Source organism: Ochlerotatus camptorhynchus, unplaced genomic scaffold (assembly GCF_037179485.1).
Source record: "Ochlerotatus camptorhynchus isolate MF236.1 unplaced genomic scaffold, CSIRO-AGI_Acam_v1.1 ptg000046l, whole genome shotgun sequence".
Lineage (NCBI taxonomy): Eukaryota > Metazoa > Arthropoda > Insecta > Diptera > Culicidae > Ochlerotatus > Ochlerotatus camptorhynchus.
Genome location: NW_027040537.1, coordinates 1,530,001 through 1,743,886, shown reverse-complemented (window position 1 = coordinate 1,743,886; position 213,886 = coordinate 1,530,001). Strand labels below are relative to the sequence as shown.

Sequence of the window (213,886 nt, the reverse complement as noted above, 5' to 3'; positions counted from 1 at the left end):
CTTTCTCCGACAGGTGTACGTTGAAACAAGTTTGTCTATATTGTCTACTCCACCTTTAGTCTTGTTGTAGTCCAATATTATTGTCGGCTTGTTTCTCTGTGTCACATCCGTTTCGTTTGTGTGATGCATTGTGGACAGTAAAATCACGTTTTTACCTTTCTTCGGAACGTAACTTACCAGCGTTAGTTGTCTATCAAAACAAAAAAGACTCGATTCTTTTTCCCTTTCTTTGACATTCAACATCTCTTGAGGAAGGTCAGGCTTGTTTTTGCGAATTGTCCCAAGGAGAGTTGTTTTCTGTTGCAATAACTGTTCAGCTAATGGAACAGAAGTGAAGAAGTTATCCATGGTAATATTGCGACCTAAGACGAACAAAGTTAAATAAAAAATAAAAAAAAACTGAATATTTTCTAGTTACCTTTTCTCAACCACGGATCCGGAAGACGTTGAACGAGATTTAGCGAATAATTTTGAGCTCGAGCCTCTTGTGGTTGTCGACCAACGTATATTTCTCCTTTCAATGGATAGCTATTTTTAGCGTCACAACACCAAAATATCTTAATGCCGTACTTAGCAGGCTTGGCAGGCATATATTGGCGAAGCGAACATCGACCTCTGGTGGGTACCAATTGTTCATCAATAGTGATGTTTTGTGATGGTTTATACATCGCTCTTAGATTTTCCTGGAACACATCCCATATTTTTCGCAAGGCAGCTAGTTTGTCTTCGGCTAGTCTGACTTTTCTTGTACGTAAATCATCAAACCTTAAGAACCGTAGCAATTGTTGGAATCGCATCAATGACATAGTTGCTCTGAATATAGTGCGATTATCATTTTTCCACAAATCTGGTAATTCTTCATCCCACGATTTACATGCTCCAGCATAAATTAGCTATCCAAAAAATGCATAAATTTCCTTAGAATTAGTATCTTTCCATTTTCTATAAGATCCACCAGGATTATTTTTGAAAAAACACGAGCTTTCCTGTTAGTTTCACAGGCGACGATTTTTACAATATTGTCATCAATGAACATTTTAAAGGCATCAATCGCATTCAACACATCTCTTCTTGCACTTACGGATAATCCCCGTTTCTCACGTGTTATCACATCAATCGGAGGTTGTGTTTTTGGAATGACACTCCACAAACGACCATTTTTTCCCACAAACATGTTACCTACATCCGGTTCCGTAACGTCTGCATCTTCTTCGTCATCGGAAGACATTTCCTCGTCATGGTCAATACTTTCTTCATCCGTTACATCAAAATCAGAGAAGTCACCATCAAAGTTATCATCGATTTCCGCGTCCATTATGCTAATTGAAATACAAATCAAATATCCTTCAATAATAATAAATAAAAGTATCACTTACTCAATCATCCAAGAGTATGGTAGAATCGAATGGTAATTGAGAATGAAAAACTCACTTATCATTAACTAACTTGTAGACCGCTTTTCGTTAGTATTGGTGTATAGTACCATATATGCACAAAACAGTTCACAACCACAGATTATGTACAGAAAAAAAAGCAAAAAGCAAAAAGCAAAAAAAAAACAAGCACGGGAACAGACCTATGAGCTTGCTTTCGTCTAACTATTTTTCGATATGCTTGAGATAAAGAGAAGCTTCAAAAACGTATTGCGCAGTTGAATCCCCCCGATAGCGCGGTGGTTGATGCCGTCCATCCACCGTACTTTCTCGGTTGTCTTCCAACGAATTGAGGTGATTTTTTGTCGGTGCCAAGTTTATGGTTGGCCCAAATCACATACAGAAAATCAGCTCAATTGGAAAGAGAACAGCCGGTAAATGGCGGTAGGAGCACGGCACCACGCACCGCACATAATGGTATTAGTTACATGTGGAAATGTTTAGTGGCGCTATAGACAACTATATTCTGTGACTTAACATCTACAATTTACAATGGAATGTTGTGTTGCGTCGACGTGACGTCGTCATTCGCTTGCTTAGACATATTTATAACATTTTTGCCTAACGCCAGAAAGCTGCCTTTTTTTCAGACCTTATCTAATTGAAATCTGAACAACTTTGCCTAAGACGGGAACCTTCTATCTAATCAAGATGTTTAGTCAGGGCAAACCATTCTAGATAGAGCTGGAATTAGGACCTAACAGCTTTTGTAAACAATGACTTCTCTCGACTATTTCAAGGAATTCAAGGGACGCCCACGCAAACCAACATAACCATCGGTTAGGGGAAGACTTTCCGTACCTGATGGTGATATTGATTTGCTTGGGCGAGCCTTGAGTTTCTAGAAATCATCGAGAGAAGTCATTGTTTACAAAAGCTGTTACGCCCTAATTCCAGCCCTATCTAGAATTCATAATTGATTTCACACTAGCGCTGCCTGGTGAGTGAAATATGAACTAAACTCTAGTCCTAAAGATAGGTCTAGTCCATCAGAACAACTTTTGCTAAGCCGGAAACCTTCTATCTAGTCCAAAAGTTAAGTTAAGGCAATCACTTCAAAATGAATGTCACTCTAGTGGTGCCTGGTGAGTGAATTCTGAACTAAACTCTTTCTTGCAGATAGGTCTTGTCCATCTGAACAACTTTGCTAAAGACGGGAACCATCCATATGAGCAGGATCTGTAGATAACGTTACATAATGTGTATTTACGATGGTGCAACTTGAGCATTTTCGTTTTAGTGCCATCTAGGGAGTGAATTCTGTCATACACTATCCATAGTTTTGAAGATCTTGTATTTTTGAACATCTTTACAGAAAGAAGCAACATCCTATTTGGTTGAGATCTTGTGATATAAACATCTCTAACATTAAAATATGCCACTTCATGGGAATATTTTTACAATGACCCCTCCCTATAGTAGATCCGTCCTTTAAAATGAATTTTGATAATTTAAACAGAAATTTCACTAAATTTACCTTACATAACATTTGAAATTTCGATAATCCGTTTAACCTTCGCTGAGATATGACAATTTGAATTTGGGGTCAAATTGACCCCAAGGTACAGACAACGTAAGTTTTTTTTGGCACAGACGAAGGGTTAAAAAGAGCCTTGCCAGGGGTTTCGACATTACTAGTTTTCTTGGGATGAAGTTTGAACGGAATAGTCAAAGAAATACCTAGAATCATTGCTCAATCGTTTTAACATGGCCGATTGTAAGGCAAGCTATGTACCGATGGAGTGTCGCCTTCGTTTGGAGAAAGGTATCGAAGAAAACTGTACCAGTAAATCATACAGAGAACTAATTGGCTGTCTCATGTATGTAACACTAACTTCTCGTCCGGATCTGTAAATGTAAATTACTACAGCCAGTTCCAATCCTGTCCAACAGACGTGCATTTGACACACTTAAAACGCATTTTGCGCTATATAAAGAGAATCCTCGAGCTAGGACTTCAATACGAGGGACGAAATGATACACATTTGGTAGCAGCCTTCTGTGATGCTGACTGGGCTAAACATTATCACTGACAGACGGTCAATTACATGATTTCTTTTCAAGGTATTTGATTGCACAGTGATTTGGACAACACGTAAACAACGGGCAGTATCTTTATCTTCCACCGAAGCCGAGTTGTGCGCTCTTTGCGAGGCAACCTGTGATGGAGTATGGTTGATGCGCTTACTCGTAGATATTGGCTACAAGATCGAAACGTCGATACCGTATCATGAAGACAATCAGTCTACAATAAGGATTATTCAAGAACCTCGTGATCGTAGCAAACACACCGGCATAAAGGATTCCTGCATAAGAGGTTTGGTTCAGCAAGGGAGCATTGCGCTGAAGTATATTCCAACGGAAAAGCAGGAAGCTGATATCCTAACTAAAGGTTTGGCAACTGGTAAATTCCAACGTCTTCGTGCTGCCATAGGATTGCGAGATGCCATACATTAAGGAGGGGTATTATGGAATAATTTATGTAATACCGGTTAACAGTGTATTATGCAGCTCTCCTTAATCCATCTCTTTTAATAACCTCTTTCGACAGCCAATTTCCTTTTACTACTCTGTATAAGATCTTCGAACAATAAAGACGCGTGTGTTATAACTAGCGAGTTATTTTGTCTTTATCCGAAACATCCGGTTGTCCCAATATTTCGATGGAAACATACAGTGAAATTAACGTTTAAATTTTGATTGCCGAAACTAGTCGAAGGGTGCCGAAGCCGAAGCATTTACTCTATGACAAATAGATGTAAGGCTGGAAATTGTTGGTCTATATTCGTATAATAACCATTTCCTTCCATTTGTTTTTCCTTGATTTGTCTTCGGTCGATCTTGTTTTCCGTGATGAGCACCAATGCTACCGACGCGCAGCTCCCACACCTATCCCTACGTATCGACCCATCAACTCATGAACCGGGGACTAACGGCTTTACTTCCCTTCGGAAGGAAGGCGTGATCAAAGATGTTATGCCTCAGAACATCCCGGCGGCGCCGACTGGGATTGAACCCAGGCCTGCTGGGGTGAGAGATAATCACGCTTACCACTACACTGCCGCTATATTTCCTTCCATTGTAAAACATAGTTTTTATCAGCTTGCTACATAATTCCAAAAGTGAAACTGAAGTTCTGCCCGACAATGTCTGTCGAACTGTGTCTCAGAGTCGGCGCCATCTAGACCGTAGCGTGCAATGGCGGTCCTTGACTCACCAACCAGATAGCGATTTGATTGAAAGAAATGGTCCTGAATCGGCGAAATTGGTGATTTACACTTCACCTTGATTCACTACTCGCACTTGGTATTATGTTAAAATGATACTCCACAGACGCTTCTAGTCTTCGCGTTCCTTAAGCATATCAGAACCGTTCAGGTCATCCCCCGTGACTCTGTGTCACCATTTTTCAGCAATCGCCCGTTAAGAATGGCCTTATCGTCTGCCCAGTGAATTTCACCGATGTTGTACGGATTTACTTGAATGCTCGTTCAAATTTTGTCTGTGATTAAATGATGCAAATTTAAAATATTATATTGAACCTTTGTAACAGAACGGTTACAGAAGAGTGTTCAGTAACACACACATTTCATAAACATGTTAACGTGATGTGAAAGGCAAAACATAATTGACATGAGGATGAACCTTCGAGTCATGAAGAGGAAATAAATTCCACAAAAATATATACCTAGCATATATATCAATCAGAAGATCAAAGAACGAACTTCAAAATCTTGAAAGCATAGCTACTGGACTTATATAAAAACAGTAGTGCATCGGACCGACAGCTATCCCACCATGACCAATCAATTCATCCTACATCATCTGCTTCTTTTATGTTCTGCCGTATGCCCACCTCGAAGACGACGACGACGATGCTACTGACTGCTACGCTTCATCTTCTAGCCGTCGTCGTCAAGAGTACCATTTACGCCCCGGCTCGTGTCTGATGATTGATTGATTTGTTTGCGATGAAATCGTAAATTGATTCATTTGATCGTAGGTACTGCTGACTCTCTCTTTGTTCCCAGTGCGGGAGTCTCGTCAGAAGTTGGTAGGCATCTAATAGCAGAAGCGTGAAAGTCGTGCTCCACGAACGGTGCAATGCGAATTGTAGTGTCTATTAACCTGCGATTTCGATTTCGACATGTTGCCCCCTGCGTTACTCTGTAGCACTATTTATTGCAGAAACTCTATAGGCCCCACACACACACACACACACAGAGATATATTGTGGGCAGTGATTTTCGTGTCTAATTTTACATCATGTAACCTGCAATTTTGGACGAAATTTAGGCCCGCAACCAAATCGCCCTGAATTTCGAGTTCCCGTAACCTAAAGAGCGTACCGCAATTTTCAGCCCATCATCACAAAAGTGATGCCACGTTTTGCCGAAATATGTGGTCAGGGGTCATCAATTTGGATGCGATGAAGTAAACATCGTTTTGTTGTGTTGCAACTAGGAGGTAGGTAGTTGGCAGCAACTTTCCGGGAAGTCACTCTCCCAAGGCTGCTCCACAACCAAGCACACCAAATCAGGAAGTTTTTTCGTTCGTTGTGCATGTATCTGCCAGCTGAGATGGTCGTGCAAAAACTACACTGATCTTACATAACTCGTTCATCTGCCAGACTGATGGGAAGCATCCCGTCCCGTCGACTGGTTCGCTGACCTATTTCGACTGATCGCTGAATACACCGGGGATCCACGGCATCCAGCTGGCCGATTCACGCCGATGGACGCTGGAGGAGACTGTTGAATGGAGCTGTCCATCAACCGGTGGCATGCGGTGGGACGAGCGCACAGAAATCCACGAAATCCGTGTAGCCATTGATCGATCTCTGCTAAAATGTTTGCAATTGCGCCTGCACTCAAAATAATCAGCACGTTGTAATTATGAGAAAATTTAAAAACACTGCCGACATGCTAATTCTAAGTGACTTTGTAGCAGGGATATGGACAACATACTTACATGAGTGCACTGTTGGATGGCTCATAGACAATAACTCGAATACATTTTTTGAGTGCATGACTCGTCTAAAATAATTAGAGTAAATGCACCAGAAGAGTGTACCAGAACCAGTGGGGGATCCTTCAGTCAGTGGTGCAATGTGATCCATCTTAGTCAGCATTTTTCAACTGTTGGGGAATTCCCCCCAAGGGGGGAATGCAACCATGCTAGCTTCATGTGGTGTTTAAATATGTGCTGATTTGCTAGCATTGTACTAACAAGTAGCCAGCATAATGTAAACAGGTCGTCAGCATCTACCAGCATGCGATTTAAGGAACAACTGAAATTCGTGCTAGTTGGTTGAGCTGACTGAGCTAGTGAACTAGCATAAGTGTAAACAGCCCATTAGTGAGTGAATTCAAGCTTTTTTTTTGGAAAGGGGAGATGGAACGGAAAAGGTTGAAAACCACTGATCTAAGTGATTGAAGGCAATGGAAAAAATGCCGAGGCAGCACCGAGGCAGGTTGAAACGTGACCCTAATTGATCTGTTTTTTCACTTTTCTTCGCTTTATTGGTCAGGGTTGTAGCAGCACTTTTTTACAACTTTCAGACTTTGTTCAACCATCATAAAACTGAATCAGTAACAAACACATGGCTACCGCTACAACCCTGGCAGCCGCAGGCTACTTCAACCGGCTATGCGCAATTTTTGGGCTTAGCTCGTGCTGCGTTTATTCGTTACTTTCTGTCATCAACCGTCATCATCAGATCATATCGATATGACTTTACCGCTCCCTGCACGCTGTTTCGAAAGGCAACGCATTTGAAAACTGAAACTTACCATACCAGAAAGGATCGAAATTCAGATGTCTAAAAGTGTCTGCTGCCATTACGTCGCCAATAGCAACAGAAGACGATCCATTATATCATTGTGGAGCAGAGTTCAGTTTCAGAGCACAACGGCGATCATTCGCATGCGAAAAATCCTCTGCCTCAGCCAAGCAGCATAGTACCTACGGCTAGTGAACGGATCATTACCGGCGATGAGTAAAAGAATTGTGCACGCTTGTAGCTTGTAGTGTACATTAATGTTAGGCTAGACTGGCTCATTGGGGAATTATTGTTCTGGGCCATCCCCCTGATTTGTGTCCTTAGGTGAGAAAACCCCCCTTTGAAAGTTTCAACTAACAGACGATTTTGGTTTACGTTTACGTACTACGTGCAAAAAGTTGTTTAATGAAAGTAATTTTTTAAATTTTCAAAACGATTTTGGTTGATGTAAGTTGTATTCAGCAGTTCCAGTTCACAGTTTTGCTCAAAATTTGGTAATTGTTTACTTAGTTTTTTTTAGTAATTTTGAGATGGAATTCATAAAAAGTCTAAATTGAAAAACAAAGTAGGCTGTGCCGGCGAACAGTCGTGTTCATTTTTGCTGTCAAGATTTTCCCTCGTGATTCCCCGTTCTGAAGTGCTTTTAATGAAGAACAATCCCCAGTTTAGTTTTCAAGAAGTGGATTTTGACCTGAAATGTTAGTTTCTGTGGAACGTTCCACTAGTGAACTGCAATCGAGCTGTACATTCCACGTACCATCCGGGTCGTTACGGAACCAACCGTTATGGATCAGGTAAAGGCGGGACTTTTCCGAGACCTCTTCCATTCCGACAATCTCATCTGTAGAAAATAAGACGTTGCGGACAATTTCGCCCTGAGAATCCATTTGGAAGCAGCCGACCAACGGAAACATGGATTCTATTCGGAGAGTGGCAGAAAAACCCAACAACTAGCAAGTCTTTCTCGTGTTCCACTCGTTCGATGGCGGTACCAGAAATTGAAAGCATTGGTTTGAAAAAAGTTTCCAGTTTATCAACGATTTTTCGGGATTTGAATTCCACGTGAAGTGGCATCCAGCATCAGTGCGCAAAACAGTTAGGTTCAATTAGTCATTCTCATGTGAATAGGAACTGCCATCTGCCTTATCATTACCTGCCTCGTGAGAGTCTTAATGATTGTTAAGTAAACGAGTCACTGGCAGCCGAGCACTCAGTCAGTAGCTCAGTCAGCACGTTTATTCTTCCGTGATGGTACCCATTCCTTGTTTGGAATGACTGAGCGTACCTTGTTTTTTTTTTGGAAAAATGCCTCAATTACATGTTGTGTGAGCGAAGGCAAGCGGTGTGAGTCACCTGTTCTTGAGTGACTGAATGTTTTTGTTGGTTCTTCTAAAGAGGTTTCGGATGGGTAATAACGAAATAAACTGTGTAGAACCGGAATTAGTTAGAACAATTGAAAAACGTAGTTATTTATTCCACACTCGACATTTCTTTTTCATGACATGTAACATGACAGTTAAGTGTCTGTATGTTGGTACCTGTTGGTACAGTAGAGCGTATAAAATACGGTCAAGGGATTGATACTCTAACACCCTCCCTCAATCTCTGGGACCTGCCAACCCAATACTGGTACTGTGTCGCCGGAAAGCCTGCTTCGAGAGGCCCTTTGTCATCAAATCTGCTGGCTGATCCTCCGACCGAAGATACTTTAAACAGATCCTGTTTTGCATCACCAAATCGCGTAGAAAATTATACTTCACATCAATGTGCTTGAGACGGCCATGGTCCTTGGAATCCTCCAAAACACGTATTGTCGACTGATTGTCCTCGTGAAAAACTACCGGTTTCTCCGACTCCAATCCCAGATCCTTCAGAACTTGAGTTAGCCATATTGCGTGACACGCCACATTGCACAAAGCCGTCAACTCCGCTTCTGTCGAGGACAATGCCACTGTTTGCTGCTTGCGCGTCATCCATCCCACAGTGCAACCGAAGATCTTGAATATGCCACCGCTTACAGATCGTCGATCAGCCGGATCGTTAGCCCAGTCTGCATCGCTGAACACTTCCAACAATGGTGCATCCTGATCCCTTCTGAACACTAAACTCCAGTCGAGCGTTCCCTTGATATACCGCAAGATCCTCTTCAAATGAGTCCAATGATCATCCGTGGGGCAGCTTTGATATTGACTGAAGAAGTTGACAGCTGCAGCTAAATCCGGTCTAGTCGTCAGGGAGGCGTATGTTAGGCATCCCACAAGCTCGCGATAAGGCTTCACAGTTCGTTTTTCTTCTTCACCCTTCGGCAACTTCAATCGCACTTCGATAGGAGTACTGACTGGTTTGCAATCCTCCATTCGGAATCTCTTCAACAGCTCTTCCAGGTACTGGCGTTGACTAAACTTTGTCACACCAGCCGTCATATCGCGTTCGATCTGTATTCCTAGAAAACAGCTGATCCTGCCCACATCTGTCATCTCGAATTCTCTGGAGAGACACTTCTTCACGGCTTCAACTGTCTTCAACGAGCTACTCGCAATCACCACGTCGTCGACGTACAGTACAAGAATCACCATCTCCTTACCGAACTTTCGTGTATATAAGCATTGATCACTATCACTTCGCTTGAAGCCCAAACGACCGGTTACAAAATTATGGAAACGGTTATTCCATGCTCGTGACGATTGCTTGAGTCCGTATATCGACTTCTCCAGACGGCAAACCAAATCTTTTCCTTCTTCAAACCCTTCTGGCTGTACCATGAAGATCTCTTCATTTAAAGTTCCGTTCAGGAACGGTTCGAGGTGTGGCACGGAGCCCCATCTTGTTGAAATTCAACATTTGGCTTCGGACCGTGTTGACTTTGTCGCCTTCTGGAATGAACACCGGGTCCATTTTTTTGCCATCGGAAGCCACCAAACACCATAACGCTAGCAGGATGCTTGGTCAGATACACGTTCTTGTGCTCGGTCGGTTCTGGAATTTGATACGGGATCGACATAAAACATGCTCTCGTCGGTGAATAGGATTACCGGATTTTTTCCCTTAAGGAAGTTCAAGATTTTCTTGCATCGTTCGACTTGTAGCTCCCGGATGCGGTTGATAATCATGTGACTTTTTTTTCCGTGCCCTCGACTTCGCCCCGCAATCTTCCTTTACGATCTTCCGTGCCGTAAAGTCACTGATCCCGTGTTCCTTTGCCATTTTCCTTATTAAACGCACTGGATTCACCCGAATCTTCCTTTTGATAGCAGCGATAACCCTCGGAACCCGAGCTGACCTCGGACGACCTGTGGCCACCTTCGCGGATAGTTATCCTTTATTTTCTCGGTCTAAAACCCTTTTGACGGTCCACCGGGACACTCCCACGGCGATTGAAATGTCTTTTTGCGACATTTGCGCGTGGGACAAATCACGAATACGCTGCCACTTCGTCATGGTGCAACCATAGAGGTAACTCTAAGACCACTGGGTCACGAAGAAAATCATTATTATTTTTGGCTCACTCAGTACCAGAACAACGGTCCCAAGCAGTCCCAAGCTATTTCACTCACCCCTGCATGTTCTGCATGAATCCACACACCCCTGATGTTATCTGTCAAACTTTCATAGCGAATCAAAACAAACATAGTGTAGTAATAGAATTTCAACTAGAATAGGGTACGTTAATCGTTTGCTTGGGACCAATAGGCTACTAAAGTGGTGAGCCAATTTAAAATCGTTAGTTTCGTATTGATTGTTGGTGCAACTGTCAAACTAAGTAAATCATTTTCTTTTATACACAGCCTACTACGGTATGAGCTATAGGTTACGTGCATGCAAAGAAAACCAAGGCATTGTATGCACAGGTGAAACGGGAACCTTATTTGTACGATGGTGCAAACATTATCACGCATACGGTACGTTCACAACGGATAAAACTCCCAGTTTATTCGCTTTTGGTTAACACTTCACGGACGGTCTAGAACCTGACGTCTCCCACTTCCTTACTGGTCTACTACTACCTTGTGCTAGTACTTTTATCGTCGCTGTCTTTGGGGCCCCTTCACCTGCCACTGCTTTTGCCGACGCTGTACTCCTGCTTCTCCTCGTTGGCCAGGGGTGGCCGTTTTCCTTGATTCCCTTTCGCATCGCTAGTGTTTCGGCTGCAGCTTTCAGTGGACCGTTTCACCTGTCCCGGGCGCACCTGTGGTGACGGACTCGAGGCTTCAACCGGTCCCGTGTAACAGTTTCGGGGAACAGATTAGAGATCGTCGATTCAGACCCACTACCGGCGTTTAGCGTGGTCGATTCTACGAACGATGAACGGTATTCAGTAAGGTTTACGGCGAAACCACGAGCTCCTGGATGTTCTCCACAAAGTGGTCCCAATTACGACCCCCTGTGGCCGACTGCATGGCTGCACACAGTGTCCTCTGGCGGTGAGTAGTGGCATTGTCCTACATTTTATAGGGAAGTGTATCCTACACGTGAAAACTAAACACGATTAATCTCACCAATCTTGGACGCAACACTTACACTTGTTACAACTTGATCCTCAAAAAAACCTTCGTCAAAATCTTATTCATTTTTCGTCAATGACAAAGATTCACCTGGATGCTTGTTCACTTTAACGGTTCCATGTAATTGTGCTGCTCAAGTCGTTTAATTTCGTTACAAATTTAGTTATTACTAAAATTTATACATGTTCGTCACTGACAATTGACTGTTAGCTCAAATGAGTGACCAAAACAGAATTTGCAATATCACCGTGTATTGTCGAGATTTTGCAGCACTGCATGGTAGACTTTATAAAGGGTGTATTCGATAAAAATGACACGGACATAAACAGTTATCCAGTATTTTACGAGCGCTTATGGCGCCACAATCTGGCTGAGTTTCTGGTAGGGAACATAAGATTTGAAGTTTGGCTTGTGTCGTTTGATGTGTAAACGTTCAAATTTGATCGTTTACACGTCAAACGACACAAGCCAAATAGTCTAAAATTTTGAAATCAACGACTATGCAAGGAAATTCTTTCGTCATTGTTGCTATTGAATCATGCGACCAATCCATTTTTTTTGCCAAATATTATGCAGTGGGTCAGAAATTAGGCTTCTAAAATTTCGGCTCATTTTGTAATAAACAATCTAATTTTACTCCAAACACGAACAGTATTTTCAATCACACGTTAAAGATTAATAATCCGTCAATAACAAGGAATGTAAAAAATATAAGTAAAAATTAGTAAAATGTAGATTTTCGCCCGTTGAAAATATAAACTTTTTCTTTTGTGCCAGTCTAATACCACAGTGCAGCATCTGCTGCGAACGGACACTTGGAACAGATGACCCAATGGGCTTCTATTAACTCTGCTCTCTGCGTAGGTACTGCTCCGTAGGCGCCTTGGGACCGATGCTGAAATATAGCAAAACCTAGCTGTCGATTTGCGGTGACGCTCCCTTTTCGTTTGGCGAGCGCCATTCATCAAGCATTACAAATGGTTCGAGGTCGCAGCGGAGCGAAATGCAATTGAAAAAAATGTCATCTAATTAATTTGATGAACTGCAACGAACTGGCTGCTGGATTTCTCAACAGAAAATGCGAGTGGCATAGTAAATGTATTGCTGCTGCGGTAGCTTCTGCAGTCAATGTGTAATAATGGTGTTCTGTAACACTGATGAATGTCATTAAGGGTTGCTCGCGGGGAGAAATGGTGGCCCTTGGTAGTTCAAGAGACTCAGAGAGAAGCATATCGAAATAGTAATAGTAAATGGAATAATGAGACGCTTGTCACCCGAATGGTTAGGCAAACATCAATTTAGCGATATGGCTTGTCGGGCACAGTCGATTGGAGTCATTAAGGCGTTTCTAATACGAAAATTTTCCTATGCCCATTTTTTAATCATTATGTTCAATAAAATTAAAAAAAAAACTGCCCCGTAAAGAACAGGCAGATGTGCCAAATTTAAGTTGAAATTATCAGTAACAAAAATAAGTATTACCATAGAGGTAACTCTAAGACTAGAAGGTCCCGAAATAACGTGCTCAACTTTTTGGCTCAGCTCTGGTACTATCTTCGGTCCCAAGCTAATCGATGCACCCCTCGAAACATAGGAAAATCCACTGACCCCTCATTTTATCTGTCAAACTTTCATAGTGAATCAAAACAAACATTGCGTAGTACTAGAATTTCTACTAGAATGGGATACGTTAATCGTTTGCTTGGGACCAATAGGCTAGTCAAGTAGTGAGCCAACTTATAATCGTTAGTTTCCACCGGTTGATTCAACTCTGCACATCCCAATATGTGTCGAGTACTTTATCTGTGCCGAAAGCTAGGTCAAGTATTGTGCTGAACGTGCCGAAGTGTTGCAAGCAAGCTATCAATCTCAGTAACCCATTAGTTTGGCAACCCTGCACTTATGACTTTTGAGATTGTATGTTTACATTTTCAAGTCAAGGACGGCAAAAAGTCGTGATAATATTAAACGAGCTGGTTGCCGGTCATTCGCTTCAAGGAAGTGGCATTCGAAGATTAGCCCCTCCGCGAGAAAGAGAAGAGTGACTGAAGGCAGAAGCTGTCCATCCAGGAGCAGACAGTTCTCTACCGTGCGTCATTCTGGCAAACGTTTGCCAAAACCAAGAACCCAACTGGCAAGTGGAACATGAATCTTGTCTGCAATGTCGTCATTCTACTCGGGAAATACTACAATTTGAAAAATAGGAAGGACTCGACATAAAATGCCCACCGGCGGTAGTAGTAGCAGCAATAGACATGCAGTAGCTTCCCAGTGTCAGCCGTCGTGGTAAGGTGCTAAATCCGTCTTACTCCCCCCTTTCATGGAGGGGGAAGGTCAAACTACTTCGTCCATGGTTTATCCAAATGTCGGTCCAGATTCTCGATATTGGTTGCAGTCGTTTGATGATTACCTCCTCCTTGTATCTGCCTGTTGTTCCATCATATTTTTTATCCTTGGTCATACCGAAATCGTATATTATACTCCCTGAAACTGCTGTCGGTTACGATTGCATTCATTAAAACTGCGATTCAGATTGGCTTTGTTAACTCCGGTTAATGTTGCTATTGCCATCGGTGATACGAACAGTTGCGGAAGACCGTAGAGAGACCTCCACACTCCACAGTCAATCGAATCCGAGTGCAGTCCATATAATGAACTGTTGAACCATCAATCGTACCGGGGTGTTATGCGGGAGAAACAGCTGCGATTGAAGATATATCTGAAGAATGGTAGGATCGTTCGGCACCGAGGTGTTGTTGACACCGCACATTATCGCTTCAATGCTCCTTTCCCATACAATTGACTCTCGGTCCGAATCCTATGGCCATCGAGTTAATACTTAATTCGAGTTAATTCTGGCCTATTCTGAAGGGCGTGGTGACTCTCACTAGTTCGTTTGGACTTCCTTGAATCTATGGACATCTCTCAAAAACCGTGTGGACTTTCTGTAGAGGTTCATCCCCCAGAAGGCATAAGGACAAAGAGAGTCTCGTCAGTTATACAATCTCTTATTATGATTGGGGACAATTTCACTGGAAAATGGCTCTACCAAAAAAATTCCTTTCCCCCTTACTTTGAAGTAAACGAAGAAGTAAACCTTAGCAACGATTGGCATAATGTCAACAAAAAACAGTGATGCCATTTTATATTCTATTTTGTGTCATACTTGTCATCGTGAGCCATGACTCGCCGATCTGTGTGCCACGATGTGTTTCGGCACAATGTGCAGAGTTGATTACCCCTTGAGAAATTATGAATAAGAATGATAGAATGCATCTTTTTCTTGAAGCGTAAATAGACTGTCTTGCCGTGTTATTTTTAGTTAGAGGAGCGGAGCGACCGGCAAGCGCTCGAAAGAACTTGCTAAAAGATTTAATGTTCCCTAAAAAAGATGAGAGGTTCACTAAAAAGTATGAAAAATGCCAATAAAAAATTGATATGTCACCCAATGTCAAATGTGGGTGATTCAGTTTCTATACTAGACTAGCGTAGAAGAGTTTAAAAAATAATGTTCAAATTTTGCTAGGAGTGTCTTCTGGAATTTATTTCAGTAATGCAATAATAAAGGGTGTATTCGATAAAAATGACACACACATAAACAACTGTAACTTTTTAACTGTTATACCAGAATAACTTGAAATTTCCAGTGAAGATAGTTTAATGCATAAAATACACATGAGAATTTATGAAAGTCTGCTATGAAATATTGTGCAGTTGATCAGCAATTACACTTAAAAGTTTCGGCCAATTTTGACATTAAAAATCTATACCCTTCAAAACAATTGAAAAATCCATATTTTTACAGTATTTTCTATCACACTTCAAAGATTCATAATCCGTTAAGAAACTGAACAAGGAATGGAAAAATAAGAAAACATTGCAAACTGTAGTTTTAAGCCACTGTTCAAAATTTTTAAGACAACATTTGGCTGATTAAAACCCCCACAGAAAAAAAAATTCTGAATTTTTCTGGTGTTGCTATTCAAGGAGTTCCAGATCAACTTCAACCTATCTCAATTCCCCGTATTTTTGCTGAAAAGTACCAACAAGTCAATTGCAATAGAAGATTTTTCACTGATGGATCACGCATTGATGGATCCACTGGCTTCGGCATCTTCAATGAATACTCAACCGCCTTTCGGAAACTTCACGAACCTTGTTCCGTTTATTTTGCTGAGCTAACAGCAATCAACTTCGCAGTGGGGATGATTTCCGACATGTCCATAGACCATAACTTTAACTTCTCGGATAGTCTATTCGGTCGATGAAACAAGGTAGGCACTCATCTTATTTCCTTTCAAAGGTAAGGGAGCAGATGAGTTTGCTGGTCGAAAGATCATATATGATTACCTTTGTATGGGTCCCCTCACATTGCTCAATCCCAGGCAATGAGAAGCCAGACTCTCTCGCAAAGGTGGGCGCACAACAAGGCGAGATTTATGATAGAAGAATTTCACATGATGAATTTTGCCCATTAGTACGACAGAGTTCTCCTTTAAGTTGGCAAAACGATTGGACAAGTAACTCTCTTGGGCGCTGGCTACATTCCATTATTCCAAATGTTTCTTCGAGAGCGTGGTTCAAAGGGTTGGACGTAAGTCGGGGATTCATTTGCGTGATGTCAAGACTTATGTTTAACCACTACTTGCTAGACGCACATCTCTACAGAATAAATCTCGTCGACAGCAAAATATGTAGGTGTAGAACCGGTTATGATGACATCGATCACGCAGTTTGGTGTTGCCCGGGTAATGACGCCTCCAGAGCACAACTGTTGGATACTCTTGGGGCCCGAGGTAGACAACTTTTTCGTGAAGTAAGAGATGTATTGGGAACCCGTGATCTTCCCTACATGCAGGCGATCTACGAGTTCCTTTGTTTGTCTGATGTTAGAGTTTGATGTGACCATCCCCTCCTTTCCAAACAATTTCCAGCCATTGTGTCCCAGTCTTATTATCCTTCTGTTACTGTGCTACTTGCCCCTGCCCAGCCAGGATTTGGTCAACCGTCCGAGAGTTCTGAAGGAGGCTTCATAAACCAGTTTCCTACCTAGCTCCTTCCAATCGAAATTGTTACCCATTAACCTCGAGTCCGCCACGAGTAATTGGTACTCAATACTAACCTAGAACTACTGCTTTTTTTTCCTTTATTAACGAGACTTTCAGCCTTAGGCTGGTTCATCTCTAAACCTCCAGAGGGGAGGCTCTCAAAAAAGGTAGGGATGGATGTTCCAGATGGGAACTCCTGAAATCATATTTTTACAGAGTATTTTTAAACAGAGTTTTTTGTTTTGTTCCTGTCTCGTTTCAGTTAAGGGGTTTCTGATTCCGGTTGGTCCGTTTACGTTGCGTTAGGTCTGGTGTAAAAAGGGTTTGTGTTCGTTCGGGTCGTGGTGATATTTTCGTTCCTTAGCTGTCCTTGTTCGTTACGGTTGGTCATGATAGGGATTTTAAGTGTTATATCTGGTTGAAGAGTCAGGCTTCACGTAAAAAGGTGAGTAGGGCCGCTATTCTTGTTGGCTCATTACCTAGAGCATCGCGGATATTCTCAGGAATGTCGTAGCATGTTCTAGCTCCTTCATACTTTGGACAATGACAAATGAAGTGTTCCACAGTTTGCGGCGTGAGGCATAGATCGCATATCCTTCTAAAAGGCCCATCTCCCTTGTAGTTGTGGGAGATGTTTGTATGGCCAGTTCGGAGACGGGATATCACGACCTGCTCTCGGTGCAGTGATGGATCGCCCCATCTAGTAATATTTTCTTTTAATTTTCTAATAGCTGGTGTTCTAGCTGCTATCCAGTCGCGGCTCCAGGAATCCTCGATAATTTTGGTTACCCATTTTTTTAGATCTGGTCCTGGTACCTCTCGCGTATATTTGGCCATGTGCCGACCAGAGGCTGCTAGATGGTCCGCCTCTACATTCCCCCGAACACCACAGTGAATGTTCCAAACGAATGTTGTGTTATTTGGTGCATGTTCCTGGATCGCCTGGATCCAGGGGTGTCTACTCGTTTCGGGCTCAAGGGCAGCAACCACGCTGGCGGAGTCGGTGAAGATGGCTATCGGTCGTTCATCGGAGGTGGTGGCAGCGATGAAAGCCGCGGCGGCTTCGGCGGAGAATATCGAACACTGGTCTAGCAGTCGATGACATTCGCTGAGATTGGGACCACAGATCCCGATCCCCACCTTCCCCTGAGCGACCGAGCCATCAGTGTATCTAATTGAGTATCCTTCGTATTTTCGTTTTTGAAGGTCTAGGACCGTTTGTGCCACTGCTAAAGGGTTGGAACCTGCTTTAAACTTATTTTTGATTGTAGGGTCGGTTCGAATTTTTGGCAGGCTCCAACCCCTGGCTCCACACCAGTGGATCCTGGACACCGGTGGGAGTACTTGGTTGGATGATTCTCTGAGGAGTTGGTTAGCCTCAACGAGGAGGAAACCTTCCTTCCTGCTACCGGACGTGATTTCACAGTGGCTGATGGCTCGATGGCAGATTGTTTTGGTTATGTACCTGTTGAAGGGGAGCACTCCGCTCTCGATACAGGTAGCTATTCCAGGAGTACCTGGGAGGAGGCCCGATGATAATCGTAAGGCTTGCTGGTAGACAGGTGCAAGTTTTTCCACCAGCAGAGGCATTGCGAGGTAGGTTGCTTCAATCCCGTATGTTAGGCGTGAGTTTATGATAGCTTTTGCAACGTTCAGACGAGTCTGCCGGTTGACATTTGGGTGGCGCCCAGCCAGAGTTTTCAGCAGGTTGATTAGCTGTTTACAACTGCTTTTAACCTCGTTGAAGTGCGGGCCGAATGTGACGGTCGAAGCAGACTCCGAGGATTCGAATGGTTTTATGGAATGGGACCGGTTTCCCGTTGATGAGAATCTTGGTGCTCAAGACCTTGTGATTGGTCGAGCATACGTGTGTATACCCGCTTTTGCTTGCGGAGAGCTGAAATCCAGCTGACGAAGCCCAGGTTGATACGTAGGCGGTGGCTTGTATAAGTTTTCTTCGTAATGCTCTGACTGTTGCTCGGACCACCATGAGAACCATATCATCAGCATATACAAATATAAGGACTCCTTTCGGCAACCGCGAGAAGACACCGTTCATCCTTATGAGAAATAGTGTAACCGCAATCACCGATCTCTGGGGTACCCCGGTTTCCTCGTTGAAGGTCTTGGAGAGGCAATTTCCAAGGGTAACTTGGAAGGTACGGTGTGACAGAAAGTTTTGTATAAATTTCAAAATATGGCCCTTAAGTCCCCATTTCTTGAGCTGTTCTAACACCCCCGGCATCCAAGCACGGTTGTATGCCTTAGATATATCCAGGGTGGCCAGTTCGACGTGGTGATTTTTAGCGAATGCATCCTGAAGTGCTTCACTTAGGGTCCCAAAGTAGGTGTTGGTCCCATGTCCCGGTCTGAAGGCATGTTTTCGGCGATCGAGTAACATTCCAGTTTCCAGAAAATCCATGAGCCTTCGGTTCACCATCCTCTCCATCAGTTTAGATGCGCAACAGGTCAGCGAGATTGGTCGAAATTTATCGACTCCGTGTCCTGAGGTGTTCGGTTTTGGGATCGGAATGGTGAGGCTGTGCCTCCATTTTTCCGGAAAAGAGTCCTGCAGCCATTCTTGATTGAGCAGTTCCAGGAATTTTACCTGCTCGGCCATGGGAAGGTTTCGAATAAGAGGGTATCCAACTTCGTCAGGTCCAGCGGACCCTCCTCTGGCCTTCAATAAGGCAAGAGAGAACTCGCGTATACTAAATGGCTGGTTGATTGCTGAGTCGTCTTCTTCTGGTATATGCATGTTAACAATTGAGTCAATGGACGGGTTGTTGATCTGGTGGAAATTCTCATCATAACCTTCAATTGATGATAGGGCGGCAAAGTGATTGCCTAATACGTCGACGATTTTATCTGGATCTCGTGTGGTTGTCCCTTCGTGTTCGATGATTATGCCCCGTTTATCGTGAAAACAAGCTACGGTTCGATACAATCGTCTGGGGGGCGGTGCGTAGCGTGTTCAGCGAATCATCTACTGTATCAATGTGGAACTTTCCAGCGACTATCGGTGTCGGAACGAGACGCATTTCTCCGCACTCATTCGCTTTGTCGTAACTGCCTAAGGTCGGGCCATCTTGCTAAGGATTGTCAATCCAAATTCTCGTGCCGAAATTGTAAGGGAAGGCATCACTCTATGGTCTGCTTTAAACGCGAAAGGGACGGTAACTCGAAAGCTTTGGATACTGCGAAGGACAGAAACTCGTCCGCTTCCAACGATTTCCAAGCGTCTTCGTCCTCCCAGGTGGCAGCTCAGATTTCAGTGTCTAATACAGCGCATAACATCGGATCACAAATACTATTAGCTACTGTGGTTCTGATCGTAGAGGATGATGATGGTAACCCCATACCAGCTCGCGCTCTCTTGGATTCGGGCTCAGAGAGTAACTTTATTACCGAACGATTAAGTCAGCGTTTAAAGGTGGATCGAAAACGAGTCGATGTATCAGTAACCGGCATCGGACAGACAACGACAAAGGTGAAACAGCGTATTCAGGTCACGATACGATCACGGGTCTCTGAATTTTCGCGGGTATTGGGTTTCCTCGTCCTTCCGAAAGTGACTGTAAACTTACCTACGACATCGATCCGAGCTGAAGGGTGGACGGTTCCACAAAACGTTCAGTTGGCAGATCCCTCGTTCTTTGTGTCCAAGGGTGTGGACATGGTTCTCGGCATAGAAGCCTTCTTCGATTTCTTCGTAACGGGACGAAGAATGACTCTCGGCGACGAGCTACCGGCATTGAACGAATCGGTATTCGGATGGGTGGTGAGCGGTGGGTTATCTACGTCCTGTCAGCCACTACATGTCAACTGCAACATTTCAACGTCTGAAGAGTTGGAGGCTCTCGTCGCACGGTTCTGGACTTCCGAAGAGATTGAAGCAGCACACAACTATTCCCAGGAAGAGGCTCGCTGCGAGGAGATCTACGTACAAACAGTCAAGCGTGCAACTGATGGGCGATATACTGTGTCTCTGCCAAAACGGGAAGGATCAGTCACACAGTTAGGCGAGTCAAGGGACATTGCCTTTCCTCTTTCCGCTGAGGGCATGAGAACTACTGCTGTTTAAAATGTAAATTCAAGCATTACTGATTTTTGGCTCCGCAAAGTGTCACGCACGACTGAGCCTAGTAAATAAACGAACTAGTAAAAAAAAAACATCCAAGCATGCAAACATTTATGCACGTAAATTTCCTTTTCACATAAATTAGAAGCATGCAAGGAATGTTGCAAGCAAAGGTGGACAGTTGTATACAATGTATGGAATATTGCATGACATGTCTCATAAATTTACAAGATCTTTAATGTAAACTTGTATGATATATGACGCTCCATTTATGTGCATCATAGCTGGGGGCAAGACAGCTGTACTCAGAGTAAATATATTTGCAGCGAGTAAATTTGAGTTACTCATATTTACTCAAAAAATGATCAAAGTAGTCTCGATTTTCTGATCAAAGAAAATATCGTCTGATAGCATATTTCGTTTGAAGCATCTATTCGGCCATTTGACAGATCGAATTGCTCGTTTAATAAATCGAATTGTGGACAAACGAAATGCTCCTGTGGTGGTTGCCTGCACGACGGTTTTACGGGACTTGCCGTTCGTGTGTGGCTTGGATGCCTTTCAGGCACCTTCCCTCGTTGGTGAGGATAGAAACGGCCTAGAACGATAGAGGAGTGACGGGAATGACCCGTTCTAAAAGAGGAATGCTTCTTTTCGGTTACCTGAGGTACAACCTGAGCTTTAAACTTCCTTCGTGGTCAATAGAATTGGTCCTTGACTGCTGATTGTAGTATATAATGTAGCTGCTGATTCTAGGCCAGATAAGGTCAACTCTGGCCCAGCTTCGTGAAGTTTGTTAAGGTTCAACAATGAAAATTGTATTCTTATTATTTTTGAAATATTCTTCGATCATCATCATTAGTATACACATACATTCACACATTATTAATACAAAAATTTAACACATGTATTTCATGATTTTAGAATGAAAACTTCCCGGCTAAAGCACATTCACTGTATTTACTTACTTGTGTTCTTCGAAGCATACAACTATTACACACAATAGAATACACGAAACTCAAAACAACTGCTTCTCAAAACTCTTAGTGAAGAATATTGAACACCAAGAAATCCACTTCAACTTTAGCGCTTTGCCAGCGCCCAGCAATCGTAAATGTATCATCGAAAAAGCGTTGCCAGATGTATTGCCTCTAGCAATGAATTAAAGTTTATTAAAACAAGCAATTGTGAAGTTTGACTCACTAACATGGATGAGTGGATGTATTTAAAGGTGAATAAATATCAGAAACTGAATAAATTAAGAGAAAACTACCATTTTAGGCATTTTAGCGGTCCAATTAAAAAATTTACAGAAGATTGAATTCAACTCTAACAGGAGAGATGGCAACAGTGCACGTAACCTCACAGTTCGAAAAGTATTGTAAATTTCTGTTCAATATGATGCACACAAATTGAGCGTCATATATCATATAAATTTACATTATATATCATGTAAAGTTCTAGCACAATTCATGCAATGTAGCAAATATTGTATACAAAAGCCCATCTTTGTAAACAACATTGTTTACAAGTTGCTCGGTTGTGTGAAATTAAATTTAAGTTTACGTGAATGAATGTTTACATCACAATTAAAATTCAGAATTTTTATCTGTGCTGACATTCGCTTTCCCTCTCAGGGGTGTAAACAGAATTTCAAACAGCAAGGTCTGACAATGTGAATTGTTTATCTACTACATCGTTAAGCACTAGGTAGTGTGATGTCACATTTTCTGTTGTATTGAAATATAATAAATGCAGGAAGAAAAGAGATTGTCCTCGCCCTACCAGTTGATTTTTATGAAACATGGGCAGTTTTGGCGTGGGGCACATAAATGGAGCGTCGCATATCATATAAGTTTAAATTATAAATCATATAAAGTTATGAGACATTTCATGCAATGTAGCAAATATTGTATACAAAAGCCCGTCTTTGTAAACAACATTGTTTACAAGTTGTCGGTTGCACTAAATGAAATACAAGTTTACGTGAATCAATGCTTACATCACAATTAAAATTCAGAATTTTTATCTGTGTACTTTTTAGCTGTGCAAGTCAAAGCTCGTATTTGACTCATTACATAATTTTTGCTTGAACTTCTCTGACAATTTAAAGATATTTGGTATAATAGTTAAAAAGTGACAGCTATTTATGTGTGTGCGATTTTTATCGCGTACACCCTTTAATACAAACAAAGCACAGAAGTACATTCAATTCATGAATTGAACATTACTGTTAGCCCACTCATGGTCATAGGTTCCATGAACTTCTTCTTTCGCTGCAGTCTGATCCCACTTTTGGTTAACTCTTTCAAAGCCATCAACGATTTTCAGATTTGAAGAACCGTTAAGCACTGCCATTTATAGAACTAATTATCCTCTCGCTTTGAAATTCCGAAAAATCATTCGCTGCAGCCGGGTAAAACCCCACTTCAACGCAACCGGTGCTGAAGGTGGCCAACAAATTGCAGTTTGATCAGCCATCGAGTTATCGAAACTGACATAAATCTCATCTTCACAATATTAACCCACTTACAGAAGGTCGTTCCATCACTTTCGGGTGTGCGGGTTAAGCAAAAATTGGTAATTCATTATTTATCAGCCGTTTGCCCATTTTCACCTTGAGCGAAAGGATTAGGTGAACGCACACGATCGCCACCCGGTGGGTGGTGTTGTGTAGGTTTGCACACATGTCATGTCACCGCCGCAACCACCGACTGATGATAGCACGAGGAAAAAAACGACAACAACCTCTTTCCGCCTTTGGAGTACGTTTTTAACATGTCTGCTGCTGAAGAAGGACTGTCCCAACGAAAAGCCTCCGAAGCAATAAACCTCTTCACTTATAGGCTCCGCGCTCACCGTTTTCGCGACTAGCGATAGTAAAAGTACCTACCAAATTAATTTTAAATTTGTTTATACCGTGATCCACGAGAGTGGGTGAGCAGCTGATGGGGTGGTGGGTGACGTTTTTGCTTCGAGTTTTTCGTGCCCGCTGTGTGCGACGCGTCGTGTTTGCTTTGCTCGCCTACTACTGATGTCGACGCGGCGCTCGGTGTGTCTGATCATGATCGCCGCCGCCGCCACCGCTTGCTATGCCGATGACGGTTGATGATGATTGTGATGCTCTTCTAGAGGTAACTCGATGGCTTCTAGTGTGCTGTGGACGGTGGCTTCTTCTTCCAAATGTTTGGGGTAGTAGCAGCATCAGCTGGAGGTGCCATGGTTGGTAGCCCCCGTGGTAGCAGTTGGTCAGGAGGAGTAGGAGGCGGTGGAAGAGCTGTGTGACGTTGTCCAGTGGTGGTGCTGTGCAGCGAGTACATTCACTGGTTCGCTACTCTCGCTGGCTGGGGATGAACCCCAAAACCGTACCCCAAAGCACCCATCGCCGCCGCCGCCGTCGTCGTCTTCGGCGACGTCGTCGACGACGAGTGATCATTTGAACGGTGTATAAATATCATTTGCAATCCAAAAATCAGCAACAGTCTTAATTGTGCATTGTTCCAATCAAGTGGCAGCAGTAGCAGTAGCAGCAACTTGAAGCATCCTAGCCTAGAACTTAGAACGGCAGTGTTGGACAGTTGTTCTTCTGGACTTAACCGATCGACCATGAAAGTGTTTGTAGTGTTAAGTGTCCTGTTGGTGGCCGCTTCGGCGCGTCCAGAACCACCAGCACCGGGCGGCTATCCGTCCTATTCGGCACCGTCGTTCAGCTCGGGTGGAGATATTGGACCGTATGCTTCCAGCAATCAAGGTGCGTTGAGGAGATGGCCAGGAAGGCAGTGTGTAGTGATGGAAAATAAGGACGATTTTGGGTTGTATAAGTGCATGGAGTGTGAACTGCCAGAAGGGGGTCGACCAGCTAGTTGTTGTGAAGAATATTAGCAGTTTTAAATGAATGTTAAACTTTTGGAGACCTACAACGTTTATCACAAGTGGCACCATCCGCATGACCGTGAGCACAAATCTTGTATCTGATCTCACAACATTTGGGATTTCAAGATAAGAGTTCTTCTCAGAAAACTTCCCTCGATTTGAAACAGTCAAAGTCTTAAATTTAAGGATTTTGCGTTTGTTTACTGCGATCATCGATCAAAAGTTTTGGTTTTTCACGAAAGTTGTAAAGCCGTTTGTCCTGGCCCATTTATTGAAGGGTTCGATATCTAGGGTCCAGAGGCCATTAGGCTGAATGGGTCATAAGGACATATTTTGTAAACTAAAAGATGGAACTTAGAGTAGTATTTGGAACAATGTTCAACACTCTGGACCTTCGAAAATGTTTCAAGATCTCTGTCTGAATTAATCCATGAAAAACCTTTCTTGAACTGGAAAAAAAAAAAATCAAAAATTCAAGATCTATAAAAAATATCAAAATCACACACATTAAAATTCAACATTCTCATTCTAAGGTAATCAAACTTTTTTCTAATTTAAATATTGCCAATTTGGAATCCAACAAAGTGAACCTGAGACAAATGTGAAGATCATAGGCGTAGAAAGTACTTTCTACGAATACCGGACAGCCTATTAATCCAGAAATTTCATTTTTAAATAGATAGAACATCTACTTGGAAACATAATAATGTTTGTTAGATGAACATGGATGACACTATAGGATCATCATAAAATTTATGTGGCATTTTGATCATATTTGGCCTTGATAATCCATTTTTAGGTGTCCAGATTTCGGTACATTTCCTCAAATTTGAAAAACGCAGATGTCATATGACGAAAAGTGAATAACTATGAACATTTCGGCCTAATGACCCATTCGGCCTAATGACTCATCACGGTGGGGATATATCTTCTTTTATGAAAATTCACTTTCAAAAACAGTAAGGAACTTACTCGAAATCTCCTACCAAGTACACTGCGGTAAATAGATGCACGATATTGATACGATCAGCTTTATGAAACTTGAAGCCAGTGTTGAAATAAGAAAACGTATGAAAACATTACGCTTTTAATCACCATGCTACTACGAGTATCGTTGGATTAATTCACTAGGTGTACGCTTTCTAATAATGAATATCATGGTTTGAATCCTTGCTGCTCTTTGCCAATGAGCATTTTTTTATGACTTACATACTTGAATTACCATTTGGATTACTATCAATTTGTTCGCTCAGCGTACGGATGAAATTTTCCATGGGAGGAACCCTAAATTACTGCTTAAATGAACTTCCTTTACCAATTCTCCGAGAAGTCTCATAAAACTCCACTTTTCATGGTAAATATCCCGAAATTCCTCGTGAAATGTATCCACAAAGTGCCTCGAAATACTTCCACAATCTTCTTGGTAATTTCCGAATTCTTTTCTATTGACTGTCCTCTTCATTCAAATCACCTCATACTCAATACTTCCGGAGATATACAGCTAAAAGTATTGGAATACTGCACCAGAATTCCCTCCAATCAGTCGTTTCCATTAATTTGACGTTCAATAATTCGGAAAATTTGCCAAACTGACATATATTGGACCTATTGAACCAAACCGTTCATATACGTACAGGCATTCAATCCAGCATGTCGAGAGTTGGATGTTATTCACAACTCCATTCGTTTACGAACGAAAGCTGACTGCTTGAAATGTCCTCAGAAGTAATTTCAGAGCTAACATTTCGAAGCGGCGTAATTATTTTTGTAAACAATGGTTTTAGCCAATTAAAAGCTCACCCCTCCAACTTAACAATGCTAGCTTGTGGAGTAAACATTCCTCTACCTTTGGTGTCATTAATTTTCATGTGTGAGCTTTTATTCGCGAGAAATCGACGGTAAAGCCATTGTTTACACAGAAATTACACCCCTTTGAAATATTGACACTGATTTGTTAACGTTAAACATATCCGTGACAGACAGTAGGTCTGTTCTCGAATATGCTTGTCTGATTTTGCTGAAGGTTGCTGCAGTTGTCTGTAAGTTGCTGTAAGAAAATAATATGGTACAGCAAGTAAGGGAACATGCTTTTGCTTTTTGCTGTACAGAACCTTACAGAAAAGCAAGTACGGGAACAGACCTAGTCTTTACCCGTTTACTTCGAAATGCGTCCTGCATCCTCACACTTATCAGTACTAGCAAGGGTCCAGAATAAGAGAGAAGCAAACTGGCTAATTTTAAACCAAACAATCTGTCAAAGCTAAACGGCCGATGAGATCGACACAAAATTGAGTGTTTTTTCACTCAAAATCGCAATAACGTAGGTTACTCATACACTGAGTACACATTTTTTCGACAATCTGCTCGAATATTAGGAAAATTGACGAAAATTTTGCTTAGTCTAGGGGTATACTAATAGACTGAGTGAAACCTCTTTCGATTTTCTATGTCTTTGAGTTACCTACATTTTTGCGAATTTCAGTGAACGAATTTCCATTTTGAGTTGGTTGAGGGGGCCCTCTCTTTTTATCGCACGGAAATGCTATTCAGTTGCAGTTCAAAAGGGAGTTAACTCAGTGGCTGAATAAGTTCCCTTTTGAAATCCAACAGAGTAAAATGTCTGTGAGAGAAAAAGAGAGAGCAATACAATTCTACTAGGCCACTGAGTAGAATTGAAGTAGTGAGCAGTGCTTTTCATCGGCAGTGTTGCTAGAAACCTCCTAGCAATAGGTTGCCAAGTTATTTTGTTTTCAATTCCCTTCTCGCTTATCCTAAACCTTCCCTAATCGATCCTATCATACCAAATCACCTTTGGATGGCCTTCTCCAAATATATCTCAATTCGAAAACCCCCTAACTTTCCCCCCACATTCACAGGCGGCGGCGGCGGCGGCGGTGGTGGAGGTTACAACTACCAACCGGCCACCCAGGTCGTCCAGAAGCACATCTACGTGCACGTGCCGCCACCGGAGAAGGAAGAACCGAGCTACCCCCGCGTAGTCCAGTCGGCCACCCCCCAGAAGCACTACAAGATCATCTTCATCAAGGCGCCAACCCCGCCGCAGCCGAAGGCCCCAATCATTCCGCCGCCACCACAGAACGAGGAAAAGACCCTGGTCTACGTCCTGCACAAGAAGCCCGAGGAACCGGAGGAGATCATCCTGCCAACGCCACCACCGACCAAGCCAAGCAAACCGGAGGTCTACTTCATCAAGTACAAGACCCAGAAGGAGAAGAAGCCCGAATACGGTCCACCAAAGCAGGAATACGGAGCCCCATCGGGCGGAGCCGGTGGCCCATACTAAGTGGCTCCCTCCCGGCAGAGGACCAGGACCCCGACCAGGACGACAACGGTACCGACGGATGCGGCTGCCCTCGACGGCGGATGCTGATATCGGTTCTAACGATACTGATGTTGTTACAACACTACAAAACATGCTGCTGAACAATTATTGGTGCGAATGTGCGAGCGAGAGAGCGAACTTAAATCCCATTTTTTTTGTTTCTAGCCCTTAAGATTATGATTAATCCAAACTGCGGACGTTTTGGTTTCAGCAAAACCGTTCCGCAGTTTAGCGCTTTTTACGTGTATATAGGACCCTAGTAATTCCTATGCAAACATCTGTTCTTAGCGAGCCATAGTCGAATCATCATTATTATGTTATTTATTACGTTATTGCAACAAAAAAGCATATCTAGTTGAAGTAAAAAAATCTAACGGTGACAAATTTAAGAAAAAAAAACCTCCGTGTTCTCTTTTAAAAAATCCGATTGAGCACATCCTTGAGCGAACCGTTCTTTCACTTCCACCATCCGCCATCATCCTAACGCATGCAATTACTCTAATGTGACGGTCAACCCCATCGCAGTAGCCTTCGGCAGCACTTGGTTTCTCTTTCTTTCGGCCATTCCAAGAACCGTACAATTTGGTCCAACAGTAATGGAGCTCCGAAGGATGATGCTCTAATTGTAATCTTGACCAAAACAGTAGTGTGAGACACCGTTCTAATTGCCCTAAATGGAAAATCTATTATAGCGTCCGTATGCAGCAGATCTGCCATTCTGGCTTATTATGATTGCCTTGTTCAAGTTTGGATGCGATTCGGCGAATAATTACCCACTTCGTACGGGTCGCACGGTCGTCCATTTTATCAATCGCAATGCCGCACACCGCGTGGTTTTCGGTGGTTTCGATTCAGGTTGGTTGGTTGGTTGGTTGATGAAATGATTGGATAATTCTGCTTCATTGATTGTTGCTCATTAATGCGCGGGCCGGTTTTCGTGTGTGTTTTTTTGGCCGGTCGCATTTCTGCAGATCACAATCACCAGGTGAAGGAGGAGGGTTGTGAATTTGTGTGATTGCCGAAGAATGCAGCGCGTGTTGCGGCAGCTCAGGTCAAAGTAAACTGGGTGAGAGCGCTCAATGGGTGGAAAATTTGGTTTGAATTGCCACGAAGTTGTCATAGTGACCTGCGAATAACGCGTGCGATGGTTGTTTGAAAAGTTGCAAATCGACTACCACTTTTCAGAGGTGTCATTAGCGATTTTTGGAAAAGTTTTAACCTTGGAAACGGTAACATTATCTTTCTTTTTATTTGCTGATTTGTCTGAGCTCTATTTGTTTACTGCATACATTATCAAAATCACGCGAATGGACGGCTTACCGAAACAAAATGTTTATTGCTTATATGATAAATTGGTACTTCTATTCTAAGCATTTTTTTCAACAATTTTTTTGATCATTCAAGTCAAGTCACAGAAAAATTCTCGATATGGTGAGTGATCTAGTTTTGGCACTAGTTAGTAAGCATATTTACTTCAACTAATCATGTTTGCATTACTTCATGCGTGAAGTTAACGGTTTACATAGTTGGAGATGCTTAACGTCAAATATCAGACTTAAAGTGGTAATTTTATACGATCGATGAGTAGATGAAAGTATAGAGTTGATAGTTCCGTTAGAGTGTGGCAGTGTGAAAATTGTATACAGAGAGTAGAAAGCGAGCAAAAGTCAATTTTGAGGAAAGCACGAATCGGGTTGATCATCTCCTTTGCCAAACTCCCCTGTTAGGGAGAGATGTTAAGGGGTATCTCCCCCCGCCACCACTGGTAAAAGAGATCAAATCGGCGATCATCTCTTTTGCCAGTGGTGGCGGGGGAGATACTCGTCACCTTCACTCCCAGGGGAGTTTGATAAAGGAGATGATCAACCCGATTCGTACCTTCCTTAAAATTGATCTTTGCTCGCTTTCTACTCTCTTATACAATTTACACACTGCCGTGCTCTAACGGAACTTTCAACTCTATACTTTTATCTCCCCATTAATCGTATAAAATGACCACTTTATGGGGAAGGGGGGGGGGGGTGTTGCAGTCGTCGTCAAAAAAGGCATTAGGTTCTACATCCTGCCTCACGCTATTATTGTGGAGGTCGAATCGCCAACTAGAAATGTCCGGTTCATCGCTGTTTACTGCCCTCGGCAGTGTGCCGCCAACAATGGATTAGCAAGCAAGTTCAAGAACAACCTGACCATCATCACTGGTACTAGTTCCCGATTCATCGTTGGGGGCGACCTGAATGCGCGCCTGAAGTTTAGCGGAACTACCGGCGGAACCGGAACGGATGTCTTATGTTCGACCACGCACAACATGGACTGAACACTGTGAAGTTTCCGGACGAACCAACTTTCAACTCCAACCACCAACCGGTGGTGGCTGAAGTCGGTGTCAACGTGGTTTCAGCTAGAAGCTGCATGCGGAAAGACTACCACCATGTCAACTGGGTGCAGTACGGGCGAAAGGGGGACAGAAACATCGAAGAAAATCCACCACTTGATACCATAGATGACATCGCTGAGGCATGTATCCGATAAATTCCTGTGAGGGATAAGTTTGTTACTATTGATTCCCACACCCAATTACTAATTCGGTTGAGAAATGTACGTAGATGCCAGTTTCAGAGGACTGGATATCTGGGCAAAAAACGATCTAAACAGACAGATTGCTTCCAGAATGGACTCACTCGGGAATGAAAGTTTCGGGCGAAAGTTGTCTAGAATCTGAACGACCACTCCAGACCATTCTGGAAGATAGCCAAGGTCTTGAAAACTCATCCCAAACCCGTTTCACCTCTCAGAGTCGAAAATGATAACGATTGGCTCTTAATCACCCCACAGGAGAAAACAAATGCGATCGGTATGTCGCTGCATCGCATTTGCTTGGCTTGAACATTCAAAGTCCGCTCGAGGATCAGGTTGTGCAATGCGTCCACAATTTAGTTGCCTACCCTTGTGTCGAACCACCGGAGGATATAATTACGGTTGAACAAATTTGCTCAGCACTGTAAAACACCAAGAATATAAAGGTTCCGAGTTTGACGGCATATTCAATTTAATCATAAAGAAAGTATACTCACTAGACTGATGCAAAATTTGAAAGTGTTCAAAAAGTCCCAATTTGGTTCCTGATTAGCCTTCCAAAATTTGAAGTCGTTTAGTAAGAAACTGACTTGGCACAAACTATTTGAAGTTTATATGGAAATTACTATGGGAAAACCAAATGTTGTATTCATATCTATCTGATAATTAATCCTATTACTCTGCTGTAAAAATTGATAGCTGTACTTGTTGTAAACTTTTACAGCTATAAGCTGTGGGCGGACAGAAGCGGACAGAGTTCTCACGGGGCGCAAGCGGGGACACACGTATTGGCTTCGGAAGGATCAAAAATAAATACGCACGGCACTTCACGGAAGAACAGACGAAACTTTACTATTGTTGTTGTTATGTACACATTAAACATTTAGTGTTGCCAGAAGGGCCGTCATGCACATATAAGTGCCATAAAAGTTTATGTATGGTGAGGGGTAACACAATGTAAATACCTTCACTCCTCCTCAATGGTTAGACCTCACCTTGATGTTCGGTTGCGTTAACCAAACCAAAATGTTCCGCAAACTGTCGATGCTTTACAAAACCTAACGGCTTCGTAAGGACATCTGCTGGCATCTGGTCCGTAGGGCAGTACTGTAGCACCACTTCACCTCTGTCGCACAGATCCTTGACAAAATGGTGCTTGGTTTCAATATGCTTTGATCGCTTGCTTGATCTCTCCGAACGTGCGAAACTCAAACAGCCTTGATTGTCTTCGTTGATCACTGTTGCTTTCACCTGTTTTTCACCAAAGTCTTCGAGTAGTCGCCTCAGCCACACAACTTCCTGACACGTTTCAGCCAGAGCGACATACTCAGCTTCCATCGTCGAAAGCGTCACACAAGACTGCCGACGACTCACCCAGTATACTGCTCCTCCTCCGTAGAACACAACGTATCCTGTAGTCGATTTCCTCGTACTTTTGTCTCCTGCCCAGTCCGAATCCGAAAATGCCACCAAATCTTCCGCCTTTTTGCCTCCAAGCTGCAGTTTCCAGTCCATCGTTCCTTTCAAATATCGTACCACGCGCTTCGCAGCGGTCCAATCAGCCTCCGTGGGAGCACTGAATTTCCGACCAAGAATCCCGACACTTGTCGCTATGTCCGGGCGTGCACACACCGAAACATATAGTAGTGCACCTACCACGCTTCTGTACTTCGTACCATCTTCGAATGGTTTGCTGTCAACCTCATCCTTCAGATAGCCCTGATCCATGGGTGTTCTTGCTGTCTTTGCTTCGCTAAGACTTGTCCTGGCAACCAGTTGTTCAATGTAGTTGGTCAAACTCACACTGAACACGCCATTCTCCCTTCGAACTTCCTGTCCAAGGAAATGTTTCACATCGCCGAGATTAACTATTTCGAAATGCTGACTCAGCTGCTTCTGAACACGAGTTATTTCATCCTCGCTTTCACATCCGATCAGAAAATCATCCACGTAAACGATAAGGTAGATTTTCTTATCGTTTCTGGTTGCCATGAACAGACACGGATCCGCGCAACTTGCTTGGAAACCCATTTGTGTCAGAACACCGGTTAGCTTCCGGTTCCAACATCGAGCTGACTGTTTCAGTCCGTATATGCTTCTACGAAGTCGGCAAACAATCTCCTCCTTTCCGTGAACCTCGTAGCCAGGTGGTTGACGCATATAGATTTCTTCTTCGATTTCTCCATAGAGATACGCGGTACGGACATCCAAGTGCTTCAACGCCATTCCTCTCTTTCCAGCCAGGGACAACAGGACTCTGAGTGTAGCATGTTTGGTCACAGGGGCGAACACTTCATCGTAATCAACGCCATAGCACTGAGTGAATCCCTGCGCGACGATCCTTGCTTTGTAGCGGACGACTTCATTTGATTCGTTCCGTTTCACTTTGAACACCCAACGACTGCCTACAACTTTCTTGCCCTTCGGAAGTGGCACCAACTCCCACGTCCCATTCTGCTTATGCGACTGGATTTCGCTATCCATCGCTTCCTTCCACGAACATCGATCCGGACTGGACACTGCTTGCTTGTACGTTGCTGGTTCCTGCACCTTCTGTGTCACAACACCTACCACATAATCCGACAAACGGCTCGGTAGCACGCCGCGGGTGCGACGACCTTGTCGATTTGCACTTTCTAATTCTTCCCTCACTTCATCTTCTTTTTCCTCATCTTCATCTGGATCGGGATCGTCCACATCAAAATAATCTTCACGCTCACTGTCTTCGCTCGCCGGTTCTTCATCCTCTTCGCCACTATCGGCAGTTCCTTCTTCCGCTGCCTGCTGCTTCGGGAGCACCTCAGGAAAAGGCCACTCGATCACACTGCTAGACAAATTTTCATTAGATGTCGCTTGCGAATCCATTCTATGTGACGATCCGTCGTCCATTTCTAAAAACTTGGCGTCACGGCTTATTGTGATCCTATCAGTCGAGGTATCAACAAAACGGTAACCCTTGTGAACGTCAGAGTACCCAATAAACCGCAGCTTCCTCGCTTTACTGTCAAATTTTCCCCGTTTGACATCGGGAATGTGGACATAAGCAGGACAACCATATACTTTCAAATGGCTAAGTATCGGTTGCCTCCCATACCACTTTTCATACGGAGTCTTGTCAACCGATCGTGACGGAAGTCGGTTCTGCAAATAAGTAGCCGATAGTACGGCCTCACCCCAGAACCGCTTATCCAAACCCGCATCAAGGAGCATTTCTTGTAGCGACCGGTTCTTCCGCTCAGCTACACCATTCTGCTGCGGTGTGTACGCTGTGGTGTACTGTGCCTTAATTCCCTCATGTGTGAAGAAATTATTTAACTCCTTGTTCGCATACTCGCCTCCACCGTCTGAGCGAATAATACGCGGCTTTCGGTTGAACAAATTTGTCACGTACCGAACATACTCCTTTACCTTCTCCGGAGCTTCCGACTTCTTCTCGAGCAATATCTTCTCCTACCAATAACACCAGGGTCCCTATGCCCGAAACGTCGGTGCCACTGATGCTGGTAATTAAGGTTGTGTGCCTTATCTTGAACTTTCTTCGACGACTCCGCCAACTTCAGTCTGTATAGGCAGCCAGACCGCTCACCAACGATCGAAACCGTACCTGCAGTGTCTTGGATTTTACACCCGTCCTCCATGAAAACGGCAGTAAAACCATTCGCAGTTAACTTGTCCACGGAGATTAGACCACTTGTCAACGACGGAACGTACAAAACGTCAACAAGTTTCACGTCAATCGCATTACCTTCTCCGTTAACACCAATCACTGTACCTTCACCGTATCCAGCGGTCTTCGCAACCTTACCGTCGGCCAGAAAAAACATTTGGACCGTTCTTCTTCGTGAGTGTCGAGAAAAAACTTTCGTCACAAGTCATGTGACAACTGGCTCCACTGTCAATAAACCACGACCTGCATGGATTACATCCGACCATAAAACACACACCACTTCTGTTATTCTTGGCTTGTTTCGCGTTTTGTTTCACTTCGGGCCTCTTCCGGTCTTCATCACCTTTCTTCTGATTCGTAAGCAATCGACAATCTCGTCGAAGGAGACCCGGCTCCGGTTTCGCGTTGGCAATAACATACCAGATCTCTTCCCGCATCAACATCATTTCCATGCGGAATTTCCAGCTTTGCCAGTTCTGGTTGTTGAGCTTGGCAAACATAAGTTTGCTCAAATCCGCCATCTTCACACAACACAAGAGGCACTCGCGACGCGTAAATAAAACGGACTATAGAATCACTTTTTCGCAATATTTTCACCTTCCGGCACTTGCTCTGGGCCCATAACCTGTGGGCGGACAGAAGCGGACAGAGTTCTCACGGGGCGCAAGCGGGGACACACGTATTGGCTTCGGAAGGATCAAAATCAACTGCTCAGCAGGCAACATTGGTGTTTCTGGCGCGTAGAATAGAGCTAAAACATCACGGCTACTATGTCAAACTGCAGAATACAGTGTTGCCCACAAAACAGTTGCTTGATCATGCCAAAATATTATCAATCTCTTAAACAATTCATAAATATTTAATTCGATGTTTGGCTGAAAAACAATATTCGGCTGTAGCTGAGAAAATTTTCCATAAGAATAGCTATAGAAATTTTTAACGGTGCAATATGGAAGAAGGATAGAAGACTACGAAGAAAAAGTTTGGTTTCCCAATAGACATTACCATATAAACTTCAAATGGTTTGTGCCCAGTCAGTTGCTTACCAAATCAGTTCAAACCTTGGGAGACTGATCTAGATCCGATTTGGAACCGCTTGAGCACTGTGGAGCAAAACTGTCAAATTTTGCATCAGTCTAATACTCACTTTTGACAGCTACCTTCAACAGATGCTTGGAGCTGCACTACTTTACAAACATCTGGAAGGTAGCAAAAATCATACCAATCCACAAGCCCCGTAAAGATTTAACATTGCCCTCAAGCTACAGACCAATCAGCCTCCTTTCAGCGCCAAGCAAATTGTTCGAGAAACTCATTCACAATCGTTAGCTTAAGTTTCTTCTACCGGAACAGTTCAGGAAGGGGCACTCCTTCAGCTAGTACGGGTGATGAACAACCTCCGAAATAACAAAGCTGTTTCCAAGTCCACAGCCATGGCATTGTTAGACGTTGGGAAAGCGTTTGACAATGTCTGGCACGATGGGTTTGTATACAAGCTTTGTAACTTCAACTTCCCACTACATCTGGTTAAAATCACCGGTAACTACCTCCAGCAAAGGTCATTTAAGGTATCGTTGAATGGTTGTCTTTCGAACACGTTTTCCATCCCAGCAGGTGTTCCGCAAGGAAGTCTGTTGGGCCCTTTGCTTTACAGGATCTACACTTCCGACATTCTCGGACATCGGAGACGGTTGCCTGCTTTTCCTGTTCACAGATGATACCGCAATAGCCGTCAAAGGAAGGATATATGCCTCGCGAAATAACGAACAAACTTCAACAATGCTTTAACGTCTTTACTGATTATTGCCAGCTCACAGAGATTTTTCAAAAATAAGAAGAAGACACAACCGCAGCTGTCATACATTCCAAACACTGACACAAAAGCATATTATTAAATGAATTGTAGACTCCGAACTTTTATAAAATTCAGATCTAGTCTAAAAAAATTCTTCTGAGACACGTTCTGGCACAGGTTGGGGCATATTTGACACTAATATGTAATCAAAATCATTAAATCTGATTCTTAAACCTCATTTTCTTTCATGTGAGGTTCTGCGGATATCTAATAACTCTGTTGGTCCCGAATATCAAGCATTTTATCATGAAATATATTTCGGAAGTTTGAGAGTAACAAATACCGTTTATTGCCCGTTTAAGGACCAAGTTAACTGTTTTCCGCTGACCCGCTAGATGGCTTGGTGGACGGCTTCGAACGTGTTGATTATAGCTGGATCGCTCAAGGATCGCTATAAAAACTTGCCTAATTTAACTAGATTGCAGGCTAGAATGCAGGATGAATATTCGGTATATTTTAGGCATGATAGGGTTGAACGGTGACTGAATTGTCAGCTCTAGAGAGGGTCTAGTATAAGAGAGGAGCGGACTGACTGGTTTTGATCCAAACTAACTGTTAAAGCCAGAGCCAATAGAGCAGCGCCTATCTTGATTGCATTGGAAGTGTTGCTAGAAACCACCCAGGCATAGGTTGCCAAGGCAGTTTGTTTTGAATCCGCTCCTCTCTTATACTAGACCCTCTCTAGTCAGCTCGATTATCGTTTGCATCCAAGGGGTATTCAACTCTGTACACCTCAATATGTACCGAGAACTTTATTTGTGCCGAAAGCTGAGGCAAGCGTTGGGCCGAGTGTGCCGAAGTGTGACAATCAAGCTGTCGATCTCAGTATCCCATAAGTTTGGCAGCCCTGCAGTTATGACTTTTGAGATTGTTTGTTTACATTGCCAAGCTGTTATGGATGGTTAAACGAGCTATATATGTGTATATTGCATAGTATATACGAGGGTAATCACTGTGCCTGTACTGTTTAAAAGTAAAACGTGGATCAAACAATACGAATGTGGGTTTTTCTTTGTAAAACATTCATTCCTCTTGCTTTGACGATGCCAAACGAGTGATAAGTGCGAGATGGTCCACCACTGCTGGAACTGTTAGCCAGTATACGCTGACCGTTGCCAACCAATCAGTTCAACTCCTTCACGAGAAGGAGAAAGGTGAGTGATGGCAGAAGCTGTCCATCCAGGACAAGAAATTTCTTTACCGTGTATACTGGTATACGTTCGCCGAAACCTGTACTTATGTCCCACCCGGCAAGTGGAAAATGTACCTCTACATTATCATCATGGTACTCGGACAATGCTACAAACTAGAAATCAAGAAGGATTCAACCTAAAATTCCCACTGGCGATAGTAGACCTTCAGTTGCTTCCTAGTGTTAGCCTTAACTTTTGGGTACTGAATTCATCTAAGTTTTCTAAACATGTTTTGGTGGGAGAGTCAATCGCCTGCGTCCATGGTTTTGAACTTTTGAACATCCTAATAAATAAACAGGAGACCCAGGAAATCACTTAGATTGTTCATTAACAAACACACAAATAAATAGTGCTGCTCTTCTTCCTTGTCATGGCTCTCAACTTTTTACTTTTAATCCGTTTATCCTCATCGTCCATCAAATAATTTCCAGCGGAATGCAAATGCTGGTTCAGGATCTAGATACCGGTTGCCAACGTTTGATTACTACCTTCTCTTTGTATTTGCTTGTTGTCCCTTCATAATTTGAAAGTTATGAAGGGACAACAAGCAAATACAAAGAGGAGGTAGTAATCAAACGTTGGCAACCGGTCCTTACTTGGTTTTGCCGGAATTGCATACTTATCCCCTGCTGTTGGTTCCGATCGCGTTTATAAATACCGCGATCCAGATTGGCTCCGTCGGGAGCTCCGTTCTCTCCGGTGTGGTTACCTTCACAATTCTGTTAGCAGAATTCTTCTTAATGTTGCTAATACAAGATCTACTGATGCCACCAGTCTCCACAGTCAATCGAATCTCCGAGATCGTTCAGTCCATATAATGGAGTGGTTCTGCGGGAGAAACTGCTGCGGTTACAGTTGCATCTGCAGAATGGCGGGATCGTTCAATACCGGGTTGTTGTAGACACCGTCCATCAATGCTGTAATTGGAACTGGATTCTGCAATTATCTTTGTTTATACAAATTGCTGTCAGTCCGTATCATATTGCAATCTGGGGTTAATACGCCTATTCTGAAGTAAACAAACGTTTACTACGTTAGCAACGCTTATCAAAATGTCAACTCAAAGCATAGATGCAATTTTATATTATATTCTATCTCATACTTACCATCGAGTGCCCTAACGTGCCGATCAGTGTGCTACGATGTATTTCGGCACAGTGTGTAGAGTTGATTGCCTCTTGACTGCATCATTTTGTACATAAAATATTTTAAATCTTTATTTCCTTCTATCTAAATGATGCATCGGAGATGTAACGCTACCAATCCGCACACAAACTTCATTTATCTTTGATTTTTAATCCGAACTTTCATTTGTTTTATTGATGCTTTTCGTGTTGTTATGAGGGCATAGCCTTCTGCGAATAGTTTTGGTCCAGTGCTTCAAAGTTTCATTGGCATTGGCTGTCAGTGACGATTGTCAATTTCGGATGTCAAATCTGATGTCAAATGTTAAATTTTCTCTGAATTGGCAATATGCAAACACCTGTAAAATTAAAATCAAAGCAATCATGTTCCTCCACAGGCAATCCCCCAAACTAAAAGTGGTTCCATCTTGTACTGTAATCATGGATGGCACAAGGGTTGAGTGGTCCGCCCAAATAACCTATCTTGGGATGTTGTTCGATGAAAAGTCTGTCTACAAACAAATCATAGCACCTGTGATCTTCTACGCAGCTCCGGTGTGAGAATCATGTGCACAGACTCATAGGAACAAACTCCAAGTCACTCAGAATAGAGTGCTGGGGATGGCCCTTGATCATCATCCCTTCGATACAAGAATTTCCGATCTCCACCTAGAGGCGAACGTTCCTAAATATGATTTTAAAATTTCTGACATGAAGACTAGATTTTAGCATTAGCATTAGCATTAGCATCGAACAAGTTGCACAATATCGTAGGTGGTACGAATTTGAAACTATTAAGAGCAAGACGGATATCTATTACTGGACAGATATTAAGTAGGAAATAATTACTGTCTCCCAGATAAAGACATATCCCCCTGCAACAGTTAAGGATTGTCCTGGCCACGTCCTTGCAACTGGTAGGGATAGGAAAGGTATGTTAGTCCAACATTTACTTAAGAGAAATGCAGAGAACTCTACGACCCCTCATAAATGTCTCGGGAATTTAGGAATTATGTTAGTAGGAAGGCAAGCCAGTGTCAGTGTTGCTGGCAAATGTAGATTTTTTTTAAATAAATGGTGGAATTGCTGTCCAAAGCGTCTGCTGTTTTGTTCACAAAATATTAAACTCAGCCGATTAACGCAACATCAATACACAAGACGAAGTTCAATCTATACCTGACATAATATGCCAGATGAACCTGAATAATGGGATATACCTACTCTCTCAGTGCCCATTAGACTGATGGAAAATCCAACATTTCCGCTCCACAGCGCTCAAACGGCCCCAAAGCCCCCCAAAACCCGAACCCATCTGGTAAGAAAATGACAGGGCACTAACCGTCCAAACCGTCCAAACCGTCTGTATGGAAATTACTATGGGAAAACCAAACATTCTGCTCATATCCATCCATCAATTTACCGTATTGCTCCGCTTCAAAAACGATAACTGAGCCTGAAGCAAACTCTCTCAGCCACAACTCTATGCAAGACCACTTTTCGATTGAATGTAAGCTATTAATGATCCAAGCAACTAACGTCCCATGATTATGCTCAATCAACTGTCCAGAAGGCAACACTGGTGTTTCAGGCGCGTAGAATAGAGCACAAAAATCATGGCTAATATGTCAAACTGCAGAACACAGTGTCGCCCACAAAACAGCAGCCCGATCATGCTACAAGACTATCAATCCCTTAAACAATCAACAACTATTTTAAACGAAATTTCTCTACAAGAACAGCCACATAACTTTTGAACAGTGCAACACGGAAAAGGCCAGAAGGCAACGAACAAGAAGTACGGATACCCCACAGCAACCCCCATTCAAATCTCCACCGGGCTGCACCAAGCCAGTCCCCCACCAAAGGAGTCCAAACCCCGGGAGGCCAATCAGGACCCGACCCGGGACCGTCCGAACACTGTGGAGCATAAATGTCAAACCAATCATACAGAAAGAGCTAGATAGTATTCTAGTACTGGCAACAATTTTTCCAACTCCTCTAATGATCTAGCGCATATACAAGGATAATTGGGAACATCCCAACAAACAATTTTAGCCGATTAAAAGCTGAATAAGCCATTTTTAAGCTGAAGAAGCAAGATTTTGGCTTAATATGCTCTTATTCAGCATTCAATGTTCGTTGGGATTAAGCTGACCGTCTCATTTAGTTTTAACATTCCGTCCAATTCATCCTCAACGGTCAAAAGAACTTCCTCCATAATCAAATCAAATATGTAGGAAGAGAGTGGACAACCCTGTTTCACTCTTCTAGACCTCATTTGAGACGTAGTTTTTTGCCCATTCCACAGCACCTGTTGCTCCTCTGCATTGATGCAATTAATCACTCTATTTGCAATTCCTTCGGAGGCACCTTTACTGACATAAAGACTAGATTTGTGCAGAAATTCCGCACATCAGAACATGCTTTAATAAGCAATTTGTTTATAGTAGGTTAGGTGCAGGGTTGCTTCCACTCATTTGCTATAAAAAAATGATTTTCTGAATTATGAAATCATAAGATGTTATAATGATATGCTGTACTTGTAAGTTACAAGAAAAGGTTTTAAAGTATGTGTTTCACTCATAAAACCTGACATCATCGATTTTATGATTCATGAGCGTTCACTCAGAGTGACTGCTCACGAATCGAAAAATCGCTAATAGTGACGCTCTGAAAGCAATATTGACAGGTTTTATGTGTCAAACACATGCTTTACAACCTCTTCTTGTAACAGACAAGTACTAATTATAATTATAACATCTAAACATTTCATAATTCCGAAACACTTTTTTTTATAGCAAGTGAGTGGACGTAAGGTAGAGAATGCTCTAAACAGGCATGATAGGACTAGGAGCTTAAATAATAATTATAATAAAAAAATCAAATTATCTAAAGATGAAATGGCATCTGTGTCACTTGAGAATTCAAATATGTAAACCACACAATTACAAGAAATAAACCTAATTTAAAATTCTAATGTCATCAAATGAGAACAATCCAGATGAAGAAGGGACTTCTGTTTTTTTTTTTTAAATGGGGTATCATCACCGCCGGGCACAAAGAGAGACCATGAGAAGGAGTTGCTAAACCATTTTTGCACATGCTCATATGTTGTGGTTATATTTTTTTTCAAAATGAAGCCTACCCAGGGGCCTCAACCTCAACAACAAAAACAAGCTAGTAGACAGGAATTTGACTTGGGCCCAAATTGAAGCAAAAGCAAGCAGCCGACCAGGAAGGAAGTCTTTCAGGTTGGCGCTTTGCATCGCTGAAGGTGCGCAGGATACATGAGTGAGTGTGAGTGCATAAAGAAAGAAGTAATCATTGAGATTTTTTATTTATCTTTCCTGTATTAACTTTAAATCGAAGCTCGATCAACAAAAACATGCATTATTTTCTTCATTGTAAAATTGTTCAAACACCCTTCGTTCAACCAATTGAAATCAGTTTGCTAAAAATATTTGATTGAAGGCCATAAAATCAAGCGAATAACTTTTATAGTAAGATATTCGATTATTTGCATTTCGTTCAAAAAAATATATTTAGCAAATGAAATTATGACAGTTAATTTGATTATTTAATGACGTCCATGTGTGCGTGTGCTTCGCGTACCTCACGTACCCTGCTGTTCCTTGTTCGGCAAAAACAAGATTTTTGTTTTATTTTCGTCAACAAAAACCAACAAAACTATAAAGTTGCTAAGGTTATCAATGGTACCCGCTGTTTCCCCCGGTTTTAAGTGCTTCTCTCCATTTTAATGGACAAGGTCTCCTCGCACGCAGGTATTAGGTAGGTACCTTGGTAGGTACGACTAATTTGGCCTGAAGCCGACTGGAGTGACTTAAAAAAAAAAATATCTCTGCCATCAACCCAAATAAGCGGTGGCTTCGACCATCTGCGTTATTGTTTTTTTTTCTCCTTCGGCGTCCCATCCATCGTTGCGTGAAGGAACCAATTTCAGGCGCAAATTTGTGGCCTCCTGCGGCCTTGGGGTCGGTGGAAATTGCAACCCCCGAGCGAATATCAGTCTGTCGCGAACCTGTCACTATCCAATAAAGCAATCATCAATTCTCTGATTTGACCTAAGCAGCCGCGTACAAGAAGAGGAGGAGGTCCTAAACAAGCGGTGAAAACAAACAACACGATGCGGCGATGTCTGCACACATGGCTACTTGATCTGACTGACGCGACGCAGCGCAGTAGCCAGTGAGCAGTAGGCTAAACATGCGCTCGCAGTATCAGAGCGGGCGTCGGGGTCAGGATCGGGGGTAGGTAATGAGATTATTGCGAAGCGCATAATCACCTCGCTAATGGATTTTTATTGCTGCAGGTTGAGAGTTAGGGGTGTTCATACCGGACCGGGTTACTCATATATGTCAGGTCTCGTTACAAAAGATCGAAGCGCGTGAGTGCGCTTGTTGATCGTTCAACAATCTCTTTTTCTTCTGCCGGGTTTTCCTGTCAACTAGGGGTTTCCCTACACGGCCAATGAGATCAACCCAAGTTTGAGTTAAGTTTACTCATAAATCGCAAAAAGTTTTTCCAGTATTTCCAAAATCCCGAATATGAGAAAAGTTAAGATTGGATTCCCCCACTTCTAGACTGAGTAAAATTTTCGTCCATTTTCCCCATGTTCTGGAAGCTTTTTGAGGTTTTCCACAGGAAAACAAGAGGCAAATATACTCATCGCTGAGTTCCTGCACTTTTTGCGATTTATGAGTAAACTAAACTCAAATTTGGGTTGACCTCATTGACCGTGTATCACTGATGCGACGACGGTGGCGGTTGCGGTGCTCATCTGCCGACCGTTTGGTCGTTGGGCAAGTATAGGCATTTCGGATTCTGTTTGTGCGAGTAATTTGATTACATTTTAGAATTATGTAACTAAGGCTTCTTTATTAGCTAAACGATTTATTGAATCAACTTACTAGAAAAAATGGTTACTAAACATTTCCTTAATATACGCTAGAAACGTACGCATCTTGGACGTTAAGCGTAGAGCTAGTGGTGCTGGCACATCGGCGGCAAACTTTCTTGGCCGGAGCAGCGGTAGTGGAGCTAGCTTGGCTGTGGCTACCGCTGGTTCTACTGGAGTAGCCGCTGAGACCGGGGTTCTTGACTGAGATATCGCCTTGGGTGCTACCGACGACGCTGTGTTGAGTAGAGCTCACATAGGAAACGGCCGGGGTTGTAACTTTGACAACCGGAGCCAGGGTGGTGCTTGGCACAAATTGATAGTCACTGTGGGAATCGGCGTTGATAATTCCGAGGCTTCCTCCGTTGGAGTAGCTGGAGTATCCACTGTTTCCGAGATCGACGTAGCTTTCGTATCCGGCTCCAGCACCGTTGGTGAAGGAACTGTAGCTGGATCCGGTGTTTCCGAGGTTTGAATATTGGTATCCTTCGCTGCCGCTGCTACTGCCGCTGCTGGATGAACCTGAGTATCCGTTGGATCCCGTTTCGACGTATTGAACAGTTTGTGGGCTACTATAGATGGCTGGAGCAGGAGTGCTGCTGACGTACGAGTAGCTGGCACCGGTGTTTTTCGAGCCAGTGGTACTGTAGGAAGCTGGCGCCAAAGTACTGCTCTCAAAAGAATATTTAGATCCGGCGGAACCAGACGAGTATCCGATGGAACCGCTATCGACGACCTTCACCGACTTTGTAGCAACGACTGGGGCGACATATTTGACCTGTTTCTGTTCTTCCTTCCGGTTCTTGTATTTGATGAAGAAGACTTCGGGTTTGTTCTGCTTGGTAGGTTCCGGCTTTTGAACGATAACTTCTTGCTGGTGTTCAGGTTTCTGGTGCAGCACGTAAACAATGGTCTTCTCTTCGTTGGAAGGCTGTGGGGGAACGACAACGGATTTTGGAGCTGGTGGACTTGGAGCCTTGATGAAGATTATCTTGTAGTGCTTCTGCTTGTGCGAAACTGGTTGAATGACTCGTGGGGATTCGTATTCTTCCTTATCCTCTGGTGGAATATGAACGTAGACATGCTTGAAGACTTCTTCGACCGTATGCTGAGGCTTTACCCAAACACTGGCCTGTTTTTTCTCTCCAGAGCTCCAAGAAGCAGAGCCAAGAGACTGTTGGGCACTTGAAGATCCCCACAGGGAAGCTTGCTGTTCCTGCTGATGACCGCTGCCAGAAGATCCCCAGCTTGAAATCTGCTGTTCTTGCTGATGACCGCTACCGGAAGATCCCCAGCTCGCAATCTGCTGTTCTTGCTGATGACCGCTTCCAGAAGATCCCCAAACAGAAGCCTGCTGTTCCTGTGCTTTCCATGATCCTGCATCGACAACTTGTGGTTGATGCTGCACCTGCAGCACTTGCTGCTTTTCGTAAGTCACTTGGGTTTTCAATGGTTGAACAACTGGAGCTTGATACACATGCGATGTTTGTTGCACTTGCGATAAAATTGGCAGCTGATGCTGGTATTCTACGTTTCCGTGAGCTTCTGGTTCTACACAATCATCAATTTCCGGTGCATAACTTGGAAACGAAGGGAAATAAAGAGTGCTGCTAACCTCCGGTCGATCGTAATGATATCCTTCTGGTGCGGCTAAAGCCACCACTACCACACTCAACACTATCACTAATTTCATATTTGGTCCTTGCAATCAGAATGTCTATTTCTTGAAGCAAAGCACTCTTTCCCAACCGCGAACGTATCGTAATCGAACTTAAAACACAAGTAACAAGGAACGGCCAATGTGCTCCAGTTTTATAGACTTGAACTAGGAAGGACATCGACGTCAACGGCACTTCTGGTTCAACAGCCCCTCAGTCAGTATACTTTTCGGTTCGCTCTACACTCAAACCGATTACATAATCTGTGACCAAAAACCGAAAAATCCATCGTCACACAGAGGCCCTCGTTGTTCGGGTTGTGTATAATACACATGTTTGGACCACTTCTCCGACCAGATCCTGCCTCGGTATGCTAAAAGTACATAACATACTCGGTGTGACAATGACACCCTCCTCCCTACTGTCGATTTGGGCTGGTAGTAGGCTGTGACCCCCAAGAGCACCAAACCGGTAGAGCAACTCTCAATTTCGTCGCTCTGCTGATCTCGGCGTCTTGGATCAAGTTATGTCGCTCAATATTTCGGCTACTTTCGTTCATTTAACTATCACCCGTCATTGGCTACTTGGTGGTAGGTACACCGCATCGTAATCGGTTTTGCGGTGAGTAGTCAGCCGGGTGCCTACTGCGATCTTTCCCTGGAGAGCTTACGAAAGAGAGAAAGAGCCGCACGACAAGACGGCTAATCGATCAATGATCGTTTGTTTCTGAGGACCACGACCGGTTTGGACGAGAGGCGAGGATCCCAATCATCGAGCACCCTACTCACCCAGTGATCCACTGCTCTAGTAAGAGTTACGGTGCGAGGGGGACTTCCACTCAATTTCAGGTGGATGCATATACTGCATGGGGAAATGGAGTAAAACGCGCCGGTGGGGTAATATAACCAACAGCAGTTTGTCGTGGACTTTTCAAACAAAATTTATGGTGGATGTACCAGTTATGGCTTTGGAATTCCCATATGTCATAATTGGAACGCACCATAGCCATAACTGGTACACCGACCCTAATGGTTTTTCTTCCATAACTGCTAGGTGGGCTGATGATCTATCATTTAGTGAAATTTTCACTAGCTTGAAAAAAGGTCGTTGATCATATTACCCCGCTGGCGCGTATTGCACCCACTTCCTCTATAGCGGAAAAAAATTTAAACAAAAAAGTAAAAGTGGCGTGTCCTTCACAGCCGGCCTATGTTGTTGTGTACAGTCTGGATTGTTCCTGGTGTGTGATGCAGTGGAAGATTTCCATCCCGGTGAGGGTAGTAAAAGGGAAAGGATTTTTTTTTGTCTTCGCTTGAGCGGACTGGGAACTTTGGGAATGGACTGTCTGTAGCCTTGATGAAGTTTGCGTAATAATCGTAGGTTGATGATCCATCTTGAAAAACAAAGTTTTTCATTTGTTCCAGTGATTGGAAGATTCAGAAGTTAAATTTTACATGATCGTACACTGTTATTTGTGATGTTAAAATACACGTTCTGTGCATCTTTGAGAATGCAGTGCCTTCTAGTTTTTGACAACATAATTTCATCAGTTATTGCTTTAACAAGTATTGACCAATATTTTTTGAATATTTTTAAAAACATCACCAGTCAATCTAATTTCTAATCCCTGAATAACGGTGTAGTAAAATGTCATAAATTCAAGTTAGTGTTTGATGAATTTGATAGAAACTAAATAAATAAATAAGCACGTGTTGCCAAAAACAGGGAGCCGCTGTAATTGTAAAGTGATAGTCGTAACCTCACCGTTCGAGCTTGTATCGAAAAGATACGAGGTATTAACATTTAGGTCATAGAAAGGCTACTTATCGTCGTTCACTCGTGTGTTTTTTTTTTTCAAAGTGAGAAGTTCTACGCCAAATGACGTAACATCTCTGATCACGCCTTTCTTCGGAAGGGAAGTAAAGCCGTTGGTCCTCGGTTCATGAGTTGATGGATCGATAGGTAGGGTCTAGGTGTGGGCTGCCTCGCTGGCGTCGGTAGCATTGGTGCTCAAAACGGAAAACAAATCAAGGGAAAAAAAATGACAAATCGAAAAAAAAACTCGACCTTCTCCGATTTGCATGAAACATTGCATAATTGTTTGTTATGTACAATGATTCACATTTTTGCTAAAATCCGGTCATTTTTAACCTTGGAACATTTTCAAGCCTTAATAAAGGGCGAACACGAAATTATTGCGACACCGAAAATGTCATGCCAATTTTCTTATAATGTTTAGAATCAAACCAAAAATTGAACGCATTTTCGCTTGATGCCCTCCATCAAAGTCTTTACAGTGTCATCTGGTACCAGTTCCTCAGTTTTTTTTTTTCCATTTTCTTAACATGTCCTTCTCGTCTTTGACTATCTTCTTGCTCTTCCGAAGTTCGCGCTTCATTATTGCCCAGTACTGCTCCACCGGGCGCAGCTCCGGACAGTTTGGCGGATTCATGTCCTTTGGAACAAAATGGACAGAATTGGCCTCATACCACTCCAGGACACTTTTAGAATAGTGGCATGATGCCAAATCTGGCCAAAATAGCGGAGCTTCGTCGTGCTGCTGCAAGAACGGCAAAAGGCGCTTCTCGAGGCACTCAGATTTGTAGATCTCGCCATTTACTGTGCCCTTTGTCACGAAAGGCTCACTCCTCAGTCCGCAAGAGCAGATGGCCTGCCAAATGAGATATTTGGAGGCGAACTTCGACATTGTCTTCTTCTTAAATTTGTCGTCCACATCGAACTTGCTCTTGCCGGTGAACAACTCCAACCCCGGAATTTGCTTAAAATCGGCTTTTATATACGTTTCGTCGTCCATCACACAGCAGCCATATTTTGTCAGCATCTTCTCGTAGAGCTTCCGTGCCCGAGTTTTAGCCGTCGATTGTTGCCGCTCATCGCGGTTTGGGAAGTTCTGTACCTTGTATGTATGTAGTCCAGCTCTCTTCTTTGCATTCTGGACGTAGCTCTGCGACATGCCGATCTTTTTAGCCAAATCACGGCTTGAGACGTTGGGATTTGCTTTAATCATCCGCTTCACCTTTCCCTCCGTCTTTTTGTTCTCCGGTCCCGGTTTTCTTCCAGCTCCTTTGCCGTGGTCCAACGTCAACCGCTCCTGGAACCGCTTCAACACTCTGGAGACGGTTGAATGGTGAATGTTCAACATTTTTCCCAACTGCCGGTGCGACAGGTCAGGAAATTCCAGGTGTTTGGAAAGAATTTGTTCTCTCAACTCGCGTTGGTTCACCTCCATTTTCTTTGAATCGAAAAACACGACTTCGAGTTTGACAGCATGTACACAATACACATCAATGAGAAAGTGTGCAAAATTTGGTTGATTTTTACTCAATTGTAAACAAGTTATGCCCTGTTTAATGTGTCGCAATAATTTCGTGTTCGCCCTTTATCCCTAAATGTCCTAGCCCGTTTTTTTAATTTCATTAAAAAAACTGTTACTGTTGAGATTATTTAACCTAGATTTTGTAACATATTAATTAAATGTTTGTTTGTTAGTAGGTTAGTAAAGTAAATAATTATAAATGTTAGTAAATGTTAATGCTACAAATTGATAAATACTCCGGAGTAGCTAATAATAAGGACATAATTTGTTAACACACTTCACACCACAACACACACTACACAACAGTATGAAGTGAGCCAAAAAGGGAAAACAAGAGTTGCCACAGATACCAGGACTGGACACGTCAAAAAGGGAACATGAACAAAGGGTATGGAAAAAGGAGGGTCAAACTACCGGGTAATAACTTGATAAGCGTCTTTCTTATCCAGAGCTTCGAAGCGTTAAGTTTGCTATCCTCCATAAAAATAAATCAGAGATAAAGAAGTTTATTTGAAATCACCGTTACCAAATTTGATTTGGAAGTTAAATACGAATCAGGTATGGAGTAAAAGGACATAGCACAAAACAGAATAAAGTAAAAAAAATACCCGGTAGCCCTCCTAATACCCACCCTGGGACGTTCTTTCCTTAGGACCCATTATTAATCGCCTGAATTGTCCAGCAAGTTATCCGCCATTCCGGCGTGCGATTGGACTTCCAGCGCCGACGTCTGAAGGAGTGTGATCCGCCAATCCGGCGTACGATCCGTCCCTCTTGGATTCGGCGTAGGCATTACCCCGAGCGTCAAGGCAAAGGCGACATTCCCGCATTTCGTGCTTGCATCCGGCCGCATCGTGAGACACTACCCACATACACACACACACAGTAAGTCGAAATAAAAAGCTAATTAACAAGAGAGAAAGTGCTTTCAATTCCTTGATCGAACAATCCTACCTACAGCCGACCCTGAAGGTTCCTCTTTCATGCTCGAGCTAAAGCCAGTAAAAAAAGAGGTTGTTGTAGAACCCACCCTCAGTGATCCCCGTTGGCTAGACCAGGGATCGAGGGCTTAGCGAAGTGGTCCGTCTGACCGCTTTTAACAAAACTTATGAAAAATGCAGGCTATATGGACACCTGAAAATTGACAATAATTGTAGAACAAGAAATTTTGGACAAATGTTTGATAGTTTTTATTAAAACGTTGTTTCATGTTTTCATACGCTGATTTTTTTTGCATTATTACCGTGATTTTTAGCCGTAGGCTAGTTCATCACGTATTTCATTACGCTGAAAACAATGTTTCAGAAATTTTGAAAAGTACTAAAAAAGTAAAAAGTTGTTAGTACGTTAATTCAAAAATTGAACCAAAATCCTTATTCTACGATCTTTGTTAGAATTCAAGATTTAATGTGTTTGAAATTGAAAAAAATAAATTTTTCATAAGGTTTTTTTTTATATAAGAATTTTAAAAATCCGGCGAGGTTATTTTGAAATATTTGGGTTTTATTTGTTTTGAATTTTTACTTTACAAATAATCACAATTTTCTCTTCTTTTCTTTCTTCTTTCCTTTATTTAAAGTCGGTCTCTGTTCTGAAATCTAGTGCCAATCACCAACGGACAACGATTGCCATCTATTGACGGCAATCGAATGTGCAAGAACGAAGCTTCCAAACCGCACCCATTAAATTCAACAAACATGGGCCGGGACCAACGGCTTCACTTCCCTTCCGAAGGAAGACGTGACCAGTGATTTTTATTCCTCAGAAAAATCCCACCGACCTCGGCTGGGATTGAACCCAGACCCATTGGGGTGAGAAAGCAGTCACGCTTACCACTACACCACCGGCGTCAGCTGATAATTTTCTCAGAAAGGCTGAATAAAAGTACGTACCAAACAAAAAGACCTCTAATTCGTGATTCAATAAGTTTAAAAAGTTCATTAATGGTACTTTTATTAAAACATCAACCTTACATTTCTCCAATTCGAACGAAAGCTCGAACCTTCCTCTTGATGGAGCCCATCAGCGCCCGCACAGTTTAAACGGACACGGAATCAGCGCATTTTTTTTCCATTTTTCTCGCATTTGCTATATGTTCTTGACTGCCGCGCTGCTTCGTCGAAGTCGCTGCTATGAAATTGCCCATTATTTTCGATTGGTCGAAATTCCGGGCTATTCGGAGGATTCATTAGCTTGAGGACAAAATCGATCTTGTTGGCAGCGTACCACTCCGGAACCAACTTGGAGTAGATGACTTTGCCCCTATGCTTGCGGATGAACGGAAATACACGCTTTTTCAGGCATTTTTCGATGTAAACTTGGGATGTCATTGTTAACGATGTGACGAATGGTTCCGTTTTCAGGCCACAACTTCAAATCGCTTGGCAAATCATGGCCTTCTTCACGAACTTGTCGGCAAACACGAACTTGAATCTTCCCGGCTCATCCCCATGTCCAGTCACGATGTAAAACTTTTGACCGGGAAGCTGCTTAAAATCGAGTTTGACGTATGTTTCGTCATCGATCAAAGTGCAGCCCTTGTGTTTCGTCAAAACACGATCGTACAAGAGCCTTGCACGCTTTTTGGCTACGGAATTCGGCTTCATGTGCCGGTTCGGATGTTTACTGGCTTTGTGCGACTTGTATCCTTACCTGGAAAGGATGTTCCGCACCGTTTGAAAATTGGCGTTGTACCTTCTGGCCACATCTCGGCTTTAACGCACTTCAACACCTTGCTGCGCAGCTGACGATCCCTGGTTCCAGATTTTTTCGTAGGTCCGCTGATTCCTCTTCACACTCTTGTAGGTTTTGAGCACTCCATGATCTGTTGTTTTCGGCATCCTCAGCACTTTAGCCAGCTTGGAACCGGACCACTCTGGATTGATCGAGTTCCATTTGACGTTATTTCTGAACGCGATCGACTACTTTGATCAAACGTGCACCAGTTGTTCTCTATTGACAAATCCAAGTTTATGCCGGCCACCGCGGCGCTCTTATCGTAGCGGTGATGAACTTGAGATCATCTGTCAAACTGCATATATTTTCAAGTTTGTGATAAGAAAACTATGTTTTACCTGTTATTGTAATTGCTTTATTCAATAACAGAAAGCAAATATGAACAGAAAAGTAGCGCCGGTAAGAATGGTAAGTAAATCCTAATTCTTAAAAGTAAAATTATTGATATTTCTTCAAAATGAAAAATATGTTGCTCCCAGCAAAACACCAACAAACAATATATTGTTCCATCCGCAGAAACATCATCTTTCCTATAGCTGAACCTGAATCTTTCTTTTAGCTGAAAGAATATAGCTGAACGGAAACCCTTTCTTCTCTGGCATAAATAGAATCTCTCTGGTTAGTAGAATTAGATATTTAAGTGCTAAATTATTGAAATAGCATTGTAATAAACAAAAATCGTACCTCTCACGCCAAAGTCACGAGTTCAAATCTCACCCCCGGACAAGTCACGAATGACCCAAGAGTGTTAAAGTGACTATAATAAAAAAAAAAAAATCGTAGAACAAACATGATAAACCCAACTAACTCCCTGCATGCTACCGTATTAAACCAACAACCAGCATCGGGTGCCTGCATTGGAATACATTTTACAAAAGGGGCTCTTCTATTTTTATTTAGTTTGGTTGGTCACGCCCTAATAAAAAATTACCATAAACGAACGATAACCCAAATCATTGAACTATTCCACAAATGGTTTGGATGATACCTTGAACACGGCATTAAGCAAATTAACCATAACATTTTTATTAGGGCGTCTCCATATCAACATTAATTGATGTGATATGGCTGTTAACATAACCATGTCCATAACCTTAGCATGTTTTTTCAATTAAATTTGGAAACTAGTAATTTTTATTTTAGGATGGACACATCTTACAATAGATTTTTAGGTTTTGTACAAAATTCAGTCATTTTAATAGCATATTTACACGAACTAGCACTGTAATTTAACAAATTTCCATAAAAATAATGAAATTTACAAGGGCTGTGACTATCTGATCACCTCCGGATAGTGCTTATTCCTGTCACCAGGCGCGCATTAGTTTAAGTTGGATTCGTCAATACGCCTTTTTAATGCACCACCAACGTAGAGTGCGCCACGCGAGTTCGAGAAGAAACGTCAACCAAACCGTTTGTTTACATCAGAATAAGTAATTTTCCCCAACGCAAATAACAGCATTTTTCATTCAAAATCTTGCCAATTTCCATCGGTAATTGTCTTATTGTACGATTTTCCACAAATCTGAAATGATTTGCACCTTAACTATTCACACACAAGAAATCCGGAAGATCATAACCACTAAGGCACTATTCTAATTTTCCATTTTTCTCAACAAAAATATTCCTGAACACCAGCAGGATTTTTTCAAAAACGTTACAGAATTAAATTTTTCAACTGTAGATTAAGTTTTGCAGCATCTCAGATGAATCAATTGATCAGGAAAAGTAAAAAAGTGTTCCACTTCCTATGTCTCAAGGCAAAAAATTATGCTCACAACACTCTTTTTGACGTTCTCCTATTCACCACAGAGGTTGAATCGATTGTTTAGTTTCTATTAAAAAGGCCTATAGAAGTGTCGATTCCCAACACTAGAGGCGTGCTAGCGGCACACGCACAGGAGAGCAACACCTGTGATCTGCGAACAACTCCAATGAAGCCAAATTTCGCTGGTGCTCTCGTGCTCTGGTGCTAATTTGACAGCTCTTCCTTTTCCTCTATGATTAAGCTTGGTACATGTCGCGCCGCGTTGCGGAAAATAGTTACAGTATTCTAAAGACTGGACTCGGAAAAAATGCGACACTTTGTTTTGGGTGTGGGTAAAAATTAATGAAATTTTGGGTAATACTAGTTTAGAGTGTTATGTATATGTGTGCAAAATTTTATCGCGTTCTGTCAAGTAGTTTTCAAGATGCATTCGAAACAAGAAGAGCTACGCCAGCAAATCTTGGGCGCGGTGATCGATAATCCTGGTCAGTCGCACAGATGGATCGGCAAAAGGCTTGGAATTCACCATTCCACCGTGTCCCGCATTGTGAAGATGTTTCAGGAGACGAAGACCATCGAGCGGCGTGCTGGAAGCGGCCGAAAACCGAAAACGAAATACCCAGAGAAGGCGCGGAAGATAAGGCAGTACTTTAAGAATAACCCGAACCTTTCCACCCGAGACGTGGCCAAAAAGGTCAATTCGTCGAAGTGATTCGTCCAGCAGACCATGAAGCGGACTAGGCTACGTGTTTTTTAGGTCAGGAAGGCGCCAAACCGGGCTGACAAACAAAACACGGTGGCCAAATTGCGTGCGCGGAAGCTGTACCGTGAGTGGCTGGTCAAGCCAGGCTGTCTCGTCATGGACGAAGAGACATACATCAAGGCGGACACCAAATAAATCCCCGGCCTCGAGTTTTTTTTATCGGTACGTCCCGCATGGTGGTTCCGGAAATGTTCCGGAAGAGAAAGATGGACAAATTCGCGAATAAGTACCTGCTGTGGCAGGCGATCTGCGAGTGTGGACGGTACAGCAAGCCGTTCGTTACAACCGGCACCATAAACGGGCAGATTTATCGAGAGGAATGCTTGCAGAAGCGCTTGCTGCCCTTCCTCCGCTCTCACCGTGGTCCCACGCTGTTCTGGTCGGATCTCGCTTCGTGCCATTACGCCAAGCCTGTAATGGATTGGTACGAAGCGAAGGGCGTTAATGTGGTCCCGAAGGAGGTGAACCCGCCAAATACACCAGAACTTCGTCCGATCGAAAAGTTTTGGGCGATAATGAAGAAGAAGTTGAAGAAAAGCGGAAAAACATTCAAAACCGATGAAGCTTTGAAGAAAAACTGGGAGAAATTGTGTAAGGAAGATGGGCAAAGCCTCGCCCAAGATCTCATGAGTAGTGTTAAGAGAAATGTACGAGCATTCAGCTTGGGGGAGGAAATTCAATAAATAAATTATGCCAAAACATAGCTAATATATAGTTATTTAATCCCTGAAAATTTGAGAAGTATCCGATTTAAAATGAATTTTTGGTGATCATTTTTGTGTGTCTCATTTTTTCCGACTTTAGATAACGTTATAGGAAAGTAATAATGGTTTTGAAGGCATTACATTTGTGGCCATGGTTGGATGATTACATGTTATAGATCACCATCGCTGCTTAAATTTTCGGCAGTTTCAAGAACTGGATCGCATTGCGGGGGGTTGGGCGCACGAGGGGCGTACCAATTTACTTTTAGTCAACCTTTACAACTTAGTCTCGGACGACATGTGAATAATTGCCCATAACAAACAATTACGCAAAGTTTCATACAAATCAGAGATTTTTTTATCGTTATTTTAGCCTGGAACTGCTCAGCTACTTTGCGGACAACACTGTATTGTGCAGTGTGACATAGTAGCCATGATTTTTGTGCTCTATTCAGAGGGTCAGATATATTCTGCCGTGTGACAGTGAGGTGATGTATACGCCACCATGGCCAATTTTCGCTTTTTTTTTTGAATATTCAGTGCATCAAACAGCACCTATTGAGGCAAAAAAGATCCATTGAACATCTCGATTTTGCAGCAAAGTAACGTCCGTAGAACAAAATTTCAAAAAATAAATTCGATTTCTCCTAACATCATCTTCCATGAGGATGTCAATTAGGGCTATAATTATTGATTGAAATCAAGCTGCAGTGCAAATTTACCTCATCAGAAAAAAAGCTTCTGCTGAACAATTTTGATTTTAGCGCTTACGTCACATTGCATAGTGGTCCAGAATAAGAATTTAGCAGGATAGATGGATTGAGAGCCTAAAATTTAAAAAAAACAGAAGAAACGTGTCTTCTACAAAGGTGTTTCTAACACAAGGGGTAATCGAATCTGCACACTGTGCAGAAACACAGCATGGCACACTGTTCGGCACGCTAGGGCACACGTTCACAAATAGTACACAAATATTATAGTATTAAACGGCATCACTGTCGAGTGTAGTCGTTTTGCCAATCGTTGCTAAGGTTCTTCTTCTTCTTGTTTCCTTTATTTAAAGTCGGTCTCTGTTCCACAATCTACACAGCAAAAAAAAATGTACACACCAAAAAATTCTGAATTTTACTGGCGATGTAAACATCCATGCATGCAAACATTCATACATGTAAACTTCCTTTTCACGTAAACTAGCAGCTTGCAAGAAATGTTGCAAACAAAAGTGGACAGTTGCATACAATTTATGGAATATTGCATTACATGTCTCATAAATTTACACGATCTATAATCAAAACTTGTATGATATATGACGCTCCATTTATGTGCATCATAGTAACGGGAATTTACACTAAAGGGTGATACGGTCAAAATTTGGTCAAGGGAAAACGCGTGTAAATCGGTGAAATCGTTTATTTAAAAAATCAAATTAAATTTCTTTTTCAAGTTCAATTAGTATAAAATTCAGGAAAAATATTCAGTTAGGCTTCCGCTTTTCCAAATCCGAATTGCCGGGCCTTACGGTTGACCCCTGCCATCAGATTTTGTACAGCCACCTTGTCCACCTTCTTCGCCGCAGAAAGCCAGTTTGCCTTGAACTGCTGCTCGCCCTTAGCAGTTTTTTTGGTCTTCTTTAGGTTCCGCTTGACAATAGCCCAGTATTTCTCAATTGGGCGGAGCTCTGGCGTGTTGGGAGGGTTCTTGTCCTTGGGAACCACCTGCACGTTGTTGGCGGCGTACCACTCCATGGCCTTTTTACCGTAATGGCAAGATGCCAAATCCGGCCAAAACAGTACGGAACAACCGTGTTTCTTCAGGAAAGGCAGCAGACGTTTATTCAAACACTCTTTCACGTAAATTTCTTGGTTGACAGTCCCGGAAGCTATGAAAATGCTGCTTTTCAAGCCACAGGTACAGATGGCTTGCCAAACCAGATATTTCTTTGCGAACTTTGACAGTTTCATGTGCTTGAAATCATCTGCTACCTTTCCCCTTCCTTTTGCCGTATAAAACTCCTGTCCCGGAAGCTGCTTGTAGTAGTCCATTACCACGCAGTCAAACTTCGTCAGCATCGTCGTGTACAGCCTCCGGGATCACGCTTTGGCCGTCGTATTTTGTTTATCATCGCGATTTGGAGTCACTACCTTCTTGTAAGTCGATAGTCCGGCTCGTTTTTTGGCTCGATGCACGGTTGTAGACGATACACCCAGCTTATTTGCGGCATCTCGGAGAGAGAGGTTAGGGTTTCGCTTGAAACTACCGGCAACTCTCTTTGTCGTCTCAGCGGCTTCCGGTTTTCGATTTCCCCCCGATCCAGACTTCCTGGCTGTCGACAAACGTTCCCCAAACACTTTAATTACATTTGTAACGGTTGATTTGGCAACTTTTAGCGATTTTGCCAACTTTGCGTGCGAGTAGCTCGGATTTTCGCGATGCGCGAGCAAAATTTTGATACGCTGCTCTTCTTGCTTGGACGGCATTTTGACAACTGAAGAGTGAATTCCAAAATCAAAATAGGAGCAACATTCTTCACACACACACACCTTCAAAATCAGGGGTGTTCAGGGTTTTTAAATGCAAAATTGAAAGAAATACGTCAAGTTGATATTGACCAAATTTTGACCGTATCACCCTTTACTTTTTTAGCTGTGTAGCTATCTTCAAAGGGAGACCTTTTTTAATTAATTCATTGAATATATTCAAATCAATATTGAAAGATACCATTTATACCCCGTTCACATTACAGCGTATATCACGTGATATACGTTGTCTTGCAATGAGCACTCATACATCTATTTTTCACTGGAAATCCTATGAGTGCTTATTGCAAGACAGCCTATATTACGTGATATAGGCTGTAATGTGAACGGGGTATTAGCAAGGTTTTTGTCAAAATATTAAGAGGCACAATAAAATATAAAACAGAAAAGTACTTTTTCTCACTGAACAATCTCAAACAATCACACACTTAATCTAGCTCGGTAAAATCTGAGATCTCAGCAAACATTTCATTTGTTTGCTGAGATTCAGCTAATCATCATCGAGACTCAGCAATCAAATGTCACTTTTGCTGAGATCTCAGTGAAACTTTTTTTGCCGAGATTTGCACAGCCGAGCTCGGTAGATAAAACTAAGTGTGTGGATAACACGGGACCTTCCTTAGCATGGCTATTTCACCCCCATCTCCCCTACCGTAAACCGGAGGAAAGAGGATGACTGTTTAACGTGAACTAATTTCTGTAGCTATGATGAGAACTATATAACTCTCCATGATTACGTAGCATATAGATCCTTAATCTAGCTCGGTAAAATATCCAACAGCCGATTACCTCGGCATTTACTTTTGCTGATATCTCTGAAAAATATCTGTTTGTTAGCAGATATCTCAGCAAAATGTTATTTGTTAGCTGAGTCTCGGCAATTGTTTTACTGAATCTCAGCAAAATAAATTGCATAATAACTCGGATGTTGGAATCTTGGCGAAAAAATTAAAGTGTATAGGATGTTTAATATATTTTTAGGAAATTTTGGAGCTTTCAAATTTGAAAATGTCGATATTTGGTGGAATCTACTCCCTTAAAATAGCTTCCCAGTGCATCTTTAGTAAATATGCTTTATACATTTGGGGTCCCTGAAGCCAACTCAGCTAAAATGACAAAATAGGAAAATCCTCTAATTCTACTTTTGCGTAATATTTTACATAATTTAAATTCAGTGACACTTTAGACAAAAAGCAACTTCAAAGCTAATTCCAGCAGTCGTTGCAGCCCTATAATCTTTTAATCTTTTGATAGATAGGGTTTACCAAAAATTTCAATTGTGGTTTTCTGAACAGGTAGCCATACGAATTTTCTCAGGATCAACTATGGCAAACCGTTAAGTTTTTATCCTTTTCCAAAACGCAGAAGATGGTTTTTGGATAATACACATCTCAAAAGGAGCAGCTCTTAGAATTTGTATAACAAGGGAATCCTAAACTAAAAATTTTAACAACAGAAATTAAAAACTCTTACTCAATTACTACAAGAAATTTTATACACTTTCCATATTTGCAATAATATTAAGTGTTGCTAAAGAGAACTGAAAAACATAGAGTCAACACGTTGTAAAGTAACGGTACAATGAGATTCAATGATTGATCCAATCATTAGATCTCATTCTACCGTAACGTAACAGCGTGTTGACGACAGCTATTCTGAATGACTTCTGTTTCATTAAAATTGAATTCTGTTGAAATCTGCTCCAATGGAAAATTTTCGAAATTCCTGTAAATCAGCAAGAAGATTTGAAAAATGTCCTTCTCATTCCATGATTTCCCCCCACGTGAACATCACATGCACACCTCAGCAATGCGCCCTTCGCACATCGAAAGCAACAACGGACGGTGAAGAATGCTACCGTTTTCGCAATAGGCACGTTTGTTGGTTAAAAATCCATTTAGCTTCGCTTGTGTCATCTCCGCATCAGATAGCACGTCATGTAGTGCACCGTCCGTCATCATCGTGGCCGTCATCCGCCGGGAAATCCAAGTGGGCCGGTTGGCTGGCTGTTGAAAGCGAAAATGTCACCCACCGACCGGGGCAGTCAGCTGAAAAAAAAAATCTAGGTTATGATCATTTTCACATTGCAGACTCCCCGCGCCTGCACATGTTCGGCACCTCGGATTCTTCTGCTAATGATGATGATGGGAGATGGGTGTGTTTTCCTATAGTTTTCCTCTCCACAGCGTATCATTATCCGTCGTTATAAAGTACGCGGGCTATGGATCAATGGTTGGTGGTGCGTTATGAGTCGAATATATCTTCCACCATTAAACAGCCGTAACCCGAGGGCACGGACCGGGAGGTTGCGCTGCGCGGATAGAACTTGCTTCACCTAGCCGTTCGTAAACTTGACATTTACGAACGGTGCAAACGTTTCGTTAAATTGGGCGGAAACGGGGACATCAAATATGCTGTGAAATGAGATTTTGACGGGGTTCTTTTCGTACGTGTTAATCAAAGTCAGCGAGATGCACCCTCCACGGTGTGACAGTCAAGTTTATTTGACACCAATGATCACTAGATTGTATTAAAACTTGCAAAAGCACTTCTCTCAGTTAAATCTTATATTTATGTTGGTAGCTGCACGACAACTGATAGTGGCAGTTGAGATTAACGCGTGATCATTGAATTGCGTCACCCCACGAGTAAACATTATCGTAATTATGGTTTTCCACTACCTCAGTCAAAACAATGCAATGCAATCAAAATGTACAAGTACAGCATTTTGAAAGTCAAACCCTTTCTTACGATATTAATGCAGTCACTGTGATGATCGCATAATCGAAACCAATTAAAGGTTCGAGTATAATTTTGATTTTTGTTAAATTTGCTGTTCAAATTGCCTAAGTAAACCATTACTATGAAAAATGACCAGGTTCGTGACCCTCTTGTAGGTCAAATATGACAAAGTTGACACAATGTAATGAGTTCATGTTAACATGCGCGATGAAAGCTGAAAGAGTGTTATTACGGCATAAATGGCCCACAATAACAGCGACGGCGTGGTTGACCAAATGAAGAAAACGGGTTTTACTGCCGTGATACATACCTACAGGTGGAGATAACCTTGGGGCCTCAAGTACGAATGGACGGGGAAATGGTCGTGCATGAATGAAATCAAAAGGAAACTGGATGAAGCTCGCGGTTTACGAGCCTACTTGGGTGTTCTTGGATAGATTTCGGTTTGGGATCAAATTCTTTTAGAGAATTTTGGCATGCTGCTTCAAACATTCCCATGTCTCAAATTTGTCTTCGCCGTAACGAGCCTCATTAAACAAAACATAACTAGTGCAAAATCTTCAAACGCGAGACGACTCTGTTTCCCAAGATTTTACGCCAACTAAACCTAAATTGCCATAACTCATAAACGTGGTTACCGATAATGCGACAACAAAGGAATAAGACGCGGAAAAGACGATTTTATGAAATCACATGCCGCTGTTGTTTGATCGCAGTGCACTCGTTTTAATTAACCGAAATATCCACCACAACAGAAATAGACCCAGTATAGACAGACGACGGTGGTGCTTAACCACTATCTCCGCGTATCTTTTTTTCTTCCAAAAGGAAAAGATGGACGCACGACGGTCACAGCATGCTGCGAAAACAAAAACTAAATTGCAGTTTAATCTTTTCGCCAACTGCTGTCTACTTTTACATTACTACCGTTCGCAAAGACAGGCTGTGCTTTGGGTTGACTTGACTCGTTGTTAAGTCGGGCGTGAGAGTAAAGTGCACAGCTTAACGACATTGTCGATGCAGTTAATGAATTTTCAAGTGCGTTCACTTTACTTTTTGAGATCAGTAGCAGTTTGGGTACCGACCTGTCGGGACCGTTACATGCACCGACTGTGTACTATGTACCGTGGACCCCCGTTACCGTTAATCTGAACAACACTTCGTGCATATTAACGAGGTTCATTTTTAATTTGAACTTCTAGTAACCCTACGACCACCAGAAAAGCGAGTTTCTGGTAGCCTTAATTACTGTTCTGTTTTGATTCTGCATTCCGTTTCATTTCGCTTTTCTCCATTTCATGTGCTAAATGACGTTTGAGTAATTTTTAGTTTGTACGGCGTGCAGATTAGCGGGGCTCAAACTAAGACGTGTCTAGATTAAAAACGATCAGATTACCGTGGGTCCACGGTAGTACACTTGTAGTTGACTTTTCTCGCTAGTTTGGCACTGCTATCAGTTGAAAAATTGTAGGAGACACACTGGCAGCGAAATCGTGTACCCTTAAGGTATTTTACTGTTTGTTGTGAGGTTTGTTTGGAGGTGAGATGTGACATGGGAACTGCTGTAGGTATTGAGTTATTTAGTATTCAACGATATACATAGTTTTAGCAGAAAGATTTGTGACCCCGGGTTTTTGAACAGGACTACTATTTCAGATCCCACATGCAAAAATATGACTCGCCGTAGATGGTCCTAGTAGGCACCAAAGTGCACTACCCAGGCGGACGCTCCTTCGATTCGGCCTGCTTCGTCCCTCCTTGGCTCTTAACTGCGGTGGCGAGACTGGCTCTACTGGCTGAGCCACCGCAGTGAAGACGGCGGGTGTTCGGGGATCCTTGGTGGTTAGCCGGGGAAGCAAAATAATCCTTTACGCTTAGCTTCCCTTGGTGGCGATCCGACACCCTTCACTAGTGCCGAGTTCACAAACCACGGACCGGCTTATCGGGGACACATCATTTCCTCCGGCCAAAAGTTCCAGCAGTTTGCTTGAAGCGGATTAACACGCCTTGAAGTTATCGAAGCTTTCCTAAAGTGGCCGAAGTTATATAGAAGTTCTCAAATCTTACCTTATTATCCCGCAGTATATTCATGAATCTTCCCAACTAACATTTTTACTCTATAAGCCAACTTTTCCAGCATTGTGCTGTAAAGTAACTGAAAAAAGGCTGTAGATACAGCTACAAACAAAAGCTAGCGAAATAGTTTTGGAGCAGTCAGTCGCACAGAATAACAGCAGCCAATAAACGCTAATGTCGCTTCTATGCAGATATTAATTAACTTTCAACAACAATGCTAATAAAGTGATTATATTAGCCATCAATTCTACACAAGCAACCACTCTTGCTGAATAACATAAACATCAAAAGAGCTTGTTTAACAACTTAACAACCTGTACTCAGCTAGTAAACTGTGTTAGCGCTACTTTGGAAGCATTTTAAAGTCATCTAGGTTTATTTTTAGACTTGTGCAGTTTTACAGCTCTTACTCCGCTCCTTTACAAAGCTGAACTAACTAGTCGATAAAAGTGATTCATGTGTACTATTATAAACCCTCTACTCAGCGATCTTGTTGTCGAAGGTCATGTAGATTTGTTTACGTCAGTTCAAAGTGTCGGCGTAGCGAAGTTGGTAGTGTCAATGTTTGCAAATGCGGTTGTCTTGAGTTCGAGTCCTGGTTCCGGTTCAGGGTAATAATTAGGTGGTGTGCTTATAACTAATTTCGAGCAATTTTATTCGCAGCTAAATAAAATCAAGAAAAGTAAACTGTATTTAACCCGGCTTCAGGATCAAGCTGTGTAGTGATTATTGAATAATCGGGAAAAGGTTGAATTAGCGCCATGCAAGTTTACACACAACTAAATAGCAGAATAACTGCTGTATAGGAGCGTAAGTAGATATGCAATAAGAGCTTCCCAAAACCGTCCCAACAGCCATAAGTAGTTGACTAAAATCGCCAGATATTCTTGTATAGAGGTTGAGTAAAGGTTACCTCATATCGTATAGCATTTGAATGCAGCTTGAGGCTGTATAAATAAAATGAGCAAAGCGTTTACGTTGCGTAAATTGTTAGTTAGGTTCCCCGAAATCGTCGGTATTTGCTTTCATTCTTTGGATTTGTTTTGAAGTTTCTAAAAAAATGTGTGAACCACTTTGATGTTCTCTAATCTCTCCTGAGGTTCTCGTTATTCTTCTGGGGATGTTTCTAGAAAAGCACTGAAATAAATTAAACGCCCCTGAAGATCCTCTGAGCTTCTGTGAAGATTCCGGAATTTTTCTCAAGTTTTTTTTTATCTTCCGGAGAAGTTTTTTTTTCTCTGGAATTTCTTTAATTTTTTAAACTTCTTGATATTTTTCTCTATTTTCTTGCCATATAACTCTCGAAATTCACATGATCGACGGAATATAAATCAAGGAAAAACTCTCAAAACTTAAATTCTCAGAATTTCTTGAACGCTCCCGCAATAAAAAAAAAGTAGAAGCGTCTGTGCCTAAGGGCACGAACGGAGGCTTGACGTAGGACCGCTAGTGGACGGAACAAATATGTTGATCATTTAGTTCTTAGCTCTTTCCGTTTTTGAATTGGTGGCCCTGAAAAAGGCCGGTTGTTTTTCAAATGGCGGCTGACGGCGGCCTTGTCATCAGCGTTGCCAGGTCATATTCATAAAAATCTGGACCAGTTTAAATAGAACATCTGGAAAAATCTGGAAGGCTCCAAAAAATCCTGTTTTTAACATAATGCTATTGAAATCAAAGTGATGTGCCAGTCTCCCGTAAAAATCGGTCAGTATGATCATCTGGAATTTATTCAAAGTACCAGAATGTTTATGAATTACATGTTTAAATAAATTAAATAAAACAAATAACTTGTTAGCATTGCTTAAATCGCCCAAAAGTATTGACACAGTGTGCCCAAAAAGTTTGAATATCCATTACGCAGCATTTCAAAAATTGAGTTAAATCGTTGGTAAAATACTGCAGTAAATATTTTAAGAATTGCTTTTTAAACTGTAACTTAAAAAAAAGAATAAAAAGCAAAGAATCAAGCAACTTTGACGGGATGGATTTTTTAAACTAATAGTCAATGTAGTCCTTACTTTTTGATGCAGTACCATAATATGTCTTAAAGATTTTAATAGTTCTAAATAATTCTAATATTACCCTAAGATTGATCAGACTTACAATGTAATTCTTGACATCATAGTAGGCAGTAAGCAATTTTATTTTAAAGTAAAATTCACCAGGCTGAAGTGGTAATCAAAACCTAACATCGTGGTATTCACACACAGTTTATCTAAACTACAGCTAACTCAACTGTTTGCATTACCATTACGAATAATTTAATCATAAGTATAACTAAAATGAAAGTCTAAAACCGGAATTTATATATTTCCTGGGTCCCAGATCATGAAACTTTTTGTTAGTCTGAATTTACGTGGACCTCTTTACAGGATATCTTCGTCCTTTTTTCAGAGTTCCATTTGAATCATCCTAGAATTCCATCATACTTCATTTCTGAATTCCCCTAAAATAATCTTGATAATATCCAAACGTTTTCAGTAACATTCTAAGAGTTCTCTTGTTAACTCTTATAAATCACTCTCTGATCAAACTAGCAATAATTTCCAAGAATTGGCATAATTTTGTTTTCATCTTTCAGACTTATCCGATAATTCCCTTTGACCTGCTTTGTAGGTAATGTCAGAATTGTTTTTGAAATCCTTTTCAGTATTTGCTAAGTACTTGATACTTTGCCAAAATGGCGTTGAAAGTCTCCCAAAAATTGCCAGATATTCTTTTGGCATAATTCTGATTAAATTTCTTAAAATTTTATAAAATGAATCTCCATAGAAACATTGAACAGAATTCCATTAAAATTATTCTCACGATTCGTATCAGCACACTCCTTAAGTTTCATCATAAGAAATTTCTTTGATTTCTCTTCCGAATTCTATTTCCATTCTTCACAAAATATCCATGCAATTGTCATCAGAATTTTTAAAAGACAACTGACACTGTCTTCAACCAGAGGTTGCACAGACTGAAAACTAACCACACACCACACCCAGTAGACCAGTAGTGAAATTTTCAGTTTGCGAAAAGTTCCACTGGCTGGAGCGGGAATCGAGCCCTCACTTCGTAGCACTCACAATACGCCTGAAGGACGGGTGACACCGCACGGCCACGAAGCTTACAGAGATGGATGGAACTCTACTCAGAATTAACTTGAAATTCTCCTTTTGTTTAACAAAGAATTTGCCTCACACTTCACTGTAAACTATTTTCATCATTACCTTAAAATTATGAAATTCTAGGGCAATTCAGAATTCTAAAGAAATTCAGACTGCTGTAGCTCAATATTCACAGGTACTTAAAAAAATGCTAAAAATTATCAGATGCCTTCAAATTTTCCTTATGAATTATCCTCAAAAATTAAAAAATATGAAAGTTCCTCCATATTGAAATTTGGATTTTTGTTTAAATATAGAGAGTAACTAAAAATTCCAACTAAACAAACATTAAAGCCCACTATTTTTAAAAGTTTGAAGATTTTTTTCAGTGAATAATCTTTAGAAAATGGCTCTATTTTCATGATTCTGCAACCCATTAACATGCAAACATGTTGTAACAAATCCATGTACGATTTTGTAATAATTTCCAACGTTGATGGCCTTTAATAATTAAAGAAACAGTTTTTTTTTTGATTAGAGTGTAAATCAATTGCAATGATATTTTTAAAGCAACACATTTGAAAAATCTGGGAAAATCTAGAACATGTTTTAAAAATCTGGAAATATACGTGATCTGTCTGTGTATTTGGCCGGATGACCGAAAATCTGGAATACTGGAAACGCTGCTTGTCATGCTGCCTATTGCGATAAGCCTTTCTTCCGGTCGATGTGGGTGCTTTCATTGTCGTGTCATCTTCGTATTGGTGCGATACGTGCTGTTCCACTCATACGTCGTGTCCGACGCTTATCCGTCCGTTTTTTTTCCTTTGGTTTGTTTTTTTTTCCGTCGATCTTGTTTTCCGTGCTGAGCACCAATGCTACCGACGTGCCAGGAAGGCAGCTCCCGCACCTGGACCCTACCTATCGACCCATCAACTCATGAACCGGGGACCAACGGCTTTACTTCCCATCCGAAGGAAGGTGTGATCAGAGATGTTATGCCTCAGAACATCCCGGCGGCGCCGACTGGTATTGAACCCAGGCCTGCTGGGGTGAGAGGTAATCACGCTTACCACTACACCACCGGCACCGTTTTATCCGTTTTGCTCGAAAGCAAATTACGAAGAAAATGATTTGGCAAGCGTTTTTATTATCGCTGCTTTTCTCATCCCTTCCTTTTCTTGGTGAAATGGTGAGCGATCAACCGAGCATTGAACTCGTTCATGTGAGCATGCGCAATGTGTCGTTTGTTCGATTTGCGCTCTATCGTTGCGCGTCCGTGTTTGGGATTTTTCGTTACATGTCTGAATTTTGATTTTTTTTTCAATGTGACCCCCAGTATAGAAACAAACGTCAAAATAAAGATCTAACATAAAGTTTTCAAAATTTTCTTGAAATTCCTGGACCATCTGATGGCACTTCCATCTTCTTTGAATTTCCCAGAAGTTTTTGGAATTTACCTTTCAGTTAATCAATTTTTCGTCATCATCATCAGCACTATGCAACAAAGTTGGAGTTTTTTTTTATGACGAAAACGGCCTCCGTCAAGGGCGACAAGGCAAAGGGGTGAATTCAAAGAGGTTTTCCTAACAACTAACGACACTCCATTCGTTGGCATTTAACCAATGGGCGTTATTCACACACGGACACTCTGAAGAGAACTGCATTTTTTCATATTTTGATAAACTACGGTTAAATAAAAACTCGCGAAAGATGCTTGTTTTTGGGGTCATTTTTTCTGTGTACAATAATATGACATTGAGCCTTACTTTTATTTTAATGGTGAAACAATGAATTTGATTAAATTTATTCCATAGCAATGATTATGACCTCGATTGGGGGAGCTTTGAAGCTTACTGAATTTGAGCAAGCAATGATACTTTGTTCATGATTTTTGCAATAAAATAAGAGTTAGGTAATCCCATGAATTTTTAGATTCTGAATATTTCACCATCAGTGAATTTAGCAGCAATTTATTAAATAATTCAAATTCATTGACCCTTAGTTTAGTAAAAAAATGCTACTTGAATTGTAATGACATCAATCGTTGCAATCCTATGATCGTTTCTTTGGGTGTTGATATTGTATGCTTCTTAACGTCAGCTCTATAAAATTGTAAATTTGTTGTTGTTAGGAAAAACACATAAAGACAATCATTGGAGTTTCATGATGATATACTTTTAACATTTCTCTTGACATCCATCACCGACCATGTTATACGTGACAAAAGTGCAACGCATAATGATCAATTTGCCCTCGGATTACAGTACTTCCTGAACAATCTACAGTTTTGAAAGAAATTTTTAATTTTTAAACAGTTGGAGATCATCAGAACTTTAGCAACCTGAAATCTTGGAAAAAATATCCAGAGAGCTTTACTAATATCTTCGTCTATATGGAGATCTTTTGAATATTTCCTGCTGTCTAATAAGGATGTTTGAAAGAATATCCTGCAACTTATGCAACGTTTTCTGAACATCTACAAAACTCAGTTAAGTTTTACTAAATTTCTTCAACTTTTACGAAGTTCCCTGATTTTATTCCAAATTCCATATATTGTTAATATATCTTTATTCTACGAAGATCTCTGAACATCTTTGCACTTCTGGAAGGCTCCTATCATCTACAAATATTCTTGAACATCTGGAAAGTTCCTTGAAATTTATCAAAGTTCTCAAAACCCCCAAGAAGTTCATGGAGCTTTTTCGAATTAAGATCTCTGACAAACTGCAATGAAGTTTCCTATAGTTCTTAGAAGTTTATTGAACTATCTTTAGATTTTCTACAAAATTCACTGAACTTTTTCAAAATTTCTTACATTTATATGAAGTTTTACGCAGCTCCTCAAAATGCTACGAAATTCGCAAAACTTCTACCAAGTTTGCTGTATTTCTACGTTTCTCGTTGATTTTCTACGAAGTTCCACGAATGAAATTTCTTGAATTTGTACGTAATTTTCAAAACTATTCAGTCCATGGGGCCCTGAAATTATATAGAGGTTCCCGATCAATAATGAGCTTCCTTGAAATAAAATAATGTTCCCTTAACTTCTTCGAAGCTTCTCAAACTTAAATAAAGCTTCCACTTCAACGCAGTTTTGAGAATTTTTCCAAGTTCTTTGTTTCTACGAATTTTGCTGTAGTTCTATGAAATTCTCTGATGTTCTAATAAGTTTCCTGAATTTCTAAGATGTGTGCGGTATACAGTCATGAGCTTAATAAAGTGTGAAATGAGCTATATCCCAAGTAACAATCTAAATGCTTGGAAGATTTATTCTTATTTTATCATTGTTTTATCATAGCATCCCTTCTAGCCTGTGGTTGTATTACGGTTTTGTGTGCTTGTCATAAAATCAGGCCGTCAAGTCGTCTATAAAACTGTTTTATGACTACTAAATTAAAACTCAGACTTCATAGTTTTAACGGTAGCTGTAAGGTGCTTCTGCATCACTGCTTATAACTGAAGAATAAAACCAAAACAAAACATACAATTATGGTTTATGGTACACTTCTTATGACCGATATAAAACTTGAAGCAGTCTTAGACCTTCATTAAAGCTTCATTACAACTATCATCTTTATCAGAGGCCTAAGATTCACAGATAAGAAATATACTGCTACAATAAAAAATACTCTGAATTTTTTTGTCATTATAAAAAACAAATCTATTCAGATATATGAAATGAAAACTCCTTCAGTGCTTCTGAACAAGATGAAGATGAGACGATCGACAATATGAAACTCCTGGAGGAACTACAGTTATACGATCCCTACATAAGGCACAGTGCGGTGAAGGAGCTCTTAAAAATATTGAACAAGCGGCTTTCCGATACACTTCCGAAAGATCCACGAACCCTTCTTAAAGCAACGCCGACAGTTTCACTAAATCCGTTTGGAGATGGCCAGTATTGACATCACGGCTTTAAACCTTGTATTGAAAAAGCTTTTAGTGGATCCAATAAGCATTTCTTACATCTTGATTACAAGCGAAAATAGGAGGATCGCTTGGAATGTTGACTTTTTGACAGGTGGTCATGGTTTTTCTTTTGTTTTGATTCGCTGTACCGAATAAAACCAGCAAGCTAGTTATATAGCTTAAATATAACTTAACGCTCTCAATTTGGACTACGAAATGCTAAGATACAACCATTAGGTTTATGTTATGCTATAGAATTCCAATCTAGGAATATATGTTATATTGAGGTATTTTTAAGGAGTAGCAAGTTATAACGAAAAAAAATGTCGCCGTATGAACAAATTTCACACAGTATGAATAATTACGCTTTAATTGATAGGCAATAAAACACTTTCATACATCTATGTATAATTAAATAATATGTGACTGGTTATTGCTCAACAGTAGTAACAATTTTGTACTAAATAGATAATCTTTGAATGACTCTTTAATGCATGGTGCTAATGCAGACACATTAAAAATATCCCTATATTTTAGTATTCATATGGCGCACTAAATTTATGCTCCTATTTGGTATAATAATCACCATAAATATTGCACGGCATGCTGTGAAGCATATACAGATTGGTTTAAAATTATAATAAAGTCGTCTTATTTTCAATGTACAATAATATCAGCCATTATTACCAACTGACAAGGATCATGATTTCACATCAAACATCGAAAGAATAAAACCACAATAAAATATTTCTCAATATTAACTATCATCCAAAAACCCCAACTTAAAACCTTCAAATTTGTCAAAATGTTTTGCGTATCATGTTTTATCAACTTCTTCAGGAGCGATTTATGCGGTTGTAATATAGTTTTATGGTAGTCATTAGAAGGCTGTTAAAACTTGAATATTTCCTGCTGTCTAATAAGGATGTTTGAAAGAATATCCTGCAACTTATGCAACGTTTTCTGAACATCTACAAAACTCAGTTAAGTTTTACTAAATTTCTTCAACTTTTACGAAGTTCCCTGATTTTATTCCAAATTCCATATATTGTTAATATATCTTTATTCTACGAAGATCTCTGAACATCTTTGCACTTCTGGAAGGCTCCTATCATCTACAAATATTCTTGAACATCTGGAAAGTTCCTTGAAATTTATCAAAGTTCTCAAAACCCCCAAGAAGTTCATGGAGCTTTTTCGAATTAAGATCTCTGACAAACTGCAATGAAGTTTCCTATAGTTCTTAGAAGTTTATTGAACTATCTTTAGATTTTCTACAAAATTCACTGAACTTTTTCAAAATTTCTTACATTTATATGAAGTTTTACGCAGCTCCTCAAAATGCTACGAAATTCGCAAAACTTCTACCAAGTTTGCTGTATTTCTAGGAGGTTTTATGTTTTCATTTTTAACAATCACCTCTAGAGTGTGATAAAACTGACATAAATCCTATGCTCCTAAAGTAGTTCGCATATCAAGTTTTAATGACTGCATTAAAACTGGGCCAATTGGCCATGACATGGCTGTATTGCGGTTCTCAGGAGATTGTTAAAGCAATGTGGTCGTCAGTGAAGGTTTTATAATTTGGTTATATCAACTGCTATAAAACTTAAATAAAACAAAAATTGTTGCTTGGGATTAATGATTCGGTAGAAATGTATACGGAACTAAAGTCGACGTACACTCTTTGTCGATTTGATCAAAGTAGGCCTTGCTTCATGTAGTTGAAAACCCAGAACTCGTGGCTTTCACTCCCAGAAGCTCCATGAGGTAAGTAATAATTTAGCTGCAAAGCTACAGCGTTGGGGGATTCCCCTTTGAACCAGGTGGAAATTCACATTGGCGATCCTGCCAGGTCGTTTTTAATTAAAAAGGTTAAGTTTTTATTTTTAATTCTTTAAAATTTCGGAACGTTCGGATGTATAAAAAAAGAAAGGGAATCCCCCAGGAAAACGTATGTGTGACAAGCAGTTTGAGGTAACGTGCCACCAAGGCTTCGTTTTAGAGCAAGATGGCATGCTCTGAAAGAGTATAAAGTAGCCCTAGGCTACCGAAACGATGACAGCGAGACGGGATGTCCGCCTTTGAAATACCGGCAGCGAGACGGGATGTCCGCTTTTGAAATGCCGACGGCGAGACGGGATGTCCGCAAAGTTGAATTTCACGAAGAGTCGTCATGGAAAATGCGAAACAAATGTCCGCAAAAATGAAATATCGTAATAGCGAGACGGGATGTCCGCAAAAGGCAATTAGCGAAGAGGCTTAAGATGGCTATAGCGAGACGGGATGTCCGCAAGAAAAAAAAACAAAGTTGGAATGACCAAGACTTTAAGCGAGACGGGACGTCCGCAAAAGTTATACTATCCTATCACGTGAATAGCGAGACGGAATGTCCGCACGCGAGACGATGAGGCAAGTGATGAAGCAAGCGAGGAAAGCGTACAAGAACATCCGAGCGATACCACTGAAGCTGACGAGACCACCGAACCGATGTTTCCGACAGTGAAGGCAATGATATGTGCAGCAGGAGAGTTTTGACTTTAGCTCCGCCAGTGAACCCGATGACCCGACAACCGATACGGTAAACTCTGTTCAAGAAAACCGCAGGACCACATCCATGCAAAACAACGCTAACACGCGAAGAAAGTCTTGACACGAGTGAACGTCTTCAAAAGATGGAGAAAGTACTTGCCGACCTCTCGCAACAATAAGTTTTTTTTAACACAAACTCTCGCACCTAGCCTCGCACCAAACTTGGAACACATCCGTTGGGCTTTCTGGTCCATTGACTGGCGCTTCAACAAGCATTCGCTGGGACAACATGAAGCCTTCCCCAGTGGAGTTCCGGCCAACAAGTTGTGGGAAGAGTGAAACCGCTACATAGAAAATTTTGAGCAACGCTTAGCAACGCAAACAATCCCGTTCAAAGATCGCAATTACTATTCTTTTCCATCGGAAATGAACTGCAGGGTATCGGTAGAGCGGTGAAGTTGAGACCCGATCTGACCAACGTAAATGACTACCAAGTCTTCGTGTCAAATATTAAAAAAATATTTTCAATCAATGACCGACACAGCCGCCGAACACGACGCTTTCTATAACATGAAGCAACTGAATCCGCTATCGCTTTCCATGCCCAATTAATGGGAAAAGTCAGGTTGTGTGGTTATAGTCCAACCGATCAGGATCGGTTTGTGCGGGCACAGCTTTTGAAGGGACCTCGCTAAAACAGCTAGAACGTTCGGATATGACATCGACTTTATCGTGTAAGCAGCAACCCGTGATGAAGCTTTCGAAGCGGAAGTAGGTGAAGCAGAAGAACAGAAAGTGTACGCAATCAATCTAGGAAGCTTTCAGTCTACACGTGTCGAAGCTAACAGGAAACCCACAGGACCAGACGTCTAGAACAACAGGGCGTTGACGAAGCGACCTCGGAGCAATCCTCAACACGTGCCTCGACGCTCACGATGCAATCGCTGCAACCGATTCCGACACAACAATTACCCTTGTCCAGCCCTCGACAAGCAATGCAATTCGTGTGGTGAATGCGGACATTTTGCAGTGGTGTGCCGCAAGAAACGTATTAATCGAGTCCAAGTGAAGAGGAATGATTCACCCGATCCAGACACTCACACAGATGATGTGCAGGTACTGAATAATTAAAACTATAAGTTAATAAGTTTTTAAATATTTTTTTTTCTCAGAGTAGAGGGGAGATGTGCGGTATACAGTCATGAGCTTAAGAAAGTGTGAAATGAGCTATATTAATGATTCGGTAGAAATGTATATGGAACTAAAGTCAACGTACACTCTATGTCGATTTGATCAAAGTAGGCTTTGCTTCATGTATTTGAAAACACAGAACTCGTGGCTTTCATTCCCAGGAGCTCCAAGAGGTAATTTAGCTGCAAGCTACAGCGTTGGGGGATTCCCCTTTGAACCAGGTGGAAATTCACAAGATGTTCCCTGAACTTCTTAGAAGTAATGAAAGTTTTACCAAGTTCCCAAAAGTTATATTAAAATCCCTGGGTTCATGGCCAATTTGTAGAGGCTGAAGACGTCTTATTATGCGATATAATATGATTTCTCAAAATTTCTTCTTCTAGTCCTGTTCTAGAGGAAGAAATTTTGAGAAATCATATTATATCGATATTCAATCGATTACATAATAAGACGTCTTCAGGTTCTACAAATTGCCCTTGAGCCCAGGGAACAGTGGTCAATATAAAGGACTTTAAAAAAAGATTTGTAACATCGAACTTGACAAGCTTGACAAAATACCGGTGAATAAAAAAAAACACTAAAAGTTCTGTGGGCTAGATAATTCTGGAGAGGGCCTGGCCCCCTTGGCACCCCCATTAGCTACGCCAATGGCTTCGAAGGCACCAAAACAATTTGACGGAAACACACAGTTCTAACACACTTTTTGTATTTATGGCACAGTCCAGTTTCATATGCTATCAGCAATACAAATGAACATCAATGGAAAACCATTATGGTTGATTTCCGCTACAGATGTCGTTAGTAAAAAAAAAGTTACGACAATTTATATTGTATGCATAAAATTATCTCTATTAAAAACCGAAATTAATATTGTGAAGGCTATAAAACACAGCAGGCTACGGAGGACAAGGCACGGATAAAGATCAACTAACGATAGCAATATGTGTCAAAGAACTTGTACAAGATCATCTACTCCAGGTAGACCTAGCACAAGTTGACAGTTTACAGGTGAGGAGGACATTAGGTCACTTAACGTTTATGGCAGCAGGAAGCGATTTGATTAAGACTCCCAAGGGAAGCTCTTCATTGGACGTAGATTGAACGGATTTCATCCCAAAAAGTATGTACAGTCATCATAACAACTGCACACTGTCTTTGCCGGCGGTTAAGGTAAAATATACTTTGCTCAAATTTCCAAAAAATCGTACCTGGACTGCATAACTGCTATCCCTCACGAAATCCAAAATGATGCGTCGAAAAAAAATTGTTTTGAAGTTTTCGAACATGCATCAAAGTTAATTGCACAGCTCACAGATTTTCCTTGAAAGCCAAACTATTCGCACCTTTCCCATTGCTATCAAATCACTCAAAGCCCCTCCGGTCAAATCAGCCTGGTCGTCTGCTTCGGTGGTTGGCATTAGAAGTGCTATCCCCTACCTAGGCTACCGACTAAACTGCTTCATCTGGTGCGGTGAGTAAACGCGCTGTTCCTTTCCGATGTGTGTGCATTAATTTTAGTTCTGGTGCCGTGCTATAAATATTTGCCCGTGTTTGAATTCAGAAAATTTATTTCTTTTTGGCAAATGACGGACTATTATTTTCGCGCCCGCTTAGAGACGCTACCATACTGCTGCCCGGCGTCCGGAGATGTGGTGGGTGTGAGGCCCAACGGGGACGGGAAGAGTTTTTCATAATTTCCTTTTCAACCGGGGATCGCATTTTGAGCGGAGTTCATACATTTTCCGTTCCTGACGTTGCGGGTTGACTGTGTTGTACGATTGGTCTGGGGGACTGAGACTGGGACTCTACACACCACAAGCTGAGAACACTCTCGGGCAATTTTTGATTAGAGAGTCATGTCTATTTTGTCAACGCGTCAACCTCTTGCATGGGACTCGCAGTCTCCCGGTGCTGCCGGCGCGCGCTTTGCGGTTGTTGCTGTTTTTTCGTCACCCATTCAACACAGACGGTCGTGTTTTGCTGACGGTTATGTGTACTCAGAACTGGCTGAGGGAGAAACTGCAGATGTTATATGTTTTGAGGACCATCAACTCGATACTGCGCGGTCTGCCGAAACCTGCGTGTGGATGTTGTACTACAGGAGGTTGTAAAACTCTTGTTAAGCATCATTGGATACTTTGTAGTTCCATAAAAATTATGATTTCCCGTTGCACGTGAGTCGTGTGGATGTACCGGGTCTGCTTCCTCTGTTCCCAGATCCGAATAATAAATGGAAGGTGCTATCCGCCCACGATCTATAATTAGTGCTCGTTGGAATAAATTTCCGATGGCACCAGTATTGGCGGTTCTAAAAATACGTGATCATTCACCACGAGCGACTCGTTGATGCATTCGAGATGAAACTACCGGACTCACACTTTTCACCCACACCAAGAAGGTGGTTAGTCTGGGGCTATTTTTGTGCATCCAAATGAGTACGGATTGCTGGAAGCCGTAAACTCTCTTTTGTGTCTCATTAGATGTTTAGAAGAAAATCAACCAATATTCAGCATCGTAAATCAGTGGTCGTTTTCATTAAATTATGGTGTAAAAGTGTGCTCATACATATTTCTGATTTATAATCCTTTCCAACGCATTCATTCCTACCCCACACCGGATGCCCACTCCTCATTCAAAGGAGTCACACAAATTGCCGCGCACGTGTCCAACGTCCTGTCCGAGCGAGAAGACCATTACTCTCGTCACCAGTCACCACTGCTGTGTTGCACCAATTGCTCGTACGGACGATTATGCCAAAAAAAACCGCGCGTCGAGATGTGTCACTCTAATTTCACGAAAGCTGTTCATTTCAACTGTAATTATAATATCAACTTGCATCGCGTAGATGGTGCTATTGCTATTGCTTGCTGATGTGGGGTGGCCTTGCGGCGAACGGACAGCCTCTCAGGTTCCCTGCGTGCAACGGAGTGGAAGCAGATGTTCTTTCCGACCGGACCGCAGTCTGATCTGATGTGGTGAATGCATTGTTCAACTCGTTCTATATTTCGGTTGTGATGAAGTGAAAATGATGACGACAATTTGCTTCTACTAATACGCGTTTTAATTGCAACGGCTTGCGGATTGAGGTTTCTTCGTTATCTTTTGCTTGCGTAGAGTTTCATCTTTATGTTTAGTATTACACAAGCGAACATTTATTTGTCATCCCCAATCAGTGAACCACGCGTTAATAGTACATTTTAAGTTGCCAGACTTTGTTTTCAAGAATACTAGGACAAATCTGTATTTTGTTGTGAATTTATGATAAGAAAAGAAATGCAGGATTATCATTTAATTCCATTAGCACCTTTGCGTACCCTTTGGTACTCAACGGGTTGGGATTTTCTTAATCTATTTTTTTTTAATTTAATTCAATTTTAAAACATAACAAATTTTTCATTATTGTAACAAGAACACTAGTTTCTAGGACAGAAAAATATGACCATATTTGACTTTATTGTTATATCCTGAGATCTAAGTACATAGGTATAGGTATTTTTATTTAATTATCAAACCGGACGAAAGGTATCAGAATTTTATGAAAGTTCACCCACAGTCTGTGGGCCACAGGTAGAGTTTATAATTACAGTGCTTTCCCGATTGTATCAGCCCATTCTCCAATTGTAGGCTGAGAAAAACGGGAAACTAGGAGTATGTACTAGGAGGACGAATTCGGTAGACGAGAACAGCCAGCCTTTTTCAATGCTGGAGCTCTCACTCGCGCTTCCTTCGTGTGGCAATTCGGCTCCGAGGGCTGATAGAATCAAGTTCAACTTGAGGCGCACGTTGAACTTGTTTTGTCAGTTCCTGGAGCTCAATATTGTTCCGGATGATTGGAAGCAAGTGAGAGTTATAGCCATTAAAAAGCCTAAAAAACTCGCATCAGATCATCACTCGTATCTTCCCATCGCGATGTTATCGTGCATTCGAAAATTGTTGGAGAAAATGATCCTTTTTCGCCTGGACAAATGGGTTGAGATGAACCACCTACTCTCAGATACTCAATTTGGTTTCCGTAGGGGCAATGGAACGAACGACTGTCTCGCGTTGCTTTCCACAGAAATTCAGTTGGATTTTGCTAAGAAAAGAGAGCAAATGGCTTCGGTGTTCTTGGATATCAAGGGGGCTTTTGATTCAGTATCGGTTGAAGTCCTTTCAGACAAGCTCCACGACTGTGGCCTTTCTCTATTAGTAAATAATTTGCTGTCAGATAAACATATGAGCTTTTCTCATGGAAACTCTACAGCTTCTCGATTCAGTTACATGGGTCTTCCCCAGGGCTCATGTTGAAGTCCCCTTTTGTATAATTTCTACGTCGGAGAAATTGACAATTATTGTCTAAGTGACAAGTGAGACAACTTGCAGATGATGGCGTAGTGTGACAGGGCCCAAAGATGTCGACCTGCAAGGACCCTTACAAGATACATTAGACAATTTCTCCCACCACGTTCCGGTAATTGTTCGGAGAAAATTGATCCTTTGTTGGAATTTTCGACTCAGATACTCAATGTGGGATCTTCAGGTGCGTTTGGAATCGAACCAGACCCCAAGATATTTGAAACTCATAGAATGAGTGTTCGATTTACCCAAAAGTTGAAGCTTCGGTTGTGCTGGGCTATGCTTCCTAGAAAAACGACCAACTCAGTTTTCTCCGAAAACGGTAGTTTTTGTTTCCAGTCGGCGGCTAAAACTCACATCACCAAACTGAAACGTATCCAGTGTCGTCGTCTTCGTATCGCGTTAGAATGCATGCACTCGACTCATACGATGAGTTTAGAAGTGTTGGCGGGCATGTTGCCACTCTCTGATCGGTTTTCGGAATTGTCCCTCAGGCTCCTCACCCGTTGTGAAGTTATGAACCCACTGGTAATCGAAAACTTTGAAAAGCTTCTTGAGCTAAACCGAAGACAAAATATCAAGAAGACTGGCAAGTTTGCCTGAATCCGAGCGACAGACACAGCAGCGCTGCGCTCGAGCGAAGGTGGAAGCAACGCATAGGAAAATTAGCAAATACTTTCTTCTGAGGATGGAACCTTTGCTATCCAAATCGTTCGTAGCATTTACCTTTGACCGGCAGATGACGCAATTGTGCCCGTCTCATACCGGTCGTTTGAGAAAATGGAAGAGTTGCCAGTCTTCTTGATTTGTTGTCTTTGGCTAAACCTTCAAACTCGTGTTATGTCATTGTACTACGTGTACATAACACAGGATGTCAGCCCTTCACAGCATAATCTTCATCGTGTTTGCTTCTCCGACTTCGGCAACTCAGTTAGTTTTGATTTATCTGTGACGTGGGAGATTCGTAGGATACCAGAACATCAACGTTCCATGATTGTTCCGTCAATTTATGCTGCAAAGTTTGGCCAAGTTGATTCCGCAAGATCGTTCTTCACCGATGGATCAATAATAGAGACGTCCACTGGTTTTGGTATTTATAACGAATTTCATGGCGCCTCTCGAATGCTTCAAGCTCCCTGTTCCGTATATATTGCTGAGCTGGCGGCAATACATTATACGCTAGAAACTATCACCTCACTTGCACCAGATCATTATTTTATTTTTACGGATAGTCTCAGTTCTGTCGAGACTATTTGCTCTATGAGACCGGTAAAGCACTCCTCGTATTTTCTCATGAAAATACGAGAGCTTCTAAGTACTTTATCTTTAAGATCATTAGTCATCACCTTTGCATGGGTCCCATCTCATTGCTCGATTCCGGGCAATGAGAAGGCGGACTCGCTTGCAAAGGTGGACGCTATGGAAAGCAATATTCACGATCGACAAATCGCCTACGATGAATTTTTCTTCATTTATCGTCAACAGTCACTCGTCAGCTGGCAAAATAAATGGAGTGAAGGGAGTTTGGGACGATGGCTACATTCGACCATCCCTAAAGAGTCGAAGAGTCCTTGGTTCAAGGGGTTGGATGTGGGTCGAGACTTCATTCATACGATGTCTCGCCTCATGTCCAATCACTACTCGTTAAACGCTCACTTGTTCCGTGTAGGGCTGGGGGACCGCAATCGCTGCGAATGTGGACAAGGTTACCAGGACGCAGATCACATTATTTGGTCCTATGCTGAGCATTGTGGAGTCAGATCTGAGCTATATGGTTCCCTTCGGGCTCGAGGTGGACAACCTAATGTTCCAGTTCGGGATGTTTTGGCTGGACGCGATCTGGGGTTTATGAAACTCATATATGTTTTCTTGGAGAATATTAACCTTAGATTGTAAGTTTGATTAACCTTGTGTTTAGTTTGTATTTTGTTCGTGTGGTTTTTTAATGTTTGTTTCTGTAAAACACTGCTGATACCAAATTGAATAGGAATAAGTTCATATTTTAGGAATAATGAAATATTTGTATCGTAAATCATATCTCAAACCTCCTTTTCCCTCCATAAAACTGTAAATCTCCACTAACCTCGAGACGACCGCGAGTTCAATTCCTTTAACTCTAGATTTAAAACATTATTTATGTAAAACACAAATGATAACTTAACTCTGTAAAGTTTATTCGATTGAACCTGTACAAATAAATAAATACAAAAAAACGGGAAACTGACTAAATAAATCGGGATTTTTTCCCATTATTTCTTCAATCAAAATTAAATCAGAATAATGAAATTTTTAAACTTATGGCTATTTTTTGTGATATCGATTTTGCCCCACCAAGCTTAATCGATTTTAAATTAGGTCCTGGTAATTTTCGTAAAACTTGAGCTCATTTAGATGTGAACTCATACTGCACTGTCCCTTTGAAGTTTATACGGAAATTACTATGGGAAAAGTGAACTTTTAGTTCTCATCAATCTCGCCGTTCCCTGTAGTGATCTGCAGAAAAGATTGCTATCTATACTAATTTAAAATTTCCTCAGCAGCAACTTTTCTCAAGACCGCATTCGAATTGAACGTCAGGATAATTAGTTATTAATGCAATCTAGCGGAAGGAAATTAATAGCTCCATAACGAGTCATTTTCATGGAAACTTCGTTGAATTTTTAAGAACTTTATCATAGATTTTTCGATAGAGTTCGCTTTGAGAATTGTTCGAGAACGGTTCCTTTTTTGCTCCGCTGCGGCCTTTTATTTGATTTGTTTTTATTTTTTAGTTCGGGCTGCCTTTGTGCAGGTGTGGAGTTTTTTGGTGCTCGCATTTTATTGGTTTGGTGCCACGGGCGCGAGAATTTGATTAGGAAAGGTTTGTGCTGATGTTTCCTCCCCCTGTTGTTTAGGTGCTTGGTGGCCTCTCGCTTCCCTTTGTTGCCGGTGTGACTCGACCGCACTGATCTATTGTTAGGTTTTTGCGATGTGCGATAGACGGCAATGAACTGGACGAATCCAGTCGACGACTCCACCTCCACACCAAGGGCTTCGATGATAGAGGTGCGGATATGGGACAGAGTGTCATATTTTATTCCTTTCTTGACAACGACCGGAACACCACCCCCCTGGAGCTGGTGCGATCAAGCCGAATAATGTTGTGGTCAGGCAACCAGAAACTGTCGCCGGCCTTTAGATGGGTCTCGGTTAGAAGGCCCACGTCGATGCTGTGCTTGCGGAGGAAGTCGGCAAGCTCAATCTCTTTTGCTCTTACGGAGCAAGCATTCCAGGTGACGATGATTAGCGGTTTAGACGCCATACAGGATGATGAACTTACCGAGCACTTGGATCTGTTCGGGTTTATTGCGGCATTTACGAAGAGCACCGGGCACGTTGACGAAAATTTCCATCAGTTCATCCGCTGAGAACAGATCGGGGTTGTTGTTTTGCACTGTTGGTTTTTCTCCAGGATCCAGGGGGGATGAAGAGCTTTGGCCAGCAGAATCACCGGAACTTGCTTGAGCGGGATGCACCCGCGAATTCGCTTGCCTTTGCTGAGGAGCACCCCATTCTAGTATAAATTCCAGTATTACACTATTTTCAAAGTGTTTTTATGTTACTTCATACGCGAAGTTAGCGATTTTCAGAGTTGGTTGGAAATGCTAACATGAAGCTTTAGTGTGATGATTTATTAGCTAGAGAATGATCTTTAGAAGAGGGTAGGTGGATAGTTCCGTTAGAGCACGGCAGTATGAAAATTGAATAGAAGTTGAAAATGAGCGAAGGGCCATTAAAGCGACAGTTTTCAAGATAGACGCACATTTTTGCCTAGCCCGTACGATGTACGCGGGGACTTGAAGTATGTCTCCAAGTCCACAGGCAAAAATGTGCGTCCCTCTTGTTGCTCATAAACTGACTGCGGCTGTGGAATAGTTCTAGCGACGTTTTCATCACTACCTAAAGCCCCACGTTGCGAGAGCATTTCCAGTCGATGGTGTGTTATAATGCAATTCTTCTTTACCCAACTATTGTGTTGCTCCTCTCGTCATGACCAACTTGGTCATCTCAGAGAGAAGGCGGTAGGGTGGTTGTTGCGTGCTGTACCATCATCAGCATTGTTGACGGTTACTCCCGCCTTGAGTTGTTACATTCAAAGTGTTTTTATGTTACTTCATACGCGAAGTTAGCGATTTTCAGAGTTGGTTGGAAATGCTAACATGAAGCTTTAGTGTGATGATTTATTAGCTATAGAATGGAATTATGAATGAAACTATCCACCTACCCTCTTCTAAAGATCATTCTCTAGCTAATAAATCATCACACTAAAGCTTCATGTTAGCATTTCCAACCAATCACTATTTTTGTTTTGATTCGCAGATAAAATGAGGGGTTATTGGATTTTCCTATGTTTCGAGGGATGAATCGATTAGCTTGGGACCGAAGATAGTACCAGAGCTGAGCCAAAAAGTTGAGCACGTTTCTTCGGGACCTTCTGGTCTTAGATTTACCTCTATGATTAAACTGCGAATGTTTGGAACAAACCAGAAACTTTAGAACAACTCGACAGAGCGAGCAAAGACCGAACTGTACTGCTTGACGTTCAACCAGAGAATGACCTGAGTTGAGCAGAGGACTTTTTTTTTTTTTTTTTTGACTTTAAATGATCTTTATTTCTGGTATTTGTGTGGTTTTACATGTATGAATTAACAAGTGACACAGATGCGTCTTTTCAACTTTAGTTCATTTTGAAATTTTTAATTATTATTTAAAGTTCCTAGTCCTATCAGGCCTGTTTTTAGGAGTGACCACCTTGGTTGGATTGGTTTGTTTTAATTTGGAAAAGGGAAACTACTTATAATTACTATTTACAACTACAACTACTATATACACCTAACCTACTATATACAAATTGCTTATCAAAGCATGTTCTGATACATTACATTTTTGTGCAAATTTAGTCTTAATTTCGTTTATTCTGGAATCTATTTTGGCAATGCCTGCCTCTTCGTGTAAATTTGTTATTCTAGTGTCGAAGGGACGATCGAGTATCATCCTAAGCACTCTGTTTTGTGCCACCTGGACTTTGTTCCTGTGAGTTTTGTTACCGTTTGGGTACTTTGCCCTATGAAAAAAGCTCGAGCAGAGAGATAGCAGTGCTTTAAAGAGCGAGCACTCAACCGAACGAGACAGCAATCCACTAGTATACTGCTGTTCGGTGCGCTAATGTCTGAGAACCATGATAGTTTATAATCAGTAATGATTGATCTAATGTTTGCTTAGAATTAATGATATTATTAGTCATATTGTTGCTAAAACTAAACAGTGAATGAATAGTAGAGCACTAATGGCTCATTCATATACATAAAACAGATAGGAATTAGGGAACTGAATTAAATGAACTCCAGTATGAACGGTCGAATTAAATACAGAAACATACCAACTGTTATACACCTACACTTAACATACAGAAAACAACACCCACCACCCGGATCATGGAGGAGAAGGGAAATTTGGAATGGGACTAATGGATCAAGAAGGAAAGGGACATTTTGGGAAAAGGGAAATATATGGTCTGCTACCGGTCCGAAGAATAGCACTAGTTCTTTTCCACGCCAACCTTTGAGAGAACAAGTTCACCAAGTTTAAGAACAAAGTGTAAAAAAATAGTGAACAGTCAAATACGGGTGGAAAAAACAAAGCTGCCTAATATATTGAAACCGTAGAATCAGGTAGGACTATATAAAACGGACTCCGGTAGCATAACTTTCATCAGACCCTTTTCCTATTTCCCACGTGCCCTCAGGACCCATTGAGTTTTACCTCAAAACCGGCTGTAAAGCCTGAGTCAGGCCACGGTTTGTTAAATCAGCCCGAGAACGCACTAGGCCAGGTAGTGCTCGATCGACCGGCTATACGTGCCAACGAGCCGACGTTCAACCTTGGTAGGAAACCTGGTACCGCGAGGAGTTCGCAGCTACAGAACCTCGTGCCATCCTGCACTGATACCACTGTCCGTGGCAATCGTGCCATTCATTGCACTCAACCAGCAGTCCCCTGCGTCCAGCGCAAGTGACGCCGACGCCGCCGACGTGCAGCAATATCAGCGATCATCCGATCGCACTCGTAGCCGCCCCGTCCGATTCCCCGCAGCAGAGATCCACGTGCCGGCCGGCCCTTACACACACACACACACCCCCAGAATTTGTAAGTAGGTTTTAATTAATAAAAGTTAAATAGTGAAAGATTAGGTGACCGTGTTTGCATTTGCTCATCAGTGTCCCCTATTTGTCCGGAGCCGACCTTGAGAGCTCCGTCTCTCAAGCTCGAGCTAGTCGCCGCAAAAGAGGCTGGTGGATAGCCCACCCCGTCTGGTCCCCGTGGCTTTAGACCAGGGACCTGGGGCATTGTAGTCTTAGAGAGAGAGCACACGCAGTGAGTAACAGTTTGAGCACTTGATTCCCACACCGGTACAGCGTAGAAAATTGCAGGTGCTATGATTTGATTGTAGACAGCCAGTTTGTTAACCCTAGAGAGGCGGAATCTGCGAGAAATCAGCGGATACAAACACCTAACTAAGCTTGAACACTTAACTAACGTCTTTTCTATATGCGAGCGGAACAGGAGCTTCTCATCGAATACCATTCCAAGGTACGTAACTTCAGCAGACCACTCAACCCTTGTGCCATCCATGACTACTGTGCAAGAAGGTGCCGGTATCAGTTTGGGTGATTGTCTATGGAGGAACATGATAGTTTGGGTTTTGGAGGCATTGATTTTGATTTTCCAAGTTTTTGCATAGTCAGCTAAGGTGTCAAGGCATCGTTATAGTTTGTTTGTAATTTCGCGAGGCATTCTGCCCTTGACTGATATCGCGGTATCATCTGCGAACAGGAAGAACACGCAACCGTCTCCGAGGGGAGGAATGTCAGAAGTATACAAGCTGTAGAGCAAGGGACCCAACAAACTGGCGTCTACGCACATTTCTTAAGCGAATCAGTAATTGGGTGTGGGAATCAATGGCAACAAACTTACCCCTCACAGGAACTTGTCGAACACACGTCTCGTCAGCCACGGATATGGCCTGGTGGAGTCCTTCCTGTGCCCGGTTGATGTCCTCTACGGTGTCAAGCGGCGGGTTATCATCGATGTTTCTGTCCCAAACTGCACCCAGTTGACACACACATAGATTATTTTGCCGAAATCTGTGAAATTTTACCGAAATCTCAACAGCTGAACGTTCGGTAAACAGTTCGGTGATTTTTCACAGATTTCCTGTGATTTTTCACAGATATTCGGTGAAAAATTACAGGAAATCTGTGAAAAATCACCGAACTGTTTACCGAACGTTCAGCTGTTGAGATTTCGGTCAAATTTCACAGATTTCGGTGAAATAGTCTAAGTGTGCATGATGGTAGTCTTTGCGCAGGCTTTGAGCAGGTGCTACGTGGGTGCCGACTTCAGCCACCACCGGTTGATGGTCGGAACTGAGATCGTTGATCGCCATCGGTTTGGATAGTCCAATGTTCGATAGAAAAAAGTCCAACGTGGAAGGGTATCCCGCCGGAGAGATGAATGTCGGTTCATCAGGGAATTTCACCGTATACAGCCCATGCTGCGAGTGGTTGAAGAGCAGACGTCCGTTCTGATTCCGCTGATAGTTCCGCCATGCTTCGTGGCGGGCATTTAAATCGCCCCCAATGACGAATCGTGAGCTCGTGCGAGTGATGGTGGTCAGATCATGCTTGAATTGGATGCCTAATCCATTACTGGCAGCACACTGACGAGGGCAGTATACGGCGACGAACCGGACGTTTCCGGTTGGTGATTCCACCTCCACACTAAGGGCCTCGATGATAGAAGTGCGAATATGCGGCATCGTGCAGAACTTGATTCCTTTCTTGATGATGATCGCAACACCACCCCCCTGGAGTCGATACGATCAAGCCGGATAATGTGGTGATCAGGCAACCAAAAGCTGTCACCGGATTTAAGATGGGTCTTTGTTAGGAGGCCCACGTCGATACTATGCTTGCGGAGGAAGTCAGCAAGCTCGAGTCTTTTTGCTCTTACAGAGCATGCGTTCCATGTGACGACAGTTATCGGTTTAGACACCATACTGAATAATAAACTTACCGAGCACTTGGATCTGTTCGGGCTTGCTGCGGCACTGGCGAAGAGCGCTGGTCATGTCGACGAAAATCTTCATCAGCTCATCCGCAGAGAAGAGATCGGGATTGGCGTTTTCTGCTGGTGGTTGTCTCCAGAATCCAGGGGGGATGGAGAGCTTTGTCCAGCTGAGGCACCAGACGTTTCTTGGCGGGGGCCGGATTGCACCCGTGGATTTGCTTGACCGTGTTGCGTAGCAGGAAGAAGCGGGAAATCCTCCAGTCTGAATGCCGGCGTATTGTCCTTCTTTCGTCCTGGTTGATTTCTTGTGGACGCCTGCTTTCGGATCCGTCGGACGAAGCAGTTTCGGGTGCCGTGCCCGAAATTCAGGCAACGTTGACACTGGGTGACGTCGTGACGGCCGCCACGGTATGGCTCCCATCGGACAATGATGGAATTGATGGAGCGGATAGCCTTTAACGCATTGAGCGTCACCGTTCCCTTCTGGAAATGCACCAGGAAAAGACAATCTGGATACCTTTTGACGTTCTCGTCCCTCCTTGTCATCCGGAAGACGGCAGTTGGGGCCAGGTTGTAGCGGTTCTTGATTTCCGCTTCAATCAGCTTCGGGTCAAAATTCGGTAGACCCCTGATGACGACCTTGAATAGTTTCTCGCCGGGAATGTCGTGGGTGAAAAATTCCACCTTGGTAGTCCTCAGGTGGGCAACGACCAAGTCATACTCCGCTTTCGTGCGGAGCATAACCTTGGTGCCGACTCTGCCCAACTTGAATTCGGCTTTAACGCCCAGCGAAGCCAGATCTGCGATGAGATCGTTAAGATGGGCATTTTTTATTACCAACGGAGGTAGCTTTACTTTTGCCGTGCTTGTGTCGGCAACGTCACCGAAATCTCCGACATCACTACCGTTTGTCGCAGTAGCATCGCCGCGAGAAATCGTGCAATCGGACTGGCTCCGATTCTTCTTCCTCTTCTTGCTGCGCTTTCCTTTTGCAGCTGGCTGGGTATGCTCATCGATGGGAAGAACAGCAAACCTGTTCGATGTGGACACACCGGAGCTTCCTTCACCGGCGTCCTGGTCCTTCACCGGGCTTCGCGAGCGATGCTTGCCCATTTCGGGGCACACACACGCGCACGACAAACCACGAAAGAAAGAGCGCGAGCACTAATTCACAAAAATACTTTCCGAACAACTCACGAGAGCGAGCTCAAACCGAACTAAACTGCTTGACGTTCAAGCAGAGAATGACCTGAGTTGAGCAGAGGCAGTTTAGTTAGTTTTAGTTTAAATGATCTTTATTTTAGTTTAACTTGGACGATTACCATATAAATTTTTACTAAGTGATTTAATTGCTTTCTTCATCTTTAGGTATGGGCAAAATTTAAAATTTGTTTTACAGGATTAGTCCTAGACTTAGTACACGGTCGACCACCTTGGTGGGATTGGTTTGTTTTGTTTTTAGAATTTGAAGAGAAACTACTTAATACTACTATTTACAGCTTAAAACTAACCTACTCTACTATATACACTTAACCTACTATGTACAAATTGCTTATTAAAGCATGTTCAGAAAGATTGCATTTTTGAATAAATTTAGTTGTCATATCATCAATTTTGGAATCTACTTTGGGAATTTCTGCCTCTTGATGGAGGTCTGCTATTCTTGTGTCGAATGGACGATCTAGGATCATCCTCAACACTCTATTCTGTGCAACCTGGATTTTGTTCCTGTGGGTCTGAGCGCACGATTCCCACACCGGGGCGGCATAGAAGATCGCGGGGGCTATGATCTGTTTGTAAACAGCCAGTTTGTTTTGCCTTGAGAGGCGGGATCTGCGGCAAATGAGCGGATACAAACACCTAACCAAGGCGGAGCACTTAACTAGGGTTTTCTCTATGTGCGAGCGGAACAGGAGCTTCTCATCGAACAACATCCCGAGATAAGTAACATCAGTGGACCACTCGACCCTTGTACCATCCATTATTACGGTACAGGAGGGAGACGGTTTAAGTTTTAATGATTGTCTGTGAAGGAACATGATCGCTTGGGTTTTCGAGGCGTTGATTTTGATTTTCCACGTGGTGGCATAATCAGTAAAGGTGTCAAGGCATCGTTGGAGCTTGTTCGTAATTTCACGAGGCATCCTACCCTTGACGGCTATCGCGGTGTCATCTGCAAACAGAAAGAACACGCAACCGTCTCCTAGAGGAGGGATGTCCGACGTGTAGATGCTGTAAAGCAGTGGTCCCAGCAGACTCCCTTGCGGAACACCTGCTGGGATCGGAAATTGTCCCGAAAGGGAACTATTCAACGACACCCTGAACGACCTTTGCTGGAGATAGTTACGGGTGATTTTCACAAGGTATGGTGGAAAGTTGGAGTTACAAAGCTTGTATATAAGTCCGTCGTGCCAGACATTGTCAAACGCCTTTTCGACGTCTAACAAGGCCATGGCTGTGGACTTGGATACAGCTTTGTTACTTCGGATGTTATTCATCACCCGCACTAGCTGATGATTGGTGGAATGCCCCTTGCGGAACCCGAACTGTTCCGGAAGAAGAATGTCATGTTCCTCCACAAACTTGTTTAGTCGGCTGAGGATCAATTTTTCGAACAGCTTGCTCAGCGCTGAGAGCAGGCTAATCGGTCTGTAGCTTGACGGTAGTGAAGGGTCTTTCCCAGGTTTGCGGATCGGGATGATTTTTGCCACCTTCCAGATGCTTGGAAAGTAGTGCAGCTCCAAGCATCTGTTGAAGGTGGCAGCTAGCAGCGAGTGCACCCTCGGGCTGAGATTTTTCAACGCTAGGTTGAATATTCCGTCAAACCCGGGAGCCTTCATGTTCTTACTGTATTTCAGCGCTGAGCAAATTTGTTCCTCTGTAATCCGTTCTTCTGGAGGGACGGCACAAGGGGAGGCATCTAACGTCAGGACGCACTGCGCAACCTGGTTCTCGAGTGGACTTGGGATTTTAGAGCCAAGCAAATGCGACTGGGCAATGTGCTCCCCAATCGCATTGGCCTTCTCTTCGTTGGTGATAAGCCGTTCGTCATTGACTCTAAGTGGTGGAATGGGCTTGGGGTGAGACTTCAGCACCTTGGCAACCTTCCAGAATGGTCTGGAACGGTCGTCCAGGTTCTGAACGAGCCGCCCGAAACTCTCGTTCCGGATTGAGACCATTCTGGAAGCGATCTGCCGATTCAGATCGACCATTTCGTATTTACGCTGCAGATCCCCAGTCCGCTGAAACTGGCGTCTACGAACATTTCTGAGCCGAATCAAGAGTTTGGTGTGGGAATCAATTGCTTGAAACTTACCCCTCACAGGAACTCGTCGAACGCACTCTTCGTCAGCCACGGATATGGCTTGATGGAGACCCTCCAGGGCCCGGTCGATGTCCTCCACTGTGTCGAGCGGTGGGTTGTCGTCGATGTGGCGGTCGACCACGCGTCGAAACTGGACCCAGTTGACTCGATGGTAGTCCTTCCGCTGGCACGGTGCAGGGGCCACGTTGTAGCCCAGCTCGGTCAGCACCGGTTGGTGGTCCGAACTCAGGTCGTTGACGGCAACCGGCTTGGCTAATCTGGTGTTTGCCAAGAACAGGTCCAGCGTCGATGGGTTGCCCGTCGGTGATGTGAAGGTTGGTTCGTCCGGAAACCAGACGGAATAGAGACCATGCTGGGAATGGTCGAATAGCAGGCGGCCGTTCTGGTTCTGCTGGTAGTTCCGCCAGGCCTCGTGCCGGGCGTTCAGGTCCCCTCCGATTACGAAGCGGGCATTGGTGCGGGTTATGATGGCAAGGTCGTTCTTGAACTGCTGTGCTGTACCATTGCTAACGGTACATTGCCGGGGACAGTAGGCGGCGATGAACCGGATGATTCCGGTCGATGTTTCCACCTCTACGCCGACGGCCTCGATGATGGAAGTGCGGTAGTGGGGTAGGGTGCAGTACTTGATGCCTTTCTTGATGATGACCGCGACACCGCCCCCCCTGGAGCTGGTGCGATCAAGCCGGACAATGCTGTGGTCGGGCAGCCAGAAGCTGTCACCGGTCTTGAGGTGGGTCTCGGTGAGGAGGCCCACGTCGATGTCGTGCTTGCGGAGGAAGTCTGCAAGCTCAATGTTTTTCGCCCCTACGGAGCGAGCGTTCCAGTTGGCGATCTTTATGGGTTCACGGTCCATAATTAGCGACGAAGGAGATGATAGCTTGGAGCTGTTGTGTTCTTGTTGCGCAGGTGCGCTTGATGATGATGGCCTGGGCCAACAGTGTGACGATCTCATCCGTTGACAGCGGAGAATCGTCTGTAGCTTCACCGGTTGTACCGGCCAATCCCGGAGCAGGGGGATCCGTCGATGGGCCGGAGGCTTGACTAGGTACTGCAGCGGCAGCCGACTGGGCAGCAGCCAACTGTTGGTTGAGCGGGAGCGGCGCCAACACTGGAATTGGCCGTGGTTGGACCGGTGATAACGGAGGAAAGTTCTGCGCGTTGTTTTCCGGGACCTTCTTGCGACCGGGCTGGTTGTTGGACGAGGCCTTCTTCCGGATCTCGGCGTATTCGGCCCGCTTCGGACAGGCCTTACTCGTGGCCTTGTGGGCAGCACCGCAGTTGGCGCATGTGGGAGCGGCTTCCTCGATGCTGTCGCAGTCGTCGATCTTGTGGTTTTTGCCGCATTTGATGCAGCGGCTGGCCATGCGGCAGTTCCTGGTGCCGTGCCCGAACAATAGGCAGTTCGAGCACTGAGTGACGCCACGGTGGGTTGGCTTATACCGCTCCCACTTCACTACGATGTGGAACAGTGTGCGTGTCGTATGGAGATCCTTCACGGTTGTGGAGTTCTTCTGCAGATGGACCAAGTAGAGCTGGTCACGATACTTGATGGCCTTGCTGCGGGTCATCTTGTGGATTTCGACCGGCTTGAGGCCGTTCGCCTTAATCTCGTCCATTAAGGTGGTGGTGTCCATGTCGTGGAGCCCGCGCAGCACCACTTTCAGCGGCTTGGTGGCCTCGACGTCGTGGGAGAAGTACTCCAGCTTCATCCTGTCCAAGAGGGCCTGGACTGCGTTGTAGTGATTTTCGGCCGAGACCATCAGTTTGTAGCCTTCCGTGCACCGTTGAATGGTGCAGCGAAGGCCCTGCTTAATGTAGAAATCCAGCTGCTCCCATAGCCCGGGAGGGAAGCCCTTCACATAGAAGGGTGGCAACTTAACTTTTTTAGGCACCGTCTCAGGGTCCGACTGCGGCTGGGCTCCGTTCTGCAGGGCGGAGAACGGATTGTTGCTCAGCAGCTTTTTTGCTGCCGATGCGGTGGCGCTGATGTCTTCAGGTCTGGGTCGTTTAGTTCCGGGAGGCCCCGGCTGCGGGTCCGCAACGCCTGTCGGGACGGGCAATGGGGTTTTCTTCTGCTTCTTCTGAGCTGGCTCGGTGGTCGCGCCGTCTCCTGGGAGAGTCTGTTTTCCCGGTAAGCCGGCACTCGCGTTACCGCGCGATTTCTTACCCATGGCTGGGTCAGCGAGAGCGTCACTATACAACGCGGAGCTAATTCGACTTGCGAACGAACGAACGAAACGAGAGAGAATTCAAATCGACTGAACTGCTCAACAATCTGGCAGCGAATCATGATGTTGAGCAGAGGCAGGAAAGCAGCGCTGTTTTATATCATTTCAGGTTCAAGCAAAATGACGTGCAACCAAGTGTTATTCGTTTATGATGACTGGGTTTGGGGAAAACGTTTAGTTCATGAAAACAGTGATTATTTCAACAGATTCGTTAAGTAATATCCTATCGATTGGCGTATTTGGATTTTAATTTCATCTATAAATGACAAAGTTACAAGATTTCAAAACCTAACACTATTTCATAACACATATTTTTAGATTTGTACCCCAGTATAGTCGACAAAGACGTAGTTATACGTCAGAAATGTTGCTGAATGTTGCAGTGTTTGAAGGATGCGGTGAGCAGACAGTTTGATGCATTTTTTTTTTTTTTTTTTTTTTTTTTTTTTTTTTTTTTTTTTTTTTTTTTTTTTTTTTTTTTTTCCTAGCTCGGTTGCACTGTACTGCTCAAACATGGCGCGCGTATTGTTGTACGGCAGGTAGCTGCCGCGCACCCACCGCTGGGCCCATTTGAATGTCAGCGCCTTCGTTCCGGCACTGTCCATTCCGTCAAGGGCCATGATCAGCATGTGCTGCATCGGTGGCCACACGTTCGGGAAGTCCCACTGTTCGTTCGTATCGGCCAGCGTGTTTGGAACACCTCCCGGGTACTTGTCCAGCTCCATATATTCAATGTACGCCAGGACCTTCTTCGGTAGGCTAGTGTCATTATTATCATAACATCCCGTCCAGAGCGGCGACAGATTTGTCGGAACGAAGTAGTGCCGGTGTTTCTTGTTGATCAGATCGTAATCCAACCAGGCTCCCTCTTCCTCGTTCCATAATACTGCATCAACGGCTTTCTCGATTTCATCCGCTTTCGCTTCGTACATCTGTGCCTTCCGGATGTCGTTCTTGAGTGCATAGAACTTCGAGATTTTTTCGCATTCCAGTAAAGGATCGCATTTAACTCGACGGCAATGATCCATCGGCACTTCAGATCTGTTAGATTACCCTTGTTCGTACCGTCCTTTATAGGGTGTTTACACTTATGCTTATGAGCTAGCTGCTAGCAAAAAAGCTCATTCGCATAATGTAAACAGGGCATCAGAGTCTACCACCATGAAATTTCAGGAGCAACTGAAATTCGTGCTAGTTGGCGAGCAGACTAACGCGAGTAAATCCGCACAGATGTAAACACCCCATTATGAACCATCGGCTGGAGAAGTTCATACCACTTCCAGTAATCCTGCTTGTCGTCTTCCTTATCGAATATACGAGCATTGATCACATCCTCGCGATAGGACTCGGGCCGTAGCCCGCTCGATTTGTATTCATAGGCCGCTAGTTGGTGCCCGTTCACTTCCACAATATACCCAAGTAACCACCAAGCCCGTTAATCGCCCTTTTTGCTATATAAGGCTGCTATACGACTGATATAAAGTTCGGAAACCCTATATTTAATTTATATCGAAAAAAGGGCGATCATCGGGTAGTTAGCTTGTTGGTTACTTGGGTAGTTGTTCTGAAAAACTCAAACTCTCGCTCCAGTGTATCCACGGTATCCATGGCAAATTTAGTATCGTTGGTAGCATCCACGTACGACTTGACCATTCCGCACAGTAGAAGAGGCTGCGATCGCATGCTGTAGTAGATGCGACCACCATTCGGGATGAAACCGTATCACCAGACTATGGAAAGTAAATTTTCCAACATTCCACGGGTCGTCTTATTCATTTCCGAATGGAGCAGTCCCAGTACAATCCAGTATGAATCCCAGTAATAAAATTCTCTAAATCTACATCCGCAATCATTTTGTGGCCCAGCTCGTGCCAGATGCCGTTCAGCTTCTTGGCAAAGCCCCGCATGTTCTCCAGAAAACGCGGGTTCTCGACCCAGTCATCCGGGATCCAGTCCTCGAATTCGGCACCCGGCTTTTCGAACATCGACTCGACCCACTCCTGCAGTTCCTGCCTACTGGGCTGTTCCTTCTTCTGCTCCATGAAATCGTTGAACGTGGCCAACGTTTCATTGGGCGTCCTTCAAGTCGACGAAGATGCTCGCCATCTGTACCGTATCGAGCAGCTTTCCATGGCAGTAGATATCGCGTAGTGCTTGATCGCAGACCATTCTGTTCTGTCCTGAAGGCTGGGAATCGTTGTCTTTGTGAAGGTTATCCTCGCTAGCCGCTCTGCAGCCAAAATTTGAACAAAATTTCTCCGAAATAGAACGATTGGTTCTACAGGTATTCACCACAACTAATAGGTGTTGTGGAGTCATTATCATGCATTATGATTTGTTTTTTCATGTTGAAGCATGATTTGTTAAGAAAATAAATATCGCGATCAAACATGCATGCAAGGGCCGTGGGTGAAGACTGACGTTAATCACGGCGGATCGTGTTTGATTGTGTGGTTGGGTGGCTTTGATGCGGTAGTTATTAACTTGATTTTCCATGGAAATTCTAATAAAAGTCACAACATTGTTATTTTACAAATTCAATAACTGACATAGCAGCACTGCTCCGATCCCACCCTATAGCATGCATTTAGGCGCCCGGTCGATCATCGGATCTCAGCCAACCACCGCCGGATTGAGTGGATTTCCACCGGAAAAGCGCATGCGTCAAGCTGTCCGCGACTGTCTCGCTTGCCGTGGTGGACCCAGAACGGTGCGTACGAGATTTTCCCGTGTCAGTTTTTCGTAAGTCGTCTCTCTTTTCGGAGCTCTCGGAAAAGCCGCGTGTGTGTGGATCGGTGCGGAAAATCGTGCTGCTTAGAGGGACCAACCTTTTTCATCTGATTTTGGCTTAGCTGGTGGTTACTTAATTGGTATGATGGTGGTTTTTCCTCGGATGGAATTTGGTGGAATTTATGAAATGTGTGCGTTCGGTTTTGGAAACGAATAGTTTTGGAGGTTAATCCCGAAGATCCAGTACGTGTGGGCTATCCGTCAATGGCCATCCGTGGGTTGATTTTAATGGTGCGAATCCGTGGCACCGTGTGAAAAGTGAAAAGCGAGACAAAGTTGCACAGTTGGTAGCGAGAAACGAGAGAAAAATGGAAGATGAATTAGTGTGACCGAAAATTAGTTCTTTTTTGCGTTTTTCTCACATGAAAAGAAAATGGAAGAATAAGAAGAAGTAAAATAAGCAATAGTGGGTTAAAAATATTTTTCCTCTTTGAACCTCCCCCATATGTGAAGCAGTGGTGAGGGGGACAAAGAAGATGTGAAGAAAACGAGTGCTGAGTGAATGGGGGAAAATGGATCAAGAAAAGACGAAAAGAAGAGAACAAGTGTGTGAGTTCTGGTGAGATCCGCCTACTAGGATGGTCCCCTCTCATGTTCTTGGTATTGGTGAGAGTCCCGTTGAAGGAAACCACCCGCTAATCGCGCGCGGTGAAATACGTGTGAAAATCGCACAATTATACACTTTGTAATTTGATATGCACGTCGACAAGTCGCCTCATCGTCGTCGGTCGATGTCATCGCATTGGTTGTCTGCTGAACTGCATGCACACCAACGAACACACGTCCGCAACCCAGGATTACTACGCCAAGTTTCCGCCAACATCAGCGGTTACACACATTTTTCACGCAAATCAAAATCAGTGAGAATGTGAGAACGAAAAGCGTGCAAGTGGAAATTGTGCATGAAATTCCTCAAAATCTGGGAAAAATTTCTACTTGGACACCCACCCACCCATCATCGATCGCGTTGGCTGGGTGAACAAGAAAACAACGGCTCCTTGGATTAGAAGAGACTGAAGAAACGTCAAGAAAATACATCGCCTACTCTGCTCGTGAAGAATGCAATTTGTTCGCCTAATCCTCGCACAGTTCGATCGAATTTGTTTACATTTCTGTTTGCCCTCACCGTGCACTGTGTTCCGTGTGTGCGTGTGTGAGGATTATCGTGATTACCTCACTAGTTTATTTTTTCCGCTTATCCTATGTTTTTCTTCCCATTTGTGCAGCGAGATTTGTGATACAGAGAGTGAAGGAAACTTAGGGGAAAACGGTAAATGGAGTGAAACGTGCAAAAGCGCAACACTGTGTGTGAGAGAGAAAGGAGAGGATAACAAGAATATCAATGTGCAAATACGAGTGCGCTTGGTGAATGATTAGAAGGATTAGGGAGTGGAAAATCAGCAACACAGTCACGCGGAATTTAAGGTGCGTCGTAAAGTGGTTGCGAAGAAAATAGAATTTATTACTTTATAACGAATAGACAGAGTGAGCGCGTGAATGTTTAACATTGGGACTTCTTTTTTTTTCCTGTGTGTCATAATGAAAATGAATTGGTCTCGTTTCGCGGCATCTGAAGCAACATTATTGAATTAAATTAATTGCAGCTGTAAGGGTGAACAGCAACGATTAAATTTTATTTTGAGTTTGAAAATGCTGAAATTTTTCGTACAACCGTGTTAGGCTAGATGTTTCCTAGGAAGCTCTCAAATCTCACGAAAAATGAACTTTATTGCTGTTGTATTAATGTCATGTATCAAGCAAACGTTTTTTAGCTTAAGATTGTTTTTAGGTGATTTTTTCAACAAACATGTAGTCTTGATTGTAGATTGAAGGAAAGATACATAGATAATAAAAAGTGACCCCTGCGATTTAAAAAAAAAATGTGTGCCAGTTTTGGCACTACTGCTCCAGATTTTAGCCCTATGGCCGGAATCTATTTTGAAATCAAATTTTGTTAATTCATTTGCGAAGATATGTGGCTAAATATATGTTCTAACCATGTAACGAAATATTTGTTTAACAGAATGGAAACATGTTAAATCTAAGAAAGGGCTAATTAGAAGATCACTAGGGCCAACGCTACTTCGTAGTATGGAACCCGTTTCCACCAACTTCAATGTTCACGAGTTAAATCAAACAAAATGTTAAAAACGACAAAATGACACTAAAACCCGAACTGTCGACATAGATTCCGTTGTAACTAAATTCATACTTAATATTATAGGCTATAATTCGACCAAACAATTCGTTTGAATTCTACTTTTAACTAGAAAAGTTATTTGATTCATTTGGTGTTTTGGCAGAAGTTTTTTTGGGACAATAAATGCCTTCCTCCGGAAGTATTTTTTTTTGTGATTGATTCTCATACTACGTAGTGATTTAAACGCTCAAAAAAGTAATCGTTTTAGATTTAAGTGGGGCAAGTTACTTCGAAGTCAAAGTGCTATCTTCTGACGATTACTCTTTTTTGATTAATCCCTCTAGAAGTGAGATGAAAAATCAAATTTTACCAATTGTCAAAATAATGTAGAGTTGGGCAATGTAATCCAGATCCACTCAAAAGATCCAGATCAGTATGGAGAAGGAGAGTGAATGATCTACGGGTAATTTCTATTTAAAACCGGCTCAGCGGCTCGAAACACATAAACATGAACAAACGATAAAAATTCAATCCATCCAAGTTGATGATCGACGAAAGCCATGGATAATTAAAAGCTAGTTGCTTCAAAAGAGTTTTCAACATCGGAACCATCAAACTAATGATGCCTTCAAGATTTTGATAATGCAGCCCACAATTCCAGAAAAAGTGAATATGTGCTTCAAACGTTATGTTCTAACTGTGAAGCTGGAACATCTGGAGCCTTGAAAGAAACTGGAAGTCGTGAAAAGTCCCCATCAAAATCAAATGATTTGAAGCCCGGTGGAGGGGTCAACACGAAAAGGTATCAGAGGCTGTGTTATGACATTCTTGGGTCGCTTCCTAGGTGGGACTTTGAACACGAAATGACATCCCTTGCCAACCTCAGGTTCAGAGCCCTTGAGAGAAGGTCAAAGGGGTTGCTACTCGAAGTAATTCTGGAAGATGGAGCGACGTTTCTCAGGACTTTCACAAAGGAACGCCGAAAGCGAGCTTTCAAAGACTGTTCCATGCTGTTTGTACCTTGGAAAATCAGCGAGAGCATTCGGAATTTCCAAACACTAAGGACATTTTAGAGTGGCACGACAAGAACGCTCCCTATGCTTCTCTCCAACACTCCAACAGCGCCACTGAATGCATTTGAATGCACTCTTGTATTGGAATTATCGGGAGGTTAGAGTTCTTAAAGACACCAAACCCGCCTTTCAGGAAATCATCGCGAGTTATACTCTCAACGGTAACAATTCCCTCGATATTAACATCGCAACTTGGAATATACACTCGATACTCCATCGAAAAAGCTTATAGGCAACAATCTTGTTCGCCTACACACGGTTACCAACGGTAACGCGCAGTTTGCTTGGCCTCGAGAGTATGAGTGGAGCAGGGGGCCAAGGTGAATGAAGGGGGCAAGGGGGGTGGTTCGTTTTACTGCTCAACAAGCAATGTGTTGTGGTAGCGTTCCACATGGACTTTCTATGTGCACTCACACTATCATAGCATGCTGCCTATTTTAACTGCAGGCAGAAGATGCCTTCTATCGCTAGGTGCGCTAGTGTTCGCAAATGACAAGTGGAGCCACTTTCTGATCCGAAGTTCCACTCGTGTGATCAGTTTTATGGATTGGTTGCTTTTATGGATGTTCCGGATCTTCCGGAAAACCGTTTTCGTGGCCATCCGGATTTATTTTTCTGCGAAGACCCCACATGTATTCTTACATCACAGGTCAAAGTGTTTTCGAAAAACAGTATAGCTTTAAGATTAGTTTCATGAATTAACCACTCTTGTGGATGTTTTGAGTTAGTAATGTAGTAGTCAAATTGGCTAAAAGTCACAATAAAAAAAAGTTGTTCCAGATCTTTTGAAAGACTGTTTTCGTGGCCGTCGGAGTTTATGTTTATGTCACGACCCCAAATTCATTCCTATATCACAGTACCAAGTGTTTAAATGAACAATCCGTGGACCTCTAGGATCAGTTTCATGGATTGGCCACTTTTACGGATGTTCCTGATCTTCCGAAGGACCATTTCCATGACCATTGGGGTCCATGATGATATCAAAATCCAAAATTTATTCATATTTCAAAAGTGTTTTCGAAAAAATCGTGGAGCTCTAGGATCACTTTAACGAATGATCCGGATCTTCCGTATGACGTTTCCGTGGCCATCCATGTTTGTGCGAAGACCCCAAATGTATTCTTACATCACAGATGCTTTAGGATCAGTTCCATCAGTCGCCCAACACACAATTTGAGTTGATTAAATGCTGAATAAGCCATTTTTGAGTTGAAAAAGCATATTTTGTCTGTATAAGCTCTTATAGAGCATTGAATGTTGGAGACTACTTTTAAGGATGTTCCAGATCAAAGATAGTACTGAAAGACTGGTTCCGTAGCCATTGGGGTCTAGGTTTTTGTCACAACTCCAAATGTATTCTTATATCATTCCATATGTTTTCGAAAAAAAAAAACGGAGCTCTAGGTTTAGTTTCGTGAATTGACCACTTTTATGCAAGAAAATTGAAGCACCCCTCGAATCGTAAAAAAAATCCACGAACCGCTCATTAAACTCTGTCAAATTTATTAGGCGAATCAAAACAAATACAAACTTTTACAGATTCTAGTACGATAATGGGCTCCCAACTAACAATTTTCACAATGTAAACGCTTTACTCATTTCATTTATACAGTCTCAAGCTGTATTCAAACGCTATAAGATATGAGGAAACCTTTACTCAACCTCTATACAAGCAAATTTGGCGAACTTAGTCAGCTACTTATGGCTGTTGGAACAGTCGGGAGAAGCTCTTATTGCATATCCATTAACGCTTCTATACAGCTGTTATCCTGCTGTTTAGTTGTGTGTGAACTTGAAAGGCGCTTATTCAACCTTTTCCCGGTTGTCCAATAATCACTACACAGCTTTCTCTTGAAGCCGGGTTAAATACTGTTTACGGTTTTTTATGAAGGAATTTATTGAGTTTATTTTGCTGTGAATCAAATTAATCGAAATTATTTACAAATCATCACCAAATTATTTACCCTGCACCGGAACCTGGAATCGAACTCGAGACGACCTCATTGGCAAACCTTGACACTACCAACTGTGCTACGCCAACACTTTGAACTTGTGTAAACAAATCAACATTCCCTTCTACAACAAATTCACTGAGTAGAGGCTTTATAATAGTGCGAATGAATAACTTTTCTCGATTAGTTATAAAAGAGCAGAGTAAAAGCTGTAAAACTGCACGCGTCTAAAAATAAACCTAGTTGACTGTGAAAATGCTTCCGAAGTTGCTCTAACACAGTTTATAAGCTGAGTACAGGTTGTTTAGTTGTTGAAAAAGCACTTTTGATGTTTATGTTATTCAGCAAGAGTGGTTGGTTGTGTAGAAGCCATCAAATGAGTAACATATTCAGCTTTGTTTTGCAGCTACAAGTTGAAAGTTGATTAGTGTGTGTATAAAAGTGACATTAGCGTTCATTGGCTGATGTTATTCAGTGCGACTGACAAATTGAATAATGTTTGTGAGAAAGTTGAGTAAACGCTCTCCAAAACTATTTTGCTAGCTTTTGCTTGTAGCTGTATCTGCAGCTTCTTTTCAGCTACTTTACAGTACAACGCTGGAAAAGTTGGCTTACAAAGCTGAAAATGTTAGTTGGGCTACGCTTATAGATGTACTTGGGACCAATGGGCTAGTCAAGCAATGAGCCAACTGTAGAAGTGCATCTAGAACACTAAGTTGAGGGCTGACGTGCACAAACGCGAAGAAATCACCCGTGTATGAGCACTTTATGAACAGACACGGGGAGATAGTACCATGGATATAGATCGACTATAGTTTACAAGCCGTTTCTATTCCGTAGCTTTCGAACCTCTCGCAGATAATTTCGTAGCCTGATGATAGTGTAAGAGTTATTAGTTTAATACACATTTATCCAAGTATTCATATGATTTATTACCTGATGCTATCGCCTCCAATATTGTTTTCCATCGAAAGATTGAAGTAGTGGCTGGGTTTTATTCCACGTTTTGATCCCGAGTCATTTTGTTAGTCACTAGAAATAGCCCAGGTTGCTTGTTTATCCATTTGTATGCCTCTTTTCACACCTACTCGATAAAAGTCCAGTGGTTTCACAAAATCGCCATTTTTAATTCTGAAAAGTGACAAGTTTCAATGCAATGCATAAACATATCGTCATGGAACTCACTTACGATATCTCGAGAGATTTTCAAGGAAAAAAAAAAAACTTACTTGCCAAGTCTCAAAAAATGCAGCATTCAAGCTGTTTACCTTATGATAGGTCTTGTCCATCTAAACAACTTTACCGAAGACGGGAATCATCTATATGAGCAGGATCTGTAAAAAGCGTTATATAATGTGTATTTAAGATGACGCATCTTTTCGTTGTAGCACCATCTAGTGAGTAAATACTGTCATACACTATCCATAATTCTGCAGACCTTGTATTTTTGAATATCTTTGCAGAAGGAAGCAACATCCTATATCGTTGGGATCTCGTGATATATACATCTCTAACATCAAAATATGCCCCCCGAGAGATCCGTCCCTCCAAAAAATGTCGGATAATTTAAATAGAAAGTCCCATAGCAAATCATTTGACATTTCGTAAATCCATTGAAATTTAGTTAACATACGGCAATTTGAATTTGGGATCAAATGTCTTTACGACCGGTTTTTGTATGGGGTCGCGCGACTGTCCCTAGGGATGCTAGTGGTAACACAAACAGAGGTATAGGCGTAGCCAGAAGGGGTCAGGGGGGAGGAGGAGGAGGAGCAGTTGCCCCCCTTATTTTTTTCCTTTAGTTTGTTTTCCGTCGATCTTGTTTTCCGTGCTGAGCACCAATGCTACCGACGCTAGGGAGGCAGCTCCCACAACCTGGACCCTACCTATCGACCCATCAACTCATGAACTGGGGACCAACGGCTTTACTTCCCTTCCGGAGGAAGGAGTGATCAGAGATGTTATGCCTCAGAACATCCCGGCGGCGCCGACTGGGATTGAACCCAGGCCTGCTGGGGTGATAGATAATCAAGCTTACCTCTGCACCACCGGCGCCGCTATTTTTGCCCCCATTAAACTCTGAAAAAAAGGCTTTCGGTGAAATGGCGTTCGGTAAAATGGCATTCGGCCAAATTTTCCATACTAATTTTTTTTCACTCCTCCCTAACTCGAAACCTGGCTACGCCCTTGAGCAGAGGTGCTAACTATTAGCGTAGCTAAATGGTAAACTACGAGGTCCTGGATATTTTAGTAGGTTGGCTCCTCCTCCACTACTGATCGAGTTTCACGCCTCAAGACTCGTGCAGACTTTATTTCCCTTTTCGAATAACGACCTTTCACTATGTATAGATGTATAATCATATTCGTTTTGGGTTTGTCTACAACTACAACTTTTGACTTTTGCCAGGTAATTCGCTAGCAACGATGGCGAGTGATTTCCTTGCGCTCTCGATCGTTGATCCATTTTCCTTAAGCTCAATTTTACCCCATCATGGCCCCCTTTACACCACCTCCCGATGGCCTCCCAATACTGCTGTCAGCGGTATCTGGCTGTGAGTAGCGGAACTTCGTGGAGTGGTTGCTTGCTGTTTAGTGGGTGGTGAGCAGTGTTGGCACTCATATTTGAATCCTTTCCAGGCATTCATAACAATTAAATCGAAACACTAAATTCGCGACAATCTCAACAATCTTAGACAGACAGACACACCACTGGTTACAAACTTCAGAGATCCTTGCTTCAGTTTAGGGAACTTCTTTCAAGTTTTGGGAACTTCGTAAATTTTTCAGGTCGCTCAAGGATCTCGTTCAAGGAACTTTGCAGATGTTCAAGAATATTTGTAGATAATGGGGGTCTTTCCAAGTTTAAAGCTGTTCAGAGATCTTCGTAGAATTAAGAGAGAAGAAAAGAATATAGATTTTGGAATAAATTCAGGGAACTTACTTGTTCAATTAATACTGATTTTTCGAAGCATAAAATATGTGATGAAGCTGAGGAAAATTTGAAAAATATAAGGTAGTTTTGTACAGGGATAGGCTAAAAACTCAGAGTGATGCAACACATACTTGTGCTTCTTTCAAATACGGGAGTATTTGTAGGAGAAAGAGACAAATGAGAGAGAGATTTCATACCTGGGTGAGAGCAGTTGGACTACACGGGTCTTACTCGCGCATAACACAAACGAGTAGTGCACTATGTATTTTAATACACGGGAAGAAATCCAATTTCATTTTCAAGAATAAAAAATCATGAATAAAAAAGCGTTCCATGCCATAAATCATAACAATGATCGACAATTTTATGATGGAAATTCATGATTTCATAATGCAGCGGAATCATGACCGCTACAAGCGTTACACGTACATGGCAAACCGTGTTGATAAAATGCACTATACAGGTAGTACAAGTACTGATAGTCTAGTGGTTGAATTATGGGTTTAATGATCCCAATGTTCTTGGTTCGAATCCAGTCTGACGCTATGTTTAATTTTGTTTTGGTAAAAACTGAAAATTAAGTTCATGAATTTAGTTCATGGTTGCAACACGGATGATTCATGATTTCGGGAATCTTGACTGCGTTACGCAGAAATAGCTCATGATACCATGAATATTATTCATGGTGTATTTTCATAACATGAAAACACGCTATGTACATGAAATCATGAGTAATTTTTCTCGTTTTGGTGATTTGATTTGTTCCCGTGTAGGTGGAGACGTGATTTAGAGATTTACAGGAAAGACTTCACACTAATCCAGTCAGTAAGGTTTTACTGGGTTTTTGAATTGCGGAACTATTCGGAAAAAAATTTAAAAATCTGTGGAAAATTCAAAAATAAGAAAATTCATTCCGAACTTGTACATACTTAGTTCTGTTAACCCCATTTAATGATAGAAAATAAAATTTGTTGATTTCTTTGATTCCTTAAGGATAATGGGCATTTGAATTTTTACCGGCTTTTTGAGCAATTCAAAAACCCAGCAAAAATACTGACTCCTGTAAAATAATCTAAGTGTGTACGGACGATAGGCTGGGCACATTATATAGACACGCATGTAAAATATGTTGCGGTTGCTGTATGGTGTTAAATATTTAGTGTGTCAAAATACCGAATTATGTGTTTCTACTAATGTGGTCTTTTTATAAGGTCGATGTGTAATGCTCATTTAATTCTTGTTATGTAGTTAGTTAAGGTCCTTGCGGTAAATAAAATATCCGAGAACTTAAATCCATCTACCGAAGGCAAGATGGGAAGATGTCAAGCTGTAGTTTTGGATACAGAACAGCATCAGCAATTAAGTTAAAGGTTGTCAACGATTAAATTACAGCTTGTTTGACACAATTAACCTATAATGACTAGGCTATCTGAGGCCCCGCGGTTTACTTCACCTGCACACGTATCCGGTAGTGGCGGATTAATCAACTTTGATGTAATTCGTTTGTTCATCACAAAAAGTTAGAATGGGTGTCAACATTCCTAAATCGATTGGTTTTAAAATATTCTTATAAGGAAAATTTGAATTATAGGGTTTTATCATAATTTTCCATAAAAAGATCGACCTTGTTCTAGAAACATTTAGAGCTTTTGATGGCGCATATTTTTGCTGAAGACATCAAATTTCTATCTCTTATGGTTCATGAGTTATGATTATTTTAAACAAGCTGGTTAGGGTGGCCCCTAGAAAATCGACTTTCTTTAAATAGCTTTGTATGCGTTAATTGCTCGGAAAAACTTTGTTCTAAATAAATACTTTTAGAACTTTTGATGACGCATATTTTTGCTCATGCAACTTAGATGTTAACTCTTTTATTTGAAAATTTATAAGGGGCTGTTAATAAACTACGTAGACAAGTTTGTTTGATTCTTGACCCCCCCCCCTCCCCCTGCGTAGACAATTGTCCATACAAAATTTTAAAAATTTGTATGGGCCGTGGATAATTGTCAACCCTCCCCCCCCCCTAAAATGTCTGCGTAGTTTATGGACAGCCCCTAAATGTGTCCAAAATAACGTTTTACCAAGTATGAAGTGCCAAGAACGTATGAAAAGATATTCAAAGAAAACCTTTTTTTTGTGGCTACCCTAACCTGTTGTTTAAAAAAATCCTAACTCATGAACGATAAGAGATAGAAATATGGTGTCTTGAGCAAAAATATGCGGCATCAAAAGTTCTTAAAGTGTCTAGAACAAGGCCAATCTTTTTATGTTAGTGAAATAAGGGTGGTCCATAAAATTGGAGATGTGAAAAATCATTTATTTTTGTTTATTTTTTTAGATCGACCAATGTTCTAAAAAGCTGTAGAACAATCAATTTGAAGCGTCTTTGCTCAAAACATAAAATTTCTATCTCTTATGGTTTATGAGTTATGATCATTTTAAACAAGTAGGTTAGGGTGGCCCCTAGCAAATCTGCATACTTTAAATATCTTTTTATACGTTCATTTTTCGTAAAAACTTTGTTTTAAATACTTTTAGAACATTTCATGGCGCATAGTTTTGTTCTTTTTTTAGAAATTTTTTGGCTAGTTTTTACTGAAATGACTTTTTAAATTAAATTTATTGCGTTAAACAGAAAACGTTCTCGCAGATTTTTGATCAAAAATTGAGAAAAAAACGATTTTTCAAAAGGAATAAAATCGGATTGCTCCATTTACAAATATTCGCCTTTAACTTTCGAAGAAAATCGCCTTTAACTTTCTAATAACAAAATATAGCAACCTGGTTGGTCCAGCAAAAATATGCGTCATCAAAAGTTCTAAATATGTTCACAAATTTTTTTTTACGGGCAATGAACATATGAAAATATATTCAAATAAAACCGATTTTTTAGGGGCCTCGCTAACCTGTTTGTTTAAAATAATAATAACTCATGAACCATTAGAGATAGAATTTTGATGTCTTGACCAAAGTTGCTTCAAACTGAATGTTTTAAAACTTTTTACAACACCGTGTTGGTCTATCTCAAATAATAAAAAAGTTTATATTTTCAATTCACAAATTTTATGGACCACCCTAATTTTACTAACATGAAAAGATCGCCCAAATAATATGAAGAAAATTTCCTCAACACACTGTACACATACATACATACATACATTCATTTGTACAACATCACATTTAAGATAAGACATAATCAACAATAGTACGCCACAATACTCGGTTTGCGGCTGCCGCTCTCCATCCTCGGTCATGCCCAATGCTCGCTAAATCACGCTCTACCTGGTCCGCCCATCGTGCTCTCTGCGCTCCACGCCTTCTTGTGCCAACCGGATCAGTAGCGAACACCAACTTTGCAGGGTTGTTGTCCGGCATTCTTGCAACATGCCCTGCCCACCGCATCCTTCCGGCTTTGGCCACCTTCTGGATGCTGGATTCGCCGTAGAGTGCAGCGAGCTCGTGGTTCATTCTTCGCCGCCACTCACCGTTCTCCTGCACACCGCCGAAGATCGTCCTTAGCACACGTCGCTCGAAAACTCCGAGTGCTTGCAGGTCCTCCTCGAGCATAGTCCATGTCTCGTGTCCATAGAGGACCACCGGTCTGATTAGCGTTCTGTACATGGTACATTTGGTGCGGGGGTGAATCTTTTTAGACCGTAGTTTCTTCTGGACCCCGTAGTAGGCACGACTTCCACTGATGATGCGCCTTCGTATTTCACGACTCACATTGTTGTCAGCCGTCATTAAGGATCCAAGGTAAACGAATTCCTCACCCCAAATGTTCTTGCGATAATGTCCATGTCGTCTGCAAAGCACACAAATTGACCGGATTTCGTGAAAATCGTACCCCGGCTGTTAAGCCCGGCTCGTCGCATTACACCTTCTAGAGCGACGTTGAAGAGTAGGCATGAGAGTCCGTCACCTTGTCGCAGTCCCCGGCGAGATTCGAATGAACTGGATAGTTCACCCGAAACCCTTACGCAGTTTTGCACACCGTCCATCGTTGCTTTGATCAGTCTGATCAGCTTCCCAGGAAAGCCGTTCTCGTCCATGATTTTCCATAGATCTGTGCGGTCGATACTTTCGTATGCCGCCTTAAAGTCGATGAACAAATGATGCGTTGGGACCTGGTATTCACGGCATTTCTGGAGGATTTGCCGTGCGGTGAAGATCTGGTCCGTTGTCGATCGGCCGTCAATGAAGCCGGCTTGATAACTTCCCACGAACTCGGTCATTTTAGGTGATAGACGACGGCAGATGATCTGGGATAGCACTTTGTAGGCGGCATTCAAAATGGTGATCGCTCTGAAGTTCTCACATTCCAAATGGTCGCTTTTCTTGTGAATGGGGTAGATTACCCCCTCCTTCCACTCCTCCGGTAGTTGTTCTGTTTTCCAGATCCTGACTATCATCCGGTGCAGGCAGGTGGCCAACTTTTCTGGGCCCATCTTGATGAGTTCGGCTGCGATACCATCCTTACCGGCTGCTTTGTTGTTTTTGAGCTGCTGAATGGAGTCCTTAACTTCCCTCAGCGTGGGAGTTGGGTCAGTTCTGTCCTCTGCTGCACTGACGTAGCCGTTTCCTCCATTGCGCTGATCTCCCCCCGTCTCGATGAGTCTCATCGTCACCCACTGGTCACCCACCATAGCCGGTCGAACTCCGGACGAAGCTAGAACAGCACTACCGTTCATACTGGCGACAACGCTCTGATGAGACAACGAAACCCTACCCCAAGCTCCTCCCCTGATCCTATCCTTCGAAAATGTGCCCTTCTAACCTCGAGTAAGCCACGAGTAATCGGCCCAACTCCTACTAGACATAGAATTAAGTGAATTTTGTTACACACAGTGAACAATGAATTATCGGCTCCGTAAAGCTAACGCGATTGAGCCTTCCAAAGAAACGAACTAGATAAAAAAAAATTGCGCTGATCTCCCGTGCCTACGTTCTCCTCGCCATTCAGGTGCGCATCGAAGTGCTGCTTCCACCTTTCAATCACCTCACGTCCGTCCGTCAAGAGGCTCCCGTCCATATCCTTGCACATTTCGGCTCGCGGCACGAAGCCGTTGCGGGATGCGTTGAGCTTCTGGTAGAACTTCCGTGTTTCTTGGGAACGGCACAGCAGTTCCATTTCCTCGCACTCCGCTTCTTCCAGGTGGCGTTTTTTCTCCCGAAAGATGCGGGTCTGCTGTTTCCGCTTCTGTTTATACCGTTCCACGTTCTGTCGGGTTCCATGCTGCAGCATTACCGCCCGCGCTGCGTTCTTCTCCTCCAAAATCGCTCTGCACTCCTCGTCGAACCATTCATTTCGTCGACTTCTTTCCACGTACCCGATGGTGCTCTCGGCTGCGTCGGTGATGACTGCTTTTACTGTACTCCAGCAGTCCTCTAGAGGGGGCACATCAAGCTCGCCCTCCTCTGGCAACGCTGCCTCGAGATTCTGCGCATATGCTAAGGCGACATCCGGTTGCTTCAGTCGCTCTAGGTTGTACCGTGGCGGGCGTCGGTACCGTACATTGTTGATGACGGAAAGTTTTGGGCGCAGTTTGACCATCACCAGGTAGTGGTTGCTGGGGTCGTTGCCGTTGGTCTCGGTTCGTATTCCTCTGTTGCTGATTTTCCGTTGCAATGCTTTTTTTTACGGCTGGCTCGCAGGGCCTGACACCAACCCCCTAACTTTCCGGAGGACCAGGGTGCACAGTTGTGCTTAGAGTCCTTCACTGGCACTCGGACGTAGATCAGCCGCCCCTAACATGGGAACAGACGCTGTTGTGAGCCGCTCCTCCTGGAGAACAGAAGCTCAGGCTTGCCGAAGCAAACCCCCCCTTCCCTGTCAGCCTATGACCAAAGTTCCCACCGGGGTTGGTTACCCGATCTTCCCTAAGGTTGCTCACAGTTCCCGGCCGGTACCACGGGGAGGTAGGGATAGGAGTTGCTGGGAAGAGGCTAGTGATCTCAATGGGATCTGTATTGCGCATTACCCAGCATTAACACACTGTACACCTAAAACTAAATACGGCTTTGGGGCCATTGTGCAATGGCGGCAGCGTTGCCAGATATACCGATTTATCGGTATTTATACAGATTTTCAAACTTGATACCGGTATACACATAAGGTTTATCATAATACCGATTTTTGAGTTTTAATACCGATTTATACCAATTTTCATTAATAATCAAAATGATTACTGTCTGCCCGCACTGAATTGTCAGAGGAAACTATTGTGAAAGACTTTTATCGTTTTGAAAATTAAATTTTTTGAGCCTCTCTAAAAGAATGTCATCTTCAAAAATGCCGTATCAAATTTCCTCTCCGTTTTTGGTTACCAAGGAGTCGAGAAACAGATGATGGCTCATCCCGGTAATTTCTGGAAATCGGAAAATACTTTTATTCAGTGGAAAAATAGGTCCATAAAAACGTAAATTTTTGAACTTCCTGAAATTTCTTTAATCTTCCCTTTGAAGTTTCTTCCAACTTTCGACTTCCCTTGGAAGCTTCTTCTAGCTTCGTTCGAACGGTTCTTCCGTCTTCTCCCGTCAGTTTTGTCAACTTCCCCAGAACTTCTGGAATGCTTCCATAGTTTTATTGCTGTTCCATTAGCTTCAGCAAAACTTCCGGAACTTTTCAGAAGTTCTGAAACTGCAGAATAGTGCGGAGTTTTGGGTAGGTTCCGTTAAATTAAAGACAGTTTCATTAACTTCTACTCAAATTCGAGAACCCGGGAATCTCAGAAAAGCCCAGAGAACTACAATGAACTAGAGGAAACTGAAATATTTTGGAAAATTTAATGATTTTCATGATTTGTTTCAGGAGAATTGAGATAACTTCAGGAAAGCTCTGAGAACATCAGGACATTTAATTCAAGGAAATTTCTGAACCTATAAAGTTCCGAGAAACTCAGAGAATTTCCGGAAACTTCAGTAAAGTTCCGATAAGTCCATGAATATTTTGGAAACGTAAGGGAAGTTACATGAACATTAGAAAATTGTGAGATCATTTTAAGGGAAGTTCTGTGTTTTTTATCGGCAGTTTCGAGAACTTTAAAAAAAAAATATCGTGAAGATCAGAGAACTTTAATGCTGCTGTTCATTAATTTAAAAAATGAAAGCGCTAAAGAAGGTCCAGGGACTCTTAAAGAAGATAAGAGATTTTCCGGAAATTTTATAATAATCAGGGAAGTTTAGAGTACTTCGAGGATGATCAGAGAACCTCAAAACAGCCCCATTAACTTTAGGAAAATTGCAAGAACTTTCAAGGAGTTCCGAGGAATTATGGGATAATCTGAAGTGCAATTCAGGAATGTTCCGAAAACTTCAGGGACAGTGTGGGGTTTTCAGGGATGTTTTATGAATATGAAAATTGCTGGATCAATAGAGCATGTGAGGAACTTCAGGAAATATTCATCCCCTAGAAATCTATTTCTTCCAAATATTTTCCATCTTCTCCTTGAAGTATCTTTCGACTGTTCCGTTAGCCCTCTGGTGTTCAACTTTTTCCAGAAGTTTCTTCCAATCTATCTTAGGAAGTTTCTCTCAGTGTATCCTGGAAGTTTCTTCCGTCTTCTCCTGGAAATTTAATTAAAGTTCTACCGGATGTATCTATCGAGTTCTCCCAGAAGTTTCTTTCGTCTTCCTCTGGAAGTTTCTCCATATTTAAGTCACTCTCCGCAGGTTTTTTCCGAAATATTGGAAGGTTTTTCCGAACTTCTCCTGACTTCCCCTGGAAATGGCTACTCCGGGAATGACTTCCGATTTCTAAACTTTTCTGGCTTCTGGATTTTTCCGAAAGTTTCTAAAAAATATTTCGCAATTTTTCTGTTGGATGTTTTTCCGACATATCTTAGTACTTCCTTCAAACTTCCTCCACAAGACCTTCCTTATTCTTCCTCTGGAAGTTTTGTCGGTACCATTAAGAGACTAATTCAAATATTTCCCAGAAATTTCTTCCGACTTACATAGAAAGTACATCATTCGATTTTAGCCCAAGAGTTTGGAAAAATGTAAAATTAATTAAAATAGTGAATAACGATGAATACCGATTTTTTAATTATTTGATAAAGCCCGATTCAAAGTAAATTTGAACGCATTCAAGTGATCATAACTCAAGAATTAAACAACATACACGGTATATCAAAACGTCAAACTAAAGGGTATTTATTCAGCTTTCAAACGATATATAACAAGTTATTACATTTCACCGTTTCGAACGAACTGTCGCACTTTACTTGTGATCGATGCCATCATGATCTGCACAGTCGCTGGTGGCACTGTACCGGCGAACTTATTCCACTTTAAACGCATTTGTTGTGCATTTGTCACTTCTTTGCCGCATCCTCGAAGTTTTCGCTTGACAATTGCCCAATATTTTTCGATCGGTCTGAATTCAGGGCAATTCGGAGGATTAATCTCTTTGGCGACGAAATTAACATTGTTTGCAGCATACCATTCTAGTACCTCCTTAGAGTAGTGGCAGCTGCCTAGATCCGGCCAAAACATAACGTTGGTCTTGTGTTGCCGAATGAAGGGTAAAATCCGCTTTTTCATGTCGTGACCTTTTTCCCCATAAATTTCTATTACATTTACTGATAAGATTTGAAATTCATCAAGAAATGGCTAAGCTATAATGTTATTGCAAATTTGCCGTTACACGTGTTTCGGAGGCTTCGTACTCCGCGTTAAGTTGTTTACCCATAGTGTTCGGAGCGGTATTCACATTACAATCTATATTACGTAATATAGCCTATTTTATATCACGTAATATAAGCTGTAGTGTGAACGAGGTAATAACCAATGATTAAGTTATTTTGTAAAGGGGAAATGGATGTAATGTCGCCCTAAATGCCTCTAACTTGGGCCCATACATAAATTCAGCAACCAACTAAAATTTTCAATAGCGACCAAAATATCCATTAGTACCGTCCCAATGACGCGTTCATCTAGATGAAATTGATAAATAGTAGATTTTTAGCGATGGTCCCAATCTTAGATCCATAGACCAACATTAGAGCCATTTCCCCTATTATTTCCAAAAAATTTGAGGTTGTGTTTATTGTTGTTTTTAAGACTTTTAAAAATGATTCACACAGTCATCTTATTATCCGATGATAAGTGCTTCTTTTTTCTTAGCACTGACAAAATTTTTGTTGAAAAATTCACCTATTCCCAAGCCAGTCTCAACGAATTCTAGCTATCCACAATTCACATTTAATAATTATGTTCCTGGTTGTTGCTTCAGATTCCGCACCGCATCCGACCAGATTTGTAGAATGTCAGCTAAACCCGTCTAATCACTATGTTTTACCTTTATATCAGCGCGTTTCCCCCACACGAACCTTTCCCTCTAGTGTTTCCCCTTCCACACACACACAGACACACACACCCAAAAACAAACGGAAAAAAACTCCCACCCTGGCTGCCCACGTATGATGGAAAATCGTAATGGCCGTGATCGGAACAACAACGACGTAGCAGTCCTCCCGAACGGTGTAATTCTGCGTAAACTGAAAAGCAAACATCCGTCCGAGTGCCTTCTGTGCTGGAAGGAAGCCCGCATCCCCAAGTGTCTTTGTCCCAGCTGTTCGAAACAGTACTGCTTTCAGTGTATCAAAAAGTGGCTAACCGATAGTAAAACCAAAACCAGTGAATGTCCCAACTGTAAGTGTAAGCTTCCGATTGACGAGCTGGTCCGCTGCGCGGCGGATCTGGTCGATACTAAGAACGACGACCTCGACGGTAATGTTACAGAAGGTGCAAAGCAGCAGCAACAGCAGAGGCGAAGAAACGGCATCGAGTCGGGTTCGATCAAGCTGGTCGTGAAAGTGATCGAGAATGATAGTGTCAAAGAGCGGCTGACGAACGGGAATGCTGCTGCAGCTGCTGAACCGATGGTTAATGGTTCCGCGCCGGCTAAGATGCTCGCCGTCAATGGGCGTCAGGGGAAGAAATCGAAGGAAGCCAACAGGAAGCAACGGCAAGAGCAACAACAACAACAATCGAATCACAGCGAAACGAATGGAAAGGTGAGTGAGACAGAGAAGAAGGAACCCAGCAGACTGTGCAATGGGTTACTGCACAAGGAGGAAGAGAATGGTCAAGACGTTCCGGTGAACGGAATTGACGGAAGTGATTCCACAAATAAGAATGCTAACGGAACGCAACGCAGAAATGGCTTCAAGAAGCCACCACAACCGAACTCCGCTGAATCGGCTGTACCCGAACCGGTAGTACAGAACGATGTCACGCCTAAGGAAACTGCCGTAGAGAATGGGTACTCGTGTCAGCAGGAGCAGAATGGCGAACAGAACAGCGATCGACTCTCGTGTTCGCTACATTCACTGCCACTGATATTTTTCTGTTTGTCCTGTAACATTTGCATCTGCGAAACCTGTGCCCTTCATGACGATTCCCATGCGGAACACATCTTCAAGAAAGTGACGACCATCTACGAAACGAAACTCGAAGCCGTCAAACTAGAATTCACCCACGTAACGACTTACTTGGATGAGATTGGAAAGGTAATCGAAGGTGTTGAACGTAACATCGATTTGATAAAGGCATCGAAAGCGTTTAAGCTCCAGGAGCTTAGCCGATTGCTACACTCGGAAGCGGAATGCATTGAACGCCAGATCAATCGAAAACTGTCAACACTGCAAGATCAGAAGGATGCCGTAGCGAATGAGGTCAATCGGGTACAGTCGGCCTATAAAAAGTTGGAAAAGGAGCTGATCGCTTGCCCGAAACAGGATCTGCTCGTAAAGGATAGTGATTTCGTCAGAAGATGTAGCCAGCTGATTGAGAAACCTATCGAAAGCTTCGTGCACCAACCGGTGGCAGCTGATTTGGAATGGTAATGATGTGCTATTGAAGGATTGATTTTGTTCTCGAATGTAACGATGGTTCTTGTTGCAGTGATTTCATTCCGGAGTTCCGCTCGGAAATCTTCATTGTGAAGGATTATCAGGCGATCGAACCGATCGAAGAATGCCGTACCTCAGATGTGCTGAACGACGTAGTAGGCTTCGGCTGGCGATTACATGCGTGGAAAAGTGATCACCTGTCGGTTACTTTGATGATGACGGAAGGCGTCAGTGGAAGGTTTGAAACGGATGACATAACATAGGTTGAAACGCAGACTACTAGATGTTGGTATCTTGTCTATCCCTCTAGATACGAGTATTGCATCGAGTTGCTGCATGACACGGATCCGTCCAAATCGATCAAGCTGACCCACATCGATCAATTCGAGCTGCACCGATCGGGACCCGTGCACGATTTGATCGAAAACGAACGGCTATTGGAGCAGGGATTTATCAGTGAATCTAACGATACGTTGCAGATCAAATTCTCCGTGAGACCCCCGACAATCGTAACGAAAAGCCGCTACCAGCAAGAATACATCGACCAATCCCGGAAGGACAATATCAAGTGAGTAAATATTTGCTGTTTTACCTTTTATGGGCCAGATTGGGGGGAAGTTGTAAACAATTAAGTCATCCGACTCAGGGGCAAAATCTAGGTTAACTTCCACGCTTCGGTTACGATTGTAATCAATCATTTTACAAAGCGCGTTATATCACACACCTCCGAACGAGCGTCACGGCAGGGCTGAATTTTGGGTAGGCAAATGCTCTCTTTACGAAAGCGTGCCTGTGGTATTGAATCTCACAAGATTGTAAATATATTTCACGGTCACGTCAGAGAAACTGCTGTTGGTGGTTTAACCTGCTACTTGGATGGTTGAATGGCTGTCCGATTGATCAGTATATGGGACCGGTCTCACCTCTCTGCAGTGATAAAGTGATTACATGGCCACTTGATTCGATGGCAGCTAGTTGTTAACGAAGCCGTGGTTCAGATTTCTTTAAAATTCTTCGGAGTAGTTAAAAAAAAACTACCTTTCAAACCTCGGATCAGGCTTGCAAACAGAATAAACGAAAAAAAAACAAGCACACCGTCAAATTTTACTCAACATCGAATCGTGCTTTCAAAACCAGTAGCCTGCTTTGTTAAATGAGCAAAATAAACACCCCAATCGCACACTAGATCACGCTCGTCCGCCCATCGAGCAGCCATTTTTTTTTTCTTTTTCGTTCACCCATCTAATCGAGCACGAACGTGCGAATTTTTTTTTTCCTTTCGCATTTCACCCACTGCGGTTGGTTTTCGGGCGACTTTTGAACCCGCTAAATTGATCGAAAAACAAAATGCACTCCTCGTCGGTCAGAGCAGCAGCGGTCAGCGTTTAAGTGTTTTGGCGACTCGATGGCGCACATTTTGGCTGATGCCGTTCAATGAAGTGTGTCAGAGTGCAACACTTCGCTCCATCCTCTGGCTCCTCTAGTTCGCAGTGGATTAGCATTAGCATTCCTTTCTCCCGATCAAAAAAAAAATCCACTTATTTCCATCGTACCTACTTAATTTTGCACCACCGACCGACCGGTGAACCGGTTCTACTCCCAGAGTGAGATCAGCGATTGAATACAAAAAAAAAATATTTATTTGAGAAAAGCACTGGAATGGTGCTTTACCAGCACGTAGCTAATTGATTTGATTGGCATTGTACTTCAAGTTTGTCAGTTTCCTTGAAAGTGTCATAACTTTACAGCACTTGTTATGCAGTCGCTGTAATTTGTCGCTTGACAGGATATGTATAAAACAGTGAGTTATGCGATCGATCATTCTTGATATCGATCAGCGGGTTTTGTTGGTTTTCGGGGGCCTCTGTCTGAAGGAGTTGTAAATGTTTTCGACGTGAGTCATTCCATTTTATGATTGTTGTTTTTACCCGGTTTGCCTTTTGTCACAAGTTAATCATTCGTATTTCAAGCCGTAGTGATCGATTCTGCGATTTCCGCGCTAAAATGAAAGACATTTTGTGTCAAAAATTACAGCATTAGAAAAAAAAAATCAGTTGAAAATTATTCGTATATTCAATACACAAGGTAGAGTTTTTGATCTAATTTCCGTCCTATTAAGCACAACCCGCTCTTTAGCTCTCTTTTCTGAAGATGACTTGTAAATTTATTCACTTTTCCTTGGATTTGATAAAGAGTCACACATTGTTGATATTGTTTAAAATCTAATGCTGCTTCTTGATTCTAAATTCGTTCTACGAATTTCATTTTCGTCCTAACGCATTGGAACGCCATTAGATTTTCTTCGTCATACGGATTATCGTGGAAAAAAGGGATTCGCTAGGAGCGCTTCTTTTGTTTTGAGAACAATGAGCGTAAATATTCATACAATGCGCTCTAATAGGATTTATGCTGTAGGTAATGAACTAAGGCATCGGAACAAACCTATTATTGATTTGTGCACGGTGAAATCATTGATATTATTGATCTTTTCTGATTTCCGTTATAATGGGCGATTACGACGAAGTAGCGCTCTACCCTTATGCCTTTCATTTCATGTTACACCATAAAGACATTCTATCATAAATGACTTCTAATTTGCTTTACCTTTCCATACCCAATACCTTGATGTCATTGGATTCACTTCGCCGTACGGATCTAGGCAGGAAAAAATGATTCGCTAGGCGCTTCTTTTGTTTTCGAGAAGCATCATCAAAAACATCTGATAGATATTTTAGAACTAAGCTATCGTACCAAGCGTGATTCATTCACATCGAAATCATTGATATTTTTTATGTTTCTGCTAGATAATACGGAAATAGGCGCTAATGCCGAAATAGTGCTGTACCCTTTTCAAACTTAACGGCATCGATGGTTAAGTGTAGAGTCTTCCAATGCTGGTTGTGTTGCAACAGTGTTGCAAAATCTCGATCATACACGGTGATATTGACAAATAAGCTTTAGTCACTCATTCTAGCTAAAAGTCATCTTCAAAGGAAACCATGTCAATTGTCAGAGATATTCCTGTCAGTGACGATTCGTAACGATATGAAATGAATTAAGCAAAATAATTTCATGGAGCCGTTAAAGAGAACGAGCATCAATGTCATTAACTGTCTGGATAGTAATAATGTGATATAGAATGTTCGAAATTACACTATTTTTATAGAAACTGCCTAATTTAAATAGGTCAGTTCGCATTGGTCCATTTTAATAGATCAATTTCAACTGCTCAACTTGATTTGTTTAATTAATTGGCCGATTTAAATTGTTCAATTTGAATTGGTTACTTTGAGTTGACCAGTTTGAATTGGTCAATTTGAGTTGGTCAATTTGAGTTGGTCAATTTGAGTTGGTCAATTTGAATTGGTCTATTTGAATTGGTCAATTTGAATTGGTCAATTTGAATTAGTTAATTTGAATTGGTCAATTTGAATTGGTCAATTTGAATTGGTCAATTTGAATTGGTCAAAATGAATTGGTCAATTTGAATTGGTCAATTTGAATTGGTCAATTTGAATTGGTCAATTTGAATTGGTCAATATGAATTGGTCAATTGGAATTGGTCAATTTGAATTGGTCAATTTTAATTGGTCAATTTGAATTGGTCCATTTGAATTGGTCAATTTGAATTGGTCAATTTGAATTAGTTAATTTGAATTGGTCAATTTGAATTGGTCAATTTGAATTGGTTAATTTGAATTGGTCAATTTGAATTAGTTAATTTTTTTTTTCCTTTGGTTTGTTTTTTCCGTCGATCCTGTTTTCCGTGCTGAGCACCAATGCTACCGACGTGCCAGGAAGGCAACTCCCACACCTGGACCCTACCTATCGACCCATCAACTCATCAACCGGGGACCAACGGCTTTACTTCCCATCCGAAGGAAGGCGTGATCAGAGATGTTATGCCTCAGAACATCCCGACGGCGCCGACTGGGATTGAACCCAGGCCTGCTGGGGTGAGAGTTTATCACGCTTACCACTACACCACCGGCGCCGTTAATTAGTTAATTTGAATTGGTCAATTTGAATTGGTCAATTTGAATTGGTCAATTTGAATTGGTCAATTTGAACTGGTCTATTTGAATTGATCAATTTGAATTGCTCAATTTGATTTGGTCAATTTGAATTGGCCAATTGGAATTGGTCAATTTGAATTGGTCAATTTGAATTCGTCAATTTAAATTGGTTAATTTGAGTTGGTTAATTTGAGTTGGTCAATTTGAATTGGTCGATTTGAATTGGTCAATTTGAAATGGTCAATTTGAATTGGTCAATTTGAATTGGTCAATTTGAACTGGTCCATTTGAATGGGTCAATTTGAATTCGTCAATTTGAATTCGTCAATTTGAATTCGTCAATTTAAATTGGTTAATTTGAGTTGGTTAATTTGAGTTGGTCAATTTGAATTGGTCAATTTGAATTGGTCAATTTGAAATGGTCAATTTGAATTGGTCAATTTGAATTGGTCGATTTGAATTGGTCAATTTGAAATGGTCAATTTGAATTGGCAATTTGAATTGGTCAATTTGAATTGGTCAATTTGAATTGGTCAATTTGAATTGTTCAATTTGAATTGTTCAATTTGAATTGGTCAATTTAAATTGGTCAATTTGGTTTGATCAATTTGATTTGGTCAATTTGATTTGGTCAATTTGATTTGGTCAATTTGAATTGGTCACTTTGAATTGGTCATTTTGAATTGGTCATTTTGAATTGGTCGATTTGAATATGTCAGTTTGAATTGGTCAATTTGAATTGGTCAATTTGAATTGGTCAATTTGATATGGTAAAATTGATTTTGAATCAATCCATTTGAATTAATAAACTTAATTTGAATTAACCGATTTGAATTTCAATTTGAATTGGTAAATTTGAATTAATCAATTTTAATTGGCCAATTCGAATAAATCAATTTGAATTGGTCAAATTAAATTGGTCAATTTGATTGGTGATCAATTAGAATTTTAATCGATCAATTTGAATTGGTCTATTTGAGTTAGTCAATTTGAGTTAGTCAATTTGAAAGGGGAAATTTGAATCAATCAATTTGAATCGGTCAATGTCAAGTGGCCAATTTCTATTGGTCAATTTCAATTGGTCAAAATTTGATTTGTCAAATTTATTGATCGTTTTGAATTGGTCCATTAAAATTGGCCAATTTGAACTGGTCAATTTCAACTGGTTAATTTGAACTTGTCAATTAGAATTGATCAATTTCAATTGTTTAATTTCATATGCTAAATTTATTGGTTAAACTTGGTCAAATCGATCAATTCAAATTAACCAATTCATATTGACCCATTCAAGTTGACCAACTCGAATTGATCAATTCAAATTGACCATTTTACATTGACTAATTCAAATTGACCAATAAATTTATCAAATTAAATTGACCAATTCAAATTAACCAATTCAAATTGACCAATTCAAATTGACCTTTTCAAATTGACCATTTCAAATTGACCAATTCAAAGGTCAATTTGAATTGGTCAATTTAATTTAATAAATTTATTGGCCAATTTGAATTGGTCATTTTGAATTGATCAATTTGAATTGGTGAATTTGATTGGTCAATTTGAATTGGTCAATTTGAATTGGTCAATTTGAATTGGTCAATTTGAATTGGTCAATTTGAATTGGTCAATTTGAATTGGTCAATTTGAATTGGTCAATTTGAATTGGTCAATTTGAATTGGTCAATTTGAATTGGTCAATTTGAATTGGTCAATTTGAATTGGTCAATTTGAATTGGTCAATTTGAATTGGTCAATTTGAATTGGTCAATTTGAATTGGTCAATTTTAATTGGTCAATTTGAATTGGTCAATTTTAATTGGTCAATTTGAATTGGTCAATTTGAATTGGTCAATTTGAATTGGTCAATTTGATTGGTGATCAATTGGAATTTTAATCGATCAATTTGAATTGGTCTATTTGAATTAGTCAATTTGAATTTGTCATTTTGAAATGGTCAATTTGAATTCGTTGGTTTGTCTTGGATAATTTTAATTAATGATTCTGAATTGGTAAATTTTAGTCAATCAATTTGAATAGGTAAATTTGATTTGGTCAATTTTAATTGGTCAATTTGAGTTAGTCAATTTGAGGTAGTCAATTTGAATAGGTAAATTTGAACAATTTGAATCGGGCAATTTGAATCGGTCAATGTCAAGTGGCCAATTTCCATTGGTCAATTAAAATTGGTCAAAATTTGATTTGTCAAATTTATTGATCGTTTTGAATTGGTCAATTCAAATTGGCCAATTTGAACTGATCAATTTCAACTGGTTAATTTTAACTTGTCAATTAGAATTGATCATTTTCAATTGTTTAATTTCATATGCTAAATTTATTGGTTAAACTTGGTCAAATCGATCAATTCAAATTAACCAATTCAAATTGACTAATTTGAATTGATCAATTCAAATTGACCATTTTACATTGACTGATTCAAATTGACCATTAATTTTATCAAATTAAATTGACCAATTCAAATTGACCAATTCAAATTGACCAATTCAAATTGACCTATTCAAATTGACCAATTCAAAGGTCAATTTGAATTGGTCAATTTAATTTAATAAATTTATTGGCCAATTTGAATTGGTCATTTTGAATTGGTCAATTTTAATTGGTCAATTTGAATTGGTCAATTTGAATTGGTCAATTTGAATTGGTCAATTTGAATTGGTCAATTTGAATTGGTCAATTTGAATTGGTCAATTTGAATTGGTCAATTTGAATTGGTTAATTTAAATTGGTCAATTTGAATTGGTTAATTTGAATTGGTCGATTTGAATGGTCAATTTGAATTTTTTTAATTTGGTTTGGTTAATTTGAATTGGTCAATTTGAATCGATCAATTTGAATTGACAATTTCAATTGGTCAATTTGAATTGGTCAATTTGGTTTCTTAAATTTATTGATCAATTTGAATTGGTCAATTTCAACAAGTCAATTCATTGGTTGATTTTAATTTCAAGTTGAATTGGTCAATTTGAATTACAATTGCATTTTTAAATTTTAATCGAACTATTTGAATTGCTCAATTTGAATTGATTAATTTGAATTGATTAATTTAAACTATGGCAGTGTAAATCTCACCAATACTTACAGCGTGACGCTACCTTCCCATGGGCAAAAGGTCATTCAAATAAAATGGGTAAGGAGATTTGACATTTTTGTTCAAAAATATCGATTTTTGAAGCGAAAACCAGGTGAATCTTTGCTATTGACGAGAATCATTTCTTCCAGTGACGATGTCAAAAAAAAAATGATGTCAATAACGCGTGAAGTTTTTCAATGATAATGACAAAACTCAGAACTAATTATTGCACGCAGGTCCTGAGACACAATTTGAAAGGCTTACGATATTTAATTAAAGTTTTTAAGAATATAAATTATCGATGAGTTGCGGAAACACTTAATAAATCGCATTCAATGGTTTCTTGAGAAACTTGTAAATCGTGTTGAACTTCCTTAATTTACAACATAGCAGAAATCAAGTGCTTAGCTAGGCAAAAATTTACAAATAAGAGCTTGTATGGAAACCAAAAAATATAATTTGTGAACTACAGAAGGGGTTTAGTGAATGTCTGAAACAATCAGTTGACATCAGGAGAACCTCTGTTAAGCGAAGCGAATATTTGATAGGCTCACAGTAGGCTAGAGGAACTGCGTATTATGAGAGATTTCCTAAGTTCTCGCAGTTTTCCTGAAGTTCTTGAAATACCCAGATGTTCACAAAGCAGCCATTGAGAGCCCTTGATCTTCTCCAAACTGTATGTAGACTTCAAACATAACTTTCATAAAGATCTCTAAACTTTCGAAAAAAATCTGGAAATTATTGGAGTTCTTTCGACTTCCCTGAAATTCTCTGTACCTCTCTAAAGGTTTCAGTATTTCTTTTAAGCTCCCAAATTTTTTCTTATGTTCATGGAACTGACTTCATGTTCTTTGATCTTGCCGAAAGTTTCTGCATTTTTTCTGAAGTTTTCGAAAGTTTGATGCCCACGGAACTTGCTTTAGAATCATTAAACATCACTAAAACGTAGGCCGATTGGTGAGGAAAGAGCTTACAATGTTTTGCTTACAACAGCTGATAGGCCCTGTTCAATTGTTGGTTGATAAATGTAAACTGCGCAAAATGCACTATAGATTTTGGTCGCAGGTAGATTTTTTCTTGAACCTACCACGAAATTTTTAAAGAAATATGATTATGCAATGTTAAGGTGAAAGTTGATAGAATCCACAAATGGGCGCTTTTTTGGTTTGTTTTGCCTTGCCACTTCAAAATTTTTGATGGCACAAATCTCAGAAACCATATGTTACCAAAGGTTTTATATTGCTGTTGGAATAATAAAATACATTTATAAATGCAACAATATATAACAACTAAATACGATAGGGAATCGTTTGCTGGCTGTTGCCACGGGTATTGTGGATTGCACAGGTACCCGGTTCAAGCTTCAGTTGGCTGCGATGGGTCTTCTTTTCCTTCTACCCCCGAATAGATAGTGTGAAAAAGGGCGTCTATGTGATGTTTTGCTGTACCTGTTGTGGACATCAGTTCATTATTTTCCTTAAACTTGTTGAGAACGCTTTATCTTGCCTCAAAAGTTATCCTTCAACTACATAAAGGGCACCATTATGTATCATACGATTTAATCAAATTATTCGCAGTTCTAAATATTTGTCCAACGCTCCCAGCTGGGTGAAGGATAGAAGATGACACACACACACATAATCGGTTTTCGGTTACTCTGTAACTTTCAGCCTTTCGTTTGTCTCCCTTTATTTAAATCGGAACTTTGAAATGTTTAACAGCTTGGATTGTGGAGTGATCAGTTCAGTTTCAGTTATAATTCTACGACACAATATTTAAAGGTATATGTGCAAATTTCAAGGAGCTAATCAAATTTGGAAAGCAAATTTGTGATGTTGTCTCAAGGACCTTCCTTGTGTATGAAATACATTTTAACACGTGCCGTATGCCAGTTACTCAAATCACCGGTCAAAACTTTCCCACTTAATTAAGTTGGTTAACCCCATTTGAATTTTTAAAAATCCAGTTTCACTAAGTCACCAACGCTAAATTCCAACAATCCAAACCTTTATCTGACATTCGATTACTAACCGGTATGCTTCAATCGCCATAATTGGGTTAAGCAAAACGAGAATAGATATGTTATATAAGTGCTTTCGAGTTCATATCCCCACGTTCAACGTGTGCCCTTCACTACCAATACCGCTCTTGGACGAGTTGTTCGGTTATTTGCTACAGTTTCGATTGTCACATTCGTCTGAGTTGCATCCTTTCTCACTGGCATGGAACTTTTAACCTAGTCCAGGTCCCACACACGGGCCACGAATTGGTGCCACCGTTTTAAACTAAGCAGGCTCATGGATACCTACTTCTTACGCCAGGTACTTGTTTCGCTATTTCAAGTGTGTAATCGATCATCATCAATGGCTCTCGTGATGGCTCGGGCTCGGGTTCGGGTAAAGTGGATCCCTACAAGAGCCGTGTACATGAGCTTAGCACTTAAAAGCGTACACTTTCGAGCAAGCACTCGAACGCGGAACCGTAAAAGGGTATTTGTAACAGTGCCAGAAGGTCACTCGATCGTGCTGGCCCTTTTTCAATTACCCCAGGCCGGGTAATTGATCCCGTCTGCACCGATCGATGTACCAACATTGGAAAGGGTCCTCTCTCGGTGGAAGGTGAGTCAGCAGCGAGAAGAATTTCGCGCATCGGTTCCGCTGAATCACATTCGCGATGCTGATCGTTTGGTAGGTACCTACTTTGCACTACACAGGTGATCATCGTGTGATCGCCTAATGTGCGAAGATCAATCACGAAAAATTTTAATTGGCCCCAACGGAATCGGGGTAGGAATGGAATGCTTCCTCACCTTTGATCATCAACATTCTCCAAGTGTGTTGTATACCAAGCTATAGAATAAAAATAGGTTTTGCAATTTACCTTTTTTTTTCTTTTTTCGGTCTAATGTTGGCCCTTCGCCTTGACGGACGCACGTGAGAATGGGTATATTTATAGGAAAATTCGTGCGCGCTCTGTAGGGTCATCGGAGTAAGGGGAATTCGGTGAGCGAGGGGTTTGTTTAGGGCTACCAGATGGCAATGAAATTAGCAGATTTGTAGATTTTGTATTGGCCGCGTTCATAGGCTTTCCCTTTTCTTCTTTGGCTTTTGTTAGGTCCCCACAGGGACTTTTCGTCGACTCTCAAGCTAAGTGGTCCTTTGAGCACTTCCACATTTGTTAATGGAGAACTTTCTAAGCCTATACCATTTTTGCATTAGTATGACAAGTACAATCATGCTCTATGCCCAGGGTAGTTCAACCCGAAAGATTCCTAGACCGGACCGGGAATCGAAGTCAGTCGCCTCCAGGATGGTCTTGCTTGACGCCCTTGCACAACGCATCGATGCATCCTAAATTAGCGAGAATAGGACCAATCAACACAATCGAAGGACGTCCTTGTCGAAAAGAAATCCAACCATATCGCGACATGGGAATCTGACAACGCTGGCTGCTGGCGGTGGCGACAACCTTGTGAGCGAGTCGTACAAGAATCGCACGATTTTTTTTAGTTGGCCGCCTGTCAATAGTGGCCGTGCTAAAATAAACATTGTTTAGAGAGCGATTCAATTAAGGCATAATTGAATCTAATTTAAATACTACAAATTTTAGGTTAACCACTTGTCCGACATAGGCGAGACAGCAAGATGTGGCATAACTGTCGCTGCAAGTAAATTACGAGAGTTTACAGACCGAGTGTTTAATGCATAATAAAAGGGATTTTTATAGGGAATATGGAATGTGGCGGGCATGAAAGGCAACAAGCGGATTCAGTATGAGATTATTCACGAGGATAAACGGCCTTTTATCCTGGTAGATGCATTACAAGTACGTAAACGTAATTTTGTTATGAAGCCGTTAGAAATTGCTCAAGAATGCAAGCCATGAACAATGCATTAACTTGATACTTGCAGCACAACGAATAGGCTGAATGTAATGTTCACTGTACCTATAATGTTCTGACAGTAGTCTCTTATCATTTATCAAGATCAAGTATGCAATTTGAAAAATTCATCAATGTCCTCTTGTGTACACTAGAGCCTGCAGAGAAGAGAAGTCAACATGCTCAAACAAGCCGTAAATTCAGAAGATTAATTTTAATTTTTCTCATTTCTCAATTAGTGTACCTAGTGGTCACGTTGTCAGGCCAGATCTATTTATTTTCTAAATAATGAATTCATCTAAATCGTTCGTGATTAAGTGTGTCCTTTGGGAATCTGTAATACCCTCACGGTGTGTTTTGTAGAACAACTTCAACATACAAAATTCGGCAAGTCTGATATTTGCACACATGTAACAATAGGTTTTCACCTATCATTTGCGACCTCGATTGAAATAATCGGTCGGGGGGCCTAGAGCAACTTTTTTTTAAAGTTTTTTTTAGCATCTAAACTATGGTTTTACAATGATAGCTTTTGAACATCCAAGACATTGGTAGTAAGAGCCCTCTTCCCTCCTTTTTATTAAAAAATTAAGAGGTTGTATCCAAGATATGACCGTAGATTTGACGTAGGATTACGAAAGGTAGTTTTGATGTCACAGCCAAAGTATAGTAAATATTAAATTGATTTCTTAACTCGATAGGTTTAAATTCGGACGCAGTTTGAGAGTTCTGTTTTTGAGGTGCTCTGTCTGTGCCCATGTAGCCAATCCTGGACGATGTGTGTTACGTTACGGGCCGCGGTAACAAAAGAGAGGGTAAATGCTGTTCCAAATTCTTAACGTCCTTTATTCGTCCGAAGTGTAAAGGATCGTTTTAAATTCGTTTTAGTGCATTCCCTGTACGTCAACATTCGTTCCAAACAACGCCTCGCTTGATTCCTGTCCTAAACGTGATCCTATACTCGCTTCAATCGACCGTACTATGAAATTCCTCCTCCGTACTATTAGCATAAGTAAATTTAATAGAATACGCAAATATCTTAGATTTAAGAAAAATTAGATTAGGAATTATTATTTATTACTGACTATTTCACTTCTTTATGCAATATCATTTGGTTTGACGTTTTCATGCTTCTCGCTTTCACTATGACGTTCGTTGTCAAACCGGACAGAACGCGCCCGCTTGCAGGGTTGTTGTAGCAGCTGACGGGGAGCGATCAACGTTGAGGGGTCTAGTGACACTCCCCCCTGGTTTGGTGACTCCGCCTCTGAGTTAGCTAACTCTCCATTGCCCTTGACGTCCAGCACCGCAACCTTAACAGCTGGTCTCTCGTACACACCATTCGCTGTTCGGATGGTCACCATAGAGCATTTCTAGCTCAAATCGTTAAAAAAAATGTCAATTTTGTCTCGACCCCTTCTGATTTGAATGAAACATTGCTCACGTGTTTGCTGCTACTAATGGTTGCATTTTTCATTTAAATATGATTTTTTCCTCCAGAGTAACTTTTGAAAAGGGCGTATAAAAAAATGGATTATTTTTTATTCAAAAAATCATAACTTGAAAACTATTGATCTGATCAAAACAACATATGTGAAGAAGTTTTAGGTAATTAAATTATTTTTGCGGAAAAAATACACTGAAAGAAAAAACTTCGTAAATTAGTATTTAAAAAACGTAAAACGATGATTATCTCAAAACACCCCCCCTTCGATCTTTATAATTTTTTTTTTCAAGAAAATTGATGGAATACCCTTGAATTTCGTGAAAAATGTATGCTGGTAACTTCCTTAAAAAGAAATTTATAATTTTTTAAATTTTTGTTGATTTTTACAAGTTGATGAAAATGCATATTTTTTTGAAAAATAACAATTTATTTGGATTCTACGCATAATTTTCGATAACTTTGCATATCAAAACTTTTTTCCTAAGTCCAGCCGTTCTCAAGTTAATGCAAATTAAAAAAATATAATTATAACAATTTTCAACATTATTGGCCATTTTCAAATGTTTGTCGAGATGTCCAGCAACGAGATTTTATTTCATGATTGTATATTAAAAAACAAACAATTCATTCTCAGATATGGTAGCTGTCAGACTTACCCGTTTCTATCTAGAGGCAGCGGAAGAGAAGCACGTTGATATGGTCAAATGAAAGATTTGTTGAGATAAAAAACAGTATATATTTATTATTTTATTTTACAACTCATATTATTTGAATACATTGAATAATTTGGGTGTATCGTTTGAATTAGAGAATATTTTTACTGCAATTTGGTTGTTTGAAACTGGAATATAGCAATGATATTTTCGAGTTCCAGGAATTGGTTTCACTTTCTTAAAAATTGGATCAAATTCCGTGTCAGCCTTTTTGTATTCTTCCGTAGAAACATAACAAAATGACATTTTTGTTTGAAGATCTTCTTTACGACTATTTGCCCAGTCGTACAGTTGTTAAGGGTTCGTTATAGGGTGCTCGTGTTGCTTAGCTAAACTTGCTCTGGTTGCCATTCTCTTAAGGGTACCGCCAATCGCACCACAATGACCTTTGCCGTGTGAAGTTGCAAAAAAATGCCATTCAATTTCTACATTATGCTTATCTTTAAATCCACAAATGCTAGCAAAATTTTTTATGTTTTTGTATTGTGATGCTGCTCCATCTGACATAAAAATACACTTTTGGACTGTTATTTGCAACTTTAAAAATTCTAATAATTTTGAGATAAACAACTGAACTGCTACTGTGTCATGCTTTGAAATTGATTTAGGTGGAGGTTTACAACACTTGAAATTGTTATCCATCGTAAAAAACTACTTGCTTTTTAACTTGAAACGCTAAGAGAGATGAACTGAATGGAACAGGTGAAGATCGTCCCAATATATATATATGTAGCAGAATAATTACAATGTTGACATTATACCTATCTTCATTAGGTACAATTGATTATAGCAAACTTTTTTAAGTGTGAGTGTAAGAAGCCTCCACGGAGTGCCTTTTTATGTAGTTGTGATATCGCGGGATGAGCTCTTAAGGCACAATATGGTATACGTCAGAGAAGTACCTAGAGAATTTATCTCAATTACAGGTTTAATAACATATTTGTTTACCTGTTTATGTTTTGAGCCTCTGTTATGACATACACAATTCTATCCAGGTATACAACTAATAGAGGACAGAAAAAAGGCACATGAGTGGGTTTGTTGATTATTTGGGTATATTTGAGAGTATTTACTTATAAACTTGTTTCTTTTCCGCTGCGTCTAAATAGAAACGGGTAGGTCTGACAGCTACCATATTTGAGAATGAATTGTCTGTTTTTTAATATATATTCATGGAAAAACATCTCGTTGCTGGACATCATGACTAACATTTGAAAATGGCCCAAAATGTAGAAAATTATTATAATTATTTTTTTTTAATTGCACTAACTTGAGAACGGCTGGATTTAGAAAAAAAGTTTCTATGTGCAATGTTTTTGAAAATTATGCGTAAAATCCAAATAAATTACTATTTAACTAAAAAATATACAATTTCACCAACTTGTAAAAACCAACAAAAATTTCAAAAATTATAAAAAAAAATTTAAGAAAGTTACCAGTATACACTCTTCACCAAATATTAGGGCATTTTTTTAGTTTTCTTGAAAAAAAAAAATTATAAAGATCGAAGGGGGGGTGTTTTGAGATAATCATCGTTTTACGTTTTTTAGATACTAATTTACTAAGTTTTTCTTTCAGTGTATTTTTTTCCGCAAAGATAATTTAACTACCTAAAACTTCTTCTCATATGCCATTTTGATCAGATCAATAGTTTTCAAGTTATGATTTTTTGAAAAAAAAATAATCCATTTTTTTATACGCCCTTTTCAAAAGTTACTCTGGAGGAAAAAATCATATTTAAATGAAAAATGCAACCATTAGTAGCAGCGAACACGTGAGAAATGTTTCATTCAAATCGGAAACACTCATGACCAACCGGTTTGCGTTTTGGGCTGGAAATGCTCCATACGTACCTGCCCATCTCGGTTGACTGTGCCGATGACACGACCCTTTGGCCAACAATTTCTCGGATGATCTGGATCAACGATCAGCACTATATCGCCTTCTTTGATTGGTGGAGCCTGCTGGAACCATTTGGAACGCCGTGTTATTTCCGGCAGGTACTCCCGAAGCCATCTCCTCCAGAAGTGGTTTGCCATCGCTTGAGATTGGTGCAAGCCTCGCCTCAAAGCAATTGAGTTATCGTCCAAAAGGGACCAAGGTTTGGACCCATCGGAGCTGCCCAGCAGCTAGTAGTTTGGAGTAAGCACAGGAGCTGCTTCATCCTGGATAGGCACATGTGTTAGTGGTCGTGCGTTAAGGATTCCTTCAACCTCAAGTAGTGCATTCCGAAGTTCTTCGTCAGTTGGACGAGGAGAGGGCGTGATTTCTAACAAGGCTCGCTTAACGGATTGAATCAGTTGTTCCCAGCTTCCACCCATGTGGGGAGCGGCAGGAGGGTTAAAACGCCAGGAAGTGTTCGAAGATACAAATTCTTGGGCCATTTTGTTTTGGTCAACCGCTAGCAATGCTTGTTTCAGCTCAGAGATCGAAGTGTGCTCTGCTTCTGTACGGACGCGAAAAATTTCCGAGTGTCAAATTTACGGTTTTATTTTTTCTTGGCGTTTTCTAATTTTAGTGCAAGAAAGTTAAAGTGATCGATTGGAAATGCATTCCAAAGTGTTTTTCGTTTATCATAATCGATGATTCTGATTGGAAGCAGGTGCAAGAGCTTCTTTGAAGATCCGAAGGAATGTTATGAAATGTTTAGCTAGAATTAACAGATGCAACAATCTTTCAAGTATTGGCTTCACGTGCAAACCATCGTTCATTTGGTGAGTTCGTTCCAGTTTATTTGTTTACTTGTTTCGATACCATCTATCAGTTTTCTACAATTTTGTCTTGGACATCTTTTCAAAGAGACACGTTCATGATGTAATTTGTCGAGCTAACGCATGTCCACAGGTCCAATAGAAAGATAGACAGATTTTCGGAGTTTTGAATTCGTTAGATGTTGTAATGGAGATTTGTGTTGTTGGATGCGAAAGGAGATTGGAGGGCGGGTGTTTGACGCATAGAGCCTGTCAATTTCGATTTCAGAATGCCGCAGTCGGCGGTTTTATGATTCGTGAGCGCTCGCGATTCGTAGAATCGTTGATTGTGACTGCAAGTGGATTTGGAGGGTTTTGTGTGTCGGACGCTTGCTTTTTGGCCTCTTCTTGTGTCTAACATGTGCAGAGTATCATTATAGCGTCTAATGGTTTTGAAATTCCTGGTTGCGTGAAATATATTTGTAAGAATATCTTTTTGAGATTTTAGTAGTCACGTTTTGTTTGTAGTTTATATTTTATTTCTTTCATGTAATCATCGTAAATAATAGTTATTCAATAATAGATAGTTCATCCATATATTCGTACTTTGACGCGAAGCGCTGTGGATTATGAGATGCTCGATGACCCTGGAGGGATCGATTTTGCTTACTGAGCAGAAAATCATGGATTTAACCCCAAGCTCTTCCACAGCACAATAAATCGCCACCATCATTTGTATATTTGATATTGAACATTAACCTCGGAAACTATTTGCATATCAAGCGAAAACGTAGTCCTGTATTGTCGCGAAGCGTTATGGTTCTAAGATGTTCGATGACCCAGGAGGGATCGTTTTTGCCTACTTAGCAGAAAATCATGGGTTTAATCCCAAGCTCTCCGTCATGACTCTTAAAATTCATGATCACTAAACAAAATAAATATGTTCTTTCGATAGCCGGCTATCGAGAGATTAAATAAACAACAAATAAACAATACATACTTTTGGTTGCATCGCCAACTTGAGGTGAATCCTAACCGAATACCGTACCCAACCCTCCAACTCCGTAGCACTTATGAGGGTGTCGCTAAGTCGGTGGCCTCTCGTTAAGTAAGTACTACATCAACATTTCCTTCCCTATCCCTAGTTATGGTAAAGATGGGCGTGGCCGGGAATAGCGACAGTCATGCTTCTGTTACTCTTGTTTAGATTGGAACCAATGTTTACTCCCCAGCATTATTCCTGAAAGTAGTCTAACTGAGAATTTCAGAAGAGATGTGAGTGTCACTAGTATCCAATCTACGAAGTATATCATAACAACGCTAACGCTAACGCTAGCAATGCTTGTTTCAGCTCACGCTCAGCGCCAATAAAATGTGTTCCCCTGTCACTGTAGAATACAGCTGGCGTTCCACGCCGTGCAATGAAATTGCGTAGTGCCATTATACAAGAATTTGTGGTTAAAGAGCTAGCTAATTCAATATGAACCGCGCGAGTAGTGAGACATGTTAAAAGAACCCCCCATCTTTTCTCGACCCTTCTCCCGATAGCTACTTCTTTTGGCCCGAAGTAGTCAACACCGGTGTGAGTAAACGGACGGACGAATGCTGCTAATCTGCTTCGGGGTAAATCCGCCATCGCTGGAGGGCGTGGTCGAGCATCACGCAACTTGCAACGTTGGCAGCCTGATCTGATCTTTGCATACACCCTACGTAGTTTACTGATACAGAACCTTTGTCGGAGTTCGTTAATGACTGACTCATGGTTCTGATGATGGTATCTCTCGTGATAGCTTTTGACGATGAGTTGCGTAACCGGGTGGTCACTCGGAAGAATAATCGGGTTGATGGCGTCTGCCGGGAGATATTCGCACGCTCCTGTTCTTCCCTTCATACGCAGTAATCCATGCTCGTCGATGAAAGGGTTCAGCTTGTAGAGAGGACTTCGTTTTGGTAGCACTGCATAGTTCTCTTTTCGTGTCAAGACCGTACGTTCTTCGTGGAAACTGTCCTGCTGTGCTGTGCAAAGTTGAAAATGTTCTGCATGGCGGTACTCTTCACTCGTGATGCCTCCACTGTTCCGAGTATACTTAGTTGGACGAGCGTTCTTGAGAAACCGGAATATATATGCCGTCACCCGAACCAAACATCTCCAACTTCGGAAGTTATTCGCTGGGATCACTTCTGCTTCAGTTTCAAAGTGTACGTGAATGGTAGCGCGCAACTTTTCTCCAGGCTCCTCTAATTTGGCGGGTATTTCAGGCCAGTGCTGTTCCTTTTGCCAGAGGAATTCAGGACCATTGAACCATCTGCTGTCACCAGTTAACGTCAGCCACATTCCACTTTGTTGGTACCCACCTCCAGTCTGTGATGTTGGTCAAGTCCAGAATTTCGCTGACTCTAGCGGCAACGAATTGACTGTATCGACGATGATCAGCACGAATCCAAGAAAGCGCGTTCCTAGAGTCTGACCAAAAAACACACCGAGACACCCTGATGGATAATCCTTGAACGATAGAATGTGCTAATCTGGCACCGATGAGCGCAGCCTGCAGTTCCATCCTTGGGATTGTGAGGTACTTGAGCGGAGCTACACGAGTTTTTGCGCTGACAAGCGAGCATTCGATTATCCCTTTTCAGCAAATCGGAGATATGCTACTGCTACACTGCTGTTTTCACTAGCGTCTACAAAGATATGCAGCTGTATTTCCGTTTGACTACCAGCTGACGTTAGACGTCTGTAGCATAGCGGTATCTTCAGGTTCTCAATCTCCGGAAGAAGTTTAAACCATGTCTGCCACTTTTCAAAACACTGTTGATTCACTGTATCATCCCAGCCTACGCCCGTGCGCCAAATCTCCTGCAATAGCACCTTAAGGTAAAACAGGTAGTGTGCTATGAAGCCCAACGAATCGTAGATGGTCATCATGGTGCGTAAAACTTCACGCTTCGTGAGTATACGATTGCCCTCCAGCAGGTCTCTTCCTAATCTTTCCCAGTTTACCTTGTAGGTAAAGCAATCGGTTTGGGTGCACCACCACATGCCCAACACCTTTTCGGTTGCAAGACTGGACGATAAGTCGAGACTTTTCTCCGCACCTGAATCCCCGCGAAGCGCCGAAAGAACAACAGCCGAATTGGACATCCAATTACGGATCTCGAACCCGCCTTGATTATGGACGAACCAGACGGATTTTGCTAGTTCGATAACCTCCCGCTCTGTCTCCGTACTGCACAGCATGTCATCTACGTACGTACATCGTACGATCGCTCTCGTGGCCGTCGGGTACTGTTCGCTGAAGCGTTCTGCATTTAGATTTTTCACGAACTGCGCACTTGTTGGGGAACAGCATGCCCCGAACGTCATCACCTGGACTATGTAGGTACTGAGCTCGTTCTCATCGTCCCGTTGGAAATATCGCTGACTATGTTGGTCCTCTTTCCGCATACCGACTTGCTGGAACATTTCACGTAAGTCTCCCGCCACGGCGAAATGGAATTCACGAAATTGGAGAAGGACGGATACCAATGGCGTTAGTAGATCGGGTCCGGCGAGTAGAGCTGAATTAAGCGATACTCCGTTTGTCCTCGCAGCAGCGTCCCATACCAGCCTCACCTTTCCCGGTTTGTTGGGATTCGTGACTGGGAACACTGGCAAGTACCAGACACGTTCGTGGTCTTCCTCCAGTTCTTCGGCAGTCAGCTTACGTACATAGCCTTTCGATGCGTATTCCGCCAATTTGTCCTTTACTACCCGCGAAAGATTTGGGTCCTTTTCCATACGTTTTTCAAGATTGTAGAACCGCTTCAAAGCCATAGACTTGTTGTCTGGCATCCGTACGTCGTCATGTCTCCATATCAAGCCCGTTTCATACCTCTCTCCGTTGTGTCTGGGATACAAGCTCTTACTGATAAAAGAGTTAACTAAAGACTTCAATTCAGTTAACTCTTTTATCAGTCAGCTGTTCCAATGTTATTAGTATTAACTGTGGAAAAGGACGTATTAAAAGGTATTAAAGGAAGGTTTCTAGGGCTTGTGGAGGAGCCAGGAACAAGTATAAACTTGGAACCAACGGTTACAGAACAGAAACTATTATTAAGCGTATTAGACAATAATAACAGCTGAACATGCAACATTGCAATGTGATGCATTGGGGGATGCAATTTCAAAAATCAAAGTCGGTCGCGGCATGAAAGTGGTCTGATTTTGATCCAGAGATGATAGATTTTAATTCTTAATACGTTTCTACGAATCTGTTAAAATGAAGACTTTATCACTTTTCAAAATGTATATTGAAAATTGCACGAAGGTGCAACTGTTGCTATGATAATTAAAATTATCACCGATTGCCAGCGAAAAGCGATTTCACTAACACAGACTTCAAAATTGAATTCCATCCGGTCTCACCAAACGCTGTTCATTCAATCACCGCGTGGTGTGAGTGGTGGTGTTCTCCAGTACACAACGAAAGGCTCCCCGCAAGCAGCTAGCTATCAAGGCTGCCCTCAACCGCTAATCAGATTCAGTTGCTAGTCGTGAGCCGCTGTGGGCCATCTATCCGTGTTGAACACCCTAATAGCTCAGCATTATTCAACCATAACGACAAAACGGTTCTTTTCAGGACCACTATAAATTATTGTTGTTTAAGAGTTAATTTTCATTGAACGTTTGCTCGCCTTGCTGCCAGCCACATCACCCCCAAAGCTCTTTGATATTGTACCCAGCAACCAAACGTTTGTGGTCAAATGTCAAGTATTGAAGTGGTACATACAAATTCTCGCAATGACAGAATACCACATGACCATGTCAGTTGGGTTGTTTAGAGGTATTGAGGTAAATACATATTCGTTATTTGCATTAAAAATGGAACCGAAATCCAAAATTTCATCAATTCAGTGCCAACATTTCAAAGGGGCGTAATTGCATTTGTAAACAATGACTTTCGTCTTCGATTTCTCGCGAATGAAAGCTCACTCATGAAAATGAATGACACCAGCAGGTAGATGAATGTTTCCTGTCCCAGCTAGCATTGGTAATTTGAAGGGGTGGGCTTTTATTTGCGAGAAATCGACGGCTAAAGCCATTGTTTACAAAAGCAATTACGCCCCTTTGAAATGTTGGCACTGAATTTTGGTACACTGGAACTATTTAGAGCCCCTTCGTGGGACTTTGTAAAGGGAGCGAGCTGTAAACGAATAGATTTAGTGTCAACGACCAAACATTTTAATTTTGATTTAAAAATCGAGATGAATGTCTACAGGATCGATATAAATATCCTTGTGCTCAGAAAACGAAGCTCCATCAGATGGTGTATAAAAACAGGTATATTTTTTAAAGTTCAACAACCCAATTAGCGAGAAACACTTCAAATTAAGGTAAGGCTTTCTCTAGGACGCTAGAAAAAAGCATTAAAACTCGAACTTATATAGTTGATCGTGAATATCTCGCGATTGGAAAATTTTAACAAGCAATTCCTGCAGTAAATTTTTGCTTTTTGACGTAGGACTACGTCTTTAATTTCTATACTGGGGGTCAGACATGTAACGAAAAATCCCAAACACGGACGCAACGATAGAGCGCAAATCGAATACACGATACATTGCGCATGCTCACATGAGCGAGCTTAATGTTCGGTTGACCGCTCACCATTTCACCAATGAAAGGAAGGTAAGAGAAAAGCAGCGATATTAAAAACGCTTGCCAATTGGTTTTCTTCGTCATCAGTCATTCTCTGCTTGACCGTCAAGCAGTTCTGTTCAGTTCGGATTCCCGCTCGCCTTTTCGAGTTGTTCGGTTTTAGTTTGTTTCGTTCTTCGTTTTTTTTTTTTCGTTTCGCGCCGTGGAAGTGCCGTCATCGTCACACACTCTGGCAAATTTGGTTCTTCTTGCCAAAAACCAGATGGTACGTCAGCGTAGGTACTAGCGCATCAGCAGTAAGGGGCCCGAACGCAGACCGGAGCGTCAATGAACGACGGTGCAAAGCAATCCAATAGTGACACCGTTGCCATCACAAAAAAGGAGCGGATTCCCCCACTCTTCACTTCAATGAAGGATGTCGACCAGCTTAGGATTGTGTTGAGAGATCACAACCTACAGCCTCGGTTTAAGTTCTACAGCGTCGGAACAAAAAATATGTGCTCCAGCCTGGAGGAGTACAAGGCTATCGGAAGTTTCCTACAGGAAAACAAGGTGGATTTTTACACCCATGATTTGCCATCACTGAAGCCACTGAAGGTAGTTTTGCGAGGTTTGCCGTCATTCGAGGCGGCCATTGTGAAGGCTGAGCTGGAGCGGCTTGGTCTACAGCCAGAGGCAGTGTATCCGATGGATCGGTGACCCTTGCCGAACACCAACTACCGGGACCAGCTATTCCTGGTTCGCTTTATCAAGGGCTCCACCACACTTGCCGGGCTGAAGGACAACATCCGGGATCTGTTCCAAGTCATCATCTCTTGGCAGTCGTACAGACCTCAACACCGTGATGTAACGCAATGCATGAACTGCCTCTCTTACGGCCATGGCACGAAAAATTGCCATATGATGCCACGCTGTGACAAGTGTGGAGGTACACACGTGACAGCGTCCTGTGGTAAAGCTGATGACAACGAACCAAAGTGTGCCAACTGCGGTGGAAATCACCGTGTGTTCACTTGCGACTGCCCCAAGCGAGCGGAATTCATTAATATTCGCAAAAAGGCGGCAACAGGCAACCAGACCGGTCGACACCGCAATAATCGTGCGCCCCCGGCCATCACTGATGCTCAGTACCCTGAAATCCAGCCCCGACGACTGGTTCCGAACCTAGCATCGCTTCCCCTCAACAATCAACGAGCCCTTAGCACCCCCGCTGGGTATTCTCCAACAGAGCAAGCGGCCCCCAGCCGCCGATCAGCCCAGCATCGCCTCATTGCTGCAGCGGCCCAGCCGAACCAAGGTCCCTCCACTGACCCTGGTTTATCGTATGCCAGTGCTGTGTCTGGTGAGTCCATCGACGATACCCCATTTATCTCGGAGGAACTTGTGACACTCGTGGCAGAGATCATCATCATCCTGCGCACCTGCAAGACCAGATCTGAACAGCTTCATGCTGCCCTGTCCCTTGTCACTAAGTATGGAGCGTGAAGTTATAAAGATTGCATATTGGATTTGATCATCACCGAAACCCATTTAAGGCCGGAAGTCAACATCTACCTATCGGACTTTCGGCTCTTGAGACTCGACAGAACCAGTGCAAGAGGAGGGGGAGTAGCTGTTGCTGTGAGGCGTAACATCAACTGCCACCTGCTGCCGTACTTTCAACTCAAATTTATCGAAGCCATCGGGGTTGAAGTTGGCACATCGCTTGGCCCCAACACCATCATTGCGGCTTACTGCCCCAAACAAGTCAACAACATGGATGGGTCGGCAGCGGACCTTCGACGAGATATCATCAAGCTGGTCACAGTTCCAACACTGCATTGATACCAGTATCGACTCTGACGTCCCCCCGGAAACGACCGACGACATCGACCGGTGTCTGCGCTCCATCGATGAAGCGATTTCCCGGGCCAGGGAACAACACGTGCCAGTATCCAGACAAGTGAGCAATACTCTGAACCTTGACAGTACCAGAAGGCAGTACCAACGCTCTGGTCTGCCTGTCCTTAAGACCCACTGTAATCGCATAACAAAAACCATCCAAGCCAGGATGGTGGACCTCAGAAATCAGGAGTTTGCTAAAAGGATCCGCTCTCTCCCAGATTGTGCAAAGCCTTTTTGGAAACTAACCAAAATTCTTAAAAATAAGCCAAGACCCATTCCACCACTGACCCCACTGGATCGTTACGGCGACCCAGTGGTTCATCTGATAACTCCTGAAGAGAAGGCTGCCACGATAGGTCAACACTTCGTCAGCTTTCATAATCTCGGAAAAAACATCGTCAGCCCTCACGAAGCTGAGGATGCTGAAAAGGCAACCAACCTCCATCAGATTCCTAATATTTTTTCCAGGGAATCCGAGATTACGGATCATCTAAAAACCTGAAAGCCCCAGGTTTCGACAGCATCCTGAATCTGGAACTCAAACACTTGAGTTTACAGATTCTATCACCATCTGGCACTGATTTTTAATCTGCTCCTCCGACTTGGCTACTTCCCCTCGTGTTGGAAGTCAGCTAAAGTCATACCCATCCGGAAACCTGGGAAGGATCCGTCCTCTGCTTCAAGTTATCGACCAATCAGCCTTCTCTCAGGGTTATCAAAACTGTTCGAAAGAGCACTGTACCACCGGCTCCTAACATCTGCCGAAGAAAACAACTTGTTACTCGAGGAACAGTTTGGTTTTCACATTCTCAGACGGAACAAGTCTGTTTCGAAAACATCTGCCATGTCGTTGTTTGACGTTGAAAAAGCGTTCGACAATGTCTTGCATGATGGCCTGGTGTTCAAATTGCAGTACTACGGTCTTCCAATCTTCCTAGTGAAGATAATTAACAACTACCAATCGAACAGGATGTTCCGAGTATCTCTGAATAGCATCACATCGGATGTTTTCAACATCGGTGCCGGGGTTCCACAAGGAAGCATCCTTGGCCCCATTCTATTCAACCTGTTCACCTTCGATATGCCAGCTCTCCCTGATGGTGGATCGTTGTCTCTGCTCGTAGATGACACATCCATCGTCTACAAGGGTAGGGTCATCGGAGCTCTGACTGCCAAACTTCAGAGAGGCCTGGATGTCCTGTCCTGATATTTCAACTGCTGGAAGATCCGTATCAACGCGACAAAGACCCAAGTCATTATCTTTCCACACTCTAAATCTCATAGACTTGTTCTGAACGGCACAGTGGTGGAATGGTCCAAAGAGGTCGTGTACCTCGGGCTAACACTAGACAGCAAGCTTCTTTTCAGGGAGCACGTTGACAAAACGAAAACCAAGTGCAACATCTTGATAAGATCGTTGTATCCACTCATCAACAGTCACAACAGTCTACCCTGTTCCTGAAAAATAAGCTTGCTGTCTACAAACAAATCATCCTTCCTGTTTTCGAGTACGGTATGCCAATCTGGGAGAGTTGCGCAAAATGCCATCACTGGATCCAGAACAAGATCCTTAGGATGGTCCTAAACAGTCCCCCGCGGACTAGAAATTCTGAGATCCACCTCCTGGCTGGAATTCAGACATTTGAAAAACGGAGAGTATTCATCCTGGAAAGGTTCAGAGACACCTGTCTGAGATCAAATCATCAAATCATACGTGATCTAGCACGTTAGGTTAAGTTATTCTCGTAGTTAGGTAGGTTATCACTTTTTCACTTCAAATAAAACACACCCCCAAAGGGGTATTCTGTAAACTAGTCGAAAAACGCAAATATTAAATTAGAATATCAAATTAAACAAAGATGAAGAGCCAAGTAGGCTAATCAATTAAAATGATAAATCAATGTACTACCATAATCAACAGAAATAAACATAATTTTACTACTACTATGGCATTGGCTCATTTTCACTTCGGACGGCGTGGTGAACAGCAATAGCAGCAGTAGTAAGGTGGTGGCTGGTCCACTCCTTCACACCTAACAAGCAACAATTGACTGGTCGTTTCAAAGGAGTAAAAAGTCTGGTAAAGGAGGCGCCAAGCGTCATCGCAAAGTTCTTCGAGATAACCGCCATCGGTCGTCTGGTTCGCCTTGGTGGTGTCAAACGTATCTCCGGTCTGATCTACGAGGTGTGCTGAAGATGTTCCTGAAAAATGTGGTCCGTGACGCTGTCACCTACACTAAACACGCCAAGCGTAAGTGGCCATGGATGTCCTCTTCAATAAAACGGCCCTTTTCAGGGCCACCAAGCTTACATCAGTAAAGAGTTGGAATAAAATTTATCTGTGCTTGTTTGTCCATATTCAGAACCACGAACCCCCAACGACCACACAAAATGCTATCCAGAGTTGTAATCTTGTAACCAAACATGGAAGCAGGGATTAGGTTGTACACACACACACACACACACAAGGTTGTGTAATGCTTCCAAAGAGACTGATCATCGAAGTTTTCGCTGTACATGCACGATTTCAAAAGGTATATTTCGCGGCCCATCCCCCTCGCATGGCTGAGGCTATCTGTCTTGTAGAATCTTAATCCTTTTGGAGGAACTCCTCCCTAAAACATTACGACCAATTCGAGGAGCTCTTCGTAACCGATCGTTGTTGTTTAAACAACAGCTGGTCGTTACACGTTACAAAACGCGATGATTCCGCCCCTCCATGGTGCAGTTAAGGTCCTCAGCCTCGGATCATCCATAACGGGCCGGAATTTTCGGTTGCTCCGATTTTGGTTGAATTCTTTTTTTGAATTCATTGGAAGAATCGAGATTGTTCGACTTCCACTTATCGCCATATATTTCAAAAACGTGTTTGAACACAATTCGGGCGATGTGATGGTGACATGCCAATGGTGGCAAGTTTCTTTTCAATAGAACTGGAAGATGGGTTATAATCACATTCCTGGCAAGACTAGTACTCACTGATACCGCCACCGATGTTGGTGGTGTTAGTGTTGATAACACATTTCCTCTAATTGTATCAAATCTCATCCCAACTATTCTTTAATGCAGACCTCATTCGTTGATTGTCTCCATTATCGCAGCTGTTTCAGTTTCCGCCGTTCCACTTGATAGGGAAGGAATCGAAAGAAATTTAGACACGCCTGCTCCAGTAACAAGAATGGGAAGCCAATCAAGGCGCTTGGGGTGGCGAACGGCGAATGATCTGATAATTTAAAGCGTAATCAGGGAAAGTTGTTGAGCAAATAGATGACCGACCATCCTCTGGAGAAATCTAGCTTCGTCCTTGCACTACCCAGGTAACTTTAAGCATTAGTACAAACCCTTATATCTGCTTTACTTAAGAATTACTAGTGCTTATAAGCCCATATACAGCATGGGTAATGCTAAGAAGCCTTTAATCAACCATGCTAATGCTATAAGTCTTTATTCAGCACTGCTAATGCTAAATGCGCTTAATCAGCATTATATGGGCATTAGCAATGCTTGTTAATATTTTGACAGGAAAACCACGTGGTCAGTATTTGTGTGTTGTAGTGAGTTGAATGTCCCAAACATTTTCACAAGCACCAACGTTAGAGTTTGACAAAGATGATTGAGTAAATGGCTGTCGGATGTCTCTTCACGCGCGATTTCTTTTACCACTTCGTATTTTCTCAGGCTCGTAACTCTCGAGCTACGTAATGTACGAAGTTTAAAATAATACCAAGTGTTTGCTGCAGGGAAGTGAGCATATAAGTATATTTTTTAGAATTGGACAACTTCTGTATTGTAAGATTAGAGCCCTGGAAATTCTGAAGTGAATAACTTCCACGAATCGTGTGCTTAAATAAGCCAATTTTCAAAACAATTATCATCATCATCTATAGCCTAGGGAATACATGCACATGATTGTTGTTTCAGAAAGTCCCGGTTCGAGTCTCACTACCAGTAATTTTCAGTATATGAATCACAAATATGAAACACAAATATTGAAAATGGATACAAAAGGTACTTGGGTATAATAAAGAAATCATGAATTATCATATTCAATTCCTTTTGTTTTTGATCTGTGAATGACGGGTGGCATTTGATTACTCAAATAGCTCAATCTTTTGCAATAAAAAAGGGGAAAAAATACCCGTTAATGGATTCGAAAATATTTGACGTTTCTCACACCCAGGCCCGTAGCCAGCATTTGGTTTTGGGGGAGCTAATTTTATGACATAAAAGCTTAAATGATTTATAAAATGTGCGCATAACTAAACATCGAATGATACACTGTTTTTTTTTTACCTTAACCAAAATCGGTCAAAATCATGTGTCATCATTTTTTTTTTTTTTTTTTTTTGTTAATTCATTTTAATCTTTGATCGGAATTTTTAATGAATCATCAGAATGTAAAATAATAATTTTTCAAACTCTTTAATACGCAGTTATGAGAAAAGTAAAACAAATGTATGAAATTCAAGAAAATATTTGTAGTTTTATTTGTTTTCTGTTGGTAATGATGATCAAGATTTGCATTCTGTTGAGGCTATTCGGTCGATGAAACAAGGTAGGCACTCATCTTATTTCCTTTCAAAGGTAAGGGAGCAGATGAGTGTACTGGTCGAAAGATCATATATGATTACCTTTGTATGGGTCCCCTCACATTGCTCAATCCCAGGCAATGAGAAGGCGGACTCTCTCGCAAAGGTGGGCGCGCAGGAAGGCGAATTTTATGACAGGCAAATTTCACACACACACACATTTCACATTTTTGAATTTTACCATTTAGTGCGTCAGAGTACCCTTTCGAGTTGGCAAACCGATTGGGACAATGGAAATCTTGGACGGTGGTTACATTCAATTGTTTCTTCGAGAGCGTGGTTTAAAGGCTTGGACTTAAGTCGTGACTTCATTCGCGTGATGAGTAGACTTATGTCCAACCACTACTCACTAGATGCTCATCTCAATAGAATAAACCTCGTTGTCAACAACATCTGTCGGTGTGGAAACGGTTACGATGACATCGATCATGCAGTTTGGCAATGTACGGATAATTACGCCGCCAGAGAGCGACTTTTGAATACCCTTGAGGCCCAAGGAAGACAACCCTATGTTCCATATCAGAGACGTGTTGGGAACTCGCGATATCTGCTATATGCAGTCGGTTTATGTATTTCTTCAAATCTCTAGTAAAGGGGGCGACCCCGGCGTAGTGGTTAACATCCATACCTCTCACGCCAATGTCACGAGTTCAAATCTCACCCCCGGACAAGTCACGAATGACCCAAGAGTGTTAAAGTGACTATAATAAAAAAATGTCTAGTATAAGAATTTAATTCCTTTGTCTTTTGTCTCTCTTTATTAGTTTTTGTTTGTCTTGTCCCCCCGTCTCGATGAGTCTCATCGTCGCCCACTGGTCACCATAGCCGGTCGAACTCCAGACGAAACTAGAACCGCACTACCATTCATACTGCCGACAACGCTCTGACGAGACAACGAAACCTTACCCCCAAGCTCCTTCCCTGATCCTATCCTTCGACAATGTACCTCTCTAACCTCGAGTAAGCCGCGAGTATTCGGCCCAACTCCTACTAGACATAGAATTAAGTGAATTTTGTTACACACAGTGAACAATGAATTATCGGCTCCGTAAAGCTAACGCGATTGAGCCTTCCAAATAAACATACTAGTTAAAAAAAATCGTTTCAGTGTGGAGAAAGATCTTTCCACACTGGCTGTAGTGACCGGGAGTGTCACCAAAATCTTCAACAAAACATTGATTGTTGGAAAATACGTCGAGTCACATTTATCAAGCAGGCCAAATGCCTCAAAATTATTGTTAATATTTATGGATGTCCGGCACCAGAGCTCGTATTCCACCTTTACCTGCAACCAGCCAGTGATGCAAAATATCATGACACTCACGTGACACTCGTCTTCGCATCAACCGACTATCGCTGACAGATCGTTTTGTCACGCAGTGAGAGGTAGAGCCATGGCAAACAATTATCACCAGTGATGGTCGCTGCTCACAAGCAAAACGATGCACTCGCTGTTGATGATGAAAAGCACAACGAAAACAGTAAAGAATGAGTACGATGATGAGAAAAAGCGAAGCGACAGAAGAAAATGAAAACAATGCCTACGCAGTCCAAGTTCGTCTCGGCAGGTGCGACTGTGTGAGTTACAAACAAAGCAGGCAACATGAAACGGAAGCTGTTGGGCTCACTCACCAACACACTCAAATAGGCAAGCAAAGCAGCAACTGCTTTAAAACGAGCACAGATCAGTGTCGTGATTGTCGGGAATGACATGATCGGCGATGGATCACAACAGAAGACGACATTCACCAGTTGCTTTTAACTTCTTTCGACAACTTGATGGATAGTCATGGAGAGAGCTTCGACGCGCACATTGACAGGAATGTACAAAGCGTTAGTACCATCAACTGTTTGGCGATCGTAATTATGATAGGTCACAACTCTGATGTTGAGACCTTAGAACAAATCTAGATAGAGCTGGAATTAGGGCGTAACAGCTTTTAAAAACAATGAATTCTCTCGTCGATTTCTAGCAACTCAAGGCACCCCTACACAAATCAACATATCCATCGGGTAGGGGAAGTCTTCCCCTATTCGATGGTAATGTTGATTTGCCAGGAAGAGCCATGTTTTTAGAGAAATCATCGAGAGAAGCCATTGTTTACAAAATCTGTTATGCCTTAATTCCAGCTCAATCTAGAAATGTCCGACAAAATAATTAATAATTTTATGGAAAAATCATTGCAATCTTTAATTGCAACGAATAATTCCCTTTATACATAGATAAGATATAGTTTTTGTTTTTTGTTTTGATGTGAATTGTTATACTGACATGCAGATTTAGAAGACCTGTTTAAAACACTGAATTTCCAAGGCAGGAACAATGTAAAATCACTTAGATTTATATCATAAAAATTAAATACAGCAGATAAGTTACTAGGTGGCTTGAGCCCCTGGGTTAAAACGAAAAGTAATTTATTTTGAATTTTGAACAATTAAAGAGTTAAAATCTAAATAGACACAATGTGTGACTCTTTATTAAATCCAATGGTACATATGGAAAGGTAAATAAATTAAGAAGTCATTTGATGTAGCAACATTCTATTTTGTATGAAATCCTGCTTGAAAAAGAGGGGTACAGTGCGGATTGTGTTAAGAAGGCTACAAATTGGGTCTACATCCTAGTTCCTACGGAAGTGAAACGAGGCTGATCTTTCATAAAAACTCGATGGTCCCATGATCTTTAACAAAATTGCTGCAAACATAAATTGTTCATGCACACTATATAGGTACAGCCCGAGTCCCATTGCCAGAGGGGGCTATAGGCCTGAAGCCTCGTCCATAAATTATTTTAATATAATATGAAAAATAAAAAAAAAACCTTACCCAGGTAATGGATATCTATTACCTGTACAGTACAAGTAACAGATATCCATTATCTTGGGTCAGATTTTTTTCACATGATTATAATAATTTGGGGGGGGGCTTCAGCCCCATAGCCCCCCCCCCCCATGGCTACGTGCCTGCTCATACCATCCCTAAGTAAGCATTACAAGTGCTTGTGCCGGGCTACCATGGTAGCACTATAAAGGCCTGCTATTTCGCCTTTTTAGCATTATAGCAGCCCTATATTAGCAGATAGTGCATCATTAGCATTAAATCACAGCTTTATATGCGGCTATAGAGCAGAAATGCTTACAGGTTACTTGGGTAGGGCACCATCTGGTCCTTCAGGAAACCGGAATAACCGTTAAAGTGATCAATTTATGAAATCGATCTTAGAGATCTGCGATTTTTTCGAAAGCACTTCTAGAAGACTCAAAGAATTAATTCGGACTTGTTCAAGTAACAATTTTGGTTTTATGAAGGTTATGTAGACCATGATTTAGACATATAGAATGCTATAAAACCTCTATAAAACTGGAAATGTTACTTGGGTTGTGACCGGAAAATGAACACTGGAGGCTACTGAGTAACCTTCCGGATTATCCGGATAGACATGGAGTAGACAATTGTGCTGATATACCAATCCAGTGGATAGAAATTAACGGAATCTTGGATCCCCAAAGTGCGTAAATGATCGATTTCCGGCCTCTACACGTCATCGCCGTTCCTGAAATGCTCATATTGTGTAGTATTTGACCCTTTTTATGAACAGGTAGTCACCATCCTGGAATACGAAATGGCGTCAATCATCAATTATGTGGTATTCAATACTTTTTCATAAACCGGAGGTCACCATCTTTGATTCCAAAATGGCGTCAATAATCGATTTTTAGCCTTTACAGGTCGTCCCTGTTCCGGAAATAGGAGTATTTTATACTTTTCCACATACCGGAAGTCGGCATCTTCCGAAAATTCACCCCATGATCACTTTTTCTGGTCACAAGTCCGACAAGACCTTAAGAAAAGTTGTTCCGTGGCACTCAGGGTCCATTTTCAAGTAGCAAGTCCAAATTCATTCTAATGAGTCTTCTACAAGTCCTTTAAAAAACGCAGATATCCAGGATCAATTTTATGAATTGAACACTTTTAAGGTTCTTCCGGATGTTCCAGAAGGTCACCCAGTGGCCTCCAGGGTTCACTTTTTGATCACAAGTCTGAATTCATTATAATGCGTCTTCTAAAAGTGCTTTCGAAAAACCCGCAGAGCTCTAAGACCAATTTACGGTTGTTCTGGATTTTCCAAAAGGCCACCCCGTTGCCCATAGGGTCCATTTTCAGGTCACAATTCCTAATTTATTCTAATGAGTCTTCAAGAAGTACTTTAAAAAAAACCGCTGAGCTCTAGGACCAATATTATGAATTGACCACTTTTACTAATGTTCCGGATTATTTGGAACGTTACCCAGGTTTTTAAGGCAGTTTTTGGAAGTGCACATTTAGGAGAAAAAAAATAAGAAAACTTATAACTAAATAACTTTTATTAAAAATACTCTAAATAAAAAAAAAAGAATCTCCCAAATGTTGAAGATTATTGTTAGTACTTGCGCATTTTGTACCAAAATAGACTTCTGTGTTGAAAATAATTCCTCAGATTTTGTTGCCAATAAAAATAAAAATTTACCATTTTCTATGTAGGTTAGCGCTACATTTTATAATAGAATATCATATCGGCATACTAACGGTGATAGCACTTAACAAAAACTTATATAATTTGGCCTGACCGAAAAATAATCTAAGGGATTATTTTTATCGAAGTAGTCTACTTTTCTGAAAAATGCGTCATATTTCTGAAGCATTTACAAAGTTCGATTTTTCACTTTCAAAAGTCAACCTAAAGACCACTCGATTCTCCCGGTCTACTCTAAAGGTTGCAGGTGGGTCGGACCCCCATTGCCTCCATCAAACCACACTACTCCATCAAAGCTACAAGTAACCAGTAATCCACTAAAGAATGTTTGCAACACAAATCCGAAACCACAAACATATACCACAGGGATGCTACTGAGAGTTCAAAACAGTTTAACTACATAGTATCTTGTCTTCTGGCTTTTCTAAAACAGATAAATCAAACAGCAAGGCCAAGCAAATAGCTACCGAAATCAAATTATGGTCCCATTCTTCACATCACGGATTAAGATGTCAGCCAAGCTACGTACAGAACCGTATAGCCACAAACAAATAGCCAGTGCTGGGTTTCTCATACTTGTAACACAGTAATCCTTTCGTTTACGTGGATAGATGGTTCCTGGTTTAGGCACGACACGGTGTTACAACAGGACAACGGAAGACGAATTTAAATACTACATGCAGCCTGATTTAGAGCAAGAGTTGCTGCTGCACAAGTTTAACCACACACATCAAGGTTCTCGTGATGCGTCTCTTTACGCGCTCGTTTCTACACCTCGCACCGTATGCCAACTCGTCGATCTCGCTAAAAATATCGATTTACATACCTACATAAAGATCGCAAGTGTATTTTTTTTCACTTCTTCGTGTTGTGATCTGTTTTCTATACAAGGGTCAAGCGAGATGCGTTCGGTGTTATAACCTGATGCTGGGAGTGGTGGAGAAACGTGATGAGCAAAATGTTATGTTACAAGGCGCACATATGATGGTTTTAATGATGCGTAAAATGCGCGATGCCGAAATTTGTTCGCCAAATAGCGGTTCTTCGGTTCATCTAATTGGCCGGAGTATCCTGCTGTGGGTGGGTGGAAGGGTAGATCGCAAAATTTGTCGAGGGTCTAATCTGCATGGTGTATTTTGTGCGGCTCGATTGCTGCGATGCGGTCACATGTTTCAGAATTTGCACTTTCAACGATGAGTAGTAGGCTGTGCATCACGGCGAATGATGCATCAAATTGTGTATCTCATCGCCGGTTGTTGACAGGGGTGTAGCAAGGGGCTGGTAAGGTTAGGTGTTGACTTTTGAAATGCACATCACGTGTTTCGTTGAGGTTATTTACGGGAACATCGGAGAACTCACACCCGGTAAAAATTCTGAGAACAATTCTCACTACACCACTGATTATTGCATAAATCCAACGAAAAGGCAAATTTGAGGTGATTTCTGAAGAGCAACAGCAAAACGACGGCCCCGCAGAAATGCAACAACCATCCAACATGCCAACGTCAGCCGATCCATCCATTGCAGTAATGACCGTCATCGTCGTCGTTGGCCATCGAGAGATGCAAATGACCGACAATTAATTGTCCGCCTGGTTAGAGATTTATCTGTGCACCCATATTCTCCACTCTCGGATGTGTGTGTGTCTCCCAGCGGTGTGTCCAAAAATAGCTCCCCCCCATGTAACGTTAGACGTGAAGATTCCGATTCATTAATGTAATCCATGCGATCGTGCCGTGTTCCGCGTAGGTTTCGCATTACCACTTACCCCACTCAATGTATGTGATAAATTCTTTCGGCTACAATTTTTAGCCTACTTTGTAATTAATGACAATGCACTCAGCCTACTTGGTACGAACCGAAAAGTGCCGTTGCCAGCGAAAGGAAACTAATCACACCGCATTGATTGACATCTGGTTTGATGAAACAAAAGCAGTTCCACCCTGAAACTCACCTAATTAGTACTACTTAAGCTAAATCACCCGTCAGTGTGCGGTGAAGGTGATCGCATTTGTGGATTAACATGTGTTTATATTTGCATTCTCTGCTATAGCTTAATCGAAATCTTGATCGGATTGGATTTTAATCTGCTGGCGGTGGAGGAAATTTTTGCCTTTGAAAAATATGCCAATGTGAAAATGCAGCGTTCACACACACTTGCTGGCGGTTCGTTTGATAGTGCAACATTTTGTTTTCGCTGGGTTATTATAATTGATTAGTAGTCAAGGACTTTTACTGAATTGACTACCTTGCCAAAAAACTAACTGAAGCTATTTGTTGAACAATAGTAAGATACTGCGGGAGATTATGAGTTTTGAAACTACATTGTGTTGTATTTTTTTTTTCAAGATGGTCTAAAAGTTTAGGACTAATTTAAGCTGAACAATGTATTAGATCCTAAGTAACATTGAGTGATTCTCTTCATCGACTTTCTATTTCGTTAAGGCTATATTTTTTTCGAAAATGCTTGGATTTTGGAAATATTGAAATCTGCCAACCAGTGCTGCAAAATCTCGACAATGCACGACGATAATCAAAATTCCGCTTTGGTCACTCATTTGAGCTAACAGTCATCGTCAAGGCAAACCATGTCAATTGTCAGTGACAATGCTGTCAGTGACGAACATGAGCAGTTTTTTTTTATTAACTAAATTTGTAACGAAATTAAATTACTTCAGAAAAAAACAACTACATGGAGCCGTTAAAGTGAACAAGCATCTACGTCCTGAACTGCTTGGATAACAATAATGTGACTCAGAATGTACGAAATTACAGACTTTTTAACCAGATGAATCTTTGTCATTGACCAAAAAATTAATGAGATTTTGACGAAGGTTTTTTTGAGGATTAAGGCTCTGAACCATTTGGCGGATTTTTTAACTTTTGGTTAAAATTTGACAGATGGAAAGTTATCGATTACCCCTTCTATCCGAGCGCGGTTATTTCTGACAGACAAGAAGTTAAATTTTGACAACCGTGGCTAAGTTCTTCAGCACAGGGTATTTTCGAACATAGATAATAACTTTCGAAATGTCACTTTTAACCACGAATTAAATTTAACTCGGCAAATGGTTCACAGCCTAAGTCTATCAGTGACTATCTGAAAAACAATTTTGTCAATATCATGCGAAAGTCTGTAAACGACAATGACAAATCTCAGCACTGCTGCCAATCCAACGGCAATTTGACTCTTCGAAAATAAATTAAAATGTTCTAAAATCCTTCTGTTGTTGCCTGATTTTCAGTAGCTTGTTGCTGATCGTCTGGTGCAGTAGCAAGATTATTTGAAGATTAGTCATCTGGAAAATTTAAGTGAAAATTCATAAAATAGAACACAGCTTTAGGCTTGTTCAATTGAGGAACTTGCATTAAGTACGACACGCGGAATTTAGGAAAATCAACCATCACTCCCCCCTATAGACACGATTTCCTATACCTAATGCATTGCTTATCACACATTTCTAAACCTTGGAGCGTGACATACTTAGGCTGTATTACATTTGGTGAATTTTCACTTAAATTTGACAGATGAAAATTTTTCAAATAAACCTGCTATAGTATCAATCACTACAGCTTCTCGAAAATCGGCCGATGAACAGCAGAGGGATTTTCGAACATTTTAATTTATTTTTTAAGTGTCGAATTTAAGTGGAAATTTACCAAATGGACTACAGCCTTAAGAATCAAGCCAAGAGGTAGGTCACTCCGCACACCAATATTGAGTCATATTTTTTTTCAGTGTGCCACAGGTGTCGATTGTGCCGGTCATAGAGCAAGCTCCGATTGTTTGTAAATACCCATCCCGGCAACCCGGTATTTCTGACACCTTGAATGTTTTGTTTTGTAATCGCAAGGATAAATCGGTCTAGCGGATATAGAGGACTGAATTTTAAATTTGATTAAAAAAATGCAATTTTGAAGCTTATTTGGAAGATACTTTGAGTTAGTAGTAAGTTTTCTGGCAAATGTTCGAGGTTCGTGAGCATTCCTGACATTGCTGAAAATTATGATAGAATCAGATTGGGCTGGGTTGTGTAATAGGATGCTTTGTTGATTGTTCATTAACTCTTGATCGCTTGTAATACTAAGAGGAGGACGCCTCAGCTTTTCCACTTTTATATCGCTGTGAAGCAAGTGTAAACTCTAGAGGGAATTTATATCTGTAACTGTAACCAGTTCGATTTTGTTTGCTAACCTGGTTAAATTGTCATAGGGGAAATGTATGTAATGTTGACCTAAATGCCCCTAATTTGGGCCCATACATAAATTCAGCAATCGACTTTTTTTTTCCTTTGGTTTGTTTTTTCCGTCCATCTTGTTTTCCGTGCTGAGCACCAATCCTACCAACGTGCTAGGAAGGCAGCTCCCACACCTGGACCCTACCAATCGACCCATCAACTCATGAACCGGGGATCAACGGCTTTACTTCCCATTCGAAGGAAGGCGTGATCAGAGATGTTATGCCTCAGAACATCCCGGCGGCGCCGACTGGGATTGAACCCAGTCCTGCTGGGGTCAGAGGTAATCACGCTTACCACTACACCACCGGCGCCGTTAGCAATCGACTTAATTTTCAATAGTGACCAAAAATATTCATTAGTACCGCCTAAATGACACGTTCATCTAGATAAAATTGATAACTAGCAGATTTTTAACGATGGGCCCAATCTTAGATCCATAGGCCAACATTAGAGCCATTTCCCCTATTTAATTATCTTAAAGAGTGTTGAAACACCCTCCAAAGGCGCACCCTTCTGTCCGTCAAAATTGGATTCCTTAGCAACAAAATTAAGGAATGACACCGATAATGACCATGCATCAGAACCCTAGTCTTAACCACTTCAAACTAGAGATCAACGAATAGAAGATTAGGAATCACATAGATGACGACTAACTAACTCATTTTTTCCTTGTTTCAAGATCATTCTCGGTGGGAAAAGCCGAGTTTTGTCACTATCAACAAGGCATAAAAAGTAACAAGGACTAAGACGTGTTCCTTGGATTACTGAAAAATCCTGTTCCGCTAGTTTGAAGTAGTCAGGACTAGGAATCGGTGGTAGATCTTACATCCCGTAACGTACCACGAAAAGGTGATCCATCCACGTTACGGGGCAGGCCTTAAGTTTCTAATTATCCTTTTTAAAGTTAACACAATTTTAGTGAAGTAAATTGAATTACCTTAAAGTTCCTTAATCTTCCTTGAGGCTCCCACAATTCTCCTGAAGTTTTTAAAACTTCATTGAACTTCACGGCACTTCAGAAATCTTTCATTCTCCCTTAGACTTCCATGAAGTTTTAAATCTTACCTGAAGTTCACTAATTTTTCTATTATTCTGGAAATTTTAATCATATTCATAAAATTCCCTGAAGACCCCGCATTGTTTCTAAAGTATCGCAAAATTCGTCAAATTCTTGGAATATAGCATAATTTTTTTGAACTTCTTGCAAGATCCTGCAATTTTCCTTAAGTTATTGAAAATGATATGAAGATCTCTGGTCATCTGCGTAGTTCCGAGAACTTCTCAAAATATAATGAAACTACAAAAAAATCTTTATACTTCTCTGAAGGTCACTAGACGTCCTTGAAGATTTAAGAATATTTTTAAAGATCTCACGATTTTCTGATTCACTGCAATGAAAACCATGGAGCTCCCTTAAAATGATCTCACATTTTTCTGATGCTCATGTAACATCTCTTATGTTTCTGAAATTTAAATAAAGACCTTGGTACTTTCTTGAAGTTTCGGAAATTTCCTGAATTTCTCGGAAATTCATAAACATTGAATAAATTTCCATGAAATTAGTTGAACTGCCCTTAGTTTCTCTGATCCATCCTTCTGCTCCCAAAGCATTCTTGAAGTTCTCTCAATTCTATTGAAGTTCTGAGTACTACCCTGAACTAAATAGAACTGTCCTAAAAACCTTTAAAGTTCATTGAAGTTCCCGAAATATCTCTAAAGTTTCCTTAAATTCTCTGGACTTCCTTTAAATTTTGGGAACTTCTTAAAAATTTGTTCGAAGTTTTTCTGAAGTTTATGGAATTGACCCAAGGGGTGTTCAACTTGCCGAGTACTTTATCTGTGCCGAAAGCTAGGTCAAGCGTTGTGAAGAACGTGCCGAAGGTGTGGTAATCAAGGTATCAGTCTCAGTAACCCATGAGTTTGACAACTCTGCACTTATGACTTTTGAGATTGTGTGCTTACATTTTCATGTCAAGTACAGAAAAAAGTTGTGAAACTTAATTCCAAGATAATATTCAACGAGCTGGTTGCTGGTCATCCGCTTCAAGTTTAATTAAATGTCGGTCCTGGATCTCAATACTGGTAGCAGTCATTTGATGATTAACTCCTCCTTGTATCTGCTTGTCGTTCTATCATATTTTTTTATCCTTGGTCATACCGGAATGGCATAATAACATAGACGTAACTCTAAGACTAGTAGGTCCCGAAGAAACATGCTCAACTTTTTGGATCAGCTCTGGTAATATCTTCAGTCCCAAGCTAATCGATTCACCCCTCGAAACATAGGAAAATCCACTAACCCCTCATTTTATCTGTCAAACTTTCATAGCGAATCAAAACCTGGGACGGGACTTGACAATCGGGTAGCGATTTCGAGCCAATTTTCTGTCAAATCCGAGCCAGTTTCTGATTGGTCGATTTGACAGTAGCAATCGTGGAATAAAAAGGAAACAGGGATCGTATCAATCTGGCTGGCAGTGATGCCGAAGTCAATGTTGACGTCAATGGCGTTGTTAATAGTTTATATTTGCGAAAGGAAAGTTGAAAAATCCAGTGCACTGCCTGTTTTAAGCAATGGATATTGTTGTTGGTTTATGGTTGTTTTTATTGTGTTGAACAAAAATGATGTACAAGCTGCTAAACTGCGGTAGAAACTCCGAATAAAATCCAAATTAAAATAGAATAATATTTTACATTCCTGGCATCATTGGTCAACTCCGTCAAACACCACACACAACTTTCCGAAGGGTATTCTTCAAAAACATTAAGAAGAGTGAGAAGCTCGATTGTCAAGGATCAAAACAAACATTGTGTAGTACTAGAATTTCGACTAGAATGGGGTACGTTAATCGATTTGCTTGGGACCAATAGGCAAGTCAAGTAGTGAGCCAATTTGAAATCGATAGTTTTGCATTGATTGTTGATAATAATCTCCCTGAAACTGCTGCCGGTTCCGGTTGCGTTCATTAATACCGCGATCCAGACTGGCTCTGTTTCCTCCGGTGTGGTTACCTTCACAATTCTGTTAGCAGTATCTTTCTTAATGTTGCTGTTGCCGTCGGTGATAAGAACAGTTTCGAAAGAGTGTATAGAGACTGAAAACCAGTAATACGGGATCCACTGACTCCATCAGCCTCCACAGTCAATCATCCGAGTTCAGTCAGGTAAACCATCAATCGTACCGGGTGGTTCTGCGGAACAGAAACAGCTGCGATTGCAGATACATCTGAAGAATGGTACGATCGTTCGGCACCGGGCTGTTGTTGACACCGTGTATTATCGCTGCAATGCTCTTTACCCATACAATTGACTCTCCTATCGGATCCTATGGCCATCGAGTTAATACTTAATTCTAGTTAATTCTGGCCTATTTTGCGGGGCGTGGTGACTCTGACTAATTTGTGTGCACTTCCCTGAAACAATAGACATCTCTCAAAAGCCATGTGGACTTTCTGTAGAGGTTCATCCCCCAGAAGGTAATCTCTTATTATGATTGGGGAAAATTTTGCTGGAAAATGACACTGACACAAAAAAATCCCTTTCCCTCTTGCTTTGAAGTAAACGAAGAAGTAAACCTGAGCACCGATTGGTTAAATGTCAATACAAAACAGTGATGCCGGTTTATATGATATTTTGTGGCATACTTGTAATCGTGTGCCATGACGTGTCAATCAGTGTGGCACGATGTGTTTAGACACAATGTGCAGATTGGATTACCCCTTGAATTGACCGGAATTTTCCAGAACCTACGCTTACAAATCTTCAAACTGCCCTGAAAGTCTGGACTTTCTTGAATTTCTCGAAGTTATGACGTTTTTGGAAGTGCCGTTAATATCTCAGAAATTCCCTAAAGCTCTATAGTCTAACGTCTATGAGAAAGTTCTTTAAAATGTTCATTTTCCTCAAGTTATCCCACATCTCCACATCTCTGAAATTCTTTTGACTTTCCTAAAGCTCTCCGGAAATCCCTGAATTTCTCTGATTTTATAAAACTTCCTGCAGTTTCTTGAAGCTATTGTAACCACTTTGAAATTCCTGAAGCTTGCCTGAGTTCCTTTTGTTCCCGCAGTTTGCTTATGAAACTTCTCTGAATTTCTCAGTATTTCTTTTCATTCCTCAGACTCTCCTGAAGATCTCTAATGTTTCCTGAAGTTTACGGAACATCCCTAATGTTCCTGAAATTGTCCAGAAATAATGGGACTATCCGAAAGATCTTTAAACTTTCCTTCTTAGTAGCTTTCTTAATTGCCTATGTTCATTCCCTGAAGTTTTGGTAATCCTTAAATTTTCAGAACTTCTGGATGGTTCCCTTTATTTTACTGAAATAAATTAAACTACCATAAAGTTCTGGAAACTAACCTGTCTAGGAACTTCCCTGAAGCTCTCACACGCTTCCATTGTGTGTTACATTCGCGTTAACATTGTGTCCGCTAAAAGTTATTTTTAATTCGTTTGACTGTAGTTTTTAATCGTTTTTTCAACGTTGACGTATTATCTGGACCTGCTTTCATCGCTAAATTGTGGAGTTGATTTGTGAATTTGCTGTTTTGGACGATTCCGAAGGATTTAATTTTCAACCACATTCCTGTATTCGGGCTAACGCTATCATTTGTTGCTGTTCACTGAGTTTTGTTTTGTTCGCTGTAAGGATGGAGAAAAAACAATGCGGAGAATGCCAGTTGGAAATCAACGAAATCGAGCCGTTGCGCTGCGGCTTTTGTGAGGTTTACTTCCACATCAGCATGCAATGTTGTGGTTTCAACCTCAGTCGTGCGAGCAAAGACCTATTCTCGCAAGGCAAGGCTGTATTCGTTTGTTCAAATTGCCGGGATAAAATGAATGGCAGAAGTGTGGAACAGTATTTTACTGATGAGCTCGCACACGACACGACTCCGTCACCTGATGGCTTACCGGCTCAGGTTCAACAACTGTTCAACTTGGTGGAATCGCTGAGTGATAAAGTTGACAAGTGCATTTCCATGGATATTCCTGCTGAGCGACCATCGAATCGATCAAGGAAGGGAAATGCCTGGCCCAGACTTGGTGTTAAACGTCGTCGTGGTAATGAAGGTGGACCGATTGGCACTTCTTCTGTGCGTGGGACCAATGCAATTGATCTCAATGACTTGTCTGTACCGTGTCTAACACCACCGATCTCCCCTCCAAAGTTCTGGCTCTACCTGTCCGGATTACACCCGTTAATAACTGCTGAGGACATTCAAAAAATTACTTCTCGCTGCTTGGATCTAACAACGCCTGCTGACGTCGTGCGTCTCGTTCCCAAGGAAGTGGATATGACGAAGCTGACTTTCATTTCCTTCAAAGTTGGCTTGGATCCATCGCTGAAAGAACTAGCTCTCGACGCTTCTACGTGGCCTGATGGGATATTATTCCGTGAATTCACCGACTACTCAAAAAACCAGTCTGGATCCAACGGCAATCCACTGACAAATACTTAAGGCTCTCTCATGGTGGTGAGTATCTGTACCATTCACCAAATATTCCCGCGCCAAATATTTCCATGTTGCAGAATACGACCCGTGAGGCTAGTCGTTTATGGGTTTATTACCAAAACGTACGTGGACTGCGCACCAAGATCGACGACTTTTACTGCAACGTCCTGGAGTGCAATTTTGACGTCATCATTTTAATCGAGACGGGGCTTAACGAGGCTATCAATTCGACGCAGCTTTTTGGAAGCAACTACAATGTGTACCGATGTGACCGAAGCCATTTAAACAGCAGCAAATCTCGTTTCGGAGGGGTTCTAATTGCCGTACATCATCGTTTCATCAGTAGCAGTGTCGTTGCAACGAGCGGAGAAACGATAGAACAAGTGTGTGTATCGACGAGGATTGGATCCAAGCGACTGGGATATCCTGGAGTTGGGCTGATGGCGAGATTCGACCTGTGAACTCTGTTCCTTTACCAGTTGCTAGCTCATTCTTGATTGATGGCATGGATTTCCACAACCTGCATCAGAGAAATCTCGAGCGCAACCACTTAGGACGCATCCTGGATTTGTTCTTTTGCCATACGGACTTTCCTGTGGAAATCTCGAGATCTGTTTCACCACTCTTGCCAGTTGATTTTCATCATCCACCACTAAAGGGTGATACGGTCAAAATTTGGTCAATATCAACTTGACGTATTTCTTTCAATTTTGCATTTCAAAAACCTGAACACCCCTCATTTTGAAGGTGTGTGTGTGTAGAATGTTGCTCCTATTTTGATTTTGGAATTCACTCTTCAGTTGTCAAAATGCCGTCCAAGCAAGAAGAGCAGCGTATCAAAATTTTGCTCGCGCATCGCGAAAATCCGAGCTACTCGCACGCAAAGTTGGCAAAATCGCTAAAAGTTGCCAAATCAACCGTTACAAATGTAATTAAAGTGTTTGGGGAACGTTTGTCGACAGCCAGGAAGTCTGGATCGGGGGGAAATCGAAAACCGGAAGCCGCTGAGACGACAAAGAGAGTTGCCGGTAGTTTCAAGCGAAACCCTAACCTCTCTCTCCGAGATGCCGCAAATAAGCTGGGTGTATCGTCTACAACCGTGCATCGAGCCAAAAAACGAGCCGGACTATCGACTTACAAGAAGGTAGTGACTCCAAATCGCGATGATAAACAAAATACGACGGCCAAAGCGCGATCCCGGAGGCTGTACACGACGATGCTGACGAAGTTTGACTGCGTGGTAATGGACGACGAAACCTACGTCAAAGCCGACTACAAGCAGCTTCCGGGACAGGAGCAAAAGGAAGGGGAAAGGTAGCAGATGTTTTCAAGCACATGAAACTGTCAAAGTTCGCAAAGAAATATCTGGTTTGGCAAGCCATCTGTACCTGTGGCTTGAAAAGCAGCATTTTCATAGCTTGCGGGACTGTCAACCAAGAAATTTACGTGAAAGAGTGTTTGAAGAAACTTTCCTGAAGAAACACGGTTGTTCCGTACTGTTTTGGCCGGATTTGGCATCTTGCCATTACGGTAAAAAGGCCATGGAGTGGTACGCCGCCAACAACGTGCAGGTGGTTCCCAAGGACAAGAACCCTCCCAACACGCCAGAGCTCCGCCCAATTGAGAAATACTGGGCTATTGTCAAGCGGAACCTAAAGAAGACCAAAAAAACTGCTAAGGGCGAGCAGCAGTTCAAGGCAAACTGGCTTTCTGCGGCGAAGAAGGTGGACAAGGTGGCTGTACAAAATCTGATGGCAGGGGTCAAGCGTAAGGCCCGGCAATTCGGATTTGGAAAAGCGGAAGCCTAACTGAATATTTTTCCTGAATTTTATACTAATTGAACTTGAAAAAGAAATTTAATTTGATTTTTTAAATAAACGATTTCACCGATTTACACGCGTTTTCCCTTGACCAAATTTTGACCGTATCACCCTTTAGTCGTCTGCTTACCATCTCTAGTTGATGACGGTGCACTGCTGCTGAATGCGAGTGATGAGCTTGCGTTAGACTATAGCAAGATTGATTTCGATGTTCTAATGGACTTCCTTTCCGTCACTGACTGGGATCTTCTTTTCGATGGACTGAATGCTGATGAAATGGCTGAAACGTTGTGTGCTGTGCTAAATAATTGGATGGATACAAACGTACCGATTCGTCGGCCTGCTGTTTCTCCTGCGTGGAGCACCGCTTTGCTACGAAAACTAAAACGAAAAAGAAATGCTTCGCAACGTAGACTTCGGCGATACCGTTCCCTGGCAAATAAGCGTAGTTTTCACTTGGCATGTAACGAGTACCGTAATCTTAACTCTTCGCTCTACAAATCGTACGTTTTACGAGTGCAAACTAATTTAAGGCGAAACCCCAAGAGCTTTTGGAGCTATGTAAACTCGAAGAGGAAAAATTCAACAATGCCTGCAAGCGTTTTTTTCGTCGGTTTTTGCCGCAGAATCCATCACCTCGACTGAACTTGTCTCGGCTGTTTCGGATGTGCCTTCAAACCTTGTTGACATAAACACTTTTGAAATAACGCCCGTTATGGTAACTAATGCCGCCAAGAAAATGAAATGTACCTTCTCGCCTGGACCAGATGGCATTCCTTCTGCAGTGTATTGTCGTACCATTGGAGCGCTTGTTGAACCGCTTTGCAGAATCTTCAACAAATCTTTTGTAGAGTCGAAATTTCCTGCAATCTGGAAAGAGTCATTTATGGTTCCGGTACACAAGAAAGGAGATAAACGTGACGTTAAAAACTACAGAGGAATTACTAATCTCTCTGCAGCATCAAAACTGTTTGAGATAATTGTGAGTGGTTTCATTCTTGAGCACACCAAATGCTATATCTCTAGTGACCAACATGGCTTCATGCCTGGACGATCGGTTACCACAAATCTTCTAGATTTTACCACGACATGTTTTGAGCAACTGGAAAATGGGGCACAAATAGACGTCATCTACACTGATCTAAAAGCAGCGTTTGATACGATCAACCATGACATTATGTTGGCAAAGCTATCCAAACTCGGTGCGTCGAACCGTTTGACTTCGTGGTTGTGCTCCTACTTGACTGACAGGTCTCTGCGAGTGAAACTCGATTCCAGTACTTCCTCGTATTTCACGAACTCGTCAGGTGTACCACAGGGTAGCAATCTTGGCCCGTTGCTGTTTGTGTTGTACATCAACGACGCACTTCTTCTACTTGGAGATGGCTGTAAGCTTGCGTATGCCGATGACCTAAAGCTGTACTTCGTGGTGCGGACTGCTGAGGATTGCATTCGTCTTCAATCGGTATTGGATCTGTTCGTTGATTGGTGTCGTCGGAATAAGCTTACCCTCAGCATTCCTAAATGTATGGTAATGTCGTATTACCGCAGCAGGCAGCCGATTGTTTTTGACTATGCCATCAACGGTGTGGTTCTTCAAAGAACCGACCAGTTCAGCGATCTTGGTGTTCTACTGGACCATAAGTTGACGTTCAACCTCCACCGCTCTGCTCTGATCACAAAGGCGAATCGCCAGCTAGGTTTTGTGTCGAAAATATCGAAGGACTTCATTGACCCACACTGCCTGAAAGCTCTCTATTGCTCACTTGTGCGACCAATCCTGGAAAATGCCTCCTTGGTCTGGTTTCCTCATCAGTTGACTTGGAGCTTGAGGATCGAAAGTGTTCAGCGCAAGTTTAAAAGGATAGCATTACGTAATCTACCATGGCGTGATCCGCAAAATCTCCCGCCGTATTCTGATCGCTGCAATCTGCTGAGCTTGGATACTCTGGAATGCCGACGGAAAAATCAGCAAGCAGTTTTTGTTGCCAAGCTATTGAATGGTGAGGTCGACTGCTCGAGGCTTCTCTCGCTGTTGGATATCCGAGTACCACCGAGAACATTACGAAGTGGTACCCTTCTCCAACCGCGGTACCATCGAACGGCGTTCGGTTACAACGAACCACTAACAACTATGATGCGTACGTTTACGGCTGTCGAAGAATTATTCGAATTTGGGGAATCTTCATCTCGCTTTTTGGCACGGATTAGAAACACTTGAATTGTTTTAGCTTTAAGGTTGTTTCATGTAGACAATAGTCCGATGAATAAAATTAAATAATAATAATAATAACAATAATAATTTTTTTTTTGTTTATTAATTTATTTGATAAGGCTCAACCGAATTAACTTTACAGAGCCGAGGATTCTTGGTCACTATACAATACATTTTAAAACTATAGTCAAAAGATACAACACAATAAACACTTTATCTTCCGCTATCCAAAAAGCCTCCTCCATCAGAACTGGAGCCGCTTCCAGAAGTTTCATTGTATGGCCAATTGTTGTACGCCAACGAGGGTCAGAGCGCGTCCATTGCAGCAATGGACGCAAAACGTGGTCAAAACTCACACACTCATCACGAAACGGTTGCTTTTCAAAGTCGACGACGCATCGACCGAAAGAACTGCTGATGAAGAACAATGAGGAGGACCACACAATGGTTGCTGCCGAGAAAACAGACGATCGCGTAGCACACATCGAGAGTGGCCTGCTTTTGTCGACAGCCGAGTGAACACTCAATACCAATAATAATAATAAAGTTAATTTTCATGGAATCTATTAGAGTGCCCTGAAGCTGACGAAACTTTCTCTTAAAGATCTTTTAACTTCCCCAAATTTGTAGCAATCAGAACTTCCAAGAAGGTTCCAACATTTTTTTCTGATGTTAATAGATCTACCGTATTAAATTCGGCCAACCGCGATTGATACATTCACAAGCTAAATCTATGTAATCTAGTAATCCAAAAACGCCTTATGCATTTTGGTGCGCAATGAGAGGAGCATATGGAGATTGATATTCCCATCATTTTTACGAATTGACCACTTTTACGGATGTTCCGATTTTCCCAGAGGACCGTTCCGCGACCACCAGTGTGCGCATGCTGGTGTCAGATTAAAATTCATTCATGTAGCATCACAGCAAGAAGATTTAAAAAAAATCGTTGTCCAATGGATATTTTTTACGAATTGACAACCTTTACGGATGTTTCAGATCTTCCAGAGGATCTGGGTATGTAGTGGGATCTCAACCTTAAATCTTCAGTCTTCATGTTTTTTTTTGTACACCAGCGCCGCTTTATCTTCATGGTTAGGTATATCAATATTATTAAAAAAACAATTACGAAACTTTGTGGAACTGGCGACATCACTCTGACGAGACAACGAAACCCTACACCAAAGCTCCTCCCCTTTTCCTGTCCTTCGACAATGTACCCCTCTAACCTCGAGTAAGCCGCGAGTATTCGGCCCAACTCCTACTAGACATAGAATTAAATGAATTTTGTTACAAACAAAGAACAATGAATTATCGGCTCCGTAAAGCTAACGCGATTGAGCCTTACAAATGAACGAACTACGATAAGTTTAGCAACTACGGGTGCGAAAGCCGAAACCATAAAGTTACAATCGTGATAGCAACGACCAGTGCGTAAACTAGTTGCTAACTAAAATAGCAACGGCTAAAGTTGTCAACAGAATCATTTTTGTGTCGAGTCAATTGGCGAATCAAAGCAAAGCCAAAACTGATCATGCAATACCTAGTTTTAAGATCCGCAGTTACAAAAATGATGATGTACTAAAAAAAATGACAAATATCAAAATGTATAAACCATTTTCACCCACTCGCCATCTGTGAGTCAATCGTCACTTTGATTCTTAAATTCTCAGCTTCAGTTTTACAGGTTGCGAATAGTCTCGAAATATCTCGCCCAATATAAATAAAATCAATATCAAGCATGATATGTTTTTCTAATATCACGCATGATATTGAGAGCGTATGAGAACGAAAAAAGATCATTTGATTGATGATTTTGCAGCACTGGTCAAACCGTAACATTTTTTTTAATTACAAAGCCATTGATCGACTGTCAAGTTTTCATCTCTGGATTTGTATGGCTGGTGAATTGAAGAATCAAAGTGACGATTTACACACAGATGGTATCTGTCAAATTGCATGATTTTTTTTAGTACATCATCATTTTTGTAGTTGCGGACCTGAAAATAAGGTGTCGCATGACCAGTTTTGGCTTTGCTTTGATTTGCCAAAAGGCCTTTTTAATGCACCACCAACGTAGAGTGCGCCATACGAGTTCATCGTTTGTTTACATCAGAATAAGGATTTTTACAACGCAAATTAAAGCATTTTTCATTGAACATCTTGCCAATTTCCATCGGTAATTGTCTAATAGTACGATTTTCCACAGATCTGAACTGATTTGCACCTAAACTATTCACACATAAGAAATCCGGAAGATCATAACCACTAAGGCACTATTCTTATTTTCCATTTTTCTCAGCAAAAATATTGCTGAACACCAGCATGATCCTTGTAAAAACGATACAGAATTAAATTTTTCTACTTCAGATTAAGTTTTGGAGTACCTCAGACGAATCAATTTATCAGGAAAAGTGAAAAAGTGTTCCGCTTCCTATGTCTCACGGCAGAAATTTCTGCTCACAACACTCTTTTTGGCGTTCTTCTATTCACCACCAGAAGTTGAATCGCTTAGTAACTATAAAAAAGGCGTATTGATTAATTTACGCAAAGGTAAAACTGGCCATGCGACACCTAGTTTTCAGATTGGAAATTAAAAAACTGATGATGTACTAACAAATATTCCTAACGATTTGACAGGTAACAAAACGTCATTATCATTTTTCACATCATTTCCATCTGCTGGTCGACCGTCACCGTACAGTGGCGCTGCGCTTGAGTGAAGGTGGAAACAACGCATAGAAAAATGAGCAAATACGCAAACCCTTTTTCTGAGGATGTAATCTTTGCTATCAAACTCGTTCGAAGCATTTACCTTTGAGCGGATGATGACGCGATTGTACCTGTCTCATAGCGTTCGTATTAAAAAATGGAAGAGTTGCCAGTCTTCTTGATGTGTTGTCTTTGCTTAAAGTAAACACAAAATTGCGGGTTGCCAAACCTTGCAGACATAATCACTTAGTTGCCCGTTCAAAACATAGTCTCTGCATATGAATAAAGAGCTACAGAAGCTTGGTAGACGCGATTCATGAATTTAAGTGACGGTCGTCCAGCAGATGTAAATGATGTGAAAAATGATAATGACGTTTTGCTACCTGTCAAATCGTATGAAATATTTTTTAGTACATCATCAGTTTTGTAATTGCTAATCTGAAAACTAGGTGTTGCAAAGCCAGTTTTACCTTTGCTTAAATTCATTAATACGGAGTCTACATATTATGAACCTATCAACTAGTTTTCTGTGAATATTATGACTATCTTAAAAATATATATATATTTGCAATCAATGCAGCTAACTGGGCTTGAATATTATTCTCACGCAATATTCGCTCCAGTGCAACGGGAAACATTTACACAGGCCCTGTAACGTAGATCAAGGCGTTTCCGGTGTAATTTTCAATGTAGTGAATTTTGTGAAAGACCTCAAAAATAAGATTTCATTCATACAGGCAAGGAAGCAAGAATCGGAGATTGCATAATTTTGTGCAACGCTCTGTAAAATATACTCTCCAACGTGGTATATTTGATTTCACCCAGAGTTTTTAAAAAATTGAGCCTTCAAATACTTCGAATACTTTTTTAATCTTATCGGTATTCAACGATACGATTAAAAACGTATTCGTTTTACCGTTAACCCTGAAGCAGACGACAGGTGCTCAAATTAACAAAATGGCGGGTTGCCAAACTTGCAGACAAAATCACTTCAAAACATTGTCTCTGCATAGGAATAAAGAGCTTAGTAGACGCGATTAGTAACCTAACCATCTGCGTTCAGAATTGAGTCACTACGTGGCGCTAGTGAGCAAAATAATATTGCTGTCATCCTGATTATAAATATTTCACCAATTTGTTTTTTTTTTATAATTACTTTATTTGTACAGGCTCAATCGAATAAACTTTACAGAGCCGAGTTATCCTTTGCGTTATACATTATTTCTGTCTTAAATTTAAAGTTAAAGGAACTGGACCGAGTACTCGCGGTTGTCTCGAGGTTAGTGGAGATTTACAATTTTTTGGATGGGAAAAGGGAAGAAGGAGGTTTGAAATGTGGTTTACGATACAACTATTTAATTAATCCTAAAGCATGAAATTATTTCTATTCATCTTGAAAACAAACATTGAAAAAAAAACCCACACGTACAAAACACAAACTAAACACAAGGTTAATCAAACTTACAATCTAAGGTTAATATCCTTAAAGTAAACATATATGAGTTTCATAAACTCCAGATCGCGTCTAGCCAAAATATCCCGAACTGGAACATTAGGTTGTCTACCTCGAGCCCGAAGGGAATCATAAAAATGTGATCTGACTCCACGATACTCCGCACAAGACCAAAGGATGTGATCAGCTTCCTGGTAACCTTGTCCACATTCACAGAGATTGCTGTCTTCCAACCCCACACGGAACAAGTGAGCGTTCAGACAATAGTGATTGGACATGAGACGAGACATCACGCGTATGAAGTCTCGACCCAAGTCCAACCCTTTGAACCATGCAGACTTCGACACCTTAGGGATAATTGAATGTAGCCATCGTCCCAAGCTCCCTTCACTCCATTGATGTTGCCAGCTAACGAGCGACTGCTGACGATAAATAGAGAAAAATTCACTATAGGCGATCTGTCGATCATAAATGTCGCCTTCCATAGCGCCCACCTTCGCAAGTGAATCCGCCTTCTCATTGCCCAAAATTGAGCAATGCGAAGGGACCCACGCGAAGGTGATGATGAAAGAGCGCACGGATAAAGTACTAAGCAGTTCTCGTATTTTCAAGAGAAAATACGAGAAGTGCTTTACCGGCCTAATGGAACGGATAGCCTCGACAGAACTGAGACTATCCGTAAAAATAAAGTAGTGGTCTGGAAGAAGTGAAGCAATAGTTTCCAAGGTGTAGTGAATTGCTGCCAGTTCAGCCACATACACAGAACAAGGAGCTTCAAGTTTTCGAGAGGCGCTATGAAATTCATTAAATACACCAAAACCAGCGGACTCCTCTATTAGAGATCCATCTGTGAAAAACGTTCTTGCAGAATCAACATGGCCAAACTTTGCAGCGTATAATGACGGAGCAATCATAGGACGATGATGCTCTGGAATTCCGCGGATTTCCTGCGTCATAGATAAATCAAAATTCACTGAATTGCCGAAATCGGAGAAGATTACACGATTGGGAATATTTCTTGAAGGGCTGACATCCTGTGTTAAATATAGGTAGTACAAAGTCATAAAACATGTTTGAGGATCACCAATTTGTATCAGATACCTAAATACTGCTCTTCTGTATAACTTATCCTTTTCCCATCTTTTCACTCCAGCGAGTACGACAGCAACGTCATCACCATCTGCAACGTGCGCGATCCGACGACGTCGATCGTGCTCTCCAAGCAGTACACCGACACGGTAGGCTCCCGATGGCGGCTGAATGTCTATCCGAAGGGCAACAACACCAACTGCCGCTATCTCAGCACGTACGTGGAGCTGTGCGATGGTATCGCTGGAAGGTAATAATCACCTTATTCTTACCTAACCCCAAAGTCTATGGACCATATCTATTTTCATGCGATCAGATATCAGTACATCGTGGAGCTGTTGCACAAGGATGCCCACCGGCAGGTCAAGTTCCAGTCGGAGGATCACTATCGGGTGGGGGAAATCCGAGGCTACCAGAAGTTTATCCGGGTGAAGCGAATCCTAGAGGAGGGCTACCTGAACGATGACGGATCGATCTACATCCGGCTGTCGATCAGACCGGCCACGTTGGCCCTGCGGTGTCAGTATCAGGAAGAGTACCAATCGCTCAAAGAGGAGAAGATCTTGTTCCAGTTCAACAGTCAACTGAGTCAACATTTGACCAAGATTAGGACCTTGCGAGAGGAGAACGTGGCGCTGCAGAGTATATCCTATCCGGAGTATAATTCGAATATCTTTGTGATGAAGAATTTCAACAGTTTACGACAGAAGAACGAAGACATCTGCTCGGACAATAGCTATGACGATTTGGGGTGTTGTTGGAGGTTGATCGTGTACGCCAATGGCGACAAGGACGGTCGGGATGAATGGTTGAGTGTGTATCTACGGTTACTGGAAGGAATTCCAGGAAGGTAAAGATTGAGCACTTTTTTTTAAACTGTCAGTTAACTCAATCCAACGTGATTTCAGCTATGAATACTGCGTTGAACTGCTGCACAACGACCCAGCCAAGACTGTCAAGATGGAGGGAACGCAGAAGTTTGAAATTCAGGAACGATTCGGATGGTCGAACTTTGCCCGTCTGGATATGGTCTGTGCCAACGGGTTCGTCAACGAGGAACACGACTCCCTGTACTTTCGATTCTCGCTGAGGCCTCCCAACTACAAAGCAAAATGCGAATACCAGCAGTTGCTTCGGGTGGATGCAAAGCGGGAGAATGAAACGCTCAAACGGTACGCTCGATCTCTTCCTGCAATTGATTGTTAATCTTTGTTGTAGCTAAAACGCGATTCGATTCCAATAGGGAGCTGATTCCGGCCTACAGCACGATCACCTACACGTTGAAAAACTTTTCCGAACTGCAGCAGAAGGATGATTTCGTCTACTCCGACCCGCTGATCGATGACTTGGGTTTCACGTGGCGGCTGCTGATCTACACCAACGGACACAACGAGGGACGGGGATGCAATCTGAGCGTGTTTCTGATACTCTTTGAGGGCGTCTCCGGAAGGTGAGTTTGGAGAATTAAAGAATGGGATTATTTTATGAAGACAGTGGTGAGGGTTTTTAAAAGAATGCAGTTTTCAAAGCAATTCATGACCAGCGAATCCAAACACATAAAGCAACCAACGATAAAGACAAAACGCTTGCTACGATAAAGTCTCTCTGTAATATAGCATGATCGTAGTTTTAGAAGGATAATGATAGCTTTTTAGTTGCCTGCTTTGTTGCAATCAGTGTTGCCAGTATTCCAGATTTATCTGGATTTTCCAGATTTTTACTCGTCTTGCCAGATAGAAAGACAGACCGCGAATATTTCTAGATTTTTTAAATATGTTCCAGATTTTCCCAGATTTTTTAGACATATTGCTTTAAAAATATCACTGCAATTGATTTAAACTCTAATAATAAAATAAAACGCCAAACTTGCTACTTTAATTATTAAAGGCCATCAACGTTGGACATAATTTGAATTTTAAGATAATTCTGAAAATAGTTCACTGTTAAGTGTGAGGCGAATTCTTTGTAAAATCAAAGGAGAATTTCAAGCTACTGCTGAGTAGAATTACATCCATCTTTGTGGGCTTCGGGGTCGTGCGGCGTCACCCATCATTTAGGCGTATTGTGAGTGCCTCGAATTGAGGGTTCGATTCCCGCTCCAGCCAATGGCAACCTGAAAATTTCCTTACTGGTCTAATTGTCCGTTTTCTAGTGTTAAATATTCAGTCTGTGCAACCTCTGGTTGAAGACGATGTCAATTGTCTTGTCGGAAGAGAAATCATAGAAAATTCTTATGATGAAACTTAAGGAGTATGCTGATACGAATCGTGAGAATAATTTCAATGGAATTCTGCCCAATGATTCTATGGAGATTAATTTTAATAAAATTGTAAGCGCAATTTCTGAGAGACTTTCAAAACCATTTTGGCAAATTACTTGAGTACTTAGGTAATACTAAAAAGGATTTCAAAACAATTCTGACCTTACCTACAAAGCAGTTCAAAGGGAATTATCTGATAAGTCTGAGAAGAGTGGGATGGTCATTCTGAAGAGTGTGCCAAGGAAATTGTTAAGAATATTTTAAAAATTTCATAGAGAAACAAAATTAAGCCAATTCTTGCCAGTTTGAGGGAGTTGTGGGATTGGAGAGTGATGAATAAGAGATTACAAGAGGTAATGCTAAGAACTCTTAGAATTTTACTGGAAAAGTTTAGATATTTTCAAGATTATTTTAGGGGAATATAGAAAAGAAATAAAAGGCGAAGATATTCTGTGAAGAGTTTCAAGTAAATTCAGACTACCAAAAAATGATCTGGGACACAGGAAAAATATAAATTCCGGAATTTAGCATCATTGCAAGATCCTGAGACTTCAAAAATGAAACTATCAGACTTTCATTTTAGTAATAAAATAAAACTATTCTTTTGCATAATGGTCATGCGAATAGTGGAGTTACCCGTAGTTTAAGTAAACTGTGTGTGAGTTCCACGATATCAGGCTTTGATTCCCACTTCAGCCCGGTGAACTTTGCTTCAAAATAAAATTGCCTACTGGTCTGTTGGGTGTTGTGTGTTGTATGATGTCAAGAATTAAATTCTAAATCTGATTAACCTCAGAGTAATATTAGAATTATTTAGAACTAATAAAATCTTTAAATTCTGGTACTGCATCAAATAGTAAGGACTACATTGACTATTAGTTCAAAAATCCATCCCATCAAATTTCCTTGATTCTTTGCTTCTCATTCTTTTTTTAAAAAAGTTACAGTTTAAAGAAAAAAAAAACAATTCTAACCATATTTTCTGCTGTTTTTTACCCACATTTAACTCAATTTATGAAATGATGCGTAATAGATATTTGAACTTTTTGGGCACACCGTGTCAATACTTTACAACTTTTGGATGATTTAAGTAATGCTAACAAGTTATTTGTTTTATATAATTTAGTTAAACATGTAATTTATTACCATTCTAGCACTTTAAATTGATTCTACATGATTATACTGACCTAATTTTACGAGAGATTGGCACATCACTTTGATTTCAATAGTATTATGTTAAAAAGAGAAATTTGGAAGAATTCCAGATTTTTCCAGATTTTATATTTAACCTGGTCCAGATTTTTCTGAAAAATGACCTGGCAACGCTGGTTGCAATACACACAATTGAGGACATAGCTTGATCGGAATCGAAAAAAAAAATACATACAGCTATCCCCCGAAGAACGCGTTACCCACTGAGTTGCACCCACCGCTTTTTCTCGGTGGGGTTTCAACCAGTCGGTCTGATGTTTTGCATGTGAGTAGGGTCAATGGAGAACTAGTCACTAGCAGAAAATCAGAGCGCTTGGTTGAAAACCCACCGAGACAAAGCGGTGGGTGCAACTCAGTGGGTAACGCGTTCTTCGATAAATACTTTGAACGCGATAAAAACACACACGCGTCGGTTAGGGTTATTTTTTTCGGAGAATGGCTGTTTTAATGATGACAGACACTTGCACTGCTCGAGGGATTGGCAGCTACTATCTCCTTCTTCTCGCACAAATCCTTCACGAAGTTCACCCTCGTGTCGATATGCTTGAAGCATCCGTCTTCACAAACGCGAGGCAACCCTGGTTGACACGTTGAACCCTTCTGCTCCTCACCAAAGTCGCGCAGAAGTTGCCTCAACCATACGGTCTCTTGCCAGGCTTCGCTGAGCGCCATGTACTCCGCCTCCATAAACGAGAGAGAGACAGAAGTCTGGCGAAGGCTGGCCCATGAAAGTTCCCCTGCTGCAAACGAGAACACGGAACCGGATGTCGATTTTCGCCTACCGACATCTCCGGCCCAATCGGAATCTGCATACCCGATGACTACTTGATCTGAATCTCCTCCTAGTCCTAGACAGTAATCGCCCGTTACATTCAAGTATCGGAGCACTGAACTTGCGTCCGAGGATTGCAGTACTGGCTGCAATGTCTGATCGAGCGTTGACAGCAAAGTATAATAATCCCCCTACAAGACTCCGGTATTTTCAGTCCAGTTTTCAAGAACCCATACTCCATGGGTGACTTTAACATCTTGGCCTGCTCCATCCCATGCTTCACAATTAGCTTTTCGATGTAGTTTAGCAATCGAATTCTATAGACTCCATCTTTTCGCTGCTCATCTATTCCGAGGAATTGTCGAACCTCACCAAGGCATGTACCGTATGCGTGATAATGTTTGCACCATTGAGCAATGTCAATGTCTACCTTTAAAGGAGGGATGTTTCTCAAAGTCTTAAACTATGTGAATCATCGATTGAGTTTCCACTTGCTGCAATTACGGCCTCCACACGCTTCCAGAATGCACGGCAGGTTCCAGTAATGTAGTCTGGATCCATTTCTCTCCAGGTACGGGTCAATGTTTGTCTGAGGCTTGCTGTACTCGGGTGGCGTTTAGAACAGGCCTTGGTCTTCATGACGCGCCATATTGAGTAATCCAGCGGATTAAGATCGGGGCTGGATGGCGGGCACATATTCATCGCCCAGAACGGAAGATGTTCCTGCAACCACTTCTGAGTGCGGTTCGAGGTGTGGCACGGAGCCCCATCTTGTTGAAATACAACATTTGGCTTTGGACCGTACTGTTCTTTGATCCACAGAAGAACATACTTACTTAAAATCCCGATGTATACCTCCGTGTTGACTTTGTCGCCTTCTGGAATGAACACCGGGTCCATTTTTTTGCCATCGGAAGCCACCAAACTAAACACCTTGGTCAGATACACGTTCTTGTGCTCGTCGGCCACGTCTTTTACTGGAAGAGAACTAATATACCGGTCGGTTGTGGAATTTGATACGGGATCAACGGTAAACATGCTCTCGTCGGTGAACAGGATTACCGGATTTTTTCGCTTAATACCCTGGACAGACTATGGCTTATATCATGTAATATAAGCTGTCTTGCAATGAGCACTCATACATCTAGTTTTCACTGGAAATCCTATTTATGAGTGCTCATTGCAAGACAGCCTATATTACATGATATAAGCCATAGTCTGTCCAGGGTATAAGGAAGTTCAAGATTTTCTTGCATCGTTCGACTCGTAGCTCCCGTAGTTAATCATATGAGTTTTTTCCGTGCCCTTGACTTCGCCCCGCAATCTTCCTTTACGATCTTCCGTGCCGTAAAGTCACTGATCCCGTGTTCCTTTGCCATTTTCCTTATTGAACGCACTGGATTCACCCGAACCTTCCTTTTAATAGCAGCGATAACCCTCGGAACCCGAGCTGACCTCGGACGACCTGTGGCCACCTTCGCGGATAGTTGTCCTTTCTTTTCTCGGTCTAAAACCCTTTTGACGGTCCACCGGGACACTCCCACGGCGATTGAAATGTCTTTTTGCGACATTTGCGCGTGGGACAAATCACGAATACGCTGCCACTTCGTCATGGTGCAACTGTCAAACTAAGTAAATCATTTTCTTTTATACACAGCCTACTACCAACAATCAATACGAAACTAACGATTTTAAATTGGCTCACTACTTGACTAGCCTTTTGGTCCCAAGCAAATGATTAACGTACCCCATTCTAGTCGAAATTCTAGTACTACGCAATGTTTGTTTTGATTCGCTATGAAAGTTTGACAGATAAAATGAGGGGTTATTGGTTTTTCCTATGTTTCGAGGGGTGAATCGATTAGCTTGGGACCGAAGAGAGTACCAGAGCTGAGCCAAAAAGTTGAGCACGGTTTTTCGGGACCTTCTAGTCTTAGAGTTACCTCTATGCTACTACGGTATGAGCTATAAGTTACGTGCATGCAAAGAAAACCAAGGCATTGTATGCACAGGTGAAACGGGAACCTTATTTGTACGATGATGCAAATATTATCACGCATACGGTAAGTTCGAACTCTTCCTTCTGAGAATCAAATAGTCGTTTGACTTCTCGTTCGTCCGTTGATCCAATCAACAAGGCGTCAACATAAACAAGTAGAAACACTCGAGTTGTGCTTATAAATAGTCCACACATACAGACACGAATCAGCGCCTGCTGGTTTGAATCCTCGCTTCGATAAAGCTTCGTTCAGTCTTCGATGTCAGCAACGCCCTGACTGCCGCAAGCCATAAATACTTCGCTTCGGTCTGCAAACATACACCTTTTTTTTCCGGGTACTGCACATCCAGGGGGCTGGCGCATCAGAATCTTCTCGTCCAATGACCCGTAGAGATGTCGCACAACCATGTTCTACTGTGAAGCCACTGCAAAAAACGTTCGCATGGTGGCCTGACGTGTTACTGGTGCGAACACCTGGCCGTAGTCGATTCCATGCTGTTGCGTATACCCCTGTGCGGCAAGTCTGGCTTTGCATTACACGACTTCATCCTGCTCGTTGCGTTTGACCTTGAATACCCACTTTGACCCCACTATCTTTCGTCCTTAGGGTAGTGGAACAAGGTCCCATGTCCAATTGAGCCGAAGAGATGCAAGCTCATCCTCCATCGCCCTCCGCCATTTGGCTTCCCGAAAGTTCCAAGGTTCCTCTACCGTACATGCCACGATACCTACGGCGTAATCCAGCACAAAATCATCGAAACGCTTTGGTATTGTTTCACGGTTCTGCCGATTTAATCAGCGAGACGTAACAGGAACATCTTCATCTTCTTTATCTGCTTCGTAATATCAACAATCCATACGAAACTAACGATTTTAAATTGGCTCACCACTTTAGTAGCCTATTGGTCCCAAGCAAACGATTAACGTACCCCATTCTAGTTGACATTCTAGTACTACAGTATTTTTGTTTTGATTCGCTATGAAATTTTGATCGATAAAATGAGGGGTTCGTGGATTTCCCTATGTTTCGAGGGGTGCATCGATTAGCTTGAAACCGAATATAGTACCAGAGCTGAGCCAAAAAGTTGAGCACGTTTCTTTGGGACCTTCTGGTCTTAGAGTTACCTTTATAATAATATTCTTCACAGTTAGCTGACTCCACATCACTTTCGTTCTTCTTCTTCTTCTTCTTCTTCTTCTTCTCCTTGAAAGCTTGATTTCGTCCTCGACGTTCTTCTCGAGAACACTGGAATCCGGAACCGATGCAGGATACTCCACTGAACTCGTTCCGTTGCCGAGTTCGATAAACCTGGCGTCTCGGCTAACTATGATCTGGTCCGTCTTACAGTTTACAAAGCGGTAGCCTTTATGCTTCATAGAATAGCCTACGAATGTACGCTTTTGCACCTTGCTTTCCATTTTTCCTCGTTTCGTATCTGGAATGTGTACGAAAGCCTCGCAGCCAAACACTTTCAGGTGACCTATCTCTGGCTTACGGCCCCGCCACAGCTCAAATGGTGTTTGCTGGACGAATCTCGACGGTAATCGGTTCTGCAGATAGGTTGCAGTAAGCGTCGCCTTACCCCAGGATCAAGTAGCATACAGGTGGCCATCTCGGTGAGCGACCTGTTTTGACGCTCGGCAACGCCATTCTGTTGTGGTCAATAGGGGGTGGTGAATTGTGGTTTAATGCCTTCCACTCGATAGAAGATTCGCACCTCCTTGTTGTCAAATTCTCCACCATCAGAGCGGATGTCCTTCGGCTTCCGGCCGTGAGCTGCTTCCTATTTGTTCTTCAGGAGATACGTCACCGTAAACCGATTGAAGTCATTGATGATATTCATGACATATCGGTTCCCACTTGCCGTGGTGGTCTTCATCGGGCTACACAGGTCAGTGTGCACGATATTTAGTATTCCAGTCGATTTCCGCTCGGTAACGACAGGAATAGGAAAGTCGAACCGATTTCCCGTTCAAACAACACTCACATTTAAGCCACAAACCACAATCACTTACCTTCATACCTAGTGCAAGGTTCTCCTTCACGATGCGCTCTGCCGCTGGCCCAAGCGCCAATACCACTGGTGTTGGCAGTTCTCGATGTGTTGTCCGGTGGTTACCTTGAACGAAATCTCCACAAACCTCAATTGGTACAGGCCGCCGTAACGACGTTCCTGCACACTTGCTCTCAGTGTCAAGTTTGTGATTGGCCCTAAATTTATAAAGAGGCGACATGTCAAAATTAGAACAATCGATTGTCTGTCAAAGTCATAGGAAAAGTCATTCCAATCGAGCAGAAGACCTGTCAAATGGATAAGATGTCGTCTCTTTATAAATTCAGGCTCTTTAGTTGGCCCTAATACAAAAAATCAGCTCAATTGTTTGAAGGATTGCTGAAAAATGATGGTGGGTAGACGGCACCACCCATCGCGCAAATCGGGGATTCCTGTATTATTTTCTTACAGCAACTTACACCTAAAGCCTGGTACGCAGCTGAAAAGTAATGACGTTTTTACGTGCTACGGGATAGGACACGGAATGCTAAAGAAATTATTTTCCTTTAGCATTTCTTGACCCAGTACGCAGTTCAAAAGAAATCGGTAAAAGAAAGATCGATTACATTAGTATCGTGATCGACATGAAGGTGGCGCATTCTGAATGCAATTTCACTTTCCTTGCGGAATAATGGTCTGATCAATTATTCCGTTAGGTAATGTTGGCGTTTATTGCAAAACTGATGTTTTGGATGCATTTAAGCAACATAAACACTAATAAGTGTTGATTTTACAATTTGACCACATCTCCCTATAATCTCAAAATTTAGCAGACTATAACCAACAATCAATACGAAACTAACGATTTTAAATTGGCTCATCACTTTAGTAGCCTATTGGTCCCAAGCAAACGATTAACGTACCCTATTCTAGTTGAAATTCTATTACTACACTATGTTTGTTTTGATTCGCTATGAAAGTTTGACAGATAACATCAGGGGTGTGTGGATTCATGCAGAACATGCAGGGGTGAGTGAAATAGCTTGGGACTGCTTGGGACCGTTGTTCTGGTACTGAGTGAGCCAAAAATAATAATGATTTTCTTCGGGACCCAGTGGTCTTAGAGTTACCTCTATGCTATAACTGTCAAATTTTCTTTTGGGAAAAATCCTCAAAAATTACTTTTCCGTTTTCTTTTCAGCTGCGTACCAGGCTTAAAGCAAAAAATCAAGTACGGAAACAAACCTACTGTAACGTACAAGAGCAGTTCCACGACAAGTGACGAATTGATTTTATTTTTACCTTTCAGAATTCCATGAAATTGCACTAATTTGTTCGCCTGGCGGCAATAAACCAATTTTGTGTCAAAATTCTGCCATGTTGACTCTCGCCTTATTTTTAAAAATGGCGTAATTGCACGAAACGGCTCATCTAATCGAAATGACGTCTGAGACAAAGTTGTAGGAAACTGAGTGGTGCGAAGTCGATCACTTTCTATTTTCAAGTTAGCTTAAAAAATATTCATTTTCTTGCCTTTGTTTACATCCGCTCAACACCGCTCACAAATTGGCACCGTTAATGACTTTCTCATTATTTGATTACAATTTTACAATTGAATGAGACAATATTCTGTAAAGTTCGAAATAAGCTTTAAAATAGTTATCGAGTAAAAACCTGACCCATATCAAGTCAAATGATTGAATATGCTTACGCTGCGTTTTCGTGCTATGATTTATTGCAAAATATCGAATAAGCAATTTGGAAAAATTAGGCAAGATCCAAAATGGCCGAATTCCAGCATAAACTTGGTTCATGAACAGTTAAGCGAAGTTTCGTGGAATTTTGAGCGGTAAAATCTAAAATTTGTTTATTTTTCCAGAATGATTAGTTTCCAATAGACTCGTGAAGGTTCCGATTTTCTAGCCGCAGTTCAAATTCTCCCTTCCTCTCGCTTTTTCTTCCCCTTCCAGCCGCTTCGAGTACCGCGTGGAGCTGCTCCACCGTAATCCGCTGGCCAACATCAAGATGGAAGGCGTCAACGTGTTCAAGCTGAAGAAGATCTGGGGCTGGCCGCAGTACATCCACCACGACCGGCTACGGCAGGAGGGCTACCTCAACGAGGACGACACGCTGGAATTCCGGCTATCGATCTGTCCGCCCGACATTAAGCTTAAGTGCGAATACCAGCAGGAGTTCATTAGGAAGCTTAAGGAAACCCAAAAGTAGGTTAATAAGTTGCAAGAGTGAGAAAACGTGAACATGGTGAGTATGTGTGACGGCGACGCGGTGACAGGGATCAGCAGCAGCAGCAGCAGCAGACCAAGCAAGGGGTGGGTGCATATGGGGGAAGAAAAAGGTGGAAATTAAGCGTGCAAGGAGGCTGAGAACGAAAGGTATGACGCTAGGAAACACACACACAAACACACGCAACTGTGAGGATGGTGTACGGAGAGGAGGAAGCTTCACAATGGCCACGAATGAAAAAGAAAAGTTATTAAATATGTGCGGCCAATCTACTCTCTTATACGGAGGCAGAGGGATGCGTGGAGGCAGTTCAAAGGCAGTAAGGAAGTTTATATTTAGCACAGAAATGAAAGAAATTAATAAACGGTTTTGAAATGGACTGAGCGATGTGTCAACGCGCAGTAGGCGAAAAGGTGCGAGGCCCACCCGCCTCCTGCTTTGGAGGTCCCTGTTCTTTGTTGACGTATGTACAAGTGTGTTTTTACCTACCTTAATGTCATCCGTTCTTTTTCCCTTGCCTGCTGCGGTGGGCTGTATGGAAGAAATGAAGAATATTTTCTATTTATTTACACACACCTCATTTTGTGTTTTAATCTATCCGTTAAATTATTAAACTCTTACGCAAGTGGTATATCCACCTCTGCTCTAGGTAGGTCAGGATGAGAGATTTATAGCCGCATGTTTGCTTCTTCTGCTTAAATATTCTTCTTTTCACTGGATGTGAGTAACAAAGTTGTGCAAATTTCACAGATGACAGCGAAAACACCGATTAGATAGCGAAAACAGAATTGTATAGAGGAAAAACCCACCAACGGCAACAAGAAATTGGTGAAATTAGCGGAAGAAGACCGCCGGTTCAGCGAGTGTGTGCACGCGGAATTCGAGAGTGAGAAATCATTTTTATTTTAACAGATTATATGAAAATACATGTGAGCCACCAGAGAGATTGATATTTGCGAAACACTTGTTAATAGATAAGTCGTGGATTCATTCTATGAGAGATTATGATTTCTTTTTTTAATTGAATTTTCAATTTTAACTCAATTGACGAAGCAGATAGAAGCGATTCGTTGGTTTCAGGAAAGGTCACGACACAGGTTAAAGAATTAATTCGTAAACAAGAACAAACATTGACGAAACAGGATGATCAAATTCTTATGCTTCGGTGTAACGTTTTTGTTTGAGGATAGATAATTTTTATAATTTATTTTACTACTACTTATGATAAGGCTTAAACGAAATTGCTGGCACTGTGGTTGAAGAAAGAGTTCGTATACTGTCGTTTCTAGAACAAGGCGGTGAAAGAAGAAAAAAAAGTCAACGCAAATGATAAGCATATTAGCCTCAGAATTTTGAACTTTTATCGAAATCGACCGCCAGTGGAGAAACTTTTGAAGAACGAAAGAAATTCCTATATGAAATAAAGAGTGATTTTGAAATAAAGTGAGTTGAACACAGTTTATTTACTTATCACAAGCGCCATGTAATACCAAATAAGACCAGTGACCAGAAGTGACGCTCGAATAGACTAACATTGACCATTTCTGACGTTTACAATTCGCACAATTGCCTAATCCCATTTTCAAGTGAGAAGTTTGTTAGCCTCACCATAGAGGTACCTCTAAGACCAGAAGCTCCCGAAGAAACGCGAGGGGGGGCGGGGGGTGAGCTACCAGTTACGCTAATTCGATGATCTAAAGCATTGTTTACAAAAGCAGATACGTATCTTTGAAAAAATAATCGATAATTGTCACCAGTTTCAGTCTTTGCCAGAGTGGTAAGTGTATTTGTTTGTAATACTGAAATTATCTCAGCAATTCATACAAAATATGAACTGAAAAATGTTTTCCATTTCAATAACTTTTCTCATACTTGAAAACATTTTTCGAGTAGTATCTCTTACTATTTTTTAGTATTTACCAAATAACAAATGGCCTGGTATCGTCAGACGGGAAAGTAAATTCCTCTGAAATTCACCAATTTTCGCTAAAGTCCTTTGAAGTTCGCTAAAATGCTCTGAGATTCATTAATGTATTTTAAGGTTATTGAAATATTCAGAACTTCCCAGGAGGTTGCTGAACTTTTCTGCAGTTCACTGTATTTCTCAGAAATTGACTGAACTTCTCTAAAGTTCGCAACATTTTCCAGAAGTTTGCTCAACAACTCAACAACAGCCTCTGAAGTTTGTTGAATTTCCCTGAGAATCACAGCTTCACTGACGAATACTAAACTTATCTAAAATCCTCTAAATTTTCCTGAAGCTTTACTGGTTTTTAATGATATGTTTTCTCAAAACTCAGAGAAGATCAGCAACATTCACGAAAGGAGAAGATCGGAAATTAGCGTACATAAGAAGTATTCCAGTGAACATCCTGAGAACTTTAAAGGGAATGTTCAGTAAAACCAGCAAACTTCAGGAACATTCTGAGAACTTTAGAGAAAATCCGAAAGCTTCAAGAATATTCGGATAACTTCAGAAAATATCAGGAATCTTCAGAGAAGACCAGAAAACTTCAAGAAAATTCTGAGAACCTCAGAGAAGACTAGCAAAATTCAGGAATATTCTAATAACTTCAGAGAACATCAGCGAACTTAAGGAATATTGTAAGAACATTAGAGCAAATTTCACGAAAATTCAAAGGATTTCAGAGAAGATCAACAAACTTCAAGAAAGTTCTGAGACCTTCAAATAAAATCATTGAACTTCAGAAATTTTCTCAGAACTTTAGAGAAGACCAATAATCTTCAGAGAAAATCAGCGAACTTAAGGAAAATTCTGAGAAATTGTTAAGATGATCAGAAAACATCCGAAATATTCCTAAAACTTTAGAAAAGATCAACAAATTTATGAAAACTATCCAAGAACTTCAGATAAAATCCGCAAACTTCAGTAAAATTCTGAGAGCTTTAAAAAAATCGGAATGTTTCAGGAATATGCTGATAATGTGCGAACTTCAGAGAAAATCAGCAAATCTCAGGGAAATTTTCTGAGACTTTCGGAATCAGAAAAAACATCAAAAAACTTCAGGAAAATCGTGAGGACTTTGAAGATGATCTTTTATGAATAAAGGGTGTCCCACATCAAATTGCATCACGTAAAAAACGCTGTAGAAAATTACCTAGTTGACCGATCTTTTTCAAACTTTCAGACAATAAAATATAACCCATTAGTAAGCTTTTGCCATATTCATTTCATTCAACTTCAATGGCATAACCGTACGCTCGCACCTTACGTTTAACTCCACTCATTAGATTCTATACAACATCTGGCTGCAGCTTCTTCTGTACGGAAACACACTTTTTCTTCATGTCTTCCTCAGATTTGACCTCCTTGGGATGCTTCCGTAGTACCTGCTTCATAACAAGTATTTTTCGATGGGCCTTAGTTCCGGTGCGTTGGGAAGGGGTTCATGTTCTTGGGTACGGAAGTGACCCCGTTGGCTTCATACCACTTCAGCACAACATTTGAATAGTGGCACGAAGCTAGATCCGGCCAGAAGATCGTAGGACTCTTGTGTTGCTTCAACAAAGGAACCAGACGCTCCTGTAGACACTCCTTGAGGTAGATCTCCCCGTTTACAGTCCCGGTAGTCACGAACGGCGCACCCCGTTTGCCACATGAGCAGATCGCTTGCCAAATCATGTATTTTGGCAAAGTTTGAAAAGTTCTGCTTTTGTATCTTGGCAAAGTTTCAAAAGTTCTGCTTTTGTTTCTCCGGAACATCAAACTTGTGCTGGGCGGTGAAGAACAGTAGCCCCGGAAGCTGCCGGAAGTCCGCGTTGACGTAAGTCTCATCATCCATGATGAGACAATGAGGCTTCGTCAGCATCTGGGTGTACAGTTTTCGGGTCCGTGACTTTCCCACCGTATTTTGCCGTTCGTCACGATTTGAAGCCATCTGTACTTTGTATGCATGCAGTCCCTCCCAATCCTTGGCTCTCTGAACGAAAAACTTGGCCAGATTAAACTTTTTGGCCACATCCCTGACCGAAGCATTGGGATTCCGCCTAAACGCTTTCACGACACGCTTGTGATCAAGATCACTAATAGAACATCCATTCTGACTGCATTTCTCCTTCCGTTCGATGCTTAGAGTTTTGTAGTAACGTTTAATCACACGACTCACCGTTGACTGCACGATTCCGAGTTGTTTTCCGATGACCCGATGAAAGAGTTGAGGATTTTCCAGGCGCTTGCTCAAAATCAATTCGCGACCAGGGGGTAAGTCACTCTGCCACATTGTGCTAACACGGCTAACACCTACAGAAACACACTTCAACACACTTCAAGCACCCTTCCGCCACATGACAAGCAATTTTTAATCAATTCTGGCACCACTGCAAATAATGTTTACATTCGATTGTTATTTAGTTGTTTTGAAAAAAAAAACAAAAAAAAACCGTCGTATCGTCCTGCCTTGAAAGAAAAACATTCTTGATCTGGATTAAAAACGTCCAATCCAAAGAACAGGAAATACCGGTTGGGATCCACGAAACCTGTGGCATCAGGATGCTAAGAAAGGTAAGGATGTCTTGCAAGAAAACCAAGACAAACGCAACGGAAAAGTTTCTGATTGTAAATCCTAGGTTCTCACCAGCGGCAGCCCAATCACGGCCCCTCCAATTAATTGCAAATGCACCCTTTGCTTGACCCTTCCTTTCTTCTCGGGTGGCACGTACCTACCCATTCGTCTTCCTCCTGTAGCTAGAGGACCAATGCCCGTGTCAAGAACTAATTTTCGGACAAGTTACTCTGAACGGTAGCCGCTGCTGATTAATATTCGATCTCTACAGTTGCGAAATGGTTATGCAACTCTACTACTGCTTCTGACGCAGCAAGTCAGAAGTATAGCTGGCGGTCCTTTCATTGTCTTACTCTGATATCCGGAGCTCCGGGCTACGGTCATTTTCAGGCCGGTGACAAGGCCTACACAGAAATTCAAAACAACCCAAAATTAAGTTCTTTTCACTCATCTCCCATGTTCCGTACAATAAGCCAAATTTGGGTAAACCGGCTCAAAGTAGTTTGCATTTAAGCACGGCAAAAAAAATTACCCATCGCTAAGTTATTTTCAATTTTTTCTACCCAAAATTAAGTTCAATTAACTCAAATTTGGGTATATCGCATATTACTCAATTTTGGCTTCTCGTACGGAACTAGACGGTTGAGTCGAATCTTTCGTTCTATTTTTGACAACAATAGCGAGAGAAAATGAAACGGGCTGAGGTCAAATAACTCAAATTTGAGTTTAAAAAACCCAAGCGGTGGGTAGTTTTGTTTTTCTGTGTATATACTAACAGCTATGTTTGACAGTAGGCAGCATGTCCGGGGCGCAAATCGTTTGTTTTGCTGTACTGGGCCCGCTGTCACCGTATACAATGTTGCCTACGAGCCTGCCACCGAACTGGTCATTTTAGATCCAATAATCCTCCCACCGGTTGTTCTTTTTCTTTAAACAAACAACAACAAAGGAATCACAGGGGGGTCTGTCATTTTCAGCGTTATGTTATGGTTGAGGATATGGTTGCCAGTAAATTTATTTTTTTTTCGGTTGAAGTTTTGACAACTCGATCAATACGATGAAGCACCCAAAAACACCTTCTGACACCCAAAAACACACATGAAACTAAGAGATGAACTAGCCTCTGGCTAAAAATCTCTAAAATAAAGAAAAAAAAAAAAAAAAAAAAAACAAATGAAACACAATAAGCACAAACACAAGGTGGCAGAGTGACTTACCCCCTGGGAAACTTCTAAGAACTTCAGAGAAGACCAACAAACTCTAGGAAAAATCTCAGAGCTATAAATGATCTAAATTTATCTGAATATTGCTGAACTTCTTTGAAGTTCTGTGAATTTATCTGAAATTGGCGGAACTTCTATGGACTACACTGAACTTTTCTGAACTTTTTGAAATTCACTGCTCTTTTCTGAGGTTCACTGATCTTTTCTAAACTTCACTGAACTTCTCTGATCTTTTTTTTTTTATGTTCACTGCTTTCTTTTCTGAAGTTCACTGACAGCACTGTAAACTTCGCTGAACTTTCTTGAAGATCTCTAAACATCTCTGAAGTTCGCTGAACTTCTCTGAGGTTTGTTGAATTTCTGTGAAGTTTGCTGAACCTTTTTGAACTTTTTCTGAAGTTAGTTGCGTTCTTGGAACTGTCCTAAAAAATTCGGAACTTCCCGGGAGTTCTCGGGGATGAAGATCCTGCAATCCCAACAAACAATATGTGCTGATTTAAGTCTGAATAAGCAGTTTTGTAGCTGAAAAAAGATATTTTTGCCTGAATAAGCTCTTATTCTGCTTTCAATGTTGGGTGGGTTTTCACTTAAATTCACGATTCTTTGAATTTATCTTCAATGCTCTGGACCGAAGTCAGTTTCCAGTAAGTTTTCTGAAATGCTAGAACCTTCCCTGCCGATTACAGAATTTCCCTGAAATTCTCAGAACCACTCTGAATTTCTCTGACCTTCTTCGGACTTCCCAGGGGGAACGACACTCATTTTAAAGCAATTTATTTAAAAAAAGACTTGACAGCCCTGCTATGGCATGCAAGCGGAATGGAATGAATAAATCGGAATAGACAGAAGGTTAAACAGGGATTGTTCCAAAAAAAATAGACAGGGATCTATAAAAAAGAAAGGGGATGTCTGGAATAGAATGAAAAATTCTGAATTTGGTTTTCGTTGATGTGAATGAGAAAAGGATTAGAGGATAAAATGAATGTGGGATGAGGATGGATGAGGATGTGTCGTTCTCCCTGGGACTTCCATGAAGTTCTCACTGTTTTCCCTTGTGTTTTGAAACTTTCAATTACTTCCCACAATTTCCCTGAAGTTCTTTGGACTTTCCTGTTGTCCACTAAACTACCTTGAAGTTCTTAAAACTGAACCCTGAAACAAGTTTATGCAATTTTTCTCAAGTTCTCTGAGCTTCCGGAATTTTCCTGTAGTTCTCTAAACATCCTTGAAATTCTTGAAATTGCCTTGAAGATGGAACTTCCATAAAGTTCCATAAAGTTCTCGCAATTGGGTTCTTTAAGGGTATTGAGGTAAATGCATATTCGTAATCTGCATTAGAAGTGGAACCCAAACCCAAAGTTTCATCAATTTTGGTACACTGGAACTATTTTAAATAAGAATGATTACATTTGCAAAAATCAACTTATTAGCGCCCCTCGGTGTCACTTTGTATGGGAGCGAGCTGTCAGTTTGTCAGTTTAGTGTCAAACAGTGAAGTTATTATTTTGCTTTAAATATTGATTTAAAAATCGGGATGAAAGTGTGTGGGTTCGAAAAAAAATATTACTGTGCTCAGAAAACGGAGCTCTTTCAGATGATATATAAAAACTGATATATTTTTCAAAATTAAAGAACCCAATTGGGTTGTTAAACTTCGAAAAATATACCGATTTTTACACAACATCAGGTAGAACTTCGTTTTCTGAGCACAACGATATTTTTTATCGATCCCGTAAACATTCATCTCGATTTTTAAATCAAGATTAAAATTTTTGATCGTTGACACTAAATCTATTCGTTTACAGCTCGCTCCCATACAAAGTCCCACCAAGGGGCGCTAAGATGGTGATTTTTGCTAATGTAATCGTACTTATTTAAAATAGTTGCAGTGTACCAAAATTGATGAAATTTGGGATTTCGGTTCCATTTTTTATGCAGATACCGAATATGTATTTACCTTGATACCCCTAAACAACCAAATTTACCTGATGTTCTCAAATTCATCATATCGAAACGTCTCAAAAGGTCCCTGAACTTTTCTGAAGTTCTTTTAACTTTTCTGAAAATATCGGGAGGTCCTTGTAGTCTACGGAATTTCCCACCAATATCATCGTTTACGTTCGTACCGTATTTTCTTTACCAAAAGCTTATGGGCGCCCCTGAAATATACAGAACCTACTTAAGTTTGCTAAACTAGTCAGTTCCTTCCCGAAGCTCCCTCCCTCTCTGAATTTCCTTCAAATTCTCTTAATTTCCCTAAAAATCTCAGAACTTTCCGGAAGTTCCTGCTATTTACCTGAAGTTTTCGGAACTTCCCCGAAATTCTCAGAACCACTCTGAAGTCCTTGGAACTTCATTGGAACTAGTCATTGAAAATCCCATAATTTTCCGGTAACTCCCCCAATTTGATTTTAATTCTGTTCATTTTGTAGATCGAATATGGAATTTACGCGACAGGTGAATCCCACATCTCCAAGCGCGGTGTTAAATAGTGGACGAAAGCTTCATGGCGCCTGCCTTGAGCTCCTTGCGGAACAGACATACCATCACCATGTCCTTGACTTTGTGAATGATCCGGGCGTCGATAGGATTCACCTTCTTTCTGTTTGGCTGCCTATTGTGTTGTTTAACTTCGAAAAATATACCGATTTTTATACAACATCTGATAGATCATCGTTTTCTGAGCACAACGATATTTTTATCGATCCCGTAGACGGTCATCGGATTTCAGTCGAACCAACGGAAAGCACAATACAAGGAGGCGGGGGGTTTGTAAAAATTACATTTTTCGCGTCTCTCTTTAATAAAGAATTAAAAAAAAAAAAAACATTTTTCGCGTCACGATAGGCATTACGTAGCATTTGAACGGCCACTTTTATACAACTTTCTTCCTTGCCCCCACTCTTACCCGAACGCTACTGTTCGGCGTCCCATAATCGAGCGCCTCTACTGTGCACACAGCTCTCTGATGATACGTCAAAAACGCCTGTCCAAAATCCATCAAAAGCATCAAAACAACTCGCCAGGACCATCCAGAAAACAGCGAAACAGGTATCCGAGGACCGAATTTCGCAAAAATTCCCCCCCAAATGGACGTGGACGAAGCTGTGCAATCCATTTGCGACTCGACGGTAAGTGTTTGCTCGTGTTTCCAGTCATGGCCGATGGATGCCCCGCTCCAAGCGGCCACTAAAAGCAATTCTTCCAAGCGGCCTTCGAAGCTGTTTGTTTTGATCTGTACCCACACTTGCTTACTTACGATGGGTTTCGGTTTCAGGCTTCGCTTACGGAAGGATGCCGCCTGCCAGTGCGAATGACCGGTACCAATGATTGGCCGCTGGCGGAGATCATCAGTATCAAGGAAGCGTCGGATAAATCGGTGTGGTACTATGTGCACTATGTGGATTGTGAGTATTGGAGTTTGCTATGAGTTGTTGCTTGATAAGGAATGTTTCTTGCATTTTTTTTTTCGGTAAACAGTCAACAAACGGCTCGATGAATGGGTATCGGAAGAGTATTTGGACACAAGGAAGGTTCAGTTTCCTCGGAAGGATGGTTTGGCAACTGGTCAGAATACAGGAGTGACGACACCGAAGCGAATACCAATCGGTGAGCGATCTCGTCCTGCCAGCCCTGTCCTGCCTCCGGATATTCTGAACGGAGGAGCTGTCCTGGCGGCCGCGCTGCAGAAGAAGATCAACCGAAAACGAAAAGCCACCTCCACAGAGAATGAAGACTCCCAGGAAGTTCCAACGACGCCAACGCCGCGGCAATCGGGCAGTATGGTGATCCATCATGACGACGTCGTGACGCGCATGAAGAACGTTCAACTGATCGAACTCGGTCAGCATCGGATCAAACCGTGGTACTTTGCTCCGTATCCCCAGGAAATGTGTTCCATGTCGTGCATCTACATCTGCGAGTTTTGTCTCAAGTACCGAAAGAGTCGGAAGTGTCTCGAACGGCACATAAAGAAGTGCAATCTGCGGCATCCGCCGGGGAACGAAATCTACCGAAAGCAAACGATAAGCTTCTTCGAGATCGATGGCAGAAAGAACAAAAGCTACGCGCAGAATCTGTGCTTGCTGGCGAAGTTGTTTCTGGACCACAAGACACTGTACTACGACACGGATCCGTTCCTGTTCTACGTGATGACGGAGTTCGACTCGAGGGGATTCCATTTGGTGGGGTACTTTTCCAAGGAGAAGGAAAGCACCGAGGACTACAATGTGGCGTGTATATTGACGATGCCGCCGTACCAGAGGAAGGGCTACGGCAAAATGCTCATAGAATTTAGTAAGTGGCGGCTTGGGTTTGGTGTTTTACACGGATGATCGGAGTAATTTTGAATTTCGGTTCGACTCGTAGGTTACGAACTGTCCAAGTTTGAGGGCAAGACTGGTTCCCCGGAGAAACCTCTGTCGGATTTGGGACTGCTGTCCTATCGGAGTTACTGGGCTCAGACGATACTGGAAATCCTGATTCTGGCCAAGCCAATCGGGGAAAACGAGAAACCGCAGATTACCATCAAGTGAGTAGAAATTAACGATGTTGGGGAGCTTTCTTGGAGACACTATGTTCAAAGAGCCTGCTAAAGGGACATTTACTTTTATATGACCTACGTTTTTTGCAAATTTGAGTGAACGTGACTCAATTATGAGTCAGATTCATTTGCCGTGATCATACGCTAAATTCAACTTCTGGCTTTGCTAGACCATTCTTTAGGCTTCTAAATTTTAAGAGTTTATGTAAACTTGGTGACTTATGCTGGGAAGAAAGCAAAAGACTTCAGTGCCACAGAGGTGAAGCATGTGCGTTCGTCAAGGCCAGTAACTTGATGCTCGCACAGAAAGATGGGGACGATCGTGACGGAAAACTTGAAGTGGACTTTGGTGAGGGGATGAAACCCAAGCTTCGGATTACTTTGGAAGATGGTAGGGTTGAAGTGAGGTTTTACGACCTCTCTGAAGGTGTACCCGAAGAGTCTTCGGAGGAATGGAGCAAAGTAAAATAGCGTCTAGTCCGTTAGAGCGACGACGAAGGAAGAACGAATTTTATTCAAATAACTCATGGCTAACTTAGGCCTATATTATTTCTACACTGCAGCTCTTCACGTTGCTAAATGCACCGCTTCAATTCTCCTCCTCAACGTCGATGAACTTCAGACCGATCATGGTACGGAAATTCTCCAACTTAACTCTCGCCAAAGCCTTCGTGAGTATGTATGCGACCATTGATTCCGTTGGACAGTACCTGACTTCCATCACGCCAGTCGACATCAGTTCTCGCACAAAGTTGAACCGTGTATGAATGACAGCATGGCGATGCAGCTCTGGTTGTCCTCGTGCATCACCACTGGCCCATCGACGACCTCGCCTATGTCCTCCATTAGCTTCAACAGCCAGCCCAGACAACCAGAATGCACGTATATTCAAAGTTGTTTTCACGATATACAAACATATATACAAACCAACAAATCTTATAGAATGCAAAGAAATGGCTTATACGTACAAAAGTGGATGCCATATACGTGCAAATTTTAATTTAATTTTAAACGAGTAGATTTAACATCATAAGCGATTTAATCTGTAATAACAAATTCCCTTTGAAAAGTCTTTCGATGTAATCCGATTTGATTTGTGATGCAGTACGACGGAAAAATGAATCATCGCATATAGGTCGGAAATTTGTATTCTATACGATTTAACTTAAACATAATGCGATGCATGCCATTCTTATATGCGATTTTGACTTAAACTGTAGCAATTTACGACAGTGTCTGCACATTGTTATACGACTTCTGGTTGTCTGGGAGAGTAGCTCCTGACTAGACTCGGATAGCGCAACGTACTCAGCTTCTGTAGACGACAGGCTGACACATTGCTGTTTCCTAGTGACCCAGCTGATTGTACCACCGTTTTGTCACCAGCCCAGTCTGCATCCATAAATCCGTCGAGACCGCCGGTTCCGCCAAGCTCAAGCTTCAAGTCAGCTGTTGCGTTGAGGTACCGTAAAGTCCTCTTCGCCTCGGGTCAATCCACTTCGGTTGGTTGGCTCACCTTTCGTCCCAGAATAGACGCAGCAATCGCAATATCGGGTCACCGCAACGTACAGCAAAGCACCGACCAGACTCTGGTAACGCTCGCCGGATGGCATACACTCCTCCTCCTTTTGCTTCACGTTTGGATACCTAGGATCCATGGGTATTTTCGATGGCTTCGCTGGGCCCATAACCTCTTGGGAGGAATGGAGCAATTTTATTCAAATAACTCATGGCTAACATAAACCTATATTATTTCTAAATGCACCGCTTCAAAGAAAAGGTCGTCCATTTCCTGGTGAAGTGATCTCGATTCGCGAGATATCGTGGGGAGAGAGCAGCGAATGTGCAGGAATACCGCTCGGCATATGGTCTGCTCGTATAATAGTCGAGCGGAACATTGACTCGTGGGTCAACATCGACGGAGAGCAAGCGTTTGTTGTCTACAAGGGATAGTTGCAATCCTGCTGCCACTGCAAAGAGCAAGTGCACACTGTGTCCAGAACAAAAAGCTTGTATTCCAGAAAAGCTACGCGAACGCGACGAAGCAAACTGGACCGGCCAATAGGTCAACCACCGGTCAGCGACCTAAGAAACCATCAAACACGACACCAATCGGTCAAAAATACCACTCCGCCACCGATATCGTCGGACTCTTTTCCCGAACTGCTGAAGCTTACGCGCCAGGATGATTCCTCAGGCCCGTAAATTCAACAAGCGCAAAGCTCGTAAAGTCCTTCGCAACACCACCGCAAGCTGTCGTGTGTTTGGAAGACGTATTCAAAAAAGCTCGAAAATGCGTTGCGATCCCAGAGCAAGAGTGGCAACGGAAACGAAACAGATGAATCCTCCGCTTCCACGATCAGCAGACGAAGCCGAGGTTGACCCGCTGGTGAAAAACCCTACCGGGATGACGATTGACGACGACGAGAGGGATGAGGAATACCGCCCATAAATGACTCTCGCGTCGTACAACATCTCGTCCATCAACATCGGCACCATCACAAACCCCACGAAACTGAACGCGTTCCGAACCTTCATCAACAGCCATAGCCTCGATATCGTGTGTCTGCAAGAAGTAGAAAACGAACAGCTGTCCTTGCCTGGCTACGTCGTTTTCTTCAATGTAGACCACACGAGAAGGGGGACAGCTATTGCTCTGAAGGAACCCATCCAGGCCACTCACATTGAGAGAAGCTTGGACGGCCGACTGCTTGCGCTGAGAATGGAAGACACGACGATCTGCAACGTTTACGCTCCCTCCGGTTCTTTTCTACGCGCAGCCCGAGAGAATTTCTTCAATGGGACGCTTGCCTGCTATCTCCGCCATCGTCCCACGCATGTCATTCTGGTTGGCGATTTCAATTACGTGCTACGGACATGCGATTCGAGTCCTGCCTTGCAGCTTTACGACGTATGGGAGAAACTGTGTCCACGTGATCCTGGTTTCACGTACGTCTGGCGCAACGCACAGTAGCGACTCGATCGAATTTACGACAGCAGTGGATTGCGCGATCACTTGCGAGCAGCACATGCCCACATCTGCTCATTTACCGACCATGAAGCGCTGACACTCCGATTTTGCCTCCCCCATGTTGGTCAAGAGCATGACCGTGACTTTTGGTCCCTTCGGCCATATCTTCTGACTGACGCAAACGTTGCAGAGTTCCAATACCAGTGGCAATATTGGACTCGGCAGCGCAGAAACTATGGCTCCTGGATCGAATGGTGGATTTTGTTCGCTAAGCCCAAGATCAAAAGCCATGACTAAAGAGATGAACTAGCCTCAGGCTAAAAATCTCTAAAATAAAAAAAAAAAAAAAAAAAAAAACCAAGATCAAAAGGTTTTTCAAGAGGAAATCTCGAGCCGTCTTCGATGAATTCCACAGTGAGCATCAGCTTCTCTACAGCGGCTAGTCTACGACGGGTACTACCAGCACCCTGAAATGATAACCACCATCAACCGGCTGAACGGTGGAATGCTAGCGCTTCAACGGAGATTTTCTTACACGTTCATGCCAATGAATGAAACGCACGTGACGGGAGAACCCATGTCAATATTCCAGTTGGGGGAAAGGGGAAGGAAGAGAACGGTCATAACGCAGCTGCAGACAGAGTAAGGCGAACGATCGAGCCGCACATGATGAACTATTTCTCGACACTGTACTCGGAGGAGGCAATAGAAGAGAATGATAACAGTTTCGTCTGCGAGAGTGTTATCCCACCCATCGAATGAAGTCTGCGGACGACATCATGACGGCAGAAATATGGTCTGCAATAACAGCGAGCCCACCATGGAAGTTCGGGGATTCGGGGACCACCGATCACCATCCAGGACCATCCAATTCCGCTTAAGAAAACAGTCCGCGTTCTGGGGGTAGTTCTGGATCGGACTCTAAGTTTCGACCAACACTTCAGAACGGTGAAAGAAAACTGCCGTAGCCGCATCAACATCGTCAGGACAATCTCCCGTCCGCACCGCTCCAGTAACCGCGAGATCCGCCTTCGTGTCGCCCGGGCTGTTATCGACAGTCGACTTTTCTACGGCCTCGAAATTACCTGCTTAGCCACCGAGAAGCTGAACCGCATCCTCGCTCCGGTATACAATACCTACGTACGCATCGTATCCGGCCTCCTACCTTCCACGCCCGCAGACGCCGCTTGTGCAGAAACCGGAGTCCTCCCTTTCCGCTATCGATCTGCTGCAGCCTCTGCCACCAAAGCCGCTGCCCTCGCTGCTAAGACATCCGGGAACGATAGGGTCTTTCTCCTCAACGAGGGGAACAGAGCCCTCCGCACTGCAGCCAACGTAGACCTCCCCCCGGTGGCCAGGGTCCACTGGCATGGAGAGAAAAGTTGGCGATCAAACGTTATCAAAATAGATAAGCGGATTAAGAGAGGATTCAAAGCCGGAGATAACTCTGTAGCGTTGAGGCGCTCTGTTGCAGAACTTCTTAGGTCGGTTTATCCGGGGCACGTTCATCGCTTTACGGACGGATCGCGATCACGGGCCGGAGTGGGACTCGGAGTGGCAGGACCAAACACCGCAACAAGTCAAAGTCTTCCGGAGGAGTGTTCCGTTTTTTCCGCAGAAGCCGCAACTGTTCTTGACGCAGCCATCACTCCTGCAGATCAACCGATCCTTGTGCTAACGGACTCACACAGCGTCATCCAGGCGCTGGAAGCCGAAGCCCCGAGCCACCCCTGGATACAAGCCATTACACGTTTTGCCCCACCCTCAACCGTTTTTACGTGGATTCCCGGGCACTGCGGTGTTCCTGGAAACGAGGCAGCGGACAGGCTGGCGGGATCTGGTCCATCCGGACCCCGCTTCACCAGGAACGTACCACTCCTAGACGTCAGGCGTTGGATTGCGACTATCATCATGGAAGCCTGGCAGGAGGAATGGTTTCAGTCACGCACCACCCTCCTGAGAAAGATCAAAGAAACCGTACGACCTTGGCAAGACAGCCACAAGTACAAAGACCAGCGGATTATTTCAAGACTCCGGACCGGCCATGCGAGGATTTCCCACAATTTTGGTGGGACACCCTTCCACAAGGTTTGTCCAATCTGCAGCATCCCTGCCTCGGTGGAACACGTGCTGTGTGTCTGCCCAGAGTTTCAGAGGCTACGCGAACAACACCGACTCCCAGAGAGCATCAGGGAGCTACTTGACAACGACCCCTCGACGTTGACTGCGCTGATTGCATTCTTGAAGGACGCTCACCTATACAACCAAATCTAGCCCTCTCGTCGTGGGCTGCGCTGTCCGTGTTCTTTCACCTTCCTATTTTCCTGCCGTCGGGGTATCTCTGCCGGACTGGGGCACTGTCTCTTACGGTGGAGCTCTACCTTGTTCGCGCATCCATTCCTCCCGATGTAACTCCCACTTTACATTAAGTTTTTTAAAATGTTGTCTGTCCCTTTTGGTGGGTAATCAGAGCCAGTTGTACGTTAGGTAATGATAGACTGAAACGCTTTCTTTCGAGGCAGGCCCTAAGCCTGACCCTCGATTATCAAATGTGATGAACTAGCCTACGGCTAAAAATCACAAAAATAAAAAAAAAAAAAAAAAAAAAAAAAAAAAAACATGGAAGTCTCCCGGCTGCGAAGGTATTCCGAGAGAGTTCTACCAACAATCAATACGAAACTAACGATTTTAAATTGGCTCACCACTTTAGTAGCCTATTGGTCCCAAGCAAACGATTAACGTACCCTATTCTAGTTGAAATTCTATTACTACACTATGTTTGTTTTGATTCGCTATGAAAGTTTGACAGATAACATCAGGGGTGTGTGGATTCATGCAGAACATGCAGGATTGCAGGGGTGAGTGAAATAGCTTGGGACTGCTTGGGACCGTTGTTCTGGTACTGAGTGAGCCAAAAATAATAATGATTTTCTTCGGGACCTAGTGGTCTTAGAGTTACCTCTATGGTTCTACCAACAATCAATACGAAACTAACGATTTTAAATTGGTTCACTACTTGACTAGCCTATTGGTCCCAAGCAAATCGATTAACTTAACCCATGCTAGTATAAATTCCAGGGGAGCATAGAGGTAACTCTAAGACTAGTAGGTCCCGAAGAAACGTGATCAACTTTTTGTCTCAGCTCTTCTGGTACTATCTTCGGTCCCAAGCTAATCGATTCACCCCTCGAAACATAGGAAAATCCACGAACCCCTAATTTTATATGTCAAACTTTCATAGCGAACCAAAACAAAATAGTGAATTTATACATAAGTCGATTTGCTTGGGACCATATAATGAATTTATACATAAGTCGATTTGCTTGGGACCAATAGGCTAGTCAAGTAGTGAGCCAATTTAAAATCGATAGTTTCGTATTGATTGTTGGTCATATCATCCGATCTCATTGCTCAACAGCAACTACAAGCTCATATCCCGCATTCTCAAAATCAGGCTCGAGCAAGTGATGAGAGAGCACCACGTCTTGAGGGACGGGCAGAAATGCTCGAACTCAGAGCGCAATATCTTTCAAGGTAACCTAATCATCTTTAATCTCGATCACGCTTTCGATCGGGTCCGGCACTCTTATCTTCGAGACTATGCGCTCGCTAGGCTTCAACCAGGATCTCATCGCTCTACTATTGCGCATTTCCAGCCGGTCCACCTCTCAACTGTTGATCAATTGGCATCTTTCTCGTGCATTCGAAATCCAACGCTCTGTACGGCAGGGTGACCCATTATCCATGCACCTCTTCGTTCTCTACCTACATTCACTAGTGTTCAGACTTGAAAGAGTGTGCTGGAATGGCCTGCTGGTGGTGTATGCGGACGTCACATCGACCAGGCCAATCGATGAGATAAATAGGCTGTTCAAAAAAAAACCTATAGCAAAGTCAGTCATACTTATCAATAAGTTTCTGTTATAAAGAAATATTTCCCTGAATTTGAATTAAATTCCCTGAGATTCCCTGATTTTCCAGGTCCAAACATGAATTCCCTGATTTTCCAGGTTTTAACAGGTAGTCGACACCCTGTGATTCTCAAAAAACCTTCGTCAAAATCTCATATTGAAGGGTATTTGACAGTATTGCCCCGTTTTCTGCAACCGGAATTCAACTGGATTTCAACATGGCGTCAGACATCGATTTCTGGGTTCTATACACTCAAAAAATAAATCACATTTCGGAACGGCAGCGGCCCCGGAAAAGTCCGATCTGAGTAAGTCCACTTGTCGGATATGCCTTTTTATTAGAAACTAAACGATCGATTCAACCTCTGGTGGTGAATAGGAGAACGTCAAAAAGAGTGTTGTGAGCATAAATTTTTGCCTTGAGACATAGGACGCGGAACACTTTTTGACTTTTCCTGATAAATTGATTCATCTGAGATGCTGCAAAACTTAATCTACAGTTGAAAAATTTAATTCTGTAACGTTTTTGCAAAGATCCTGCTGGTATTCAGGAATATTTTTATTGAGAAAAATGGAAAATTAGAAAAGTGCCTTAGTGGTTATGATCTTCCGGATTTCTTGTGTGTGAATAGTTAAGGTACAAATCTGTTCAGATCTGTGGAAAATCGTACAATAAGGCAATTACCGATGGAAATTGGCAAGATATTATGTAAACAAACGGTTTGGTTGACGTTTCTTCTCGAACTCGCGTGGCGCACTCTACGTTAGTGGTGTATTAAAAAGGCCTATATTTTCACCTTTCCTGATTATTTTATCCACCGCAGGTGCTTGAAATCATCATCCACGTGGAATATTTTGATTTCTGATCGGGTTTGCAGTGATCCGGCTGGTGCTTCCATATATTTTTGATGAGAAAAATGAAGATTTATAAAATTGTCCCAGCAGTTATGATCTTCCGGATTTTTAATGTATGGTTATTTCAGCTGTTAATCAATTCAGATCTGAAGATAATCGAAAAATAAGACCACTCCCGATGGAAATTTGCAAGTTGTGCCATAAAATGTACGCTATTTTACGTTTTGAAAATCGTCATTATGATGTAAACAAATGGATTGGATGACATTTCCTCTCAAAATCGGCTAGCGCACTCTTCATTGATGGTTCATAAAAATAGCCTATTGAAAACTAGTTAGAACCTGAGTACGGCGAACTCAGCTGATTTTATTTTTCAAGTGAGCTAGAAAACATCTTGAAAATCTTCCGAAGTTTCAAATTGTTTTGCTGAAACAGCTCACGAAATTGTATATACATGCTGTCAAATGAACTCTTGGCTCCTCCTCCTCTGCTCCAGAAATAACGTATACGTGGTGATGGGAGTGCACCTGCCCACAAAGCTCACATGACTCTTATAAAGTTTGATTACATTCTTGTTTCAACAACCCAGTTTTTGCATTATTAATATCACATAAAAACACTTTTTCGAGCATCACGCTCGATGATTTACACTATCCGTCTACTAAGGTTGATGTTTCGACAGTTTCATAATTATAATTCTTAATTTTGTTTTCAGTAGAGGGCAACACCTTTACTTGTGGTTCAAACAGTAACTACCGACGTGTCTTCTGAGCTCTTTTGAATGTTTGGCTCCCGTTTGACAGTTTGACTCGGCTCCCAGCGGACAAGCGTTTTGAGTTAGTTCGCTGTACTCAGGTTAGAACCAAATCGACTTCGGTTTGGCATCTTGATGTCATTTGTGACAACCAGGGCCCCACAAAGTCACTTTCAATCGAAAATCGCCAAGCGACGATGAAGCTGTCAACCATCACTTTCAATTGAAAGTCATTCTGTCTTCTCGTCGAGCAGATCCCCGTCAACATCAACAGAACCACTTTCGATCAGTTTTCATGCTGTTTGTTTTGGCTTGACTAGCCTTCATTTCTTCTTTCATAAGGTTTTGCACCGACGGGGTTAACCTCAATCTGATGACAGTTCAGTGGTACGTGGTACTGTTTACGTGGACTTAGTCGATTTGTTCTTGGGTAGATTTTCTGGATATTTTTTCAGATTGCAGTGAGATGTAAACCAAACTTTTGCAATGTCCATGAGCCACATCCTTTCGACGCGTTGTTCCTCGACAATTTTCAAGTTAAAATTCGCCGTGCTTGTAAACAGTACCACGGTGAAAGGATGTTGCTCGTGGACAATGCAGAAGTGTGGTTTACATCTCACTGCAGTCTGAAAAATTATCGAGAAAATCCATGGCGGCTTCCAGTTTAAGAAAAAGTGGGAAATGCTATCATATACTTATCAATAAAGGTATTTTTTGGAATCGGGATGATGTCTAGAGGATGAAAATCGATATTCGACGCCATTTTGAAATCGAAGATGGTGTCAAATACACATCAATATTGATATTTTTGTAATCGATATGAAGTCTACAGATCGATGGCGGCTTCAGATTTTAGATTAAGTGGGAAATACTGTCAAATACCCATCAGGTATTTTTGGATTGGACGATCTTAAATTTCTACTGGAATTATCCAATGCATTTACGTACACGGCTCTTATTGCTGCTGTTATTCCTAAAGTATATGTGCTCTTACCTCTCCTCCCATCATTCTCTCCAGCTTACCAGCTCAGCTCCGGATCCGAATCATCGGCTCGAATGATTCACTGACAGTACAGCCAACAATCAATACAAAACTAACAATTTTAAATTGGCTCACTAACTGACTAGCCTATTGGTCCCAAGCAAACGATTACCCATTCTAGTCGAAATTCTAGTACTACGCAATGTTTGTTTTGATTCGCTATGAAAGTTTGACAGATAAAATGAGGGGTTATTGGTTTTTCCTATGTTTCGAGGGGTGAATCGATTAGCTTGGGACCGAAGAGAGTACCAGGACTGAGCCAAAAAGTTGAGCACGTTATTTCGGGACCTTCTGGTCTTAGAGTTACCTCTATGGAAGTACTAGTTGTCTCTCTCATTCCTACGCAAATTTTGCTCCGCTCCGCTAATGCACGCTCAGATCTGAATACACTACTAGACTTATGATATCAGTGAGCTGATGAGCCACGGACCATCAGCTGATTTTAGTGACTCGAGTCTATAGAACAGCTCGAGAGCCCATCTCTAGATCTGAGCTGATGATCGGGAGCTGAAACCAAGAATAGTGAGAGCAAATCTGCTGAAGAATTTACATCAGAAATAAAATCTGTGTGTAGACTGGATTACATAGCTTGAGAAAAGGCGTAACATCGTCTAACACGATGTCGATCATATCATCGCGTGTGACATTTGTGTCAAAATTTCTATAATTTCAAGGTGAGCTAAAGAGCTGTCCCAATGAATCGACTCCCTTTAATGAGCTGGATGGGTCTGATCCGCTCAGCCAGATGAGTTAATTTACCCACCTCTAGCAACAATCAATACGAAATTATCGATTTGAAATTGGCTCACTACTTGACTACCCTAATAAAAATTGTATGGTTAATTTGCTTAACGACGTGTTCTGGGTATCATCCAAACCATTTATGGAATAGTTCGATGATTTGGGTTATCGTTCGTTTATGGTTATTTTTTATTAGGGTAGCCTATTGGTCCCAAGCAAATCGATTAACGTACCCCAATCTAGTAAAAATTCTAGTACTACACAATGTTTGTTTTGATTCGCTATGAAAGTTTGACAGATAAAATGAGGGGTTATTGGATTTTCCTATGTTTCGAGGGGTGAATCGATTAGCTTGGGACGGAAGATAGTACCAGAGCTGAGCCAAAAAGTTGAGCACATTTCTTCAGGACCTTCTGGTCTTACAGTCTAGCGTCTAGAGGCCAGAAATCGATATCCGACGCCATTTTGAAATACAATATGACGGCTTCCTATTTCAGAAAAAAAAATGGAAATGCTGATGCCATCCCATCAATATGGGTATTTTTGGAATCAGGGTGACGTCTGGAGATTGGAAATCAATATCCGACGTCATTTTGAAATCCATGATGGTGGCTTCCAGTTTGAGAAAAAGTTTTAAATTCTATCAAATATCCATACAAACGGTTTTTTTTTTTAGAATCAGGGTAACGTCTAGAAGCCGGAAATCGACATCCGACGCCATTTTTTAATCCGATTTGAGGAAAAGTATCAAATATCCTAAAATATGGTTATTTTCAGAATGGGAATGAGACGTAGATACCGAAAATTGATGTCACGCCGTCTTTAAATCCAAGATGGCGGCTTTGGTTCTGAAAAAACTGTGAAATACTGTCAAATACCGATCAATGTGGGTTTTTTGGAATCGGGCTGACATCTAAAAGAAAGAAATAGATGTCCGACGCCATCTTGAAATTCAAGATGGTGGCTTCCGATTTCAGAAGAAGTGTCAAATAGCCTACAAATGGCATCGAATATCGATTTTCAGCATCTACGCGTCGTCCTCGTTCCGAAAATACCCATATTGTAGGGTATTTGACACTTTCTGAACCCTGATGGCCGCCATATTTGATTACAAAGTGGTATCTGATATCGATTTTTGGCAACTAAGCGTTGTCCCTGTTCCGGAAATAACCATATTGTAGGGTATTTGAAACTTTTTCTGAAACCCTATGGAGTCCAACATAGCATCGGATATCGATTTTCGGCAGCCACGCGTTGTCTTCGTTCCGAAAATACCCATATCTTAGGTTATTTGACACGTTTTATGAAACTTGATGGCCACCATATTGGATTCCAAAATGGCGTCGAATATCGATTGTCGGGATTCCCGTTCCGAAAATACCCATATTGTAGGATAGTTGATGCTTTCTGAATCCTGATGGCCGCCATTTTGGATTCTAAAATAACGTCGAATATCGATTTTCTGCACCTTCGCGTCGTCCCCGTTCCGAAAATACCCGTATTGTAGGTTATTTGAGACTTTCTCTGACCCCGATGGCTGCCATCTTGGACTCCAGAATGGCCTCGTTAATTTAATTTTCGTTTAATATAAAATAATATATTATAACTACATATAATCCGGATGCCATTCCTATCGGCAACCGATATTGTGTGGATACGTGACAAGTCGAATGAGCCCCGAATTGAAGTGAAAGTGGAAAAAAAACGAAGGAAGCAGTTTTCGAGTCATTCATTGCGTCAATTGAAACAAGTCTTTGCTTGACAACTGTGAAACGCAGTGTGCATGGGTAAAAAATATTGTTATTAGTCCCACCATGGATTCATTATCCGGCATTGAAAAATCAGGGGAATCGCTGGAGCAACGCTGAAAATGACCAACATTGCTCGCATAGCCACACGTCTCCCTCAGCATCAATCAACCCCAACATTACCGGTTGTGATATGAAAAAAATGCTCATCCAAGATAGATTAGAGGCGATCCACGTTTGCCCTATACTTAATACATTAGTTGTCACATTGTAATGCCCTCCTCCTATTAGCGTGACGTACTTAATGGATGCACCATTATCACCCTAACCCTCGAAAAAGTTCTTATGCCTTCCGGGTTCATATCCTTCAGCTCCGTTATCAAAAGTTACATTTCCTCCTATCTGGGCTCTATCCGGTCATTAGAACTTTTAGAACAGCGGAAAGTCAATCAAGCCAACCAAAACAAATACCATCCGACCTCGCCTCTGACTGGAACTGCTTGAAGACATACCAAGTATATTTTGCCTGATTGACAGGAATTGCAAAGACCTTCGAGTAACTCTAACAAATCAAGCCAAAGAATCTAATATAAATTGTAACTGCAAATTCAGAACTTTACCCCACATTTACCACACTTACCAACCACCCTTAACACATGTAATCAAACTGTTTGCAGCGAAATCTGCGAGCTGACCAGCATCAAGAAGGAGGACGTCATCTCGACGCTGCAGATCCTGAACCTGATCAACTACTACAAGGGCCAGTACATCATCTGCATCAACAAGGACACAATCGACCAGCACAAGAAGGCGATGGAGAAGCGCAAGATCCGAATCGACTCCAAGTGTCTGCACTGGACGCCCAAGGACTGGTCCAAGCGATCCAAGTGGTAACAGGTCGGTGCGTTGGCTTTAGTGTTTTATAGTAAAGACAAACTGTGTTCCCCCCACCCCTTTCCTCCCACTCACAATGCAACCAGCCAGCATTAGAGCGCCCTCTCAACTCAACTCAACTCAACCCTTTCTTCCTTCCCATCTACCTTTCTACCTACCTACTTCTGGATGTGTGCGTTTTGCTTATTGTGCGAAAATGTCCATTGTTCAAGAGCACGGGTCCCTCGTGTCGTGTAGGAACGTTTACCCTTCTACCCCAATACCTACCTTAAGGTTCCCAAATTTAAGATTGTAAAGGCTAGATAATAAATTGATTAAGTAATTTAAAGCGAATACCTGGCGGTCGTTCGAACTTGGTGCGATTCTATCACAGCCCCGACTGAATAATCATTCTTATAAGCTTTATTCCACTTAATCGTTCGATAGAGTAATAGGTATTCTAGAGCAACACAAAAATCCCGGAACACACACATACAGTCCCCGCGCCCGCTCACTAGAAATTGAACGTATCCGCACTGAAGTTGGTCGTCGGCGGAGGCGGAGGCAGCCGAGGTTGTCCGGGAAATCCGGCAGGCGGCATCTGCGGGGGCAGTGGTGGCTGCGGAGGCCTCCAGTTTGGTGGCGGTGGTCTCGGAGCGCCTGTCGGCGGCATAGACGGGGGTGTTGGTGGCGGTGGAGCAGGTTGTTGCCACGGCGGAGGTGGAATCATCCTTGGCGGAGCGGGTATTCCCATTGGGGCGCTCGGAGGCAGCGGTGGTTGCCCGATTGGCGGAGGTAGCGGTGGTGGAGGTATCGCTCCCGGCGTGAAATGTGGCGCGGAAGGTGCCTGCGGTGGAGGTGGCACGGCCGTCGGAGTTGGAGGAGGTGGTGGAGCCATCAGAGGAGGTGGCATCATCGGGTGAGACGGCATCATCGGCATGATCGGAGGAGGAACCGGTGCGTCCGCAAACAGCTGATGAGGACGATCCGCATGCGAAAGAGGATTCTGAGCCGCCAGAAGACGCTCCGCGGCTGATCCGTGACGTTCGCCCTTGGAATCCTTCTTGAACGCGTACGACACCGAAATGGGCCGATTGCACAAATACTGACCATTCATCGCATCCATCGCCGCATCCGACGCCTCGAAACTTGCAAAATTGATAAACGCAAATCCTTTCGAGTTACCCGTCTCCGGGTCTCTCATAATCTTCGGTGTCTGCAAAATTACCCCAAACGCCGAAAACGTATCATACAGCAACTTCTCATCCACCTCGGGATCTAAGTTTCCGATAAAGATATTCGCTCCCACGTCCAGATTCTTCTGATGCGCCGAAGCCTTGTTCACACGAATCGGTTTACCGTACAGTTTGATCATGTTCATAATCTTGATCGCATAGTCGGCATCCTCCTCGCCCAGGAACTCCACGAACCCGTAGCCCTGGTGCATCTGCGTTACGCGATCCTTCGGCATATGGACGTTCACTACCGGGCCAGCCTGCACGAACATCTCCCACAGGAGCGTCTCCGAGACCTTATCGTCCAGCCCACCGACGTAGATAGTGGCATCTGTAAACAACGCACAAAACAAGGTTAGGCAAAATTTTCGCTGATCGATTTCCTGGCCGAAAATCACGGGGAATCTCGAGATTTTTGGAACTGAACTGCACTTCGGCACAGGAACTTCACATTCTGCTAGCTTATAGCAAAACAATAAGCGAACTTCAATGGAAAATACAATAAAATACTCACCCTGATTCCGCTCAGCGATCGGACCGGCAGCCATCGTTGTTGTTTTGTGGGTGTTTCGTCGCCGCCGCACCGCAGTGTCAACAAAACGTTTCGCTGTCAAAAATGTACATGATCTAGTACTGGAAACAAGGTAAATGGAGAATAGCCACAGTTGCAGGTTAATAAAGTTTGAATTATTATTCCCGGGATTTTTTGGCTGTTGGAGATTGAGTTGTTTAGGGGTGTTGAGTAGAAATACTCAGAGGGAGAGATAGGCGGAGAAAACAAAATGCAATTCGCTCGACAATTCGGCAGCAGGGATTTGTACCTAAATTATCTTGCAACCCTTGCTACATTCAAAAAATATTCAAATCTAAATAGTATAAAAGCTACGCTAAATCGCAACTCTCCTGACCGACGCATAGGTCGGTATAAAGAGAGAGAATACGAACTTAGTATAAAAATCGTTTATACATGGGGATTATTGGTTGAATGTATAATGTTGGAATATTCGGGCGAATGTATTTAGATGTTGTCAGTTCTTATCAGTGGTATTTTTCATGGACATAGAATAAAATATTAATAAAAGTCAAATTAATTTTGTTAGCCAAGACAAAACGAACTTCATATCACCAATCCATAACCTGCAAGCAGCATTTTTTTGAACCAATTGCATCATAGTCGTGCATCGGCCTCAGGGGTAAATGATTCCCGCACCAGCCATCAACGGTATATGATTTCCTTCCAGTGGTTCCAACAGATCAGGTTCGCAGTTTTGTCTGTTATGGTTGAGGGAACAATTGATGAGCACTTTCAACTCGACATTCAAATTTACCTGCCCTGGATTTAGAAGTGGAATGAATAGGTGAATGCCCGCATAAACAATAACCATAGGAAGCTCCTAACCACCAATTCGGGATATCATCCCAACTTTATGTGTTATGGTCGTTCCATCTATGATAATAATCGTTAGTGTATGGTACCCGTTTATTAGGGTGGTTTTATTTGTTTAGGTTACTTACTGACGCTACTTAAATTTTCACTGATTTTAGTTCGCTGGGATAAATCTCTTTCCTTTAATTAATAAGCTCCGGAATACGTTATGCCTCTGGAGTTTTGTCATCAGACTGTCACTAGTAACTGCTGCACACAATCCGGTATCTGTCGATTGATGATGCCGTTATCGAGTATCCGGTGATTGATAATGGTGATAAGCTATTTGCGCTTGTTGAACGTTCCTTTTTCCGGAAGCAAAAAAACATTCCTTTTGAAGTGGATTTTTAAAATATACAAATGTGTTTGCCTGTAAAGATTCACATGAAATATAAAGTGGTCTTGGTTTTTTTAGGTAGGGTTAGATAAAAAGACATACCTCTCAATGGCCGTCGGAAGGGTCTTTAAGATTCGGATAAGATACAAAAGAATCCGTTGGTTCAGATGCAGTTCAATGTATGCTCTGTCGTTGAGATCAGCAAACGACCTCTCATCAAGTCTCCGCGAACAACCTGACGAGAACCTCTTCAATGATCCTGAAGCACACAACATTCTAGCCATCGGAAGCAATCCACAGTGGAATCGGTGTTCCCCAGTAACAAATGTGACTGATCATCCAAAAACGAGCATCAACGGTCTCTTATACCCCGGACAGACTATGGCTTATATCATGTAATATAGGCTGTCTTGCAATGAGCACTCATACATAGGATTTCCAGTGAAAACTAGATATATAAGTGCTCATTGCAAGACAGCCTATATTACATGATATAAGCCATAGTCTGTCCGGGGTATTAGTCGGGTGATTTCTCCGAATTCCAATCATTCAGCACTTTCCGCACGCGAGGGGATTGATGGACTCATCCGTCCGATGGAACCGATAAAATCTCCTACATCACTTCGAATTATTTTCCACTGCTTTGCTGTCAGCGATATATATACTGAATGATTTTTTCACCGGTATTCAGACTTAGTATAATTTTGAAAAAAATAATATTTGAATCAATGCATATATATTGATTAATCATAAAATGTATAAATTTTAATCATTCTTAGATAAATAATATTTTTGAGTGTATAAGCTAGCATTTTACATGACTTTTACTTTTGATTCAATTTACCTGCAAAATAATAATTGATTGCATCGCATTTGCCATTAATTAACCAACGAACTTGCCAACGAAGATCAATTAATCAATAGAGTTAGAATATTGTTTTTGATTCCAAAAACTAGTTGAATTTGAGAAGCACATGAAAAATAAAGGTGATTGAATTTCTGTTCGATTGCAATACTCTCAAATATAATCTAGTAAGAATAAGAAATCCTCGGACAAATTCTAATGAGAATTTTCGATTGGCTCAGATTTAGGCAGTTCGTTTGGCTCAAAACATTCTCTTCGCCCATGAGTATTTTTAGTAAATACATATTCGTTATTTGCATTAAAAATGGAATCGAAATCCAATATTTCATCAATTTTGGTACACTGGAACCATTTTAAATAAGTACGATCACATTAGCAAAAAAACACCGTCTTAGCATAGAGGTAACTGTAAGACCAGAAGGTCCTGAGTAAAAGTGCTCAAAATCGTTAGTTTCCATCGGTTGGTCTTAGCGCCCCTAGAGGGATGGGTATGGGAGCGAGCTGTCATCGAATATGACCTAAAAATTAATCCTATTTCATGACTTTCCATTTTCACTAAAAACTCAAATAAATTTTTTTTGCCATGAAATTGAGAAGAAAACATCATACGCCATGATAATTTTTTACATGTTGTTAGCCCCGGATCTTCCACTCTTTCAACTGCTTTTTTTTTGCAGCGAGTAACTCACTGTACCTCAAAATTTAGTCGACTTTCATCGATGTTTTCGTCTGGTTACTTCTTGGCTTACTCCGTTTATCCCATTCACCTTTTTTTTTTTCCTTTTGCAAACAAAATTGAATTGTTTGGCTATTGAAACGATCTGGATTCCAGATTTTGTTCAGAAAATGGCTTGAACGATGCTGGAAAAGCTTCAAAAGGGGGCACATTGGCGTGGATTTTCATCTGCTTCTCTGTGCCGATTGGCTGCTGTTATTGTTTTGGAAGTGTTTTTTGTTTGTATTCCTCCGTTTCAAAGCGGTGAATGTGAATTTACTGTAGGTAGGTGCGATTTTTTCTCGTAAAATAACCACAGAGGAGAATGTGAAATCGTTGTAGGAAATCACTGGCATACATAGGAAATATCTTCCCTATTGGATAAAATGGATAACATCTGCCAACCACTACCCCAGAATGTTCAGCCAGAGCATCAACACAGTCGACACTGCTGAAGTCGAATACGAAGAGGACGATGAAGACACAGCTCCCAATATTTCCGGTGAGTACGATCCTCTTCCGGACTTCAAACCCATCATCGATCTACCCGACGAAATCGAAGTGAAAACCTGTGAGGAAGACGAAGAACAGTTCTGCGTTCGCTCCAAGCTACTGCAGATGGTTCAGAAAGAGTGAAAGGGAAGGGTTCTTGGCGATCTGAAGATTCTCAAGAGTAAATCCGATCCAACCAAGTATAGGATCATCGCTATAGACGTTGCTGACGAGAAACCGAAGAACGAAACATGCTCCGAATATAATGAATAATAGCATATACCACCATTCTTATTTCTGACAGACGAGGAATCAATTTTGACAAACGCTTTCTCGAAAATCGGCCGAACAACAAACAGAAGCATTTTCGAACATTTTAATTTGTTTTTGAAGGGTCAAATTTAAGTGAAAATTCGAAAAATTGAACCGAGAATTGAACAGCCTACCCGCATAAGCGCGAACCATAAATTGACCTTACCTAAAATGGTTATAAATTGTTTATAATCCCTGCTAAACTTCAACTGAAATGGTTATGGAACTTTACATGAACGTTTAATGATAAAGTTTTAACCTTAAGTATTATAGTTTTTTGGAAGTGGACCTTACAAATAATGGGTTGTTAAGAACCATTACCATTCAAAATTCTTGTTTTCTCCATACATTTTCGGAAAGAAAACTATACTAAAACCTTTTAACTTATGGTTTGAGAACATTAATGGTAATGGTTATGGTAACCAGTAAAATCCATGAATGGTTTTGTAACATCGATCAACTTTATGTGGAATATATCGCGAATTGGTTGCCTGTAAATTACTGATTACCAATTCACGATATATTTCACGTAAAGTTGAGCGATAATACAAAACCATTAATGGACCTTACTGACTACCATAACCATAACCATTAATGTTCTCAAACCATAAGTAAAAACGTTCTAATATAGTTCTCTTTCCGAAAATGTATGGAGAAAACAAGAATTTTGAATGGTAATGGTTCTTAACAACCCATTATTTGTAAGGTCCACTTCCAAAAAACTATAATACTTAAGGTTAAAACTTTATCATTAAACGTTCATGTAAAGTTCCATAACCATTTCAGTTGAAGTTTAGCAGGGATTATAAACAATTTATAACCATTTTAGGTAAGGTCATGTGATGGTTCGCGTTTATGCGGGTAAGTTGAGAACCGACAAAACCTTGAAGACGAAGTAAATATTCCCGTTTCAGATAAAAACCGGAATCCCGGGAATCCCGGTAGCCTTCCTCAAGAAGGTACCGGTGGTGTACACTAGTACAATCTAGTACTGCAACAGGCAGGACACTGTCTTTTCCCTCGAATCCCCGTTCGGCGCGAATCGCTTCATCAGTTCAGTTTCAAAACAAAATCGTTTCGTTCGTGCGTATTTACTTTTTCCGTTTTTCCTCGAAATTCCGTTCCGTCCGGCTTCGAAAGTTCCGTGTAATGTTCCGTCCGGAAACGCGTCTCGTGCCGCCGGAATCGGGTGCCGGGTTCCAGTTCCCATTTGATACGCCGTACGCGATTCAGTTGGACCTGATGCGTTCGCTCTATTCGACGGTGGAAAACGGTGGGGTGGGTATTTTCGAAAGTCCCACCGGAACGGGCAAGAGTCTGACGTTGACCTGTGGGGTGTTGAGTTGGCTGAGGGACTACGAGGTAGCGGTGGCGCGGGAGTTGGTGGAGCGGATTGAACGGTTGCGGTCGGAGATCGGGCGGTTGGAGCGGGAAACGGCGGGTGCGGTGGACTGGATTTCCGGGCAATTTGAGACGATGGGAATCAAGAAGGAACTGGGGGAGTTGAAAGGGGTGAAGGATTTGATGGATGAGTACGGGAAACGGTTGGAGGAGTTGAAGGAGAAGTCGATGAAGGTGAAAAGGAGGAAGTTTGGACGGGTGAAGAAGGAGAAGGAGGAGATTATTGGCGAGGAAGACAAGCCAGAAGTGGTAGGTGAGGATGATTATCTGGTGGGAGATTCTGATGAGGAGGCGAAAGATGAAGTTGAGGAAGAGAATGAGCGTTTGCAATATAAACCGGTTCAGGTGATATTCTGTTCGCGGACCCATTCGCAGTTGGGTCAGGTTGTGAACGAAGTTCGAAGGACGGAATTCGGCAAACTGATTAGATTGACCACGATTGCCTCGAGGCAGAATTTCTGCATCAATCAGGAGGTGAGGAAGCTGCGGTCCAATGCATTGATCAATGAACGATGCTTGGAACTGCAGAAGAAGTCCGCGAAAGCGACGGCTGTTGATGAGGATCAGAACGCCAGGAAGAAGCGGAAGGTAATTGTGGAAATGTTCCATTGTGATTTAAGTTAAGAATCTATTTCCTTTTACAGGTCGTCGAACAGTGCTCTTTCTATAATCGACAAGCGATCGAAGATCTCAAGAACGATTCGCTGTTTGAAGTTCAGGACATTGAAGAATTGGTGACGTTCGCCAAACAGGAGAATGCTTGTCCGTACTACGCCTCGCGGGTGGCTATTCCGGATTCGCAACTGCTCATGATTCCCTACCAGAATCTGCTTCACCGGGGGACCCGTGAGCAAACCGGAATAGATATAAAGAATTCTGTCATCATCATCGACGAAGCTCACAACTTGCTGGACACGATTTCGAGCATCCACAGTCAGGAAATGACCCTGGAACAGCTGCAGCAAGCTCGGCTTCATCTAAACGCCTACAAGACGCAGTATTTTGCCAGGTTCTCAACCAAAAATCTACTGAAAATCAACCAACTGCTTTTTATAGCCACTCGACTTGGCAAACTCCTGGAAAGTCCTCCAGCAGGTGCCAAAGTGCAATCCCGGATGATTCAAACCCATGAGCTGATGACTGAGGGGGACTTCTTCAATCTCAATCTGCAGGAGATCCTACAGTTTGCCGACAAGTGTCGAATCGCTCAGAAGGTGCACGGATTTGCTCAAAGCGTGCCACAATCGGTGCTGCAGGGAGCTTCCAAAAAACGGCCGGAAGCTAAGAAGCCCGCCAAAAGCGCACTGAAGGACTACCTCAAACAGCTTGAGAAGGACGTGACCGAGAAGGACAAGAATAAAAAGACTGTTGAGGAAGTCAATCAACCGAATCCGGAAGAGAAACGGGAACCCATAATGAATGCCATCCGTCCGCTGTTGAGCTTCATCGGATGCCTGGCGGAAAGCTTCGACGATGGACGTGTTCTGCTGTCCCACAATGGGAACGACAGTAAAAAGTCTACTATGAAATATCTTCTGCTCAATCCGGGAGCAAGATTTCAAGAGATCCTGACTAGCTGTCGATCGATAATTCTGGCCGGTGGAACCATGCAACCGGTCGAGGAATTGACCGAACAGCTGTTCAAACACTGTCCGGAGCGGGTGCAACTGCGAAGTTATCGGCACGTTGTTCCGGCAGATGCCGTGCTCCCCTTGGCCATTTCGAAGGGTCCTTCCGGAAAGGAGCTTCTCTTCAACTATGCCAATCGTCAGAATAGCGATCTGGTAACGTCCTCTGTGAATCTCTGTTTATTACACATAATCTAACAATTTCTCTCGCAGCTCAACGAACTGTCCTCGGTCCTGGCCAACCTGTGCCAAGTGGTCCCGCACGGAGTCGTTTGTTTCTTCAGCTCGTACGACTACCTGGATCAGTTCTACACCAACCTGCAGCAGTCCGGTCGGTTGGCAAAACTGGAGGAACGCAAACGAGTGTTTCGAGAACCGCGTGGCAGCGCTCAGGTGGATAAAATCCTCGCCGACTACTCGAAAGCCGCTCGGCAGTGGAGTGGATCGCAGACCGGTGCTCTGCTGCTGAGCGTCGTCGGTGGCAAACTGAGTGAAGGACTGAACTTCTCCGACGAGTTGGGACGGTGTGTGGTGGTGGTTGGACTGCCCTACCCCAATCGGACCAGTCCGGAGCTTATGGAGCGGATGCGCTACCTGGATCGGACGCTTCAGCCTCCTGCTGGAAATGAGTACTACGAGAATCTCTGCATGAAGGCTGTGAATCAGTGCATTGGGCGGGCAGTGCGCCACATTCGGGACTATGCCAGTGTGGTGCTGCTCGATGCGCGGTACGTTAGTAGTGAGAAGATCCGGCGGAAGCTGCCGGTTTGGATCTCGGAGGGGATGCAGTGCGTCGAGCGGTACGGACAGGCGCACGGCAGTTTGGTGCGGTTTTTCAAGGGGAAGGGTGGGAAGTGATTTAAAATATGATTTGAATTGTGATGTTCGAGTAATCGAGGTTTATCTTATGATCCGGTTTGAAGAAGCCATATGAGTCGATTTCAAGACGAACCTTTTTCAGCCGAAGCAGACTATCTTTCGACTGGTGATGCAGAGGTAATTGAGCAAAAAACATGTGAGTATATTTTGTTATAATTTTAAATTTAAACACTTTTCAGATTCTGTTTTGCTGCATTTTGAATTCGGTAAGTGATTCTGTTCATGTTTAATGTGGTTTAAGGTGATTCGTTGTGACATCCTTATTCTCGGAACCACTTCGAAACATTAAGTGCACAAATATAAGCTTCTACGACACGTGCAACATTCAAATTGTTACTTCACTTCAGCATACATGAAGAAGTAGTAATTTCAGGTGAAATAAGGCATTGATTTCCAAGATTTGTGTAATTGAAAAATCGAAGTGGAAGTGCATGTATAGCCTACGTAGCGGCCATTTGTGGACCCTACAAGGAATCACCTTAATGTCAGTATATAACTCTTTGTCAATATTTAAAACCGTTTAAGTTGTTTTATTATTTTGTTTTTCAATCCTATGATCAGCGGCGCCGGTGGTTTAGTGTTAAGCGTGATTACCTCTCACCCCAGCAGGCCTGGGTTCAATCCCAGTCGGCGCCGCCGGGATGTTCTGAGGCATAACAACTCTGATTGTTCCGGAGAAGTCGATAACATACTATAAAGTATTTGGCTAATCTTAAGATAAGACTTCTTTCTTTTGTTAGTTAAATGTAAAGATGGAAATTCGGCTTACACTTCCAGAACACAACTAACAGTTGCTTCTGAGTTTAATTCCTTTTTATATGTACAATACTGTTCGCGCCCGTCGCGGGAAATCTTTCGGACACACGAGAAATGTACGGTTTTACACAACGAAAATACACTTTATTACGCGAACACAAAATTACATTTATTACGATAAAGGACGGAACAAACGAAGTGTCTTCCGCGACGGTTTATTTTAACTGATATTTTTATTTCTACGTACCTATGTGCCACACAGCTGACCCGATCGTTAGCGATCGATCGTCAGCTGTATGTACATAGGGATCAAGAGCGGACCGGCGGGAGAGATTCGCTCTCATACTTAGTTTTCTAGGGATGCACATGTGAAACTGTGTCATCGATACTTTTATCTTCTCGCTCTAACAAATACTGTTTGTTTGTGTGTAAAAAACGCGAACGATTGATGATCGTATGTCGAATGGGTTCAGCCCATTTACCGAGTACGTTACCCATTTTAATCGAATTGCGGTACGCTACACATACAAACACCTTCCTTTAGTTGTGCCGAAGAAGAAACTTTAAGGCTGAAATTTATTTCAAAAGACTCAATAAGGTTATGTTTATAAAAGTGTTTTCTACTACTCACAAAACGGTATTCTTTTGTGGTTACCGGTTATCGACTATCTTTCGCTTCTTTCATGCGATGCGGACGATAATTCCTGACCTATCAAAGCACAACATTAGTTACTAATTAACAAATATAGTACCGTCATAGGTGGGCGTTGGCCAAATTAGGATTTTTCAGGTATAATCCTAAATAGGACCTAGATTATTTAATACTCTAGTAACCTCAAGTCCGTGCTCTGTCACAATGTTTCATTGTGATTACTCTAAGGGGTAAAATATAAAATTTGGGGTGAATTTGAAAGAAAGGGAACTTGGAGTGTAAAGCGCACTGCCCACTGGACGATTCTGAAGCCTGGACAAGTGAGTGGGGTATGGGTTTATTTGATTGAACGTCATTTCCAATTTATATATTGATACATTCAAACCATTGGCATTTGAGATAAGACAGAGATAGGATGCGGAGGGCCCGCTTAGGAGGAGCGTAACCCATCTAATGGTTTCCATTTATTTAATAGTTCAGATAGGCTAGAAATGACAGGTTCATAGTGAGAACTATACTTCAAAAAAAAAGCTCCTTGAACTTCTTGGAGGTTTTGGGACTTCGCTAAATTCAAGGAACTTTCTAGGTGTTCAAGAATATTTGTAGATGTCTTAGGTGTCTTTCCAGAAGTGCAAAGATGTTCAGAGATCTTTGTAGAATTTAAGGAAATGGAAAACAATATGGAATGTGGAATAAATTCAGGAAACTTCGTAGAATTTGAGGAAATTTTGGAAAACCTAAGTTTTGTAGCTGTTCAGGAAACGTTGCATAAGTTATAGGATATGCTTCCAAACATCCTTCCTAGACATCAGGAAATATTTGAAAGATCTCCACATAGTCCAAGATATTAGTAAAGTTCACTGGATATTTGGTAGGTTGTAGGTTGATCAGGAAGTATTCAAAAGTTTTCCAGCTAATGGAATCAGATGGAATCTTGAATGATGAATCTTGATTTTATGGCCATTGTTTCGGACGGAACTCAGCGGTCAAAATAAAAAATGGACTGTATAGTTTTTTTGTTTTTTACATCCGTACTCTACGGTAACTTTAATATAACTGATCCTTTCTCTGCTGCCCTGCTCCAACCGGAAGACGCGTAACAAGAAAATCAAGTTAGGGAACTGTCAAATTGCGCTTGAGGGATAGGACATCGACCTACTCTACACTGAATCAAAAATACAGGTTTAGAATTTTCACTTAACATCCTCCCCCAGGAGCCGGATGGCTCAACTTATCCGTTTGGCTGGTCCGTTCTGCATCTTCTATGGGTAGAACAGCAATTTGCGTTGTAGATCGCTTGTACGTGCCATTGTTAGTTCGTACGGTTACTACCCGAACAACGCCATCATTTCCAGGGTGAGTTTTGATAATACGCCCCAGTTTCCAAGTTTGCGGTGGCAAATTATCATCTTTCATTATCACCAACAGTCCTTCACGAAGCAACGTGGGAGTTTTGTTCCATTTGCTGCGCTTCTGTAGTCCGGTTATATACTCACATGACCATCTTCGCCAAAACGATTGCTTTCGTTTTTGGATCAATTGGTAACGAGACAACGTATTTTCCTTGAGACCATCGTAGAACGGTGCGGCTATAGCTGTCAATTCTCGACCAACCAGGAAATGACCAGGACTTAACGCCTCATAATCCATCGGATCGTCGATTTGTGGTATTATTGGCCTTGAATTTAGGATGGATTCAATCTGAATCAGCAATGTTGTCATCTCTTCATAGGTGAAGTACGATTCGTTCATCACCTTATACAGATGACTCTTCATACTTTTTACTCCGGCTTCCCAAAGTCCACCTTGGTGCGGAGCCTTCGGTGGATTGAAACTCCACGAGATTCCACGAGGCTGACAAAAATCTTCAAGCTTGTTCTCCAGCAATTGAAATTTCAGCAACTCTCGCAATTCGGCCAATTGTCGCTCAGCGCCGACAAAATTGGTTCCATTATCCGAAAACATCTCACTGACGTTCCCACGGCGTCCAACGAAGCGGTGCAATGCCCCCAAGAATCCCTCTGCAGATAAGGAACTCACAAGCTCAAAATGTATCGCCTTAGTAGTCATACAGACGAAAACACTAACGTACGACTTGATCGGTGTCTTCGACCGACCTTGCTTCAACAAAAAAGGGCCTGCGTAGTCTACTCCCGTTCTAGCGAAAGGCTGAGCAGCGGTGACGCGTGCAATCGGCAAATCACCCATAAACTGCTGTACATCCTTCGGCTTTAGTCTGAAGCATTTGATGCACTTCCCTAGGACGCGTTTGATCGTACGCTTCGCATTTACTGGCCAAAATTGTTGCCTGATTTTAGCCAATAATCCATTTAGACCGACATGTAGTTCTTCACGGTGGATTGCTTCGATGACAATATCAGTAAAGTTGTTCTTCTCCGGCAATATCAATGGATGTTTCTGATCGAGCGGTAGTATGGCATTCCTGATTCGACCCCCCACACGCAGCAATCTCTCCGTCTTATCAAAAACAGGATTCAAATTTCGTAACTTACCCTTCACCGGTTCACCTTTCAAGACGCTTCTAATTTCATCGCGATACACTGCATTTTGTACAATCTTCACCATAGTGTACAGTGAGTCACGAAAATCTGCAATGTTCAATCTTCCACGACGAAATTCTGATTCGTTTCGCTTTGCACGACAATTACGGATAAACCGGGTTACGTAACCGAACACTCTTTGTAGTCGGCGAAAGTTACTACTGTTCTGAATCACTTCGTACAATCCTTCATCGGGCACTGTAACTACAGTCACTGAAATCGTCTCTTCACTCAAGTCTTCGGTTTCTTCATTTACTGTTTCATCAACTACACTTGATCGAAGAAATTCCGGTCCATTCCACCACAAGTCACCTTTCGTTAATTCCAAAGGTAGTACACCTCTCGACACCAAGTCCGCTGGATTTGCTTTCGTTCCAACATGCAACCAATCAGCATCGATGGTCAGTTCGCGAATCTCCGCAATCCGATTGCGGATGAACACTGGTTGGTTAGGCTTCGATTTCCTAATCCAACAAATCACTATACTCGAATCGGACCTTAGCACGACACGCGAAATGTCGATACTCAAGGTTTCGCGCACTGTTTTCATTTGTCTAGCTAGTAGTACAGCTGCACACAGCTCCAATCTCGGCGTGGTTAATTCTTCCGGTGGTGCTCCTTTCTTCTCCTTACGGTTCAGCTCCTTAAGCGGTGCAACTCTCGATTTGCCGCACAGTAGCTTTACTTCAACGATGCCATCAACGGTCACGCTACGCAAGCACACACAGCAACCATATGCTGCTTGCGAAGCGTCCGAAAACCCGTGCAACTCGAACACCGACGGATTATCAACGGTAACGCGACGAGGTATCTTCATGTTGTTTATTGCACACAACTCGGATCTTAATTTGTTCCACACCCTGAACTCTTCAATGGGAATCGGCTCATCCCAATCGATTTTCTTCCTCCATAGTTGTTGCATTACTATCTTCGCTAACACTATTGCTGGACCCAACACACCGAGAGGGTCAAAGAGTCTTGCGATATCGGAAAGCACTTGTCTCTTGGTTTGCGGTGCCGCACACTCCACCATCGGTTTCACTCGAAATACAAAGTTATCACTCACTGGGTCCCACAAGAGTCCGAGGGTTTTTATCACACCGTTCACATCACTTTCTTCGAAGCGCAGTTGCTTCTCACGGTCTTCTGACGGAACTCCTTCAAGAATCGCAGGATCGTTTGCACACCATTTATGTAGTTTGAAGCCTCCTCTTCCCAGTAAAACTTGTAAATCTTCACGCAGCTTCCGTGCCTTCTCTAGCGAATCTGCTCCGGTAAGTGCATCATCTACATAGAACGACTTCAAAACAACCTCACAAGCATCCGGAAAATCATTCTGTTCATCCTTCGCCAGTTGTACCAACGATCGCGTGGCCAAGAATCCAGCTGGACCAACACCGTATGTTACTCGGAGCAACTCCAAATCCAATATTGGTTGCGTCCGGTCATCCCGAAATAGACATCTCAAGTATTTCGTATGAGCAGCATGCATCACAACTTGCCTATACATCTGCTTAGCATCTCCAGTGAAAGCGTACTTCGGCAATCTCCACCGCAACACGATGTCAAACAATGGGCTCTGCACACACATCGTTAAGCGATAAGCTCGTTGTGGTTTTTGCGGATGCATCGAACACCACTCGTAATTTCGTCGACGAACTATCTGGCTTCAACACACAATGGTGCGGAAGGTCATATGCTCCATTGACCTTAATCTCATCTTCATTCAAAATCTTCGCGTGTCCGAGATCTAGGTACTCATGTACGAAATCGGAATACATCTTCTTCATTTCTGGATTTCTATCCAGTCGGTTTTCCAGTGCTTTGAAGCGTTTCTCTGCTTGGTTACGAGATTCTCCTAGGCTACCCACACCTTCACGAAAAGGTAATTGTACCACGAACCTCCCGTCTTCCGCTCGAGCATAAGTAGCTTTGAAGTGACGCTCGCAATCATCGTTCTCTAACGGATCGTACGTTTGATCTTCAATCGTCCAAAAACGCCTCATCAATTCTTCCAATCGTGTCATAGGCCCATCCACAGATTCAGCTTGGTAACCCTGAACGCTAACAACATTTGGAACGTTGTATACTGGTCCGGCAACCAACCATCCCAACAAACTTTCTTGCAACAACGGAAGATCTGTTGACATAAGAATCTTCCCATCCTGAAGCAACTCATAGAATTTCTCGGCTCCGATCAGCAAATCAATGCGACTCGGATTGAAAAACCTTGGATCCGCTAGCTTCAACTTTTTCGGTATCGGCCAACTAGTTGCGTCTAGTTTCAACGATGGTAATGCTCCAGTCACTCGAGGCACCGCCAGGCAATCCAGGGAGAAACTGCATTCTGTCGTTCTGGATTTCACAATGGCATTAATGTTGAACCTCACAATTGTCTTAGCTCCGTTAACGCCAACAACTGGAACGTTCACGCATTCCTTGCGCAAACCCAGCAAATCACACGTTCTTTCTGACACGAAACTCGCCATCGCACCAGAATCAAGCAACGCACGGCACCTGTGCGCTACACCTCTACTATCGAAAATATCAACCATTGCAGTCGCCAACAGTACTTGCTTCACCGAACGATTCGGAACAACAGGCTTTCCAGTTGTTTAGCCGCGACTAGATCAGCTACAGATTTTTGCTCATCTTCATGCTGCTGTATCATTTCCGACAAAGAAATACGCACAAACTGATACAGCTCCTCGAAATCTATAAACTTGGGCTCAAACGTTTCCCTTTTCGTCGGATCAACTAGGTAGATCCGATTGAGGAATCCGTTGAAATCATCATATGCTGTGTCCACGGTTTTAACATAGTTTAAGGGCATGAATGTTAAACTTACCGTGATCAGCATCGGCAGCATCAATAGCTTGTCGTATTCTATCAACCTTACCTCGGGTTGACGTCAAACACTCGTCCAAAGCAGCCACCGTATCAGCCATAATGATTTCTCGTAGCCGAGCTTCTTTTTCTTCTTTTTGCTCGCGCACACTACGGATCGGTGTCGGAACTGCCCCTCTGGGAGTGAAAAACAAAGGAGAACCAAGTGGAGAGGCAACGGGCGAGGAGAACAAAACCTTCTTCAATTTCCCGGAACGCAGCTGCATACCACTAAAAACTTCCTTATTCTTTTTTTGTTTTCGTTTTCTATGCTTCACTCAATCACCGGATCACCGGTGTCGAATTGTCAATCACTAGTCGCATGGCACTTTCCAACAAGCTAAATTTCCGTGCGACACTTTTTCTTCTTCCCTTTTCAGCAGGGATCACTCAATTTTCTCGGAAGCCGTTTCAAAATGGCTACCACAACGAATTCACGGAACGAAAATCAACT

The 213,886-nt window shown here is 42.0% G+C and overlaps 8 protein-coding genes and 1 pseudogene across 8 annotated transcripts; 5 read left to right on the top strand and 4 right to left on the bottom strand.

Annotated features, from left to right (window-relative positions):
* The first annotated feature begins 24,321 nt into the window (after positions 1-24,321).
* LOC135715606 (uncharacterized) lies at positions 24,322-28,455 on the top strand. The gene is made up of 2 exons (XM_065238802.1): positions 24,322-24,597; positions 27,596-28,455. The coding sequence occupies exons 1-2, from the start codon at positions 24,453-24,455 to the stop codon at positions 28,021-28,023; spliced, it is 573 nt and encodes a 190-aa protein (XP_065094874.1). The 5' UTR covers positions 24,322-24,452; the 3' UTR covers positions 28,024-28,455.
* Positions 28,456-43,351: 14,896 nt separating this feature from the next.
* LOC135716924 (uncharacterized) lies at positions 43,352-45,186 on the bottom strand. Its single transcript, XM_065239037.1, has one exon. It carries the CDS (start codon positions 45,081-45,083, stop codon positions 43,431-43,433), a length of 1,653 nt encoding a protein of 550 aa, XP_065095109.1. The 5' UTR covers positions 45,084-45,186; the 3' UTR covers positions 43,352-43,430.
* Positions 45,187-53,858: 8,672 nt separating this feature from the next.
* LOC135716125 (uncharacterized) lies at positions 53,859-54,335 on the top strand. The gene has a single exon (XM_065238919.1). The coding sequence runs from the start codon at positions 53,859-53,861 to the stop codon at positions 54,333-54,335; it is 477 nt and encodes a 158-aa protein (XP_065094991.1).
* A 36,591-nt stretch (positions 54,336-90,926) lies between these two features.
* On the bottom strand, positions 90,927-92,610 carry LOC135716109 (trehalase-like; annotated as a pseudogene).
* Positions 92,611-93,194: 584 nt separating this feature from the next.
* Positions 93,195-175,546, top strand: LOC135716596 (uncharacterized). Its single transcript, XM_065238994.1, has 9 exons — positions 93,195-93,311; positions 110,641-112,174; positions 112,237-112,422; positions 112,495-112,752; positions 163,687-163,872; positions 163,939-164,472; positions 164,531-164,794; positions 164,866-165,072; positions 173,830-175,546. Exons 2-9 carry the CDS (start codon positions 110,751-110,753, stop codon positions 174,083-174,085), a joined length of 3,315 nt encoding a protein of 1,104 aa, XP_065095066.1. The 5' UTR covers positions 93,195-93,311; positions 110,641-110,750; the 3' UTR covers positions 174,086-175,546.
* A 7,308-nt stretch (positions 175,547-182,854) lies between these two features.
* Tip60 (Histone acetyltransferase Tip60) lies at positions 182,855-197,577 on the top strand. Its single transcript, XM_065238964.1, has 5 exons — positions 182,855-182,980; positions 183,127-183,256; positions 183,330-184,145; positions 184,218-184,380; positions 197,092-197,577. The coding sequence occupies exons 1-5, from the start codon at positions 182,939-182,941 to the stop codon at positions 197,306-197,308; spliced, it is 1,368 nt and encodes a 455-aa protein (XP_065095036.1). The 5' UTR covers positions 182,855-182,938; the 3' UTR covers positions 197,309-197,577.
* Positions 197,578-197,692: 115 nt separating this feature from the next.
* On the bottom strand, positions 197,693-199,132 carry Spx (Spliceosomal protein on the X). Its single transcript, XM_065238966.1, has 2 exons — positions 199,037-199,132; positions 197,693-198,853 (listed from the first exon to the last, which is right to left on the bottom strand). The coding sequence occupies exons 1-2, from the start codon at positions 199,068-199,070 to the stop codon at positions 197,802-197,804; spliced, it is 1,086 nt and encodes a 361-aa protein (XP_065095038.1). The 5' UTR covers positions 199,071-199,132; the 3' UTR covers positions 197,693-197,801.
* Positions 199,133-203,768: 4,636 nt separating this feature from the next.
* LOC135715592 (ATP-dependent DNA helicase DDX11) lies at positions 203,769-206,582 on the top strand. The gene is made up of 3 exons (XM_065238796.1): positions 203,769-204,658; positions 204,715-205,854; positions 205,912-206,582. The coding sequence occupies exons 1-3, from the start codon at positions 203,819-203,821 to the stop codon at positions 206,554-206,556; spliced, it is 2,625 nt and encodes an 874-aa protein (XP_065094868.1). The 5' UTR covers positions 203,769-203,818; the 3' UTR covers positions 206,557-206,582.
* A 2,600-nt stretch (positions 206,583-209,182) lies between these two features.
* LOC135716095 (uncharacterized) lies at positions 209,183-212,137 on the bottom strand. Its single transcript, XM_065238917.1, has one exon. It carries the CDS (start codon positions 212,135-212,137, stop codon positions 209,183-209,185), a length of 2,955 nt encoding a protein of 984 aa, XP_065094989.1.
* Positions 212,138-213,886: the final 1,749 nt, after the last annotated feature.

Bases quoted from the DNA above. Each gene is read 5' to 3' on its own strand.
- LOC135715606 (XM_065238802.1), top strand. From the start codon at position 24,453: ATGAAAGTGTTTGTAGTGTTAAGTGTCCTGTTGGTGGCCGCTTCGGCG. The intron at 24,598-27,595 runs GTGCGTTGAGGA...CCACATTCACAG, and splicing joins GTATGCTTCCAGCAATCAAG to GCGGCGGCGGCGGCGGCGGT.
- LOC135716924 (XM_065239037.1), bottom strand. From the start codon at position 45,083: ATGAAATTAGTGATAGTGTTGAGTGTGGTAGTGGTGGCTTTAGCCGCA.
- LOC135716125 (XM_065238919.1), top strand. From the start codon at position 53,859: ATGGACAAATTCGCGAATAAGTACCTGCTGTGGCAGGCGATCTGCGAG.
- LOC135716596 (XM_065238994.1), top strand. From the start codon at position 110,751: ATGATGGAAAATCGTAATGGCCGTGATCGGAACAACAACGACGTAGCA. The intron at 112,753-163,686 runs GTGAGTAAATAT...TTTTCACTCCAG, and splicing joins TCCCGGAAGGACAATATCAA to CGAGTACGACAGCAACGTCA. The intron at 165,073-173,829 runs GTGAGTTTGGAG...TTCCCCTTCCAG, and splicing joins TTTGAGGGCGTCTCCGGAAG to CCGCTTCGAGTACCGCGTGG.
- Tip60 (XM_065238964.1), top strand. From the start codon at position 182,939: ATGGACGTGGACGAAGCTGTGCAATCCATTTGCGACTCGACG. The intron at 184,146-184,217 runs GTAAGTGGCGGC...TTCGACTCGTAG, and splicing joins CAAAATGCTCATAGAATTTA to GTTACGAACTGTCCAAGTTT. The intron at 184,381-197,091 runs GTGAGTAGAAAT...AACTGTTTGCAG, and splicing joins AAACCGCAGATTACCATCAA to CGAAATCTGCGAGCTGACCA.
- Spx (XM_065238966.1), bottom strand. From the start codon at position 199,070: ATGGCTGCCGGTCCGATCGCTGAGCGGAATCAGG. The intron at 198,854-199,036 runs GTGAGTATTTTA...CGTTGTTTACAG, and splicing joins GATCGCTGAGCGGAATCAGG to ATGCCACTATCTACGTCGGT.
- LOC135715592 (XM_065238796.1), top strand. From the start codon at position 203,819: ATGTTCCGTCCGGAAACGCGTCTCGTGCCGCCGGAATCGGGTGCCGGG. The intron at 204,659-204,714 runs GTAATTGTGGAA...TTCCTTTTACAG, and splicing joins ACGCCAGGAAGAAGCGGAAG to GTCGTCGAACAGTGCTCTTT. The intron at 205,855-205,911 runs GTAACGTCCTCT...TTTCTCTCGCAG, and splicing joins ATCGTCAGAATAGCGATCTG to CTCAACGAACTGTCCTCGGT.
- LOC135716095 (XM_065238917.1), bottom strand. From the start codon at position 212,137: ATGTGTGTGCAGAGCCCATTGTTTGACATCGTGTTGCGGTGGAGATTG.